The 288,358-nt window shown below is 38.2% G+C and overlaps 4 protein-coding genes and 1 pseudogene across 11 annotated transcripts; 2 read left to right on the top strand and 3 right to left on the bottom strand.

Annotated features, from left to right (window-relative positions):
* Positions 1–57,660: 57,660 nt before the first annotated feature.
* On the bottom strand, positions 57,661–180,223 carry chchd6a (coiled-coil-helix-coiled-coil-helix domain containing 6a). 2 transcript variants are annotated; one of them, XM_042003646.1, is made up of 9 exons: positions 180,028–180,223; positions 178,653–178,746; positions 176,125–176,239; positions 174,845–174,989; positions 151,946–151,969; positions 149,775–149,858; positions 107,561–107,631; positions 90,648–90,783; positions 57,661–58,312 (listed from the first exon to the last, which is right to left on the bottom strand). In XM_042003646.1, exons 1-9 carry the CDS (start codon positions 180,109–180,111, stop codon positions 58,289–58,291), a joined length of 777 nt encoding a protein of 258 aa, XP_041859580.1. In that variant the 5' UTR covers positions 180,112–180,223; the 3' UTR covers positions 57,661–58,288. The 2 variants fall into 2 exon arrangements, with proteins under 2 accessions (XP_041859580.1, XP_041859581.1); XM_042003647.1 differs by lacking the exon at positions 151,946–151,969.
* LOC121651433 lies at positions 121,884–123,571 on the top strand. Its single transcript, XM_042003649.1, has 3 exons — positions 121,884–122,259; positions 122,443–122,525; positions 122,787–123,571. Exons 1-3 carry the CDS (start codon positions 122,255–122,257, stop codon positions 123,335–123,337), a joined length of 639 nt encoding a protein of 212 aa, XP_041859583.1. The 5' UTR covers positions 121,884–122,254; the 3' UTR covers positions 123,338–123,571.
* A 407-nt stretch (positions 180,224–180,630) lies between the features above and the next one.
* On the bottom strand, positions 180,631–185,964 carry LOC121651024 (E3 ubiquitin/ISG15 ligase TRIM25-like). Its single transcript, XM_042002865.1, has 4 exons — positions 185,172–185,964; positions 184,269–184,408; positions 182,789–182,956; positions 180,631–181,866 (listed from the first exon to the last, which is right to left on the bottom strand). Exons 1-4 carry the CDS (start codon positions 185,796–185,798, stop codon positions 181,158–181,160), a joined length of 1,644 nt encoding a protein of 547 aa, XP_041858799.1. The 5' UTR covers positions 185,799–185,964; the 3' UTR covers positions 180,631–181,157.
* A 30,232-nt stretch (positions 185,965–216,196) lies between these two features.
* On the top strand, positions 216,197–218,065 carry LOC121651090 (annotated as a pseudogene).
* A 4,341-nt stretch (positions 218,066–222,406) lies between these two features.
* On the bottom strand, positions 222,407–287,491 carry hdac7a (histone deacetylase 7a). Of its 7 annotated transcripts, none has more exons than XM_042003859.1 (27): positions 287,224–287,491; positions 270,649–270,713; positions 257,369–257,430; positions 245,871–246,055; positions 245,689–245,764; positions 244,928–245,048; positions 244,711–244,811; positions 241,968–242,090; positions 241,709–241,818; positions 241,206–241,307; positions 240,557–240,728; positions 239,996–240,204; positions 239,524–239,739; positions 238,714–238,945; positions 237,576–237,709; positions 237,267–237,387; positions 237,100–237,149; positions 236,472–236,579; positions 235,076–235,131; positions 233,633–233,720; positions 233,340–233,459; positions 233,151–233,248; positions 226,409–226,527; positions 225,955–226,088; positions 225,712–225,793; positions 225,407–225,545; positions 222,407–225,320 (listed from the first exon to the last, which is right to left on the bottom strand). In XM_042003859.1, exons 4-27 carry the CDS (start codon positions 246,015–246,017, stop codon positions 225,278–225,280), a joined length of 2,901 nt encoding a protein of 966 aa, XP_041859793.1. In that variant the 5' UTR covers positions 246,018–246,055; positions 257,369–257,430; positions 270,649–270,713; positions 287,224–287,491; the 3' UTR covers positions 222,407–225,277. The 7 variants fall into 7 exon arrangements, with proteins under 7 accessions (XP_041859793.1, XP_041859792.1, XP_041859796.1 ...); XM_042003858.1 differs by lacking the exon at positions 287,224–287,491 and adding an exon at positions 271,665–272,030; XM_042003862.1 differs by lacking the exon at positions 287,224–287,491 and adding an exon at positions 271,665–272,030 and having other exon boundaries at positions 239,996–240,201.
* Between the last annotated feature and the right edge of the window lie 867 nt (positions 287,492–288,358).

The raw sequence follows: 288,358 nt of genomic DNA, 5'->3' as shown, positions 1-288,358 counted from the left end.
GGATTACGGAAAAATGTACGTCTTTAATAGTTAAACATAATTAATTGGCCACGTTCCAACAGAAATGTTGTCCCACACAAAGCAGCAGATAAAGGATATGTTGCCATTTCCCAATTTAAAACCATGAATTAACATTTCCATTACATTTTCTTTTTCTTGTCATCAGCACAAGTGTATTTAGTTTAAAAGTTATCTGAGTTCAATCTTTAACACGCTATGTTGGTTTAATCCACTTTTCTAATGTTTCTGCTAGTTGGCTGACAAGTTGCCATACCAAATATGGCAACTGCCATGTGTGTGGACCTGTTTTGTACAAGTTCATGCTTTTCATGAACTAATTCAAAGTTCAGCTCACTCAGTTTAAAATGAATAGTTCACATTCACAGTTTATCATCTAAATTTTGAACTAGCTCAAAGTGCAGGCAGTGTGACCTGGATCATCCCTGTTGGCAGGGGTCCTGCTCTGTTCTAATGCCTTTGTTTGATCGTCGAGGACTCGCAGATATCCTCTCAAACTGGTTGGATAATTCAGCTCCACGTCTTTTCAAATTAGAAGTCGATGAGGCTGATGTAACTTGCTTTTTAAGTGCAGTCGTACATAAATTTTTCTGCAGACAATACCTAATATTCCCATAAGTATCATAAGCACACAAAGCGTGTGATGTGCACACAGTGTCTGCAGCTTCTCTCCTTTCATCTCCACTTCATTTCAGTGCCTTTTCAGAGCAGGACTACAGCATTGTCTGTTATGCTAGAGTGTGCAATGCATGCTGGGTAAAGTAGTGTGAAGTTGGCATAGTGCCAGAAAATGCAGTGACTATTGTGGGATCTCACATAATCTGAGCAAGTTCCCGTTCAAGTTCTTTATTTACATTGTATTTAGTTCAATGTTAATAAAAAAAATGTAAATGTTCAATAAACGGGTTCATTAATGCACAACACTGATGTGGACCCACAGCAAGATATAAATGGTTTATAAATGAATAAAAACACAATAGCTATTTTAGTAAAGTGATTAGACACCACTAGAAACAGTTTCAATGTTATATTAAATTCCTGTCACTGACCGTTGATTTTGTTACACACTACACCTTTAAGACAATTAGACTTGACTGTCCTGGTGCACCTCTGGTTTCATCCTCCATCATGTTTGTCTCTGGCTTTTAACAAACTACTGTTATATGGTAAAATGTAAAGAAAAATCCATACAAGAGTAATGGGAAAAAGTAAACTTGACCGATCGTAGTAAGTCTTTTAAATATGTGTGCATGAATGCAACAAAACATCCAACAAAAGGAGCAGAATTCTTTAAAGCGATTACACGAATTCAGATTGTCTTATGTATTTTAGAAGACCCAGTAATCTTATTTCAAGGACGTTATCTACAACCAAACATGCTTCAAAAGATGGTGTGATGGATTATTCATTACCTTTTCTGAAGTCATCATTGCCTGCAGTCATGATCAATCAATAGTCTAAATAATTCCTGAACACAGAAAAGTTTCAGTGAGAGTTTGAAGACTGTACTCCTACACTGATTTAACTCCTTAGAGTACAGCTTTAGGTCTGGTCCATAGATCACCCATTTACCTCCTTATCTACCCAGACTGTCCTGTTTATTGACTTAATTCTTTATTTCATTCCTTGAGTGATTACGCCACACCATAATACCACTTACCAGTGCTTTCATCCCTCCTTTTTGCATTTGGACTTCCTTTCCTCTATGACAATGCAGTGGGTGAAAAAACAAAACAAAACAAAAAAAAAAAAAAACAAAAGCACAAATTACTTTATATGCACACTATGTCATGAGTTTTTTATTTTAATGGCATATGGATGATTTGATAGATCATCCTGGACATTATTACCCAATGTTCCAAATTGACTTTCCCTACTGTATGTCCTCATTTTTGTGACTTGACTCTCCATTTTGGCAGCTCAGAATCTCCCAGCCTTCTCCTACATCCTGCATTAATTCAAGATGAAGTGAAGAGCTGCAATGGAGATTTCCCCTGTGGCAAGATGGAGATGTTTTGATTAATACAAGAGAGACCACGAACTGAAGGGGAAGAACACAGGAAAGGATGACAAGAGGGTGAAATAAAAGGATGGAGCAGAAGAAGACTGAAATGAGATGGTAGAGTGTGGAAAGAGATGATAATGGTGAGGCGAAGACTCAATCTAAACTGCTGTGAGGGCTTCCAGTTCACTAGGTTTTGACTGATATCTTTCAGGAAATATTACAGACAGCAATAAAATTTTGTACTGTTATTTGGATCCCAAGGGGACAAGTCTTGATAACCTTTGTTAACCCTGACATTTCATGTTTGTGTCACCGACAGGACAAGTGTAACACTTGGGCGTGACTGTGTTAGACCTGATGTCTACAAAAAAAAAAAAGATTAGAATGTTTTCTACAGGATTATTCTACATTTAAATGATCTAGTGACTTTCCCTCAGGAACTTTCAAATAAATAAATAGCATTTAGCTTTGCAGACAAATATCTTTAAAACTGATAGTATGATCTTGTGATGTAGTGGTCCCTCGAGAAGTGGGCATACTCAAAATTTTTTGCCCTTTTTTTTTTTACTATCACAGAAAAATGCCTTTTAAGAAAAAGTAACAAGCAAGGCTACTCTAATTACTCTTTACTCCAAAAGTCCATCAGAAGAATTTGCTTCTTGTCACATGATTTCTGTTGCTCGATCTGAGGGAGGAGAAGTTATGAAATTGCAGAACCAATACTGGCCCAGAGACTACAGAAACAATTATGCATGGAGAGTAAACTATTCCTTATTTTCAATGGAATAATAAATTACTGGAATGACAACTATTCTCTCTCCTGATCAGGAGCAGTTTGTACTACAAATGTAACTACTGTATCCACAACTGTTTGAGCATGGTCCATTTCTGTATCTTTAGCTGTGGGCGAAGAGGCAGCCTCTCCTTCCCTGTGAGCTTACATAGGGGGGTTAGGGGTTGGAGCAGGTGTGGGGGTCATGCTTATGTTTACAGAGCTGCTGGCTAACTCCACCAGTGTAGCATCGCTAACATTAGCAAACCTACTGGTTGATGTACAGTCACACAGACGTTTATAACTGTGAAAGCTAATTTTAGCTTGAATTGCTTGTTTCATCATGTATTCCAAAAGGGGAAAATTTCAAAGTAAACTTGTGAAAGGTTTGCAGAGTTTTTCTTGCCTACCTCTGAGTGACTCATCAGTTCTCTTGCCTAATTGAAGTCAACCAATTAAATCAGTGAAGCAGTGAGTACTAGCCAATTAGAGGCAGAGTAGGGTGGGTCATGGCTGAACTATCTCCGGGGGGAAAATGACAATCAGGTTGTCCGGTATAACTGAATGGTTCACATCACTGAGGTTCAAAAGTAGAGTATACGCAATGCTGATTGGAAAAGAAGTGGGTATGCGGTGTATACCCGCGAGTACCCTGGACTATACCATTTGTATGATCAGCAGTCGTCATTCCTTATTTGTAGAACACTGTGCCTATAGGCTTTGTGATGCAATGGTCACACAATTACGCACCTTGCAGCATCACCATTGCAAGCGGTGTGAAGACCCAAAGCCATTGTTTGCAATACCTACAAACCTACTCAAATAGTCTGAGTGAGTTTGAGAGCAGGGAAAGGATGTCTCTGGTCTGTCACTGACCACACAGATTGCTCAAATGATTGACCATCAACATCTGACCAATCACTGTTAAAAGTAGGACACTACTTTGAATAAAAAAGCTTTTGAATCTAGGACAGCAGAGGAAAAACTAAAGAAATTGAAGATGCTTTAGCTTTTCTTGAAGGCAAGTTTGTTGTAAAAAAAAAAAATAAAAATAAAAAATTGGCCACATTCCAAAAATTATACACTTCAGCTACAATTCATGACATGACAAATTTTTATTCAGAGGCTACGGCATTGGTGGACATTCAGTTTTCAGTGACTGCCGAGATTAATGGTTGTACTGAAAGAGCTAACATAATTATTGCTGTCTTCTTCTGTTTGTTTTATTATGTTAAATTGTTGTGCCATTGAACTTGACTAGTCTCTTCTTTGGCAATAACAGTGCAGGGAATTAGCAATACTCAGCATTTTGTAGCAGTTCAGTTTCTGGATGAACCTTCGCAAAAAATTTAAAACTTACTTTAGATTTCTTGCCACAAGCTAAGCAGATCAAAATGTATTGATGTTGCCTGCAAGTGTGAATACGTGAATCACACTGTGCTCACCACTTTAAGAACTGAAAATCATTTACAACATAAACTGAGAAAGGTCAATGTAAAAATTATGTAACCCAGTGAGGATATTTGAGAAAAAAAGGCCATTATTGAACATTTCAGACTTTCTGCTTCACCCAAATTCAATATAAAAATCACCTATATGTTTTATAATTAAAGAAAATGGCTAAATTATATAAGTAGTAACATGATCACCCAAGAACACAAAATATATATATAAAAAAATGATATTCTGCAGATCTAGATTCTGATGTTTAAACTTTGCTTTAATAGTGTTACAAATAATTTTTCAGCCAATAGTTTCCTTGATAAAACTGTTCCATGAGTAAGGCTATGGACCTTCCTGTCAGAGTGAGAGTGTTCCACCGCTCGTCTCCAGTCCAGCTCCAGGAAAATGCCAGGTTGAGTTTTCAGCCTGAGTGCATGGGATGTGGGCAGTGAAACCATCAGTGTCAGCACAGGACAGTACTTGAAGCAGTCCCAGTCAAAATGCTGACAGACCGGAGAGATGGAAAAAAAGAACGAACCAGCAACCCAGCCAAATGCAAATGTTTATATTTGTATTAGTTTGGATTTTTTAAAATATGTTTTAAAGAAATCAAAATTTGAAAGGTCTGTTTTTTTTTTCTGGTGGCAATGACCTGAAGCCCTTTCCCAGGAATAAGAAACTTTGCTTTTAACACTTAATGTATAACATTTATACTTCATAAATCACACATTATCTTGTGCTTGTGAGCCCCAATGATTGCATAAAATCTCTAATTCAAATCTATAAATGAACTTTTCTAAAATCTTTAATCTGTTTCTGCCTCACAATCTCATTCCACCACCCTGCAGCACAGAGGAGACTGTAGCTGCTGTCACTCATCTGTTGCAAGCACACGACAGTTGTTAAGATGTAGGATGATGCACGAGCATGGCAGGATTCAGGAAAGACTAACATACGGAGTCATGTCGACCTCAACCACAAAACAGTGGCCAACTTATGACTCGTAATAATAATGTAGGCCAAGTTCAAACAAAAAGCTCAAAACAAACCCGAAGGACTGCTTTAGGCACAATAATCATACAGTATTCACATATTATGTTTTAAAAACACACAGTCAAGGTAATCCCCACTAAACACTTTAATTATAATAATGAACATTAAGCATCCTGCCTGGGCAAAAGAGTGGGGTTTTGACTCAAACCTTACAGCTGTATGAAACAGCTTCAAGCTGTATGACAAAAATCTGTAACCCTCTTTACATCAACTTTCAAGTCTTTATTATAATGTCCTCTTTTCTTTTTATTATATTATGTCTTCATGTGGTGTGGCTCACTGCCCATCAACCTTAGCAAACGCTGAAATTCTTATCTATCAACATAGCTTGGCAGTTTCACACAAGTACATTATATAAAAACCACCCAAGAGATATCAGATAAAGCATTGTTTGAGACCCTGTGGAGGCAAGTTTAAATCTGATGGAACAGGATAGCTTGGGGTTTCACTTTTGTTATTTTCATTTGTCTCTTTTAAGTTAATGTTTATAATTTTTAATTATAAAAACTCACAAACCTTAGCTAATTCTATTGCTAATATTAGCAATTTAAATTTTTGGGTTGGAACATAAAAGAGAAGCCTGCAGGGAGAGATCCTCGTGTGATGACCAATTACTTTCAAGTTCTTAGAATTTTTTTAAGAATTCAGCTCATTGGACTGAAGGCTTTTAATGTCTTTCTACTATGAAAGAAAAGACGTCTCTGACTCTTAATCCAGTGACTTTATAAAGGACTGTGTAGAAATGCTTTGAGCCAATTTGCAGGTCTGAAGTGGATTGTTTGATCTGTTCAAATGCATCTATAGATGACTGAATAATTTGGCTGGTATGCAAAATTACCTTAGCTTTGATAACTACTTATACCATACATGCATACATTGTTCTGTATCATACTAAAAAATAAATAAATAAATCACAAAGATCACAGAGTCATCCTTCTTGAAGTCATGTTAATGTCTGTATTTGTGACTATTTGCTGCTCATGAGGAAATTACTGAGCTTTTTCCTTCAGGTTTTTGAAGAAAAAAAAACTAACGTTTCAGCATTTTTCTCTTCCTCTCATTAAAACTTGTGTCCAACATCAGCTTCTGCAGATGCAGAGATTTTCTATCCCTCTACTATTATTTCATCTTTGTTCTTCCTTCCAATATAAATTAAGGCTTGGACTCTAACCTTCTCTCTAAATACATCCTTTTACTTAATATTTGACTAACTTTTCTGCTCTTTTCTATTTTCTATTCTTCCCTGTCCCTTCCTTCCTATACTTTCTTCCCTTCAGCACTCCCTTTCCCAAAACAATAATAACAAGCTTAGTGATTCAGCTCGCTGACTGGCTCATATACCAGAAGAAACTGAATCCCACAGCTCAACACCGACAGATAATCCTCTCCGCAAAGCCAGCCTCCTCCTTCTGGAACAATGCTCTCATTTACACCAGAGTGACCATCAGCATAGTGCAGGAAAAAGCTGAGAGGAAGGAAAGATGGAGCAAAAGACATGAAAACAGACTGCAGTGAGTTCAGCACTAAGAGTTAGACTAAAAAATTTTTTTCCCCTCGTAAAAGGACACCAGAGAATTTAGTAAGACTGAAAATGCTAGAAACTTTTTGGCCACAGCTGGCATTCTTCTATACTTTAAAAGTACAAGGCATAATGTGAAGCCTTAAAATGGCTTGCATACCCTTCTGCCAACTATGCAGCTTTTGGGCAAGTCAGGGTTGAAAATTCATGCACACAGAAAGCAGGAGCTTTGACAGTGGGACCCTGGAAACCTCGCTGCTCGGCTTTCGTCTTCAACCTCCGATGATTGCCAAGACAAACAACAGCAGCTGCGAGGCCCAAACAAGAGGATGCATTCTTAGGCTGCTCTTCAAAGCCTTTGCCACTAGCTGGACTTTGTCAGATCACACCAGGGCGCAGACGACTCTGGTAGTGAAGTTGTCCTGAAGGTTTATCAAACAAAAATCTATCAGCAGCAGAGGACATACAATAAGAATTCCTCTATTATTCTCTACTACCCTCTGTTACTTGTACTTCCATGACTTACATACAGAATACATGTTCAACTAAAAAAAAATTCCCACCACATTGGAGAAATTTAATAAGCCCAACATCCAGTTGTAAATTAACCTATACATTTGCTGCCCACCAGTTGTGTTTATTCATCAGATAGTGTATTGACCATGGCTTTTGTATATGAGTATTCTTACCTGAAGCCTTAAGATATTTTCTTATAAGTGAAACGTAGATGCCTCTTATTTCGCACGTCAGTCCAAATCCACCATCTAAGCTCTTGGTCGGTAAATAAAAGAAATATTGCCCTGTTTCCATTTCCTCTGATTGCATTAAAGGGGTGTCCTTGTTGCTCATTATTTGGACTTTTATATAAACGTTTGATCCAAACAGCCTACATAATATATCAGTGTGAAACTTCTAACTTATCATTTAAACAAGTGTCACATTTGTCTAAAGAAAACTGAAGCAATTACTTCTGCTACTTCACCAAAACTGATGCTAAGATTATGAATCAGCACAGATAATGCTGTACTCCTCAACACTGGTTCAGATCTTTAGTCATACCTTCACAGCAGGTGTTTTTAACTTGACTGGTGATTAAAGGCACCTTCTGTGACTACCCTGATTGGGGTGTGGCTGGAGACTGCAGCTCCTGCGGCCACATAGTAATAGCAAGTCCTAATATAGAGAGATTACTTTGGTAATCTAGTGGCACATATCACGTTTATACAGCCATATCATTTTATGCAACAAAAGATCAAAAAACTGTATGAAATACATGTCATATGTTGTAGCATGAGGGTCTGGATAATATTTAGACAATGGAAAATTTCTGAATGAAGTATGGAGAACTGAAACTGGCAAAATAAAAATAAATACAGAAATATAAAAAATACTCAATAAACAAATTAGCATGCCAATAAATTATACAAAAGAATTTCAAAAATAGTTTTTCCATTTAGAATCAATACAGCGCTGCTTCTTATTTTGATTAATCAATACAGCGCTTACTGTCAGGTACCAGCAGTCAGGACAGGGCCGACTGACTGAATGAAGTGACTCTTTCATGGCTGCATCTCTCAGCTCTTTCCCGGTCACTTTGGAGCATCTGCTTCTCAGTTTTTTCCCATGTATTTCAGCTCTACATCTCTCATTTATTAATCAAATAAAATAACCACCAAGTAGTTTAATTTATTTATTTTTCCTCTATATCTGTCCTTACAAGTAAAGGAAACTTGTATGATAACAAAATTAAAAGAAGGCTTGGATATGCTATACAATCTGAGTGAAGTGTGTTTACTAGCACAAAGTTAAATTAAAATAGTTGAAATGACATAAAATTAATAATAATAATGATATATTTATATATATATATATAAACAGTAACAGTTAAAACATGGTCAGACGTCTTGCTCACTGGCCACATGCAGAGGCGTACGGTCCAATATCTCTTCCAATATGTCTTGTTCTGCTGCAGCAGTGCATCTGTAATCAGGAGAGAGCGGGTTTATTAAAATGAAGAGATGTTTTCTGTCTGGCACTTTAAAAAGAAGACAATGAACCGACATTTCTCTTTTTCTGTCGAAAACAATGGGTTTCGACAGAAATGGGTGATTTTGGACGGGAAACTACTCTCAAAAGACAATGAAAAACACAATTTCAATTTTTGTTTTTATTAATAAATGCAGTTTTATCCTGGTGGATATAAGTTTTGAGGCAAGACAGAAAAGGTAAGACATTTCATGACTATGTTTTACAAACGTGAAGATAAATTGGGCCTTCTATTGCCTCTGGTTCAATAAACCTGGGTCATAGTGAGATGAAACTTACAGTTTTGGAATCTGTGAGATGTGTGCTTTAAGAAGAGGTGTCATTTGTCCATGTTCATGCCGTCGGGTGGACAGAAGGAGCCATAATTTGTGTTTACATATTTTTTTAGACTTTGTGTACCTCATCTTTTAATGGTTTGTTGTCCTAACTGTTTTTAGTGCTCATAGAAATGGTTTTACTGAGCTGTTAGCTGAGATTCTGGACTTTTTGTGGATACCACACATGTTTATAGTTACATTTACAGACCTGACGTTACACCAGTAAAATCTTATCTTAACCCCTTAACTCGCGGAAGCGGAGGGTACAGGTGCAAGAGGTTAAGCTAAACAGTCAAGCTATGAATGTAAACTTAGAGAATTTATAAATCTGGATAATGAACCACTGAAGGTGCATTGATGGATGTTATTGTGCATATTGTGAATATTTATCTCTCCTCACCATCTAGAAGCTGTGAGATTCTAATCCTTTTTGTCTGTTTATTTGATGGCTGATATTCATCAGATATTGTTCCTTCTGTGTTTAGAAGGAAGCAGCTTCACAGCTTCAAATTCATCCTGCTGCCTTTTTACCTTTTAGTTAGTAAATCCTGAAATTTTCATTCTTAACTGTTCAAATTGTTAATGATCTTAAAATCAACTCTGACAGCCACAAAGTCTCAGTTTTAGCTCTTCTTGGGCTCAGTGCCACTTTTGACACTGTGGACCACTGTATCTTGCTTCTGCACCTTGAGCACTGTGTAGGCCCAAAGGGACTGTGCTAGGAACGTAAGACTTTAGATACATTCTCCAAGGAAGTTAGGTATTCTTCCTACCTAACCTGTAAAGCCTACTCTGTTTCGTTGGTGACTTTAAATCCAACAAAGTTGGCATTTCATTTAGTGTTCCCCAAGGGTCTATTTTTGGCCCTCCTTTGTTCAATCTGTACATGCTCCCACTTGGTTGCATAATTCGTAAGCACAACATTTCGTACCATTCCTATGCTGACGACAAGCAATTATACATATCTGTTTCTGCACCAGAAATTCTTTTAGTGGGTCCGAGAATCTGAGGTACCAGATCTGTTCTTTACTAATGTATTTTCTCTGTTGAACCCAGTGACACGTAGTCACAGTGACAGTGATTCTGGATCTTAATTTTCAAAAATATATGTCTTAAATCTCCAACACTGCTTTCTACCATCTTAGAAATATATCTAAACTCAGACCTATTTTGTCCCTACAAGATTCTGAAAAGTTGGTTCATTCTTTTATTACAAGTCAGTTAGATTATTGAGTTGCATTATTTTTTCAAAATGCTGCAGCCAGAGTTTTAACTAGAACCAAAAGGCATGAACACACCTCTCCAATTTTAGTATCTATTCATTGGTTTCCAGTGAAGCAAAGAATTGATTTTAAAGTTTTACTTTTTGTTTTTAAAGCTTTGAATGGCACAGCTCCTCCTTACATCTCTGACATGCTCACTGAATACACACCAAATAGATCCTTGAGATCATCCAGTAAAGGTCTACTCTGTATTCCCAGATGCAGTCAAAATCAGCTCATGGAGCTTTCAATTACTACAGTCCTACTCTTTGGAATTCCCTACCACATGAACTCAGGTCTGCTACAACAGTATCTTCTTTTAAATGCAGACTAAACATTTTTATTCTCACAAGCTTTTAGTTTTTAACTGTAAACCTTTAGGTTTTAATTGTTTTTATCTTAAAGATTGCCCTTTTTTTCTTGTGTTTTTTAATCTTACTTGTTCTGTTTATGTATTGCTGTGCTATGTTTTTGAAGTACATTAAGTTTGCGCTTGAGATATGAAATGTGCTATAAAAATAAATTTGGCGTGACATAAAATTCAATAAATGAAATATTTTAGTCTTGCTTTTCCAAGCATTGCTGGCGTTTTTCACAACTTCTATATTTGTTTGTTCCTAATTTTACTAAGCTAATAGAGTAAGCTCAATGAAGAGAAAATGAAACTGTAGTTGACAAGCCTGATAAACAATCATCCATAGCCAGCTAAGTTGTTGTGATGGATGGATGGACGGACGGACTGATATAAAAATATAGAACACACAACTATAAACCACTAAAATAGCAGTAATATACAATCATATTTGATAGAATTATCAGTTAAATTAAAGCTACTTTAATTTCAAGATCTTGTGCATAATAACTTTTTACATGATTACCCATTTACATAACACATTAATTTTGGATTAAATTTACATTTGACTGCCAGAGACAGAGACTTTACAGCTATATTGCCTGCATTGTGGATGCTGACATTTCTTTAGTTCTTTTTATCAACTGAGTAAATGCCATCGCTGAAGGAAATTATCACTCACAATAAAAATGACAATTCAGAGGCCAACATGATTTGTTTTCCATGGATGCTTCTATAACTCTGAATCCAGGACTGAAACACAGGAAAAAACCCTGGAATTGTGCATAATGGTTCACTAGGCATGTGATCATGCTGAGGAAACCTAAACATAACACAGCGTTCCTTAATGTTATGGTAACACCACATAACTTGGTGCAGTGGCTGCCTGGTGATGACATGATCTATTTATTGATGGAGTCACTTTCAATCCTTCTTAAAATCTGTAAAAATCCCTTGAGAGAACAAAACCTGCTCCATTTCAAAGCGCCTGTAACCTAATCTAAGCCATAAATCTGTTTGATAGTATCTTACATAAAGCACTAAGGTTGTTGAGCACCTTTGCGTCTGGCTTAACTTTTCAGCTTAATGCAACTATGGCACTAAACCACGGTCTTTGCAGTTCTAGGACATTAAATGACATTACCTAATTTATGACGTAATTAAAAATAAGTGTAGAGGACATAATTTTTTTAAGCAAAACATTGCAGGTGATTTCATTTTATGGCAGATTTAGCCGTGTTCTTATTTGCTTAGATCAGCAAAACCCAAACTGATCCCTTTTACAAAAAAATCCAGTTGCAAAATTTTAGCATTATGCTTGTTGTTGGCTTGGAAAGCTGATCCAGCTCTCATGGGTTATACTTTAAGTTGGCAATATTTTTTTCTTTTTTTTTTTTTTCTTTTTGTGCTGATAGAAGATTTGAATATTCTGATTCATTTTTCACATTCATTTGGTGTTTCAATGAAACACAAATAAAGGGTCAACCAATAGCTTTCTATTTGTAGAGGAACAGAAGTGAAACAGATTTTAGTATATTTCAGAATTACATGCTCACATCTGGGTTGATGTGAGCGAGGTGAATTGATCTAATCAGAATAAGTTTATAGACAGAAATGGAAGAATATTTACTGTAAAGCAATACACACTGTCTTGTGAAGAAACTCTAAATCATCTAAATCTGTAACTGTAAAAAAAAAAAGTATTTAATTCTTTACAAACAAAACAATGCCAAAGTAAATCAAACTGCAGTGTGGATGCAGCCCTCTATGAAACTCTCCACATTCTTCCACTGATCTCATGGTTTCTCTTCTGGACTTATAGCTGTCGGCTCCATTAGACAAAAGGTCAAAAACACATGCACACACAAATACACAAGGCTTCAAGAAAGTGAGTCACAGATATGGTCTGTGTGTCTTAACCTGCCAATCAAACTTCCATTAGTGGCTACTTGGCTGGATGGCTTGGGCTGCACTGCTGTGGACATGGATGGAAGATGACAGCATGGTGTTTCTTCCTCAATATACTGTACACAATTTCCATTTCTCTTTCTTACTCTGTATGGGCATATGAGTGTGTATATGTGAGAGTCTGCTAAACCTTTCAGTGGTCACAGAAGCTGCAAACAGCAGGCACAAAGCCAAATTCACATATCTACACCTGTGTTTCACTAAAAATGGTTTTGGGATGCTTTTCCCATTTCCTTATTAGTTCTGTTTGTGTACCTGCATAGACAAATTATGTTAACCCAAGTGACCTCAAATTCCTGCTGCATTAAATGCTGTAAAAAAAATCTAATCTCACTCTGTGGAGTTCGTGAGAGCATGTGTGTCTCTTGTCACCACCTATGGGCAGGTCATCATGAATCACATCAGAGCAAATCTGCTCTTAAAAAGAACCCTCTGCACTGAAATAAAAGTCACTCTAACACACATACTTACACTGTGGCCACTGCCTGGTTTGCAGCCAACAGTATTGAATCATAGTGGTCATCACTTGGTGTTTCGTATGTGGAGCATGACAGACACAGTTTAGTAGAGCACTGCTGTATAGCCGGCATCTGCTCGGCTCTCGTTCATATATATATATATATATATATATATATATATAATTTCATTATTTCATTATTTATTATTTCTCTATTATGATGGAGGGACGTGGTGAAACAAGATGGAAAAGATCAGCCGGGTCTTTCTATGGATGGACTTAGAATAAACACAGTATTAATGGGGCAACCCATGGACGTCGCCTGCGTGGAGAATGGGGTGTTTTAACACACACTCCTTTCCTGGTGAGAAAGTTCTACACTTTTCCCGCATTCTTTTTTAAACTTACGACAGCCTAGCTGCATTTTGCACCAACGTCTCTGCTCTAGTGGCTCTATGGTCGTCTCTCTGTGCCGCGATGCCTGTCGTGATCAGCTGATCGGCTTTTCTCTCACCGCATTTGTTTATCATTCTGCAGAGAAGGAGGAAACTAATGGTTCATGGTTCATAACGTCACATATTTACCGCAAAGTATTGTTTTTTGGCAGTACCTTGTCTAACACAGTGGCTGACGAAAGGATGTAGCTGTAGAAAGGATTTATACTTCAGCTATGCAGGGGCGGGTCTAGAAAACTTCTGATGGGGGGCCAGGCAGGAGTAGTGGCCCGGAAAAAGTGAAGAAAAATGTAAAAACAAATAAATAAAAGTAATTATGTATTTTATCAACAGGTGTTTACTTCAGGTGATGCTGCTGAAGGACTTTTGTTACTGCTGCACAAACACAAAAGGAAAAATGCGTGTTACCCAGATCATCAGTTTTATCAGAGTTTCTTCATCAATGTTGGCTATTTCGCTTCAGTCGTCACATCTGCTGGTTTTATGACAGAAATAATCACCATGGAGACGGTTGGTGAGATGATGATATATAAATTCTTAATTATGATCTAGAACATGGTAGAGATGATTTTTAACAACATATACATTACATGGTGCATTTACTGACCATTGGACATTTGATGTTTAGGTCAGTTAATAGTAAATATGTGTAGCATCAGCTCTGTCTGTTGATGTAGTACAGTAAAAACGGACAAATTTCAGGCATATAAAAACTCGCAAAATTTGAAATTATTTGAAATTTGTGATTAATTTATTGTGAATAATTTAATTGTGATTAATCAATTTGAAAGCTGTGATTAATCTGATTTATATATATATATATATATATATATATATATGCGTGTGTGTGTGTGTATATATATATATATATATATATATATATATATATATATATATATATATATATACATAAATATATATATATACATAAATCACATGGTTCTCTTCCGTATCACTTTCCTCACTAATTGTAATCTATAAAAAATGTTTGTGTTTTGTTAAGATGTGGCACAACAAAACATACAATAACTTTCACAGATCCTGCATATTTGAGTTATATAATTTTTTTTATATATTCAGTTTACCTTTTAAAAACTGCAGGATATGAGCCTCTTATTCCTTTATTTGTTCCTTTATTCATGCTTTTTTCCCCCCTCTGCACCTCATATCCACTGCACATCTTGTATTGTCCTTTATTAGGTTCATTCTTTGCTTGTATTTACTTCCCGATATTACTTCTGTTCTGTATTTCATCTCCCCTGCCCTCTATACCTCCTTTTCTATTTTCATTATTTTCCCTTTTTCCTTATTTTCTTATCTTAATTTTCTTTACCCACTCCCTCCCCATGTGTTTCTCAATTGTAAGTGGCTTTGGATAAAAGCATCTGCTAAAAGAAAGTCATTTATGATATCCTGCACGTCCTTCCTTTTCACTCATTTTGTTATTTTGTGCATGCCTGAAAAAAAGCACTTCTGCTCTCTCTCCTCACTTCCTTCATTTTCCCTTTTCTATACCCTCTTTACCTATATACTTCTTCACTGTCACCTCTTCGATTTTCCCTTCCTGACTGTTCCGTACTTTCTCCATCTTTTACTTGTCTTCTATGAAAGCCCTAGAGGCACAATTTCAGTGCATGTTAAGTCAATATGAATAATGTGCAGAGGAATATGTGTCAGTTTGCTGCAGGGAATTAACTGCATAACCAGAGATGTTGCGTAGAAGGTAACTAAATTAAACTGCATAAGAATTACATTCAAAACAAATCTATATAAATACATGTATATATAGAGTCAAGTATTAAATCCAAGTCATTTCTTCTCGACAGTCAAGTTTTGGGCTCAATCCACCTGTTATCTCTGGACTGCCTCATAGAAACTGCATGGCTTAGCTGGTTAGCATAGATTATTTTTATTATTTAAACTTTAGATTAATCCTCATGGTTTTTATCTTGTGGGAAAATGTTTAATTTATTTCTAAGATATTCTCACTGCACTTGTTTTCTACTGTTTATCCATTACATGCAAAAAATAAATAAGTACATACAGGCAGGCTTGGCATGATGTTTGTATGCATCAGCTGAAAAGTGAAGTCAAGGCTGCCATCTATCGCTTCCTCATGACCTCACTGTAAACACACATCACACTGCTTCCACAGGGAAGCCACACTTAGAGCTAAAGTCACTTTATTCCATATTGCTTTTGATATTTTCATCCTGACAACATCTACAAGTGCACGCAGCTAGCTTAGCTGTGAAGTCATTTTGTTTTGGGGACAAACACAAAGATAAAATCAGACTTTCCAAGAAACATAACAGAAGTGGTTTACAGCTGCACCACATTTGTGTTGTGTGTTAGTGTGAAATTGCCTTTACTAGACAGCCTACCATCAAAACATTACCTGTGATGTGATCTCTTTATTTTATACATGTATGTTTACATATATATATATATTTTTTAAATTAATAAATTTATTTTCCCCACTTTTCCTGCCAGCAATGATATTTGAGTTGATGTAGTAATTGTTCAATAATTCAAAAGTGAACAGAACCAAGGAGTTTCAAACAGTTATTTACTTTCATATTATAGCTCCAGGATAATCTTCTGTAAAACAGAAAAAAGACAACACAGAAAAAAAGTTCAAAGTTCTTCAAAGTCAAGTTGTTCGCCTACAGATTTGATATGTGCTGCAAGATCCAACTACAAAGTGCAATGTGATGTGTGGTAAGCCTGTGAATCTGAGCAAAGATAAAAAAAAAATAATAAAATAAAACAAAAAAATATATATGTCTTTACTTCTAACTCAATAAAGTTCTCCAACAGAAAAAAAATGTGTTTAAGCTACAAATTATCTGGTGAGTTTTGTTTCAATGTTGCTGGATTATGTGATGGGCTTAGTTGGAAGAAGTTGCTGCAGACTAATGGAAGATGTATGTCTGCAGCTTTAAACAGATAACCGGTGTAGAAGCAGCAACTTAAGTGATATCCACTTTGTTGTTATTACAAATACAGTTATTGACTTTGTTCAGTGCATCGGCACTGGTTTTGAAGGCTCAACTGAATTCTTATGTGCCATTTCATATCAAAGTTAACAAATGTTTCTTAGTGATGCATCTTGTAGAAAAAACGTTACATGTCATAAAAATGTTTAATAAAAAAGAAGAATGGCAGACATAAGTACAAATGCATGAAATATTTTCTGTTTTAATTGCAGTGTCTGTGTTGGTGCAAGAAAATATGTTTACAAATAGAAAACTGAATGCTCATTAGCAAGTTTTAGAAGTCGGTCTTGTGTCTTCAGCTTGAAAGATATTTTCTTATTTCTGCAATTGTGTCTTCAACCTCTCTTGCCTACTGGCATGTTGCCATAGCAACCTCTAGTTAGGCTAGAAAAATACTACATGGTTTTGATAAGACTTAGACCCAATTAAGTCAGCCCACACATATTTAGAAGGCCAGTGTGGAATTCACAGTTATTTCTCCAAGAGGGCTGCTTATGCCAGAAATTTAATATTGCATATTTGTCTGAAATGGGATTTTAACAGAGTAAACCCTAACATGATTAACTGTTTGAACAGATTAAAGCAAAAGCTGAAATATTCCTTTTTGTAGTATTTACAGCTTTGCGTGTGAGAACCTGTGGGGTCATGTTCTTTTAACCTTTCCTCAATAAAAACAACTTCAATAAATTCTAAAACCTGAACACAAGTTTTCTACTTACTTTCTTGGGCTCATCAGATAATATCTGGACACAGGTACAGGTCACCTGAAAGAGTGTTTGGCACACATTGAGGTGGAAATCTGATTTTAACGTCACTCTTCATGTCACGTTTTTATATGCTTTGATGCATCTGTAAGATAAAAGGGGGAAAAAAGCAAAAATATTCTCTTTTTTTCACAGTTTTACATTATTTGTGGACAGTGTTGGGATAGTTACTCTAAAAAAGTAATTAGTTACTAGTTACTTATTACTTCTGTAAATTGTAATGAAATGAATTTACTAGTTACTGCATTTGAAAAGTAACTTCACTACTTATTATTTTACCATTTATTAATTCACCATGTAGACATGGACAAACATCATAGCCGAATCATCACCGCCTGTCTGCATAGTGTTTACTGTATATTGTTAACAAAACCATAAGAACAACGTCCCTGTCTGTGGGAAGAAATGGGCACACTTGTCTCATAATCATTTCTGTGACATAGCTAGTATTTTTCTAAACCTGGGCAATTTAATAGTCAACAGGGGGAGCATGTCTCCTACAATGAACCCTGCAACTAGCTTGTTAATTTCAGTGTTACCGGCTGCTGGGCTCCGGGAAATGTTGAAAAAAGCTTAGCTTGTTTAGGCTGCTGAAGGACTCCTTCCACTGACCAGCGAGCAGGATCTTTTGCCACAAGTTTGGACTGAAAATGGACTGAACTTAAAATAATGTGAATATCGCCACTGACCAAAAGCCCCTGTTTCTGTCTCCAGCTCCATTTTTCTTTTTCCTTGGTTGGTGCACAATCAGCTATGTCACAGAAATCGATCTCTATGGCAACATGCCCAGGCAAGCACACACACAGGCAGCAGCATGCGCGTACCACTTAAAACAGATCAGAACTTTACACATAGGCAAACACGGCTCGAGTAACGCAGAAAAACACGTTACTGTAGTCCAGTAAAGTAATTTCGTTACCGATATGTAATGCATTACTTTCCTTCATTACCCCAAAAATGTATATCATTGGGAGTAACGTGTTACTCCCAACAAGGTTTGTGGCTGGTGTTATTTACTGTTTAATCTGCTATATAATTAGAGGCTTAGTTGCAAAGTTGCAACCACAGATGGAGGAACATAAAACCAACTAAGTGCTAAAAGCCAGAGTTTCTTGAATGACCACTTGGCTAGCTCGAGCGTAAGTCAGCTGCAGACCCAAGCTCAAATATTTCCAACTTTGCATTAGAAATTAACATGTTAAAAGACTGAATCTTTAAAGAGTCTTTAACCGACTGACAGATCTTTACGAGGTTTTGGCTTTCTTGCTCTATCATTCTTGTCTAACCCTTGCATCTTACTTCTAGGTGCAAAATCCAAACACTTTAAGTTCCCCAAAATAGCTTATTATCAAAGACCAAAATTGTTGTGCATAGACTGATGGGTGATGAAATGTTGGCTGCATATCTTTTCATTAGAGAAGCAGGGACTGGGACAAAAAGTCACCCAGGCCGCCCTAATTCATATATTGCACACATATGCTCACATGCAAGTGCACACATGTATGCCTGCACACAGACACACACGCACAGGTTGTAATCACCAAAGATTAATAGTCTATATAGAAGAACATTCTCATCCAACTATCAGGTGCTTTTCTCTCTCCTACTCTCATCAAAAGACTTAATACAACAGTCACAACAGGACTCCATTATTCATATCGTGTTATTATGTAAATGTAAAACAACATGATTGAGTTATTTTGTCAGCAAATAATTGAGATGCTAGTTTACCATAAATAAAATGTTGACATCAATATTTGCTACAACAGTAAAAACAAGTGGTCAACAGCAGCTTCACCCGATGTGATTCTACTAACATTAGAAAATGAAAAACTCAACTCAACTTAAACAAATAAGAGACTGTCCAATCTTAAGAGGGGTTCTCAAACTTTGTCATGCAGCAGCCCATCTTTGGAGCTATGTTTGGTCTAGCAGTACCCAACAAATTTGATGCAGTAAAATAAGTCAACAAGCATAAAATGCTGCAGTCACATAATTTATAACCAGATAAACACACTGACTGACCGATCAAGCCAAAAAGATTCCTCATCTACTTTTAACCTGAACTAATAAAATGTTCCTCATTGGTCCAGTTTACAGCTGTTTCTGACTTGACAAGGACAGATGTAGACAGATGTCGACAGTATCTGTGTACAGACTAGTTGAGCTAAGCAGCCTTAGAACTGAAATATCTACCTGTCACTTTAACACAGCCATAAAATTAACTAACATTTTATGTATGATACTAGGAAATCCTATTAAGGACACATATATATCCAAGGTTGGAATAACCAGTAGCTTTTATGTTTGGGCTGACGAGAGAATTAACAGTACAGCAACAAACCACAGCAACATTAATGGTAACACTTAACAGTAAGGTACACAAAAATGTGCTTCATTAGAAGGTAATGACTTAGGAAAGAATCAGGAACTAATGGGCAGTTAACCAGTAACATATATATATATATATATATATATATATATATATATATATATTAGTGCTGGGCAATGATTCAAATTTTGTAATCGCGATTAATCGCATGACATGTTGCGATCAATCACGGCTTTATGAGGAAAATTCAGTAAATTATGGTCTACAAACACTACATCAGGGGTCTCCAACTTGCGACTCTCTGCAAGTGTCTCTCTGGACCTTCCACAATGCCTCTAAATACGTGGCTAAAATATTATTTGAAATCTATCTTTCTTGTCATTAGGTTGGAAACCAGGGACTTTTTTTCTTTTACTTTACATCATTTTCCACAAATATCTAAATCCCTTAGAAGAAAGTCTGTCTATCCTCTGTTTATAAAGGGTTTATGTTTTTAATTATTTTAAAACCTAAAAACGGAAATAAAAATGTGGTCTTTCAGAAATAACAAATATCCTATGGTGGCTCTTCATTAAAAATATATATATTAAGTGGCCTTTTTGAAAAGTCTTGTAACATTTGCGTCTCTAAAGTAGTTTTATTTAGTCGGCTGGGGGGAAAATGGCTCTTTGGATAGGAAAGGCTGCAGAACCCTGCACTAAACACCTAAACAGATTTGGCAGTTTTCTCTTTAAACAGCAACAGTTAAAATGTTTCTTCATATATATTTATAAAATCAAATATTTAGGAAAAAGAAGAATGAAATGTTCAGGATTTACTAACTAAAAGGTAAAACGTCAGCAGGATGAATTTAAAGGCAAAATAAGTAGCATTGACACCTAGTGTTTCAAATCTGAATTGCAGTCGAAAGAGAAAAACACGGAGAGCGTTCTTCCCCCCTCTCCTCCTCCCTCTCGGAGAGTTTCGCGTAGGTTGCCGGTTTGTGATAGGACGGTTCTTTTATACAGTCTATGAAGGACGGACAACATAGCGCCAGCAAACATCATGATGACGAGCGAAGATGATTCACATGCAAAATAAGTTGCTATGCTTTGAATGGTAGCGCTAATTTACGTTAGCATATAATAGAGTGTAAACAAACGTTACATTATTCAACAAATGTCACGCAGTGGCAGTTCTCCCTTGGTCTCACTTAAATTAATTAGATAGTAATTTCATAAGTTTTTAAGGACAAACACAGTATTCACTTGGCCCAAACATGATTACATTTGTTGTTGTAAACTAACAGGCCACCAATTTACTCCCCTAATACATCCATACAGTCACACAAATTAATTTAATGAGTGCCGAGAAATAAATTAGACTAAAATCTATCAAGATAAACCTTTCGGTTAATTTAAGCAAAATTCCAGTGTTTATCTGTCGAGGAGAAACTTTGCCAGCTCAGACTTCTCCACCTTGCAAAAGATTCTCCAATATTAATCCTTGTTTTATTCCGTTTTTAGTCGTTTGCTTTTTTAGCAGGATGCCGAGGCTTTTTAGGTTTTTCTGAAACTATTTCTGGTCCGCTTCTTTTACTAGCTTCCATACATGCATGCTGCTGCTCTTTTGCTGACATAAAATACCAAACGCTGCCTTGTTGTTGTTAGGCAACCGTGGGGAGTCACATATGATTGGTTAAGGAATCAGGAAGTTGGAAAGAGCAACACAGTGCACCCAAGTTATTCTGGCACGGAACTCTTACTTTGAAGGAGAAAAACTTGAGAAAGTCATTGTTGATGTAGGAGACAGATTGTTTATAGGGAAGCTTCCTTTTATCCCTCGCAGCAAGTGAGAACATTTAAAATTATTTTTAGGGAAAAAATCCCGATTATTCAGCCTTTGAAGCTGTGAAGCTGCTTCCTTCTAAACACAGAATGAACAATATGTGATGAATATCAGCATCAGGTGAACAGACAGAAAGCAGGATTGGAATCTCACAGCTTCTAGATGGTGAGGAGCGAGAAATATTCACAATATGCACAATAACTTCCATCCATGCACCTTTAGTTATTTATAATTTAGTTAGTTAGTTTAGTTTAGTTATTTATAATTTATAATATAATTTCTCTAAATTTCCCTAGCTTGACTGTATTGGTTTTACCTGCAGCCTCCGCTACCAGGAGTTAAGGGGTTAACGTCTCATTTCCGGGTGTAACGTCAGGTCTGTAGATGTAACTATAAACATGTGTGGTATCCACAGAAAGTCCAGAATCTCAGATACTTGACTCAAACCACATTCTATCTGACCTGCAGTCTGGCTTTCGGCCTGGCCATGGATGTATAACAGCCACTGTGAAGGTCCTGGATGATGTCATCACAGCACTAGACTCCAAGCAGGTCTGCTTAGCCACCTTTATTGACCTTGCCAAGGCATTTGATTCAGTTGACCATAAGATCCTTCTACAAAGGCTCTCCAGTATTGGTCTGTCCATCTCCTGCTGTGACTGGTTCTCCAGCTTCCTTTCTGACCGTGCCCAGTTAGTGAAAGCAGAAAATATCATGTCAGAACCACTCATTATTTCCAAAGGTGTGCCTCAAGGGTCTATTTTGGGCCCCACCCTTTTCTCCATTTACATCAATGACATAGATAAAGCTGCTGGCAGCTCTCGGATCCACCTGTATGCCGATGACACCATTCTGAATTCAGTCGGCCCCTCCCCACAAGTTGCTGCAGCTGTTCATCAACTCGGCCTCACTTCAGTAGAGCAGTCCTTCCACAACCTTCACCTTCACCTCAACTCCAGTAAAACAAAGTGCATCCTTTTTAGTCGGAAAACTGGCGCTAACACCCTACCAATACTCACCTGCCTAGACGGCACGGCTTTGGATTATGTCAGCTCCTATAAGTACCTGGGCATCTGGCTGGATTCATCTCTGTCATTCGTCACCCACATAAATAATCTCCAAGCCAAAATAAAAGCCAGACTAGCATTTCTTTTCCGTAATAAAGCCTCTTTCACTCACGCAACCAAATGCACTTTAGTCAAATTGACTTTACTCCCAATTTTTGACTATGGCGACATCATTTATAAAATGGCACCAAGCGCAGCCCTTAAAAAACTAGACACTCTCTACCACTCAGCCATACGCTTTGCCACAAACGCCCCTTTCCACACCCACCACTGTGATCTCTATAAATTGGTGGGCTGGCCCTCCCTTCACACTCGGCGACTCCATCATTGGTTTCTTTTTATTTACAAGTCAATCTTACACAAGACACCTTTCTATCTCTCATCTCTTCTCCACCTCGCTCGCAGCACTTATCACACCAGGTCAACCGAATTTATTAAGCTCATCATTCCCAAAACCGCCACTGTTTTCGGCTGTAACGCCTTCCACTTTGCCGCTGCAAATGACTGGAATACACTGCAGAACACTCTCAAACTTCCAGCTCTGATATCTGTTTCTCTGTTTAGACAGAGACTTCAACAGATTATTGTAGATACTTGTTCCTGCTGACGATGCTGACTCTCCCTTATATACAAACATTTCTCCACTACTTTCTCTCACATAGATCCGCCTTATATACTGTGTTCTACTCCCTTTCCCCCTTCATTTTTATATATTTGTTCTCACTCTGCGCTTTTTTAATTTGTATTGTATTGTTGCATTGTGGTCCTGTGTATGCACAGTTGTATGTTTGTATGTATGTACGTTATTTATTCCTGCTGGGGCCTCTTGGCCAGGTCATGTTTGTAAATGAGAACTGGTTCTCAAACATTTTTTTTACCTGGTTAAATAAAGGTTAAATAAAAAAAAAAAAAAAGATACCAGCTCAGCAAAACCATTTCTATCACCAACAAACATAGTTAAGACAACAATAGTTAAAAACTGGGTACACAAAGTCCGAACCGCGTAAACACAGACGATGTCTCCCCATGAACACGAACAAACGACTCCTTCTGTGAGAGCTCACATCTCACAGATTCCACAGCTGGAAGTTTCATCTCGCTATGACCAAGATTCACCGAACCAGAGGCAGAAGAAGACCCGATTTATGCTTTACGTTTGTAAAAGTCAGAAAACATGTCTTTCCTTTGCTGTCTTGCATAAATTAAAGCAGCATTTTTTAAAAAATAAATAAATACATAAAAGGTTTCTTGTTGTCTTTTGGGAGCAGTTTCCTGTCCAAAAATCATGATGTTCTGCCATCTGCATGGGTTTAGACAGACAAAGAGAAACATCGGTTCTTCTTCTTTCTTAAGTTCCAGACAGAAAACGTCTCCTAATTTTAATAAACCCGCTCTCTCCTGTTTACATCAGATGCACTGCTGCAGCAGGGAAGGGAGACATGGACGCCATGTTTCTTCATCAAAGCCAGCAGCCAAAAAAAACAAACAAACAAAAAAACATTAACACGCGATTAAAAATACCAACTGCGTTAATTAAGCATTGCGTTAATTAAGCATTGCGTTAATGCGCATAGTGCCCAGCACTATATAAATATATATATAGTATATTATAATTATAATTATTTAATCCTTATTTGATCAGTTGCTGTTATTAAACAATGAGTAACTGACAAAGATTTAATAGAGCTTGGGAAAGTATGTCATCCCATGGTGCATTGTGGGATGCAGGTACCACTCTTGCAGACACTCAGAGAAACAGTAAAAACTGGACATTGAAGATAACATAAATAAATAAACGGATGGAGAAAAATGTAAAAATACTAGACAAAAGCAGACATTAGACAGAATTGGCTTATATTTGCATGGGGAAAGGTCCTAAAAATATAGGATGTGTGCAGCCAGTAGGGCTTGATTTTGTACTGTACCTGTAACTGTATACTTATACACATACACTGGGACACATACTGGTCAATGCACAACATACACAAAACATTTTAATAATTAAATTTTCTCTTCTTCACAAGGAACTACCAAGCCTGGGAGCTGTGCTGCTTAAAATAGTGTATTTGGTGTGTCTCCCACCACCCTCTAAACCGTCTGGCGCTTGCCGTCTGGTCTCACGCTCTCCATCAAGCTGACACCGTCCTCCAGTGAAAGCAGGTGTTTTGGCTTCAGCACACTAATCCAGCGCTGTCTTTAATGTCAAACCCACAGTCTGCCAGCAGCCACAATAAAAATATTCATTTATTTTAATAAATAAAGGCTATATTACAAGCTTTTATGTTACAGGCTATATTTATCTACATTGTCATGCTGTAGCTTAGTTTAAAATAATAAATTATTTCAAATAATTTAAGAATACATATTTTACATGTACTATGTAATACACAAATGTCTAAAAACAGCACAGATCACACTATGGAACTACAGGATAACAAAGCTAACAGTGAAGCTAAAAGTGAAGTTGCAGGAAAAATAAAGAATGCAAACTAAAGTCATCAATCACTCCACCTTCACATACTAACATTCACCTTCACATACTTCAGCATGCTCACTGAAATGTTGAAACCGTGCTGCCTGGTAAAATTGGAAATGTGGGCACTGAGTTTTTGTTTCCAGGTTTGAAAAATAGAAAAACAATACCATCACAATGGTTTGTCATGAGGGTCAAGAGAACGGTTACTATTGTAAAGTGTTACCACATTAATGATGACAACAAGTAAGCAGGCTATCAAGATTAATATTACAGCAAGTAGTTTCAGGGTCATTTTTGTAACTACATTAAAAGGGTCATGGAGAATCTCAACCACTGCTAAAAGTTTGCAGCTTGTAACGCAGCCGTCTCTCTTCCATCACTCATTTTTTAAACACTGAACTCACATCATGTCGCTGCTGCTGCTAATTTGAAAATATTACCAAAACTTTTCAGACACTTGCCCGCACTGTTGCCAACTCCTCAGTAAGGAAAGTAGCTATTGGCTGTCCAGAAAGTCGCCAGAAGTCGCTAAATGACGTCATCGCCTAATTTGCATAATTGGCCATTTGCATGTAATGTAACGGCTATTGTAAAGAAAGAAATAACATCATGGAGAGACAAAAGGAGAGTCAAAAACACCCTAAATATGTTTAGAACTACAAATAGTTTTTTCTGTTGATTCTTGGTTTGTTTTTTTGTTTTGTTTTGTATTTTTGTCATTGAAATAGGCCATCACTTTTAAAAATAAGCTTTGATAACCTTTGTCGAGATCCACATTACATAAATCAATTTTGTCCTTTATTGTTAAATGTTAGAATATCAAATTTAACCAAACGACTGTTAAGTTGCGTGGAATTGCTCTATGTCTAACCCTCCTCCTTTATCCGGGCTTGGGACCGGCAAAGTAACACAAAAGAGACACTTTGGCAGTTAGTTTTTTTTTTTTTTTTCTTTAGTTTTCTTACTTTTAGTTTAGTTTCTAACCTTATGCTGCACTTAGAAGCCTACAACTGATGTATCCATCAATTGGCTCTTTGAGCACATCAATATTTGCCATTGGATTCAGCACCTTGCTACTCCCAGACTTTATCAGGCTAACCAAGCTGTCAAGACGTTTAGGAGGATCTACCTGCTCACCCTCAAAAGCCTTGATGGCCAACTGTACCTCACCAAGCACTGACTTTAAAAAAGTCAGATACAAGATGTTTTGAGGATCACTGTACATGGAGTATAAAACTTCAGCCATGTAACAGTGCTCACTGGACTTATTCACTGCAATTATTTATTTTAGTATGACAGCGAAAAAAACATTTACATCCCGCTCTGTAAGCCAGGGCGGGATCAGCGGCGCCTTTGCGCATGCACAATTCATTTTCAGTGTGTAAGCAGAGCGGTGTGGGTCTCCTTTCTGCTGCTCTGACTGCAGCCTCTGCCCTAGCTACTGTGAGACTGACCGCCTGTGTGAGTGCTTTGGGACGGGGAGCTCCTGCAGCACACGCTGCTCGTTCACGACAGTAACTGCAGAACAACATGTGCTTTCAAAGAGTCTCCAAAACACCAGAAAGTCTCCAATAACTACAGTAAAAGTCGCTAGATTTGTCGCTAGTCGCTTTTGACAAAAAAAGTCGCTAAGAGGGTTTGGAAAGTCGCCAGATTTAGCGAGAAAGTCGCCAAGTTGGCAACACTGCTTGCCCGCCTCCTCCTCAACTTTCATCTTTTTTTTCAGAGTCCATTTTTCCACCACGTTTCTCCGCATCTCAGCTGTTCCGCCTCCACATGCTTTGCTCGTGTTGATCAATTTAAAAAATGTTAACATAATTTTGATCAGCCATTAATATTAATGACAACTGATGAGAACAAACTATTTTGTCTTTGCACAGGTGTCAGTGCCAGGCTGACCAATCAGCCACATTGATGAAACGCATGGTAAATTTTTAAATTTTTTATTTATTTATTTTTATGAGAAGCAGGCCAGTCAGGCCACCAGGATATGTCTTGCTTCTCCTGTGGGCCAGTCCGGGCCTGGCACAACTTTGGCAGATTTTTTTTTTTTTTTTGTCAAACTCTGGCACCCCCTTATTGAGGCTAATTCAGCATCCATCTTGCATCCTGTGTATTCTCTGATCTTTTTCGTGTCAGTAAAAGTCTGATGTTGATTCTTGTCTTATCTCTTGCTCTGTCCCTTTCTCTCTTAAGTTTCCTCTCTTCCTCCAATAATGTCCTCTCGTTTTTCTTTGATAAATCAACCATGTTGTGTGTTCAAAACAGCCAGTGTGTTGATATCCAGTTGCTGGCAGGTGACGTGGTGCTCCTGGACAGGAGTTTCTCAGAAACTTATTGGGCAATGATGACTCTAGGAATGTACATAATGGGGGTTGCCCTGGGGGCCGGGACCCAGGGCGCCTGCGCTGATGAGGGGCTGCTGATCTTGGGGGATGCCCGGTCGGCCGCATCTGGGTGGGAGGTAATGGGGGGTGGCTCAGTCATTGGGGTGGCCTCTCCTGGCCTGTCTTGCCCTGGGGGACCTCACGGGGAGCGGGGGTGCCTAATGCCTCTAGAGGCATCCAGAGGGAAGTTAGCTTTCCTGCTCTCTCTCTCTGTCTCACACACACACAGACGTAGGGATTTGGGAGGTGTGCATGTCATGCTGGGTGGAGCGGAGGGGACCATTTAGTGGCCTCCTTGGATGCATCCCATGACGACTCGCCTCTCAGTTTTAATTGCACTTAGACACCAAAACACAAGAAACACAACATACAAACAACACCTGGGGGACGTGTCATGCGGTGCATGTCGGGCGGGGCCACTTAGGTGGCCTGGCTCCTGGCACATTGCGGTCACTGCCCCTCAATTTTAATTGCAAACAACACACACTTCATAAACAGTCAGGAGCGGGGAGGGAGAGGGTAATGGGGACCTCTCACACCCCTGTTCCCCCTGGGTGTGGCCGGTGGTGAGTGGGGGGTGGCGGTTGCCCCAGGGGCCGAGACCCGGGGTGGCTGCACTAGTGGGCTGCTAGCTCTGTGGGTGCTGGGTCAGGTGTGGGTGGGAGGTGTGGTTGCTTTGGGCTCGCTGTCCTCTGGTCCGCCTGGAATGTCCCCCACGGGGCATGGTGGGTGGGTTATGTGTGACGTAACTGTGTGATAGTGAGTGCTTGTGGGTACGACACAGGGGAGGGTGTGAGTGTGGGGTTATATGGGGTGGAGAGTGGAGTAGGTGGAGGGTGGTGGTGGGAGCCCTGGTTCCCGAGGTGTGTGCTGGCCTACGCCGGGTGGTTGTCTGGGGGCGCCTGGTCCTCTTAGGCATGGTGCAGGCCCTCTGCCTTTGGGGGGGTGGGGGGCCGCCTCTGGGCTCCTGGGGCCCTGGGCCCTTTGCTCGGCCTGCCTTGTGTTAATGACTAGCAGCTCTGTTTTTTTATTTTTGTAAAAGTTGTAGGAAATTTTCTGGTGTGTTCATATACATGTGTAACAGTTTGTTGTCTGGTGATGCTGTGGAATGAAGGGCCATTTCCTTCTGTCTGTGATGTCTTTGTCTCCTTTCTTCTTTCCCTTCTGCTTCTTTTTGCTATTTTCCATCTTTTTCTGTCCCCTCTGGTCAGGTCCAGCAAGATTAAATAGATTCCGTGATTCAAAGTAAATAAGTAAATTAATTAATCACATTATCAAGAGAAGCCTTATACCCATAAGTCTCCCCTTGGCAGAGCAAATTTGTTCAGCACAATACAGCAACCAAATTATCATTTTGCTTGCTATGATGCTGGACAGGACAGGTTAAAAAAAGAAAAAAAAAAAAAAGAAGGAATGTACATAATGAATGCGAGTGTAGGATCATAACAAGTCAGAAACACATTTTTAAGGTTGGGAAGTTGAGTTACTTTAATTTCTTTCTTTTTTTATTTCAAATACTTGTGACACACATAACAGGTACAACAGCATCGGACAGTCTGATTTCACCCAATAGAATAAATGCAAATCCTTAATGCTCGAAAAGAAAATATCTAAAAGAAAAAATCTAAGAAATTACCATACGCACTGTCCACGTCTGATTAATTGTGCACTTTAAGTTTAAAACTGCCTCTTTTTTTTTTTTTTAGGTTTCAAACAATTGAAATTTTAAAGTGTCAACTTTTAGAAATAAAAATATATATATACTTTTAATATCTATCTATGCTTCTCAGTGTTGTTGTGGCCGGGAATCGAAATCTTATTTCTTATGTTAACTTATGTTCATTATGGACGAGTCTGAGAGATTTATCTTTTTTTGTAGAAATTGTAGAAATGTAGTTGAAAGTAGAGATATTTGCTGTAAAATATAGTAAAGTAAAAGTCAAAAGTATCCACAACTAAATGTACTAAGTAAAATACAGATACCTGAAAAATGTAATTAAGTACAGTAATAAAATACTTGTACTTTGTTAAATTCCACAACTGCCAAAAAGAGACAAACCAGCATTACATAGCTATAGGAATGAAAAGGCCATATGGAAGAAGGATTGGGGGTTGGGTGGACAGTTATGTTTCTTGACACATGTTAAAGACCAACATATGACAGTTGATTCTATGTGATCATTACCTTTCACAGATGCCATTTTGTTGGTTGCCTATTTCATAAGCAACATTATATTAAATTTAGGCCTTTCCTAGTTGGGTTTTTCACTTTTTTTCAAATTTTTCTTTGCTATAGCGCTAGATATCAATACTTATTGGCTCGGGTTAGAAAAAAATCTTGGTTAGGACTGAAGTAGGCCTACATTCCTTTTATAGTTTGGCTGTCAACCTCTGATTTTTACAATTTACACAAAGTAACTCAAAAATACTTGAGGTTGCAGATTTTTTTAAATGCAATAAGGTTGTGTCTGAACCTGCAACACAGTGTTGTTTTGAGGAGGAGTACCCTTTCTGTAGATGTTACAGTAATGTAATTATATAGCTTTAACTTAATTTCAGCAAAAAAAAAAAAAAAAAAAAAAAAACAGATAAACTTTTAAGTACTCTGTTACGTCCTCCTTTGAATAGGGGTGTGAGGACGGAACATAAAGTGAGTCGAACACCAGATAAAACAAAAGTCCACAATTTATTTGCCACAACACAACTTAAATGGGTTCACAAAATAAATAAATATTATCCAGATGCCGAGTTTATCCAAAACAAATAAAATACAAACCAAACCAACTAAAGGTGTCCCTTAATGGGTTACCGATTACTTTTAATACTTACAAAACCAAACAAAACAGAAAGTGTCCCTTAGGGATTGGTCTGCATTCCCGGAACCAAACCGTCTGTGGGCCAATCCGACATCGAGGTGGCGTGATCCGTCAATCTTAATCTGAACGGCTGCAGCTCTTTTGTTAATCAGTTCTTCAGTCTCTTGGGCTGGAGACCTGTCAGCCGTCACATACTCTGAAAGTGTCCTCAAATTTGGGCTATGTCCACACAGCACCAAAGCTGGTTCAGAAAATTGTGGCGGAAACTAGGAGAAAGGCTTCAGCATCCCCACAAAACTGCTGTAGTACATACTACAAGGCTGTGGAGGGCGCTATGATGATTAAAGAGTAACACTCCAGAGCTAGAATGAGACATAGCACATGCGCAGATAATGGCATATCTGCTTGCTTCCGTTGTTGATGGTACAGTAGCGCAATACTGTGTTGTAAAAGCAGTGCATTTTGGTGCCAAAGCTGTACACAAGCCAGGACTGTCTGGACCAGTACCACAATACAGTTGGTCAAGGACGCCATTATTGTTGTTGTGTTTGGCACACGCTCATCACACTGACATCATATCCTCCAGTTGTGCAATTACGCTGTCCTCACAGTACCACAGACGGTAGAGGTCTCAAACCCATCCACCTTGGTACCTGGTTTCAGACATGATCAGTTTCATTGAGAGTAATTCCTGGCTTCGTGGGGATGAAAGGGTGGATCGCTAAAATACTTGTGCAGTTACTGCAATTTGGGGTCGTGGGGATGGCTTCTTGGTCTCAAAACTGTAAGGACTTCACATTTTGTCACAATAAAGTAAAACCAAAAGTCAGATCTCATTAAAGGCTAAATAATTAGGTTTTTTTTCTGTAAAAATAATTTTAAATGTTCTCATTTGTTGCGAGGGATAAAAGGAAGCTTCCCTATAAACAATCTGTCTCTCTACATTAACAATGTTTTTGTTAAGTTTTTCTCCTTTCAAAATAAGAGTTACATGACCGATTAACTTCGGTGCACTGTGTAGCTCTTTCCTACTTCCTGGTTCCTTAACCAATCATATGTGACTCCCCACGGTTGCCAAGCAACAACGCAGTGTTTGGTATTCTATGTCAGCAAAAGAGCAGCAGCATGCATGTATGGAAGCTAGTAAATAAAGCAGACCAGAAATAGTTTCAGAAAAACCTGAAAAGCCTCGACATCCTGCTAAAAAAGCAAACGACTAAAAATGGAATAAAACGAGGATCAATATTGGAGAATATTTTGCAAGGTGGAGAAGTCTGAGAGAACAAATTAGTTTCAAGACGGATGTAGAGCTGGCAAAGTTTATCCTCAATTAAGGATTTTGCTTAAATTAACCAAAAAGTTTATCTTGATTTACCAAGATTTTAGTCTAATTTATTTCTTGGCACTCAATAAATTAATTTGTGTGACAGTATGGATGTATTAGCTCAGTAAATTGATGGCCTATTAGTTTACAACAGCAACTGTAATGATGTTTTGGCCAAGTGAATCGTGTGTTTTTCCTTATAAACTTACTCTCTTATATTACTATCAAATTAATTTATTAAGTGAGACTAAGGGAAAATAGCCGCTGTGTGGCATTTGTTGAATAATGTAGCTATTAGGTGTGTCCCAATTCAGGGTCTGCACACTTCGAAGTGTGGATTCGTCGGCCACATACGTAATCACGGTGCGTGAAGTACTGTCCCAATTCACAGAATTTGAAGGACCCTCCGAATCCACCCTTCAAATCCGCACTTCGTTTAGCCTCAAACGAAGGCTGATGCATCCTTCACGGTCTCTTTTCTCCCAGAATTACACACAGTTTACACTCTATGCTAAATCTGTGCTAAGAACGCTCTCCGTATTTTTCTCTTTCGACTGCAGTTCTGATTTGAAATGCTAGGTGTCAATGCTACTTACTTCGCCTTAAAGAACAGTGTCCTGTCCTTTTTTGCCAATCACGGGAACATATTAGGAGGCAAAATTGTTTGTCACATCATTAAACAGGCCTTCATTCAAAAGCTGTGGATACAGCCTTATGAAAAATGCAGTTTTGTGTTATAATTGGGTAAATAGTGACATGTCCAGGAGGCAGTTGGAGGGAGTGTTCACCTGGCTGGTGGCAAATAAACAGATACTTTAGCTCTCAGGCCTTGTTAATAATAGATATTTCAGGGTGCAAGTAAACACAGATAATATTCTTCTAACCTCTTCTTGAATTTAACCTGGATATTTAATTTTTCATATATGCAGTAAAGTCTAGCTGTCAGTAAAGCAGCAGCTGCGTGAAACCTTTGATGCATTAATCACCAACTTAAAGTTGAATGCAAGATTGTGTCTTTTACAAGATTGATTGATCTATCTGATTTTGTGTTTGGGATTAAACACAAAACAGTAAGAGAGAGGTTGCTAAAAGAGACGAGGTTTATCATACCTGGAGCTATGAAAATTTGCCATGCTAGCGTACTAGTTCTGCAGCATACTAAAACCTTTGGTGATGGTATGAAGGAAGGTGATAAAAGCAACACAGCAGTTGCCACAGTGTCACATAAGAAGAAAAAAGGGCAGCCTTAATGGCCATATGACTCTTAACTGCAAAAGGCACTCAAAATGCATCAAAACAATGTCCAGTATTTGGCAAGGTGTGCAACAAGTGTAAAGGACAAAATCACTATGCAAAACAATGCTTCTCTAAAAAGAAACAAAACAGAAGCAAATGTGTGCACCCTGTGGAAGAAGAAGCTCTCTGTGATGCCTTCTTTGTCGGTATGGAGACACAGAAAAAATCTCTGTAGGGCAGGGGTTGGCAACAAAATTTGCCCTGAAGCCATATATATTAGGTCTGTCGAAACCCATGCAGGTGACAGAAAATCTTAATTTTCCTTTTATTTATTTATTTTTTTTTAAATAAATGCGACTTTAATTTATGCAAGACAGCAAAGGTAAGACATGCTTTCTGACTTTTACTAACGTAAAGCATAAATCGGACAACCTTCTGCCGTTGGTTTGGTGAATCTTGGTCAAAGCTAGTTGAAATTTCTAGCTGTGGAATCTGTGAGATGTGAGCTTTCAGTAGAGGAGTCGTTTGTTCGTGTTCATGCCGTCGGGTGGAGATGGGGAGAGATCACCTGTGTTTACATATTTTTCAGACTTTGTGTAGTTGGTCTTTGAATTGTTGTCTTGACTGTGTTTGGTGGTCATAGAAATTGTTTTACTGAACTGGTAGCTGAGATTCTGGACTTTCTGTGGATACCACACGTTTATATCTACAGACCTGATACTATACCCGGAAACGAGATGTTAACCCCTTAACTCCCATTAGCGAAGGGTGCAGCTGCAGAGGTGACGCTAAACAGTGCAAGCTAAGAATAAAAGGTTAGAGAAATTATAGGCCAGAAATCTGGATAATGAAGCACTAAAGGTGCATGGATGGAAGTTATTGTGCATATTGTGAATATTTCTCTCTCCTCACCATCTAGAAGCTGTGAGATTCTCATCCTGCTTTCTGTCTGTTCACCTGATGCTGATATTCATTACATATTGTTCCTTCTGTGTTTAGAAGGAAGCAGCTTCACAGCTTTAAATTCATCCTGCTGACTTTTTACCTTTTAGTTTGTAAATCCTAAACATTTCATCCTTCTTTGTCATAAATATTTCATTTTATAAATATATATGAAGAAATATTTTATCTTTTGCCGTTTAAAGAGAAAACTGCTGCTAAATCCATTTATGTGTTTAGTGCAGGGGTCTGCAGCCTTTCCAATCCAAAGAGCCATTTTTCCCTGCCTACATCTTTAATCGCGATTAAAAACTTAAATCTTACAGCGACTTTCTCTGCTCCAAAGTCCCCACTCTCCTCCTCTCCCTTCCCTACTGCTCTGACGCACAGCAAGAGACGCTCACTGTGCGTCTCTTTTTCTCTCGCCACGCTGTTCTTTTAACATAGCACTGCAATCAGCAGCATGTTTTTTTATGGAATTTGATTAGTTTTTTTTTTCAGTGTAATCTGGCAGGCCAGACTTTTTTGGCAGCAGGCCAGTTTTTGTCCACGGGCCACTATTTGTGGATCACTGCTGTAGGGATTAAACAGTTTGGTGTAAATAAAGTCGAGCAGGACAAGTGGACAGTGTCATTGCATGTAAATGGATCTGTCACTCCTCTCTAGCTTGACACAGGAGCAAAGGCCCAATTGATAAGCCAGTGGGAGATCAGAGCAGTGAAAGTTAAACCGCATGTTAATAGAGGTGAGCTCACTGAAAGCCTATGGACAACCCGTCACTACCAAAGGCAAGTGCAAACTACCTGATTAACCTCATGTTTGTAGTTGTACCAGACAGCCAGGATTGTGAAAAGCTTGATTTTTGTCAAGAGGGTCTACTGCATCAACTTAAATCCACAAAACAGCATAGAGTTAATTGTGGACACTGTTGCTAACTCCAAGAAAAGTAACTATTGGCTGTCCTAAAAGTCAATAAATGACACATGGGTGGTGTAAAGCTCTTCATTAAGTTGGATGCATCCCTATTCCACAGGACCATGGAGCACATCATAAAAGGCAGTTTTATCAGCACAATGAGAGGCTCATCTAAGTGCTACAAATAATCCAGAGATATGGAAACTGAACAGAGCAACATTTCAGGTTAGTGTAAATAACATTATCATTCTGGGAGATAAGCGGGTGTCAAACCAGCCAAGTCAAAGCCATAATGGGGATGTCTTTTGCTAAAGATTAAAGAAAGATTTACTTGCTGGGAATAGTCTATTTTATTGAAAAATTTATCCCAATTTTGTCCTCAAAAACAGTGCACCTGAGATAGCTGCTGCATGAAAAATGTGAGTTCAAGTCAGATGAAAACCATGAAGAGGAATGAGCACAACTAAAAACATTTTCACAACAGAACCAGTCCTGACACCCTTCGATTCATCCAGAAAGACAAAGATATCCGCTGATGCATCAATTAATGAGAGTGAAGCAGTGCTTCTGCAGTCTGACTGAGAGGATTGGAGGCCACTCGCATATCCCTCAAGGACAATGACCACGGTTGAATGTCGGTGTGCACAAATAGAGGATGAGTGCATGAGACGAGTGTAAGGATTTAAGAAATTCCACACCTGTTTATATGGCCTTCCAAAGTTAGTGGTAGAAATGGACCATAAGCCACTAGCCATCATAAAAAAAAGCCTGCAAATTCAGAAACTGGTGATGAAGCTACAATTTTAAACTAGAACTACACACCAGGGAAGCACATTGTGCTTACTTATTCTCTGTCCAGGGCAACAACATAGAGTAAAGCACACAATGAGAGCTCCACAGAGAATGATGTGAATCTCCATGTGTTGAAAATGCGCTAGATAGATGTGTATGCCCCTTTAAAACCTGTAACAGTCACCTGAATATTGGGGTATATGATTTTGAACTGCCAATAACAACCCACATTCAAGCAGGTGTACATCCAATATGGCCAACAGCATGCTGAAGTGACATGCATCTGTCCTTCCTCTGTCAATTTCTTTTGTTCTGAGCGTGAGTAAATGAAACCAAAGTAAGTTCTACAGACATTTGTTGTAATGTGTAGTTGCGATATATTGTTTAAGTTTGTATATATTTTTATGAATCAGACCCGAGTGATTTAGAATATTAAGCACAATGTCATCTCTTAAAAGAACTGTCCTTTGACTTGTTGCTACAGCTTGTTGCTGCTACTCTATGTGTCTATAGCTCAGTAAATGTATGTTATTTCATGTACTAAACCATAATTTGAACTAAAAGTTAAACGCAAGGTCAATTCATGTTCATGTAGTATCCCCCTACCGTATACTTTGTACTTGTTATTTTGGATACGTTATTGATTACATTCTTTTCTTTATTGCAGACCACACTCAGCTACAACTACAGTTCATTAAAAAAATTTGAAAGGGAACTGAAAGCTTCTTTCATCTTTTATTGCATGCCCATGGTTGCTGTAGACTGGTGGTCCTTAGTGGATTTAGTCAGTTGCCACGACAGAAGGATGTCTTGGTCTTTTTCTAGAAACATTACTAAGCCCAAGCGACAGAAACGTTGGCCATTTTACTAAGAGGAATTTAGTGTGGAGTATACAAGTCAGGAAAGGGCACCAACTCATTGCAAATGCCAAGAAGCTCTCAGATATAGGGAGCTTAGTAAGATTCAAGATCTTTATTGTCATTATGCAAGCATAACGAAATATTAACCCCTTTTAGCTCAGGGGGCATTACCTTCTCTAAGTCAGTGTCTACAACATTATGAGGTACCTGCCAGATGACATCCCTCCCCATCCATGGTTTTGTAGGTGACAGAACAACTGCAGTTTATATGAACCCAGCACAAGATGACATGGGCCTTGCAGCAATAAAGGAGATAAGACAAGAGAACAGGCAGCTGCAGAAGAACATGTTGTGGCTCACAGAAGTAATAAGTAAATTTCAGCAACCCCCTCCTACTCAACTCCTAGAACAGCATTCTGAAATGGTTCCCTACTGTGAACAAAATATGGTCATGGACGTCACCACCTCCCTGTATCCATTAGACTCTGAGTAATGACATGATGACATGATATCTCAGTTTGAATGGAATCAGCAAGAAGAAAAGGAGAAAAAACAAAAGGTAGAATACATCCCATACTCAGAATCTTCTCTGATTCCAAAGCAGCCACATTCATTCACTTTACCTTACTATAATCATGAAGATAACAAGCATGACACCATTCAGTATGTTAATTAAGGAGTGGCATTTATGAGCCTGTTGAACAAAGACCCACTGGATCATCAGTGCTTCAGTCAACCACAGCAATACCACCCCACCAGTGACACTCCTAATCCAGCTTACTACAGTGTAAGGCAGCACCCCTTTGATCTTGGTGATATTCCTTATTCTCAGGATCGAAGACAATACTGTGGTGATTTTTCTAATGATCAAGATAAGATATACAGAGGGCCTAAACCCACAATTCCCCCCTTTGTGCGAGATGATCCAAGAAAATTCTCAATAATCTCAAGCTTGAAGATGCCTTGCCTATTGCTGAGTGATACACCAATTCCCATTTCCCCTATAATGATACAATGGCTAAGTGGCAGGTAAAGCCACTTCTTCTAATAGGCTCTGACTATCCACATCTTATCAACCCCATCAAACCTGTGTGAAACAGGCCTCCTGGTGAATCAGCTGCTATAAAAAAAAAACAGATTAGGATTAGGAACAGATTAGTGCAATAAAGGACCAGCTACCCACTCAGGTTCAATGTTTATTCACCTCCACAAAGACTCCAGACTCTGAACTGCTAAGAAATGTTACACGGCTTTGGCAATTGGATGTGCTGCCATTTAGAAATGAGAAAGCTGTTACTAGATCTCAACATGCCATGCGCCTGCTGGAAAATAAAACCGTGAGAGGAAATATAGATGGAGCACAGAGGTACGTAACTCCCTTTTTACGTACCTGTTACATGCCCATTCTTCATGCCCCCAAAGAAGTTATTTTGTGTCTCTTAAGAAGCACAGAGAAAAGGCTGATAAAAGGACCCAAAGAGAGTAAACATTTATAATGGGGAAATATCAAAACTGGAGAGTACAGGCTATGTCACCAAGCTAGAACGCAAGGCTATGAGACAAGCAGAGGAAGCCCAGCACATTTCCCATTATATGGTTGAGTACAATGGGAAACACAGGATTGTGTTCAATTGCTCATGAACATATCAAGGACAGAGCTTGAATGATTACATCCTACCAGGACCTCCTCTTGGACCCACACTTTTAGGAGTATTGCTGCACTTCAGACAGCACATCATTGCCATCTCAAGGGACATAAAAGGGATGTTTCATCAGGTCCGCCTGCTCCCTGATGATAGACCCCTCCTGACGTTTTTGTGGCAAGATGTTAAAATGGAGCAACCCCCTGATGTATTTGAGTGGCAAATTCTACCATTTGGTACTGCTTGCAGCCCATGTTGTGCTGACTATGCACTACAGCGACATACCAGCAGCGTGGCTCAGTGGGTAGAGTGGTTGTCTTGTAGCCTGAGGGTTGCTGGTTTGATCCTCAGCCTGTCAAGCTCATGTCGAGGTGTCTCTGAGCAAGACACCGAACCCCAAAATTGCTCCTGATGGGTTGTGGTTGAGCACCTTGCATGGCAGCTTCCGCCATCAGTGTGTGAATGTGTGTAAATGTGGATATCATTCCAGGTACAGTAAAACGCTATATAAATACAGACCAAATACCAAGGAAAACAGCAAACCTGCAGAAAAAGCAAGGAGTGTTGCAGAGAACAGCTTTTATGAACTCAGTAAAATGGGCAACCAAGCTAGTGGACAGGTTCCACTCACTTCTCCTCTCAGGTGGATTTGAGCTGAGGCAGTGGGCAAGCAATGAGCCAGAAGAGGTCAAGAGTGGCAACACTGAACAGTGGCTAGCACAGAATCATCTACAAGAACAGGAAATGGCACTTGGGCTCCGTTGGGAGTGTTAGAGAGACTAGTTAGACTACAGATACCGTTCAGTGCCAAATAACAAGTGCACAATATACTACATCTACATAGTACTGGCAAAACAGTATGATCGTCTTGGCTTCATAATCCCATTCACCACAAGAGCCAAGATCATATAGAGACACCTTTGGGACGAATATAGAGAGAAGGATGACCCTCACCTGCCTGATGACCTCCTGCAAGCATGGCGTCAGTGGGAAGGAGAGTTAAAATAGCTGCCCTTTGTAGACATACCACAATATAAGCAGCAGTGATAGTAGTGAGATGAATACTGAAGACTGTAGCAAAGAAATCCCCATCTTCTGTGATGCATCTAAATAAGCCTATGGCTCAGTCACATACCTCAACACAGAGAACACTCATGGGAATATGAAGGTAGCTTTCATTATGGCAAGGTCAAGAGTAGTTCACAAGTGATAACTGTCTATTCCCAGACTTCAATTGTGCACTGCACTAACTAGGGCTGAACTGGCAAAACAACAAATAAAATTCAGTTTCAATCCATTCGGCTCACTGCACTTCGGAGTGTGGGAGCGTGAAATAAGATCAATCAAATCAGCACTTAGAGTACAGACCATCATGAAAGTGGTCCCGAGGACCGTGTTGATTGAGATAGAAGGGATAGTGAACTCAAAACCTGTAACCTCTTTACAGTCTTCATTATCCAGTCCAATGCCGGACACATCTGTTACTGTGGTGCTTTGTACACTAACAGACCAAGGGCTGTTAGATCTGCAGACCAGGATCACTCCGACACCATGGGTTAAACTGTAGCACCACCTACTCTGCCTGTAACAGCAAGAGTCCCAACTTTCAGTGTCATCACACCCTCTTGGGGCGCCGTATGCAGTTGCACAGCTCATTTCTGTCCAATCATTTTCACTGTTTTCACTGTGCATGTTTTTAATGGGTGCACCCTTGGCTCGGAGCACAGAACAGAACAGAACTTGAGTGAACATTTGCTGGGGAGCCGAAGTTGGAGTGAGTGACTTTTCTGGCAGGCACAGCTGTAGTGCTTCATCTTTTCACTTCTTCTTACAGCATTTTTGCATCATTTAGAGACCTGGACAGCACACCTGTGCAGACACAGTGGTCTATCACCACACATAGTTCTTCCCACAGGTCTGAGGTCGGTGTGACTGACATCTCCTCCTGTGATTCTGCCTGGCAGGCAAAGAGTAGCGATGATGCATTTAATGCTTTCACCGACATTGCCACAGATTTGTAGCCCTTCTTCGTCATGGACAACTGGAAACAATTGGCTTTGGACAGCAGGGTAAGGCCTGTCGTGGTGGACTTTTGGGTGGGGTGAAGGTGGGATGCCAGAAGAGGTTTGAGTGGATGCAGGTGGGAAAACCTTTTTTCCTCCATGTCAGCCCAGTCCAGCTCCAATCCTGATTGGATGGGTTCTAGGTGAAAAGAGGATTACTCCAGGACCGGGTTGCTTCCTCCAGGCATTCCGGCAATTTTGCTACCACATGCGCACGACTTGTGTGGTAGCTTGGCCTTCTCCATGTTGAGGAAAAATCCAAGCTCTGTGTTTGGCAGCTCCGATGGGAAAACAAAGCAGTCTGCAGCTAGTATAGCGGCCAGCTGCAGCAGCTACTGTTTGGTGACAGCCTAGCTGGTTTCTTAGCCGTGCAGTGTCAGGTAGCATTCGGTGACCGAGTGATTAGCTCACTCTGAGAACAGTAATGCTAGCCCATTAGCTACACCTGCCGTCTGAGAGGTTGCTTCTGGGAGCAAGAAGAGGTGTTAGACTAGAGAGAGATGGTCACCTCAGGTTCTTATAGTGGGAGGAAGTCCCTCCTTTACAAAACAGATGTCACCCCTGTCTTCCAGTTATGACTGGCTTAATGTAGAAGGGCTTCCGGGGACAGCATCTGGGGGCGTGTCGCATAGTACGATACTGAAATGAATGTTGAAATAGAACCGCATTTGGTATTAAATAAATTTTTTTTAAAAAATCCATTAGAAATCCATTCATTATCTGTACCACTTTGTTCATTACAGGTCACGGGTAAGCTGGAGCCTAACCCAGCATTTAGCAGGTGAGAGGCAGGGTACACCCTGGACAGGTCACCAGTGCATCGCAGGGCCAACACAGAAAGAGACGAACAACCATTCACGCTCACTCCTAGAGAATTTAGTGACCAGTTAACCTAACATACATGTCTTTGGACAGTAGGAGGACTTAGCAGTACCTGGAGAGAACCCACACATACACAAGACAAAATGCTAACTCCACACAGAAAGGCCATGCCCCCCCAGTTTAAACCTTCCCCCAGCCAAGGCTTGAACCAGCAACCTTCTTGCCGTAAGGCCATGGTGCTAACCACCACACCTCTGTGAAGCCCCACAAAATAAAAGTTTTTGGTAAATGAAATATACTCCATTTCTGTTTCTGCTCTCTTATCTGTAAAAGATCTGTATGGTTGCCTTTTAGCAACACCCCCCTTAAACTGGTAACTTCTGGTAGCTGATAAACACCAGGAACTCATGAAAGTAGTCATTAATTGCTCTGGTTGTCAATAAATTAAATGTGACATGGAGTCTTTGCTCCGTAACCAGCTGTGTGTATTAAGCATAAACATATTTAACAGAGTTCTCATTAAAAGGAAGGGAAAGACACATTTTAAGATCAAAGAGAACATCATTAAACCTGGAGACATTAAGGCAGACTCTGTGTTCATAATCACAGTTGTGTAGTTAGTCGCTTTTTCAGTCCACCCAGCATTGCGAAGACATTTTCGATTAATGTTCAATCTTTTGAGGTTACACTTGCTTTCCTACTGTGTTTCAGGTTGCCTTTTTTATTTAACAATGTTTAACAATCTTAAACGCCGTCTTTTTGTCATTCAAGACTATATTTATTCATCTAGAGCCATTTGGTAACCCATTCATTGTCTTGTTAGGGATGGATGTATCAATATTGAGTGATACCCAAGCTGACAACATCTCTCTGGTCATCAATATTGTTATAAGGTTTATTTTTTTGTTCCACCTTGGACAGTCCTAACAGCACTGGAGAGTCATGGCAAAATTATCAGACCATGCCTGAACATTTTTAGGCGAGAGCATCGCACAAAGATAAAGTGCATGCAGTTGTGATCAGCTGTCCCCTGTGGATACAGGGTCACAGATTTACAGAATGAGCCTCTCTGACAGAAACATCACACAAGCCAAGGATTCTGCTGTGCCTAGCGGGGCGACACACAATGATGAAAATTTCTAGGAGTTTCTGACATTGAGCATTTGTTAGTCTCCATAATAGGAACCAGACATATGGATTGTTTTGCCTGCGTTACCTTGAAATATATCTGCAAGCATCATAAAGCTTCAAAAGAAATAACAGAGAAATTCCTGAGGCATATCTGCAGGGCAGAAAGACACCAGTGCTATATCTTTGGTTCAATCTGATAAAACCTTTAGAGCATGTGAGTACTACTTATGTAGAGACCCATCTTCTATTGATCTAGCAGCAATCCATGTGTCACAGAGCATGAGTGAAGTTGTGCTGAACCTTTCAGTCAGTGCATCTGAGATATAGTCCCTCTAAGCCATTTGTAAAGTAATTCACCAAAGGCTCGTATGCATGTATTACTGAATGAATAATTATACTGTTAATGAACACTTCCTATTAGTTGTACAAACATGTGCATGATAGGAATGGCTCATGAGCAATATAATTACACATTCAGTAATGAATGCATGTATAAAATACATGCACGCAAATACAAAAATGTACATCTAATGGGAAATGTACATTGACTTTTTCAAACAACAACTTAGAAGGTCAAATTTGGCTAAAAAGATCTTTAATCATTTGTTAAATCAATTTATTAATTGTTTATTTAGATATGTGAAGATGATTTACACCAATGTATTTATTTATTTATTTGTTTATTTATTAGACGCTTATATTAAAGATGGTATTGGCATTTCATATAAATAGCCAACCACTTCAGCTTTATTCTACCTGCCATTTCATAGAATGCCATTAAAAACTGATTAGAGATAGAGTAAAAGCAGAGAGTCATCTGCCACCACTACAGGTCAAAGATGGCAAAAAAAAAAAAGATGCCTAAAGTTATGTCATTTTTCATATTGCCTCACATGGTGGAAAAATTATTTTTGCGCATGTACTACGGGAAGCAACTAGACTCCTTTTACTTTAATCTGATTTATGTTTAATTTAACATGTTGAATCTGTGTCAGTCTGTCTGTGAGAGAAATCTCAAATCAGTAATGAAGAATGTAATGAATTCAGTATGTGGTTGAGCATAAACAAGCAACATGTTGCCCTAAAGTCTGTAATTCTACATTAATGTTGCATTGACAAATGTACAAGTTATCTGCGTGCAATGTTTGTGGCTTCACATCAGTCTACTGGAAATGAGTGCAGACCCATAAAAAATGGTAGCATTCTGAACCATTTTTCTTTTTTATACTATTTCCTCTTTGTTTGGAAATTTTTACCTCAGTTCATTTATGAAGCATAAATGTTTTCATGTAGTCATTCTTAGAAGGAAACCTTACCTAGGAGTGATTTTCAATATGTCTGTGTCAGTGTTCAAACCATAGACTGTATATAAAAGATCGACGAAGCCTCACCTATGTCACCTGTAGCGCAAAAGTAAACCTCGTTGAACGTTCCCACTGTCGCCATCTTGGTAGCGTCACGCAGGTTGTCAGTCCCGGAAAATCCAAAAATGGGCATAGAGGTCAAGCGGATACCTGCCAATCAAAAAGAGACGCCCCAAATTATGCTGAATTTCAAAATTAAATAACATCCAAACGAATGAGTTAGAAAAAAATTCATCCCCCTCACAGTTGCCATGAAGGTAAACTTAACCTAATAATCCTAAAATGGATTTTTGTACCAGGCTTTAAACATATTTATTTCTGCTGTGAAGTTGGCCTTTTTGCTCTGTTTTGGAGCCAGCATCTATTGGATGAGGGGTGAACTGCAATGTTTTTGCACTTCCGTATAGGCTTCACATTTTACAGGCGGAGGTTGCTGCTTGGTTGGGAGTAACAACATTGTTTTTTTGGGTAATGAAGGAAAGTAATGCATTACATTTAAAATATCAGTAACAAAATTATTTTACTGGACTACATTAATGTGTTTTTCCTCGTTACTCGAGCCATGTTGGCCTATGTGTAAAGTCCTGATCTGTTTTAAGTGGTACGCGCATGCTGCTGCCTTTGTGTGTGCTTGCCTGGTCACGTTGCCATAGAGATCGATTTGCGTGACGTAGCTGATTGTACGCCAACCAAGGAAAAAGAAAACTGGAGTTGGAGACAGAGACAGGGACTTTTGGTCAGTGGCAATATTCACATTATTTTCAGTTCAGTCCAGTTTCAGTCCAAACCTTTGGCGACAGATCCTGCTCGCCCGTCAGTGGAAGGAGTCATTCAGCAGCCGACCTGCCTAAACAAGCTAAGCTTTTTTTAACATTTCCCGGAGCGCAGTAGCCGGTAAGACAGAAATTAACTAGCTAGTTGCAGGGTTCATTGTAGGAGACATGCTCCCCCTGTCGACTTAAATCGCCCAGGTTTAGAAAAATACTAGATAAAATGATTATGAGACAAGTGTGCCCATTTCTTCCCACAGACAGGGATGTTGTTCTTATGGTTTTGTTTACAAAATACAGTAAACACTATGCAGACAGGCGGTGATGATCCGGCCATGATGTTTGTCCATGTCTACACAAAAAATGGTAAAGTAATAAGTAGTGAAGTTACTTTTCAAATGCAGTAACTAGTAAAGTAATTTCATTACAATTTGAAAAAGTAATAAGTACCTAGTAACTAATTACTTTTTTAGAGTAACTACCCCAAAACTGGTCTGTGTTTACAGCCTGTTCCCACAAAAACAGCACAGTCACTAACAACCAAGTCATGGCCCTTGTTCTATGTGAGTTACTATGTGTTTTCATAGTTTTGCCTAGCATATCAGGTCATATACTGTGAGAGGATGACACCCTTCCCTGTACTTTTATCCAAACCATTTGGTGTGTTTTTTAAATGAAATAAAAAAGCATACCAAAAACATAAAATGTGGTGTGGTGTGGTGTGGTGTGCTATTTATAAGCATTACTATGAGATCAAGTTGTTTTGGTAAAACAGTGTACAATGAAGACCCAGCATGTAATTGTATTAATTGAATATTGGTTATTGACCTTTCCTGTTTCCTTTTGCCAAGTAAGCAAATTAGTTGTGACATGTTCTATCTCTCCATTTATTTATTCATATTTTACCTATTATCCAAGACTGGGTCAAAGACACAAATGTCTTCTCCACAGTTACCTTCTGCAGCTAAGGCACTGGGGCATTCCCAAGCTAGCTGGGAGTTATAATTTTCCCAGTTGGAGAGAAACATCAACCAGGCATCCTGACCAGATTTCTAAACTTAAACCTCAAATTTCATCATCAGTTCATCATCAACATCAACAGTACATCATGCATAACCAGCCAACAGTGAATCATCTTGATTTGAAGCACTGTGCTAACAACTATGCTAATCATTAAAAAAAAAAACTTTTTAAAAAGTAACAAGATGCAGAATCTCTTTTTAAGACATTTACCCCTCCACACACACTGACATGATGCAATTCAAAGTAAGAGATGGCCTCATAATGGTGTGTATGGATCATCATAAACCATAATAATAACTCTTCCTAAGTGTTCTTATCCCTGTGAAATCTGATTGTTCAGGCAGATATACAGACATTTTATTATAGTAGATGTCTATCACACTGTGCTCTTACCAAATTTAGGGAATCAATTTCATCATTATTTTCTACAACACAATGTGCCAATACAGCAGAGGGCAGCCGCCTGAGCTTTACTCCTACACAGGTCGATCTTGCTGACAGATAAGAGCTGCAATGTGTCCAACACTAGACACTGTTGCCCTTCTGAAAAAGAAGGTAATCAGTCAGAAGAAGCTGGCTTCCTGGTTTAATTCACAGCTATGTGCTTCAAAGCAGACATCAAGAAGATTAGAATGGAAATAGCATCTATCTAATTTAAAAGAATTTCACTTTGGAAAGAAAGTTTAATAGTATATAAGAAAGCCCTTTGTAAAGTTTGAACTTTTTGTTATTCATCATTGATAGAGGAGAACAAAAACAACTCAAGGTCTCTTCTCAGCTCTGTAGCCAGCCTGACTAAAAGTCATAGTTCTCTAGAATGTATTTTATTAACTCTCAGCTGTGATGACTTCATGAGTTTCTTCATAAATAAAATTGTTTCTATTAGAGAAAATCAATGACATCCTGTCATATGGACTGTTTATGTCCTGTCTTTCTGTCTAAGCTAACAAGAATAAAAGCTTCATCTAAACCATGAACTTGCATTTCAGACCCCATACCAACCAGACTGTTCAATGAAGATTTTCTGTAAGTCAATATGTTTGTATTGAATTTTATCAATATTTAAGTCTAGTAACAGGATGTGTTCTACAGGCTTTTAAGTTTGCAGTAATCAAGCCTTTACTTACAAAACCTACTCTTGATCCAGGACTGTCAGCTAATTATAGACCTGTATCCAATCTCCCCTTTCATTTCTACAATTCTTTAACTGAACTGGTGCTCATACACAGAAATAATCTGTGTATGGAGTTTAAGTCAAAATTCAGAGTGCACCATAGCACAGAAATAGCACTTGTAAAAGTTACCAATAATCTCATTATGGCTTCGGATAACGGACTCCTGTCTGCACTCATCTTGTTAGAGCCCAGTGCCTCATTTGATATCATCAGTTACAACATTATGTTACAGAGGCTTAAACATTTCATTGAAACTAAAGGAACACCATAAGGCTGGTTTAAGCAATATTTATATTCTATAATAAATATCGATAGATTCCAGTTTGTTTATGGAAACAATGAGTCTTCCTCACACACCAGAGGAAGTCATGGAGTTCTTCAGTGTTCTGTGCTTGCACTAATACTTTTTACATTGTGCATAATTCCACTAGATGATATTATTAGACAAAATGGAATAAATTTTCATGCAGATGATACCCAGCTGTATTTATCGATGAAGCCCAAAAAAAAGAGAAAAAACAATCAGTTGGTCAAATTTTAAGGATGTTTTCAGGATTGAAAGACCTCAATGACTGAAATTTCTCCTACTAATTCAGATGTGACTGAGGTTGTTGTCATTGGATGTGAGCCCCTAAATTAGACACAGTCTAGCTATGTAATTACTTTGGATTACATTTCCTGTGCATATAAAAAAGTTTCTAGAACAGCCTTCTTTCAATTACACAATATTGCCAAAATTAGTAAGAACCTGTCTCAGAGTGATGCAAAAAAAAAAAAAAAAAAAAAAAAAAACAGTTCATGCATTTGCTACTTCAAGACTGGAGCAAATCCCAATTATTGGGCCATCATAAAAATGTTGTGAAAAGCCTCCCGTTGATCTGACATGTACCAACCAGTTAGCAGGAGAGAGATGGATTTTATCTTTTCTATCTATAGTAAAGCTACAACAATTGCCTTTGCTGCAAATTAGTACACAAAACAAATGGGAAAATAACTGCTTCAAAGTTTTCCTTTCAAAATATTTAACTGTACTCAACAATTCAACAACTCTCTAAATCTTTTTTCCCCTTCTATAAACTCAGCGAATAGTGTTTGGTTGAATTTTATCCACTTAAATATTATGCTGCATTGTTATAATACATGTGGCCCTGATGGGATTTGTACCTTAACCCAGACATGCTTAGTACCATGACATTTCTCCATATTTAACAAGGCTGTTGGATAATATGTGTCATTTTCCCCATTCACTTCTCAACCTGACCAAAAAAATAAACCAAACAAAAAAACACTTGGCCACAGTAATAAGGACACGTCAAGTCTGAATCGCATAACAAGGTGGCTGCCATTTATTGTGAACCACCTGACAGTGACTATGAGAGCAAAAATCCAGGTGACAGCAGGTGAGTAGGCAGTTTGTTAAAGTTTAACAAGGATGCTGGACTAAGAATTGGCTCCTGCTCATTCATTTGTCTGTGACACAGGCCATTTGGGATGCCCCTGATCAGATTTTGGCAGCCTTGAAAAAGTGATGTAGCTCAACAGAAATATGTTTGTCAGCTGCTCACTTTTAGGGGTGTCAGGATTGACTACATACTTAAGACTTCAGAAATCAGGGCCAGAAGTAGGACTGTTTTTATTTTTGTACATGCTGGTATGGCTATGCACTTGGTCAACTTAAAATGGTGGATATGTCAGTTTTAGTGGTTGTTAGGAGATAAATTAACTGCATCAATTCTGTGTCAATTCAATTTTCTTTTCTGACTGACTGAAGCTGGAAACTGTAATATGCTCATAATTCTGTTTGATATCAGGCAACCATTGCAGTGCACATTTCCAACTGTAGTGTAACAGGCTTTGGTTTGCAGGGACAGATTATAACAGGAAGGTGTCAAAGAAAAAAAAGATGCAAGATGCAAAATGAGACTGAAAAATGTTTATCAAACATAAACATTTTACAATGCACCATTATGTGTCATTTCTCTCACTTCATCTGAGTCTTTACTGCTGTTTCAGTGGTCTCAGCATTCCATCTGTGTTCACCTTAAGAGAGGCACACACATAAAGATTGTCTGGCTGCTTTTGTCCAGATTTTTCTACTTCCTGACCAAGGACAGCAAACAGTCTATAAGATTATTTTGTGGTCAAAGGCCTGGTACACACATAATGATTTTTGGGCTGTTTTTGTCCCGATTTTGCCTCTTCCCGACCTCGGGTGGCAAACGTCCAATTATTGTGAGATTTCCAAAATGATCATTTTGTCCCGATAATCCGCTCCGAAACGGGTCGTGGCTGACAATTGGGAACACTGAACATGTTTAATATTTCAGAGCTGATTTCTGAGGAACGCAGACAACTCGTGCACTGTGACTGCGTGGATGGTGACGTGGCATGGAATGTAGCCAATCAGAGAGCAAGCTGGCTGGGGAACAAGTCCGTGTTCACGCCGTCTCCAGTCTGTTATTTTTTCAATTCTGGCGTTTTCTGTTAACAATAGTCCCAAGACCACCATCATTCCCTTGTCCTATATATCCCCTTTCATGTTGCGTGTTGTGTTTTCCGAATGTTACTATGTTTCTTCTTCTTCTTTTTTTACCGTTTGTTGCTATGGTTCTTCTTCTACGTTTTGACGTTTGTCCGGTTTGGAGGACTAGATTGTAGATCAGTTGTGGGACAGCGTCTTTATGTGTGTGTTGTTCTGTGATTACATTTTCAGAGCACACCACACACAATACGATCAAAACGGATTTTTTTTTTTATCTTCATGTGTGAGGTCTCGACCAGATAAAATATCTCATAAGATTAAAAAACTGTTATGTGTGTACCCTGCTTGTAGGTGTTATGTAGCTGTTGTGTTTATAGCCTGAATGGTTACTCACAGATGAGCTCTGTAGACATATGTACACCAGAGAAGATAATGAAAAAGTTAAACGAGGATTAGGTAATTAGAGAAACTGCAATTCTTTCTTTCTTTCTCCTCCTGAGGCTGCCAACCTTACAATGGTGGAGGATCCTGAAGATCCTAGGAGCTATGTTGTCCCTTGTAGGGTCACCCATGGTAAAAAGGTCTCTAGGGGAGGTACCAGAGAAAACACAGCTCAACAGACCCCTTGCCAGGATGTGGGTCACTGGGGTCTGCATCTGGAGCCAAGCCAAGAGGTGGAGCACGAAGGCACACATGGGGTCAGGCCTTTGCCCATGGGACCGGGTTAGGCTCAGCCCAAAAGGGTGACATGATTGGGAGGAACAGCCTCCCCTGATCTAAATCTGAGTGGTGTTTTGTTATTGGACTTCTGTGATCATCATGGATTGACCAAAACGAACACCATGTTCAAACATAAGAGTGTCCACATGTGCACTTGGCACTAGGACAATAGGTCATAGTTCAATGATCAACTTTGTAGTCGTATCTCTGGACTTGCGTCTCCATGTCTTAGACACTTGGTTGAAAAGAGGGGTGGAGGTGTCAACTGATCACCACCTGGTGGTGAGTTGTCTCAGATAGTGGGGGAGGATGCCGAACAGGTCTGGCAGACCCAAACGTGTTGTGAGGGTCTGCTGGGAATGTCAGAAAGAGTTTCAACCTCCATCTCCGGCAGTACTTCAACCATGTCCCAGGGGAGGCAGGGGACATTGAATTTGAGTTGGCTGTGTTCTGTGCCAACTGGAAATTTGGCTGTAAGGTCATCGGTGCCTGTCACGGCAGAAATCCCCAAACTCGTTGGTAGACACCAGCAGTGAGGGATACCACCAAGCAGAAGAAGGAGAAACAATATATGAAGGATTTTGGTCTTTGTGATGCTTGTAGCTCTCACCATCCCACACTAAGAGAATACACCTTATTCTCTTCAGTTCATCATTCCTATTCTAGATTAGATTATTTCGTAATTAGCAGCTCACTGATGAGTGACATGTCAGGAATCAAAATCCATCCCATTACTATCAGCAATCATGCACCAGTGCCATTCACCCTGAGAAATAAGAACAATAAGCCAGTAACTAGAAACTGGAGATTTAATACATCATTACCTAAAGATCCTAAGTTTATCAGCTACTTTAAAAGAGATTGGCCCTTATATAGAAAACAATGACTTTCCAGAAACTTCAGTGTGTTTTCTTGGGAAGCAGGAAAAGCAGTAATATGAGGGAAAATAAATTACTTGTGTTCCCATAAGAAAAGGAAGGAGGCTTCAAGAATTTCAGAGTTAGAACTCAGAATTATATCCCTAGACAACACTTACCATGTCTCCCCAGAAGAACACAGACTTAGTGATATAAGGAAAGCTAAACTTGAACTTAATGAAATAATAGTTTTAAAAAAAAAACCAAGACTTTGCTTGGAGAAGTTTGAACATGGCAACAAATCTGGAAAGTTTGTGGCTAATCAATTAAAAACAAACAAGGAGAAAACAGAGATCTCTGTAAAAGATCCAGAAGGAAAAATCAGCCACAACCCAGATAAATAACACTTTTAGAGAATTCTATAAAACATATAAATCACAATTAAACACAACAGATGAGAATATTGACCAATTTCTTAGTAATATCAATCTTTCAAAATTAAAACATAAAAATAAAATGGCTTTGGATTCATCTCTTTCAGTTGGTGAACTCCATGAAGCGCTCTAGCATATGCCCAACAATAAAGCCCCAGGCCCTGTTAATCTCAACTCAGGACATTGTGGGTCGGTAGAAGGAATACTTTGAAGACCTCCTCAACCCCACCAACATGTCTTCCCATGAGGAAGTAGAGTCGGGGGACCCTGGTATGGATTGCTATATTTTTGGGGCTGAGGTTGCTGAGGTGGTTAAAAAGTTCCTCTGTGGCAGGGCCCTGTGGCTGGATGAGATCTGCCTGAAGTTTCGTAAGGCTTTGGATGCTGTAGGGCCGTCTTGGTTGACAGGCCTCTGCAGCATCGTATGGACATTAGGGACAGTTCCTCTGGACTGGCAGACTGGAGTGATGGTCCCCCTCTTCAAAAACGGGGATCGGAGAGTGCGCTCCAACTAAAGGGGAATTACACTCCTCAGCCTCCCTGGTAAGGTCTATTCAGGGGTCCTGGAGAGGAGGGTCCATCGGATAGTCGAACCTCATATTGAGGAGGAGCAGTGTTGTTTTCGTCCAGGTCATGGAACAGCGGACCAGCTCTGTATCCTCCTCAGGGTCTAAGAAGGGGCCTGGATGTTTGCTAAACCAGTCTACATGTGGTTTCTGAACTCCTGTAGGGGGTGCTCAGAGAGTATGGAGTGCCAGATCCCCTTGTACAAGCTGTCTGGTTCCTGTACGACTGGGGCCAGAGCTTGGTCCACATTGCCATCAGTAAATCAGATTAATTTCCAGTAAGGGTTGACCTCTGCCGAAGTTGCCCTTTGTCACTGATTCTGTTCATAACTTTTATGGACTGAATTTCTAGGCCCAGCTGAGGTGTTGAGGGGATCCAGTTTGGTGGCCTCAGGATTGTGTCCCTGCTTTTTGCAGATGATGTGGTTCTGTTGGCTTTATCAGGCCGTGATCTTCAGCTGGGAAGTGACTGGGAATAGAATAGGCACCTTCAAATCCGAGACCATGGTTCTCAAGAGGGTGGAGTGTTTTCTCCAGGTTGAGAATGAGATTCTGCCCCAAGTGGAGGAGTTCAAGTATCTCAGGGTCTTGTTCATGAGTGAGGTAGGGGTGGAGCGGGAGATTGACAGGCGCATGGGTACTGCGTCTACAGTGAAATGGACTCTGCCTCGATCTGTAATAGTGAACAAGGAGCTGAGCCATAAGGCAAAGCTCTCAATTTGCCAGTCAGTCTACATTCCTACCCTCATCTATGGTCACAAGCTGTGGTTAGTGACCAAAAGAATGACATCGCAAATACAAGTGGCTGAAATGAGTTTTCTTCACAGGATGCCTAGGTTCTCCCTTAGACATGGGGTCAGAAGCTTGGTGATCTTGGAGGGGGCTCAGAGTGGAGTCGCTGCTCCTGTGCATCAAGAGGAGATGAGGTGGTTGGGGGCATCTGGTTAGGATGCCTCCTAGATGCCTCCCTGTTGCGGTGTTCCAGGCACATCCTACCAGCAGGAGACCCGGGGGAAGACCTAGGACACGCTGGAGGGACTACATCTCTCAACTGGCGTGGGAATGCCTCAGGATCCGCCCCGGACGAGCTGGCAAAAGTGGCTGGGGAAAGGCAAGTCTGGGCTTCCCTGCTTAGGCAGCTGCCCCCGCAAACTGACCCTGGATAAGCGGTAGAAAATGGATACATGGATTGATGGATGCATGCAATAAAAAATCAAGTGTCATTAAATTACAGAAATCTTTCTTTCTTTCTTTCTTTCTTTCTGGTAACGGTGTCTATTTGGTGAGCTGTTTCAGGGATTGTTGTGATTGGCTAGTTGGCTGACATCATACATCGAGATTTGGAGCACCTGGTACCTGAGAGCTTGGGATTACAAAAACTCCAGTACTCCATGCAGCTTGCTCTGCTCTCCTCCACATGAGATTCAACCTCTTTCTAATACATTGATAGGTTTATAATAATCATAACAAAGGCATAAAGAATGAGAAATAGCAATGACTATAAATGATATAACAATAAAATGGAGCTACAAGGTTTGTGCCAGTCAGTGATGATGTATAATTTTGATAAACTGAGATCTGTTTTTAGGGGTTTAATCAGCATCAGGAGAAAAATTTGAACATAAAGAAATAAGACGAATATCTGTGTTTTCATCTCAAACCCCTAGTGTACAGTCTGAATACACTGGCATGGTAAAATTTAATTTTTAAGCTAAGTTTAATGGGTACCCTAAATTTCACCTTTCTATCATTGTATCTTGGCAAGTGTTTTGATGTTAAAAAGCTAAACTAAACACAACGGGGAACATCAAAGGCTAATCAGTATTTCTTTTCCCGTAATTTTAAGCATATTAACAGGCCTTTAGTAGTATTTAGTATGAAGCACTATGTGCCTTTCAGCCTCACAGAGCAAAGCCACGATTACTCAAAACATTCACACACACTGATGTCAGAACCATTTTAAGTGTATGGAAGCCTCACTGTAGAAACCCTTTTGTTCCTAAGAGAGAATAATGACAATGGGCAGATAAAGGGAAGTCACCACATTTAACAGCGTTAAGCCACTCAGTACCAGACGCATTACAGAGGGAGAAAGGGGCGACGAAGAAAGGGAAGAGGGGGAAGAGAAAATGACAGCAAGTCCCAGAGAGAAGAGCAAGGCAGTGGTAAATCAGAGGATTAATCCGGGCTACTACAGAGGGATTAAATCATTCTTTCACTGAACGTCTGCCTGCTCTGGCAGACGAACGAGGTTAAGCAGACCGTTCTCATCCTGTTGTGCTTTCTGCTGATCTCTCATCCTCTCAACCACCTTTTCTCATCCTTTTAATGGCATTAGAGGAAGGGAGTCTTTAATCAGAGGAGAAATGTACACACACACACACACACACACACACACACACACACACACACACACACACACACACACACACACACACACACACACACACAGAGAGAGAGAGAAGACAGATACTGACAAGGGTGCTGACCAGATGGAGTGCTGAACTAATATATATCAGTGTTTCTGATAATCTGATAAAGGACAGAGACAGCAGAAATTCTCATTGATTTCCCTTGTGGCTGATGTATATAAATGTAAGTGAGTTTGTGTGCGTGTGTGTCAACAGAGAGACAGACTGCCTTGGAACAAAAAAATCGCAGTTGTGATCCTATATCAAAATCAGATTTTTTTTTTTTTTTTTCTGGGTTCATTTTAAAAAATGAACCATTTTAACATTTCAGGGTTCAATTTTTTTAGTTTTAAACCAAGGCACATTAAAAACTGTTACACGGCACTATTCCTTAACCTGAGTTCTGAGTTGGATTTACATTTGCAAATCACATTCTTAGTTGAGATATGAAAACATGATGACTGTAGCAACTTATATGTCCATTTTTTATTGCTCAGTGAAAAGAAAGTTAAATGACAATATTTTTTTGTTGGGGCTAAAGTGGAGAAAGCAATAAACAGCTTTATCTCCAATGTGATGACCCAAAATACCATCCTTTACAGGTGCGGACAATTAAAACTATTACGAACCGCTTACATAGTTGATATAATGTGACACGTGCACAGGTACTACATGGCCAGTGGGGATTAAAAGCGGTGTTACAGTGTCATGAGAAAAGATATTACACAGCTGACCTGTGTTTTATGTAGGCTGCACAATCATCTCAAATGTGCACAAAGTCTTTCTCTCCATGTCTGACTTTGTTGTTAGAGATTTCTTCATGTTCTCATCTCATATTAATTGCTATATGGAAAATAATATAGGCAGTAATGGTACACTTTCATCTCCTTGTGGGCTTACTTGAAGAGTAAAATACTAGGATTTAATCAAAGCACTTATCACTCTTCTTCACATATTATAGCTATACACACACACACACACACACAAATGAAACTGGTGTAAATCTATAACATAAATATGTTAGTGCAAACTGAATTGTGTTGATATTTCATAGACTTTTTCTCTAACTCCTGCATTTCCCAGAGAAGTTGAAATATTGAGATTCTCTTCCAGCTGTGGATAAAGAGAGTTTTGCCACAACCTTCGTCTTGTTAAACAAGTAATGACAGGCGTGGGTGTTAACCTCGGCACGCGCACACACGTGCAACATCTCTGAAAGGTTTAAGCAGACACCTGAATATTCCTCTCTCTCTTCTGTATTCTCTGTGCAGCCCCCACCTCTGCCTCCTGCATCCCCTCGCCCCGCTCTCCCGCCTTCCCCTGGCTGCAGTGGTAATTGGGTATGACAGGATCAACAGGGAGAGAGCGAGGACGCATCTGAATGTGCTGACTGTCGTCTCCCTCGCTTTTCTTTTCTAACCTGCTGCCTCACAGCTCCAATACCAAGCTCACCGCTGTTACCGTAGCAACATCTGCGCGACCGCATCCCCAACCCTCCTTCCTCCACATCCGTGTTGTTTCTGTTATTAAGGCTGCCCGCAAGTGCTCAAATGAATGCGCGTGTTTGTGTGTGAGGTGCACTGCAGCGCTGTACTTCCAGCCGAACGCCGCGCTCCGAGCCAATTACCACAGCCTCGCTACAGATTTAAAAGCTACATCTCAGGAAGAATTACACTGAGCAGAGAAGATGCCGCCACTTGTGTCCAACTTTTTACATTAAGTCAATCAAAGACATTATTGCACACCTGGGTGCATCTCCTTGCTGCTCTCTAGCCATCACCAGCTGTACAAGTCTCACACCTTCCACAAATCAGTCCAAACCGCTTTCTGCCATGGCAGCCCTTCTTCTCTCTGTGTGTGTGTGTGTGTGTTTAATAGCTCTGTTAAAACAAACCTTTAAAAAAAAATCTAATTTCAGGTTAGTTCTAATTATTGCCATTAAACTTGATGACCAACCAAGGTTTTAAGAAATGTTATTAAATTAAATCTTTCATTTCATAAAATGACAGCTTTTACTCATTTTATGAAGCTTTGGTTTGGAGACGGTTAAAACTTCATTTGAATGTGTATTATTATTTATATTAAAGATTTGAAGAAAGCTCTTCCACTACAGTTTAAAATATTTGTCTATTTTCAGTCATATTGAGCAGCATTGGTTCACACTGTAAGCGACTCCTTTTATCACACTGACAAAGTCAGGCAGTGTCTCAGCTCAGGAAGATCTTTTCCAATAGTATGTGTGTTTATATATATATATATATATATATATATATATATATATATATATATATATATATGTATATATACAATTTAAAACTAATTTTCTAATTTCAGTGGTTTAATTGGTGACATGTAGCAGCTATAGTAAGTCTAATAATATAAGTCCTTAGAGGTCAGTTTCTTCAAACTCTAATTACTTTTTTTGTGTGTGATCTGATTTGAAATCATCAGCAGGACCTGAGAGTAAATTATCTCAACTATCCATCTCTGTGGCAGCGCGGTCTTGTTCCTTTTCTAGAGCATATAAAACTGTTTTTTGGTCAAACCATTACAACCTCTTCATACAGAAGCTGTAAATATGCATTACTTTACATCTTATCAGCTTAATACGTTTATTTATATCGGCAGAAATTTAGGTTTATGTTATCCATGAACATCAGTCACACTAAAGGACAGCAAGTGCCTAATATGAAGGCTGGCAAAATAAAAAAATAGTACTGGATCGCAGGAATAGTGGACACTATCATTTTTGCAGTAAATTAAACAGGATTGCTTCAGTGTAATCTCCTCTTTGTGGATCTTGATGCAGGAACAGCACAACGCTTTCAGCCGCTTGTTCTTGTGTGCATAAAAAACTGTAACAGTGGCCAAAACAAAGCTTCTGCTTGACTGATGTGGAACAAAAGTTTGTTTCTCAGTAAAGCTAAAGGAAGGAAGTGTCCACGGATTAACAGAAAATAAAAAAAAACATCAATATTGTATGAAGAAGAATGTGACATACACCAAGTTGTTGCACAGGGAAAAAGATAATTATATTCCTGATAACGGATGCAGATCATCACCCATCATCTTTCAGTACGAGTGCTTAATCCCCCCTTGACTCACCTATTTAAATACATTTAAAAATTAAGTTAAAAAGGGGTGTACATTTTCCTTTTTTTAAATGTTTAGTTGCATGTTTCTCCAGCTGCAGTTTTTCATGAAATTTCATCACCTTCTCTTAGTTCATTGCAAGATATATAAATAAAAAGATTAACATGAATTAAAATATAAAATATAAAACATCTTTCCCATAGCTCCCCAAAACCTCTTAACTTTCTTTAAACAACTAAATTATTAGAAACAGCTGCAGTGTGTGGACCCACTTTCCGATCATGATAAAAGGCAACCAGTGCGAGATGAAGAACATCTTAAGTCTAAGCATGTGTTATTAACTAATCACATAAATAACTAGTTTTATTTTATCATGATGTGAAAGCTCTGAAGTATTACAGTATTTTTGTTCCAGATTTTTACTTGAATTTCTATTTGTCAGTCAGTTCTATTAATCACTTATTTTAATCCTTTACCTATTAGTTTAACTTAATACTTTTAGAGTGACATCTGCAAGCAGAACATTTCTTGTATGTGGCAAATAAAGCTGATTCTGAAGATGGTCGACAGTAAATTCTATTTTCTTCAGAGAAATGTACAGATTTCTTCATTTTGAGTATCTATGCTTAATGTTTAGAAATGGGAAACAGAAAAAATGCATTCAGTGTTTGATAGTTTTGAAAGAAAAACTAAGAACACAAGACAAAGGATATGAAATGGTTTAATAAAATCATATATTCAATCACAGGTCTGATGAAAAGCCATGGCCAGGTTTACCTGAGCGTGTTCCTGTGTTGCTGAATAAATACAAAAACCACAAAACTCAAACGGAATATAAGTGAATCAGTTCTTCCTTCATTCAAAGATCAAAACAAGGACTCTCCCTACGCACTCTATTCAATGCGCTTCTGAAATTCATTCCTTTCTTTTCATCTTTTTAAAAAGCAGCAGAGGTTTGGACGAATCTGAATCCTACATTCAGTGGATGGAGGAGTGACCCTGAATGCATCTTTACATTTTTGGTAATAGAAATACTTTATAATGATCCTTTAAATGACTCAATTCAACATCCACTGACTCAGACCTTGAACCGAACACACACTTTTGTGTTTCTAAAGTTCCCTGCAGAATGCAGCAGTGCGGACTAAAAGGGCATTTTAACTGACGATGCCGCAGATAAATAAGATAATAAGAAAGTTTTAAAAACAAGGCATGCTAACAGCAAATCAACTCTTATGTCAATCAAAACACTAACATAGCAAATGTTGCTCTTAGTGCCTATAAGTAGAAGTCTTCATGATATAAAGGTTCTTCCCCCTTTTCCTCACACTCTTCATCCATGGTTGACTAGCAAGTTCTGAAAGACAAAAAGGAGAATAAAAAAAAAAGAAAGAATTAGACAATTCGCAACCCTGTTACACCTTCTGACCTTTGAGTTGCTCTTAAGTGCAAGGACTGTCCCTTTTTGTGAACAATTTTCTGCCTTTAACTGACCATGTTTGAAAGGTCAGATTTGGTAATCATGGGGATTATCTCAGTAATGGAGGGAAAGAAACCTGTTGATCTGTGTTACATGGCTTCAAGTCAAACACTCCAGAGGATTTTTATTTAGTTTTTAGAGTACAAAATATTCAGACAAATAAGTAATGTTATTATTTACATAAAATAAAAACCAAGAAATGTTGAGAGTAGTGCTGTACATAGAAGCTAAAAGGAACAAAAAACAGTCTAAGTACAAATTTAATAACACCGAATTGATTAAATTAAAACATACAACTTACAATTTTATTATCCCTTGGGAAATTAAAATAAAAAATAAAAACACAGGCATAAATAATGCAAAACAGTGAGATGAGACTGATCTTTAGTTGAGATTTGAATTCTCATCCTGAGGATGAAAACTGATATTACTGTATCTATTGTAAATTATTTATATCTTTAATGCAAATAAGAATTTTATAATTGGGTACAGCTCAACTCTGATAATGGAGTCCATCTTTCCACCAGGTGGTTGTAAATTTACTTAGCTGATATCTGTTCAAATTAGTATGAGAAGCACAGTAGGGAACAGAAATGATGGGGGATGATGGGGGATGCATGAAAAGCTTACAGACCATTAAATATTCTCCATCAAAAAGACCAGGAGATCTCAAAGATGTAAAAACTGAGTGCTAATTTAAGCAGACGGCATACGGCAGAGGCAAGAAGATTCTGAAAAATGCATCATTCACCAATCGAAGTGAAAACTAGACAATCATGGATCTGGGGCACCATGGAGACCTTTTCCCATCACCTTGGAGAGCAGCCTGTCAAACCGTGTTAAATGAAAGCCAGATGATTCATATTTTAGCAAAGTAATTTTATCAAAACATATTAAGTTTTAGAATATGAGATGATTTGGAGTTTTTAAAATAGATGAAAAGCCTCCAACGTGAAGGTCTTTGAAGAAACATAGCAAAAAAAAAGTAAGAAAACTTGAGTTTGGTGGATTATTTATTTGTTTTAACGGGGGTTTACTTTGGTAAAAATCTTAGAGAACTGAAAAGCTCAAGTATTTGGCAATGTCTCTGCATTAAGATTTCCTTCAACAATAACTTTCTTGTGTTTTTCCAGTGAGGGAGATGCTGCTCCGCACTATCAAACCGTCTCCATCAAAAGCGGTTCCCTATCGATGAAACAACTGGAGAAGACTGCTGGAGAAGTACTGGCAGGGTGAGGAAATGGTCTTATGGTGCTGTCTTTTTGACAGAATAAACCACTTTGTGGCTTATTTCTCAATAGCAGAATAAGCTTTTTGGCAATGACAGGAAAAATCTGGCAAGTTTTTTATAAGCACAACCAACAAAATAAAATCTGGTGCTCGTCTCACAAACGCATTTTCTTTAAAGGGACATTGTGACATTTTCTCTTGTTTACTGGCCAAAATCGAGGTCTGCATGTATATATGTGTTATCATTGGTGTATTATGACCTCTGCTAATGATCTGACACATTCTCATTAGTGAAGAATGTTAGAGTTGTTGATACATATGACAGGTAAGCTGGCAAGGGACAAATAGCACCAACGCAAGCCAGTGCACAGTGATTGTGGCAACAGAGCAGAGTACATAGAGGCCAAGTACAGGTTCAGCAGGGCGGTGAGGAATGCTAAACAGCTGTACTCAAAGAAGCTCCAACATCAGTTCTCCTCTAACGACTCTGCTTCTGTCTGGAGGGGGCTCAGGCAGATCACCAACTACAAGCCAAGAGCTCCCCCCGCTGCTAACGATCGACGTCTTGCCAACAACCTCAACGACTTCTACTGCCGCTTTGAAGACCACCTGGACAGCTCTCACACCTCCCCCCACCACACCTCACACCGGCTCCAGCCTACCAGCCCCTCCCCCACCACCACCACCACAATAGAGACTGTACACCTCTCACCATTACAGTGCCCCCTCCCCACATCCCCCCCACCATCACCTCTCTCTGTCCTTGAAAGAGATGTAAATAGGCTCTTCAAGAGACAGAACCCCCGCAAAGCTGCTGGGCCAGACTCCGTGTCTCCAGCCTGCCTGAAGCACTGTGCAGACCAGCTGTCTCCTCTGTTCACGGACATCTTCAACATCTCACTGGAGACATGCCATGTACCAGCATGTTTCAAGGCATCCACTATCATCCCAGTCCCCAAGAAACCGGGACCCACAGGACTGAATGACTACAGACCCGTCGCCCTGACCTCTGTGGTCATGAAATCCTTTGAGCGCCTGGTTCTGTCCCACCTCAAATCCATCACGGACTCACTCCTGGACCCCCTACAGTTTGCCTACAGAGCCAACAGGTCTGTAGACGATGCTGTAAATCTGGCCACTCACTTCATCCTCCAGCACCTGGACTCTGCAGGATCCTACGTCAGGATCCTGTTTGTGGATTTCAGCTCCGCATTTAACACGATCGTCCCGGCTCGTCTGCAGGACAAGCTTTCACAACTCAACGTGCCCGACACCACTTGCAGGTGGATCACAGACTTCCTGTCGGACAGGAAGCAGCGCGTGAGACTGGGAAGCCACACTTCGGACTCCAGGACGATCAGCACCGGCTCCCCGCAAGGCTGTGTTCTTTCTCCCCTGCTCTTCTCTCTGTACACGAACAGTTGCACCTCCAGTCACCAGTCTGTCAGGCTCCTGAAGTTTGCAGATGACACCACCCTCATTGGACTCATCTCTGGTGGGGATGAGTCTGCTTATAGATGGGAGATTGACCGTCTGATGGCTTGGTGCAGCGAGAACAGCCTGGAGCTCAATGCTTCCAAAACAGTAGAGATGATTACGGACTTCAGGAAGAGCACAGCCCCCCCCTCCCCTGTCATCCTGCGTGGCTCCCCAGTGGACACTGTGGAGTCCTTCCGCTTCCTGGGCACCATCATCTCCCAGGACCTCAGATGGGAGCTGAACATCAGCTCCCTCATCAAGAAGGCTCAGCAGAGGATGTACTTCCTGAGGCAGCTGAAGAAGTTCAATCTACCACGGACAATGCTGGTCCACTTCTACACTGCCATCGTGGAGTCCATCCTCACCTCCTCCATCACCGTCTGGTACGCTGCTTCCTCTGCCAAGGACAGGTGCAGACTGCAGCGTATCATACGTTCTGCAGAAAAGGTGATTGGCTGCAGCCTTCCTTCTCTCCCAGAACTCTACTCCTCCAGAACCCTGAGGAGAGCAGGGAGGATAGCAGCTGACCCCTCCCACCCTGGACACCATCTGTTTGATCCTCTCCCCTCTGGCCGGAGGCTGCGGTCTATCAGAACCAGAACCTCCCGCCACAAAAACAGTTTCTTCCCCTCTGCCATCAGGCTCTGGAACTCACCTAAAGACTTACCTGACTGACAACGCATTAACACACTCCCCCTTCATTGGTCACTTCAATTTGTACATTTTTATTTTTATACTACAGACTGCACATTTCATTTAATGTAAATACACTACTTTACTCTTATTTATTTTTATGTACATAATTTTTATTTCCACTCTTATATAGTTTTTCAGTCTTAATGTTATATGTTCAGTTGGCTTGTTCATATCTTATGGTTCATATTTATCTATTTATATGTAGGCACCGTCAAATCACAACAAATTCCTTGTAATGAAAGTTACTTGGCAATAAATCTGATTCTGATTCTGATTGAGACGTGGGAGGAGAAGATAAACGAGCATCATCATCTGGGGTAATTTGGGAAGATCTGTTAAATTGTTACTCAACAAAATTGAGGACCGTGCATATGCAGCAGCAGCACCAGACGATACAAAAAAGGAGGATCAACATTGCGCTGGCCTTCCCCAGGTGGAAGGAGCTAAAGAAGGAGGATTTTAACAGCGATGCTGAAGTCAGCGGTACTGCCTAAACTAGCCTAAAGCTAACTTTTTTCATTTGGTTTTGTTAGACAGTGTTGCTTGTTACCATGGGCAGCATAGCAGTAGTTTCTGCTAAAATACACCAGCCTCGTTGGTACAGAAGTGGACGTTATATGGTTTCATTTGCTTTCATAGTCACGGTAAAGTCGGACTAAAAGCCAGTGGAAAGGCTTTATAAGCTGGCTTTTAGTGTGACAAAAAGCCGGTGTTGTGCCAGTTTCCCCATCAAGATCCATTCCCCTTGTGAGAACCATTCTTCCTTCTAAACACAGAGGAACAATATCTGACAGCTTGATGGGATGCAGCTTGCAATATTTATGAAATCACAAGCCTCTTTACCTCAGTAAACACTCCATGAACTATCGGATAACATGCTTTCATCGGTGTTGTCAAGGCTTGTCAGCGGCTCCCATTGTTGCAATAGGGGTTTGAGAAAGTGAGACATTAGAATGGGCTATACGTTAGAATGTCAAACAATGCCAACGTTAGATGGAAGTAATTCCTACACAATGTCCATTTAAAAATGTGCCAGCATTTAAAGGAGAAATAAACAGGTTTTCCAGTGGTATACAACTCATTTCCAAGATGTGTTACAGCAAAAAAAAAATCCACCAAACAGAAGTTTGGAAAAAGAAGGGTTAGCTTTGTTCTGTATCAGTCTATAAGTAACATTGGATGAAGTGGATAAAACAAATCTAAATAATTGTTAATAATTTTTATTAGTAATGAGCCTGTATAATTTCCCTGTTCAAACTGTCCATCACTCTGATTTACAGCAAATCATCCATATTTATTTATTTATCCACGGCTCAATCATAAAATCATACGATGAGAAGAAGCTACTCCAAACTTGTTTGAGGTTTCTGTAAAAAAAAAAAAAAGAAAGAAATTGATCCAGCACAATCCAGCCTCAGAGCTGATCAGTAGCAGGGAGGTTGGCACCATGTGGAACATTGTGATTAGCTCAACTGACTGAGGCTTGTGGTGCATTGACCTGCTGAGACTGTCTGTATGTATGAGGACATGTGTGTGTAGAAAAACGTGGTACATGTTCAGTGTGCTGCAGAGTTGACTCCAGCTATGATACTCAAACCATTAAAACCACAGAGAGATTTACAGAGCACAATGATCGATATAATGTAGCTCAATTCCTCTGATCCCTCTGCTTTCCTCTCCTCACCTTCCTTTCTTTTCACATTCATCACTTCTCTTCTGATATTTTCCTGTTCAGAGGCTTAAAAGAGAAATTTAAAATAGTACAGACATGGTAATACAACAGAACCAAGTATTTTCAAAGAAAGCAGAGGTAGTTTCCATTGTTTGCCTCCCCAAAATTACGATCATGTTAACAACTTTCCTAAAGCTTCTAACAGATGCTGTATTCTAATACAGTGGTTCCCAAACTTTTTGAGCCGCGACCCCCCAAGATAGCATTTGTTGGTGTTATCCTGAGTGGCTCACAAGTGTATGTGTGATCCTATTCTGTTTTGTGTGATTGATTCAGATAAAACCGCTCTAAAAGAGTGCAATTCAAGAAATCCACAGCTAAAAAAAGAAAGAAAAAAATACTGGGAAAAAAGTTTCACTTTAGTGTTTATAAGAGAAGTCCTTTTATTTCTGTAAATGTCATAGTTTAAATTTACTATATATTATTCTCACTTAATACTTAACATAACTATGTTAAATCTATATGAAATTTAAATCTGGGATTTTGCAAGCCACTCTGACAAACTAAAGTTCCAGTGTTTAGGTCAATGCACGGAAAAATACTACAAAATAATATTAAACACGATAACATGATGAACAAACTGGGTCTTCCTGCAGTTATAGGCTTCACCAAAATTCTAATAGAACAATTATTTTCTGGATAAATTTTTTGCTTTTAAAGAAGTCAATTTAAAATCTAGCTAAATAAACAGCTACACAAAATCACGTACAATTTGCTGCACAGAAAGAAGACAAGAATGATTTTCAGTATATCTGTCCATCCATCTATACATACTTACATGCTGTACATATATATTACTGCTGGGCAACGTTTAAAATTTTTAATTGCGATTAATCACATTGTTACTCATAAAATGTCCTTGTCCTCTAAAAGAAGGCCTACTGCTAGTCGAAGAAAATGCAGTAAATTTTAGTTTTCAAACACTAAATCAGGGGTCTGCAACCTACAGAAAAACAGTAAATCTAAAAACAGATTTAATAACAGATGCAGGTTTTTAAATTTTAACACAACATAATGTTAACATAATGACACTAAAAGTACCAGTATTTTTTTTTTATGAATTTTCATGTCATTAGGTTGGAAACTATGTTTTTTTTTTATGTTAATTTTACACAAAAATCTATATTTCATTAAAGAAAGTCTGTCTATACTCTTTTTGTCTTTTTTCAAAAGGTCTCATAACATTTGGGGCTCTAAACATGTTTTATTTAGCTGGCTGAGGGAAAATGGCTCTTTGGGAAAGGTTAGAGACCCCTGCACTAAACAAATAAACAGATGTAGCAGCAGTTTTCACTTGAAACGACAACACTTGAAGTATTTTTTTAATATACATAAAATCAGAAATTCATGGCATGAATGATAAAATGTTCAGGATTTACTAACTAAAAGGTAAAAAGTCAGCAGGATGAATTTAAAGCTGGGAAGCTGCTTCCTTCTAAACACAGGAGGAACAACATGTGATGAATATCAGCATCAGGTGAACAGACAGAAAGCAGGATTAGAATCTCACAGCTTCTAGATGGTGAGGAGAGAGAAATATTCACAATATGCACAATAACTTCCATCCATGCACCTTCAGTGCTTCATTATCCAGATTTCTGGCCTATAATTTCTTTAACCTTTCATTCTTAGCTTGACTGTTCAGTTTCACCTCTTGCGTCTGCACCCTTCGCTATGGGGTGTTAAGGGGTTAACATCCGGTTTTACGGGTGTAACGTCAGGTGTGTAAATTTAACTATAAACATGTGTGGTATCCACAGAAAGTTCAGAATCTTCTAATTCAGAATAATTAAAAGACCAGGTACACAAAGTCTGAAAAATATGTAAACACAAATTATGGCTGCAGCAGGACAAGACACGCAGAAGAGATGGAGTGCAGCCTCTGCATGTGGCCAGTAAGCGAGAAGTTTGGAAGAAGAAGAAAAAAAAATCAATTAATGCGTTAACGCGATAACACGTGCCTAGCCCTAATATATATAAAAAACTATAAACATTGAATATAGTACATAGTGTACATATACTGTATGTATTAGACTTAATTTAATAGAGTATAACTAAATTCCATGCACAAACAAAAACAAAAGAAACAAAAAATAAATAAATAAATGAAAAAGAGAAAAAGTTGCACCTTCAAACCCACAAACAACAGCAGGGATTTCCCACCTGTTAATCTAATTGAAGATCACTGCTGAGCTAAAGCTGCCACTGACTATGAAAAGTTGCTGAGCTTCCACCACACCGTCTACCTCAGAGTGCAACACTTTTGGTCTGGGCTTTTACAATAAGCCTCGGTTCATTTCATGTGGCTCCGACCAGCAGATCACCAAGACACAATGACTGTAGAGAGAAGAAGCTGAACAAAAACAATCACTGTAGGAGATATAAAGAGAAAAACAAATAACAAACTAGAGACCAGGAAAAGCAGAGGAGCAGAAGAACTCTGCTTTTTCCCCTCATTCTGCAAAATCCAGTCCGGGAGCCTTGACTCAATTGGAAATCCATTTTATCTGATGACTGGCAGGCAATTGGAACTCCCAGGTGATAGGCTGGGGCTCAGCAGTTGATAGACTTGACCACTCCACTGCTGAGGGAGGGATGGATGAAGATGGAGAGGAATGTGGAGGGGAACACACATTGCAGAGACTGACTCCATTGCTAAAGCTGATTTCAGGCTGTGATCAGTGGCTGGCCTCAACTTTGTTCAAAAGGAAGAAAACAGCAAATCATCACACTAGAGAAGAAGAAGCTTTTGCCTGATTTTAGATGCCATCTAACTTGATATTAAGCAATTTAACCCACAGCAAACAGATCTTTCCATTCCCCCTTTAGTTATATGAATTACTATTTACCATCTTATGCACAGAGAACTGATCCATCTTCAGTCCTCTGAATCATCCACCAGCTTCTACTGGAGAACTGGGGGACTGGGCTTGTATAAACACAAACCCCTAAATCACTTGGTGAAAAGGTGTAGGTCATTCCAAAAATCCCAATATAGATGAACTGGTAACATACAGAAATGATCAACTGTACCACATCCAGAAAAAAACTATAGCTCAAAAAGCTTATTGTAATCAAAATACAGGACAAAGCACAGAAACAAAATGGATGTTTACATTATCTCAAACAGAAATTACAAAACTTCCAACTGGAGATTAAAGACAAAGGACTCTGCCAGTTTTGACCTTGTTTTTAAAATTTGACAGTGAAAATTAACAAAATAACACTACTGAGCACTCAGCAGAGGTTGCATCAGTTAAAAACTGAAGTGAATTGCTGGAGTTGGATAACAAGCATTCATTCATGAATCTGTAATCACCATTAGATGCACACTATCCATGGCAGGACACAAAAGGCCCACAGTGGAGGAAATCCTGATAATGTATGTTCTCAGAAAGAGACATACAAAGCGGCAGTGCTGTAGTTGGCGGCGGTCTGTCAGGCCATTAAAAACATTGCGGCTTATTCTTTGTTTTTTTTTTCGCGGGTCACACATCAACTATACCCAACACTGGCCCCATGGTTTACCCATGGTTTCTGGTGGTACTAGTGTATGCTCCATCAGGGTATGCATTCGCAAGGGCCCCTAAGTCTGACCAAATTATGCACATAAAAGATGTAGAAACTGGATGAAAGGCTCCATATCTGTCTTTGGTGTAGAGCAAAAATGGGCCTTAAGGAGGAAGCTGCTATTCTCAAAAATAATTCTTTCTGAGGTTTGAGTAGAACTAGATGGTCCATAACACCAAGTAAAAAAAAAAAAAAAAAAAACCTTTTGCAAACTGGTGAAAACTGCAGATGATAAGAAAGAACATACTGCAGTAGGTGTTGCATATATTAAAGGCTCTGCATACCAACATGAAAACATCATCCCAAAAGTCAAATGTGCTGCAGGCAGCATTGCAATCATCTGTGGCTCTGCTTTGCCGCCTCTGGGCCTGTGCAATTTGCTGTTACTGAGGGGAAAATTAACACATACATTTATAAAGATGCTTACAGGATAATGTCAAGGTCTGCCAGCTAAAAGTATTTGGAAAACGGTGATCCAATACAGAATGGCATTAAAGATTTCTTTTTAGAGTTTAGAATTTATCCAAACAAACAAACCTCAGACTTTTAAAGCTGAGGTTATAGAAGGTTACAAAAGGACTGATCTGCACCTACATGTTGTTTGAGGTTCAACATGTTATCATATCCAAAACTTCACAGCCACTTTGTTAGATCCACCTTGCCAGTACCAGGCTGAACAACCTTTTACCACCCTTTATTCCTGGTGGCAAACATTCAACAAATTGTTTTTTCCTCAGACATTTTGCCCCCTAATTGACATGAACATATCACAAAGTTGCAGCAGATTTATCGGCTAAACATGATAAAAAATCTCCCGTTCCACCACATTCCAAAGCTGCTCTATTGGATTGAGATCAGCTGACTGCGGAGGCCATTGGAACTCATTGTCATGTTCAATAAACCAGTTTGAGATGTTTCCAACATAATGCAGTCTTTCTACTACTACTACTTTCTACCTACAAACTAATCAAAGGCACTCTAATTTGTGTAAAAACATTTAAAAGCATTAATTTCATATGGCAAAATAAAAAATAAAGCCTTGTCTGAGATGATTTGAGCTTTATGACATGGAGAATTATTCTGTTGGATGTAGCCATCACTGCGGTCATACAGGAATGGACATATTCTGGTAGGCTGTGGTGTTTAAACCATGCCATGTTGGTAATAAGGGGCAAAAGAATCAAAGTCACTTGAGTCACTTTTATTTCCCAATCTGATGCCGGTTTAACTTCAGCATATCTTTTTGACCACTTCTAGATACCTCAATACATTGAATCGCTGCCAGGTGATTGGCTGATAAGCTATTGGTGTTAACAAACAATTAAAATGGTGTACCTATTAAAGATGTCAGTGTAATTGTCTGTATGTTACTTTAACATTGTATGTGTCAGCACGTGATAACTTTTATGACTGATTCATTCATAAAACCAGGCCATCCAAAGGAGTTCACAAAGTTCACAAACTTCTCCAAGGCATTCATTTTTAATGACCTCAGATAAAACCATATAAACAAGTTAGAACAACACCTTAAAACACAAGTTTAATTCACTTTGTTTACTATAAAATGAAAGAGAAACTGCCTTTGGAATATCTGCAGGACAAAACATTTCAAATGCCTTCAGCATGACTAGAAAAAAGAAGCAATTTTCCAAAGTTCCACATGAAAGCGAACTTGTCAGCATAGCTCTAGCTGCAAACAATAACACACTGATATTTATTTATTTACAAAAAGGCCAGAAAAGAAAGCAAAAATTGATCTCTACAAGAATACTGGCTGTGAATTGAAGAGCAATCACAAAGGAAAAGCAGGCTTCAAATCGTACTGAAAAAAAGTGGAGAGGCAGATGGATGGAGTGACAACAGGACACAAAAGAGGCTGGTGGAAAGTGGACTGTTTCGATAATGTTGTGGCTGTTTGAAGGCAACAAAAGCTAGTGAAAAACCAACCTAAAAGCCCTGCTGCTGTCCTCGCTTATCCCAGCTGGCGGTCTTGGTTCCACAAAACGTCTTCCAAGCATACACAAGGTGGGGAAGGGGAGGGGTGTAAAATGATGACCAAATATCACCGTGGAGTGTCTCAAAGACAAAAAAGAAGTATGTCACTTGCTTACACAGCTTAAGTGGCTTTCAATATAACAAAACACAGCTGTGTTGAATTATTAGTGCCCCCCCCCGCTATAGAAGAGTGTGTCGGGGTTCTGATGGCGCGAGCCAACAGGAGCGGTGGTGCTCAGAAAGGTCAGGGGACAGTCGGCGAGGGCCACAAAAGCTGCTGAAAAGGCCTCTTTCAGGAGACATTTGTCAGTAGTCTCTACTGTGCCCCTTCCCTCCAAGTCTCCACACACTCCAACCCCCCCTTTATCATTTGAAAGCTTTGAGGAGTCTGAAGGTCGCCAGGGGCCACGAGGCAGATGAAAGAGGAAACACAGGCTCTACATTTGGCTTGATGTGTCGTTCGATTGCACATTTGCAGTACAACAAAAAAGCGGGAAAGGAAAATGCAGACAGACGTAGAGCAGAGAGAGAGAGAGAGCGACAAAAAGAGACAACTGTCACATCTTTCAAAGAAAAAGACAAAGAAAGATGCACTTCAACGTGTAACTAAGCGATTGCCAGCAGGAGTCGGAGCATGTCATTTCATTGTCCAGATTGAAGAAACATGCTGGGAAAAACATGAGCCATGGGGGAAAAGACCTAAATGCACATAAACAGGAAATAGACAGCGGTGGTACACAGTCCGACATGGGCTGCTGAACCACTAATTTAACATCAAAGGTTCCACATCGTTCCTTGCATTTGCTGTCACTTTTAATTTATAGCTTCTTAATAAGTGATTTCACTTCCACCTGAATGGGAGCAGGATTAAAAAAAGATCATAAACATATTTTAATATGACTTTTATTAAATATGGCCATCTGCTTGAAATGTTTAAGACTAAATTTATTTCAATAAGGAAGTCTCAGGATGATTTAGTAAGGTTACTTACTGGTAAAAAAGAAAGAAAAAAAAGGGATTGTATTATTTTATTAACTTTCATTTTGCAATTAGTAAAAAAAAAGTTAAATTAAATAAATAAACTAAAATAAAATAAAAAAAATTAAATGCATTCATACAAATAAATAAACAAATAACTGAACTGCAGATGTCTCAGTCTGGTTTCTGGTTAGTTTGGACTTTTGAAGTACAATTACAAAATGGTAAAGGAAGGAAGGATGTGAGGAAACACGATTAAATGAAAGTGAAAACAGACAGATGCACGTTTACTTTTATATTTCATTGTTATTTTAACAATTCTTGTAAACCAAAATTATAATTAAAAATGAAATTTTAACAGAAACACAGACTGATCCATGAATAGTCTGAAAGGTATGTTATATAGTTTGAAAAAGTTTTCTGGGCAAAATGCTTTAAAAAAAAAAAAAAAAAAAATTAAATCCCCACCAAAATAAAAAAAAGTGACAAATAAATGAATAAATAAATAAATGCTTTTATTTGGCCAAAGTTTCTAAGTGAACATTAAAAAAACTATACTTCATAGTGAACACAATACAAGAGAAATGTGTAACAAAAAAAGAGTGAGAGCAGATAATGATGCTGTGTGGAGGACGGTTGCGATCGCCTTCACAGCGATCAATGCCTGCTTGAAAGGAGGCAACACTGATGGTGTATGATGATGGGAATAACTACCAACAGTATGAAAACAAGATCAATAAGGCAACTTTAGAGAGGGGAGAGAAAAATGAAAGCGGACAAAAAAACAAAAAATGAGGGATTTATATATATATATTAAAAAAAAAAGGAACGGAGACAAGATGGAATAAAACAACAGGGATGAGAAGTTGAATAGACAGACAAAGAAGATCCAGTCAGACAAGATGAAAAGCAAGATGAAAGGTGATGGTTTTAAGGAAGCAAAAGCAGCTCAACAATTGAAAGATGAAGGAAAATTCTTTAGAGAAAGATTTAAAAAACAGACTTAAGCAAAAACAAACCAAAGAAACTTTTTAATAAACCCTAAATATGGATGTAAACATGCATAAGTCTGTGTACTGTGTACACATGTGTGTAAATGTAGATATAGTCAATTTAAGTCATGCTACATGAGAGTTATAAGGTGCTTATGAATGTAGATTTCTCAGCATTTTGACAGACAGAGAAACAATCTTCAAAAATTATAAATAATCCAGGCGTATAAGATGCAATGAGGAACAGAACACACAGACTAAGGTTGATTTGAGGCTGCATATGTTGGGATTCTGTGAGTACACAAGTCGTAAAACACAGATGAAACAAAAAAAAAGTCACATTAGAGGCTAAGTAAGGAGAAACTATGTTTGGAAAAATCCCCTTGATCAACGAAAACAAGTTCCTACCTTACTGTAATATAAAGTTCCCTTTCTTCCACTTTTTCCTGACTCTAAACAGTCTGCCAGCCAGCAGCGTTCATTAAGTTTTGAGTAAAAATTCAGCTTGTAAAAATCAACCATGCTTGAAACAAATCATCTGGCTCTGACTTGTCTGACAAGCAAAACATTAAAATTGTGATCAGGGCATCATCTGTGAGGGCCTTTCATGAAAAGTGCCCACAACTCAGCATGAATCCATGCTAAAAATCACTCGGGATGGTTAAACTTTCACACAATCAGCTGTTCACCTGCTGTTGGGCACCATGCTGTGAAGAGTCCAACGGCACAAACATGCGAAGCTTTCAGTTTGGATTTGATTACGAGTTTTGGCTAGTGATTACTGTGTGACTTCACTTCATGACAGTGAAAAAGAAAGGAACGTAAACATGCTACTGGAGGCAAAAAGCAGTTAAATGAGTAAAAGCAATTTGGAATTTAGCTAATTTCCCAGGTTGTTATGTTTCAGATGGGTGCAAATTATTAGCCACAAATCAACATACAGTAGCTAACATATGTGAGTGAATTGAAAGGGGGAACACAAACGTGGGCTTGTAATGACGCTCACATATTAGAAAAATAACAGGCATTTGCAGTTCATGAGGGGGCATCAGAACATGCTATCTATGCTGGACTTGATATTCTAGTCAACACTCGGTGATCACTACAATTGTTTTCTCTTGCACTGCAGAAGCTAAATTGTCCAGGGATGTTCTGGACAGGCTGCATGTGAGAACACATCGTTATTTTCACATTTCCTGCAGAGATCACCCAGCCAGCTGCCCAGGAGGACGTCCAGGAGATCAATAAGTCCAAAAAAGCAGTAATGCCGCACTATGTTGTCTGGAGAATTTATTGCAAATGAAAATGTGCTGCTGCTTCATATATTTTATTTATTCATTCATTTTTTAAATATTATTATTGTTTATTTTTATTTTTGCTAAGCTGTATGTTCGCTCATCATTATTGTGGATACATTCAGATATAAGCAGTGCTGATATAAACACAATAACAGTCATTAAGGACACTCACTGTAAACGAAGCAGCATTTTTAACAACATATTTTTGCATCATCACATTTGCTTTGTGCTCTGCTCAACACCTCTTCTTAGCCTTCCCCGTTGTGAGAAAGCATCACCATCTCAAATCGTCCCATTGAGAAGTGGATGCATCAACACAAACTGAAAATGTGCTGACTGAAATGTCCACACACACTCCAGAAACCTCACTGCGCCATCATATACGCACAAGGTTCAAGGATGGCCATAAAAACTTTTCCCATTAGAGAGAAACAGTCAGATGTAGGGTATAAATGGTATTTTTTTTTTTTTTATCACATTTTCTGATTAGAAATTCATTCTGAGCCAGATGAGATCAGTCAGATCTGATGGAGTTGTCTACGTGAGACGTATTTATCCTGACCCAACTGTTAATCTGATTAATTGCAGTCCATGTAAATACATCTACTGGAAGCTGAGAAACACAAGAGTAAAGAGAAAGAGCAGGCAAATTACTTCCAATAATGTTTGGGGGCAACCAGGAATTAAACCAGAAACTCACTGGTTGAAAGGAATATGTCCCAATAACAAAGACCATAATCACTCAGTTATTGTTTGCCCTTCTTTCTTCTGATTATTTTTATTATTGTGAGGAAAATGTATATATGTGATAGACAGCAGTAGAGGAGAGATGGCAGGGAATAGGAAAAGCTGTGGTATGTGTAATGTCTTACCCTCAGATTTGTTGTTTTCCATGTGGGCCTGTGTATTAGTAGCATCTTGATGCCTGTCAGAGTGTCACACTACACTGCTTCTTGTGCATGTCAAAACATAACAAAATCAGCAGTTTTATAGTGAGTTCACGTCACTCGTCTACTGTTTACTTTGCTGTTTGTGGGATTTGTGTGCAGCAGTCATTAAATGATGCCATTTATAGAACTGATAAGAGTTAAAACTAGACAACCACTTTTTGAAAGATATTAAATTTACCCCAAAACATTCACTTTAAAAATACAGTTAGGCCTTAACTGATTCCTTGAGTAACTAAAGTCCTGGTATTAATGATAATCTGGTGATGACTCCCCCCAGTTTGGCATTATCCAAGAAAGAAAAGCTCCAGTGTGTCCATCGAAAACTGAATCAAGTTAATACAACAGTAATAGTTTTTTTCTTTGTTGTTTTTTTTTTTTCTTCGAAAGAAGCAACTTGTGTTCATTGTGGTGAATAAATGGAGCCTAAATTCTGTTGAAAGGTTGCAAACCCCACTAACAGAAGCACTCAATCATATATTCATTGTTACGTCCCCGGGTCTGCACCCTGGGCACGTATGTGTAAGGTTTGGTGCCTAGTCTGTCATCCTTCACCAGGCCTACTGAGGACTCCTGCCTCTACAGTGATTGGTTCACTATGCTTCCGCATTCCTTCTGCAGAGAGAGAGACAGACAGGGGGATCTCATTGGACAATGGTTCTGCCGAGCCGAGTCGTCATCGACCAATCAGCATCCGAGACGACCTTTAAAGGAGGGACGAAGGCAGGAATCAGGGCTGCTGTGTTCCTTCGGCCCACAGCTCGCCAACTCTGGGATAGCGTGTGTAATTGTAGTAGCTGGTCTGAGTACCGATTGCGGTTTGTAAGAGCTTTAACTTCCTCATTTTGTAATTACACTATTGTGTTTGTTGATGGTTGGAATTGTGAGCTCTCCTTCTATTTTGTGTTTTTGTTTATACCGTTGGTCAGAGTAAGTACGATAGACTATTTTTCTTTGAAGGATATTTGTAAGTAGCTCATATTTTGTGTTAAAGTTAATGATAAGATTGATATTTTGGTTTGTGTAAATATTAGATTTTGTACTGGATTTAAATAAGTTTTAGTTTGTAAATATTAAGGATTTCTTATTCTGTTTGGTTTTGTTATTACCTCATTGAGGGCACCTTGAGTTGATTGAGTTAATTACCTGAATCTGATCACCGTAGTTGTACTTGGTTAATTTGAACCCGGTTGTATATGTGAGTTTATTATTAAACATTTGTACTTATTTTAAACCGGATCCAGTTTGCTTTTGTTACGGACCCTAATTCCCCCTGGTCTCGAGAGGGGTCGTAACATTCATAAACTCCCTCGGCCCATTATAGCAGCTGCATCCTGTAAGCTGTTAATATTCTCAGTTGTTTTATATAAAAGTTGAACCAAAATCAAAATATCTATGCTGCATAAGGGGATTTTGTTTTATTTTATCAGTCCACTTCATACCTATAAGAATTTTTTTTCAAGTTACTGTCTCACCCCCCCATATATTTTTGGTATAAATAAAAGATACTTTCTCTAAAAACTGTTTAATACGGTACTTTTATACACTAATGGGTTTGGTTTTTTTTACATACACATCAATAAATAAACTAATGATTCATTTTAAACACATGCTTTTTCTCTTTAATAAGGCTAAAGTATTTATTTTTCTCGATTAATTAAAGAAATAATCAATAGAAAACTTAATTATCAAAATAATTATTTGCTGCAGTCCTAGACAGCATAAAAATACAAATAGAATAACTGATAAAATACTTTCATTTGTAAGTTTTATATTCAGAATAAAAAAATAACATGAAAAAAATGCTGTTAAATGTGTCTTTATTATTGCGCGACCTGTTATTTCACTGTCCTGACTTTAGTTTCTACCGTTCACAACTAAGAGACACAAACAGACCTTCAACCGGGAGGAGAAACAAGAATCAAACAAATATGTGCTCCAAATGAATGTCACCTTTAAAAACATGAAAAACAACTTTTGCAAAAAACATTAAAAACTACTACTTTACCATGTAAAATTCCAGAACTAAGTTCTTTTATTTTCTCAAATGGACAAGTTACCACAGTGGAACAGCGTCACCAACAGGGAGTCGATAATTAAAAAGTCTTCTGCATTGTAAACCAACTTTATAGAAGTTCTGCATTTAAAATAATTTATAAAAATACTTCAGAGTTCGGCCCCAATTAAAATAACCTGGACTAATTTAGAAGCTTGATGTGAAACTGTGCCTGAGTTTAAAATCTAAGACGTTTCTCTCTGAACAAATACAAAAATCTCTAGTTGTTAATTAGGCCCAGTTTAAAGAAAGCTCCAAGACACGCCAGCAAATGTATTCATGCATAGCGGTGAGGTGAAAGGAGTTCAACTAGTTGTTCGCTTCATAAATTTTGTGTCAGAATTGGAGGCGTACATAACCTATATAAATGTGTGTGTGTGTGTGTGTGTGTGTGTGTGGTCAGCAGCAGGTCCAGCTGAAGCCGCTCATTCTTCTTCATTAATGTTGACTGCTAAGGGCCCAACTGTCTCTCTTCCTCTCTCAGTTCATCTCTTCATCCTCTGTCCATTTCTAACCCTCCCCCACATAAGCGTGAATCTCCTCCCTCCTGCTTTTTACCCCCTTACATTCACGTGCTTCTCCCAGCATCTTCTTCTCCCTCGCGACCGATTTTTCTGGCTCCCCCCTCCTCTGCTCCACTTTCTTTCCCCATCATCTCTACCTCCTTCTCTTTCTTCATCTTCTCTACTCAGTTGATCTCATATTTTCTCCCCTCACTTCTTCCATTCCTGATTGCCATCTTGATTTTTTCTTTTTTCCCCTTGTTGTCCACTGGGATTAAAAGTTTTCTCCACAGTTTTGTTTGTCATTAACCTTCTTGGTAAAAGCAATATGTCAGAGACAAGTCCTTTATAACATGATCTTTTTTATCCATTAATTTTAACTTCGTTCATTTTCCCCTCACATTATGCCTTTAGGTGAACTCTATTAAAATATTTGTTCCACTTTAACCAGTTTTCAGCTTCTAACTGTCAAGACTTAATTTCAGCCTTTACTTTGCAACTAATTGCTTCTTTCTTCATTGTGTTCTTTTGCTTCGCAAAGCTTGCCCATTTTTATTTATTTATTTTCTCACATTTCTTTTTCTTCAAATGGTTTTAAACGCTGGTCTCTTCCTTTGTCACTGGCTTCTCACATCTTCCATTATCAGTCTGTGGTTTTTTGTGTATCTACAATATGTATTTTGGTTCTGTACAGGCACAGCATCTTGTGTTATCTACCAGAAGAGTGACTTAGCTGCTGTGGTCTTTGTGCCTGCATGACTCTTGGTTCAATCAATAACAAAACCGAAGGTAAGAGAAAATAAAATAAATAGATCGATATAGGCTTTACATTACAGTGCTGGCTTTGTGAAAGTCAGTGCACAATTGGACTGGCTACAGATAGAAATTTATTATCAGTAATGTCAACAGTTTTTCTTTCAGAACAGACATCTAAAGTCAGTAAAGCTTCTCTTTTTATATACACTGAGAATCATATGAGCACATTCATGTCACAAATGGCTGAGCCAATACACGTCACAACAGCAATCACAAAAAGTCTTCCTTCCACCTTTCATGACTGAGCTGATACAATCCACGAAATGAAATGTTTTCCAACAGGACATTGCTAAGACATTGTCTCACTGTAAGCTAACAACAGCAAGTCTAACTTTCAGCTGTTTCCTAACACCATGGACAGGGACCGGGGAGTCCTACAACTTGAACGTGCACATTGTTTTGCTTTATTTTTCCTTACATACTGTAATTCTGCAGCTCTGTGGTGGCTTGTGAATAAGACTTGAGAGTCGCTCTTGACTTTGCACATGCAGAGCAATAAATGAGTAAATACTATACTAATCCCTTTTTTTTATATATAAAACATGAACAAATTCAGACTCATTTTATTATCATGCGGAGGCCATTTTCAATTGATTATCTGAATTACAGGAGCAACAAAACAACACCTCATCTTTTAATGAAGACAAAGCACACACACAAAAAATATATATATGTTTGACATGTGTTTACCATTTACCATACATTCTTTAAATTGGTTTTTTGGGTGGGTGATGTTGCTTATTTGTTCTGCCTACCAGTTGGTAATGGTGTAATTAGCTGACTGGTATGACTGTGTTCCCACTGTAGCAGCTAACGTTCTGTCTCTCTCCTTCTGCAGCCTGTGTTGACGTTCTTTTGTTTGGTTCTTTTGTACCGTACAGCATTTACACATAACTCCATTACCATGCAAACCCTACATTACTGATAGTTCACATGCCATCTGTTGATTTTCATGTGTGGTTTTTTTTTTTTTATATATATTCTAATTAGCTGCTTAAATGACTGCATCTCTGCTTTTTGTTATGGCCTTAAAAGTAAGGTTGTGACACCTTACAATATTATCATAAAACAGCTAAAAATATAATAATGATGCATTGGGCTTTTAAATTCCAAGGCCTCTGTAGAGACACACATACAAACTGCATTTTAATATTGTTTTGAGACTAAACTAAATAAAGAATCTGAATCTCTGCTGTATACACTTTTATGCAATAATCTTTTTTTCCAAATATACAAATGCAGCCACATCAGCCCTTCTCACCTCTATCTGCCCAATAAAAAGATGTCCTTGTTATGCAAACTTTATACTTGCCACCTCCCAACTGGCAGATGGAACATTTTGTGTAAAACTTTCTTGGTTTGAATCCTTCCCTGTTCCTCTGTCAGGGCCCAATTTCCCAATTTTTTTTGTTCTTTTTTTATTTTTTATTTCATGTACTTCCTCTAGGATCGATTCTTAGCTCTAAACTTTTTAAATTTTAATGAAAATATAACATAAGTAATTGTTTTTAGACTGAGTGGCTCATGTGAGACCCTTCCTGTTGGGCTAGGTCCTCTAAATGTTGTAAATCTGTTTTTAGAGTTTTTAAACTGGGTAGTCAAATCAGTGCCACTGTTAAGTCGATCTTAAAACTGTTCTTTCTAGGCAGCAGTTCAAAACAATGATCCATGGCTGTGTACTGTCATGGCAGGGTTACTGTAATTCACTCTTTTGTAACTAGTTAGTCCTTACTTGCACATGATCTTATTTTGTTTTAATTGTTCAGAATTGATTTCACCTGTTTTATTACTTATTGCTCGTACTGAATTTTAATTGTTTCATGTTTTCATATTTTTATTTTATCTTATCTCAGATGTACGTCACTGTTTCAGCTGTGTCAGCGGTTAAAGAGCTTGATGATAACAACTTTCTTTTACTTTTGTCCTTTAGGCCAACTGTTCAGCTCCAGATATCTGTAAGCTGGTGCAGAGTTGGAGCAGAGCTGAGGGGAATAATTCTAAAGCAGGTCGGTATCTAGAGGTATTTGTGAAACTTATCAAAACACAAAAAAGGACAACAACTGTAAATGTTGCAAAAGAAAGAAAAAATGCTAAAAAGTCAAACGGAATTTGTAACTTTGTAGTTATGTGTGTGTGTATATATACTGTATATATTGCACTTTGTTTTTTGAGTGCTATTCCTGCAGTGTAGATGTGTTTCTTTTCTTAGTAGTCACAGCATCTGTTTTGAAGAGTCCACAACACAAGTATGGTGATGGATGCTGTATTTGAGCCAAAAATAACGCATTAACGGTGTTGTAATTAATTGTGTTAAACTTTTTAACGTAATAAACGCATGTGCAGCATGACAAGCCCCAGACATCCGTCATTTCTCTGTCATGATGGCGGGACGAGGAGAGGCACAATGTAAAAGATCAGCCGGCTGGTTCTATGAATGGATTTGAGAATAAACAGCATTAATGGAGCGACCCAAGGACGTTGCCTCTGTGGAAAATGTGGGTGTATTAACACAAACTCTTTTCCCGGTGAGAGGGTTCCACAACCGCACTTTTCCCGCATTCTTGTTTTAAACTCATCCTGCGTGTACATGTCTTCTCTAGAGGATCTCTGGTCGTCTCCGTGTTTGTACAGCTTCTTCCCTCTCCTCTCATGTTGCTCCGTGAATTCCTACGGCTGCCGGTGATCAGCTGATCGACTTTTCTCTTTTGTTGCATTTGTTTATAGATCAGCTGAGAAGGAGGAAACTAGCAGGAGCCATGACCAGGGGGGTCACAAATGAGACCTTTTTAGGTCTAGATTTTAAGAAATATTGAACTGATTATTACAACTAAAGTGATCACCTAATGTATAAAAGTCAAGAAAAAAGTCCCAATGATATAATTTATCAACAGGTGTTTACAGGTGATGCTGCTGTAGGACTTTAATCACTTCTGCACAAACATTTACACTTCAATGACAAAAAGGAAAAGGCTGTTTTTATCCAGATTATCAGTTTTATTAGATATTCTTCATCAATATTGGATGTTTAACTTCAGTCGCCACATCTGCTGTTTTTGTTTTATTTTATTTTTTATTTTCATAATTATATACAACAGTTTTAATTCAGAATTATGATCTAGAACATAGTAGAGATGTTTTAGAACAGCATGTAGAAGTACATTACATGCTGCATTAACTGACCATTGGACATCTGACGTTTACCCAAGAGAAGGTCAGTTAACAGTAAATATTTGTAAGCATTGGTTCTTATTGGTTGTTGATACAAAACAGCAAAAATATTTCAGGCATAGTCGTGGTAACAGTGATTAATCATGATTAATTCATTTGAAAGCTGTGATTAATCTGATTAAAAAATTTAATCATTTGACAGCCCTAGTAATAAGCAATCTAACAAGAATAATCAGTGTTTTTAGCTGCAATTCTCCTTATTGTGATTCAAACAGACCAAACAGAGGCGGCTCAGCGCTGCATCAGTTTGTGCTTAAACACAGCATGCTAGCATCGTAGTGTTCATACAATAGTATGAACACGTACAACAGTATGAACACTTCACCTAATACAAGCTGATTCGTCTCTGCAAAAACCCTTTGATGCTGGCTTAGAGGAACTTCAGCACCAGAGGAATCAAGCATTCAATGGACTTTTGAATTGCCTCTCCCAGTTAAAGTCCAGCCAATTTATAACCAATTTATAGCAGCAGGGGTCTCACTCATCATGTCAGACCTGGCAGAGAATTGGCTGGATGTTGAATGGCCCACGCATAAAACAGCCAGAAACTTAAGTGGCTACATTAGTAATTGTAATTACTGTAGATGTAACATAGTTTTGAAAAAAATATTAATAAAGACACGGTTGTGATATTAAGACAGAGAAAACTGGGCACATACACAGATGTGTTTAAATTTCAGTTTCAGTCACTCAAATGTTTTTCAGCTGACTGATTCTGTCTCACTCTTCTCTCTGTCTGGTTCTGTTTATCTCTGGCTGTCTCTTTGGGCTGATGGGCAGCTTTAACTTCAGGAGTAACTACCTGGGTATTACACCTGCAGCCTGGAACATCTATAACCCTCAGCAGGGCTTCAGATGTGTACGTGAGTGTGTGTGCACCTTAGCATTGGACCCTGTTTAAAGAGAAAAATAACACCGTTTTAAAGTTTTAGAGGTCTGAGCTTGCAGCTCCTGCCTTACTGAAGCTCCATGCGCATTTCTCATTGAAAACTGAAAGTTAGCAGAAAGTTATCAATATTTTTTTCAATAATTTTTTTTTCTTTTTCTACAACTTACATGTCCTTAATCTGCTGTTTGTTTTGTTTGTTTTTTACTTCTCAACTGGTTTAAATGCATTTTTTATGAAGTCCCTTTTCTGTACGGGCCTGCTGACATTTTCCAGATTTTACATTTTTTTTTTTTTTTTTTTACATTATTGCATGTCAGTCTTCCTCCTCCTCTTCATCTCTCCACTGCGAGTCAAGCCTCTGAAACTGATCACAACCAGGCTGTTTCTGAAATAGGCACTAAATGACTTGAATCCCACCAGGCACACAGAATGTGTTAGTGGGCTGTGTACGTGTCTGCCTCCGAGTGTGCGGATCAAATGACTAGAGAATCCCACCGAGTGTCTGGGCAGTGTGTATGCATCACATGTAGCGGTGCCCATGTTGGGCTCAGCTTCCCAATGGATAATGAGTAGAGGTTATTTGCTTCAGCTCTGCAGGCTCTGCAGAATCATTCCCTCATTTGCTATCCAACACACACGCATGTACACATGCACACAATAAGATGGTAGCATAACCCAGCAGGGAGATGTCTACGATATGCGGGCCTGTCCACTGACCCGCTGTGACACTGATCAAAACACATCACAGTCAATTCTTTGGAGTGACAAAACAGGAACACAACCTAATTTTGTTCCAGTCAAGTCCTCTTTCAGTCATGTAAAAAAAAAAAGAAATGAAAAGCTAACATTTGTTTACTTCTTCCCTCAGGGATTTTGTTTTCAAATGAGATGAGCAAAATAGCTTCTTCTTATTGCTTATGACAATGCACTCCAAAATTTTCAAAAGATCAAAACCTCCTTATTTATCCTGTAATTCAGGGACTGCTGGACATCTTTAGTTTCAACATTGATAGACCTAATTTAGTTAGTGGCAGTTAATCAATTCTACTTAACCCTTAAAGACGTGACCTATGAAAAAACGGTAAGAAAAGTCAAATAGTTTTAATATGAGGTCTTTATTTGTCCCTATATTTGCAAAATACAACAAAAAAGTGACAAATGGATCTTTACCATTTATTACCATGTGATATGTCAAAATTATTACAGAGTGGTTTTACATTAGGGGGAAGAGAAGTATCAAATTGTGTATAACAGGATTTTGAGCCCTTTTTTTTTTAAATCATAAAGTGATGCAAAATGTCTTAGAAACTGTGTGTATTAAATTTGTCATGTTGGACTCTTATGGGTTAAATAGAAAACCACAACAGTATGAAAAGGATATATTGATAGTAATGGTGCATTAACACCAGGATAGTCTAGGGCAGTGGTCCCCAACCCTGGTCCCCAAGGCCCACTGTCCTGAAGGTCTTAGATGTCTCCCTGTTGCAACACAGCTGATTCAAATGAATGGCTCCTTAGCAGACTTGTGCAGAGCTTGTCAGAGAACCATTTCATTTGCAACAGGGAGACATTTAAGACCTGCAGGATAGTGGGCCTTGGGGACCTCTGGTGTAGGGAATTTAAAGAAATTTGCACCTTTGTTTGACTTGCGTTCACACTTCAAATGTCTCATTCACAGCAAGAAAATACTGCAGCAACAATAAATTTATGCATTCTTGGGGTTTCTGTTTTAACTTTAATGTTTAAACCCAATGTGATTTTTACCAGGATCTGTCCAGTTTGAGCAGCAGGAGAGGCAGCGAGCCATCATACTGCACTGTGACTCTTCCTCTTTAGTTCATTTGATGGTTTGTTTGCTTTCACTCTGCAAGTGAACCCCATCTGCAAGTAGCCTAAAAGCCCAGGTTTTCAAGCGAACCATACTTTGCTTCTTTGATCCACACCAGAGTGCAAATGCGTGTTCACACCCCAAACAAGCCGTGCTATCCATGGAAGTGGACCAGGGTTAGGGTTATTTAAACCGGATCAAACAGCACTAGTGTGAATGGACTTCAGAAAACCTTCTTGACCATGTCTCTATGTCTAAGTGCACAGAGTTAAAATTGAAAGTAATTGAGAAAAATCATTCTTTTGGACCACTGGCCATTTAAAAATAAATAAATAAAATAATCACTATATTTTGTTACGTCCATTACCTTCATCACAATCTAAGCAGCTGCTTCTCTGCAGTCATCAGTTTGAACTAAACTAACTGTGACAGCTTTTAAAGACACAAAATAGTGGAAAAACTTGAAAAAGAACTTTTTAAATTGACAGGGTGAAAGTCAGGAATATGCCTTGGGGGCCAATCAAGGGGAAAGTCCTTGATGTGTAGGTTAAAGGAGGCAGCAATATATCAAACTATTCACGCACCACAAACACACACTCACACATCACATACACGTATTCCATATGATCTGCTGCAGTCTTTAAAAGACTGTCTTCAAAGAGTCTTCTCTTCACTCCTCATTATCTCACACCAGCTAATATAGGAAAGAAACTTTCACACAGACACACACACACCATGTCAATCCTTGGAAGGTCATTTGGTTTTATAAGTATACAAAAAGAAACACAAACATTGCTGGGGTTCAGATAGTAGTGTAGAGGATTCCTTGTTCAGCAAGCTGATTATCATGTTATATTGTTGTATTCCAGGGAGAAGCCTCAATGCCCCAAAGCAATGCAGAGGAGATGAGCAGAGACTAGGAGGAGGCAGAGTAATACGCCGTTTGGGTTCATGATGAGCAACTATACCTTCAAATGCCTTTACCGCACAAACTTTGGAAGTGCAGGCTTCCAGTATCTTGCCCTCCAGTCTCCCGTCCTCCTCACATGTTCTCACTAACTTTCTGAAAATGTCTTTCTCCTGCAGTGATGAACAAACTTAAAGAACTCCCCTTTGTGATTGAATAATACAGCAGTGTGTCCAACTGCTGAAAAAGGAAAGTACAAAGGCTCAGTTTCACAGAGTGGATGCATAACTAGAAGATCTTGTGTGTTTTGTCCTGACTCAGTAAATCTATAGTTTATAACCCAAGCTGACTGCTCAAAGACAAAGACTTTTGTAATGGAAAGATGAAGACAAGTTGAAGATTTATTAGTGCAGTCTCTGACTCAAAATGTGCAATTTCTTTCTGTAAAAGCTACGATAAATTAATACCAATCTTTTTCTTTCTTACTTTTTCTAACCCTGCATTGAATAAGTTGAGAAAAATAATTATTTCACTCTTCCATAGTACTCCCAAGGTCGTTTCATCTTCAGCTCCTTAGTTTGTCAGTGATTCAGGTACTCAGCAGGGAAACTTTTTAGTAATAGATCATTGATTAGCAACACACAAAGGACAAAAAAAAAGAAAAAGGAAAATCACTATGTTTTGCAAAATTGCCAAAGTTTTCCAGCTAACTGGAGGTTAAACATAAATTATAAAGTTTTACTTAGTTTTTTATATATTCCTTCTTAATCATTCAACGTGTTTGTTACTTGGTTATAAACTCAGTGACATTTTAAACTTGTTTTATAAAGTTTAGTAAGTTTTGAAACCATATGTGCCTGAATTATACATGTATGATACATGTATGTCCTTAACAACTCCCATGCTTGTAATTAAAAACCCCACACTGTTGATTATGCAGTTTTAAATTTGAACAACAAAAAAAACAAGTATCTAATGAAAAAAAAAAGCAGAATTTTCTTGTAATTACACTGAGTCGCTCTTTACTGTGATGAGATACTGAAGTTGAAGATGACATTATGGATTCTGAAATAAATACCCCATAAAACTTTAACAGGCATTCAAACAGACCTTATTGTTCTAACATAACACTATTAACACTCACTTACACAATTTACAGTGCAAACACTTTGTTTCCAGTGCTTCCATACTCTAAGTATGTAGAGACTGCAGACAGTATTGCTGCATATGGCATTACATTAAGTTTCCACCAGTTCTAAAGCCCACATGGAAGGATTTGCTTGTGTGTTTTGGTGCAAGATCTTCATTCTGAATTACTCAAAAATAAGTTTCACAGTTAGGGAAAATATCTGGTATTAAGCTTCCATATCTCCATTTCTACACTCAACCTACTTCCTCCTTTTTTTACATACAGCCTAGAAAAAGCACCAAAAGGGTAAATTTAATTCATAGCAACCACATCTGTGTTTACCTTTGAAAAGCTGTTATTTTTTAGTATTGCTTAGAAAACAACTTGAGCAGCACTGGAAAACTTTTTGCACTCATACATCAGATATTTGCCCTTAAAGGTGTTTTTAATGACATGATATCTGTCATGATTTTGATTGGCAGATTAAAAATCTTTGCAATGTCTTTCTTAAAGTTATTATTAAAGCTCTTGTATTTGGAAACCATTATATGGAGGCTTTTTTATGTATTTTTTTTTTTAACTTAGTAAATTTACTGCCTGCGAGTGTGCACTCTGATCTCAACACCACATTTTGAACCGATCGGCCTTATCTGGAGAAGCTTGGGATCAAAACACAGCCAAACCTTTGATAAAATGTTTACTTTCTAAGCCATCTGAGAGATGATTCACTACTCTAAAGAAAATGGAAAAGGTGCAAGAATTTTTAAAATACAAAAAGAGATGTTTCCTGAAAACAGCTGAACTATATCAAACTTTTATCAGCACTTGGAAAGTAAAAGGAAACAATAACAAACTAAGTTAAATTCACACTAGCATGCTAGCTGGTTATCTCTACACTAAAACTGTTAAAATCTTAATTCTCACAGAACTTTAGTTAATTCAGATATGAGCAGGTTTCAGGGTGCAACTGTTTAACATATCAAGGAATGTAAAATGACACCAGTAGTTATGCAACAAGTATGAAAGTATGAAAATAAATTGCATCAGGATTAGCCAGTGGTGGAGGAAGTATTCAAAGTACAAATGGACAAAAATTTACTCTAGTAAAAGTACCACATTAAGCTTCCTGAGTTGAAGTAAGTACTTGCTTTTAAATATACCTAAAGTATTAAAAGTAAAAGTACATGCTAAATGTATTGGCTAATGTGGTGGTCTACAATATTAAGTCTACTGAATGTATGTATATTTTAACAAATCAATAGTATGGGCTGTGCCATTTTAATTAACAATGACACAGATTATGCTACTGGGAACACTGGAAAAATCTCATATTAGTTATTGTTCTTATTGAGCTTACCCTCTGTGACATAGTTCACACATGGACTTATGATTCTGTGAATCAGAATTATGTTTTCTTTTTATTCATGATGACCTAAAGGTAAATGCTATTAACAATGTAACATTGAAGACTGACTGAGGGCTGGACTAGAACAAAAATCAGACTTGTATAGTCGGCACTAAGCATGATGGCTGCATCACTTCATCTGCCTTTCGTCTCACTCTGATGTGCCCATCACTCTGGAACAGGGTAAATCTGAACTCATCAGCCCACATGACCTTCTTCCTTTGCTCTAGAGTCCAATCTTTATGCTCCCTAGCAAACTGAAGCCTTTTTCTCCCGTTAGTCTCATTGATTAGTGTTTTTTCTTATGGCTACACAGCTGTTCAGTCCCAGTTCCTTGAGTTCCCTTCACATTGTGAGTGTGGAAATGCTCTTACTTTCACTATTAAACATAGCCCTGAGTTCTACTGTTGTTTTTCTTTAATTAAATTTCACCCAATGCTTAAGTGATTGCAGATCACGATCATTCAGGATTGTCTTTCCACTACATTTCTTCCTTGAAGACGATGATTCCTCACTATCATTCCAGTTTTTAATGATGTGTTGGACAGTTCTCAGCCCAGTTTTATTAGTTTCTTCAATCCCCTTAGATTTTTTCTCTGCTTGCTGCATGCCAGTTATTTGACCCTTCCTAAAAAGACCAACATCTTTTCCACAAGCACAGGATTTCTATTTTGACTAGGGTTATCACTATAGTAAAATTTCAATAAGGCTGGTCCTCGATACTCAATACCAAGAACACAGCACAAATAATACAATAAAATATATGAGTAAATATAAGAAAAGGCATTAACATTGTGAAATAAATTATACTGAACAAAAATATAAACTTTGGCTTTTGCTCTCATTTTTCATGGGCTGAACTCAAAGCTCTAAGATTTTTCTATGGACACAAAAGGCCTATTTCTCTCAAATATTGTTTACAAATCTGTTGAAATCTGTGTGAGTGAGCACTTCTCCTTTTCCGAGATAATCCATCCACCTCACAGGTGTGGCATATCAGCATTGATTAGATTAGCTGATTAGACAGCATGATTATTGGACAGGTGTGCCTAAGGCTGCCCACAATAAAAGGCCACTCTAAAATGTGCAGTTTCATCACACAGCACAATGCCACAGATGTTGCAAGTTTTGAGGGAGCATGCAATTGGCATGCTTACTGAAGGAATGTCCACCAGAGCTGAGCATGTTTGGGATGCCCTGGATTGACGTATACGACAGCGTGTTCCAGTTCCTGCTGATATCCAGCAACTTCGAACAGCCATTGAAGAGAAGTGGAAAACATTACATAGGCCACAATCAACAAACTAATCAACTCTATGCATGGAGATGTGTTGGACTGCGTGAGGCAAATGATGTTCACCCAAGATACTGACTGGTTTTCTAGATCAATTAATAAAAACATTCAAAAGATTAACTTGTTTTTGTCTACTGTCTACAATGATAGGTATTAATATCTGACCGTAAGCCAGGGTGGGACCAGCCAGTGGCAGCTTTGTTCGATTTATTTTGAGTGTGGGCATTGAGCAGAGGTGAACATCTGCTCTGCATCTGGGAGCTGGGACTGCTGTTGCATGAGGGCCAAGCCGCTTGAAAGTACCTTAGAACATGGGCAGAACATGAAAATTTTCTAAAAGTAGCGACAACATCACAAAGTTAGCAACACTGTAAACCATGGGTCCAACAGGTCACTGTTGTAGAGGCGGGGCTGCCCGCTGCAATGCCTGTTGAAAATCGAAACAGGCGGCTGGTCCTTTCTGTAAACCAGCAGATGCCAAAGTGGCATTTAAATATTGAGACCCATGCTAATTAATATTTGACTAGATATTAAATTTTAGAATTGATTAGTATCTGAGAATCTTTTTTTTTTTACATTACTTTTGACATGGTTGTTTAAGAAATGAGAAGCTACTCAGTACATCAGTTGTGGTTAAATAACTTGTTGCCATCTGAAAGATAATCGCCCATGCAGTAATTATCTAATATGTGCTTATTTAAGTCAAAGTGACAACTTCTGTGTATAATCCACCAGTCCAGTTCTTTTCTTCCACCTACTCTCATTAAAGACTCAATACAACAGACACAACAAGACTCCTACATTCATATTATGATATGATGCTCATTTAAACAACATAATTATGTCATGTTGTCAGAAAATAATTTTTTTGCCAGTTCACTTTAAATGTAGTATGCTAACATCAAAAACAAAAAATGATCAACAGCAACTTCACCTGAAAAAGTCAACTAAGACAAATAAATGACTGTCAAACCTCAAGAGGGGTTCCCAAACTTTCAATGAAGCAACCCACCTATGGAGGTATGTTTGATCCATCAGGACCCACCAAAACTTTAAGGCAGTAAAATAAGCCATGTCATTACCGTGTAACAAGAAACACATCTACAAACACACACTCCATATGGAGCTGACACTAAAAACCACAAACATCAGATTTAACCAACAAGCAAAAAAAGTTGTAATCACATAATTTACAATAAATCCTGACACCCTGATGAAGTCAAAAGGTTCCCTCATCAGCATTTAACCTGGGTCATTATTATAGCTGGTTGTACCAGGTTTATCATTACAGTTGGTAGTACCTGGGGTCATTATTACAGTTGGTAGTACCAAGCTTATTATTATAGCTGGTAGTAGCAGGGTCATTATTACAGTTGGTAGTACCAAGCTCATTATTATAGCTGGTAGTAGCAGGGTCATTATTACAGTTGGTAGTACCAAGCTTATTATTATAGCTGGTAGTAGCAGGGTCATTATTACAGTTGGTAGTACCAAGCTCATTATTATAGCTGGTAGTAGCAGGGTCATTATTACAGTTGGTAGTACCAAGCTCATTATTATAGCTGGTAGTACTGTAGCAGGGTCATTATTACAGTTGGTAGTACCAAGCTCATTATTATAGCTGGTAGTAGCAGGGTCATTATTACAGTTGGTAGTACCAAGCTTATTATTATAGCTGGTAGTAGCAGGGTCATTATTACAGTTAGTAGTACCAAGCTCATTATTATAGCTGGTAGTAGCAGGGTCATTACAGCTATTAGTCAGTCAGTCAGGCCACTTTCGGCCCAGACTACTGGGAATCATCCCGCTCCTCCAGGATCCATTTTGGGTGTTTTACCACCGGTCGGCGGCTGCGATCTTGGTCCGCCAGGGTCAGTGCCCCGTGACCGCGGGGGTCTCTGGCTTGGGCCGTCATCGGGGTAGTCTTCGTGGTGGGGTGGCTTGGGTTCATGCTCCGGGATCACTGCTGATTGCCAGTGTCTCTGGGCCGCCCTAGTCTGCCTCTAGCCACTGTAGGGGCGTGGTCGCATTTGCATGATCACACTCCTCACTGATCACGCCTCATTTGTCATACTCTGCATGCTGACACAGTCACCGAGTTGTCCAGTGGGTTCATACACTAATAGGTACTTTTGTTTGATTTGTCCTTTCTTTGTTATTTTTTTGTGTGTGTCTTTGGTACTTTGGTTGTCGTGATACATCTTGTTATTGCTGTCTTGGCTGTTTCTTTTTTTACAAACTCCAGATGTCAACTTAGTTTACTTGTAAAGCTGTATGAAATTTTCTGTTGTGTTTCTGTACAGGTGTAGCAGTTGGTTGTCTGGTGTGAGGTTGAATTGAAGGGTCGTTGCCTTCTATCTACTGTATCTTTGTCTCCTTTTCCTTTTTTCTATTTTCCTTTTTACTTTTTGCCATTAGTTTTCTGTCCCCTCCAGTCAGGTCTAGCGAGTTTACATTAATTCCATAATTCAAAATAAATAAGATAAAACAATATATTTAAATAAATAAAGAAATAAAAAAATAAAAAATCTGATTATCAAGAGGAGCCTTATCCCCATAAAAGTCCCCTTTGCTAAGCAAATTAGTTCAGCACAACACAGCAGCCAGGCCATCATTGTTTACTACAAAGCTGGACAGGACAAGTTAGAAAGAAAAAGAGTGATAGGGTGAGAAGTTTGGTCATCCAGGAGGGGCTCGGAGTAGATCACTGGTCCTCTGCATCGAGAGGAGCCAGATGAGGTGGCTCGGGCATCTGGTCAGGATGCCTCCCGGACACCTCCGTGGTGAGGTGTTCAAGGGATATTCCACTGGGGGAAGACCCAGGACACATCTCTGGGCTGGCCTGGGAATGTCTCAGGATCCCCCCGGACAAGCTGGTGAATGTGGCTGGGGTGAGGGAAGTCTGGCCTTCCCTGCTTAGGCAACTGCCCCCGCGATCCAAACATATTTGGAAAATATATTTACATGGCCTGGATGTTCATGTAATGTTTATGTGCTCTGACATGTACATTTTATATAAGTTGTAAATTTTTCTGGTCTGGGCATTGACTCAACCAACCTACCTACCTTACAACAGTTTTTATTATATCTCCGAAATTCAAAGCCTTGATACACTGTTTCAGTATTAGTTTTCGTATGGGTGGTCTTGGCCAGAAGTCTAACTCAAACACTTACAGTATTATAATCTGTGGAAATACTCGTGCAAACTTCCATCTCCTTCAGATATGAAAGATATCTTACCTTCTTTGCAGCATTTATACACTGCATGTATTGTTTGGCCAGGTCTGAACACTTTAAGGTCTGATCTCTGTTGTCCTTGTAACAAGATAAAATCTGAGCCTGCAGGCCTGGGCACACTGCAGCTGTATTATGAGATCTGCAAAAGACAAACACAAAGATAGAAAAAAAATTGATTAATAAACAGGGAGGTAAAAAATTTAAACATTCCCTCCATCCTTCTCAATGTCAGTGTGGATAAAAAAAAGAAAAAGAAAAACTGTGAATGCAAGGATCATCTAAAAGGAGAAATAAAATACCACTAGCACTTCAGACTAAGACAAACAAAACCAAATCCAAGATTGAAAGCTAACTTCAGCAGGTCACATTGCTCTTCTGATTGAGAGAGCAGAAGAAGTGTTGACTCTGGTCTCTTTGCAGGAGGCTTTTTAGCCAAAGAGGGTTGTTTATTCAGGATCTGGAGGGCTGCCTGCAGCCGAAAGCTCCAGGCTGGTTGGAAGGGAATCACAAGCACTAATATGTACAATGAAGCTCAGATTAAAACTCATTCATAGGGAGACTGACTTCACTGTGCATTAAAGCAGCAATTACTCAACTATACATACAAAGGGAATAACTGTTTACTGCTATATTGATGTTCAAATATCCCACAGTGGTCAATCTGGCTTGGATCTGTGAATGATTTTGAGAAATGAGCTATTGTTGTCAATATGTAAGATAATGTTATTTTAAAGAAGACTCAGCCTGAACAAAAGGTTGCAAAGAAGATTCTGTTGTATAATCTAATCTACAAATATGGGTATATAAAAGTTTCCAGGAAAATCTCTTGTAGAGAGAGTCATTATCCAACATATTTTTATTCTTGTTCTTTATTTTTGTGTTTTTTTTGTTTTGTTTTTTTTTTTTTTTTGCTTTTTTTTCCCCCTCTTCTTAAGTTATTTTACAGCACTTTGATCAGCTGTTGTTTCCAAAGTGCTTTAGAAATCAAATGGTACGGTATGGTGACATTGTCCAGGAAACCTTCAGTGATTTTTTTTCTGTCAGCTATTCTTTTGATTCTTTGGTCAGAGCCAAAGTACAAAATACTGTGAGTATAATCACATTTTTTTGATTCACAGCTTTCAAAGACTTAGAATCTAATTTTCAAAATAAATTTCCTTTCAACTCTACCAAGAGCAGCCGCCGCATGTACAGAGGCTACAGCTCCTAAACAACTAAATTATTTATGTTTGAAAGTTGTTATTCCACATAAGTTCCTCTTTTTCCGTGTGAGAGAGTGAAAAAATCTCATTAAACAAATAAGATGAAGATGAAAAACCATTCAAATCTACAATGACGTTAACCCGTTAAACAACCAATGGAATATATGGTACGTGCTTCACTGCAAATCATACAATTAGTGCTAAATCACTCTTAATTGAGTGGGTAGGATCATTCTGATCAAATACAGCAGAAAAGTGAGCCTTGAGACATTGAATTAGCTGTGCTTAATTTGATATGTGGGTTGTGTTATAATTTCTCTTTGCCTGTCTATCTTTGTGATTGTTAACTATGACAGGCTTGCTGCCTGGTTGCCTTCCTGTAATGGATTCTGACTGAGGCAGAGACAAGCAAGTTATGTCCGCCCACACAGGTACAAACTGGCACATCCACAAATGTACACACCGACACACATTTTGTAGTACACTTTAAACATCAAATGACAGTTTGCGGACACACATATACTTCCTACATGCTAACAAGTCGATTTCTGTGCAATGTCTCTGCAAACGCTTTCTCTATGAGGAGCTTTTAACATCAAATTTAATTAAAAGCTAAATTAAAGGCTCATTTTGCCTTTGACTGTGGAGGGGAGCCGACCCCATCATCCCAATTACAGCATAACTACATCCACACACACACACACACACACACACACACACACACACACTTGTTATCATTAGTAGAAGTATCGTGGATGCAATAACTTAGTTTATCTATGCGTGGGTGATGAAGGTTAAAGGAGAAAATGAATAGAAATGGAAAGAAAAACAGAAACAAAATTAGATAAAACGATGAAAATGATGTAATAAAGAATCCATCTGCAATTTGTCAGAAGATTATTTTTAAAAGATGACAACCTATCAGATCACTCTGTTCCTTCACTTTGCCCCCAATGGTTAATATTCCACGTCTAATCTCTCTTCTTCTAGTGTTCATCTTCCCTCCAACTCTGCCTTCCTACTTTTCTTACCACCTCACACGCGCCTCCTTTTTAACAACATAGACAGTGCGACACCAAAGCACGCCATCTTTATCTGCCTCTCTGTTTGAGGCCGCTGAAGATAAGAAACTCTCCTTTAATTTGAAATAAATGGCCTTCATCAGGGAAGTCGAAGCCTTCTGATAGCGCGAGGAGGTTTATTAAAGGCGGTTGAAGCAGAAAATTGGTTCAGCTGCGGCAAAAGCTAAAACCCTGTCCACATGCTACACCAAATTGAAGGTGAGGCCTTAAATCAACAGTATTAACTGAGCCGCTTACAAAAATAAATAAAAATAGAGAGAGGTGGTGGTGGTGGTGGTGGTGGGGGCTCCGTTTTGTAGCTGGAATGAGGTAAAGTAACTTCCCTGACAGTCCACTGAGCCATGTGCGGGATTGTGGTTGTTAATATGTGTGCGCTTCAAAAGTGTTTAATGTGTGAGGAAGCAGCCATTTTTGGGGGAGTTCTCCACGCATCTGTGAGCAGAAAATATGACAAACATAAACAGTAAGATTAGTTGCTTAATTAATGGTGCTGTCCATTATTTTTAATCTCCAGCAGAGAAAGCAGAGGCAGGCGGAACACAGGCCTCAGACTTCTGGACAACACAGACTACCAAAACAAAGAGAGGGAGAGAAATGAAAGCAGAGAAATTGGAAAATGGAAAAGACACAAAACAGACCAGAAAAAGCAGAAGCATCTGGCATGGCTTCAAGACTGATAAGCAAGATGCTTTTATCGCCGCTAAGCCACGCTTCTTTATGAGTTAAGAATGATGGTTTTGTGTTTCCTTAATGGCTTTGGCGATACATATGAAGCACTGTTTGTCCTATGCGCCATTTTCTTTCTGGGCTGTCATCTACAAAGAGCTGGTATCTCTACAGTGCTTCAGGCTAGTAATTAGAAAATCTTGTTAACATCTTGCAGAAAGTAGCCCCCAGAGGAGGCAAAATTAAGAAAATCCAATACTGTTTCTGTCTTCAGAACTAACACGAAGAAGTCTGCAACATCATCAACAAATCAGACATGTTTGTACCATAAATGTCGTTCTCCAGCCTTTTATTTCAATCTCAAAAAGCAATAGCAACACTTTTTAATGGAGATCAAAGTTGTCCAAAATTTAGACAGCAATTAGTTTTTATTATGTAGCAGCTACTTCTTTACACAAGATTAGGATTAGCTTATCTATAACTTGTATGAGATGCGTCAAACGATCAGCTGTTGCTGAACTTAAAATGTTCATTCACAGATAACTGTGGCATTATTAGTTTATGTTAATGTGGATTTTTATTTCCTATCAAGTCCATTTTTCCACTATAATCAAGAAAAATGTTGTGTCAACCTAATATTATGTGGATTGGGGCAACAAAGTCTTCGGTGAAGAAATTAAAACAAATCTTACTGAAACAAGGTTCTTATTTATTTGTCAAGAATAAACCTGTTAAAAGAACCCAATTAAACTAAGAAAAAGCCCCAGTAATTTAGTTAAATCGACTGTAGGAGATTATATTGACTCAACCCAAATGTAGGAATGTGAATGAATAGAATGGCCTGATGCTGAAAGAAATAAATGTTCAAAGTTACATGAGGTTGTTTTTAATTCGAAATTAATTATTCAGAATGAAATTTTTGGAATTAAAGTATTCCCCTTTGCGTTTACATGGAAATAGTCATTCTGAATTGAGGTTTACAAGGAAAACAAGTTTTATCGTTTTTATTCAGTTATTTTTCTGGGGGTTGGGAAGGGCTCTGATTGGACAGGGGCCGGACGTGATGTATTCCAAGATTATTATAGTTAACAAAAAAAAAAACAAAAAACGAAAACTGGACTTAAAAAAAACATTCTCATTAAATGAAATAAAAAAACAACAACAAAAAAAAACAAACAAGAGTTTTAAAGGCAAAATAAGTAACATTGACACCTAGTGTTTCAAATCAGAACTGCAGTCGAAAGAGAAAAACATGGAGAGCGTTCTTCCTCCCTCCCCCCCCTCCCCATCGTTTGTGAGAGGACGGTTCTTTTATACAGTCTATGAAGGATGGAGAACATAGCACCAGCAAACATCATGATGATGAGCGAAGATGATTCACACACACAATAAGTTGCTATGCTTTGCAATGCTAGCGCTAATTTCATGCGCTAATTTATGTTAACATAAGAGTGTAAACAAAGGCTACATTAATCAACGAATGTCACACAGCGACAGTTTTCCCTAAGTCTCACTTAATAAATTAATTTGATAGTAATTTCATAAGTTTATAAGGACAAACACAGTATTCACTTGGCCCAAACATCATTACATTTGTTGTTGTAAACTAACAGGCCGCCAATTTACTCCACTAATACATCCATACAGTCACACAAATTAATTTAATGAGTGCTGAGAAATAAATTAGACTAAAATCTTTGTACATCATCATCACGATAAACTTTTTGGTTAATTTAAGTAAAACTCCGGTGTTTACCTGCTGAGTAGAAACTTTGCCAGCTCAGACTTCTCCACCTTTCAAAAGATTCTCCAATATGCCGAGGCTTTTTAGGTTTTTCTGAAACTATTTCTGGTCTGCTTCTTTTACTAGCTTCCATACCTGCACGCTGCTGCTCCTTTGCCGACATAAAATACCAAAGGCTGCATTGTTGTTGTTAGGCAACTGTGGGGAGTCACATATGATTGGTAGGCCTGTCGCGATAAGCAATAAGTCAATTAATTGAACGATAAGAAAATAAGAGCACGATAAGTTTGCCGGCCGCGATAATTTTTATTAGTCCTCCCTTTACCATAAACTGTGTATGACAATAGGTTTCACTATGGCGTATTTCGACTCAACGCTCTGGTTTGTTGCGGAGTGATCTCTCTGGTGTCATACTTGACTGCAGCATGTTGCAGCACGAGCCGGTAAGCCGCATTTGTTTTGCAGGGCTGCCAACACGCAATGGCCGTGAGACTTGCGCATTTAAGTGGCTTCTCACGCTCTCGCGCTAAACCTCCGATTCTCATGCTGAAATATGTAAATAAGTCGAATGGAGAAATAATAGATGCAAGCACCTCCTCTTTTATCATTTCGCTGCTCCCCACATGTAAGCAGAACACACACATCTAGCTTACGACGTCAGTACAAAGCCCCCACTTCCTGGTCTACCGTAATAACCCCTGTAATCCGCAGGCACATTACGCAAATAGAGTCAGCCTATATACTAGTGTTGTGCGATGTGTCTAACTTTGTGTGTGCGATCCAGCAGCTCAGTGCGCGTGAGAGTGAGCGTGAGCGCAGAGGGAGGAGAAGAAGAGCTTATGAGGAACGAGAGTAGCAGAAGAAGAAAAGGTGTGAAGAGAAGAGACGGAGCGGTTAGGCAGAACAGTCAGGAAAAACAATAACGGTGCGTTATAATAAAGCCGTTTCTCAGCACAACCGCTGTTTCCTTTTTTTTATGGTGCTCCACGCCGTGAGCGGCGAGAGAAGAGAGTAATTGGGAGTTAACCCCGAAGCCAACTCCACTTCGGCCCTGGAGAGGACGGATCTCCCCCGTGTCCTCCGACTACTATCGGCGGATAAGAAGCGGGAATGGTTAACACTAGCGTATTTGACAAAATACACATTAAGAGCAATGCCGGCTAATCGAGAGGTTTGGGAGGATTCCCAGTGGGCTGCATTACTTTTGGGCCGGCGTCCCGGCTTATGTGAAAAAGGCGCTTTTATTTATTTAGTTTATTGATCTTTGAAAATGTGTACTTGCATTATTATTATTATATTAGTTGAGAATGGTCTCAAAATGACACATTAGCGCTTTGCGCAATATTATCGTTTATCGCGATAATTTCTGAGAAAATTTATCGTACAGCTAAATTGGTTATCGTGACAGGCCTAATGATTGGTTAAGGAATCAGGAAGTTGGAAAGAGCAACATGGTGCACCCAAGTTATTCTGGCACGGAACTCTTATTTTGAAGGAGAAAAACTTGACAAAGACGTTGTTGAAGTAAGAGACAGATTGTTTATAGGGAAGCTTCCTCTTATCCCTCACAGCAAATGAGTACATTTTAAATTATTTTTAAGGAAAAAATCCCGAGTATTCAGCCATTAAAAAAAATTAAAACTAACTGAAACTGTATTGCGTGTTTACAAAACGAACTAAAACGAACTAAAATGAAAGCAAAAATGTCCTTCGTTTTTGTAAATTTATTTCATACATAAGCCCTCGGGGTTGATATGAAATCTATTCACTTCGCTCTGCCGGATGAACACCAGGTGGCTGCATCGTACCACACCTGAAGGTCAGTGACGTCACATGTCTACAGAGTGTCCGCCCGCGGCGGCTAGTGTGATGCTACGGAGAGAGTTAGGAAAAAGCAAGGAGAGTCCTACTTGGGACTTCTTTCATCATGACCATGCCAAAGATAAAAGTGCCTTGTAGAAGAAGCAGGTGGTACAATTTGTGGAAGAAAAAAAAACCCATGAATCTGAAAGAAGTACCTGGACCAGGTAGCCTCTCTGCCCCCCTTCCCGGAAAGAGAAGCTTCAGCCAGGCCGAGCAGTATGGGGGAGGAACGTGAGTCACAGACACACTGTCAGTTACACACACACACACAATCGCACACGCACACACACACATACCGTCACACACAAAATCTGGAAAAGCTGAATTTGAGAGGCTTTAAATTCATTTTTGTTTACAATGTTATATTTTCCTCAGAAATTGTGGAAGAAAAGAAGTCTGAAACTAGAAAATCTACACTATATAAGCGCACATTCCTTTCTATGCCTGCAAGGTGAGGACCCATCTGTTTGCATCTGGAGGGAGGGGCTGTTGGGTTTTTAAAATTTTCTTTAACAAGGACAACCTCTCTGTCATGAAAAACATAACCTGGTTTAACCCTGTAAAGGGAGTTATGAGCCTTTTTTTTTACACACAAAATCCCGTTTTTTAAAAAAATTTAAAATATACAAATTTTATCATTAGTATATGTAGTTTTCATCACAATTAAATAATACTGTGTTGTTTGCGGCTCAAAAAACACATTTTGGGTGCACCGCCCCTTTAATCAATTTGTTTTCTTATTTACTGGACTTATTTAAGAATGAATCCCTTGAAAAACCTAAACTTATAGCATTTATACTATGTGAGTATATTTCATGATGAAAACATGCTGCTGCTGATATTTTTGTAGGGCTGTATCACCAATGCTGGAGTTGAACTTTGTGCTGAGGAGTCAGATGGCTCCTCTCCTCTTTAGCCTAGAAGAAGCAGTGTACATGAATACTACAAAGAATTTAAAGCTCTTATTTGTTAGATATTTTTCCACAGAGTTCATCTTAAAGAAGATTTTTATTAGGAGGGTAAGCTTATGGATTCTGATTTAAACTACAATAAATCACAACTCAACCATTTGTTTTTTTTGTGTGTGTGTTTTTGCAGTGATGCTTGAGCACATAGATTTTTTCTGATTCTTTGAATCTTCTCAGATTTAACACGTTCTTCTATATCAGATATGTTATATAAGTGAGTTGTCACTAGTTGAACCAAGCAGTACATCTTTCTTTTGTTGTCACAACTATGCTATTATTTTGATGTCCATGTCCCTCATAGCATTAGACTTAAATGATTGTGAACATTTTCAAAAAACCATGAGATATTTCTTTCTTTTTTTTTTTTTTTTTTTTTTGTTGTTGTTGTTGCAAATCCTTTAATTTCATTATTATCTACTTTTATGGAGCATCACAATTTTTTGTAGGGGGTGGGGGGATTAAACATAAATATATTACTAATTGTATCCTTGATAGATGGTTTTCCTCGCTTCCAGTGTTTATACTAAGCTAAGCTAAAGCCCTGCTGGCTTTAACCTTGCATGTAGCAAACAGAAATTAAAGTGGTTTTGAACTTCTTAAAAATAATGAAACAAAATAAAGAATTTACTGTTCCATTTTAATATTTACAACTTTTGTTATTAACTAAGCAAAATCAATCATTTTGCACTGTTTTGCAACATATACGTATAAAATACTGTGAAATAAACAGGTCCATTTTTATCTGTTAAGGCAGGCTTTGACTTTTGACATGTTAGAGGTTCCGAATTCAGGAGAAGACTGTTTACTATTACAGGTCTGATTAATACTGGTGTGCTGGTGAAAAAGAGAAAGGCAGAGATGATAACAAGAGAGCGAGTGCAGGAGAGGTGAAGAGGAAAACAGCTAGAGAGAAAGAGGTGCTTCTTATCTCCAGCTTGTAGCTAGTATGCACCTGCATCTTGACAGATTTTCAATTGACTGAGGGTACACATCCTCTTCTCTCCTATCTTGTATCTATGCACTCCTTCACCCATCCACTCCTATCCCTCCCTACCCATCACAACCGCAACCAGAAAGAAAGTCTGTACTTGTAATCAGACTTCACTTTGCCTCTTGTAAACACTGACGAGGAAGCAGAGCAGGTTTCTACAGCAGCCCTGATGAATAGGCAGACCTTCTACAATAGGAATCATTTTCATGAACATTTGCTGTGATGCTGTGTTTAGAGTGAAACCGCCTGCTTGTAACAACAGTCTGATACACAGTAGACAAAAATACCACAAAGAAAAGAAGTGTGTAAAACCTGTAAAACTACTCATTTTCACATAAGTAGTTCTGCACTGCGCATCAGATCTTTACTTCATTCCATTTAAAATGAACTTGTGTCCTACATTTGAATTATCTTCAATGCTGCCATTATTCTTTTTATCTCTTCATTCCTAAACGTTTCGTCTTTTATTCCCACACTCATGCACAAGCTTCTTATAGCTTGGCATGAAATGTCCAATATTTTCCCTCAAATAATAACGTTTTTGCAGCCATCAAAGGTTGCATGGTTTTCTAATTGCCCCACTGGGAGGGTGCAAAGACCCCACACAAAAATACTACTAGGCCCATTTGTCTCAAAAGCATTAGGTAATTGCACTGTGGTTCTTTGAACAATGCTCTCATTAAACCTCAAATGTAGAATTAGAAAACTGACAAGTTAATGACCCTTTGAGTTTCTTTGTGCTCATATTTTATAAACGCTATGATAAAAACACTGCATGTACAGCAAAAGGAGCCCCCCTTAATTTATTATAAAACCTGTGGGAGGCAGATGGATAATGGATTATTTATACATTTTGATTATTTTGCTTCTCTAACAAACTCTTATGGGGACATCTGCCTGAAGCCTAAACAGATCAATCGGTTATTTGTTAAATAAATTTACGTATAATTATTTGTTGTAATCAGACGTTTTTGATCCAAAAATTTGAATTAGAAACTTGAGATTGTTCAGAGCTTCAGGAAATGGACGAATACCATGTTAAATAAAAATAATGTAATAAGCTTTCAGTCAGCTGCCAATTTAAGCAGGGTGTCATCCATCTGTTAACAGTGTGGGATCAAATTTACTAAGATACACTTAACATCACGACAGGTTTCCTTTAATAATCTTTCCCTTTTCATGGAGAAAAAAAAAATCTGGTTTGCTATATAGTTCTTTAAATTCTCTGACTAAATTCTAAATTTGCAAATGGAATGACTTTCCTGTCACAGCATAGCAACAACTGCATGTCAATCACGCAGTTGGCTTTTTAATTTAGACAGTGGTCTCGCCTTGCCAATGTTTCCAGCCTTTTTGCAGACAATTTGCAGGATGTTATCCTCTGACAGGCTGGGAATATCTGACAAAAAGTGGCTATTAAGGCTTGCTCAAATTACTACACTACATGTATGTATGCATAATATGTTTTAATCAGATTAATCATAGCTTTCAAATTAATCACAAATTTTAAATCATTTCAAAATAATTAATCACCATTTGTGGCTATGCCTGAAATTTGCCCGTTTCTACTGTATTGTATCAACAGAAAGAGCCGCTGATACAAATATTTACTGTTAACTTACGTTCTCTTGGGTAAACGTCAGATGTCCAAGGGTCAGTAAATGCAGCATCTAACGTACTTCTATATGTTGTTCAAAATCATCTCTACCATGTTCTAGATCATAATTCAGAATTTATATATCATCTCACCAACCATCTCCATGGTGATAATTTCTGTCATTAAACCAGCAGATGTGATGATTGAAGTTAAACAGCCAACATTGATAAAGAAACTCTGATAAAACTGATGATCTGGATAAAAAACATGTTTTTCCTTTGATCATCAAAGTGTGAGTATTTGTGCAGCAGTAATTAAAGTCCTACAGCAGCATCACCCAAAGTAAACACCTGTTGATAAACTATATTATTGGCCTTATCCATTAGAACTTTTCTAGACCCGCCCCTGCCTAGCTGAAGTATAAACACTGTCTACCACCAGCCAATAACTGTGTTAGAGAAGGTCCTGCCAAAAACAATACTTTGGGTTGAATATGTGACGGTGTGAACCATGAACCGCTAGTTTCCTCCTTCTCAGCTGAACGATAAACAAACGCAACATGAGAGGAGGAAGAGGAACAGCTGCAATCCACAAACAGACGACCAGAGAGCTGCTAGAGCAGACACGCTGGTCTGGGGACAGGGCGGGTCAGTCCATAGCATCAACGTCTTCGTCTTGCAGGAACTGCTTACACACTCCAGCCACATGAGGTCTAGTATTGTCATGCATTAGGAGGAACCTCAACCGCACCAGCATATGGTCTCACAAGTGGTCGGAGGATCATCTTGGTACCTAATGGCAGTCAGGCTACCTCTAGCGAGCACATGGAGGGCTGTGCGCCCCCCCCCAAAGAAATGCCATTACTGACCCACTGTCAACCTCATGCTGGAGGATGTTGCTGGCAGCAGAACTTTCTCCACGGCGTCTCCAGACTCTGTCACGTTTGTCACATGTGCTCAGTGTGAACCTGCTTTCATCTGTGAAGAGCACAGGGCGCCAGTGGCCAAGTTGCCAATCTTGGTGTTCTCTGGCAAATTCCAAACATCCTGCACGGTGTTGGGCCGTAAGCACAACCCCCACCTGTGGACGTCAGGCCCTCGTACCATCCTCATGGAGTCTGTTTCTGACCATTGGAGCAGACACATGCACATTTGTGGCCTGCTGGAGGTCATTTTGCAGGGCTCTGGCAGTGCTCCTCCTGCTGCTGGGTTGTTGCCCTCCTACGGCCTCCTCCACGTCTCCTGATGTACTGGCCTGTCTCCTGGTAGTCCCTCCATGCTCTGGACACTACACTGACAGACACAGCAAACTTTCTTACAACAGTTTGCATTGATAACCCATCCTGGATGAGCTGCACTACCTGAGCCACTTGTGTGGGTTGTAGACTCCATCTCATGTTACCACTACAGTAAAAGCACCGCCAGCACTCAAAAAGGAAGAAAACATCAGCCAGAAAGCAGGAACTGAGAAGTGGTCTGTGGTCACCACCTGCAGAACCACTCCTTTATTGGGGGTTCCTTGCTAACTGCCTATAATTTCCACCTGGTGTCTACTCACTTTACACAACAGCATGAGAAATTGATTGTCAATCAGTGTTGCCTTCTAAGTGGACAGTTTGATTTCACATAAGTTTGATTGACTTGTAGTTACATTGTGTTGTTTAAGTGTTCCCTTTATTTTTTTTTGAGCAGTGTATATATATATATATATATATATATATATATATATATATATATATATATATATATTTGTAAATGTATATTTGTATATTTGTGTGTGTATACATATATGTATGTACGCAAATATTTTGATGCAAGAGCTAATGATACATTCTGCCTTTCATATGGAATATATGCATATACAGTATCCCACAGAAGTGAGTACACTTTTTTGCTAATATTTCACTATATCTTTTCATTGGACAACACTATAGAAATTAAACTATATACTATATTCCATATGAAAGGCAGAATGTATCATTAGCTCTTCCATCAAAATATTTACCATGCCATTTGAGGAGAAAAATTATATTTCTACAAAAAAAACAAAAAAAAAAAACCTCAGTGTTGAAAATAAATAAAAACTAAGACTAAATCTTGCAGGTCGAATAAAGGGGGGGAAATATTTGTTATTTGCCAGATTGCTGGGTTGAACAAACAAGACTATGTAACTAAGGAGAGTTACAGCAGGTCAAAGAGACTATTAAAAAAAAAAATGTCAGTGTTTTGGTTGTCTCCTACTTTTCTCTTGATGCTGGATATCAATTCCACTCATTAAGACTTCCAGTAAGCTTCCAACTGACTCACCAATCTAGTCTGTTTTTGTGTTAGACTTCTTTCTGTCAGCTGTTACAGTAGACATGTGCCACTGCAGAGAAAAAACAAGCCATTTTTGCTGCTCTAACCACAGCATACTTAATGTAAATTGGCGTACAGACCCAGGCGGTCATGTTCCAACTGAATCTGAGCCGAGCCGAAACAATCAAAACATACATCTACTGCCGAATAATTAGACATTGGGACTGAGCACAGATTAAATGCTGACATTTTTTTTGGATCAGTATTATCTCATCTCAATACATAGGCACTCCTCTGTGAATACACACATTTACACAGGTCCTGACTTTCTCAAACTCTAGTACGCCAACTACAACTCAGTATTTACTGGAAGGATTAAACTGTGGATTACCACATTGCACACATGCACTCACATGGCAGCACATATAAACGCATACTTAAACAAACACAGAATAACATGAAGTGAAGCCTGAGGCGGGTTACAACTCAGCCATGTCTTATTCTCCTGCAGCCTTGTTTTCCAGCTCTGCACTGACAGAAACTTGACTCAAATGGGTTTAAACTGTCAGTCTCAGTAGTTTGGGTATCAGACTTTTGAATAGTCTTACTAATCTGCAAACTACTTTTAGGAGTTTTTTTTTTCCCTAGTGGGTTGCAGATGGGTGAAATCAATAAGACATCAGAGCTGTCCACACTATGAATCAAGGCCTTCTTTATATCTAGGCAGGCTGTCATTCCTTTTGTTGAATTTCTCACTCCTACTCAACACACTTTGAAGAAGAGTGCTGTTATATACCTTTTAGCGATTTTATTGTGCTTGAGAATTTTCTTTTTCTTCCAGTGTGGAAAAAAAAAAGCCAAAAGAAAATTCAATGCATTTACCAAACTCAGATCAAAGCAAGAACACGATTACTTTAGGCTTGAAGATGTTCATTATAATACATGCAACTAATACCAAGTTAACAGTGACATCTCCAGCAAATAATGACAGTTATATGGTAACAAACTATAAATTTCCTTCATTTAATGATTAAAAATAAAAGGACGCAGGAAAGCTCTCAAGATCCTGATCAGGCATATAGCAGTTAACTATCAAACACCAACATTTATTTAAGATACTTTAGCACCACATGCAGCGACATTTCTTTTCCCTAAACACCTTAATTCACTCATAACGCTAACCCGGATGTCAGGGTTAGACTAGATTATATCATGAATGAGAGCCTAATCCACTCTCTTATACCTATATGAGCAACATATAATTTGCCATGAAGTCAGTTTCACACAGGAAGTTTGGAACGTTTCATCTTCTCGGGTAAAACCTTTGGGGGATTTGCGGGGGGACACCTGAAGCCCCATTATTTCCCTCCACACACAGAAAGACACAAAATATCAAAAACAAGCAGAGGATTACAGATATTATCATAAAATGCTCACTAGAGGTAAAGCCTTCTGCTTCTCATCATCAAAACTACAATTACAATCCGACTGTAATGCTGGGCTTTTCTTACAAATCTTCTAATAACAACATTCAGTATGTCCCTCTAGATGATCTTAGAAATGAAGTATTGTGAATGATGCTAAAGAAGCAGAAGTGTTTGTGCACTGTATGTCAGCACTGTAAGTCCAGCACTTAAGGCTGACTTCTTTATTTATAGATTGAGGAATTATGGGTAAAACTATTGCTGGGCAGCAATAAAAAATGTTTTATTACTTGATGCATTCATCACTTGTTATTCTGTGATTAAATGCAATTAATGGTAGTGTGCTTCAAATAAAGAAACATTTTCTAAACCTCATTGTTTAACATCGACGTCTATGTGTAATGATCAAAAGACAATCTTAAGATGTATTAAAATGCGGTGCTGCGAGTGATGCTGTAAAAATTAGGTTGTACCTAATTTTTTGCTGCTGCACCCAAATTAAAAAGTTAAGCGCACCAGTGCAACCAATGCTAAACGTTAGTCTGGAGCCCTGTTTGAATAAGCACATATTCACATTAATTCTGTATTCAAGGTGAAAACTCCTAAACCATTATAAAAGTAGTGTGTACATTACAGTATTTGTTACTGTTAAAAACATAAAGAAAATCTGTTTTTAACTTTAAAAATTATAAACTTAGAATAAGTGAAATGCTGTAAAAAATAATAATCATAATTTTTGAGCTTTTCACTTTTTGCCCATGCTACAAGCACAGTACGTTGGGAATGAGTTTTCATTGAGTTTCTTTCCCCATGTACACAGACTGGAGATTCGGAGAGCTGGAAGAAGAACAGACACAACACCGGCCCACGCATGCCTACCACAAATGCTCTTAAATAGTTGAGACCGGTGATGACATCCATCCCAAGCCAGTACCACCCCCACTGTGACCAGTGGTTTGTTAGTATCTGTATTCAGAGCCAGTGAGCAACAGGCTTTGAAAAAAAAAAACTGTTAACGAGCGATAAATACTTATCAGCGTTAATCAATTAAGCTTTAACATGATAATGTGTTAGCTTGCACAGCCGTGATTAACACAAAAGGCTTAGTGTGACTCTGAAGTCAAAAAATGGTCCCCTGTACGATTTAAGGTACAGTGTGTAAGAATTACACATGTAGTCTTAAAGATGAAATTACATCACATGCACAGTTGTGAATTGCGGCCAAAATTCTTTCAGACATAAATATGTTTTTATCTGCGAGTGGATCCAGCAGCCTCAGGTGCAGCAATGACAACTTCAACTAACTACTTCAAAATCATGTAAATGTGGAGCATTTTCCTCTATGTGCCTTTTAAGGCCTTAGTTATTGCCGAGGGTGCTCTAGCACCTATCAAAGCTGGAACTACAGCTTTAAAGCTCAGAGGGTTACTATTTCACACAGTTTGTTCATTCAGACACCGTAGTAAAAATATTGGCACAAATATGGCAGCAGCCATGTCTGTGGAGCCACGACGAATAGTTATAAATGGCTCATTCTAAAGTAATGAAAATATTAAAGTTATTTTAGTAAAGTGTTAGACACCAATAGAAACAGTTGTTAATGATATATTCCATTTTTTCTTTAACTGCCCCTTGTAGCTTATGCGTTTTTTGGTTTGAGAATTTCTTACTGAGGATGTTTCATTTTACCAAATGGCCAGGTTTCGGACTATCCCTTAATGGTCCTTCTGAGAAAGAGTTTTGTTAGATGCATTAACAAACGGCACAAACAATGACTGGGCAGGAAAATTGTCTGACCCAGTTATGGTGGCAGTGGTTCAGGTGGTAGTGCAGGTCGTCCAATGACCCCACGGTTGGAGTTAGAATCCCACTTCCCCAGTAATAAGTAAGTAAGCCGTTGGTACACATTGGCTGCCACATTTCCATTAGTCTGCCCAAGGTTAGTCTGCCACATGACCAAGCATGACTAAGGAGTGAATGAGTAATGAATCCAATGTGAGCACAATGAGTAATCTATTATTATCATCATCAACATTATTATTATTATTATTATTATTATATATCAGTTAAAACCTAAATTAAGAAAACAGTGGACTAACATGGATGGATAAAGCTAACTAATGTGGAATCCAAGAAAAACCTGAATGATCTTGTTTCCATGCCACTGGAATATAAAAGTCTTGTTACATGTGCTACAGATGCTTTATTTAAATTTTTAAAAACATGCCTCGATTAACATCAAGAAGATCTGAGCTGCAGCAATAAAAAGAGTTCATTATGTGAAAATTAAACAAGTTAAAAATCTTACTCAAATAAAGACACAGGCAAACGTCCATATATATATATATATATATATATATATATATATATATATATATATATATATATATATATATATATATATATATATATATATATATATATATATATAAGAAATAGGAAAAAAAGGGATAAAAAGACTTATTTTGCCTACATTCATAAACACCTGCATCTTAGAGTTAGCTTTTCTTAAGACTTGTAATTTCACAGCAAGACAAGGTCTTGTCTCTAATGCCAATTACATCTGTGTGTAACACAGTCTGCGGCGGCGATAATTAGCTATCTTTTTTCCGGCTGCGGCTCATCACAAGTCTACAGTGAGGATGGGGAAATGGGCCATTGTTGAATTCAGCTAAATTAAAGCACCCAATTAAAACATTTATCGTATAAGTCAGTTTGCTCTGCACAACGTTTGCATTTAACTAGGCAAAAACAAATAAAATATCACCATCTTAAGGTGCTTATTAGTCTGCTATGTGGATGTAAGTGTGCACGACGAGAGCATGCCAAAGGCTCCAGGGTATAACAGCTCCTTACCTTTGCAGCTCCAAGTTGGTTTATGATTGGAAAAAAAAAGTGTGCACATGTGGAAATGTGTGTAGAAATGGATTTGTCAGGCTATCGTGAGGACGTGTTTTAGTAGGGACTTTTTGGGAAAGTGTGGACATTAAAGCTGGTGCTCACTTTCTGGCCACACATTTAAAAAAGCTGTTTAGAGCAAGTTTTGGGGTTAAGGATGTAAAATCTTTGCCGCATGTCTCACCGGATGTTTGCTTCAGTCTTGGAGGCAGCTTGGTGGAATTCTTCTTTGCTCTCCTCGTATCTTTCACAATTCTAATGATAAACAACACAAGAAGACACAAAAATGACTGTTATTATCATTTAGTTATTATTTTTTTTTAATGATTGCATGCATTTCAGCCTTATAGAATAAAACAAGTATACTAGAATACAGACATTTTTGTCAATTTCTGTGGAGGAAAAACACCCAAGATGCATGTTTGACCAAAAAAAAATCTTGAAATAAAGCAAACTGGTTCATCCTGTTTCTAATATTTAAACCTAAATATTCTGAAATAAATGACTGATTAGAGGATTCTCTAAATAGCAAGGTTAATATAAAACATTTTAACTACTAAATCTAGCACATGAGCAGCAACCTTCAGTCTCTCCTAACACAAAGAACAACCTTCTTTTAAATTATATTTAACTTTTAAACAGCTTAATTACTGTCAAGATGTTTCTCTCTCATTTACGGCATCTTTTTTTTCCTCACACCACTTTCTCTCTTCATATTGTGCTATCCAGACTTGTTAGTTCAAAGTAACAACTCAGACTCAAATGTAATTTAAATTCAACAGCATTGCTTCATAGTAAAACATCAGGAAAAGTTGTCTATTCATCATGAGAAAGGTTACATGATTATACCCTCTTTTAATAAGAGTAAAGCACAGCAGTGAAGAGCTGCATTACTCATAATTAACATAATTAACAAAAAAGGCTACAAAGTAGGTACAACAATAGAGTGGAGAATTAAAAGAAAAAGCTTGTAGATTTGATGTGAAAACTTGTGAATGCAATTATTGATCACCCTTACCCTTTCCCACCCATCTGTTCTGCTCTCACATCTTCAGACAAAGTTAACTTTGGCACAAATAGCTCGCAACGAATGTGCCAAAAGTAAGAGCAGTTTCATCACGCTCGATGTGTGAGAGCAGATTTGTGTGCTTGCAGCAGCAGATTCAAGAAGCTGTAATCACCGAGAAGAAGCTGTAATGGAAAGTGAACACTTTTCATTTCTCATGTTTGTATGATCTTTATTTGCAACAGAAAATTTAGACATAGACGTTAAGATTTTTGTTGCGCACATGCTCACATTGCATTCTACAAGTTTTTACATCAAATCTACAAGCTTGTGCATTTTGGCACATATTTACCTTCATATATGTGCATGTATAATTTCATTAAATTCAGCTTTATTTGTATAGTGACAAAGTCACCTCAATGCACTTTACAGACATAATCAAGTCAAGTCAAGCCAATTTTTAACAGTGTTTATACAAGCCAATTCATAAAAGTGATTTCCTATAAGGAAAAAAAGGGGGGGGGGGGGGAATAAAGCAACTTACCCTAACTAATAAATCTATTTAACCAATTTAATTTGTTCTCCCATTAAATAACATTAGACACATAAGAGAACATGCCAAGGACTACAAGCTATGACATAATAAGTGGCTGGCAGTGACACTGCTTCAATAGATGCTAAAATTAACCCTGAACAACAAGTCTTCAAGCAATGATGTCAATATTAAACACATCTGTCTTCAAAAGGCTCATTTGGCCTCACTACTAGAGGTGCCCTTTGAGTAAATTAAGAGATTTAAAGAGGTGCAGGATCTATCTTGGGGATACATTTAATGTGAACTGCTTCATGTCATCTTCCGTTTTGGACAGTATCACTTTATTACAAGATCTCATTTAAAAAATAACATTAAAAATTGAAGAAAATGAGCAACACAGTTTTATTAAAAAGCTGGATTAACACCCGCTGACAAAATGGAGTACCCATGTAAAGAGTGTGTGTGTGTGTGTGTGTGTGTGTGCACTAACGCACCTATCTAAGAGTGGACTAATCCGTCATTACACACTCACTAACAGGGGACCATGAAGCTAACAGGGGACATTTTTTAGGTCCCCTCTTGGACATGCTTTAAATCATGTTAAAAACATGTAAAAAACCATCTGGAGAATTTTTACAACTTTAGCCAAGAGGGGACCTGGATGTGTGTGTGTGTTAAAGTTAATATTCAGCAGTCCCCCTGCTGGCTGAGGGGTAATTTTAACGACCCATTCACACACGTCGCTTTTTACACTCCCCACTTAGCATATGACCGGAGGCCTTTCAGACTACAGAGTGACTGATGAACAGGCAATTTAGGTAGCAAACCTCCTGACACTAAGCAGGCTAAGTTTAAGGAAGTTTGAATTCAATTTTTCATACACATATGTATGTATGTATATATATATATATATATATATATATATATATATATATATATATATATATATATATGTAATGACAAATACTTTATTAATCCCACAGGGAAATTCAACAATGTAGTAATAATAAGTAATAATTATGAGGAGGTCAATTTCTGTAGGCTGATGGCTGCTGTTGCTGTTGCTGATGGCAGGGATGATTTTCAGTACCTTTCATTCTTACAGTGGACTTGAAGAAACTTCTCACTGAACAGACTCTGTTGTTTGATCAATGTGCCAGGAGAGGGTGTAAATAATCCTCAAAAATCTTCTCTAAATGTGTAATATATGTTTTTTGGCCCATCGGGCCATGTCAGAAGGTCCCCACTTGGTTGATATGGAATGACAGGGGTCCACTGTTGGATGGTACAGAATGACACAAGTCCCCACTAAGATGGCATAGAGTGACATATACACTCCAGATTGAGTGAATGAAGAAGAAACTGACTTACAGTTAAAATTTATTAATTGGATCTAATTTAAAAAATATGTGTAGAGAGTATTTATTTATTAAATTAAACAAAGTGAAAAATACTTTATTGATCCACAGGAAGATAAAAAAATGTTTTTTTTTTTTCCTCTCTCACCCCTTTTTTGAAACAACAATAAAATAATAATAATAATAATAATAATGACTAGGAGGTCTTGTTCTGGAGGCCGATGGGTGCTGGCAGGAATGATCTTCTGTACCTTTCAGTCTTACAGCAGACCTGAACAAGCCTCTCACTGAACACACTCTGTTGTTTGATTACCGTGTTGTGTAGAGGGTGTAAATAATCCTACATAAGCTTCTATATATGTTCTGTGGCTCATCGGGCCATGTCAGAAGGTCCCCACTTGGTTGATATAGAATGACAGGGGTCCACTGTTGGATGGTACAGAATGACACAAGTCTAAGATGGCATAGAGTGACATACACACTCCAGATTGAGTGAATGAAGAAGAAATTGACCTAAGTAAAATTTATTAATTGGATCTAATTAAAAATATGTGTATAGTGTATAGTGTGTATAGTGTATATATATATATATATATATATATATAATTTCATCTTGTTGAATACAATCTATTTGTGTACAATTATCGGTCCAGAGAGGGAGAGATGGAAAAAGAAGGAGAGGAGAGAGAGCGAGGTCGGGAAGAACCAGGTAAGAATATAATTTAGGGGAGCCCAAGTCCAGTCCTGCAGAGCTTCTATCCTGCAGCTTCTAGATGCATCCCTTCCCCATCACACCTGAATCTAATGGCTAAATGTGCTCATGCACATGTCATTCAGCTCTGCAGAGGCCTGCTAACCAGCTATGCGTCTGATTCAGTTCCTGATGGAAATTATCCAGAGTTGATGCTTTAGTCACAGATTTTCCCAAAAAGTTTGTGCTTTTTTCCCACAAATGTGGGAATGAAACTTAAATGTACTAAACAGTCAGATTGACTGAGTACTGACACTTGTTTTTCTACTTAAGCAATGATTTAAAAAGGTTGTAAATCTTGTTCTAGTAAACTTAAGTGCACCATAGTTAGTTTGATAATTATTGAAGGTAATTTTTCAACAGCGAAGTTGTGGCTAGTGAAATCCACTAGCCACAGTGACTGGTGAGCAAAAAAGTTGATGTCAAGCCCTGTATATACATATACACACACACACACATATATGTATATATATATATATATATATATATATATATATATATATATATATATATATATATATATGAAGTGAAAAATACTTTATTGATCCCACAGGGAAATTCAACAATGTAGTCATTTTTTCTCTCTCACTCCTTTTTTTTTTAACGACAATAAAACAACAACAATGATAATTATAATGATAAAGAAGTCTTGTTCCGTAGGGTGATGGCTGCTGGCAGGAATGATCTTCTGTACTTTTCAGTCTTACAGCGGATCCGAAGAAGCCTCTCTCTGAGCACACTCTGTTGTTTGATCACTGTTGTGGAGTAGTAAATAATCCTCCATGATCTTCTACATAAATAGGTTCTGTGGCCCATCGGGCCATGTCAGAAGGTCCCCACTTGGTTGATATGGAATGACAGGGGTCCACTGTTGGATGGTACAGAATGACACAAGTCCCCACTAAGATGGCATAGAACGACATACACACTCCAGATTGAGTTAATATACTGTAGAGGAAATTAACCTAAGACACCAGTTTATTGGAGGGTATGGCACAACCATTGTATACATATTCTAATAAGTACATACTCCTACCCACTCCTTTTAAGGGTCTATCACTAATAGTATTACTGCCATATTCATTTGCACTTAATGCACAATAAACAATGAATGATTATGTACACAGTAATCTTTATAATGGCGGTTAAATATGTCATAAGAATTGAATGGAAAATTATAATCTGGAAATCAGAGCTGTCAAAAGTTCTCACATTCTCTACTTAAGTAGAAGGGCAGACACTTGTATGAACAAAAATGCTGGTAAAAGTAAAAGTACAGGTTGAAAGTACTGTTGAACTGGAAAATAATCAAAGGTATTTACAGGTAAATTTATATAATATAAGACCATGCAAAGATTTTATAGGACACCAGTTAGATTGAAAAGATTTGGTCTCAAGTTTGTTCTTCTATGTTGGAAGTGTTAAGATAAGATACTTTGATGCATTGTCTTGATTGGGAAGAAGTGTGCCGCTTTGTCAGAGATTGTGTTTAGTTTGGGATAACGAATCAATCCCATTTTCCCATCCTAGTTCTTTTTGCTTATTGATTTTCACACTTGAGATTTACTGTAAGTCAAAATTCCTTTTTCTAACATGTGCTTTAATACTATCTGTCTTTATTAGTCTTTACAGTGTAAACACCATTTTTGCATTTGTTGTTTTTAACATTGTAAAGTGATGTTTAGGGAGATTATTACATGATTTTGTAATGCGCTGAGAAAAAAACACATCAAATAACATGATTATATTACGTTAAAATAAAAATCTGTTTTTTGTGTGTATTTGAAAGAATAGATATTGAGCTTGATCATCTTTTTAACATTACACTGCTAATTTTCTTTGGAGGAAAAATAGACTGCATATGTCACTTGCAGGCTTACTAATAACTAATTTACCATTCATTCTTTTGTCAAAGTGAGCAAAACTCAAGGAAGAAGTGGCCATGTGTAGAACAGTCTGAATTATAGGTCAATATTTATTTGAAGTACTTTGAATTACATGCAATAACACACTACTAAACTGAGAGTTTCTCACTTGCTTTTGCCGCACTCCTGACGACGGAAATGGCTTTTCACGTAATAAACCATCAAGACAGCTTATTACATGAAAAATATCATAAGCTCACTATAAGAGCCCCCCCCCCCCCCCGTGGTAGTACAGACTTTCCACTCTCAGTGATAGTGCTTTTAACTGATAAATAAATTAAAAACAGCTTTTTCTTATGTCTTTTCAATAGTGCAATGTATACATAAATTACAAAGAACAAAAAATCTGTCCGTTGACATTGACTACCAACATTGTTACCCTTACACTGGTGCTCCGTTTACATGAACTACCCACAGCGTTACCCTTACACTGGTGCTCCGTTTACATGAACTACCCACAGCGTTACCCTTACACTGATGCTCCGTTTACATGAACTACCCACATTGTTACCCTTACACTGGTGCTCCGTTTATATGAACTGAGTATAGGCGAATCTTTTGTGACGTCAGTGTTTACCTTTTGCCGCATTGCATCACGGTATTGGGTGGCAAGAAGCTGCATCTGTTAGCTGGATTTCTTTGCGTTTGGAGTTTGAGGGCGATCTACTACATGGTTCACTCGTGTTGTGTGATTGGCTGTACGGCTCGTTGGGGGCCCAACAAAAAGTTTTTCCGCATTCCCACCGAAAAAGACCCCGAAAAAAGAAGGAAATGGTTACGTGCTATGATACGTGCTTTGATACCTGCAAGCCTCACTGGTACACGCAGCTGTTGTGAGTCCTATCCTGACCGCTGTTTCTACTTTAAACATTAAAGCTGCTACATGACTGCATGTTTCTCCTAGACTGGATTTGAAAGAAAAATTTTGTAAGATGTTATTATCGTTTTTCACGATAGACCAAACGCCATTTAAATTATAGTTAACAGGACCAATAAAATTGAAAAACAGTCATTAGATTTAAAATGAAAAATTCAAAGGCACTGATAAATAAAGCCTTACCCGGCTTTGCAGTCGCAGTGACATGTGATTATTTCACCGTTTTCTTGGGCGATCACCCACGGAAGATGCGAATCACGCTGTGACTCTGCTTGGCCGGGTCTGACCTCCGCTTTGAGCACGACCACTGATTTTTGTTTCACCGAAAAGATTGGCCCAACCTTTCTTGAAACAAAATAGTTATAAGCTTCGAGGCTTTTAAAAGCTTTTAACCTCTCGTGGGTGAAGGGTCCAGGGCTTTCAACTAAATAAGAATAAATATCTCCCCAGCACATCTGTGGCCAAGATGCAGGTGAGTCAGACCAGTATTTTTCGTCATCCCAGACTTCATATGGGCTTTGTATTTGTTCGATTTTGTCTGCAACACAAATTATTAGTTTCTCTCTAAACCTCCTCTGGTCTTCGGAGCTTAGCGTACTTATATAATTTGGATTTCGCCCGCTTACTTTCTTGTTTATGCTAGCAGGTTCCGCCATCTCAACAGGTCTTCTTGCCACCCAACCACACGCGCATGCGCAAAAAGATGTAAACAAAGATTCGCCTATATGAGTGACGCATTAAAGTTGCATGATGCAATTGATAGTTCTATCAAAACAATGATTATGAATGGGTATGGAAGTACTTCAACAGCGTATGAGCAGGACTGGTCTGCTGTACTTGTGCTGTTTCAGCATTGCAATTTCCCTGCTGTGAGACAAATAAAGGTTTTCTTATTCTTATTATTCTGAAACTTAATTTATTAAATTTTAAACAGCATTTAAAACTGGATTAAAGTGAATCATGTAAAACATGAAAGATTTTATATTTCTAGTACTTTTTGTCCATTAATGAACAGGAACAAAGGTCTGTGTCTCCATGCAACGTGTCAGCTGCAGGCTGTTTCAGTTGCCTCTCTGACCCAACGATCCAGTATTACTGGACATATGAAGCCTTAAATCTAGTTTGATGTTTTCCAAAATAACTACATATCTACTTACTTGAGTCTTGACAGATCCAGTTAAACAATATAAACTGATTATCCCAGTGATAAGTTTACAGGTAGGGTATAGTCATTGGCAAATTACTGAGCCAAAAAAAACATTTTATGACTTTTAGCAATGTAAAGACAAATGAAAGGACCCATGAAATATTTAAATCTGGTCTTGAGTTTAAAAAAAAATCAGCATTTTTTTGGATTAAAGAAATGTTGTAATATCACAACCTGGGGTCTAACAGAGATGAATGGTTTTAGAAGCGCTATTTCTATTAAAATTAAAATGTGCCTTTACCTCTGTCTATATTTAAAGAAATACATTTATTTTGTTGGTTTGCATTACATAAAAACAGTTACTCTGTGGTCACCTATTATGCCACATGCATGATTCCCTGTGGGGGACACAGAGCAAACAGATGTCTACATTGAACACCTATTTTTACAGTCAATTTAAATATACTTGTGATAATCCACATCGTGATGCATTTTTTTCTTGACATGCATAACAGAAAAGGTAAAAAGAAGTGTGCCGCTTTGTCAGAGATTGTGTTTAGTTTGAGATAACAAATCAATCCCAATGTATCTGGAAGGAACTTCTCAGTTATCACAGTCCACAGGTAAAATAATGGATCAATGTGATGGTCAACATGTCCTCCTGTGAAAGTATGCTTTATAAACCTAACAGAAGGCATAGGACTACTGCACCAGTTTCATAACCTTTTGGTCCTCTGTTACTTCAACAGTCAGTCAGCAAGATGTTACCTGACTTTTCCCATCCTAGTTCTTTTCGCTTATGGATTTTCACACTTGAGATTTACTGTAAGTCATAATTCCTTTTTCCAACATGTGCTTTAATAACTTTCTATCTTTATTAGTCTTTCTGTCAGTAAACACACTTTTTGTGTGTTTTAATCTTGTTTTTTAACATTGTTAAGTGATGCTTGCCATGATAATTTGATTTGTGGAAAGAGAAAAGTGCAAAACAAGAAAACATTAAGTATGGCCTGACTCTCTCTCCATTGTTTACTGTCTTTTAGCAAAACATTAACATTAACTTAAAAAGGCTAAACAAGACACAAAAATGGCAACAATTAATAAGACAGTCTCCATTGTTGACTCTCCTTGATTTCTGATGCACGGATTACATCATCAATGCGAACCCAGTGTGATTGCATCACCAGACACGCAGCTGTAGGGACAGAGGCCACATAGCTTGCCAGCAGGGGATCAGACATGGCCTTTTTGGCAATGGTAATGCCAAATGCCAATTGTTAGCGGGTCGACCCGGCTTTTAAAAAAAACAGTTAGACCCGCTAATTTCAGAGAAAAAGCAGCATAAGAGAGGAGTTAAGGTAGAAACTTGAGTATTATCTCTAATAAATCAATGAAGCAAATGAATCCCTGATCCACTTTCACACAAAGCTTTGTTGCTGGTCAGGAATGCTGAATACAAAAACAACCATGCCCATCCCCCTGGAGCACTTACAGGCTCTAATCTATCACCTTGACCTAAACAATGCAACCCCCCACTCATTTACATCGGGCCCACCGTCAGGTACATAGCTTTGAATAGAAAATCCCCAACAGCCACCTTCACACCTTTTCTTAAGACAAGGCAGGCGATTTAGTCTCCTGCTGCAAGCAGTAACTTGGGGAAAACACTCAGAAACAGTCAAATATTATTCAAAAACATATATTTGTTTTGTTCTGTTTTGTATAAAAATAGAAAAAACTGATAAAAGTTAGTATACCTAGCTACAGCTGCTGCTAAATGTAATGTAATTTGTGGTGTTATGTTTTTCACAATATGGCAATGATGTCACTACTTCCTGAAATAGAAAAAACCAAGAAAAAGAATTATCATAAGGCTGATTGAAACTCTGCGCTAAAAAAATTAAGAAACAACAGCACATGTTTGATTTGTTTAATCAAGTCTTGCTTCATGTAATCCCAAATTCCACAAGATATATTTGCCAACAACATGAAACAATAGATAACGTTCACATTACCAATCAAAAGTAGTACAACATTAAGTCCAACATTCACTTGGGGAAAACACTCAGAAACAGTCAAATATTATTCAAAAACATATATTTGTTTTGTTCTGTTTTGTATAAAAATAGAAAAAACTGATAAAAGTTAGTATACCTGGCTACAGCTGCTGCAGCAAAATTGGTCGGATCCACTTTGCTTTTCATCCACCGACGTCCTGCCCAGATAATCCGCTGTAGCAGCCTGTTTAACACTAGAAGTCCCAGGAATTTTGATATCTCCCTAAAGTCCCAGAGAAGGGTCGAAAGACCTTTAGTCCAAACTGACGACTCTGCTGGCAAAAATTAGCATCTCTTCATTTGTAAATGCAGCCATTACCTGAGGAATGCACCCATTGCATCCAGCCCCTCCTTGTTACCTTGAAACGTCTGGTAAATTCTGTGGCAGTGGGGGATGGTGGGCTGAGGGGGATAAATAGTAGCTAGCTTCACCTCCAACAAATAGAAGGAAGCAAAATGCAGAGGCGGCTTACAACTCAGCAGGCATTGGACCTGATCCTCAACGATACAAACCCTTGTGACTCAGATGGAGAAGAGATACAAATTCAGCTGGATTCGGACTCTGACTCTGAGCAGTCTTCAGGTAAGATTTGAAACTATTATTGAACTTTTTGGTATGACAAATTTCTTTCTTTCTGCTTTGTCCTGTACTGTGAGTTGCAACACTGGAATTTCTCCATTTTTGTACAAATAAAGGATTTTTTTAATCTTATTTCCAAAACATCCTATTTTCGTCCTCTGAAATTGTGAAATTGTTTACCTTGCAGATGATGAGACTGCTCCACTGCCAGAAAAGAGGGCTCGGTTGGGAAGTGAGAGGACAGAGATGGCTAAAGATGGCACAGTGTGGCATGAAGAACAGCTGGGGACATGTCTCAATTTCACCCCAATAGAACCATACGGCACAGATGGAGAGCCAACTGCTAAGGCCAGAAGAAGTATCCGGACTCGTCTTCAAAGCTTCTTCTGTTTTATAACACTTGAAATGCTTCGTAGCATTCAAGAATGGACCATTCAGCATGCACGGCAAAAGGAGCAGGCAGAATGGTTCATGAACCTCCCAGAACTAATGGCATTTATTGCAATTATTATCTTGCGGGGGGTGAAGAAAGTTCCATCACTACGTGACAATTGGTCAGCAGAGCTGGGAAACCCACGAATCATTGCTACTATGGCCCGAAACCGCTTCCAAAACATCATGCAACACCTACGCTTTGATAACATGTTCACACGCAGTGAGCGAGTGGAGACAAATAAGTTTGCTGCAATTTCTAATCTGTGGGAATCTTTTGTCAATAACTGCATCAGATCTTATAACCCTGGTCGACACATCACTATTGATGAACAGCTTTTCCCGACAAAGACTCGCTGCAGTTTTCTGCAGTACATTGCAACAAAACCGGACAAATTTGGCATAAAACCGGACAAATTTGGCATTAAGTTTTGGCTGGCTTGTGACTTGAAATCAAAGTACATTTGCAATATCCTGCCATATCTTGGCAAGGACCCCAGTCGTCCCAGTGGAGAGAGACTCTCTGAGAGTGTAGTGATGAGGCTGATGGAGCCGTTCATGGATAAGGGCAGAACTGTAACAACAGACAATTTTTTTTACATCGCTGTCCCTTGCGCAACGACTGCTTAGCCGGAAAACCACCATCCTTGGCACAGTCAACAAGATTCGCCGGGAAATTCCTCAGTCAACTAGACAGAAGGACCACACTAAATTCACCACTCGAGTGTTTTCCACCACTGGTGCAACACTCACAGTATATGCGCCGAAACGGAAAAAGACTGTCTATCTTCTCAGCAGCATGCACAATGTGGTTGAGACTGAGAATACCACCAAAAGGAAGCCAAACACTGTCACACAATACAACACCACAAAGTGTGGTGTGGATGTGATGGACCAGATGGTGCGGGAGTACAGCGTGCGTGCAGGAACACGGAGATGGCCAGTCGCCGTGTTCTACAACATGATCGACATGGCGGCACTGAACGCTCATGTTCTTCATAAGGAATGCACCGGAGTGCAGGAGAGAAGAGTGGACTTCCTGGTTGAGCTCGCGAAAGAGTTGGCCAACTCTCATGTGAGTCAGAAGAAGGCACATAAGGAGCAACTGCTTCAGCAGCAACCTCCCACACCTAGCCCTGGGAAAAGGGCAAAATGTCAGGTCAACCATCGATGCAAGAACAATTGCGCAACTGTAAGATGTGTTGACTGCTACAAATACACATGTGGCAAATGCAGGATGGAGATACCATGGAAGTGCCAAGCATGTTTGGACTTAGCACAGACGGACTGCTGAAAGAGCAGAAAAGCCATTCACACAAGGGCATGCCACTGTAGCCTTGTGTAAATATTTGTGAAATTGTTTCATTACTTGCATTATTTTAACTGTTTTGTTGTTTTTTTTTATGACAAAAATAAAAAGCATTGGAAAAAATTCACAGTTGTTCTTTTATATCTTTGTCATGTTGACATTTATGCCCTCTTGACTTAGACACTAATGCTTCTGGACATTTTACTCACAGACCCTGCCTGTACCACCACAATCAAAAAATGTTCATTTTAAATATTCAAAATTGTTCATTGCTTGGGCTTTTTGGACATAAGGTACATGAACATTGGGTTAGAAAGTTTGAAAAATTGGTCAAAAATTCTGAAAAATTTGTATTTTTTCATTTGTATGAAAAGAGGAGAGCTGGACCTTTTAAAGTGATTTTTAAAAAAAATATGAATTCATCATTTTGTCATATCATTCTAAATTGTTTGCTTTTTTATTGAAGGCCCACAATGATTATCTTTTTTTTTTTCTTCTAAAAGCACACAAATGTGTCGAGGAGGTATATATCATATATCATATCAAATATATTTTAATTATTTGAAATATACTAGAATGCAGGAAAACCTTTCTGAATCTGTTTGAGGTCTACTCCAATCTCATACTCAGGGGACCAAGCAGTGTCTCAAGCCAAGCTTTGGGCAAAAGTTGACAGTCCGGTTTCAAGAGTCTACAGTGTCTCCCCTAAGTATGCGCCCTCCTGGGGTGTGCCAGTAATTGACTCGTCTACAAACAAAAGAAGCTGTTCGCAGCTTAAGACAGGATTTTAGCTAAAATCCTACTGGTCAATCGACCCATCTCTGGGTTGTAAAGGTAGAAAGGTCCATTGACCCCTCTCTGGGACTTCTAGTGTTAACTATAGAGAAGCGTGATGTGACGGAGCTTCTGGGCTTCAGTAACACTGCACCACTCGCCGGCTGGATGTCCGGTATAAATAATCAGGTTTGAGGTGTTTACACTGGCAGGAATATATCCAATCTTTGTCACTTGAGGGCAACAATAGTGGCTATAAGCCACATTTGGAAACATAATCAAGGACCATTTAAAAATATATATTTGTTTTTGTTGTGGATGAAAATGGAGAAAAATAACTACTAAAATTTAGTATATTGCTATAAATACCAGAAACAATGCTTTCATGTCTTTAAAATATAGTTATGTTTATGTCAGTAAAGCTCTCTATTTATTTGCCTTTGGCCAGACTGTGAAGATGGCCAGTTGCTTTATTCTATAACATGGTTGACATGGCAGCCCTGAACAACCAAATTCACACTAGATGAACTCAAAAAACTTAAAAAAAAGGAAGAAGTGCCAAGTCCAGCACCAGTGCAGAAAGAACCCTGCTACTGTTCGCTGTGTTCACTGCTATAAGTTTACAAGTGCAAAGAAGTGCGACGGGTGTGCCAGGTCTACTCAGACCTGAAAGAAAAAGCTTTGTGATGTCAAACACGCACACACAAACACTGCAGATACGTGTAAATATTGTTTGTTTTCTACAATGTTGTTTAAAAAACATCAATAAACCATCCAAAATAAGCACAGTTTCTATTTAGTATATTTTTCATTCTCTTATTTTCATGTCATTTACTAAATTTAACTCAACAAAAAAGATAAAGATGTGGTTATAAGCAATTCAAAATATTTACAGGAAAACACGAACATTCAAGCTTTCAAGAGGAAGATCAGAACTCAGAAGCAATGACATTACAGTTAAGGATTTCTACATAGACTTATTCTTTTTCTTGTTTTTTGGGAATACTGACCTGCTCTTCTATTGTAGAGATATATGCAATAAATAAAAAAAACATAAAAAATAATTGCTTATTGACTGTAATAAAGGGAACATATTAAATTAAATGTAATATTGATTATAGGGGATATCACCCAGTCATAATCATGGACCGTAGGAGTTGTGGTAGGCGCCCGTTTTTTATTTCTGATTTTCTGAAAGGTGGCAACCCTAAGTGGGAGTTTAATTTATGAAGAAAAAAAGAGTTAAAGAAAAGGTGCCATACAGAGAAAATTTACTACCTAGTGCTAAAAAAGATATCTGGAAAAATTAAGGGACATAGCGGGACTGGACTCTTATGAGCTCGAAAAATCAGAATGGGACAACAATCTAGACTGTCTATGTCCTGTCCTCCATGGAGATATTGTAAATTATTTAGTATTCAGAATAACTTATTAAACGTTGACAGAATTCCAAAACTACAAATCACTGGAAAGCTACAAGCAATTTTTCTAGGGGTTGGTATATGATATCCACATCTGCCAGCTGTGCTTCTGTGACATTATCATCCACGCGAAGATGAGATGAATGAATGAAACCTGCCTTAGCTAGCTACTAGTGCTAACAAGAAATATTCATAGGTTTATTTTCTTCTAAAGTTATTTGTTTTGTGCTGGTAGGGAGGCCATTCTGCGCCTCTTTGTAACTTCAGCACCTTTCACTCCTTCATTTTTTCTCACATTAGGGATCTTGAAAAACCGTAATTTGTTCTTGTATTCACCCTCATGGGAGAGTGAATACCTGGAACACTCCTTTACACAACAATTTAATCCTGTCATATTGACTAAAGATCACTCAACTCAGCCCATCTCGACTCACAACCGCTATAACTCGACTCAGCCTGGGAGAGAGTGTATCGCAAACATGGCGGAAAGCCGGCCAGGGGGGCGGGGCAATGCGCTGTGACGACAACTCCTCAAGCTTTATACTGGTCAGACCACATTCCAGGCCAGGAGGATAAAATGAACCCTCTGTAGTCCCGCCAGTGTTATTTTGGACTGTCCAGACTTGCAGAGTTTCCCCACTCAGAGTTCACTTGTCCTTGGTGGAATTTGGAAGTCATTTAAGAGACAGAAAATCTTCTATACAAGATGAGGTAAGATGTTCATTGTAAATGTTTTTATCCTCACAAAAAGTGATTTACAAGTGTTGACCATTTAGAGTATAAAAATGTTGATAGCTAGTCACCCCATTTACTTAAAGTGCTGCAATGAAAATGTCTATTGTGGTAACAAACTTCCCTACTTCATAATCCTTTTTTCTTTTCATTTCTTTCCAGGAAAGTCAAATCAGTTGTTCAAGTTGTTCCTCCTAAACAAAGAGATGCACAGTCAAGCAGAACATTCACACAGCAGAAGAAAGGTACATTTGTGGACATTAATTTTGAATGTGTTTCATCCTGAAAGTAAAAAACAAAGTTTCAGTAGCTGAAGAGCTGTCGCTAGTTTATATCATGACCATTTGTTGAAATTTGTCATTAATCTTTTAGGTGTAAATTATGTTTTTGTAAATTATGATGCTACTCCTGAATGAGAAATGAAACACTATAACTATCATGAGCATCACACACTACCTTTCAAGTATATTCCAGTAAAACTTCTGTAACTTTTTATCCATTAACAGAAAACACAGTCTGGATTGTGGGTGACAGTTACATTCAACGCAGCAAAGACCGTGCAAGAGAGACCATCGGGACCAACCTTGGTGTATGCGCCCATATCAAGTGGTTTGGCAGGGGTGGCATGTGTTGGAACTCCCTACTTCACGTTTTCCACCAGTGTCTTGAAGGAAGAACTGCTCCAGATGTGCTGCTAATTCACTGTGGTGGCAATGACTTGGGTCATGTGAAAAGTGTGCTGCTTGTCAAAGCAATGAAGAAGGACCTGCATTACCTTCACAAAAACTTTCCCCAGATGAAGATTATGTTTTCTATTATCAACCAGAGATGTCATTGGAGGTATGGCCCCCATGGGAAGATGGAAAAAGCACGAAAGTTTGTCAATAGTGTTATGGATACTTTTGTTTTGGCTTGTAATGGGATAACTGTACATCATTCAGACATACTGTTTGACAAGCCAGGGCTATTTCTGAGAGACAAAGTTCATTTAACTGACAAGGGGCATGACATATTTTTAAGGGATATTGCCAAGGGTCTGAATGACATTTCCTTTTAAATGAATGTTGGACTTAATGTTGTACTACTTTTGATTGGTAATGCGAACGTTATCTATTGTTTCATGTTGTTGGCAAATATATCTTGTGGAATTTGGGATTACATGAAGCAAGACTTGATTAAACAAATCAAACATGTGCTGTTGTTTCTTAATTTTTTTAGCGCAGAGTTTCAATCAGCCTTATGATAATTCTTTTTCTTGGTTTTTTCTATTTCAGGAAGTAGTGACATCATTGCCATATTGTGAAAAACATAACACCACAAATTACATTACATTTAGCAGCAGCTGTAGCCAGGTATACTAACTTTTATCAGTTTTTTCTATTTTTATACAAAACAGAACAAAACAAATATATGTTTTTGAATAATATTTGACTGTTTCTGAGTGTTTTCCCCAAGTTACTGCTTGCAGCAGGAGACTAAATCGCCTGCCTTGTCTTAAGAAAAGGTGTGAAGGTGGCTGTTGGGGATTTTCTATTCAAAGCTATGTACCTGACGGTGGGCCTGATGTAAATGAGTGGGGGGTTGCATTGTTTAGGTCAAGGTGATAGATTAGAGCCTGTAAGTGCTCCAGGGGGATGGGCATGGTTGTTTTTGTATTCAGCATTCCTGACCAGCAACAAAGCTTTGTGTGAAAGTGGATCAGGGATTCATTTGCTTCATTGATTTATTAGAGATAATACTCAAGTTTCTACCTTAACTCCTCTCTTATGCTGCTTTTTCTCTGAAATTAGCGGGTCTAACTGTTTTTTTTAAAAGCCGGGTCGACCCGCTAACAATTGGCATTTGGCATTACCATTGCCAAAAAGGCCATGTCTGATCCCCTGCTGGCAAGCTATGTGGCCTCTGTCCCTACAGCTGCGTGTCTGGTGATGCAATCACACTGGGTTCGCATTGATGATGTAATCCGTGCATCAGAAATCAAGGAGAGTCAACAATGGAGACTGTCTTATTAATTGTTGCCATTTTTGTGTCTTGTTTAGCCTTTTTAAGTTAATGTTAATGTTTTGCTAAAAGACAGTAAACAATGGAGAGAGAGTCAGGCCATACTTAATGTTTTCTTGTTTTGCACTTTTCTCTTTCCACAAATCAAATTATCATGGCAAGCATCACTTAACAATGTTAAAAAACAAGATTAAAACACACAAAAAGTGTGTTTACTGACAGAAAGACTAATAAAGATAGAAAGTTATTAAAGCACATGTTGGAAAAAGGAATTATGACTTACAGTAAATCTCAAGTGTGAAAATCCATAAGCGAAAAGAACTAGGATGGGAAAAGTCAGGTAACATCTTGCTGACTGACTGTTGAAGTAACAGAGGACCAAAAGGTTATGAAACTGGTGCAGTAGTCCTATGCCTTCTGTTAGGTTTATAAAGCATACTTTCACAGGAGGACATGTTGACCATCACATTGATCCATTATTTTACCTGTGGACTGTGATAACTGAGAAGTTCCTTCCAGATACATTGGGATTGATTTGTTATCTCAAACTAAACACAATCTCTGACAAAGCGGCACACTTCTTTTTACCTTTTCTGTTATGCATGTCAAGAAAAAAATGCATCACGATGTGGATTATCACAAGTATATTTAAATTGACTGTAAAAATAGGTGTTCAATGTAGACATCTGTTTGCTCTGTGTCCCCCACAGGGAATCATGCATGTGGCATAATAGGTGGCCACAGAGTAACTGTTTTTATGTAATGCAAACCAACAAAATAAATGTATTTCTTTAAATATAGACAGAGGTAAAGGCACATTTTAATTTTAATAGAAATAGCGCTTCTAAAACCATTCATCTCTGTTAGACCCCAGGTTGTGATATTACAACATTTCTTTAATCCAAAAAAATGCTGATTTTTTTTTAAACTCAAGACCAGATTTAAATATTTCATGGGTCCTTTCATTTGTCTTTACATTGCTAAAAGTCATAAAATGTTTTTTTTTGGCTCAGTAATTTGCCAATGACTATACCCTACCTGTAAACTTATCACTGGGATAATCAGTTTATATTGTTTAACTGGATCTGTCAAGACTCAAGTAAGTAGATATGTAGTTATTTTGGAAAACATCAAACTAGATTTAAGGCTTCATATGTCCAGTAATACTGGATCGTTGGGTCAGAGAGGCAACTGAAACAGCCTGCAGCTGACACGTTGCATGGAGACACAGACCTTTGTTCCTGTTCATTAATGGACAAAAAGTACTAGAAATATAAAATCTTTCATGTTTTACATGATTCACTTTAATCCAGTTTTAAATGCTGTTTAAAATTTAATAAATTAAGTTTCAGAATAATAAGAATAAGAAAACCTTTATTTGTCTCACAGCAGGGAAATTGCAATGCTGAAACAGCACAAGTACAGCAGACCAGTCCTGCTCATACGCTGTTGAAGTACTTCCATACCCATTCATAATCATTGTTTTGATAGAACTATCAATTGCATCATGCAACTTTAATGCGTCACTCATATAGGCGAATCTTTGTTTACATCTTTTTGCGCATGCGCGTGTGGTTGGGTGGCAAGAAGACCTGTTGAGATGGCGGAACCTGCTAGCATAAACAAGAAAGTAAGCGGGCGAAATCCAAATTATATAAGTACGCTAAGCTCCGAAGACCAGAGGAGGTTTAGAGAGAAACTAATAATTTGTGTTGCAGACAAAATCGAACAAATACAAAGCCCATATGAAGTCTGGGATGACGAAAAATACTGGTCTGACTCACCTGCATCTTGGCCACAGATGTGCTGGGGAGATATTTATTCTTATTTAGTTGAAAGCCCTGGACCCTTCACCCACGAGAGGTTAAAAGCTTTTAAAAGCCTCGAAGCTTATAACTATTTTGTTTCAAGAAAGGTTGGGCCAATCTTTTCGGTGAAACAAAAATCAGTGGTCGTGCTCAAAGCGGAGGTCAGACCCGGCCAAGCAGAGTCACAGCGTGATTCGCATCTTCCGTGGGTGATCGCCCAAGAAAACGGTGAAATAATCACATGTCACTGCGACTGCAAAGCCGGGTAAGGCTTTATTTATCAGTGCCTTTGAATTTTTCATTTTAAATCTAATGACTGTTTTTCAATTTTATTGGTCCTGTTAACTATAATTTAAATGGCGTTTGGTCTATCGTGAAAAACGATAATAACATCTTACAAAATTTTTCTTTCAAATCCAGTCTAGGAGAAACATGCAGTCATGTAGCAGCTTTAATGTTTAAAGTAGAAACAGCGGTCAGGATAGGACTCACAACAGCTGCGTGTACCAGTGAGGCTTGCAGGTATCAAAGCACGTATCATAGCACGTAACCATTTCCTTCTTTTTTCGGGGTCTTTTTCGGTGGGAATGCGGAAAAACTTTTTGTTGGGCCCCCAACGAGCCGTACAGCCAATCACACAACACGAGTGAACCATGTAGTAGATCGCCCTCAAACTCCAAACGCAAAGAAATCCAGCTAACAGATGCAGCTTCTTGCCACCCAATACCGTGATGCAATGCGGCAAAAGGTAAACACTGACGTCACAAAAGATTCGCCTATACTCAGTTCATATAAACGGAGCACCAGTGTAAGGGTAACGCTGTGGGTAGTTCATGTAAACGGAGCACCAGTGTAAGGGTAACGCTGTGGGTAGTTCATGTAAACGGAGCACCAGTGTAAGGGTAACAATGTTGGTAGTCAATGTCAACGGACAGATTTTTTGTTCTTTGTAATTTATGTATACATTGCACTATTGAAAAGACATAAGAAAAAGCTGTTTTTAATTTATTTATCAGTTAAAAGCACTATCACTGAGAGTGGAAAGTCTGTACTACCACGGGGGGGGGGGGGGGCTCTTATAGTGAGCTTATGATATTTTTCATGTAATAAGCTGTCTTGATGGTTTATTACGTGAAAAGCCATTTCCGTCGTCAGGAGTGCGGCAAAAGCAAGTGAGAAACTCTCAGTTTAGTAGTGTGTTATTGCATGTAATTCAAAGTACTTCAAATAAATATTGACCTATAATTCAGACTGTTCTACACATGGCCACTTCTTCCTTGAGTTTTGCTCACTTTGACAAAAGAATGAATGGTAAATTAGTTATTAGTAAGCCTGCAAGTGACATATGCAGTCTATTTTTCCTCCAAAGAAAATTAGCAGTGTAATGTTAAAAAGATGATCAAGCTCAATATCTATTCTTTCAAATACACACAAAAAACAGATTTTTATTTTAACGTAATATAATCATGTTATTTGATGTGTTTTTTTTCTCAGCGCATTACAAAATCATGTAATAATCTCCCTAAACATCACTTTACAATGTTAAAAACAACAAATGCAAAAATGGTGTTTACACTGTAAAGACTAATAAAGACAGATAGTATTAAAGCACATGTTAGAAAAAGGAATTTTGACTTACAGTAAATCTCAAGTGTGAAAATCAATAAGCAAAAAGAACTAGGATGGGAAAATGGGATTGATTCGTTATCCCAAACTAAACACAATCTCTGACAAAGCGGCACACTTCTTCCCAATCAAGACAATGCATCAAAGTATCTTATCTTAACACTTCCAACATAGAAGAACAAACTTGAGACCAAATCTTTTCAATCTAACTGGTGTCCTATAAAATCTTTGCATGGTCTTATATTATATAAATTTACCTGTAAATACCTTTGATTATTTTCCAGTTCAACAGTACTTTCAACCTGTACTTTTACTTTTACCAGCATTTTTGTTCATACAAGTGTCTGCCCTTCTACTTAAGTAGAGAATGTGAGAACTTTTGACAGCTCTGATTTCCAGATTATAATTTTCCATTCAATTCTTATGACATATTTAACCGCCATTATAAAGATTACTGTGTACATAATCATTCATTGTTTATTGTGCATTAAGTGCAAATGAATATGGCAGTAATACTATTAGTGATAGACCCTTAAAAGGAGTGGGTAGGAGTATGTACTTATTAGAATATGTATACAATGGTTGTGCCATACCCTCCAATAAACTGGTGTCTTAGGTTAATTTCCTCTACAGTATATTAACTCAATCTGGAGTGTGTATGTCGTTCTATGCCATCTTAGTGGGGACTTGTGTCATTCTGTACCATCCAACAGTGGACCCCTGTCATTCCATATCAACCAAGTGGGGACCTTCTGACATGGCCCGATGGGCCACAGAACCTATTTATGTAGAAGATCATGGAGGATTATTTACTACTCCACAACAGTGATCAAACAACAGAGTGTGCTCAGAGAGAGGCTTCTTCGGATCCGCTGTAAGACTGAAAAGTACAGAAGATCATTCCTGCCAGCAGCCATCACCCTACGGAACAAGACTTCTTTATCATTATAATTATCATTGTTGTTGTTTTATTGTCGTTAAAAAAAAAGGAGTGAGAGAGAAAAAATGACTACATTGTTGAATTTCCCTGTGGGATCAATAAAGTATTTTTCACTTCATATATATATATATATATATATATATATATATATATATATATATATATACATATATGTGTGTGTGTGTGTATATGTATATACAGGGCTTGACATCAACTTTTTTGCTCACCAGTCACTGTGGCTAGTGGATTTCACTAGCCACAACTTCGCTGTTGAAAAATTACCTTCAATAATTATCAAACTAACTATGGTGCACTTAAGTTTACTAGAACAAGATTTACAACCTTTTTAAATCATTGCTTAAGTAGAAAAACAAGTGTCAGTACTCAGTCAATCTGACTGTTTAGTACATTTAAGTTTCATTCCCACATTTGTGGGAAAAAAGCACAAACTTTTTGGGAAAATCTGTGACTAAAGCATCAACTCTGGATAATTTCCATCAGGAACTGAATCAGACGCATAGCTGGTTAGCAGGCCTCTGCAGAGCTGAATGACATGTGCATGAGCACATTTAGCCATTAGATTCAGGTGTGATGGGGAAGGGATGCATCTAGAAGCTGCAGGATAGAAGCTCTGCAGGACTGGACTTGGGCTCCCCTAAATTATATTCTTACCTGGTTCTTCCCGACCTCGCTCTCTCTCCTCTCCTTCTTTTTCCATCTCTCCCTCTCTGGACCAATAATTGTACACAAATAGATTGTATTCAACAAGATGAAATTATATATATATATATATATATATATATATACACTATACACACTATACACTATACACATATTTTTAATTAGATCCAATTAATAAATTTTACTTAGGTCAATTTCTTCTTCATTCACTCAATCTGGAGTGTGTATGTCACTCTATGCCATCTTAGACTTGTGTCATTCTGTACCATCCAACAGTGGACCCCTGTCATTCTATATCAACCAAGTGGGGACCTTCTGACATGGCCCGATGAGCCACAGAACATATATAGAAGCTTATGTAGGATTATTTACACCCTCTACACAACACGGTAATCAAACAACAGAGTGTGTTCAGTGAGAGGCTTGTTCAGGTCTGCTGTAAGACTGAAAGGTACAGAAGATCATTCCTGCCAGCACCCATCGGCCTCCAGAACAAGACCTCCTAGTCATTATTATTATTATTATTATTATTTTATTGTTGTTTCAAAAAAGGGGTGAGAGAGGAAAAAAAAAACATTTTTTTATCTTCCTGTGGATCAATAAAGTATTTTTCACTTTGTTTAATTTAATAAATAAATACTCTCTACACATATTTCTTAAATTAGATCCAATTAATAAATTTTAACTGTAAGTCAGTTTCTTCTTCATTCACTCAATCTGGAGTGTATATGTCACTCTATGCCATCTTAGTGGGGACTTGTGTCATTCTGTACCATCCAACAGTGGACCCCTGTCATTCCATATCAACCAAGTGGGGACCTTCTGACATGGCCCGATGGGCCAAAAAACATATATTACACATTTAGAGAAGATTTTTGAGGATTATTTACACCCTCTCCTGGCACATTGATCAAACAACAGAGTCTGTTCAGTGAGAAGTTTCTTCAAGTCCACTGTAAGAATGAAAGGTACTGAATATCATCCCTGCCATCAGCAACAGCAACAGCAGCCATCAGCCTACAGAAATTGACCTCCTCATAATTATTACTTATTATTACTACATTGTTGAATTTCCCTGTGGGATTAATAAAGTATTTGTCATTACATATATATATATATATATATATATATATATATATATATACATAGCTTTGAATAAAAAATCCCCAACAGCCACATTCACACCTTTTCTAAGACCCTTAAAAGGAGTGGGTAGGAGTATATACTTATTAGAATATGTATACAATGGTTGTGCCATACCCTCCAATAAACTGGTGTCTTAGGTTAATTTCCTCTACAGTATATTAACTCAATCTGGAGTGTGTATGTCACTCTATGACATCTTAGTGGGGACCTGTGTCATTCTGTACCTTCTGACATGGCCCGATGAGCCACAGAACATATATAGAAGCTTATGTAGGATTATTTACACCCTCTACACAACACGGTAATCAAACAACAGAGTGTGTTCAGTGAGAGGCTTGTTCAGGTCTGCTGTAAGACTGAAAGGTACAGAAGATCATTCCTGCCAGCACCCATCGGCCTCCAGAACAAGACCTCCTAGTCATTATTATTATTATTATTATTATTTTATTGTTGTTTCAAAAAAGGGGTGAGAGAGGAAAAAAAAAAACATTTTTTTATCTTCCTGTGGATCAATAAAGTATTTTTCACTTTGTTTAATTTAATAAATAAATACTCTCTACACATATTTTTTAAATTAGATCCAATTAATAAATTTTAACTGTAAGTCAGTTTCTTCTTCATTCACTCAATCTGGAGTGTATATGTCACTCTATGCCATCTTAGTGGGGACTTGTGTCATTCTGTACCATCCAACAGTGGACCCCTGTCATTCCATATCAACCAAGTGGGGACTTTGTCTGACAGAACAATATTACCTAGTGATTTTTCAGTTTCATAATTTTGTACTTTTTTTCTTCTTTTTGAGTTTTCATTCTTTTTATTTATTCATATATAGTACTTTGTATCTTCTTTATTTGATCACTTTCATATTTATTTTACTTCCATTGATTTGAACTCTATAGATCTTTCAAATCTTAATTTATTCCTATATTTATTTATGTATTTTCTACCTTGATTCTACACATGACTAAAGTACAGAGCAGTACTTTAGTCCTGTGTAGTTGTTTGAAAAGCTGTCTAAATAAAGTTGTATTGGATTGGAGGTCCCCTCTTTGATATGTAGACAACGCCCAGAGATTCAGGTCCCCTCTTGGCAATTTCTTTAAAAATAATTAAAAGTCACATTTTCAGTTATATTATGGTAATACAGCTTAAAAGTGAATTTTGTATTGGGTTAATTTTTTTTCAAAACGACCAGAAACATAAGTCCACTGTTACCAGGTTCCCCCGACAGTCCCCTCTTCCCTTGGTAAGTGTGTATGTGTGTGTGTGTGTGTGTGTGTGTGTGTGTGTGTGAGTGGTCGTTTTGTAGCAGGCTGGTGGCATTTAAATTGTGTTATAGCATGATGGACAGAGGTGCAAAATGGCAAAGTGGTCTGATGCAAGAAGATTTATCTACATATTCATCCTGCTGCTTTCACCAGCCATGAGGATTTTTAAGAACAAAAGATTATTATTTTCAGAAAAAAAATTAAAATTCCTTAGTTTTGATATTTAATATGCTGTCATAGTACAATTTCTAATGAAACATATGCTTTACAAGACTTACAGTTTAACTACGCATGAGATATTAATAATAATAATAATCTGGGTCCAGGTGCTGTAATCTTTTCTGCAGAACTGCTGCATGTCTTTTCATGAGTTCTGTCAAAGCCATAGGCATGCATGGTTCTGTTTTCTAAACCTTTTCAGAAAGTAACGCACAAGTTAATCATCAGTTCGCTTTTACATGACCTCACATATCACATATTACACTTCTGCTAACTCCAAAATGTCATGCAATTCAATACATTGTGTCACATCTGCAGGGCAGTACAGATGTTCAGTCCTTACAGGCAGCCCATATTTTTTTTGTAGCAATCAGTAGCTGCAGTACTTAAATAATGTTGTATTTGCTTGTACCACAAACCTATCAAAATTAACTCAGTCTGCCTTTGACATTAATTTTATTAATGATAAAATCTGTGAAAACAGATAAGATATAATAATTATAATACATTTGATTTAAAAAGACTTTTAAAGAAACCCAAGCTTTCAAAGTGAATAATTCCAAAACAAAAAGTAAAACAAAGCAGCCTAAGGGCAAAAAAAGAGGAGTAGAATAAAATAATGGAAATACAGCAGTTAAACAGATAAGTTAATGGTTGTAGGCAAGTTTGAACAGGTGAGTTTTCAGAAGAGATTTAAAGAGAGAGAGGGAGTCAACATTATGGAGATCGGGAGGAAGGAAGTTCCAGAGTTTGGGAGCTGAGCAGCTACAAGCCCTGCTCCAGCAGTGGGGACTAGAGCAGACAGGTACGGAGCAGCGAGATGATGAATGGCCTTAAAAGTAAAGAGAAGGATTTTAAAAAAGGATTTGGAAATTTATGGGGAGCCAGTGAAGCTGTAGTAGGACAGGGTTGATGTGAGGATGGGTTTTAGTGATTATCCAGGCAGCAGAGTTCTGGGCTAGTTAAAGTTTATGGAGTGATTTGTGAAGTAGACCAAAAAGACGGGTGTTACAGTCAAGGTGGGGGGGTGACATGGGTATGTCAGTGAGGGATAAAGGAGGGGTGAAGATGGAAGTATCAGACCGAGTTATGTTATTGATGTGGTGTGAAAATCTTTTTCACCTGTTTTCCATGCAGTGTATACTGTCAAACTTTTCAGTATGTATAAAGTTACAACACATTCTATGTTGTTTTATTCTGCGTAATAAAATGCTTTATTCATGTTTTTTTTTTTTTTTGTCCCTGAGGGCACCGTTCACAAATTGCATCTGGCATAAGGTGCATTTGTGAAAATTCTACCCAAAAAGCTATGAAAAGATAAATAAATAGACTAAACAGTAAGAGGAGGCGCGTTCCCCAAGAGCAAACTGTTAATTGAGTTAGTTATTTTTTCCTATTAGGTATTTCTGTTACAAGAAGAAACTAAAAACGTCCAATAAATGAGCATTATTTTAAGATAAATTATCCTTTTATCTCACTCAGAGGGAGAAAGTGTGGCATTTTTAAGTTTCCATGGTGACACTCTTGAATGAAAGAGTATTTACTGCGGCTCCAGCAGCTAACATTCCTGTTTACTATGGCTGTGAACTGCCACCATCCCCCTCCTGCTGGGTTTCCAGTTTTTCTTTATCTATAAAACCCTGTTCAGTACTGCACAGACGCACACTGAAGCTTCCTGTGGCTTTCCATGTTTTTGTCATTGCTGATTGACAGATTGATAATTATACTTTGAGCTCAGTGAACAACTCCGTGATTAAGATTAAGAATTTTTATTAACAACTTAAAACTTTAGTCTACAATTCTACCTGAAGTGGATTTTGACAGATGTAGACTACTATTGACTCCTGGAGACAAAAGCTAATAGATTCTTTCGTTTCTGTATTTCCACTGAGATGCATAGTCATGTGAATATCTGGCAAATTATTCCATCAAAGTAAGAAGAAGAAGAAAAAAAAAACCAAAACTGTTCTTATTGTGATGTCAGGGCCAATATATGCCTTTGTTGAGGTGTGGGGGCTCTGATGGGTACTTTGGTATTTAAATGCTATAAAGCAATTAGAAATGTGTGTTTTAATTCCCTTATACACATCTTTGTATGTTGTCTCTCTCTCTTCATTCTTTTTCAAGCTCACTTGCCCACAGCAACAAACGCTGCATGCATCTTCATCCCAGCTGATTGAACTGGTTTGCCTTTACAAACAGTACTTATGATTCCTGACTGAGATTTTAACTCCCAAATATCAAACTTGTGTTTAGCTTTGCAACAGTCCCAATGAGTTTTGTACAACCCTTGCATTATTTAAAATACTCTGCCAAACATCAGCTTCTGCTCAGATCTTCTTCATAATTTCTCCCAAATAAATCAGGAAAAATGGACCAGTATTAAATCCACCCATAACCCCTTACAGTCCTAGCCAGGGGGTTAATAAAAGCCATCAGTCAAGGCTAAAGAAATTAGGAAGCCATGAAACAACTTGTGCTTTTGGTCAGTTGACGCAACTACAGTGCAAACTGTTAAAAGTAAAGTGTGATCAGTGTAGTAACTCAAACTTCACTGCTTTTGCATAATATAATACAAATCTTCAGCATTATTAAAGGTCCCATATTATGCAAAATTCACTTTTTAATGGTTTTGGAACAGTCATACTGGTCCCCCCGCATGTGTAGGAGACCCGTAAGTGTGAAACTCTTTCAGGCGCTCTCTCTCCCCCCTGCTCCACCTCTAGGGAAGTAAGCGCTGAAATGAGCTTGTTTGAAAGCGTGTACGTTATGACGTCATAAGGGACAATAACCACTCCCCACAGAGCGATGGACCCGTCTACCGGCTCTCAAAGCCCGCCCTCTAAAAATCACCTAGCGCCCAGTGTTTTTCCCTCTTCGGCAACCCTCGTTAGCGGACATGGCTAAGCGACAGAAGCACTGTTCTGTTTGTGGCTGCATAAATGAACACGAAAACGTTTTTTTACTTCCATCCACTGAACCCACGAGGACTGAGTGGATTAATTTTATTTTTGGAGGAAATGTACCCGGAAAACTTCCAAAGGTTTTGCATGTCTGTGGCCAGCATTTCAAAGAGGACTGTTTCCACAACATGGGGGCATGGAAAGCAGGCTTCGCCAATCGCTTGAAGCTGAAGCCAGGTTCAATACCAACTGTCCGTGACACAGCTGGAGAGGTAAGAGCTGGCAGTTATTTTATCGTTTCGGCCTTATTAGTCTGATAGCTTGAAAATATATTAACCTGTCAATCACCTCATGACGGGCGATGCGATGGGCGGAGCCAACAGCTGAGCTGCTCCACCAGGGTTCTGCCCACCATAAACGGCACATTTCTGAAGCTGATAAAAAGAGGGAGGTGAAGAGAAGCCGCTGCACTCAAACTGAGGGTCGATTTGTCCATACCATGGCGGAAATATTTCATTTAGATATTAATGAATGGTCTCAGATTGGGAATAAAGTGTATAATATGGGACCTTTAATACAGTATATAGTTCATTTCCATGTCTACCCATCCACTTTTTCCTGTTCATCTAAGGTTGGGAAGCTGTGGCAAATGGCTCAGAAGGAAAACCCAGACACCTCTGTCCTTAGCGACAGCGACAACTAAAACTTCCTAGGGCATCCTGAGGCTTTTCCATGCCACGAGGAATATATAATTCCTCCAGTGTGTCCCAGATCTCCCCGGGGTCTTATTTCAGATGAGCGTGATGCAAAGACCTTCAAAGGGAGGCAACCAGGATACATCCCAATCAGATGTCCGTACTTAGCTTGACTCTTTTCAATGTGAAGGAGCAGCTGTTTTACTCCTGGTTTTAGCCCTAAATGCTTTTGCTGAGCACCACCACCCTCTAAAGGGAAAGTACTCCAACTGTTGGTATCTGTGATCTCATTCCTTCAGTCACTACTCAAATCTTATGACCATAGGCCAGACTGGAACGAAGATGGACCAATATATTGAAAGCGTCACCTTTTCGACAACAACGAACCAGTGCAACAGCTTCATTACTCCTAACAAAGCAGCAATCCTTCTGTCCATCTCCTGCTCTAATTTGTCATCACATGTGAACAAGACCACAATTGACTTGAACTCCACTACTTGGGGTAGGTACTCATCTCTGACCTGGAGGGAGCACTCCTTCCCTTTTGGTTTTCATCCAGACTGCTTCACACTCAACCGAAAACCTGTCAAATGTGAGCTGAAGATCGTGGCTCGAAGAGGCCAAAAGTACCCCATTTTTTTTAAATTATCCAAATAAATTTCAAAACACACAAGCCCCCCCCACACACACGCACACACAGTTACTCTTTGCTTCTATGCTTCTAATGTCAGTCTCATCTTTTAACTTACTTTCCTTTTCAAGCTTTGTCAGCTTTGCAGGCATGACTGTACAATAGCTTTACAATTTTGGTAAAGAAAAAAAACTATATTCAACAAAACATGCACAACAAAGTTGCAGCTTGTGAAGGAGTTAAAACTGTGTCACCCATTTGTGCACGCATCGACAACAACCAATAAGCCACCTGCAGCCTCCTAATTGCCTCTTACCTTTTTACTGCCTGCTCATTATGTTCACTCACTCTCTAACCTCTCACTCTTTTAGCTCCTTCAATCTCTTTTTCCTCCTACACTTTGCCCGTCTAGTCCTCATCCAGAGTAGGTGGCTTCAACATCACAGCAGCACTACAGTTCCTGACATTTCTCTGATTTCCTGATGTTTTCCCCCTAAATCCTGGGGTAGTTGATGGGCGTTGAGTTGTTGACATTTTGAGAGGATGGATACCTGCTGGATATCTAGGTTGGAATAAAGAGCACGAGTAATGGCTTGTGGTTTTTTTTTTTTTAAAAAGATGGCAATCTGAAATTGCAAAACATTATCATATTTGCATGAAACCGTGAATAACGAAGCTGATGCAGATAGTCAAGAAGCCTTTGAGATGTGAAAAGGTGGCAGCAGCTGTGCTTTACATTCATCAGTCGTCAAAAGTCAAACAAATTTCTGCTCTTTCACTGATAGTGACTTCTACCATTTTTCTGATCTCTGCGCATGTTTACAACCGACCTGTACCTACAGGAATTCATTTCTTTAAAATGGTGCATCTTCAAAGCAATCGGGCATATTTATTTATCCTGTTTATTTCTATTTACATTAGCTCATTGGGACACTTTTTTTCAAGTTAATACTGAAAACCAGAATAAAGAGCTTGTCACACAGGCAACAGGTCAAAGCAAAACACTGATAAGGTTTTTTCTGATTAACATAATACAGCTTTAGGCACTTCACAGTAAAGAAACACTCATATAAACAACATATAGTTTAGCAGATCTCACACACACTGGTCTACCGGTAGGTAGAAAAAAAAACTTTTAGACTTTCTTTACCTGCCTATCTTTCTCTTCTTCACATATACACACTTTGATTCACCTGAAAAACAAAAACTATTTTAACCCACACACTGACTCCCACTTCTTCTAACCCTGACCTTGACTGTGGCAACAGCATTAACACAACAACACATCTTTCACTTTAACCCTGAGCTCTGTGTGGGCCCATGCGTGTGTTATACATGTGAGCTTCAGGGAAAACCCAGTGTTTTGTTCTGTGTCCCATAAAATATATGCTTGAATTTGCTCTTACCCACTTTAAAGTAAATGTTCTGTATTCATGTATTGCACTGAGCGGGACCATGGAAGTCACTAGTGAAGCATCTTGTCGGCTATACATTTTCACAATTCTGTAAACACTGGATGCAAACCTGCATCACACAGATAACAGACTATGCCTCTTGGTGTATACTTTCGACTGCACAGCAGAATTGCATCAGACTATCACAGGGTTCAACCTGCTTAGATGTTAGCTGTGGATTAATGCATCACCTGGAAGAGAGACGTCCAACCTGAGTATTGTATTAACTCCATGAAAAGTTAGTCTTACGTTTCCACAGTCAGTTAACTTTAAAAAAGGTTTGCACTGTCACAGAAACACTTTTTTTTCCCACACAAAAGCAGAAACGTAAATGAAAATATTGTCAGACAAAGGAATGAGCTTTTGGGTTTTTTTTTTTTTTATCATGGACTGCCAAGTTTTAAAATGTAAATCTTTATGGAAGTTTCTACACTCAACACAACACAGGTACAGTATTTACTCATAGTGAATAGCCAAATGTTTTCACCAACATTGGTCAAAATGTGTCAAAATATTTTTTTCCTACACATTGCTTTCAAATAGACACTGCATGCTTAATCTGCTGTTGCTGGAAGGACCTAATGGAAGTATCGCCTCAGTTTGACACTATGCTGTACTTGTCTTGTTTTTGTGTGTTTTTCTGGTGCTAAGCCACTGTTCATGGATCAGTTTCATCATAAACAAGCTACTGGACAAAAAGACAGAGCGACACCCAGACTGTTATTATTATCCTTGGTGATTTTAATAATACTAGTTTAACACATGGGCTACACTACAATAAAGGATGCTCACCGTTCAATACCCAGAGCAGCAGTGGGTCTCTTTGATCGCCGTCCCTTCCATCTTGTCGCAGCCTACATGCAAAAACTAAAACCTGCAAAGACTGCTGGAACATTTCAAAACTGCAGCTAACAACCTGGAAGAGCTCACTGACACATGTGCCTCCACACCATCCCATTAAACATTTAACCATGACAAAGTATGGTTTACAGTGAAACACAGGAAGCTTCATCAGGCCAAAGAAGAAGCTTGCACGAGTATAATTAGGCCAGAAAAACACAGACACAGGAGATTGGAGCAGTTAAGAAGAGTCACTGTGAAGAGAAGAAAAAAGCATCAGTGTGGAAAGGCTTGAAGAACATCACAAATTACAAACTACGCTGTGGGAACCACCAGCAGCAGTTGGTTGATGACCTGAATCAGTTTCACTGTACGTCTGAAGACATTATTGGACTCCTCACCATTCCTGACCAGCTCTCCACACACCTGTTAACACCTCCCACTACCCTCACCCCTCCTGCCACTCAACCTTCAAAAGGTCATTGCAGCAGTGTGAAGTCCCTACTTGCTTTTAAATACTCCACCACAGCCCCCATCACCAAGAAACCCAGGATCACAGGGCTGGATGACTAGAGACCAGTTGCTCTGACATCTGTGGCCAGAATTCCCTTTGAGAGACTGATTTTATCCCATCCAAAACCATCCCTAGACCCTTGCTAAACCCCTACAGTTTACATACAAAACACACAGGTCAGAGGATGATGCATTCAACATGGGACATACTCCAACATCTTGACAAACTAGGGACTTATGCCAGGGTTTGTCTGTGGTCAACGTTTAGCACCATCATTCCAAATCTCTACCTGCCCAAAGTCCTGCAGCTCTACATATCACCCTCCAACTGTTAATGGTTTATCAAAGTTCCTGGCAGACAGGCAGCAGCTGGTGAAACTGGGCATTCTCCCATCCAGCAACTACACTTTGCTCTCCAGGGCTGTGTGCTCTTCCCAATACTCTTCTCCTTCTATCCTACCCACTGCACCTCCTAACACCAGTATGTGAAGCTCCTGAAGTTTGCAGATGATATCACTGCTGTTGGTCTCATCCAGGATGGAGATGAGTTTGCATACAGGATGGAGGTTGAGCAGCCGACTGTTTGGTACGGTTACAATAATCTGAAATGAACATGCTCAAAACAGCTGAGCTGACACTGGAGTTCAGGAGGAACATCCCTGAACTCCCCCCACTTGTCATCCAAGATAGCAGTGTGGTAGCTGTGGAGTCTTAACGTTGCTATGCAATACCATCTCTCAGAATCTGAAGTAGGGAAACTGACAGACTTTGTTGTTAAAAAAAAAAAAAAAAAAAAAAAAAAAGATTAGCGCAGAAGATCCAGGAAAAGTAGTAGCTTCTGCACAGGCCATTCAGCAGCCTACCAACTAAAGCCTGGTACACACACACACACACACACACACACACACACACACACACACACACACACACACACACACACACACACACACACACACAACGATTTTCGGGCTGCTTTTGTCCTGATTTAGCCTCTTCCGGACCTCGGACGGCAAACGCCCAATCATCGTGAGATTTCCCTGTCCAATCGTCAGTTGGTCTGTGGTGTGTTACGAGCCGATTTGTCCCAATAATCCGCTCTGAAACGGGTCGTAGCCGACAATCTGAAATATTGAACATGTTCAATATTTCAAAGCCAATTTCTGAGAAACATAAAGTTTGTGTTCCTGCTGTCTCCAGTCTGTTAATGTTTTCATTTCTGTGTTTGTTTGTTAACAATAGTTCCAAGACCACCATCATTCCCTCGTCCTATATATCCCCTTCCATACTGGGTGTTGTATTTTCCGATTGGTTCTTCTTCTACGATTCAACGTTTGTTCAGCTCGAAGGACCAGATTGTAGATGAGTTGCGGGACAGCATTGCCGTGTGTGTTGTTCTGTGATTACATAATCGGAGCACACCACACACAATACAATCAAAACTGATTTTTTTATCTTCACGTGTGAGGTCTCGACCTGATAAAAAATCTCATAAGATTTAAAAAGTCGTTATGTGTGTACCAGGCTTAACCCACGACAAGGCTGTTTCAAATCCCCTTTGACTATCATCTGTGCAAGCAGCTCTGGTCTCTACACTGTCCAGCTTTGGTTTAGTTATACCTAGACAATATTTTAAAACAGATTAATTATCCTAATTTACATTGTAAATATCATATTCCATGTATTATCCATTGCATCTAAGCTGATCAAGCATTCTTCCTGTACATATCTGTTCAAAGTTCATCCATTAAATGTGCATCCTGGTTTTGCTAATTTACAAATATAATGCACTGCCATTTGCACACTTCTTACAAAGGCCTTATATATTTGTACTTTATTAGTACTTTAATTAGTGGTACTTTTAAATTATTCAACTTCCTGTTGCATGTAGATATAGTGAGAAAAAATTCTTGCATGAGTAAACACACTTGGCTAAAAAGCTTTTTCTGATTCTGATTCAACACTGTTGAAGAACACAAAAGTGCTTCTTTTGCCCAGGAAAAAATAATGAGGCAACAGGAATGCCACAACTCTGCAATGTTTAGTAACATTGAGTTATCATGAAACTCATATCTTCATCTCCAGATGGGTCCAGCCTCAGTGGAAATACAACTAACAAGCTAGGCTAATAAGCAGATCCGAAGCCCTCAGTGCAGCATACTGAGCAGACAGCTTTTCACAGGATGAAAGTGCTAAACTTTGACTCCGTCTACATAAGCCCCAGAGTAGATGCATTTCCATTAGAAAGTGCAACACGGCAGAAAAGTAGAGTTTTAATATGGTACTTAGGAAAAGATGGAGAAAAAAACTTTAGTTCTGATCAGAACAACAAAATGTCTTTATGTTGTTGGGAATACACACACAGAGTATGTTGTAAGTGGGTAATGTTTTTTTTAGGGATTTAGTTGTCCGGTCAGGACATATATTTGTTTACAGAGTCACAATGTGGGAATGAACATTTTACCAAAGCACAAATCACAAAATTACATGACAATAAATATGTTTGTTTTTTTATTCATTAAAATGGTAAAATCAAGGGCTAGAGTCTAGAGAAATAAAGAAATCAATGGGATGTTTTCTCAAGTGACTGAAACACAGCAGTGTTTTGCCTTCTTATACAAGTTTGCTACAGTTATGTGAAAATAAAGTACACCCTTTATCCGTATAAAGGTTTTACATATCAGTTTGTAGGTATGAACAAAGCAAAATGCAGAATGAGTGTGTGAAAAACACCCTGACTGCTTCCACAGAAATTAAGTCGATAAGCAGCAACCAGGTGCTTCTAATCAAATGCATTTCAATTATTTATCTCTACAAAAGCAGAGATTTTCACAGTTTGGATGTCTACAGCATTCAGGTGTAGGTTTAAATAATGCTAAAGAGGAAAATCAATGGCAACAATCTTAAAGAAGCTATTGTTGCTGGTCATCAACATGGAAAGGTTCTAAAGGCAATTATGAACCCATTTCCAAATGAGGAGTTTATCATTCCACGGTCATCAAAATTATTCAAAAGTGGTAAACATTCAAGACAATTGGCAGTTTTGGCAGAAGTGGACATTTCTGCAAGTTCAGTCCATGTTAATGGACTATTTAATGTTTGGAGAAACTGAAAAAAATAAAGAAATAAAGAAACAAAAGAGAAAAATAACATGTGTTTCATGTCAGACTTGACAAGACTTAGCTTATTAAATGTTAAAGTTTATAATAGTATAATTAGGAAAAGAATGGACAAGTACAACTTCGACAGGGTAAGAATAATGTGGCAGCACAGCTTAGGCCTGGTACACACACAGGGTTTTTTTTAATCTGATGAGATTTTTTTAAATCTGTTCGAGACCTTAAACATGAAGATAAAAATCAGACATTTAACAGTGTTGATCATACTGTGTGTGGCATGGTCAGATCATCTCATCACAGAACAACACACACATAACGATGATGTCCCACAACCGATCGACAATCTAGTCCTCTGAGGTGATCTAATAAAAATAAAGAAGAGACATAGCATCAACCGGAAAAAATTTAAGAAGAAGAGACATAGCAACAATTGGAAAACACAATACCCAGCATGGAAGAGGATATATAGAACCAGGGAATGATGGTGGCCTTGGGACTATTGTTAACAGGAAAAAGCCAGAACTGAAAAAAATAACAGACTGCATACAGCATGAACACGGACTGTATATCCTTCCTTGTTCCCCAGTCCGTTTGCTCTCTGATTGGCTACATTCCGGTCCAAGTCGCAATCCACAAGGTCACAATTCAGGAGTTGTCGGCTTTCCACACACATCAGGAGTTTTGGTCGTTAATATTGAACGTGTTTAACACTTCCGATTGTCGGCCACGACTTGCTTTGGAGCCGATTATCGGGACTTCGCTCTTAACACACCTCTGACAAAATGATAAATTTAAAGGAAAATCTTATAAGACCCAAGATAACTGGGCTTTTGCAGTCCTTGTTTGGCAAAATTGGGACAAAACCGCCCAATGATCTGTATTTGTGTAGCAGGCAAAAAATTATGACAAATGTGCATCTGAAAAAATCACAAGACTTCTGGAACAATGTCCTTTGGGCATATGAGACCAAAGTGAAGATGGTCGTAATGCACAGCATTATGTTTGGTGAAAAACAAACGCATAAGCACACACATCTCATACCAACTATCCAGCATGGTGGATTAAAATTTCCATTTTTTTTTTAAAACCAAATCCGATTTCTGATTTTAATTAATATTTTTTCCCTTTTCTGTCTTAATAAAAACTATATTACACTTAAAGCTATTGCATACAAAATGTGTTTGTTTTCATTATTTATTTATATGAATGAATGACAGTAAAAAAGTAAACTTTTCCACATAAACAGCTTCATAACTTGCACAGGGATATGCAACACAACTCCATCCATGATCTCTTTCCATCAGAAAGAAGAATAACTCCCCTGATGTAGGTCGTCTCTTAACAAAGGTTTGCTTGCTGAAGTTGTCTTCTGCTCCTCAAAGAGAGCAGCGTTTGTCACTGCAGCTATATGCACAACTAAATTACAGGCGTGAGTGACGGCTTACTTCACTGTATATCAGTTAGTGCTTTCAGACAAACACTGTTCTGGTGCAGAGGGAGAGCTGAACCCACTGCTAACTATGGACCCCCAAGAAGAATGTTTGCGGTGCATACAAAAGAGAGGGGAAAAAAGAAAATCATGATTTTCTTAAAAATAAATTTTCAGAAACTGAAAAGTCATTTTATCGATCACCCAGCCCTAGTATTAGAGTTAAATGTGAGGCCATCAGTCTGACAGCTAAAGCTAAGGTACAGTGAATCAGTAAAAGTCCACACATTGCTCAAATTAAATGGTGAGGTGTACCCGTAGCAAGCCTAAACAAAAAAGGAGCAACACTGTAAAGAACAGTGGGCCAAAAATCCTCCAAAACAATGCTAACAAAACAGTGCTAATGTCATGACTTTAATGTTAAATATTATTGTAGTTATTAGTATGAAAGGTGGTTATACAAGTTGTTGCAATGTCAGGTCTTTCCAAACACTGATTCTGCATTATGGCTTATTTTTTGTTAAATAAATAAAGACATTATGTAGTTTGTTGTATTGTTCATATAAGTTGACTTTTTCCCAATTTTACCCAAATAAGAAGTAAAACCTTACAACAGAAAGAAGGTGAACTCTTCTTTTCGTAAGCCAGGAATAAAGGTACTGTCACTAGTTTGATATGAAATAAAGCCATGTATGTGAGTTTAGTGTGCAGATATTTCTGGTGAAGTACATAGAGGCCTTGCTGACAGCCTGTCAAGACACCTGTCAGACTTAGAGGGGGATTATCATCTTCTTCTGTATGCTTTATTTCCACCAGCTTCAAAATATACCCCATTATGACAGCAATGTGTGTTAGAGTCAGAAAGGCAACACGACCACCAGAGATGGCAAAAGAAAAAATAACAGAGGAAGAAATACTCAGATATTAAAACAATAAAAATGCCCTGACATAAAATAGACCTCACTATGGTTTTCATTGGCTACTGCTGCCTTATTAAACATGGAAAGACAGGTGGACCTCTGTCCAAAAGACTAACCATTAAATGGACATTTCAACTGCTGTGGAATGGGCCAGTATCTGGTTTCAAGGCATGGCCCAGTTTTCAAAAAGTCAACATTTTAAAATCATTAAATATTTCAGTCATACCATCCTGCAGCATGACTTGTCCTTTATAACTCAGGCACAAACAGAGGAAAGGATTCCAGGTTGATTTGCTGGGAGCGGCTGAAGAATCTCCTCAACACCCCCACCCGTAGGAAAAAAAGAAAAAAAAAATAAATAAATAAATAAAAAAAAAAAATATATATATATATATATATATATATATATATATATATATATATATATATATATATATATATATATATATATATATATATATATATATATATATATATATATATGTATATATATATATATATATATATAATATTGGCTAAACACAGATGGCTTTGAAGGAGGAAGTTAATCCAACATGCAAGTGCTTGCAAAAGAGGAGGCAATACTCATTATTTTGCATCTACACAAGAACTTTTCCACTTTTTTTTTCCAAATCAGGGTATGGCTGCTGTCTTTAGCAAATGTTTTGAATGTTTTAAAAAAAACTAGCTAACAACTACTTAACACTACAAATATTACTTTAGAAAACAGAGAAGATCAGAGAGAGAAATTTTCTGTGAAATTAGTATGTTTACATCCAGACTATAATTAAATTTAGCTGGTATCACTTCTGTACTTTGCTTAAGTCTACCTCTGTTGTATTTATCTTGTTAAAATCAACATTTTTTAATGGCCTGCTGGTTCTCTGGTAAATCTGCTGACTGTTTGGATACAGAGCATGCAGAATGGCTGTGTCTGTGTTTATGGAGTATACAAGAGTCAACACACACTCTTTTTATCTGTATGTATGCATCAACAATTAGAATAATAGAATATAAGTTTCCGACTTTAAAACAAACTCAATTTGATGGTACACAGTCCTGGGGCAATCACTGGCCTGTAGCACCCAGGGGTTGCTTTACGGCAACAACAGAAAAAAAAACATGACTCAGAGAACAAATAAGATGCAAGACGGAAGCTGAATTAGCTTTCATTTGGGGGGTGCCAAAGCAAAAACCTGCCAAAGGTCAGTAGTAGCTCCCTGTAGACTAGAGTCCATGTGGCCAACATGTTCTTGATCGCTGGAAAATGCCCTAACTTTGAATTATTCTTGGCTGTTCCATTTGCTCAAATCTTGAAACTGACTGAAACTGGTTACTTCAGGGTTCCACATTAAGTCATAAAAAAGAGAATTTTTTGTGAACTTTTCATTAGGATCAAAATGAGCTGAAACAAAGCATGCCAGATAACTTTGTTAAGGTGTGTGTCTCTTTTCTTCTACTGGTCAGGGTCTCTGTTAGCTTCTGTTATATTGTTGGTAAATTAAAGCTCGTGGAGCAATAATAGTCGTAGTCGCTTCCTTACTCTTGCCAAGATTGCTGTTGCTAAGCAAGACGCCAATAACACCACACGGGCTGAGCTGATGGTTTTGCCTCGTTCACCATGATATTCTAACAGTTTTTAGGACAAAATGGGTAAATTGAGGCCATAGTGAAGTAAAACAGCTGGTTGCAGCTTGTTTATACTAAACACTCGTTACAACAACACAATAAAAACACCAAAATATGTACTTATAGGAGCAGAAACAATCCAGGATTAGTCGTGGACGGTCTTATTCTCAACTGCTTTCACTCATTCACACACAAAGAGGTTTTAGACCTGCAAGCATTTTTGTGCTTTCATCTGTTCGCAGAGTAGAAGCTCATTTAAAGCAACAGAAAGTTCGAGATACTGGAAAACTGAACTGACAGGTGTTCCTCTATTCAACTTACACCTTTCTTAGATAATGTATGAAGATCTGGGCCTTTATATGCTCAGATTCTTTTAAAGTGTCTACTGAGAAGCTAAACTTTGAAAACAGTGTTTCACATCTTCTTTGGACATTAGCCACTTCGTTCACCAAACGTATATGAACTTGTAAAAGTTACATGATTAAATACAAGCCATATGAAGATTGAAGATAAATGAGATTGCACTCATTGAGAAGTCTTGAAGAGGTCTTCATTTTACAAACGTGATATTGTGAAACCATATATGTGTGATATGTTTGCTTTATCACACCATCAGACTAACAGGAGTCCATGCATTGTACTGTCAGTATCTAGTGAAAAGCAAACTCTGTCCTCACAGTTTTATTGGTGAATTCTCTGGTATTAATGGAGGCTGCATTGCCTTCCTTCAATTGCTCTGTTTCTACTTGGCATCAAGAACAACTAGAGCAGTCGAAGCAGTTGTGGGCATTACATGGAAAGCACTGTGCAAACACACTGAGCCCGGAGATGGATACATGAATCTATCAATACTGTACATGTGCGCCTGATTACACAGTGTGCATGCAAAAGAAATATATGGTTCACTCTGTCTGAAACACACACACACACATTCCCACACAAAGAGGACTGTCTAAACCATTCTAAGCTCAACAGTAAACACAGCTTGTGCCACCTGTCTGCCAGCCTGCCAGCCATCTACACACTGCACACTTAACCTGTTACTAATGAGATGCGTGCGTGCGCACGCACACACACACACACACACACACACACACACACACACACACACACACAGAGTCATCTGACACCAAGACTGTGTTTCTGTGTGTTAATATGTGTAAACTCCATTCATCAAGGTAAGAAATTCAAATCTAAATATTGGTCTTGGGTGGTGTTCCTCTGCTCCTGCTTCTGTTTTTTCCTGTATTTGTCCAAATGTTCTTGAACTTAGCAAAAGAATGACACATAGCCGGATTGATTGAGGTAAACAGCAAAGACTCTTTTTACTTGTTTTATTTTTTTATCATCTCAGGACTGAAGGTTAAGTTCCAGCTCTTTTTTTCAGATGTCTTTGAGCAAGTTGCTAGCAATGTTACCAATGGTAAACAATTCACTTAAGTGTACAAGAAAAAGGTAAAGCCTGAGTTTCTGAGGCTAAAAGCATTATATTCAACTATGCGCAGTCCATTTACAATTTCACATCAGCAGAGAGGCTGGGAGGACAGAATTGGAAGTGCCTCCTGCAGTAAAATCCTAAACTTCAGAAAAACAAAACAAAAAAAAAAACAAAAAAAAAAAAAAACACCTATTGCTTGAGTCAGTGATTCAGTTAGCTTATTTATTCCTGTGGCAAACTCTGCATTAAACCTTTACACACATGCTAAAATCTGTCTTTTAAATGGAAGAAAAAGCTTACTCCAAACTTTCAGAGAGATATTCTGTCTTTTAATGTAAAAATAAGAAATGAGTACAAGATTAACTCAAATGCAACAAAACAGCAGAGATGAGGAATGAAAAGCTTGCCGAGTGATTGAATATAAATTCCATCCAATCAAGGGATGGATGGCAACTCTGTAGTGATGGCACTCTAATGCCTCATGTGGCTCTCTCTTCCACAGCCACTGCCTGGGCAGACCAGGCTTGAATTAGGCATGGTAAACAGAACACAATACTTAGATTTTACACATAATGTCCTGTAAAGGTCTTCTCCATTTAGAGAAATAGAAAAGAGCTTCCCCAGAGAGCCGGTGGAAAGGTCCTCTGTGAGGCACCTGATGAGGCTGAGACTTAACACCATACCTTTTCTACCTGGCAAATGTCAAACAGGAGATGAAAGGGAATGGGTGGGTTTGTGAGGGCTCTTTGGAGATGCTCAGAATACTTAAATCTTTGCTGCTTGTGGAATCACATTCGATAGACTGAGTGGAGTGCTTATTTTTGTGTATACTGTACTTTGAACCCCAATCTGCTGAATAACCTGCTTTTAAATTGACCTGATATATGTTTTTATAGTGAATTAATCAGTAAAATTAATGGAATTCCCAACCATAACACAATACCTAAAACATGGTTCTACAATCAGTGAAAGGTCGTAAGAATATCAACATGTGTCCCAATTAAATATGTTTCAGCAAAGAGAAGAGAAAAAGAAGTTAGCTAAACATGCTAACGAGAACACCCCTCTCATTTCAAATGGTGCTTGAACAGGCTGTTCATGTCATTCATGTTATACCGTTACCAATTACAGTCAAATACCTATAATCCCTCTGATGGCAATAATCAAGAGCCATCACTCATTAATATCTGGTACTATATAAGCACACGGGCAAAGTACTACTATGGAAAAAAATTAGTCAAGAACAACATTAGAGAAATAAAACTTTAGTGGGGAAAAAGAAGTTTTAGATTAACCTAATCCAGAGGCAACTTACATTTCTCTGAGCTCTGAGACATCAAGAATGAGCCATCACACGAAGGAAATGTGTATTATGGCCAGGCCAATCAGCATTTTGGATCTTTTTTTGGAAGAAATGGATGCTGTGTTATTCAGATCAAAATAAAAAAAAGACCACCATGTCCAAAAGCCAGGCTTTCTGACAGTTAGGGCCTGGACCAGTGCTCTTTGCAGCGTTTATTTACACATCTGATGTAACGTGAGATTTTAGGGCAACATGTGCTGCCTTCAAGACGCTACATTTACCAGCGAAGTCCACAATTATGCATTTCAAAAGCATGGCTCCAGGAAAGGCTGCAGGTACTTTGCCAGCCCACCTGTCAGCCAACAGAGAATATGTGGAGAATTTTAAAATGCTAAATGTGCTGAAAACCATGTACGGTTGCACATGAATAGCCAAAACAGCAGGACAACATAACTGAAATTCCTCATGGCTTGGTATGCTCAAAGCCAAAAGGCCTATTATGGTTTGAGAGAGGGAATGGTAACGTTAAAAAGTAGTTAAAGCATCATTGTACCAATTTTTGTGAAAGTGGAAGAACAATAATAAATTAAATGATGCTGGAAAAAAAATTCATGTACTTAATGGGTTCATTCAATTTGCAAAGAAATAAAAGTTTAAATTAAAAAAAAGAAAAAATTACATACTTTTTTCTGTACGTGTCTTTTCATACCGTCTTATCTTTTTCTTATTTTGGCAAATATAGGTGAATTCCATTCATGCAGTTTTGCAATAACATAAGTCTGTTAGAAAGTATGAATGAAGGCGTGTGGTGTGTGTGTATGCACATTTATAGCTGATCCTGTAATTCTAGCCGTATTTGAAAGCGTTAAACGACGTCTTTCCTGGCCTCTGAGTTCACATGTTAGTGTGTGTGTTTGTGTAAATGCTGTACCCTCTTCTCCAGCTGTGCCAGCTGCTCCTTGTAGAAGGCATCCAGTGCTTTCAGCTGGGAGTCTTTTTTCTGTAGCTGCTGGGCCTGCAAGAAAACAAACAGAGGCCAATCACTTAATTAAACTACTTTAAATTTCACTTAGAATTCAAAAGAGATTTTATTCAATTTATATATTTCCGTATTACCATTTGCATGTTCTTGTTGATATATGCATTTACAGAATCACCTCACACAGAAACATGAGACTTTAAGAAAAAGAATAGAATAGGATTTATTGTGATTTTATGGGCAGTTTCAATCTTTCTTTTTCCTCAAATCTGACATTTTGTCATGGGAGACAGCACAGAATTCTCCAGCCATCACTGTATTCAAGACAACACATGAGAGAATTGCTGTCAAAATAAGCTAAAATTGACCCTGTATCTTTGAATTTTTAAAAGCAAATTAGATTAGTTATCAGATAGTTTTTTTTTATAAAATGGATAAAACAAACAGAATTTTAAGCTTAGTGTAGATAACTGTTGCCAAATGTTGCCCCATGGGAGTCATAATTAACTTCCGTCTTGTTTTCATGTGGTGTTGTTCCTTTGACTTTTCATGAATATAACAGGGTTTTTTTTCTCCCAGCAAAGCCATTAATCTTTTGGTAAAATTGCTCATCTGGGAGAGTTCAACATGTACAAGTCTGCAGGAATTATCCATCTGGACTTACACACATATTTTTGCTGAACCTCTGGGTATTTTGGCAACATTAGAACAGCTCCTCCTTTGCAGCTTTGAATAAAACACAATTTATATACATCTATTTAATTAGACTGTTTAAAGGTTAATATCCAAAACCTTTTAACAAATTCAAATCTTTGCCTTATCTTGCTTTGGATAAAACTAATCCAGTTTGACAGCTGCATGAAACACAACCTTAGAAGTCCTCAGACAAACCTTGGTTTAAAATGGAGTCAACTCAGCTTAGCTTTAAATATTTATCTGAATTCTGACATTTTCACGTAGTTCTTGTGTCATTATTTCCATGAAGTCAAGCTGGAAACTCAAAACCAATGCCACTGGATTGGCACAACTTGATTCAACAAAAACCTGGTGAGTATGACATCTCAGTATCTCTAACAAAAATATATATACCTGCAGGTAGATGTTAAGGTCCCTCTAAATCCTATTTTTTCTGATTATCTCAAGGTTTGCATGACAGTAAGCCAAATGTTTATTGTGGTCTCAGTTTTTGGATTCAATTGTAGAAGAATGTGCTGGAACATTTATCAGAAAAAAGGAGACAGGAGGAAGTGACACAAATTTAAAACCATAATATAAAACCATCATCTCTTTTCTTCCCCCTACGTATCCATTTATAGCCATCCGTTGACTGTGCCCATGTCTGTGCCATCACAAAAAACACACCACGAACCCTCTCATACCCACAATGACACATGCAGGTGTGCAACAGCTTGAAAGCATAAACATGCCAATATACTTCATATTAAACAGGGACAAAAAGAAACATGGAGAAGGGAAAAAGAGAAATATAATATAATGCATGAAAACCTCTAAAATATGTCCATTTACTTTATTCAATTAATTTTCTTGCATTCTGTATCAAACTAAATTAACAGGAGGTTGCTGATTTTTACTATAAATTGTGACATTAAAAAAATTACTGTGCAGCTCTTGAAAAACATTGAAAAAACAGAACAAAAAAGTTTTAAAAACATGAATATGGAAGAATTAAGAGGAGCAGGTAACAAGGATGAAGGATAGGAGGTATATGGGGCACAAAAGCAGCAGAGAAGAAGTGGTGAAAACAGAAAAGCGTGGGAAGAATATGAATGCATAAAAAGAAATAAGAAGGAGGGAGGGGTTCAATTTGCCTTCAATTCAATCTAATCAGTCTTGAAATGGATTTTTACCCCCTGGATACCAACATTTAAAGATATTTAACTTTTGCAATTGTCACGAAATTCACTTCAACAAAAAAATTGTTAACAACGACTCTAATCAACATTTTAAAAAGTAGCTTCGGCCCTTTTTTCTTCGTCTTTTCTTTGTCAAGTGACCCCCAGCATGTTTAAGAGGACAACGAGAAGCAAAGTAAGTTAGAGAGCAGCAAATAAAATGAAAAGGCCAAAAGAGCAGGACTTTTAAAAAGTTGTAATAAAGCTTACCATCACTTCTATCTCATCTGCAGACTAAAAATGTCAGACAACAGAGTGGAGGAGAAAAAGTAGAGGGCATGGAGAGATAGATGTAGGATGAAGGAAAAAGGTTGAAGGAGAGAAAGGGAAACCAAAGCACATTACTCATTACTGTGTTCGGGTTATGCAAGTTAAACACAAATATACAACAATTAATGTGATCTGAAGTACTTCTCTGAGAAACGTGCATGCGGTCCATGAAAATGTGTCCCAGATTTACTAAACCAAGTCGTAATAAAGCAGAGGCAGAGTTAAGCTTAAAATTTTTAAATGATCACATCAGGACTGATCATTTAACCATGCTTCAACCGAATTATTTAAAAAAATAAACTCATGAAACAGGCCTTTTTTACTTTTGTCAGATTCAAGTTATTTCTGTGACCATTGTGAGTTTTTCTTTAATTAACCGAAGGGTACCAACACTTTTGTCCATGTCAGTATGTATAGGCAACACAGGATTCCAGTTGTGTGTATATATGCTAAGATCATGCAGAGTCTTGGTAAGTCACACGAGAGTAGGGTTACAATTAGGTCATTAAATAAATAAATAAATAAATAAATAAAAAGTCAATCTCCAAGTTTTATGAATCAATATTGGATCTATTTATTTAAATCGATTAAAATCGATTTGTTTTTTTAAACCAGCCCTAATCGAAATGAGAACATTTTTTTAAGGGTCTCGTTATTCTTGTTATTATAAGTTATCAAAACTTGTCAAAAAAAAAAAAAAAACATCAACCGTATGCAAAGGTTGTTAATATTCTCTTTTGTCAGATATTTGATGTAGTTTTGTTACAAATTTAGGCTGCAGGACAACGTGTACATGATCTGTTTGTGTCACTGACTGAAAGATTTCTAGTTTCTGGTCACAAAGTTGCTCTGATTTTACAATATTTCCTAGATTAGACATTAACTCTCAGAAACACTGTAGCTAAATATCTATATCGCTCTATTATATTCGTTCAAGCACAAATAAGATAAATTCCACTGAATCAACTCAAAACAATGTTATAAGACAGATATGTGCCTCATATATTCCAAAATCTTTGGAATATAAGGATAAAAACACTTCTCAATTTCTAAAAACGCTCATTTATTCATTCATTCATTCATTCTCTATACCACTTATTCCAGTTCAGGGTCATGGGGAAACTGGAGCCTATCCCAGCAATTAGCAGGGGAGAGGCATGGTACACCCTGGACAGGTTGCTAGCAGGACCAACACACAGAGACAAACAAGCGCTCACACTCACTCCTATGGAGAATTAAGAGTGACGAATTAACCTAACATGCATGTCTTTGGACTGTGGGAGGAAGCCGGAGTACCAGTAGTAACCGGAGTACCACGCATACACTGGGAGAACATGCTAACTCCACCACACCACCGTGCAGCCCCTCTTATTTCACTGTAAGGAAAAAAAATTCTCTCATTTCACTGTAAAGGGAAAAAAAAGTAACATATCAAACAACTTTCTACTTCTGTATAAATTGCAATAGAAGAAGTGATTTTAGTGAAATGACTGATCTTTGATTAAAGTACTCAAAGTATGCAAGGAATAAGCTATAATAGGTGTGCACATGTACCCTTAAAACAAAAATGGCCTGAATAAACACAGCATGTTGTTTTAAATAAAAACTACATGATTAAACAAAGATTGTGGCTTACACAATTATTAATGTTTTTAAAAGTGTGTTGACTAAAATAATGATGTAGTGTCTGCTTGCCTAATATTTACATCATACTGCTCTTGTATTTCATTTATGACTCTCCCATGAAACAGCACATTTAACCCGTTATGGTCCGACCCATGAAAACATGGTAAGAAAAGTCAATTTTTTTAAATATCAAGTCTTTATTTGGCCCTGTACCAAAATGTAACACAAAAATTTACTTTTTTGGGGGGGGGGTGTATCTATCATTTATTACCATGTGATATATTAAAAATATTATAATATGGTTTTCTGCTTCTGGGTATCTATTAGGGGACAGAAGACAAGTATCAGATTTTGAGCAAAGTTTGTACCATAAATTGAAGCAAAATGTCAGAAACTTTATGTGACAAATATGTTACCTCGGGTTAAAGTCCCACAGGCAGTCAAACTGATTGCACTGCAGCTATCCATCTTTAGTGACTAATAATAGTGATAATAATATACATAACACACATTTGCAGTATTTGTTCTACTGATTGGAAAATGTTGTGCATACTGTGGATTACTAGTCAGTCTCAGATTAACAATAAAACTGAAATTTTCCTCTTTTTTGCCATCAGATTAAAAGGTCACATTAAATACCTCCAGCTACCTTCACTTAACTTGTAAAGATCCTTCTGGAGAAGACTTAGTTTATAAAGCTTATGTGACAACAGATGGATGTATTTGTCACACTGGGAAAACTCAATTTGTAGAGAAATATAATAACAGGATGTCTGAGATTGACAAGCTGTCACTATTTGAAGCACCCTAACGTAGTAAATCTTGCACATCTGGCACTCCGAGCAAATTAATGCCAATCAATATTTATAAAGCTTTTAGTGTCGCAGGTCTGACAGAGAGCACGGTGGCACTGAATAGCAGCAGCAGTGCAGAGGAACTGAGGTGAAGAGTGCCTACACGCACATATGCACGCACATACAAAGGGTGGGAGATTCATCATAATTATCAGGGCTGTTGAACACCAAATCAAATCAGAGCCAAATCGCCTGTGTTTCATAAACAGACCTTAACTGAGGAGAGAAAGAGCAAGGGGGGGGCTCTGATGTGAGAGATGCTGCCACTGTTTGGTGAAAAGACGCAGCTGGTGGCGGTTAATGCCGATGAAAAGAGAAACTCAAACTGCTCGTGTGTTAATTTTATTTGTTAGACAAGTATCTGTTTGATGGGGAGTAAGCAGAAAAAGAATGGATTTAATTTAAAGAAAGAAAAATGCTTTCCTTCCTATCTTTGTCTCTCTGTACTGGTCCTGTTTTAATTTGCAGTCAGAGAAGAAAGTGCAAGTGAATTAGATGACTCCTCTGGTGTCCCTCCAGGGACCTGCTAGTCCATGGTAGATAACAGCCAGCCAGGCGTGACTTTACATGCAAGTACACCAAGGCATAAATGCAGAGGATTGCTGGGAATTACATGCTCATCTTTAGTCCGTCTTCCTGTTTCCATCTTCCTGTTTCGTTTATAGCCATCAATGTCAATTAGCTTCTCTGTATTTGGGTCTTCCTGCCTTTGAAACTCTTTAGAATGACAAAGTCCCAGATAAAAGATGACCAACATGAAATAATCATAGTAGTGATCATGATAAAAAAAAACAGTAGTCCAACATCGAAGAGTTCAAAGACTGTTTTGGTAAACACCCTAAAACCAAAGATAGCCAAGTACAAATTTAGGATGATCACCGCGCAGCATGAATGCTGTTACAACCTTCATCTGCTCATCATCCTGCAGGATGGAATAATGTCTTAGTCAACATGACACATTTCCTCATGAAAATGAGCAAAATATAATTTGTGGAATCCACAGAAAAAAAAATAAATTAAATCTCAGGAAGTTGTGGGTAAACTTTCCTCCAGCCAATACCATCACTGCACAGGAGAGGGATGCAGCATTGAAAGATGCAGCAGAGGAACTGCAGTTCCTGGTTAGCAGCATACTAGCAAACATATCAATTCACATAATAAACACTGCAGTCATTTTGAAGTCAACTGATAAAACCCGATTTCTCTTAGAATAGAAAGGTTTTTTTAACTGGCCCCTCAATCTGCACTGTTGCAGCGGACAGAGAGAACCCCTCTGATTTTTAGAAATAATAACTAATAAGCATATTAAATGAGCTTGAAACTGTGTGGCTCTTCATAGTTGCAGCCTTATACAATCCTGCATGTGTCAACAAAAAACAGTCTGAATATATCCAACATACTGTCATAGCCACGTTCAGTAGATGTGACTTGCAGTAAACTTAAAAAGTGACTAAAATGACTCTGTGTGAACCCCAGTCTTCAGCTCCTTTTGACCTCCCATCTTAGGTAAATCTAACTCTGCACTGGCACAGGAGAAATCCAAAATCAGAGTACAATATAAACCTGCATAAAGGTTCAAATAGGCTTTTTTTGATCACTATGAAACATCACCTTGCCAACTGGGTTGACCAATCAAACACTCTGCAGTAACATTCCTGTAATTCAACATGCTGAAGAAAATTGTTAATATACTGTATGTCCTCTGTTGGTTTGGTGGGTAATAATAATAATAATTGTATTATTATTATTATTTATTTTATTTTTTTTGCTTTGCAGCATTTTTCGCAAATCCTGTGCTTCTGAACTAAATCTTCATAAAATACTCAACAAGAGTGACATGCATACATTAATTATTTATTTTGTTATTAGTGAGCATCTCCTTAATGCTTTCAAAAATATATCAATCAACGCAAATGGAAAATGTCAGCATTTATTCTTTGAAGATTTATTGCTTTTCGAGCAATGAACACATTCAAATTTAATCATTGCATATAAAAATACAGATTTTCAGCACTGCATTGGCCTTTAAAGCACAGAGCTTGATTTTAAGATTATACTTGGGCTTAAAAAAAAAGTTAAACCAGCTACTAAATGTTTTTAATTCATATGAAGAAAATTAGTTTCCTAATCTAAGACAAAATTATGTTGTCACTTCAAAAACTACAAAGCCAAAATGTTCTCTCACGATAACGTCCCGCTTTATCATTTTAATTTTAAGCCTAAAATAAGCAATAAAACTGTGCAACTGTTCATTTTGAAATGTAAGTTTTAATTATTTTTTTTAATTCATTATGGTATTAGACTTATAATCAGCTTAGTTTTCTTAAACCAAGAACAAAAGAAAATCAATTTGATGAGATGTTCAGTCACAAAACCAAATAAGTAAATTAAACCCTGCAATCAGAATAACAAAAAGAAAAAAGAAAACACAATAAAGGCATTTCCTTTAATCCTCAACTAAACTGGAGCTTCTTTCATGCTTTGTTCAACTCATCATACACACAGTGCTGTTAAAACCCAGGGCACAAAATTTTTCCTGCTCACAAATATTCCAGGACAGGGCTACTCAATTCTGTCCCATGAGGGCCGGAGTCCTGCAGGTTTTCAATGTCTCCCTGCTCCAACACACCTGACTCAAATGAGTCATTGTGCAGAACTTGATAGGCTGTTGGATCTATTTCATTTGAGTCAAGTGTGTTGGAGCAGGGACACATTGAAAACCTGCAGGACTTCGGCCCTTGTAGCACCGAACTGAGTAGCCCTGTTCTAGGTGAATCAATAACAAAACGTCATACGTTTGAGAAGAGAAAAAAAAAAGGTGGTAGAAAAAATAATTTAGTCTAGTAGAAGATAAAATATGTAAGAAATTAAAGCAGGTGCAGAAAAGTAACTTCAGTTATTAACAAGGTGAATAATTGAATACGGCAGCTACTAGCCATGAGCTACACAGGAGATTAACTTACAAGCGTATTATCGTATATTCTTCCTTCTCCAGGCACCTCCTGCATATGAAACATTTCAGCGCACAGCTAGAGGTGTGAAGCATCTACTTTGGAGCTGCAGACGGAAAAATAAATGTGTCCAAGTGTGAAAAACAACAAGTAAAAGAGAGGAAAAGATGCGCTGAAAACGATGATGGAATACAGAAAACAAGTGTAATACGTGAGACATGTGGAAGGCAAAATAATGACTAAAGAAGTAACATTAAGTCATTATATGGAAGAAGACTAGTTAAAAAATCTGGAAATTAAACAAATTTACTCAACTGTCACTAAGAGTCATTATGTTCTTTCATTAGATGCAACAGTGACATGAGGCAAAACAGTCATGCAAACCAAACGGCTATTACTAAAACAAACGAATGATAAAGCTTACAGCACTTTATAACACCCCGACTAGTCGGCCAAAACTACTCATCATAAATGAAAAAAACAAAGAAGAAAGAAATAAGAAGAAATTAAATAAAAGAAGAATATATAGTACAACATGACATGGAAATTATTAGGATTCTTCTTCACAAAACTGTGTACTTGACTAAAATAAATCACAACTCAAAATCACCTTTATATAATTTTAAAGTCTCAAAAATGTGGCTATTCATTTAATTAATTAAATAAATGTTGGCCATGTCTGGTTTAGCTTTACTATATATAAATATATAATTAATATAAATTTATAAAGCATTTATATATTTTTTTAAATTTAAGGTTCATATATTTTTGTCATGTAACATGCTTGAGAATGTTTTATTTTGTAATAATATAAAGACTTTAGACAATGCAGTCAAGTTGAATGAATTGGCCCAACTACCTGTATGTCTAATACATCTTCAGCTTCAGGAAAAGCTCCTCGAAATACGTACAGTTCCTTTCAACCCATGGATCCATTTTTTTCTAAGGACAACTAAATAAATAAATGAAAAATCAGTGCATGTTAAAATGATTTTAGGAAGTCAGTGGGAAGTGTCACAGTGCAGCTTTGTAGTATTTTTTGTCCTCTGTAGCAGTTGGCAGAAGCCTTCAAAAAAATCTCCGTGCCAGCTGTGTGTTGGCATGGCCCGAGCAACCTGACTGAGGTGTTGTTATCTGCTGCAGTGAAAACACTACAACAGGATTATAATAAATGGGTTAACATACAATTTTGTGACACAGTTTCTGTGTCCAATCAATTGTCCAACATATCCTTAAAAATGTACATGCATGTCTGTTACAAGTGGGGTTTTTTTCCACGTTCCATCCATCCATACATTTTCTGCCGCTTATCCGGAGTCGGGTCGTGGGGGCAGCTGCCTAAGCAGGGAAACCCAGACTTCCCTCTCCCCGTCCACATTCACCAGCTCATCCGGACGGATCCCGAGGTGTTCCCAGGCCAGCCGAGAGATGTAGTCCGTCCAGCATGTCCTAGGTCTTCCCCGGGGCCTCTTTCCGGTGGGACGTGCCCAGAACACCTCACCAGGGAGGCGTCCAGGAGGCATGCTAACCATATGCCCGAGCCACCTCACCTGGCTCCTCTCGATGTGGAGGAGCAGCGGCCGACTCTGAGCCCCTCCCGGATCACCGAGCTTCTCACCCTATCTCACCCTTATCCCACAGCATTCTGTTAGTTAGGTTCTTAGGTGCCAATTATTGCACCTAGGGATGTGCTACACATATATATAAATATAAATATATACATATATATATATATATATAAATATAAATATATACATATATATACATACATATATATATATATACACACACACACACACACATATATATATATATATATATACACACATATATATACACATATATATATATATATATATATATATATATATATATATATATATATATATATATATATATATATATATATATATATATATATATATATACACACATATATATATATATATATATATATATATATATATATACATATATATATATATATATATATATATATATATATATACATATATATATATATATATATACATATATATATATATATATATATATATATATATATATATATACATATATATATATATATATATATATATATATATATATATATATACACACACATTCATACATATATATATACATATATATATACACACACACACAGGGTCTTATCGAGTCTACTTGCCCCATCAAAATTCTTACTTGCCCTGCCTAAGAGGTCTTCTTTCTGGCAGTGTCATGCAAACTTTTGCTCACGACTTATATCTTACTAAAATACATTTCCTGTTGACTGTACACTACACTACACAACACTTCTTCCTTCAGAAAACACTATTTTATATGTCATTACAGTGACATGCATTGAAAAACATTTTAACAAATAATACAATTCCCGAATAAGGGGCCAGAAAGAAGTATGTGTAAGTGTAATACGTTACACCCTCCGTGCCCTGTCTGAACATGTGAGCCACCTGTTTAATGCCCGACCGCAGTTAAATCTTGCACTGAAGGGCCTTCAATAGCCAAAAACATCAACTTGGCCAACATTTTAACAGATAGCTGGCTCCTCCAGGCAGACCTTATTCTTTTCATTGCACTGAAGCCACGCTTCGGGACCAAGACTCCACCACCATCAGGAGGTTGGAGAAAGTCTTTTTTCTTTAGAAGAGATATGTACTGCGCGAATGGCTGCTCCGTTTTAGCGACATGATAAGCAGTGGTAAGACATTTTTTTTATCTGGTTGTGGCTCTCCGCATACAGTTTTTTGACACAACGGTCCATCGGTCCGGGAACAAGTTCTGTCTTCTGTAGCTGTCGTTTCTGCTGAAAAAAGATCCGTTTCTGTCTGCTTTGGTTGGGAACTCTACAGACCGTGCAAAACATACCCGGCAGTTTTTCATCATATTCTACTCACGAATAAATGTCCTTCCACGAAGGCACGACAGTTCTCTTTCTTTTTTCTGCTTCGTATTTCCCTCTTGAGCTCTCTGCCATGTTCGGTAACCCCACGTGACTGAACCGTCTGAGGTTGGCACGTCAACAGAGACACCCAATCAAAATCAGCAGCATATAAATAAAAAAAAAAGCAGCTCACGGCAACTGGCCCCTCGTGTGACAGACATAGAAGACAAAATAGACAACAGAAAAAAAATCGAAGTGGGTACTTGCCCGCCGGGCATGCGTGCGAAGGTTTTACTTGCCCGGCAGCGATTTTTACTTTCCCCGGGCAATCGGGCAACCGTTAATGTCGGACCCTGATATATATACAATCATGAAATCTTAACTAAATTGATCCACTAAATACGATTGCACAGCAGAAACTGTGTCCATGACTATGAACGCCTTCAGACATCTGAGCATCATTTGCCAATTTTAGATCTGAACTTGTGTAGTTTTTGAAATTGGCTTCCTTTGATAAAGGAAATAATTATTTTGTTACAGAAAAAATGGTGTTTGCAATGATGATAGCATTAATAAACTGTATTTATAAGAGCAGAAATAAAAAAAAACAAACATCTAATTAAAAAACAGATGTTAAAAGTCCTCATTATTCAAATAAAGATAATGTAAAAAACTGTCTTCCAGGGTACATATCAGCTCTAAAACAGTCATACTATGCTGCAGTTTTTGGAGGTTAAGCTTTAGGGACAACAGATGGCGGTTGGTCGGGTTGTTAGTCAGTGTGTCCGCTGGGTAGATGCCACAGTAATAACAGCCATGGAGGGCCAACTCCCTGATCCAGTACAGAGGAAACACATGAAGAAGGCCTCAGTGCATCAATGTCAACGGTCCAATGGATCATCAACACACCACATGGGCATGAAACACTAGTGTTTTGGCATTCAAGTATGTCTGGGACTGACACGTATTAATATAAACTAATGAATCTCACTCTTCCCCTGTGGGCAGTTTTTGCGCTGTGTTGCCATCTGATAGCAGCAGCAGTCTGTTCTCTCGTTCCATCTTTCCCCCTTTCTCTATTTACTCCGCTGTGTTTATTTAACACATTGCTCCCGGCGAGCCATTAAATTAGCACTCAATAATAATCGGACTGATAATTACAGCCAGGCAGCGACACAAGTAGTAGGAGTGGAACAAAATGGGCCACTGGCCCTTCTCCTCCTCCTTTTTGCTCCTCCTCCTTTTCTCTTTAATCCGTAGGTTAACTCTTTTACCTGACAGCTCCCCCTTCATTTAAAAGTCTGGAATAGCTTAGACTGATACCATGAAACAAACATCTTATCTTGGGTCACCATTTTAATACAGTCATAAATTACACCCAGTTCTCAAATTTGTTTTGTTTTACATTCATTTTTTTTAAATACTTCAGCTGGAATATTTATCTAATCAATTCCAAATGAAAATTTGCTTCTTTTTTTTTTCTTTGTTATGTTTACCTCCTCCTCTGTGCCTTACTTTTCAGCTCTCCTCACCTCACTATCTGACACTGCAGTCGCGGTAAACGAGATGTTGTGCACAGTCGGCCTAATGGGTTTTACATGCAGAACCATGTCAGTTCCTGCAGATTACAATTACTGATACAACTACAGGCTTATCTGTATCTCAGCCTCCTCCAACCCCTCCTCCTCGTCCCCCTCTATCCAGTCCGTCACTCACCTCTTCCACAACATTTCCTTCAAAGCCACCCCTGCCATCTCCGCATTTCACCAACATTCCCCATCCTTCTTCAGTCTTTTCTGGCTCTTTCTTCTTAATCATCCTTTTAAATCTTTAGACCCCGAAGACTGGGATGCTACTGTCTAAATTTGAAACACTCTTTAACATCATGTAGTGTCATTAATGAGGGAGCTGATCCATTGCAAATTTATCTGAACCCTCATAGGCAACATGAACAGCCAACGCTAAGAATAAGAATCCTGAAGAAGTGTAAGTATGTTGACAAGTTTTGAAGGTTTGAACACAAATGAAGAATAAAAACATTACTTCTTTTACAACCATTTTCACTCCTGAAATGTATGCGCAACATGTATAAGTGTGTGTCTTTTAATAACTCCCTTTAAATTGCTGGAAGGACATAAAACCCTTGGAATTCAAGACTAAACCTGCATGACCTTTTTTTTTTACCATCTAAATGTCATAATAGCGTGTTATCATATGTCTGACTAAATAAGCAGTCAGAGGACTACATGATAAAACATCAAGCAATTCACCAACTCATATGTAATGCTATAATGAAGCATTTCCCATCTGCCTCAGTGTGTGTGTGTGTGTGTGTGTGTGTGTGTGTGTGTGTGTGTGTGTGTGTGTGTGTGTGTGTGTGTGTGTGTGTGCATAAACACAGCTGTTTGACTCACACCTATAGCCGGAGACTGAATGAGTTTCCTGAGAGTGTGTGAGAGAGACAACACTGTTGCTCAATCAGCTTAGAATCTCCAGCTGATTACATGGCTTTAGGTATAAACATGAGAAGCAGGTTGGTCCAATCAGAAACAACATCTGGCTCATTCCAAAGGGGCCGGCTGACAAAATAGAAACAGAAAAGAGGAATCCCATCCCTATCTTACTTTGATGTAGAATCACCGCCTCGGAAAACGAGAGGAAATCAAACGCGACATGACTATGACTGGTTGTAAATTAGTACAAAACACAGTGGTTCCAGTCCAGGCATTAAAAAGTGATTTACATCATTCCCTTTATAATTAACAATGAAACAGTCTCCATTTACACTTGATAATTAGAGAACATCATTTGGATTTATATTTCTGGCTACCTGGCAATATTTTCAGTAGTTACTACCCTTTAACTGTGCTTGGTCTTCACTGTTCACCGTCTCCACAGACCACAATTGATGTACATTTAATCTTTTTCTTGAGAAATATCTGCTTGTACTTAAATTTCTTCTTTGGCTATATTATATGCCATGTTTCTGGTTATTCAAACAGCCATAAACATCTTTTTTTTCTCTTTCATATCTTTCTATATATGCATATATATATATATATTTTATTTTATATTATCATCCAAATCATGCAAATTACAACTAAATCTGATACTGAGCTAGTTCCAAGCTACTATAGCTGGGCTTGTATCATCACTTACTATTTCTGTAACTGAAACTGCAGTGTCTGCCATGTTTATGGAATTCCTTCCAAAATCTCATAAGACTTTATCGGATTTAGAGGAGATGGGGGTACAGGAAGTTCATTTCAAGGGCACAATGAAGGAGCAGCTCCACTGAGTATGTTGTCTCATCTCTTTCTCTGGACTTCTTTAGCATACTGCAGCAATTGCAACTGTAATCACTACATTTTAGAATGACCTGGGCCATACAGGACAACGGTTCAGTAAATATCAGTTCTGGGATGTTTTATTTATTTATTATTTTTTTGCTTTAAGAAGCATCATTTCAGTTGTTCTAATCACTCAACCCATATATAAATATATACATATATATATATATATATATATATATATATATATATATATATATATATATATATATATATATATATATATATATATATATAGAATAGAAATACTTTATCATTATTATTTTATTTATTATTTCTTTATTATTATTATACTTTATTATTAATCCCTTCAGAGAGCCCTCTGGGAAATTTGGGATATATATATATATATACTTTTCTCATGCATAGACGCATGAGAATAGAAATGTTTTTAATCTGGATTTTAAAATGTCTACATTTGGTGAAAGTTTAATCTCCACTGGCAGTTTGTTCCACTTGTTTGCAGCATAACAGCTAAATGCTGCTTCTCCATGTTTAGTCTGGACTGTGGTTTGGACTAGTTGACCAGAGTCTTTGGATCTAAGAGCTCTGCTTGGTTTATATACTCTGAACATATCACAGATGTATTCTGGGCCTAAAGTGTTCTGGGATTTGTATATGATCAAAAGGGCTTTAAAATCTATTCAGTGACTGACTCAGTGTTGTTTTCGTCACCAAAGACAAATTTATTTCGTTGACGAACCTTTTTTTCATGTCGAAAAGGAAACGGTGACGACCTAAAAAAGGCTCTCTGATGACGAAAACATGACGAGACGTTTGTGAGATTTCGTTGAAGAGACGAAAATGTTCGAGGGCTGATTGTCCGACATTAAAGGCAAAATAAGTAGCATTAACACCTAGTGTTTCAAATCAGAACTGCAGTCGAAAGAGAAAAACACAGAGACCGTTCTTCCCCCCTCCCCTCCATCCCATCAGAGAGTTTTGCGTAGGTTGCCAGTTTGTGAGCGGACGGTTCTTTTATACAGTCTATGAAGGACGGAGAACATAGCACCAGCAAACATCATGATCAGGAGCGAAGATGATTCACACACACAGTAAGTTGCTATGCTTTGTAATGCTAGCGCTAATTTCATGCGCTAATTTACGTTAGCATAAAATAGAGTGTAAACAAACGCTACATTTATCAACAAATGTCACGCAGCAGCAGTTTTCCCTTAGTCTCACCTAAATTAATTTGATAGTAATTTTAGTTTATAAGGACAAACACAGTATTCACTTGGCCCAAACATCTTTACATTTGTTGTTGTAAACTAACAGGCCACCAATTTACTCCACTAATACATCCATACAGTCACACAAATTAATTTAATGAGTGCTGAGAAATAAATTAGACTAAAATCTTTGTAAATCAAGATAAACTTTTCGGTTAATTTAAGTAAAATTCCGGTGCTTACCTGTTGAGGAGAAACTTTGCCAGGTCAGACTTCTCCACCTTTCAAAAGATTCTCCAGTATTGATCCTCGTTTTATTCCGTTTTTGGTGGTTTGCTTTTTTAGCAGGATGCCGAGGCTTTTTAAGTTTTTCTAAAACTATTTCTGGTCCGCTTCTTTCACTAGCTTCCATACCTGCACGCTGCTGCTATTTTGCCGACATAAAATACCAAACGCTGCCTTGTTGTTGTTAGGCAACCGCGGGGAGTCACATATGATTGGTTAAGGAACCAGGAAGTTGGAAAGAGCAACACGGTGCACCCAAGTTATTCGGAACTCTTATTTTGATAGAGAAAAACTTATCAAAAACATTGTTGATGTAGGAGACAGATTGTTAATAGGGAAGCTTCCTTTTATCACTCGCAGTAAATGAGAAGATTTTAAATTATTTTTAAGAAAAAAAATCCCAATTATTCAGCCTTTAAAAATGCACGACATTTCTGCCTATTGTAAGCGCAATCTGTTAGTTAGCAATGCTGCTGCACCTTGGCCACACCCACCGCCAGACGTGCAGCGCACACAGACAAGTAGTTTATTCATTCATATGTTAACCTTTCCCGTTTTCCTCTTCTGACTGTGGTCGGAAGACACGGTGGAGATCCTTCTTCTCCAAGGCCGAAGTAGCATTCGCTTCGGGGTTAACTCCCTACGCTCCTCTCTACACTTGTTAACAGGGTGAAACACAAGAAAAGAAAGGCAGCAGTCGTGCTGAGAAACGCCTTGTTCATACTTTTTACACCACTTCTCCACTTTCTTCACTCCTGATGCGCGTTCACTCACGCTCACACGCGCACTGAGCTGGCTGAACCACACATAGACACATCCCATAACACATAGATGAATCATGATGGCAGCGTCGACAAAGGGGTTTGGTGGAAGCGACGAAACGATATATGGACATATTTTAACTATAATCCATCATAATTTCACTGGCAGACCAGGTCAAGTTGAGCATGTGTTCCTCATCCATTGCTCATATTTTGGGCATGTGTATGTTCAGGGTGGAGTATTGCACTTCAGAAAATTCTCAGAAATAAAGCCACAGTTACCAAAGTAAAGATGTTGTTGCTCTTTGCTTTTTAAAAGTAATTGATTACAGTATTTGCTGTTGGTTGGGAAACCATCTAAGTCTAAAATCATCCCTTTATATTTTGTGATTATTGATGAAAATAACCAAACAACAAGCTCACAATGTGTTGCTATATGTTGAACTTATAGATCTGCTATTTTCTTGTACGACATTTTTGTGTGATGAAGTAGGGCATCAATTCATTAACAAAGGTGAAATATAGAAATAAAAGATTTCTGCCCAACAGCAGTTTAGTTACAGCACGGCAGTATTGCATCCCTGTTGATGGGAAAGTCTCAGCTAAAGCCATCAGTCTGGTTCACAAACTGGTTATTATGCAAAAGCATTAACTTGTTTTATGAAGTGCAATACTTGTTATAACCTGTCAACCTTGACTCCACTTTTTAATACGTATTACTGACCTAAAATAATTTGTTAAAAACTAATACTTTTTTTATTTAACTAACACTAGACTAAAACCTTTTTGCGTTTTCGTTGACTACAACTGGACTAAAACTACCAAACTTAGACATGACTAAAACGTGACTAAAACTAAAAAGCATTTTCGTCATGACGACTAAAACTAAGACTAAAACTGAGATGCCTGCCAAAAACAACACTGGACTGACTGGAAGCCAGTGTAAAGATTTCAAAACTGGTGTGATGTGTTCAGATCTCTTAGCCCTGGTTGAAACTCTAGCAGCAGCGTTTTGTATGAGCTGCAGATGTTTAATGCTCTTTTTAGGAAGTCCTGTTAAAAGACCATTAAAGTAATCCAGCCTACTGGAGATGAATGCATGGATGAGTTTCTCCTGGTCTTTCTGGGAGACTAAACTTTTAATTCTGTTGATGTTTCTGAGCTGGTAAAAAGCTGTCTTAGTGACAGCTTTGATGTGGCTCCTGAAAGTCAGATCTGAGTCTATCAACACTCCAAGAAGTCTATTGGGCTGTAGTCATCTAGTGACAGAGACATAAAGTTGTTTATCATCTGCAAAACTGTGATAATAAATGCTATAGTTCTGTATTATTTGACCCAAAGGGAGCATATACAAGTTGAACAGAAGAGGTCCAAGGACTGACCCCTGGGGGACTCCACAAGTCATGGCCACTCGCTCAGATTCATAGCTGCCGATCGTAACATAATTACTCCGGCCTTCTAAATAGGACCTGAACCAGTTAAGGACCATTTCAGAAAGTCCAACCCAGTTTTCCAGCCTGTGCAACAGGATTCTGTGATCTACAGTATCAACAGCAGCACTGAGATCCAGCAGAACCAGGACTGATACTGGACTAGAATCAGTATTCAACCTAAAGTCATTTAACACTTTGACCAGAGCTGTTTCGGTGCTGTGATGAAATAGGAAGCCGGACTGAAATTCATCAAGATTTCCACTTTCATTTAAAAAGTCATTCAGCTGGTGAAATACAACTTTCTCAATGATCTTGGAAATAAAAGAGAGGTTAGAGACAGGTCTATAGTTGTTCATTATAGAGGCGTCTAGAGTCATTTTCTTTCGGAGTGGCTTAATAGCAGCTATCTTTAGTGACTTGGAAAAATGCCTGATGCCAGTGAGCTGTTAACTATCAGTAGGAGATCACTTTCTACTAAGGTAAAAACTGTTTTTAAAAAGTCGGATGGTATCATGTCCAGAGTGCATGTTGTTGATTTCAAATGGCAAACTATTTCTTGTAGGATTTTTAAATCAACCATATTAAACTGTGACATAACATCTGAATTATTTCCAGGTTTTGGACACAGAATAGTTTTCTAATTTGACTGTGTGCATTTCTCAATGGAAAGGAGCTCTAGGCTTATTTGTATATGAGGATTTGTAAAGACTGTTAGTCTACTGGAAAGAGTACAAGAACAACTTTTCTAATTCTCAAACTGAGAATTTTTGGTTTGCTCATTGAAAAATATATAATTAGTTAAAGTTTGACGCTAGTAAGAGAATCTCCAAAACAGAAACAGCTTCTTTCTTGTTTCCAGTTTATAGTCAAGTTATGAATGTGTTACCAATTACCCCAATCACTTCTTAGGCATTTTTACATTACAAGTTAATCTAACTCTTAAAACTCTGCCAAGTTTTCTAGAGCAATGTCGCTTCCCTTAAATTCAAATGAGAACATATTTTTTTCTAAAACTAATAGAAAGTACAAATAATTTTGCTCTTTTATCAACGATACAGTGTCAGGGATGTCCAAATCCAATTTTAGTTAACATTATAAGCAATATTATAGAATCCAATAAGCTAAATTTCTGGTCCTACACAAGGGGTTTCCGAAGTTGGTCCTGGAGGGCTGCTATCCTGCAGCTTTCCAGCTGTGGCAAACCTGAATCAGATTGATGGGTCAACATGATTTGGCAGAACTTGACAACAAGCTGAGGAAGAGAGCCATGTAATTTAAATTAGGTGTGTTAGAGCTGGGAAGCACCTGAAACCTGCAGGACTGCAGCCATCGAGGTCCGACTTTGGACACCCAACCGTCACAGTGGGTGTGATTTTTTTTTTTTAAATAAAAGACTAACATTACCAAAGAAATCCACACAAGAACAATGTATGAAAATTCAAATATACGAGAAGAAAAACTTGAGTCAATTTTTGCTAATTCAAATGAGACTAATTACTCCCTGTGTAATAATACAGCAATATTCTTACAAGCCATACAAAAGCCGGTGAGACAAAGGAAGTCGACAGCTCTTTGTATGTGACAGTTTCTTTGAAGACTTAAGTAATTTGACCATTACAATTAAATGTTCCCTGACACTGTGCCACTCTAAAGCCAAGTTTGATGCAATAAAAGTAATAGTAGAGATGAAAGGGCATTGTACAAGGAAAGATGAAACAGAATACATTAATATGAGGGGACCTGTGCAAGAACATTTGCGACTAGTTTTTCGATGAGAGGATTTCTAACTTTAAATTTACCTTGACATTATGCATGATAGGAACAGAGACAAAGCAGCAGATGGAATAACAACACAGATAAGCTTCTACTTCTTAGTGAAGTCAGTGACATTTTAGGACATGGTTTTACTGCCATCTGGTGTCAGATAAAAGAACTGATTCATACAGAACTTCACACTGCAACTTAAATGGATCAACAATTTTGTATAGCTATGAATTATTTAGACCCTACCACTTACTTTCAAGTCAATACTACACTTTCATTTAATACATTGACTCAGGTTTACATGACGACCCTAATTACTTTTCCTCTGAGTCTTCAAACCACCAGTTTGTATACATATTGCTTACTGTGTAGGAGTGTCACAAACAATAACCCTATTAAACTAGTAATGTAGGAGACACTATGCCCTAATCAATTCACCATAAGAAGTCTGATTGTTGTGCTTTCACATTTTGCTACCACTGTTGTTTGAATAGGAAAAGGTAACCAAATCATAGAAAATTTTCACAAGGTCTCATATTGTAAGAAGCCAGCCTTTGATGAAAAACCCCACCAGGTGTGAAATTCTTGGCTGATACCAATACAAATTTCTTAAATAAAAACAATATGTTTTTTTAAAAAACGTAGCCCTTCACACTACCTTTGAATAAACTCAAATTCTTTCATACAAACCATTATGATAATAATTTATGAGTAGAATCAAACATTTCTTAAGACTTTTTTTTAATCCTGTCAAACTTATGACCTTTGTGCTTACATGGCCTAGCTAAAGTATAATAAATAAATCTTTCAGTGGCAATGCAAAAATTAATCTACAAAACAGACAAAAAACCAATGACTACCCCTGGTTGACGTTATCCTGTTTAACCGACAGCTTGAACTGGCTGATACAGGCCTCAAACACTTATACAGCATCTGTACATCAGTACTTTTATGTTAAAATTACATTCCTCTATAAAGTTTATTAACACAAAACGCCTAAATCTTACATTTCCCATCATACAAAATGACAACATCTCAGCCCACTGCCTCAGTTTGTCATGAAAGCTTCTTGCTAAAAAAAAAAAAAAAGTATAAAAACGAACTCCTTCAATAGCTCAGCGTGTACATTTTCTCTGCAATGAATACAACTCAAGTTGAACTCAGGATGTCTATTTTGTGTATTTTAATCAACCAGATTAACCAGCCTTAATTATCATCTAACATTCTAGAAAGAATTCATAACAAAGAAGATTTAGCAATCTTATATTTTCCCTTTGCTGCAGACCAGAGTAAGATGTGACTGATTCACCTGTGCCTTAAAGTTGTGTTCAGACAATGAGGAAAGCATGGATGGCGTCTTTTATTAGTACAGGCTTCATCAGTAGAAGGTAAAGGGCAGCTAATAAAATAGGCCTCCTAATTATTCCGCAAGAACAGAGGGAGAAATTTACCATATGCTAATGTGACTTATAACCTTTTTTTTTGCTTTCAAAAGGCGCCAAAAGGCCATTAATACATTACAAAAAGAAAAAAAATCCCTCTCAGCCCTTCAGTTCAACTTGCTTCCTTTCTTTCCATTCTCCCATTCCCCTCTCTCATTCTGAAATTAATCTGCAGAAGATTTGCCATTAACAAAGACCATTCAGAGAGCAGCACAGTGGGTGAGGGCTTTGGCTGAAAAATGAAGAAAGGGACAGAGAAATGGAAGGACCGGGCAGTTCAACGGGAGAAGGACAAAAGAGGGAAGGAAATAAGTGAGGGAGTGAAAGGCCGGGAAAAGAAAGAGGCCACCTAATGGCAAATGCCTCACATCATTGTCTGACTCCCTGACTTGTGACTCTGGGAAGTGTCCATCCACAAAGGACATGAAGCACTGAGTCACCTGTAGCACCCTCTCTCACTCGGTCCACACCTTTGTTCGACGCTCGAAACCCTGAACATCAGTTCTGTCTGCTCCTCACACTACAGCACCAAAGTTGTTGGTCACATATAACATAAGTAACTCACTACTTCATGCCACCAGCATCATTTTCTAGTCCTTTCAGCTCTTCTTAAACTAATTATGTACAGCACAAACTAATTAAGGAGGCATTTAATCTTCTATACTCTTCAAAAACATTTTTTTTTTTTTGGTCTCCATTCTCTTGTAATAATTTCAAGCTAACAGGAACACCCATCTCGTTCTTCAATAAATAGTAAAACATCTGTCAATTTCACTTCATCCACCTGCTTCCCTTTCATGTTTCTTCTTCTCCCCCTTCTCCTTCCTGTCATCTTTGACTAACATCTCCTAATTGTGAAAAAATGTAATCACCTTTCAACTCTTTTTAATCATTCCACGCTACCCTCCTTCTTCAGCGATTCTTTTGCCTAAAGAAACATTACAAATAGTCGCTCTCGTCCTCCTGTTGTTGCTCTTCTCTCCCACCTACTTGTGATCTTTCAGGAAATGTTAAATCACTCGTGAAGACTTCTTTTTCACCCTCTGGTTCATTCCCTTCTCTTCAGCTCTAAGCCACAGGAAAAAAGTGTGTCATCTCCTCTTTCACTTTCATTCATTTCCAACCCCCCCTTCATTCTTCATCCTAACTCTTCACAAAATGTTCAGTCATGTCTGTCACATCCTTCTTGCTCCCAATTACACAGTAAATGCTTAATCAGCTGTCAGCTTCCATTTTTCATCTTCCCGTATGGTCAGTCTTCCTTAACTTTTTTTTTTTCATGTCTTTAAACTTTTCCAGCAGCCAAATAACAGCCAACTTACTTTCTCATACTACCAGCTATGCTGACAGATAATCCAGTTTTGAGGGTCTTAATGTGAACATATAAGTTCTTAGAGGGGTCATTCTAACATAAACAAATGCATGACTGCACTATGAGTATGTGCCTCTTTTGCATGTTTGACTGGACCTTTGCTCATGGTCTCCTTCTACTGATGAGTTTTTACAGTATAGAAACATCATTATCAACCCAAAGTGATTCAAATGTGTTAATTTGTAGGTTGTTTTATCACATTTCAGGTGCTTACAGGTGAAGATCTTGTGTCTGTGTCATGGCACCACTTCAAATGTGGTGGGAACAGAGTTCTTGTGACTGGGTCTCCCTTGAACTACCACCAGCATACCATAAAAAACAAATGCACAAGCACAGCCTGTACAGTTTGACACTTTTATGATTAGATAAAACTACCATTTTTCCTTGATTGAGCCACAATGGAAGATCTGAAATCCATCACTTAAGACACAGTTCAAAAATAAACCCAAACAGCCTCAGTGCACAAGATGTTGTAGCACCTTTACAAAAGTATAAAATTCTAAAATATTTTTATTTTTGTGTATTTTGAGTCACTTTAGGTAAACTTATCAAGTTTAAAGCTAAAAAAATCTGAACATAGACCTTAAGGGTAAAAGAAGTAAAACCACATCCTTTATTTAACATACGGCAGCAAATGCTTGGAAATGAAGGACCAGTTTCCTCATGATTGGTAAATGACTTTAAATTGCTTTGCTTTATGAATGAGAAGCTCAAGCCCATCACAACACTCCCAAACCCACCTATCAGTTACCTCTACCTGCAGGGTCGTGTGTTTAGCAATTACTAAAGCAAGCAACACTGGGGAGCAACACAGACTGTTAAAAGTATAAAAGATAAACAAATCCAGCCTAAAACATTCTCCCGAGCCAAAACAACTTCATTTATTTACCAGGTTTGGCTGAGACACCATTTAAAAAGCAGGTCTCTATTCCCCAGTGTTCAAAGACTATAAAGTAAATGTGTTGCATGCATTTGGCAGAGCCCTGGTTGTGTTAATGTCACTGGGCTATAAAAAACATTCTCACAACAAAAACAGCTCTTTAATTTGTTTGGCTTTGCAGGGCCTGCAAGGGACAAAGAGCTGCTGGGTGATGATGATGGGTGATTAAGCTCTCTGATCCCTCAATAGGGGGAAAAATGTTGTTTGAGTTGAGAATGTAAGAAAAATCTATCCACATTCATGAGTTTGCACATATATGTATTCATAGCACAGGTGCCAGTAATTACAAGAAGCCTTTGGCATAAGGAGGCGCAGTCCTGTTCAACCGGCCATTCTGCTCACGACGTCCCTCCAGCAGGCTTCTATTAGAAGTGGGAGTATGTTGGAGTGGAGATAAGACGAGCACTACAGCATGTCTCAACATGGGGGGAGGCAAGTGGAAGAAGGGGAGAGTCATGTGTGCACAACAAGCCAAGCCCCCCCATCCCCCTTCCACGACTGAACCTCCAAACCAGCCCCACTCCTATCTCGAGCTCCAAGAAACTCTCAGGGTGCAATTTACCGTGTGCACTACACTGATAATACTGTCCCTGGGGCAGGAAGGAAAGAGTGATGGGCTGGGATAGAAAAGAGAAAAAGACAGAGGGAGATGGGTGGGTGGGAGACAAGAAAGACAGAAAAACAAGAAGAGAGAAGAGAAAGCGACAGAAAAAGAACAGGGGTGTAATAGGTGAGGATAAGAAGGGGACGAGGCAGAGCAAATATCACCATTGTTACATACGCAAACCCAAGAATCAGTTTGTGTCAGTACAAAATGCTCCCATATGCAATCCAACAGGAGCAGAGACTCCCTAAAATCAGTCAGGACTTTGCTCCACATTTACATAGCTTCTGCAACTCAAATGAATCAGGTTTTAAAACGACTTTATCACTGAACTTGTGTGGAATCCAAAGTCTTGACTCAAGAATGCAAAGACGGAGTACAACAGTGCCACTCACTGGTCACTAGTGGGTACTGCAGAAGGCACACTAGGACCCACCATATGTAAAAAAAAATACATAAATAAAAAAATTTAAAATCATGTACAAATGAAAAGGATACAGGATGTTGTTCATGCTCAGGTTCATGCTTTGTATCCTACATGATCAACTGGATGCCTAATCCTTTTATTCAAATTATATGAAAAGTATAAGCATCAAGTGGGCTACTGGAGCAAAACTGACCTCCAAAATGTTTGCGACTCACAAATCACTTCCAAACAAACACTCAAACCTTTTCTGTGCAGAGCTCTTTCTACTTCAAGCAAAAGAATTTAAAAGTAGCCCGCTTGCAAGTTAAACTCTGACCTGACATCCTCTGCATAGTGAAGCAAAAACATACTGCTTTAGGAAGATGTTGAGAAAAATAAATAGTTTTTAGAGAAAAATTGCAATCTACGCAGGATTTAGATGCCAATACACAAAAGGCATCCTACACAGGGCGCATTCTGTACACTTTGTGTAAAAGCACAGGACAAAAGAGCTGCTAAAAGCCATTTTTGTTGTTTGAGAACAATTAAGAGAGAAACAATGGTTATGTGCACATAAGCAAAGGCCCACCGATGGGGTAGCAATGTTCAGAAAGCATGCATTATAAATTGCTGTCCTGCACGGCTGGTTTGTTTGAATTTAACATGTTTTCATTTACACATCTTTATACGCTGTGCCTTTTTTGTGACTAAAGTGGAGGATGGCCAACAAAGCATTAACTGAACTTTAAATAAATTCTGATAGTCCAAGTGCTCATTTGTTTTATAAAAGAGAGAAGCTTGTCTGCAAGTGTATCAAACCCCATGAGGAAAATGCTTCCAAAGCATGACCAGAAATGCGTTCTGCAGTGTGAGTGCTTTTCTTTTATATCTTCCTATCGAATGAGTTTTGTTTTTCAAATCTCATCAGTAATTACAGAACATATGGTTGTGTGTGCATGTGCAAGTGTGTGTACCAATTGCTTGGTCTTCTCAGCTTCCTGCAGAGTGTGCTGTCTTTCCCGGGTCATGGCTTTCACCATCTCCTCCCTTGCTGCCTCCTTCTCTTTTTGCGCCATCTTGGCCAACTCATCTTTCAGTATCGATTGCTGGCGTTCGAACCTTAAACACATAAAGCATGAATTTAAAAACAATTTACACGTAATACTTGAATTTGTGGTCAACTGCTGTGATTTTTTGTTCTCTTAGATTTTCTGATAATAATCACCAAATGACTGAAATCTGTCCACAAGGGGGCGACATTTACCAAGTTTAAGGTGTTCATTTCCTCAGTCGTTTGAACAAAGACATTTTTAATCATTCTACAAGAAATTTCCAGCTTTTAATCATTTTTGACCAAGGCACAGTCATGAATGAAAGTTGGAACTGAACATCATTCATTTTCTAAGCATTTAAAATGATTTAAATTTTAATTCAGTTAGATTCCTCCCATTCATGAATAAGAAGGATTAAGCTAAAACACTCACCCACTACACAACATATATTATCATAATAAAATGAGTAAACCTGAATCTTTGGAAGAGGGAAGTGGTGGACCCTTTTTATTTATTATTTTTCCTCAGGCTGTAGTCAGGCAGCACAAAGCTCCAAAGTCTTTAGAAAATCTAACTTTTAAACATGCAATCATATGACCAAAGAAGCTGAATAAGTAGCTTGATGACATGTTTGCTTCTTAACACAACACCAATCATCTGTCCTTTGGCCTGATCCATCCATTTTCCTTACACATTTAAATCTAATTCAGGGTCATGGGGCGCTTATATACAATCATTTTTCTTTATTTTTTTCCCCTCTGTAGGACGTCTCACTAAATGTGGAATGATGAATTATATCTTCAACCTCAAATGGTTCAGCCGAGTTTCAGAGGAAGCTCCAACATGTCTGAATGTAAAAATGTATTAAAAGCATCTGAGTCAACTCAGATTTCTGAATTAAACACAGTGTCAGCCTAAAGCATCTTACCCTGCGGCAACTAGATTTGTTTTGTTGGCTGAGCCTTATAAGAAATGTGTCATGTTGTTTTCATTTTGATCTATTTAAGCAGGATCAACACACAACATTCTGAATTATAATGACTTTAGACCAGAAAAGAGCCGTTACTGGCTCTTTGTAGAAAGTCTTAGGAGCAAACATGGCCTGAGTTTACTCTCCTTACCTCCAGTTACTTTTTATGATAAAAGTATTTGTATGTTAAAAACAAATAAATCAAAATCAGTCAAATTAACTTTTACCCCACCTCTTCTGTTCCTCCTTGGCGAAGGAAGCCGGTTTGTTGGACTGGCTGCTGGTTTGGGCTCGATGCTGTGGACTCGGTTTAGGTCGGGAGTCTGAGCTGGAGGTACGAGAGGCACCTGATGACAGAAACACGGGATATCAACAGGAACAACTGTAACAGAAGTACAAGTTTCACTATGTGGAAAAAAAAACAGGGTAGCTCTGGAAAGTAAAAGATTTTTAGGGTGAAAATGTAAATAAAACTCTGTATGAGCACAAACATTTCCGTGATGCAGGGGAACACAATGTAAGCGTGTAAATGGAAATATGAATGCAATGTCCTCTCACCATAATCGAAAAACAGTCTCATTAATAATGAGGTCAGTGGTCACTCCATGCATGTAAACAAAACCACTGATGACGCAGATCCGATCAATAAAGATTCTGAACTGCGCTTGACGAGGAGATTACAGCAGTTGGTCAGATATTCTGAGAAAGGAGTGGAGAAGCTACACCATTTAATTTCTTTGTTTTTTGTATAAGACTCTTGGTAATAAAGCATATCTGGAAGAATGTCAGCGCTTCCTGGTAATGTCAAAGCAAGCAATACTGATCACAGATGCAGAGATTTCAGAGGGGAAAACAGTCCTGTGTCTGTTTCAAACTGTGTGTTTGAAATTAGGCTATCAATAAGACACCTACCCTGTGTTGCGCATGAACGTGTACAAAAGAATACGCTTATTGAACATGAACATTTTTCTGTGAACATTAAACTATCTGCAAATAAAGAATGTGCACTCGTTAAGATTTAATGTTTATTCTTGTTTGTCTTTTCAGCTCTTGTTGCTCTGATGTTGCTGCCATAACAATTCAATTTCCCTCCAGGGATTAATTCCATTTTCTCATCCTGATTATGTGAGGTACAGCAACAGTCACTGCCTGCATTTCCCCAGCGCTACACCTACGTCCCACTACGTTACCCAGGACGCACTGCACACTCGGTCATCATAAACCAGGAACTGCATGGAGGTGCTTGCCTGCTCTAAAATGGCGAGTGCAGGTGAAAATAAAGGCGCTGCAGACGCCGTGTGCATATCAGACATGATTATTACGCATTGTCTGAAAATTAAATGTAACATTTCTGTGCAAATTATGTCCTCCTGCACTTTTATTTTTTAAAACTTAGGGAAGAGGTAAGCTGAAAATGGATGTTTAACAAAAAAAAGAAGCTCTTTACACGGAAAAAGCTTATTTTTGTCCTTTATCCACACATCTGTTCCACATGCATATCTATTTTGTGTGATAGAATTTGTGGTATAGTATAATAACACTTCAATTTCTTTTTTTCCTCAAGCCCAGTCTTTCACTCTCACTTCTAACAAAAAAATAATTAAATGAACTGAACTTTGAACTAGTTCAAATTTAAAATGGTGAGCTATGAACCTGAGCTATTCATTTTAACCTGTGAAAACTGAACTAAAAAACTAGGCCAAGAGAAAGGTGAACTTGCACAACACAGCACATACCCCAAATGTCGTAAGGTCAGGACATAATATCTGCGTGTTTTAAAGTCGCTGAACATGAATCTCAGGTGGAGAGGATGCCGGAAGCTCTGCTGCTGACAGCTAGAACTACTCGTCATGCAAATATATTCAATGCAAAAGGAAAGGGGGGAAAAACATGTTCACATATGCCCAGTTTTATCTGTGCATAACTACAAAATCAAACAGAATATTATGAATATAAAATAGCCGCATTTGAAGACATATTTCATTTTTTTAATTCTTTCAGTTTAATTTATTGTTAACTTTGCCTTATAATAAATTAGCAGTTGTTTTAATTTCATAACATCTTCAAAAACACACTCTCTGGTCAGTGGTCTGTATCAGGCCATAATGCTTCCAGTAATCAGTGATGGTGCCTGATCAGAGCGCACCTCTCTGATAAATGAAGGAAAATGTGTACATGCCATTAATCATCAAATTTCTCAACAGGTCATCTGCTTCACACCAGGTGGTTGTAATAGTGGAGACCCTGGGAAATTAAATGTGTTTTGAAGATAAGTCTTTATATTCAGGATAAAAGTTGTTATCTGCTTTATTAACTTAACAGGATGACTCATTCCATAGGGGCTGAAGGCAAATTGAAGACCCTCAGAAGACTAACAAACTCAACTCTCCTGTAATTTCTTAAAGTTGGAGAACCTCAAAAACTGCAGCCAACTCCAAAAGTGGTCTGCAGTTTCAGACAATTGAAATTATGTCTGAAAATGTAAACAAAAGTAACAAAAATCTTCCTAAAGGAGCATATTCAGTATGCTGCAGGCAACTTAACTAAACTGAACCTGTGCAAAAAACCCATGTTCACTTTCCATGAGGATGCTGCAACTAGTAACGGTCAAGTGTCACTTAATATAACAACCTTTATGAACTTGTTTTTGTCCATTATGGCAATGGTTAGCTCAGTTAGCTATAGTTCTGCTCCTCAGACTCACAGCTGGAATTTAACCTTTAACTTTTGCATTATTTGTTGTTTAAGGGTGAAAGATACCTTTGTTTTTCTGAGCGCTTGAGGCTGATGAAGACGGTTGTTCTGGGGCAATGTTGGCTACTCCTCTCATCCTCTGAAGAACATCTTCTGAAAGCTAAAAATAAGAGACAAATAAATCCTGACTCTTTAAGCTGCAGATACAAAAACTGAGACCCATAACTTACTGAAACATGTTTCAGTCAAGAAAGAGGCATGTGATGCATTTTAAGTCCAGTTCATTTTGTTTAAATGACAACCAGCTTTAAGACTGGGTGGTGGGGGGTTTGCAGCTTTATTTGAGTGTCTGTGTAAGAGCATTATGTGTGTGTATCTAGGGAAAGGGTTAAACATAGCTGCACCAAAAGCCAAAGCCCAGTGAGTCACTATTTCTATGACTCACAACATTTGAATGTGCACACAGGATAATATGAGAGATTCGAAGTTTTTGCTTCTTAAATGTGTATTCACTAAACGGGACAACATCGATTACACATAACTATAAAGTCTTCTAAACTGCTTGGTTCATTTTTACATACAGTGCTTATGAAATTTAACTCTCCTGCTGGAGAGTAACTTGGTCTGATGATACTTTAAGTCCTATGGGAAATTTAGAAATTCTAATAATCGGGACTGGATATATGTAAAGAGAAAAAACAAACACGAATGCGAATTGAATGCAACGACTGAGACTGATTGCAAAAATACAAATTAATGCAAGTGATGTAAAGAACTGCAAACCCAGTGTCAATGCTCACAAACACAAACTTCATTCGAAGTCTATTCTTTAAAGCTTCGTTGATGATAGATATCCTCTCCTGACATTCATGTCAAGCAAACATAAATATTTTCTTAATATTTACTTATTATTACGTCAACTGTGTAGCTGCCATTATCATGTATAGTAGTTAATTCTTACATTTATTTCGTCTGTGATCAAAATTATCGCTGCTAAAGCTGTTAGCAAAAGCTGGACAATTTGAATCTTGAAAAAGATGTAATTTGCAACACATCCAACGCTGACAGGCTTATATCGTCTGCGCCGAATTAAACAGACGGCTTTGATAATTTCACATTTCTGCTTATTATCAGCTACATATTATTCAGTTTATGATATTTAAGACGCACAGCCTAAACCAGCCTATTACAAATGGAGTTTGGCGCAAGGAAAAAGGGGTACTCTCAGTACTTGTTCATCAACCTGACCCAGCCCCTGCATATCCCTCCATCCTCCTAGCTTCACCTGTCGCTTTACGGGTTGCAGACCTAATGTTCCTGAAGCCCAAAGTAAACTGATAACTTTGTGTGTTGCGGGGAAACAGGCTAATGGACAGCACTAGCTATAGCATTAATAGTAACGTTAGCAAGGCTTATCAAAAGCTAGCTAAATTAGCATTACCTTGACTCCACGGAGAATTCTGACTCTGTCTTCATCATCGACACCAAAAGACACTTTTCTAGTCGTACTCTCTCCTGAGCCCATGCTTTCTACTGTTAGGTGGTAACTTATTGCAAAGACCGTGAGCAGAATAATAGTACTATCATAAAATACAGTTTAATGTCCTGCCCAATGACAGAATGTGTGACAGATGGAATACGGGTTGCCTGATTCGTTTGAAATTATCCTCCTCTTACCGTTATGTTTAAGTGTGGAGCATTGTTTCTCATTAATGAACTATAAAATACCTTTAGCAACCACATATATTCTTAAGTGTTTTATATTAATAAATTTAAAATAGCATTTATCCAAAAGAAACATGTTTGAAACATAAGATTTTTACGGGTTTATAGCCATACCTGGCAACCCCACAGTCAAACATTGAAGCACCTGCGAATGAATGAACGGTCACTGGCCAATCACATACACTACTCATAGGGTTTGAAAAATTTTCCCATTGGATTTAATGGGAAAGTGTTCCCAAACTAATGACCGTTACTGTACTAAACACACCACAATCTGTTACTCTTCCATGCAGCTACACAGATAGACAACATACACACAAACAGTACCACCACATTTTATTTGTACCAAAAACACACAGCATATGTCAAGCTCATCCTAAAAGTCAGTGTTTACGTAGACTGGTGTTTACTATGTACAAGGAAAATAACAGGTTAACACAAAAGATTTTAGTTAACATTCAAAGACACGTAAAATAGAAACATGCTAAATTTAAGACAACAAAACTGAACAAAGGGATGAAAAAGGTTTAAACTCGTATGAATCTATATGCTCAGCAAATGTTTTTAGACAATAATTGTCTTATATGCTTAAAATACTATATTTCTGTAAATTATTTTATATTTATTAATATCCCCAGTTAATTATTAATGATAACCAGTTCTGATGTATGGGAATGAACAGCAACACATTATTATATTTACACCATGGCCACTGAGACCTATCTCAGAGTTCAAATTTAAAAATACCTGCCGGAGTATTTTCATACCAATATTGAACAAAAGTATTTGGTTAATAAAAACTTGAGAAGTTTGGTGCATGGGACATATTAATAGTCAAAGATGGATTCACATCCCACTATGCAGTGTGATCCAGGACTCAGGTGTGTTTGAATGAATACTAAACGCTGGGTAAACTGACTCTTTGAAAACAGTTCTAAAGGTATAGAGATGCTCTCTACGCCCTTTGATACCATGAAACGTTAATGTCCCCCCCTCGAAGTCAAGCGCAATCTCAATCTTGATCATATAATGAGCCATTTCCCCCAGGGCTACACTACTGGAGGATGTACACACAGTCAGCTTGCCATTTTTCCACTGCAGTCTCCAGGACCCAGAGTTGTGCCCTAGGCGACTGTGATCACCACGGCGAGGGATGCTCTTGTAGCACACACCTACAGACCACATGCAGCTGGTCCCCACTTCCACCACCCATACATGCTCACCACCTGAGAAGCCCTGGCTGCACAGGACCTGAGGTGCAGTAGTGAAACGCTCTGGGTGGTCCACATATGATTGCTTGGCTGAACTGTACTTTATTGTGTGCATGTCAGTTGATATTATCAAGCTGGGATGGGCAGTGTAGACATTGAAGGTTAACTCAAGGGGATTTAGAAGAATATGAAGAGAATCCAGGAGGCGGGTCATTTCTGAGCGGAAGTCTTGGGTTTTGAGGCCTGTCTGGAGACTGTTGATGTTGAGTGGCACCTTTGAGGGGATATTGGATGGGATGCTGGCTGTGACCACTTCTTTCAGCTTATGTTCAATCTTCATGAATCTGGAGAGAAAAGGGGTAAGTCAAGTTGTTTTTTAAAACACATGTGAAACCACTGCTACAACCAAAGTTTATACATAAGAAATCACAGTCAAGGCAGCATAAAAATAAAAAAGATAAGTTTTAAACTATGTAAAACATGAAGGACTCTAACTTCTATAACATACAAAAGCAGCAGAGGCCACAGTCTTGTCTGTGAACCAAAGTTGACATCAGGTCAACTCACAGCAAGCTATCAGTAGATCTGGGTGAAGTCACATAGTTGCTTAAAGTCAGAAAGGTTCAAGGAAGCAAGCCCACATGTTTCATAAGCACACAAAAAGCAGTTAAGGGAAGCAAATAGGAGGGAGATATACTTGTGCTTCTGGGGTTGCGTTAAAATACGAGCTACAGCATTTAATAATGACTGAAGCTATGAATAGGAGGCACAACATACACATACACATACAACATACACAGCCTAATAACGGTTCGGTTAGGACGATATGAAAGCATGGACTCATTCAACATAATGAAACAACCAAACAAAAATTAAAAAAAGGATTTCACTGCAGATGTGGTTATCTGTTTAAAGATACATTTTTAATCAATAAATGTATCTGTGTTTGTTGTTTAAAATCAGTTTAAAATTTCACACCCAGACTTTGTACAAATGCTTTGACAGGAGTCTTAAGGGCACCACAAGGTGAAAATATCACAACTTCAGCTTTATACAGACTCAAATTTAGGAAATTTGAGTCCGCATAAGCTTCTTTTTCTGAAAACATTCATGCAAGATACATGAATACACAGACACATGCATGTGAACTAATCAGCTCATAATTTGTCAACTTTCTATTCAGTTAATGTAAACATGCAACCATGTGCACTGCGATACATTTTTGTATATATTGGTTTAAACTGTGACAGTGATGCACATTTATACCTGTGTATGAATACGTGTGTGTCCTTCTCATTGAGGGCCTCTGCGGTGCCTTTTTGGGCCTCCAGCAGTTGTTGATGTAGCTCTTCCAGTGAGCTGACTCCGAGCTGCCAGCTTTTTCTTTGACACATTCTTTCCTCCTCCAACAGGGTGCACAGACGCTCCCTGAACCTGAACATAACACATCAACAGGAGGGTAAACTAGAATTTCCACATATCTGTTTATTTCCTTTCATCTGCTTGTACTGCATTTTACTATTCATGTATGGGTTCATGTATCCATGCTCAACTACATTATATGTAGTTGTATACTTTAAATATGATGGGGTTCTTGTGGCATATTTAATGGTTGGTCAATAAGTGTTTATTAAAACTTCTCAGCAGTTATTGGAAAAATTCTGTTTAGTAATGGTACATACATTCAGATCCAATTTAGATCAAATATGATGATTTAGGCAACTCCCATACATTTCTCATTAAGCAAAATCATCAAGTTAAAATCTAATTCAACCAATACTATTGGTGATTAAATTATACTTATCTGTGCTTTGCAGAAATAAAAATGACAATTTATTCTGTGCAATGGGCTGGTTTTGCCTGACAAATGGTTAATAAAGAATCTGAGGTTGGGATAAAAAAGCTGATAAACTGAGAACATTTATTCATTATTCAAACCCTTAATGAGCTATGTTCGGTCCTGCACTTTTATTCAGATCAGACACTGGTTGAACCTGCTCTTCAAGCTTTCAGCACGAAATGCTGCTGGAAATGATACGTTCTTACTGTACACTGCACATACTCTGTTCACCTTTTACTTCATTATACATTAGAGTTTACTCATATTTTTAAAAACACACATTTTAGTGAGAAACATTATGAAAAAGCAAAAAGTTCTAGTTACTCTGATGTTTCCATCTTCTGTATTTTAAAGAGAATCAACTTAAAACTATGAAAACTTTTTTTTTTTCTTAAAATCCAACTGCTTAGAATCTTATGACGGGATCATCTGTGACTCCACTGATCACCCACACCCATTACTGAAAGTTATAATAAACTGGTTAAAAATATCTCTGTAGAGGTTTAGAAAAACATCGGACAGGGGCGTTAAGTTCGCTGTGCCCAAAGCCTCTATTCAATATATCTTTTCTTTCTGCTATTTAAAGTCAGAAAGGTGTGACAAGTTGAAGGTTGTATTATATCTAAAGACTGGTTGGCTTGGCAGTAAATAGCTAAAATGACATTTTAAAGCTTATATATGTTTAGGTAAAGTGAAAAAAAAGTTTTTGTGTTTGTGTTTAAAATAGCACATGAAATTATTCTAGATTTTATGTACTTTTACATCTGTCTCATGGCACCTGGAACAACAACTCAGATCTATTTTGGAACCTGACTTACATTTTCATTTGGATTTCATCGGCATATCTGTAAAGTTTTGTGACTGCATATATTAGCATATAATCATGTACAGGTGTTAATATTTTACCTGTCCACTAATGCAGCCATACTTTCCATAACTGAGACTGCCTTGTTAACCATCTTTTCTCCTACAGCCTCAGAGGCTCCCTGCTCCTCTGTTGTCTTCTGTAGGAGACTCTCAGTCAGCTGCAGTTTACTGGAAACCACCTGCAAACAACAAATATGTCAGAAATCTTTTGTGTTTAACACAATAGAAGGAGAATCTGGAATAACTGGCTGTAATTATCTTGTACTAGACATTTAAAAAACACCCAGAGCATATTCTCGTCCTGTAATTTTTTCATTTTTTTTTTTTCAGATGTCTTTCCATTTTTTTCAAATAATAAATGAACAGTTAAAGAAGTAACGTAGAACTTTTTTGCTGCAAAAATGTAATCTAAGTATGCTTATAAGTGGCATTGAGTGAGAACTCCCTTTGTCCCTTACATAAGTGATTAGGCTGCTCTCATCATTCAGGATTTTTATCAGCATTCCTCTCATTCATCTGTTCCACAACACAAAGCAAGTGATCAAGCAGAATATAAAATTTCAGATTCTAGATGTGTCACATTCTCTTGCTGTTTCCCACAGTAATACAACCTTGACATCTCCTCTCTGGAATCTGTGTTCTGTGTCAACACAAGTTAACCAGTTGGATTAAGAAGTTTATTTTGTAATTTTACAACATAACATTTATATCATGGTCCATGTACAGATAATGCATCACTCATCTCTATCGCAAAATACATGCTTTCCATGTGGACAGATTTCACACTTTATGGATATTCAACCAACCCCACATCAGAAATTTGACATATACAGTTGAAAATATCCAGAAACTGCCAGATGATTAATAACATTAAAACATGACTTTAGACACATATATGTGGAATAAATATCAATTTTGTGTCAATGAAATCAGCAGGACTACCTTGTTCCGGCTCTCCAGCGCTCGTCTCATCTCCTCTTCGGCCACACTGAAGGTGAGGACATCATGGTCCTGGTGATGTCCTTCTATGAAGCATGTGCTGCACAGAGAGGTCATGTCATTTGAACAAAAGTACTCAAGGGGCCGTCGATGGATGGCACAGCTCTTCGTCACCACCTCATTCAGGGGATCCACTACAGTGTGTGCCCTGAAAGACTTCTTCTCGTGGTGCTTCTGGAGGTGCCCGGAGCAGAGTGACACTTCACACACCAGGCAGGTCTTCACAGCTTGGGACTGGTTGTCTATGCAGTGGTCGCAGAGGACAGTCGTCATGTCAGACTCAGCCTCAGGCTGCATGTCCAGCGGTGGGGCAGTGGCTCGGTACCCCTCGATGATGTTACAAAGTTTGAAATTTCTCTGCAAGGAATCCATGTCCTGATACTCTTCACGACACTCTGGGCAGCGTAGAAGTATTTTGCTACTGATGTCAGCGATGTTGGCAGTCTTGCAGATACAAGCTCGACAGTAGTTGTGCCCACAAGGAAGAACTACTGGATCACTGAAGAGCTGAAGGCAGATGGGACAGCTTAGCTCCTGAGCTAGCTGTTCTTCTCGTTTTGATAAAAACATAATGCCTTGATGAAATTTGGTAATTTTTTTTTTTTTGTCGATTCTTTCTTCTCTCGTCACTCTTGTTCTTTTTGACAAAACCTCCTCACTATCTATATTCAGATCCTTCTTTGTTATCTTTACTTTCCATCCAACGAGCTTACAGGTGCATCTGCAACAGCAGCTAACAGGTAATCTACAAGTCAAACAAGTCAGCTACTCATACTTATTAGGATGGCAGGTGGTTCCTGACGTGTGTGCAGGGCAGGGCAACATTCCTTTCCAAGACGTTCATCAAACTTTGCTGCCAGTAAGTCATACCAGCATACAGGCTGCTGTTGATAGTAAAATATGTCACTCAGTACTTTTTTTTTTTCTAAGAAAAGTTTTAAGAAAATAGTTTTCTGAAAAAAATCCAACAAGATAATATATATATATATATATATATATATATATATATATATATATATATATAAGAAAGTGGACCACATCAGTCCAGCTCTGAGGTCTTTACACTGGCTGCCGGTCCATCAGAGGATAGACTTTAAAGTTCTGCTACTGTTCGATAAAGCCAGAAGACCTATATCAGTGATCTCTTGACCCAGTATGAATGTACCAGAACCCTCAGGTCATCTGGATCCGGTTTGTTATCAGTTCCCAGAGTCAGATCCAGACATGGAGAAGCTACATTCAGCTTCTATGCTTCACATGTCTGAAACAAACTCCCCAAAAGCCTCAGATCAGCTGAAACACTCAGTTTATTTAAATAAAGGTTAAAGACCCACCTGTTCTCTGCTGCATTTCAATAGTTTTTATGTAAAAAGTCCAAATCTGCATCTGTTTCTTTTGAAGTTTTTAACTTGATCATGTTTTGATACTGTTTTATCTAATGTTCTTTCCTTTTGCTTTCTCCTTGTTTTTAATGTTAAAATATGCTTCTTATTTTCAGATTTTTCAATGTTTTTGTAAACCACTTTGGATCACCCTGTTGTTGAATTTTGCTATACAAATATACTTGCCTTGCGTTGTATATGCAATACAACAAGATAAGATGACGGTGCATATTATAAACTCACATGCACTTAAATTTCCTCTTTGCTGTAAACATCACCAAGATGGAAAGTTCTTACTGCCTCTAATTCTTCAAGTGTTATCAGAGTAAAAGTGTGGATTTGAGAGACTTTTCAGGTAAGATATCAAAGTCACTGGGATCAAGTGACAAAAAAAAAAAAAAAAAAGGTGAAAGTGAAAGAGAAAGTTAAAGGGATTCCACTAAAAACCAACAGTCAACGTCTACTTTAATGTGATGCCTGCAACTGTTTGCAAAACAAGTTGTAACTGCTGGTACTGTATCCACAATGCACAACACAGGGCACCTGTGTTGCTGGTTACACATACACACATTGATTACAATGTTGTGGTGGAAAATGGTTATATATGATAATAATTCAAATGCTTAATTGTCAGTATGTCTCAGTATATTCCTCTGACTTCTTTCTTAACTCCTTTATGTTTTACTACCTCAAACCGATTGAATTATAGACTGCAAAGTCAAACCAAAATATTCTTCTTTCTTTTGTCATTGTAGTGTGGTCGTGTTTTTACTAAAAGTAAATCTGTAAAGGTAATATTTAAAAAAAATCCTCCTATCTTTTACCAGGACTCAAACAATTTTATGATTCAGTTATTCAAGCACCCCAGATTTTTTTATATACATTTAAAAAACTGTGTAGTGGCTCAAAGGGGTCACTTTGAGCCACTACACAAGTAATAAAGAGATGATGGGAAAAAAGTGAAAGAAAAGAAATAGCACTTTGGCAATTCTGAGAGAACAAGGGTAAGCTTCAGTGACTGAAACCTGCTTTAGAAAAAGGAAATTGGGGCCAACCAAATATGCAGAGGGCTCTGAGACTCCACAAAAAATATATAGGAAGAAGCTAACTATTTGAAAATTGATAAAGTTAGCGAGTCCCATTCCTCAGGTACAGACATGACTCACAGAAGCAGGCAATGTTCCTGAACTATAAATTAGTTGTTGTAGAGTAATTTGTTTGGTTTTAGCTAAGCTGGCTGAAGATAGATTATCATTTGCTACTCAGAGTTTCACAAGATTAAAATGCTCTTATAGTTTACCTCCTGGAAAAAATGGCAGAAGCATGCCAAAACCAAAGACAAAGCAATGCAGTTAGAAAAAGGGAATGCACATAAAGAAAAGGTTTAAAGATTTTCTTTCTTCCTTTTTTTTTTTTTTTTTTTTTAGCTTGTTTGTTTAATTAATTTATTGTTTAATTGAGTTAAATAGCAAGGGGCCATGGATTTTAGGTGTAGTGAGTGTAGAGTGTCAAGCCTCAACACATGGATATATTCAGAACTTTGTTGCATGAGCGGACCTAGGGGTGGAAACAGAGGGGTATGGGCCCTGCTAACATCTGATTTGCCCCTGAAGAACATCTTTCCAGTCACTAATTTTATAGAGTCTTTATAGTTGGGTAAAAGTTACAAACTGAGGCTTTAAACACTTTTTCCAACTGTAGTGAATCAGTGTTTATATTTAGTGGGAAACAATAAAGGGGAAAGCAACCCGACTCGACTGTTAATGAGTGTCTATTTATAAGTTAGGAACTGGTACTTCTGACCTGTCAGAAAAGGACTGGAAGGCAACATTATGCATTCCACTTGAACTCATAAATTTAAACTGGTTGGTTTTCCTCCTTGTTTTACTTTATTTTCCCCACCAGAGGTCAGCAGTGTCTGTCCTCAGTCTATCACTCACACTGAAAACAAAAATAACTGATAAGTTTCAGTTTTATTTATTTAATTCAACATAAGCTTTTCTGTGTTTCTTGCTTGATGCAGGGGCAAACCATGGAACACATAGGTAAATTTTATTTACTTGTAAGTAAGTCAATTTTATTTACTTATTTGGTTCCACAGAAAATAACTTATAAAAGTTAACCTTTGCCACCAACCTCGATTGTCTCTGAGCATGTCTTTTGTTTGTGGTATCTCAGGTTTTACAGACATTACAAATGATCCGTAAACTTTCCAAATGCATAGCTTTGCTTTGTTGTTTTGTTTTGTTGTACTGTGTATAAAGTTAATGCGCTGTTAACTGAATGGTCCATAATCACAGCTCTCAATCAACACAGACAGCCTGACTATCATCATTCTTACCATGCTAACAGACAAGCTATCTGTAAAAGCACAGAGAATGCTGTCCACATTCAGTGTCCATAAGAACTAAAAAATATTCCTAAATAAAATATTTAGGAAGTTGGAGACATGTTTATTACTCAGGTTGTGGGTCAAAATAGGTGAATCTTGTTATAGCAGTTGGGAAATACAAGTGGATACACCCATGTTTATGTTTTATGAGGAATTTTATTGAATCCTGGATAGAATTGAAAATACTGGGATAGGCAGTCGCCCCATAAACAGAGGCTATAGTTAAATATCGCAGCCATCCTGGGTTCATATCCTGGCCTGGGGTCCTTTGCTGCATGTCTCTCTGACCCTGTCAGACGACTTTTTTTTTTTTTTTGGAATAAATTGAAATTGTCTGTAGAAACATTGTATTGGTTGTTTTGGTCTATAACATTCTAAAAATTCATTTTGAAATTGTAAAGTGTTTTTATTTATTTATTTATTTTAGTGCTGGGCAACGATTAAAAATTTTAATTTTAGGTTGGAAACCATGGACTTTTTTTTTCCTTTCTTTTACATCATTTTCCACAAATATCTACATTCCTTAGCAGAAAGTCTGTCTATCCTCTTCTTTTTATAAAGTTTTTATGTTTTTCTTTATTTTAAAACCTTAAAAATGGAAATAAAAATGTGGTTCTTAAAAATAACAAACATTCTATGGTGGCTCTACATTAAAAATATATATTAACTTGCCTTTTCTCGTCTTGTAACATTTGCGTCTCTAAAGTAGTTTTATTTAGCTGGCTGAGGGGAAAATGGCTCTTTGGATTGGAAAGGCTGCAGACCCCTGCACTAAACACATAAACAGGTAAAATATTTCTTCATATAAAATCAAATATTTATGACAAAGAAGGATGAAATGTTCATGATTTACTAACTAAAAGGTAAAAAGTCAGCAGTATGGATTTAAAGCTATGAAGCTGCTTCCTTCTAAACACAGAAGGAACAATATGTGATGAATATCAGCATCAGGTGAACAGACAGAAAGCAGGATTAGAATTTCACAGCTTCTAGATGGTGAGGAGAGATAAATATTCACAATATGCACAATAACTTCCATCCATGCACCTTCAGTGTTTCATTATCCAGGTTTCTGGCCTATAATTTCTCTAAACTTTAATTTTCAGCCTCCGCTACCGGGAGTTAAGGGGTTAACATCTCGTTCCGGGTGTAGCGTCAGGTCTGTAGATGTAACTATAAACATGTGTGGTATCCACAGAAAGTCCAGAATCTCAGCTACCAGCTCAGTAAAACCATTTCTATCACCAACAAACACAGTTAAGACAACAAATTATTTAAAGAGCAGCTACACAAAGTCTGAAAAATATGTAAACACAAATTATGTCTCCCCGTGTCCATCCCACGGCATGAACATGAACAAACGACTCCTCTACTGAAAGCTCACATCTCACAGATTCCACAGCTGGAAGTTTCATCTCACTACGACCAAGATTCACCAAACCAGAGGCAGAAGAAGACCCGATTTATGCTTCACGTTTGTAAAAGTCAGAAAGCATGTCTTACCTTTGCTTTATTGCATAAATTAAAACCGCATTTATTAAAAAAAATAATAATAAAAAAGTTTCCCGTCCAAAAACTACAATGTTCTGTCCATCTGCATGTATTTTGACAAAGAGAAACGTCGGTTCTTTTTTTCTTCTTACTTTTCCAGAGCGAAAACATCTCTTTATTTTAATAAACCCGCTCTCTCCCGATCACGCTGCAGCAGGGAAGAGAGACACGGACGCCATGTTTCTGTCATCAAAGCCAGCGGCCAGCAAAAAAAAAAAAAAAAAAAAAAAAATTATTAACGCGCGATTAAAAAAAATTAACGGCGTTAATTAAGCATTGCTTTAATTAAGCATTGCGTTAACGCGCGATTAACTGGTTAACGCGCCCAGCACTAATTTATTTATTTATTTTTGCCTTGCTAGTGAATTCCTCAAAATGCTTGGGTCAATGTTATAACTTCAACTTCCAATATCAAGACAGCTGCAAAAAATCCTACTTTGGACTATTTTTAATAACACAACAATTTTACAAAAGTAAAATTAATTATTTTATTGACTGACACTTGCAAGATAGTCTGTATTAAATAATAATATCATTTTTGTTTCTTATTTCCTGTTAGCTGTATTCATCTCTCATCAGAAACCAGATCCACTGCTTTTGTTCTCTGCAGAAATACTGTACATTCCAAAGTTTAACTGAAGATATGATCTGTATTTGGATGATACTGTTTTGTTTGGTTTTTCTGTTTTGTTTTTGTATGTTTTTCTAAGTTACTCATATGTGTTGTTCACAGGTTGTCTGTAAACCTCTGCAAACAATTATGTGTAGTGTCTTCAAATTCTGTGATTATCTTTCTTATCGCCTGCCAGATGAGATATGCACAGCAAGACAAAACTGTTTATTGAAATATCTATGAGCCCTCTCATCTACATTCTCCAACTAAGTACACTCTAAGTCATTTAAAAGGAAATGGCTCATTTTAGACTTATAGAGAACAATAATAATTTTAGCTGAGGCAACATTACATGATCTTAACTTTTCTTCATTGTTAAAACAGCTCTGATAATACAGTATAATGCAACTCAACAAAACTTTATTTATATAGCATCTTTCAAACAGAAGCTTTTCTCAAAGTGGGTTTTCAGTGCAAAGATAAAAAAATAACTGGATGCACTCAAAAAGCACAGACCTCCACTAAGCCATTGTGCTGCCATTGAGTTAGAAGCTCTAATGGCAAAATTATCCCTATCTCCCCAACAATTAAGGAATTCTTTAAAATAATTCTGGATCAATCAACCTAAAACATGTGTTCCTTATTCCATTTCTGAGATTTATTGAAAATGTCATTAAACTCCATCTATAACTTTTTGAAATATGTTGCTGACAGACAGACCAATGCCGCTACATACATGATCTTTTTTTAAGATAACGTTAAAAAAAAGAAAAAAAGAGCAAATATCAACACAAGTAAAACCATTTAAAAACTCTGAGCCTCCTGGGCTACTTTTAACCAGATGTTTATCAAAACAAAACATCACAATTCTTAGGCTCTGGGACTTTGTCAGAAATCTCTCCTTCTATTAAAAAATTGCTTGACCATGTAAAAAACTGTCTGAGAAAGGTGTGCTTTAGTTAAACAAAATACTCAAAACAAAATCATTTGTTGTAGCTTCCATTATCTCAGTCTTTAGTCTGCTTCTAGAGCCAGATAATCAGCATTCTGAGCATGCCAGCAGACAAATGCTGTCTTTAAAAACTCTGACGCAGTTTACCAGGTACTTGTCTGACAACAGTGGCTAACATTTCTGGGATTTTGTACCTGGCAGATTTGAGGAAAAACACATGTGGCCTCAGAGTAACTTTACAATAAAACTTTTGGTCCAAGGAAAAGACAGAGTGTCTTTATGTTTTTAGCATAACAAAGTCATTTCACTGCATTTAGCCAAATATACAAGAAGTAAAACAAATAGAAATATATTGTGACAGTTAAGTTTCCTTAAAATATTTTACATGGTGGGCCGTGGGTTTGGGTTTTCCCACTGTCCTCCTCCCCCTACTGCCCCCTCCTCTCCTCAGTCACATGTGGTGGATGGGTGCCTTCTAGGGTTGGTGGTGGCTTATTGGCTGCAGTGTGCTGCTGTGTGTCCTGCTCTGGGGGACCTCCCGTGGAATGGGGGTGCCTACTCCTGCCAGTGGCTCACCTTCTGGAGGGGAGTTTGCTTCTCTCTGGACTTACTTCCCCGTACCCCTCTCCTTCCCCGCTCTCTCTCACACACATGTAGGGTGCTGGGAGGCATGCATGTCATGCTGGGTGGAGCAGAGGGGGCCATCTAAGTGGTCTGGTTAGCTGCACCTTGTGGTGACATGCCTCTCAGTTTTAATTACACTTAGTCATCAAAACATGAAAAACACAACTTTTGGGGGATGTGCCATGTAGTGGTATTTTGCCTTATTTAAAGATTCATTCCAGTGTAAAGAGATTTCATTTGCTGATTTTACTTTTTTTGAATATCTTAGTTTTATTTTAAGGGGCATTCCTAAAATCCTATTTCTAATCTTCTACAGACATCCAGGATATTGTGCAAATTTTATTGATGAATTTTCTGAATTATTGTCGGTTATCTCTACTGATTTTAACCATTTCATCTTAACTGGGGATTTTAACATTCACATAGATAACATGACGGATGGTAATGTCAAGGAATTTTCTTCCATATTGGACATGTTTGGTTTGTGGCAACATGTAAAACAAACGACCCACATTCGAGGTCACATTCTGGACCTGGTTATTTCAAAGGGTGTGGAAATTTCTTCTGTAGCTGTCAATGACTTGGCCTTGTCTGACCATTTTTGTATTTTGTTTGATTTACTGATCACTCAGAATGTCCAACCAACCTGCTTCTCTGTTAGGAAGAGGTACATTAATGAAAGAACAAGTGCTAAGTTTGTGGAGGCCATAGCTATGTTACCAACAACCAGTGCAGAGTCAGTTGATGGACTCCTGGATCATTTCAATCTGAAAATCTTGAATGTAATGGATGCTGTTGCACTGATAAGAATCAAGAGCAACTTGAGCAAACAGAAAACACCATGGAGAAACACCACTGTCGTTACCAGCCTAAAAAGAGAATGCAGAAAAACTGAGCGGAAAAATAAACTTCAAATTTACTATGAGCTGTACAAACAAAGCCTGCGTAACTATAACAATGAGCTGTGCAAGGCCAGAGAGCTGCATTTATCTGAAATGATTAGCAGGAATGTCAACAATTCTCGCACTGTTTGCTATGATTGAAAAACCTACTAATTCTCCTATACAGATAAGCCCAGAGCTCCTTTCCACTGAGAAATGCAACCAATTTGCCAACTTTTTTAGCCAAAAAATTAAAACAATTAGGCAAAATATTAATTCCACACAGTCAAACAAGAAAATTAGTCTGTGTCTAAAACCCGGAAATAATTCTGATGTCATGTCGCAATTTAAAATGGTGAATTTAAAAGTCCTACAAGAAACAGTTTTGGCATTTGAAATCAACAACATGCACACATGATACCATACATGACATGATACTTTTTAAAAACAGTTTTTACCTCAGTAGAAAGTGATCTCCTACTGATAGTTAACAGCTCACTGGCATCAAGCATTTTTCCCAAGTCACTAAAGATAGCTGCTATTAAGCCACTCCTAAAGAAAATGACTCTAGATGCCTCTATAATGAACAACTATAGACCTGTCTCTAACCTCTCTTTTATTTCCAAGATTATTGAAAAAGTTGTATTTCACCAGCTGAATGACTTTTTAAATGAAAGTGGAAATCTTGATAAATTTCAGTCCGGCCTCCGACCTCATCACAGCACTGAAACAGCTCTGGTCAAAGTGTTAAATGACATCAGGTTTAATACTGATTCTGGTCAAGTATCAGTCCTGGTTCTGTTGGATCTCAGTGCTGCGTTTGATACTGTAGATCACAGAATGTTGCACAGGCTGGAAAACTGGGTTGGACTTTCTGGAGCGGTCCTTAACTGGTTCAGGTCCTATATAGAAGGTCGGAGTTATTTTGTTACGATCGGCAGCTATGAATCCGAGCGAGTGGCCATGACTTGTGGAGTCCCCCAGGGGTCAGTCCTTGGACCTCTTCTGTTCAACTTGTATATGCTCCCTTTGGGTAAAATATTACAGAACTATAGCATTTATTATCAAAGTTATGCAGATGATACCCAACTTTATGTGTCTCTGTCACCAGATGACTGCAGTCCAATAGACTTAATGTGTCAGTGTCTGGAGCAAATAAACACCTGGATGAGGGAGAATTTCCTACAATTAAATGAAGACAAAACTGAGATTATTCTGTTTGGTAGCAAAGAGAAGAGGGTCAGCATTGGCAAATACCTGGAGACTCGGGCTCTTAAAATCACCAACCAAGTTCGTAACCTGGGAGTATTGATAGACTCAGATCTGACTTTCAGCAGCCACATCAAAGCTGTCACTAAGAAGCTTTTTACCAGCTCAGAAACATCAACAGAATTAAAAGTTTAGTCTCCCAGAAAGACCAAGAGAAACTCATCCATGCATTCATCTCCAGTAGACTGGATTACTGTAATGGTCTTTTAACAGGACTTCCTAAAAAGAGCATTAAACATCTGCAGCTCATCCAGAACGCTGCTGCTAGAGTTTTAACCAGGACTAAGAGATCTGAACACACCACACCAGTTTTGAAATCTTTACACTGGCTTCCTGTCAGTCACAGAATAGATTTTAAAAATCTTCTGCTTGTTTACAAATCCCAGAATGGTTTAGGCCCAGAGTACATCTGTGAAATGTTCAGAGAATATAAACCTAGCAGAGCTCTTAGATCCAAAGACTCTGGTCAACTAGTCCAGACCAGAGTCCAGACTAAACATGGAGAAGCAGCATTTAGCTGTTATGCTGCAAACAAATGGAACAAAGTGCCAGTGGAGATTAAACTTTCACCAAATGTAGACATTTTTAAATCCAGGTTAAAAACATTTCTTTTCTCATGCGCCTATGCATGAAATCTGCACGGTAACTTTTTTAACTTACTTGTGATTATGTGTTGATGCCTTTTTACTATTCTAAATATCTGTAATGTCTTTGTTTTATGTAAAGCACTTTGAATTGTCCTGTACATGAAATGTGCTATACAAATAAACTGCCTTGCCTTGCCTTTTGGGGGGCAGGGAGAAGGGGGGGAAGGGGGTTGGTGGGCTATTCTTTTTCATTCTTTTAAAATCTGTAAAGCAATTGAGCTACATTTTACTGTATGAAAGTGCCTTTTAAATAAAGTTTGATTGGTTGGTTGGTCGGTCGGTCGGTCGATCAATCGATCGATCGATCGATCGATTGATTGACTGATAGTGGCCTTGCTCCCAAGATAGTTTGGTTACTGACTCTGACTTTTAATTGCAAACAACACACACTTCACAAACAGTCATGAGTGAAGAGGTGAGGGTAATGGGGTTCTCTCACACATCTGTTTCCTGAGCGCCAACGGGGGCAGACAGATGGAGGTGGTTGCCCCATGGGCCAAAGTCTAGGCTGGCTGTGCTGATGGGGGTGTTGCTGGCCATGGGAGGTGCCCAGTATGCTAAATCTAGCTGGTGTATGTTGATGGGTTTGTGGCCAGATTTTGGGTTTACTAATCTCTGGTCTACCAGTGGTGTCTCCCACAGGGCATGGTGGGAAGGTTAAGTGTGATGTGGGTGTGTTCATGGGTACAGCACAGGGAAGGCTGTGAGTGAAGGGTTACGGATAGATCGGGGTAAAGGCGGATTTATACTCGCGCAACGTCTGCTTGCAGTCGGCTACAGCGTAGCTGACACTGGTGAGTTTGCTCTCGCACTCGAGTGCAGTGTCCGAAATTAACTTTTTGACTCACTGGCCAAGTTGGCCGGTAAATGAAAAAATCCATCAGCCAAACATATTTTTTAAAGGCCAAATTATTAAATTATTTTACACACACATACCTCTACGCACATGCTATTTTCTATAATACTATGTTGTGTTGTATCCAAACTGAAAGTGGAGGTCACAGCAACACTAAACAAAGGCAACAAGAAAAATGGTTTTGTTTGATAAAGTGTTAATGTCTGAATTCACTAACTAAAACCTGATCAGACTCGTCCCTCTCTACTCTTCGTGCTTTAACACAGTCCATGAAGTCTGGTCTCCTGCTCCTAACAGTCCTTGTGCCACAGCATTACAACCTTGGTGGGATCATACTCCCTGATATTTGCTTTTTATTTTATTGTTTAAAAAATAAACTGAACAAAAATTGATAATAAATAAATTTAAAGCTTACTGATCTGATTCATGACAAATCAGTAATATTGAATATAAATAGCTTGTCAATAATCATAAAAGCTGATTTATAATAATAATGAACTTAATAACTGATCAACAATATGTATCATTATTATTATATTGATAAATTAATCAGTTGACAGCTGTTCGTAGTATCGCGGAGTCACGTCACGCCCGTTATGCAGTTGTCATTACCCTTCAGGCTGAAAACAGCTAAGCTAAGAGGCTAACATCACGTCTGCTGCTGCAGTGCAGCACGCACAGGTGTGTTACCGCCTACAGTCAGTGCGTGAGAAGCGAGCGGAGCCAAGCCGTGAAGCAGACAGAAGCCCCGCCATATTCAAACCATCACGTTTCACTGAACTTTGTGGTTGGGGCTGTAAGCTCTGCTCATTTATCCTCCAGTTCGCCCTACTTTCTTTTGGAAAGCTGGCCGGCTCCTGCTAAAAATCTCCACATATTTACCCTACTTAATTATCCTGAACTAAACGGCAAACGGAACTGAAACAGTGCAGCGTATTCTCGTGTCACGTGCAAGTGTTTGCGTCAGTGTGTGTTTGTGTACGTGAATGTCGTTCATACATGCAGACAGCAGAGGAACATAAAGAAGAAATCCACCAAAAGGAAGACTGAAAAACATGACTTAGTTGGTACAAACATTTACTCACCATCTGGCAAATAGCTCTCTGAGATTTACTCGCCAAACAAAAAATTTACTCGCATATGGCGCCTGGCGAGTGTTAATTTTGGACCCTGAGCGTAGGGGGTATGCGTCGTTTTGGTGTCATGTTGCTGTTTCTCCTCCAAATCTGAAGGTGGCAGCAGGGGTGGTATTGGCCAGTAAAGTTACTGGTCGGAGTTTTGATGTATAGTGTCCACTACAATGGACACATATTTAAAGGTTGTTTTTGAATGTATGCGTAGGTGTGGATCGTAATTTAGCAGCTTCATTGGACATTAGTGAGTCACCCATACTCTGCCACATATAAAGAATAAATACATTTGATATAATATATATACATACATTGTAAAAGTTAAAATAAGAAAAACATCAAAGTGCATGTCTGTAGATGTAAAATATTTTATTTTAAAAAATGTGGTATTATGTAATAATTCATGCACCAGAAGGTTAAAGTTTGGTAGGTATTTTCTGTTTTAAAACAACAATGTTTTAGGGCTGGGCGATTAACCGAATTTTAATCACAATTACGATCTGGGTTTTCAATGATCATAAAAAATTAAATGATCCGATTATTTGCTCTTTCTCAGTTTTCTCTGTTTTCAGTTGCAAATCGAGCACCATTTGCAGCTCTCTGCTGCAGACTCCTCAGCTCGAGTTGCAAACACCTCAAGTTATGGGTTGGCCACACAGCAGACGACGTCGCTCCTTCTCCATTCATTTTCTATGGAACTTGCGCGATTGGCAAAAATCGCTGCCCTCCTCCAACCAATCGACAGGCGACATTCGCGCATGTGAAATGTTGCGCTCGTTCACTCAGACGTAGACACTGGGGCTTGCTTGTGACGCGACACGAAAAATAGAAAAATGTTCAATAAAGTTGCAACTAAATAATCCAGCAGCTCCCAGAGACAACGAGAGATAACAAATGTTATAAACAAATCAATTTTTTTTTTCCTTACCAAAGACCAGCGCTCAGTTAACACGGTGAACAACCCAGGATTTAAGAAACTCATCAACACTTTGGACAAACGGCATTACTTGCCATTTCATCACCATTTTAGTTGAGTGTCTCTTCTCTGCCCTGTATGATGAGTGTTGTGAGGGTGTTGTGAAAGACGTGGCTACAGTCCAATGTTTTGCCACCACCAGGGGTGCCGCCAGGAAATCTGGGTCCTATGAAAGATAATGGCATAGGGCCCCCGTATGAGTGTGTGTGTGTGTATATTATATATATATTTAAATATATATATATATATATATACACACACATTATATATATATATATATATATATATATATATATATATATATCTATATACATACTCATACGGGGCCCTATGCCATTTTTTTCTTTTATATACAATATACGGTATATATATATATATATATATTTTTTTTTTATTTTATTTTTTTTTTTCTTTCCACCCACCACATCATATTAGTCAACAAGGATAAAATCTGTTTAAGGATGCACTCAACATCACTGCTTAGTTTCAATATAACTCTTTGAACATTGCTCACCTTCTTCATTGGGACAGGTGGGGGACTGGTTATGTGGAGATGGGGCTGCTGCTGGCTCATCTGTTTTAATATGTTGAAGGGGTAAGGAAAGGAAAACTAATTTAATATAGATATCTTACTAAAATGTACTCCCTCTGAGGTCTGTCGCATTTTCATCTTGCCGGTCTTGTTGTGAAAGTTTGTGAAGTGTCAACCCTGTGAGCTTTGTGGATTAAACAGGCTACTCGCCCACTGGATTATCTACAGACATACGATGAGTTTACTATAAACGCTAAAGAGGCTTGGTTTCATTAAAGATAAAAAATACACAAACACGGGTCGTTTTTATTTTTCCAAGGTAACTCGCGAACAGTCGGCTCGCGCATCACTAGGCATCATCCAGGCGATGCCTCTGACCTCAGAGGGAGCGGACTAAATTAGCTTGTAGGTAGCTAGCTTATGAGCAACAGGTTAATCTCAACCTCACCTTTCTTGGTGAAAAAATGTGTCACATATTGGCATCCTCTCTTCTGTCTTTCATTTCGCTCCTTTCGCTCTCTCCTTTTTTGAAAACCCGACTTATTTTTCCCTCGCTGCATTTTTAATATTCGATGCTTCCGACAGGTTCATTCAAACTGATGCGCTATTACAGCCAGGACCAAACCATTTAGTTTTATGGAGGTGGCCGTCAATAACAATTTTTTTTTTTTATCTTTTTACTACTGAAAAATAAGTTAGAACAGAGTGGCAATTTATTTTACTGCTACATTTTCTCATTATACTTGAAAAAATAGCTATTATTTCTAGATAATGCTTAATAATTTTCTTATATATTTTTATATCTCAATGGGCCCCTATCAAGTCGTGGGCCCTTGGAATCTTCCTAACTTTTCCCCCCCATACGGCGCCCCTGGCCACCACCACGGACCTGTGGTCAAGCCGCACCATAGAGACGAATATGACGCGGATTTCAACATGAAAACGAAATTTCTCCAGAGCACACCAGACAGAACATAGCTGCTGGTCTAAGACAAACAATTGTGGGACCTGGTGGAAAGAAACTAGTCTGTATTACCACAAACAACGCTTCAAATGTCACAAGGGATCACAATCACAAGGGAGTAACTCCCATAACATGGGTGCATGTCAGGTCTGGAAGAGGTGCGCATCAAGCCCCTGCAGACCTAAGCAGTGCCTACAGCAGTGACGCAGATGCTGCGTGAGTATAAATCTGGTGAGGGGGAGGAAGGTGGTGGTTGGGGGAAGAGAGGGTGTGTGTTAGGGTTGGGGTGGGTGAGGGGAGGAAGGGGGGAGTAGGCTATGGTGCCCTGGTTCTTGAGATGTGTGGCTGGAACATTGGGGTGGGTGCTGGCCTATTCTGGGTGGTCATCTGGGGGGGGGCTGGTTATCCTGGGCGTGGTGCATGCCCTTTGCTTGGTCAGGGGCACTTCCAGGTTCTTGGAGCCTTGTGCTCTGTGCTCTGACCGTCCTGGCCACTAAACCGGCCAGTTTGGTGGCTACCGATCTTATGCAGCGGAGGCCTCTGGCTGGGGCCTTCCTCTGCTATCCTCTGGGTGGGTCCGAGGTTGTCTTTGTGGTGGGGTGGCTGGGGTTCATGCTGCGGGATTGCTGCTGATTGAACTGATCACTTGGCCGCCCTATTCTGCCTCTAGTGTATGTACAAGCGTGGATGTATTAACATGGTCACACTCATCTCTAATCACTCCTCATTCCTCACAAGCTGTTTGCTGAGAAAGTCACTGAGCACCAACTGTGTTGTGGTGCTGCTCCAGACAGTCCTGGCTTCTGGTCAATATTCTCCTTTATTTCTGTCCCCTCCAGTTCAATCCAGCAGGATTATGTAAATTCCATAATTAAAAAAAAAAAAAAAAAAAAAGATTTAATAGAAAACAAAATCTGATTATCAAGAGGAGCCTTATACCCATAAAGCTCCCCTTGGCAAAGCAGCATGGTTATGTGGAAGTAGTCTCTTGTGATTTGTCAGTTTCAGATTTCTGGATCTACGTGCTGAATTTGTGCAGTAACCTCCATTTTTGTTTCTTTGCAACATGACGCCATAACCTTACACTAGAGTACGAGAGCACATTTCACCAGTGTCAGTAACGCCAGGCCTACCGTACGCAGACGGCAAACGAATATAAATCCAGCTCAAGATGGGACAGTTAAGAGTTGAAGTTAAATAAGTACCGCAGACATCAGGGACCAGGGCAATGCTGTTTGTATTAGAATACACAATCATGTCATCAGCATGAAGATATAAAGATGCATCAGTAACATTAAGACCCACATCACTGATAATAATAATGAAGAAAATGTGTCCTAGAACTGAGCTTTGAAGGACACCTTTAGAGATGGTTAAGTTAACTGGTTGAGTGACAACTGTGCTGCACATATTGCTCATGACCTGAGAGGTCATTCACAAACCAGCCTACAGCATGTAATAGCCTTTAGGTTTACTGCCCAGTTACCTTAACCTCCCATACCACTTATGAAAAATCTGAAATTCCTTTACAATATTTGCAATCTATTCTCCAGTTATCTCTACAACACTTGTGGCTCACAGAAAGCTGCCTAGCATATAAAAAGAAAGCCTTCAGTGACAGAGGCAGTGTTTTATTGAGGACTGTGCAAAAATAGAGCTCTTGGAGGAGTTCAGGAAAGAGCTGAAAATCAAGCTCCAACATAACATCATGAAGATGGGTGGTTAGGGGTGAAAAAGTTCAAATGCATCAAGGTGAAGAAGTATCTGACTGGAGTGGACAGACCAAATGAGCTGTTTAATTCAGAATAAAGTCCAGCTTTACATTGTCCTGACAACTGCAGAAATACTGTAACTTGTTTAAAGCTTACAAAAATGCTGTCAGAGATTGTTTTTAGGTGAGAGAATATTAATAGTCGGCCTTAAAACCTAAGCAGGTAAAGCAGTTTAAGCAGTTCTAAAGTCATGGCAGACGAACAGCATTCCTGAAAGAACGTTGAAGTTCTAGTTTTTACATCACATGGTAAAACGACTACACAGGTTGGATCTCTGTACTCAGAGTAAAAAAACAGTATCAAGCGAAGGATTCCTGTTGCATTTGTCCACATTAAAACAACATCACAGGATTTAAAGGATCACCACTAAACCACCTGTGAGCCACAATGAGTCAGTCTGACACTGGTAAGTTCCTTTAAATGTGAACACACAGACTTGGATCTCTATGAATGTTTATGGTTATTTATTGTCACATGCTATATTTTAGACAATATTCTTGGGAAACAAGGATTTATGCAAAACAATGTATTTGGAGGAGGTGGAGGGGGGTGGGTTTAGACGGTCTTTTCTAAACTTTTCTTAATAAACAGGATTTATTAAGTCACGGTGGCCAAAATTTTCACAAAATACTAAAAGATTAAGACGTCACCTGGGAATTTAGAGCCCCAGGCGCTATAAACCACAAGGATCTTTTAAAACAGTCTAAGCAGAGTTAAAACCACACTGAAAAGAGCAAGACTTTAATACAATTTTAAAAAGAAGAAACTTCGATGGCTCCACTTACATCCTGCAGCAGTGTTCACGCCTGTCTCTAGGCTAAGTTAGTGAGGGCTTGCTTGGGCCTCCAGGGGTGTTAGTAAAACCACTACACACACACACACATTTATATATATATATATATATATATATATATATATATATATATATATATATATATATACTGTACCACAAGCCAACTACTGTATTTAAGAAGGGTCCTGCCAAAAAAAAACAACTTTTGGGTAAATATGTTAACCATGAAACGCTAGTTTCCTTCTTTTCAGATGAACCATAAACAAACGTAAGAAGAGATAAAAGCTGATAAGTTGATCACAGCTGTGATTCATGGAACAACATTAGGAGGAGAAGGAAGAAGCAGCTGCTGCACAAACATGCAGAATACCAGAGATCCTGTAGAACAGACACGGTGCAAAATGCAGGAAAAGTGTGGGCGTGGATCATATTTTCCATCTTGCTTGTCCATGTCCCACCATCAACATATGTGTGTGCGTGTGTCTGTGTGTGTATATATATATATATATATATATATATATATATATATATATATATATATATATAGCCATATCTAATTATAATGTCCTGAGCTGTTTTTATCCCTCATCTTTTATTTACTGTGTCAGAATTAATTTCTTATACCTCTTTATAAATACATAGTTATGTTTGTCCTTTTTCTATGTCTTGATCTAGACTGTTCCACAGAGTTACCCCACAGCACGATATGCACATACTTTTCATTCTTACTTTGTGTTTTTTAAAACTGAGATCTCTCATTAGATATTTGCCTCCTTCCCTTTCTATGTAAATTTTCTGGATATTTTTTGGTAACAGACTATTTCTTGCTTTGTACATGTTTTGCATAGTTTAACTGTGTATTATTTAAATTTAAGTCTACTATTTTTCAATGATTTATTTGCACATATTGATCCCTTACAATTTTTAATTCTACATTAGTATCTACCATAGAATTTTAGAAGACTGAGATATTAACTCATTAGCTGAAATTCAAGAGCATTCATAAAACAATCTGCTGTTAGTTCTGCTTCAGGTGCGCCCTGTGACACTGGAAGACACCAGGACCAACAGGTGAACAGAAAACATTCAAATTATTTCAGCAATCAGAATTCATTCTTCTGCATGATATGAAACAGATTTTTTCTTTTTTCCATTAGAGGTCTGAGACCACCCTCCTGTTTCTCCTGTTGTAAGTTTAAGAAAAAGTTCATGTTTGTTCTCATCTATACACATACACCAACCCATCTAACACACAAGTTACACAGAGTTTTCAGGTGTGTACTGAAACCTGTCCATCTTTCCTCAGGGCTGACATCAGTTATTACCAACTTTTGCATCGGGCTGGTGACAGGATTTGGAGGAGGCCTGCTGCTGGGAAAGACATTAGTCATTGTACTTCAGTGTCTGGAAGTGTTGGTCAAAAAAGAGTGGCTAATGGACTGTTTAGAGATGTACATGTTAGCGGTTTCTTCTTTAGAGAAAACACAACTAAAATCAGGAAGAACCAGCTATTACCTGAAATATAACATATTAGCATCAAGTGTAGTTGAGGTGTTTGGTGTATGTTCCTCAGCTTGGTCACTTGGTGCAGGTGTTATTATTGGATTTTCAACGTATGACTTAATAGTTCGAAAATATGGTGAGGCAGCAAAGAAAAAGGCCCTTACTTTGGCTGGGCTGGTGTGTCTAATGGGTGTCACTGCAACTGGATACCTTCTGGGTTTCGTTTTAGAAATTTTTCTATCCAGCCCTGTGAGTTGGTTAATTCCACTGGCTCTTGGTCTTCTGACACTGCACATATTAATATTCATATCTTTTGAAGAAGGGATATTTAAAAATTTTTTTATACTACTATTTTTATGGGGATTTACTCAAATATCCATATGGTCAATCTTTTTGAATTTCTTAAGAACAAAGTTGACTCTTATTGTTTTTTTATTTCCAATTAAATTGATTTTAAATTACTTTAATTGTGACCTTCATCCAACAACTGTTTCTTTGCCATTGATGTTAATTTTAACAGATGTATTCAACATTGTAAATCAACCCATCATTATCATTGACTCACTAAAGATGACACACATTGCTGTAATAGAAGGTCTTTTGGTTGGAGTTTTAACTTACCAGCTATTTGTGGTGGTGGTGGGAATGTCACTGTTTGAGTCTTGGAGAACAGGTGGAGCAACTACAATCTGTTTCAGTGCTGCAGCTTTAGGTGGAGCAGTAATAACTGTTGTAGATTCAGTTCAAGATGTACTGGGTCCAGGTCCTACTATAGGAGCTCTTACAGGGATTGCAGGGGCAGCAGGGGTATCTCTGGCTGCAGCAGGGAGAGTGACAGACCAGTTTGGAGGTGCAGAATTAAGTTGTCCAGGATGGTTGGGGGTGACAGTTGGGGCAGCTGTAGGGGCTTTTCTGTTTCCATGTACCCACAGTGGGCTGTCAAGGCTGTTCCTAGGTCTTTGGGCAGCTGCTATGCCTGCTGGACTATGTGTTCTGCTGCTGGGTAATATCCTATACAAACATGAAACAAGGTGGAGTTTGTTTTTACTTATAGTCATAATTGTAGTCATAATGGTATTTTTTCTAATATGGTTTTATTTTACCTGCACCTATGCTGCAGCAATGTTTGTTTTAATTTCACCTGCATTTTTCTTTTGCATTCATTGTTGTTCATCTTAGTTTATGAGGTTGTTTTAGATGGTAAACATTCTTTTTTTTGTGTGACGTGAACAACTGCTAGCTTAGCTTTGCCATCCAAATTCCTACCTGCTTCTTTAAACTTAACTAAGAAGTTTGTATAACCACACTGTAAAAAAAAAAAAATAAAAAAAAAAAAAATAAAAAAATAAATTAAAATCCTTTTAATAGTGAGCAAAATACCAACTGAAAGTGATCCATCTTCTGTACAAACCAGCCACACAGGCTTATATTCATTTGACCATGTGTATCCAAGGATCTTGAAAACCTTGTAAACAAACAGTTAACTCTATACAAGAACAAAACATCATATCTAGTTTTATATCAGGCTCCCGCTCAGGTTTTGGATGTTTTACTGCTGTCTTTATAAATTTTTTTCCTTCTGCATTAGATTCCAAACAACACTCCACAGCAATATTCATTGACTTAGCAAAAGCCTTTGATTCTTCGGAATATTCAGTTTTATTACAAAGATGAGATCGTATTGGAATCTCTGGTCAGTCAGTCAGATCTCCATTTTTCTCAGCTTCTCACTTTCTCTTCATCAGGGCATTTTTAAAGTTGGACTGTTTTCTGTCCTCTGTTTTTTTTTTTTTTTTTTTTTTGTCATAACATTTAAGTAACCTATTGTAAATTAGTCCATGGGCTACACGGTGGTGTGGTGGTTAGCTTCACAGCAAGAAGGTTGCCGAGTGGAGGTTCAAACAGTGGCCTTTCTGTGTGGAGTTTGCATGTTCTCCCCATGTATGCGTTTGTTCACTCCGGGTACACCAGCTTCCTCCCACCTTCCAAAGACATGCATGTTAGGTTAACTGGTCACTCTAAATCATCCCTAGGAGTGAGTGTGAATGGTTGTTTTTCTCTGTGTGTTGGCCCTGTGATGGACTGGCGACCTGTCCAGGGTGTACCCTGCCTCTCGCCTGCTAATTGCTGAGTTAGGCTCCAGCTTCTTAGGGACCCTTAATTGAACAAAGTGGTACAGAAAATGACTGATAGTCTATGATGAGGGTTTAAAATGTTGCACAAGACAGACAACAGGAATTACAACTGAATTTTGCTACTGGATTTGTGAAGCGATGAATGCTGCAGGTTTAAAACCTGGTTCAGGTGCCCTGTAATATGAACATTAATCACTCTACTTTTTAATTTTCTAATAGCAACATCTTAAATGGTAATTTTGCCTATTAATGTTTTAGCCCTAGATAACAGCAACATTGAAGAGCAGTTATTAAGAGCAGCTAATGCTTTTAGTTACTATAATGTAATTTAGAAAACAAAGCTGTGTGGGACATGGGGGACGTTAACATGACTTTATGCACCTGCTGAGTTCTTCTGGATTTAATGATATAAATGCTAAATTATTTACTTTACTTTACTCCCATAATAGCTCATATTTCTGAAGAAAACTCTGAATTTTATTGATTTCAATGTTGTTTTAGTCAAATAATCAATGCAGGCAAACGATTAGCAAGCTGCTCTGCCAAAAAAAAACAAAAAAAAAAGCATGCATGTTCCGAACAGACACAAGAGCAGCCAAAGCAGATGCCTGCCAAACAAACTTTTTACGCTATATAAACTCTAAACTTATCAGAGCAGTCGTCACCTTATTGCCAGAAAAACAGATGAAATGCTCTGTTATGTGCAGCAAATCTATCTTGTAGGAAGCTGTTCAGTGTCGTCTATTTGGACCCTGTGGCGTTGCTATCTAAATCAAACCTGTTAGTGGAAAGAATTACTTCTTCTATCTCTGGATCTGTCCAGTCACTCACTTAATGCATTTGCCCTTTTTGTCTCTGGATCACTATGTCAGATTAACTTAATTTTAGCTATTGAAATTACTTAAATATAGAACTTCACATTTTTTAAGGTCAGACTAATTTGGCTTTTATGCGTCCATTGATGTTTATTCTATTCTAATGTTGTGTTCTCTTCCTTAATACACAGATACTAATACTCAGAGTTCCTACATGCCTCTCCCCTAAAATAGGCCCAATGCTTCAGACTAAAATTGTAAGCTCACCAACATTGTGGAACACTTATTAATAACAATCAATGTCCACACTGCCAATGTGCCAGAAAACATTTCTTTATTAATCTTCCCAGCTGTGGTACGGTACAGGTGCAGCAGTTTCAGTTACATTTAAGTTTCCAATACTTAGACTCGCCTATCTGATGTTTGTACTGATTTCTAAAACATAGACAGTGTGATGGTCTTTTTGATCAAATTAGCCATCCCTCAACTCAACCCACAAAAAAGTAAAATAAATAATTTAAAAAATTATTAAAAGAAATGAAATGCATACAAAAAAATCATGTTTTACTCACTTTGTACATTCCCGTGGCAACAGAAATATAACGTGTTTAGTTAAACCACGTAGCTGGATGGGAAGAAATCTGCAGTTCTTATTGATTCCACCAGAAAGCTGTGTCGGTTATGGGGAGCATAAAAGAGTTTGGATGGAAATGAAAAACAGAAAGCTGGATTGTTTGTGCACATTATATTATTTTCTTACTTTCTTAAAGATAAATATCTGGTTATAAATGAATATGATTTGTTACCTGATCATTTTTTTTACTGTCTTTTAAGAAAACTTGTAAATTGTGTCACCTGTCCTGCTGTGTTTATTTCTATTGATTAATAGGTTTTAATGTGGTGCTTCATTTCTAAGACAATATTTTATTCAATAAATATTTATATATGTCAGTGGCTCTACATATCTGTGCATTCATGAACACAGATGTGTACATGAATGCAACTTCATCCAATCTTTATTACATTGGATGAATATTTTTGTTCTCTAATTTGAGTTATTTTGCATTTATAACAACAACTTTCATATTTAATCTTTCACAGATTTATTGATAATGGATGGAACTGAAAGTGTCTGTGATTGTTTTATTGATGCAGCCTGTTAAATCTTTTTTTCCTGTTTGATTTGAGTTTTACTACTTAAAGCCTGTAAAGAAGTGAATATTGATTAGTCGAAAAGTATAATCACCTCAGCATGTCTATTAAAACTATTTGTATTAAGAAGTTTGCTTTGTAACTTTTTGTTTTGTTTTGTCTTATTGATTGCTTTTCTTTCCAAGTACAAATAAAGAAAGAAGAAAATGAAAAGTGTGGTTTCATGTTCCATGAAAACAGGTGAACTAGAAGCCCTCAGAGAGCACAGACCTCCACCTAGCCATAGGGTCACTCACCCGAGAAAATCTCCAAAAGGCCCAACAGCCCACCCAGTTACCAACCCCATGCCAACACGCTTATGTATACTTCAAGCTAATATCACACTGTATTTCCATCAACAGGATTGACGCCACATCTCATTTAGAATCCTTGACAATGGAAGCATACCCTTAGACACTAAGATTAAGCACATGGCTATAATAGCCTTGAAGTTATTGAAGAAATTTGCATTTTCTCTAATGGCCGCAGTCTGGGTTAGCCGTGATGTCATCTTTGCCAGTGATTGGCGGCTTTATCTGTTTAGTTTAAAGCTGTAATGGCAAAATCAAATATAATAAAATAAAATCCCTATCTCCCAATAGTATAATACCCTTTAAAAAAATTCCTGGATCCAGACGGTGATCCAGATCAACCCCCAAAATATAATCACTTGTTCCTTTATTCTATTTCTGACATTTCCCTGAAAATTTGATCAAAATTTGTTCATAAAATTTTCTGTTGTATTGCTAACACAGGCACAGACAGAGATACAAACCAAAGCCACTGAAAACCTAACCTCCGCTTTGGCGGAGATGATAATGGCATCTTTATCACAATGAAAAAAAAATCTAGGATCTATAAAAGGAGGCACATCCATAGACTGAATAAACATCTGGATACGATACAGCAGGTAGTGTCAATGGAGCTGATCACGGTGAGTCATGAAAAATGATAAAGGTAATATAATGAGCTGAAAGATGAGGAATAAAAACTATATAATAGTGTCACAAGGAATAAAGACAACTTCAGGTTCAGGTTGAAAATAATCTAGTCAGTATTTTGCTACCAGCTTTGTGCCTAAATTCCTTTGCATGTTGACTGGTCAGAGAACGTGATGGGATCACCCTGGTGCTTGCTTCTCTCCACTGGCTTTCTGTTTAGGAGTTTATTGCATTTTTAAAAGGTTTCAATGTTACGGCTCTGTTGCTTTTATCTGAGTTGACACACTGACATATTTCAGTTACAGCATGTTCATGAGCTTCAATAAATCTAAATGTTTTCCTAATAGTATCCTGTTTTTATTGTTCATTCATTTAATAGTTTTAAAATTGTATTGGGCATTTAGGCTCCATGTTACGTCCCACTCTAGGGTTGTGGGAGGGAGTAACAAAAAGGAATGCTATGGACAGGTGTTAAAGTGAAACCAAGCAGCTTTTATTGTGGAGAGTGTAAAATAAAGATTAAAACCAGGTGTCAAACATAATCCAGTGTTGGGGGTAGAGGAACTGCTGAAAGAAAAGTCAAAATGTTATTAAACCTATACACATAAGCCGCCAGGTAAACCAAACTAAGATAAACAAAAAGGTGCACTTAAACCGGCAAACCTAACAAAATACCAAAAGTGCAGCAGTTCCAATAATCTAAGTGAAAACCAAACACTCTAAACTAGCCCAACACATCCGACCAGTGTCTAACGTTTAAACACCCAGGGTAAATCAAAAGGCAGAACACAAACTAAGTCAAAAAGAAGTCAAAACAAGCTGTGTGTTACAAAGGTAAAGCCCAACCAAAACGAGACTTCAAATTACTTTCACAAGGGGAAAACACAAACAGCCAGGGTTTAGCCCTGCTGGAACCTCCAAGTAGTCTACGACACAAAAGACTACCATTTAAGCATGGTAAACACACAGACTAGCAACGCCACCGTAATTCTGCCAAGGTGAGGGGAAGCAGCCTGAACTATCCAGCTTCTCCCCCTCCCGAATGAGCTCAGCAGCAGGCTTTTATTTCTAGGATTGAACATGATTGACTGGGCAGTTAGCCAATCAGCGGGGAGGAGACCGGGGCGCACCTGAACTAGCCACTTCAAACAGACATCAGGGCCTGGCATTTGCATACCAAATGAGCCCCAGCTGTCTGCAATGAGTGGTGCCCGTAACACTCCAGCTTACCCATGACCATTGATTTTGATCTTTACCTCAACAACCCAAACAGTGACAATGTTAACAAGAGAAGTTAATTGTTCAACCCAAGATGTGAATCAGAGTTTCAAGCCATTAAATATTCTTTGTAAGACTGTTACAACCCCGGCTCTGCTAGGGGAAAGGGGATGGCAACATAAAAGACAAGAAATTAAATGGTACAAGTAAAAGGTTTATTTAACAACCAAAATGAAAAAAAAAAAGAAAAATGACTAAAGGTAAATTAACTCAGTCTGAAAACAAAAAGGTAAAGAAACTCAAATCCAAACAAAGTGTTTTTACTATTAACCAAATCAAACCTTATGGCTTAAAGCAATTCCTAAAAATGCACAACAAGCAAAAGACCCAAATCAGTAAACTTTAAAGGCTTGTTCTAATTCCATCACCAAAACAGGTCAATCTGAGCAACAGTTCAGCTCAACCACACCACAACAGCAAGTCAAAGGACTACAAACAGCAAGCTGCTCTGAACAATCACAGCTGCTCTGAATGATGAATTTAAGTCTGCTTAAATAGTGGAGCTCCAGTTGGACATCAGGCAATTGGGCCAATCACAGGCGGGTGATGACAGAGCCAGTCAACTGCAGCCGGTCAGGTCAGTCAGGTGGTTGCTGGGGGGAATCCAGGCAGCCAGCCAATCACCTGGTTGCAACCAAACACAGAAATTTACATACAAACTCAAGGCCTAGGGCTGTAACTAAGACATAAATCTTACAAGCTACACGCACTGTGAAAAAATGGGCAAAGAGGTCGAGCTGAAGGGAGACTGCGAAGGTGGGGGTGGATGATTGACACCCATCAAACTCCGAGCTGCTAAGAGTAGCTAAGAGCTAACCAAGCTAATCGTTAGGTAACCAGCCCCTCACATTTGTCATGAAGGTAAACTTGACCTAATATTCCTAAAATACTTTTTGGTACCAGGCTTTAAACATGTTTATTTCTGCTGTGAAGTTAGTCTTTTTAACATGGGCGTCTATGGGGATTGACTATAGACTGTATATAAAAGATTGACGGAGCCTTCGTGACATCACAAGTAGGTTTCTGAAAAGCTGAATTGAAAGTCATTGGGAGGTCCCACCATCGCCATCTTGGCAGCTTCACACTTGTCATCATTCCCGGAAAATCCAAAAACAGGCAAAGAGGTGGAGCCGAGAGAGGGACTGTGAAGGTGGGGGTGGATGACTGACACCCATCAAATTCTGAGCTGCCTGTAGCTGAGAGCTAACTGAGCTAACCCGGAGCTAATGGTAGCGAACCAGCTACGGTAGGCAGGGTAAAGCTAAGGTGTACTGTTAGCCGGCTACAAATCGCAATTGTGCTACACTCTCCCTTCTTGCTGCGGATATACAATACCTGTCAATCAAAAAGGACACACCCCTAATTATGCTGAATTTCAAGATTGCTTCAAATTGATGGAAATCATATATATATATGAAGAAAAAGACCTTAAAGTGTAAAACTTCATTATATGGTATTTGTGTAAATGCATACCACATTTCACACCTAATCAAGCCCTTTTCAAACATGTGTGACATACATGTGTGCATATAGTTAAAAAAAAACAAACTCTGCATATAATAACATTCTCCCATTTCTTTTGGTGGAAATATTTATTTTAAGTCTCCATTTAAGCATGCAGTTTAAACAGACAAGGCCCTGTGTTCTGTTTTCAGCCTCCAGGGGGGTATTTCTTCTACACCATGAAGTATTGTGACCAAAATCACCTCCTTCTCTCCCCTGCACCAGTCTCAATGTGTTTATGTGAAGACCTGATATATGTTTTCTATCTCTCCTGTAGCCTGGAGGTATTTATTTTTAGAAAGCAAGAACAGTTTCAAGGCAGCTGTGATATGTAAATAGTTATGATCAGTCGCAGGTTTCCTATTGCGTGCAGAGAAGCTGCGTGGTCCGATGTTCAAAGAGAAGATGAAAAGGAGTTAAAAAGGGATCTCTGGACAGGCGTGTTTATGGTTACTAATTTCAGCAGCAGCTCAAGCATACTGCAAAAATACAGATTGGTAATTAACTCTAACATTCATACTGGGGTAAAGAAAAAAAACAAAAAACTAGGGAAATTTGTGTCTGCATTTTTTTTTAAATCCTCAAGAGTAATAATAGTAACTCATGCTTTTAAACAAATTATTTTTGCTGTCAGACCCACATTTTTAAGTAAAATATAAGTTCCTCGCTATCCTGAAACTTTCCAGATCAAAATTATTTATCTATTTCTGTTCCTCTTGTACAGCTGGTGACCCCAACTCTAGCCCAGCGGATATCTAATCAATCATTACATGACTGATTACATGACTGCAACATGATGTGTCGTTTGAGATTCATTTTCCAGAATGAAAAAGTTAAGAAAAAATTAAAGTGAATCTAAGAAACGTTGATATTACAGACTTATAATAAAAGTAAGAAAAAAGCAGGGTAAAACATATGTGTTTATAAGATTAAATAAAAAGACGTGTACTGTTCAAGTATTGTTCCCAGTTTGATGCAGGACATTATTTAACATGTTACACTATAGAAACAACATTAAAAACACAGACTGAAGGTTGTGTTTACTGCACTGTGCTGCTAACCAGCTGGTTCAAAGTTAAAATGAAAGTATTAATAGACATTTCAGAATGATCGACTCAGTTTTGCTGTCTAATATTTGTGTATATATTGCCAGAGCCTTGTAATGACTCATTGTGTGACAATCTAATATGAATTGGGAGAGAACTAAATTTAAATTTCCTGATTTGTTCCCCACTTACGAATGAAGAGTCAGGAACAAAACATTTTCTAATGATTAGCTAGTTGTCCAATAAATATTTCCATCTAGTTCCTCATCATCTCTTAGTAACTAATGAATATTTTGTGTCCCTTCCTGTAAACTATTACTTTAGTTACTAAAATTTCCCCCACTCACTTTGCAGCATGTCTTATGTAATATTTTTCTTCAGAAAAAGTTGCTGTTGTTTATTATGATTGCACAGACAGGAGTGTTAATATCCATTTGTGGCTAAACAAATCACAGCTTTGTCAGTAGGCCCAGATCCCAACCATGGTGTATGAAAATTCCTCAAAATGTGGCTTAATATTTTATTGCCACAGCTTGGAAAAGATCAAATCCAATCCACTGTTTTAGAAATCTATGGTTTGTATTTCAATTTCATTATAAAGTCAAGCGTTCCCCACGTAGTTGGCCCCCCTATCTCAGATGTAGACTGCTGTCCTCACACGATTTTAGATCAATACATTTAATCCTGAAGATTTCAGTAGAAGTAATTTCTTACACACCTGTGAGCCTGTAAACAATCACACTTTAACTTTGATCCATGTTACAGCAGCTGTTAAGGTTATTGGAAGTTACAGGCTCATAGATTAGGTTAAAAAAGCAAAAATCTATTTAGTTTTATTGAATTCAACAAGTTCTTGGCTTTGATATCACACTGTAACTGTTCTAGTTGACACACATGCCAACAAGTGATGAATGAAGTGGCAGCAAACTGCCTACAGAAAAGAGAATATGGAAACATCAGACATTGCTCCATTACCACATAGCGGTGTAATGATTTATTTATTTGGTTTCTTTTGTGTGTGTGTGTGTGTGCATGTGTGTTTGTGTGTAACATACACTGTGTATGTTTAGACTGTGTATATTTAGATTGTGTATCTTATTTTATTGGAAGTGATGGGATTAGAGATGAATCCAACACATGCACGTTCACCTAAAAGACTCCTGTTCAGCCCTTGATATAAACGGTTTTTCTCCTTTTGTTTGCTGTTTGAAATCACTGTTTCAGCCTGTATTAAGTGTTGCTGCAATATATCCTTCTTTCTATATTCTTTGCATTTCCATCATAACTATAAGTTTGATGTAAAGCAAAAATGAGTTGACAGGTAAAACCCAGGAAGTACGGCATGTTGGGAATACAATGTACATTTTAAAAATGTTAAATACTTACAAATGTACTAATTACATATTTCAGTGATTTTCTGAAAAGTAAAACTGATTGATTGAAAGTTTTTATTTGAACAAAAGACAAATTAAAGAAATAAAGAATAAAAAATAACAGGAAAACAAAAGGAATATGCAAAAGAAGGAAAAGTAAAATAAGTCTTTGTCCAGAGGGAGTGGGAAGAAGCAGCACTGAGTCAATCCCACCCCCTCAGCCAAACATCATTAACTGCCTCATATGTATTTCATTATACATATGATATATATATATAACATCAAAAGATCTTAGGATCAATATTAATATTAATAAAAATAATTACAACAATAATGTCATCCTCACTAATAGCAACAGTACTTCTAATTATTAATAAAATAAAATAAAATAAAATAAAATCTCCAAGAGCTATAATATGCACGATATCTTACAAACTAACGGGGGTTTAAAAAATAAATGAATATGAAATTGAATAATAATGAAACTGAAGGAAATGGGATGAAAAATCACTTTAATAATCCCAGGGGGGATGTCATGAAAAAAGTGGGTTATTAAACAAAACTGTCCTATTTTCATTTGAATGATCATTTGTTTCCACAAAACAACCCTGTCACGCTGCGCAGCAGTGTGTGCACATATCATCTGATGTTAGACAATAGAGCTTTTTCTTTTTAATGTGGACATGAGCCATGTTTGAGGAGACTCTGGAGAGAATCTCTGATATTTTCCAGTTCTGTTGCCTAAGTGTGCCTGTCAAAAGCCATTTGGACTCCAGTGTTCTCATCTGAGAGAAGCGTCACATCTATGAAACAAACTGCTAACAATAGACACTTCTTTTGTGGAGGTGTGGCTGTAAGCCATGCCGAAGCAATGTGCATGCTGGACCAGGACCGGGGAGAGATCTACATGTAGCTCCATGGATGAAAGTTTCAAAAGGTCCCACAGGTCTCCCTCTGATTCACAGCACTCATTCTTTCCTCAGTGCAGTGATTGCAATGATTAGACCTCAGTTCTGCACAGCTGACTGAAAGCCAGCTCTTTCCTCCCTCTAGCACTCAGCCTAGAAACTACAGCCAAGTCACTGCCAATAAAATACAACACACTGTCTTTGTCATTTCACAAGCAAGAACACATTGTTTAAATTCTAATAATACCTTATTGGAGGCTACAGTTTGTTTATTTCTAATTTGTATTCCCATGTTGTATTTAAGTAGCTTAGTTCACCTTAAATCTAATAATAACTGTTTAACACATTTTAAAACTAGGAATGATTTACTGCCCAGTATCAAACCTTCATTCCATCTTCCTGTTAGTTTTTGTTTTATAAATTAACTATAAGCTCATTTCACAATTTTTAAAGCAGAAAAAAATCAACATTTGGAAGGAAAATGGAGATAAACTATGTTAAAACTTTCATAGCAGGAACAAAAACAGTCTAGATTCTTTTTCAGTTTTTCTTTTTGCTCTGAGCTATTTTGAAATGCTGCTGCTGACGGTTCTGAACTGTGAAGGGGACCGATTACCATTCAGTGAAGGGGGGAGGTGGTGGTAGTGCCTCTGCTTTGGAGGAAATCTGGAACCTATAAACTTAAGCAACTTTTAGAACAAGAAGTAAACGTCACAACGGCTGCATTTGGTTGGCTGTGTGACAAACCTTTGTCTCCTCCTTGCCGCTGTAATCAGACCAATCATTTAGGATTTCCTCTACTTGCTGTCTTAAGCACAACCGTCCAAAACAACCCTCACAGCCAATCGATGAACTGGGTGGGAGGGCTGCTGGAAGCTTCCCAGTCGCCTCCTTTTAAAAGTCAGATTCATGTTGCTGTTGTATTACATGCTGCTCCGGGAGTGGGGCATGGGAACAGTCCGGTTTACTAATGCAGAGACTGGAAGAGATCTGTGACAGGTTTTCCACATGTGGGATGAAGAATCCAAAACCCGAGCACCGACTCCTCTCCTACTTTGGCTTGCTTGGATGTAATACAGTGAAAAGTTGGATGGAGAGGAACAACAACACAGCGGAAGCTCAGAGAAACACAAAACTCAACGGAGGGAACTCCTGAAGACGAACTGATCGGGGGAACATCTCTGGGAAAATCAAAGAAGACGTGGTCAGACCCAAAAGATAGGAGAAATTCAGAAGAAAAGGATACGGGTCACTAAAAAGGAGGTAAAGAGAGGACAAACGTGGCCAAGCATGAGAGAGGAGGAGCCCTCTAATGATGACCACCCTGAGGGAGGGGTGCTTTCCAGTGAAGAGAACTCAGGAAAACCTTTTTCTAATACCTGCCCCGTTGTCGTAGCAACACCGGGGATCATCGGGCGTAAACGGATGCAGGATCCCCTTACCACAGTCCCCCCCCACCACATCAGCAAACGATGACAAAGTTAAACCAGGGGAGGACAATCAGATTTACACTCCAACTGGTCCAAAAAAACTCAAAAAGAGCCCCCAGCACAGACCACCATCCTCAGGACCTTCCCTGTCTCCAGTAGCCGGCCATAGTCCTGGAAGTCTTTCAGCCCTAGAGGATCCACATGCTCAGCGGGTCATTGCCAATATCCGGGAGCGACAACGCACACAATCTCTGAACGAAGCTTTCGCCTCATTGCGCAAGATCATCCCAACGCTCCCCTCTGACAAACTGAGCAAGATCCAGACCCTTAGGTTGGCATCTCGCTACATAGACTTTCTGTACCAGGTTCTGCAGAGTGACGAGATGGACAGTAAGCTTGCTGGATGTAACTACCTGGCCCATGAGAGACTGAGCTATGCCTTTTCTGTCTGGAGGATGGAGGGGGCCTGGTCAACTATGTCTGCTGGACACTAGCTGTGTCTGAAAATGATGACATGTTGACAGGAAAACTTTCATACTTCACATACCAAACTCTCATGGAGCTTAACTCTAAGCCATCATAGCTCAGAAAATTGTCTTTTGTGTCAAGTTAGTATCAGCTGTAGTTATGGATTGTTGTTATTCCATGTTTTCCTTTTCCAAAAGTAGCATTTGATGAAGATGCATCCGAACAGGGACATTGTACTCAAAGTATGACTGAAGGCTTTTGAAAGGCTTTTATATATGTGTTTTCTGTTTACATAGATCACAATGGAGGACAGGACAAGTGAAAGGCAAAACAGCTGGTCTTCAACATCCATTCAGTTCATAAACCTGATGGTTAAGGACTCTTGACTCATGACAGAAAGACTCATTTCTACTGGAGCACTGATCCATCAGCTTTCTCAGGTTCTGAAGCACGACAACTTGGTTCAGCCATCACCAGCCCTGATTTTAATCACTGCAATCAAGATCTGTATCGTCATAGGTATGCATATGAGCCATATTTAAACTTTAGATTAAAATTTTCTTTTATTTAACTTTGTTTCTTTGAATAACAAGTGTATAATATATTAAGCCAAGCAAATATAGCATGCACAGGATGGATTAGAAGAAGGTTACAACTGGAAAACTGTTATTGTGCATTTGACATTTCTGTACCCTATCCTTATTTTCCAAAACTCTGACATTTTATGAATCCCTGATCACCTCTGAACCCAAGAAACAGTGGAAAATGTAGTCGGGATCTTGCCTTACGTTTTTCCTCCTTATACCAAAACTAAGTTCCTTTGTTTGTTCTAGTGCCAAAAAAAAAAAGACTTGAAATATTTTCCTCTCATTCTGGCCCAAATTTGCTTGCGTTGCACGAAACTGTGATACAGCTACAGCGAGCTGACGAGGAGGCGTAATGAAAACAAACGGTCTCTAAAAGCCATGAATCATGTGTGTCATCATCAAAGGGGAGGCTGATGTGACTCCCCACTGGGCTCCCATAAACCACTGGGAATGATGGAGGAGGTGAGAGCTGATTTATGCACACAAATGTGCACATATGCATAGGTGTAGTTTTGTGCATGCACCCGTTCTCCACCAAAAAGACTGTTTTTTTCTTTATTTATGAGCATGTTTTTTTTTGTGTGTAAAATTACAGCTAACTTTTTGTATAATTGAAGTTCTGTTTTTATTTTTCATGAAAGAGATCTAAAGCTAGTCAAACATCACCACCGTGGTTGAGCTTCCATTTCAGCAAGCTAACTCCAAAGAGAATGAGGCTGATGGGTTATTTGGTTCCAGAACATATCCATGACAAACCATTTCTTCCTTCATTGCCAAAATGTATGAAGACCAGCAACCTATCATTAGAATGTCCCAGAAAGGTAGCTAATGTTTCCAGCTTGAATGGAGACTTATAAACTAAATTAAATGAGCCCCACAGTCAGCGCACTGTGTTCTCAGAAGGCTTAACTTTGCTGACATGTTAGGAGACACTTGACATTTGAAAGGAATTCAGTTCTGGGCCAGAAGAAGAAGAAGAAGAAAAGCAATATGTTTGGGCTGAAGAGATGAAATGAATCACTTTGTTTTTTTCTTTTAACTATAACTACATTTGTTCCTAAGAAAGGAAGAAAAACTCTGAAAGTCATGCCCCCAGCTGATCTGTGTAAGCTGGAAGCTTGACTTGGAAATTTTCTAATTTGTCTAACATACAATGCTGAATATGCTTAAACGTGCCCGCCCTTCCTGCTCTAATCACATAGATGTTGATGTAAATCAAAACCTCTGGCTACAAAAGGGTTTTTCTAAAAAAAAAACATTTGGATCCAAATGCAGTCCGACTGAATAAAGGAGCTGCTGTTCAACGAGAGAAAATGGACAGTACAGGTCAAGTTGGAAAAAGTATATTTGTGCAGTCTTTTTGCTTATAATGTCATTCTCATGATATTATTCTAAGGAAATTCAAACTATAGCCCTCACTGTAAAAGTTTCTGTATCCAAAGCAAATGTTAAGTCTTGGTGAAAGAAGAGTGTGTTTTGGCTTTTGTAGCATCTACAGAGTCAGAAATGTGTACAGATTGATGTTTTATAAAGAGTCTTGAAGCACAACTGCAGGCAGAGATTCATATATTTCTCTGAAGTTCTTGTTGTTTTTTACTAAAACATGACAATAAACAGCGCAGAGATTTTTCTGCCACCCCACCCTCTTTGTCTTCTGCTGCTCTTGTTAAACTGTCTCCCTTCCTCCTCCTTCCTCTGGTTTCTTTTTTTCTTTTCTTTTTTTTATTTTAACGAGGCCTGTGTGCCTTTGCCTGGTCAGCCAGGAACAGTTAATTCCTCCAAAAAGAACAAGCTATGTGCAATTAAGGGGTCTGGGAATATTTATAGCCTGTTTGTACCTAAATTGTATGTTATAGTTGAACTCTGTCCTCATAATTAAGTGGCAGAAGCTAGTGGGTTGTGTGTGCTGATATCTTAATATATAGCACCTTAATCATAAAGCTTTAACACATGGAAGTATGGATGGATTCAAACACTGAAAGAATTTAAATAAACCTTATCCTAAGACTTAAAATTTTAGAATTTAAACACACAATCACTTTACTGTGTAATAAGCTAAATTCCTACATTGAAATTTTAAAGACTTTAAAAAGAAATGTTTACATACAGTTAAGCAGACAAATTTTAGGTATTTATAGAAAAAATATGTTTCAGTATTATTTAATTGTTTTTGCTGTAACAAAGTTACTTTAATTAGCTAAATAAGCAGAAACGGTTCAATTGTTTATTATAACAGCATGTTGAGACTTCAGATGCTCTTGTATGAAAAAAATCTTAATTTCACAAAAGCAGTGGGAAAAAAAGCATGGTATTTCTGATTGAAATTTAGCTAGTACATTTCCTAAATAAATGCACTTTGGTCCATTTAAACAATACAATCAATTTAGTTTAACTACAAACATGTCCATGTCCAGAAATGAGTTAGATTCAGACTAGATTAAAATGGATTGGAGCATTACTATTGATAATAAATACAATATTCTAAAATTGTTATCTGAGTAACTAGCAGTCTTCGGTTTGTAGTCCTGCTCTTTATAATTCATGTTTTTCCACCTTCTTCTCTGCCTCTTTGCCAGTAATTCCCCGGCAAACCAAAGTTCTACTTCAGATCATCTTAATAAAGTTATTCAACATCTTTGAGCCCTCAGCATGTTAAATGATATTATTAAAACTAATGATAGTAGTTATAGCATTGTTCTGTATTAGTTCATATTCTAAATTCTGTGTACAGGTTTTTCTTTGTTCACCCAGTAATTTCAACATTGCTATTAGGTGGAAGGTGGCATCCAAAGACATGTAGGTTAGGGTAGGTAAACAGCTCCCTCTTGTAAATGAGGCTGGGTGTCTCAGTGGGACTGCCTGTTTAAATAAAGGTTGATATATTAAATAATAAGAAATAAAAATGACCACATCTAACAGAATTTCCTTGCACCCTACTCTAATTTAGCCTATAGTACATCAAAATATCTTTAGAAGAAATTAAAGCTCAAGATTAGTTCCACAACTATAAAGGAAAAACCTTGTAGAATAATTCAATAACATCAAACTATTCTTCAAAAATAAACATTTATTGTGTGTCAACGAACAAAAATACAAAATATTACAACTATGCCACAAAATATGACAACTTAAAAATGCACAGCCCTTACATATTTAAAATATAACTTGTAACTGTAGGTCTATAAGTAAAATGTTTTAACCATCCATTTATCAATTTATCTACTGCAGGGCTACTCAATTCGGTCCTACGAGGGCCGCAATCCAGCAGGTTTTCCATGTATCCCTGCACCAACACATCTGAGTCAAATTAATGAGTCATTGTGTAGAACCTGATTGGCTGTTAGAGCCACCTTAGCTTCAAACAGCTAAGTTAAAAACAAACAACAAACCTGGGAGATGTAATGGACCTGAACTTTAGCAGTTACATTAGGACAGTTGTAAAGTCAGCCTTTTTCACTTAAAGTACATATGGAGGATTAAAGGACTGTTGACTCAGCAAGATTTAGATAAACCTCCATGCATTTTTCTTTAGTAGACTAGAGTGCTGTCTTTACATGTCTCCCCACAGCTGCAGTTAGTTCAGAACACTGATGCTGGAGTCCTCACTAAGACTAAGTAGATCACATAACTCCTCAGATCTTTACACTGGCTTCCTGTCTGTCAAAGAATTGACTTCAAAATCCTGCTGTTAGTTTACAAAGCACTGAATGGTTTAGGACCAAAGTACATTCAGGATTTTCTGATTCATTATGAACCTGAGATCCCTCAGGTCATCAGGGTCAGGTCTACTTTCTGTTTCCAGTCAGAACAAAACATGGAGTGGCAGCGTTCAGCTTTTATGCTCCTCACATGTGGAACAAACTCCCAGGAAACTGCAGGTCTGCTGAGACTCTCAGTAGTTTTAAATCAGCGTTAAAACCTTTTCTATTTGCTGCCTTTTATCTAAACAACTGTTAATTCCTTACACTGGAACTTTTATTTCTTGCATTTTGCACAGATTTTAATTACATTTATTTCAAACATGATTTTTTTTAAAAGGAAAGCAATGTATTTGTTATATGAGTAAATTTTTTCAATTTAACATGCCCAACAGGATTGGAAGTATTTTAGATATATTCTTTTAGAACACTGAATTCTATGTAATTCAGGTATGCTATTTATTTGTTCATTCACTGCATCCAAGTGCAAGAGTTATTTATCCATCCCTTCCTTCCTCCTGCCCTTATAAATTACTGATATGTATTAAAATTACTTTCTCAGTGGTTAAATTGTCCCCACGTGATTGCTCAGGTTAAGACAATTATGTCAAATAATTACCTATATAATTTAATGACCTGTTAAAGATGAACTCATTTGTATAAGTGTGCAAAGAGTAGAAAAACTTAAACAATGAAATCAAGAGAAATATAAAATCCTTTCTGAAAGTTGGAGTTAATAGTAAACTGAGGTGTTAGACCTTGTACAGAACTGACATTTTAGTGATGCAAAACCTGGTGTCACCTAGATTTTATGCTGTAACTATTTTTACTCCTTTACTAAATTTTTCAAAATCAAAGAAAAATGTAATAAAAGTACTGAAAAAAGCATGGGTGTCACATTCATGCACATATTCTCATAAATTTATAACATGTTTACACGAGAAGTTGCAACAAGAATGGACTTATGGTGGAAATACTTTTTAATCAAGAGAAAAAGGCAAAGGGTAAAAAATAGACAATCTTTCTATACATACACATTGTGAGAAGTATGAAAGAAAATACAAGTAATGAACAGAATGAAACAAAGATTTCAATGTCATGTTTAGAGATACAGAGTTAACACAAGTCCAGTTAATTAAGTATTACCAATACACCTGCTACTGAATGCATCAAGGCACACGTGTGACGTGTATTTTGGTCTTGGAGTTTCTATTTACAGTGTCTTTCTTTAAGAAGAAGGTACATATTACATCAGTAATGAAGGGAATTAAGAGCTGAGGCAGTACTGACCTCTACATAAGATAAACAAAAAGTCAGTGGGAATATAATACAAAGATCATTTACAGTATTTGACAACACACACACTTTAAAACTTACAAATTCATGCAGAAAACACATGACGTAGGTTAGCATATGCACTAATGCACATGCAATCACTGATTCTCGCTCTCTCACACACTGGACAATGATTACTTCGTAGACACAATATGCACCTGGTGGGCATGCTGGGTAAGACCGACGCAGCATACTATTTCAATGGGTCTCCTATTGAGAAACATATTAAACTACAAGAAAGAGATGCTGCGTCTCAAAAATTCTGGCTGGTTCTTCAACAACAGTGGGGCCTATGCTATAGCGAGACCTTCCATTTTCTACTCCTATCGAAAGGAAAAGATCCTCAGCCTTCTGTTGGGCAGATGATGCCCAGGGTCTGATAAAACTGAATGCAGATTTATTTCTGAATAGTAAACTATAATTTCCTTCAGCCAGTTTATATATCTCTTTCACTCGTTCAAATCTGACAAGAGTTGAAAATTAGAATATGCCTGCTTTTCAATTAAAACAGATAAGATAAAGAAGGAGACAGCTTTAAACACAAGAATTTCAGACCAAAGCCATGTAAAGAGCAAATAGTTAGTCACATCTGAGTATAATTAATCTATGTTTTAGGAGGGTTTAGTGTCTAGATCCTGTTTTAGAAGTTTGTCCTTTTGTTTTGTTTTTTTTTTTTTTAGTTTAGTTTTTTTTTTTTTTTGGCCAGTAATTAGACTCAGCCGCCTGCAGTTCTAATCCTTAAACATCAGTACAGCTCATCAAAAACCTAACCTGGCCAAAATCCTGCACAAATCAAAGCTCTATTCAGTTGCACGATAACCTCTACACTACTAAATTATTCAACTTTTGGAATGCAGAGCCCTTACATGCTCTGTAGCAGAGTCATAGTAAAAATGATCAAGCATTTGACAAACTGTAGCATGGTGTCATCCAGGCTAAGCATAGTCTCTTATGGAAAAACATTACAATAGGTTTTTTCCAACAAGTAAAACTAAATACATCATCTTCCTTGGCTTGAGTGGGACTCATTTTCTTTAAGGTAAAACATTCAGACCTTAAGAGGTCATTGTACTCGTAAGCAAGAGGTATACAAGACTGCATAGGTGACGTACACCTAAATCCACAGGTTCAAACTTTGTCTTTTAAATGGAGAGTCCATACCTGCTCTTGTGTTGCTTCCCTAGTCCCATCACCAAACTTAGGATGTTTTAAGGCAGTTTTCTTTGGATGATGTCCATTAAGTGCATTAACAGTATTGCTAATGTAAAACAATACAATGGTCCTCAGTGGTGCCCGGGTGGAATGAACACTCCTTTAGTCTCAAAATATAAACAATAATATACAGTATTCAATACTAGTGGTACATCAACAGTTCATCATTGCTTTGTACATGTGTGTTTTTTATGTGTATGGTGACTAAATAAGACACTGAACAGCAGTGAAAAATAATCTTGATCTAAAAATATAGCCTACTTTTCAGATTTAATTAGGAATTTCAACTACAGTATTACAACTACGGCCCATATGTAAAGAGTAAGAGGCTTTGTAAGACATCTTAGAGAAAAACCGGGAGAAATATAGCAAACATCATTTAATCCAAATCTCCAAAAAAAAACTATTAAATAATCTACAAAGAGGAATTGTTTTATCCCAGAGCTTTGGAATTTCTTATGGTTCACATTATGGAATGAACAGTGCAATAAAACAACAAAGGCTAATTGTCTTTTGTTTCTACAAAACCAAAGTTGTCCATTTTGTGACTTCATTTTCTTTTTTGTCTTTCTTTGTTGTCTTCTAGTGGTTAAGCTGTATGTAATAACATCATAAAAACACATAATATGATGACATTGTCACGTTTTCTCTGATATTATTGCATCTTATCCATCAGGCATATGTGTACATACTTTTTCCCTGGTGTCACACAGTAATCTGCGTCGTTTTGCATCCTGTTTGGTCAGCATTTGCTTCAACTCTGACATGTGAAGCGATGTGGGTAGAAACAAATTTGTATTCCAGTCTTCTCCTGATGTTGGTTTTAAGATAAGGCAAAGTTAAGGCAACAAATCAGCTGCTGGTACACAGTGCTTCAAGGAGAATCGGAGCTGAACTCCACATCTGAATTCTCTCTGACTGTTCTGAAGATTTGTGCTCACAGTGGTGTCGCACCAGACTCCTTAACACACGCACGCAGTCTAACGTCAGTCGTGAGAGATGAAAAGTCTATAAAAGTGAACTTGTATTGCTCTTTGGTGAGGTTTCTGAAGGTTTTTCAGCTGCAGATAGTGCCGTTGGCTTCAGCCGAGTGGTTACCAGCATGGAGGTGCTCCAAACGGCAGGTCCAGCATTGTGTTGTTGGCTGGTGTAAATGTGTGGAAGGCTACCAGGTGGGGCTCAGCGGTATTGCAAGAAAAACACCATGTCCATGAAATGGCATGGGCTATCTGAGGCTGCAGGAGGGACACGCTCCCTGAAAGTGAGTTCTACGAAGGATTGGTTGGATTCTCCTACATGGAGTCGCTGTCATGCTCCATTGGCTCATCAGTGAGGCTGAAAGAAAGTGAGAAAACACAGTTGGTGTCATATGGAAATTGTGATTTATGACAGAGTGGTTGCATTGGACGTGTGATCTGTACCTCTTGTTGGACATGACCCCCACAGAGAGCGAGGCCAAAGCATTGACAGCATCTGTTTCCTCACAGTCTCTACTCTGAGCAGCCAGGAATGACAGTCCCACCGTTGAACTGTGGTCCTTCACATTCTGCCAGTACTGACCTATAAAGACACACAAACACATTACAAATGGCAGATTATTCTGGATCTTGTTCTGGGTTTACTACCATATAAAGTGATAATTACAAAAAGACAAAAAAAAAATGCCAGAGAAAAAGGGCAGGAAGACAATGAGTTTGGTAAAAGTTAAAATATTACTGCTGCTTACTTTGTATCTGTATGACAGTCTGAAGGGAGCGGACTGCATTGGCGTTGGGCTTTTGAAGCAAGACATCTTCTGGCATTGGATCCTACACAGCCAAAAAGAAAAAAAAATCCCCTTTAGACATCTTAAATCCAGACATTATCTTCCATAACTTATCAAATAATTGAAATTCTTCTTTCTTTATCATGTTCACCTGTGAAAAGCAAGAAGAGAGTAAAAAGCCCTCTGTTACCCAAAATGCTTTACCTGTATTCCCAGGAGCGCACTGACACAGGACTCCGATGCATCACAGATTGCCGTGAGGTCGTGACCCCCCTCAAGGGCCAAAACCAGACGCCCTCCAGCAAGAGGCATCAGCTGGCGGGTCAGGAAACCAAAACCTGTGGCGCAGAAACACAGAGACATGTTAGCGTGAAGTGAACAGTCATTCTAGACAATTACTTCACCAGCTATCAAAAAGCATTTGCTATAAAATCAAAATGATTTATTAAAGGGGAAAAATACTTTTAAAGAGATTATAATTAGCTTTACATAGTAGAAGGAATAATCCTGCTCTTTGGTCCAGGGCTTGACTGCAGCTGGAGCAAACTATTATTATATCCAAAGGACCACAAAGTTAAGCTCTTAATAGCATCTCTAGCTAAAAGAAAAAACATAAGATCCTGAGGTTTTGCAGGCTGTGCTGGAGAACTGTGCTTACATTTGGCAGAGACCTTGTACCCTCCCAGAGGAGCTGGGTGTCCCTCCGCAGCATCAAACCCGGCCGACACCAGAACCATATCCGGAGAGAACTCCTGGGCGATAGGTATCACCACAGACCTGCAGGGATACACACACACAAAACCCCTCTTTAACTTCAAGTACCAGGGAAGAGATGGCTCGACTGGGTCCCTGGTTTCATTTTCTTAATAAGAATAAAGTCTGCTGTGTTTTGCCATAGAAATTTTCTTCTGCATGTTTGTGCAATATCCTCTATGTAATGAGAATCTACTTTTGTATTATGACACAATCGATGTGAGAAACACACTGCTGCATAATCATTCAAAAACCAACTCCTTGTATATATGTTTTTTTTCCTCATGCTGGATAATTTATACCGTATATAGGAAAAGAAAAATCTAACATCAGAGTATGTTAATACTGAATGGGACTGGTCACATGAGGGGACAACTGGAGGGTTTAATTTGCACAAAGTCTACAGTCAATGTAAAGAAACTGAATAAAAGCAGCTACTATACTGCATTTATAAAAATTTATTGAGTTGCTACATTCACATCAATACTAGGACTTCTGAATATAAAGAAAGAGGAAATACACAGAAAAAAAGTTAATTCTGAACTTCTCGATAAAAAACACTTCAACAAGGTTCCCGCTGATACTGAGGCCTAACAACCAGTTTAAAGCTGAATCAGGGGTTCATCATTCCCACTTAAAAAGGCCTAATCATGGATTATCTATTTATTCATGAGAACTGTCACTAATATTTAGTGAAATGTAGGTTTTTTTTGTTTTGTTTTTTTGTGTTCTTTAAATCGCACCAGGCATTTTCAAACAGCACAGTCTCCTGGACACAACAAATATTTATGATCCAATCTGAAGAAGTCATTAACTTGACAAGTGAAACAAGCTTTGGCAGATTCCAGACACAGCAGCTCAAACAAAGCTGACAAAGGACTATTGTTTTTTTCTGCTGGAGAAGCTGCAAAGCCTCAAGTGAGACAAATATGCTCAACAAAGTCATATTGCTGTCAGCTCTCATGCACAGTTTTATTTGTGGTCTTCAAACTGATGCATATTTCCTTAATGCTATTGTTGTCAGGAGGGAAAGCTGTGCTGTCCGGAGGTGGGGAGAGATTTGACTGTGCAGTTTGATGCCGTCGGCGAAGTTCAAAGCTGCAGTGTGTGAGTCTGGTTCCCATTAGAGGCTTGTCACTCTCCTCACGTCATTGAGCACAGAGAAAAGAGGAAAAGCAGTCCATCTGGGATCCATTTACCTTCATTATTCTGCCCGGGGACTTTTGAGACCTTCCTCCCTCCTCTTTGTACACACTCAAGCACACATGCACATATCCAAACACATTCTACTATCATGATCACATGCAAGTGGACAACATGAGCTCATATCCAAAAATGAGGACACACAGAGATGAAACACACAAATCTATTCCAGCATTAGCATAAATAAACATTATTCACATACAAATGCAAACACATGGAGCAGAAATTATCTTTGCATGTCATCCTGTTGCTGGTGTAGACGTTTTCATCCCCCAAATAATCCATAAAACAGCCCTAAACTTTATCAAACTGATGTGGCAATGAAGCAAGAGTATGCACACACTCCTCACTCACCCCCACATATATACACACAAACAACACCCCACCACAAAACCCAACCCAACCTCCCCTGTAGACCCATTAAAGCTGCCACGGTCCCCCCAGAGAGAGTAACTACAGGCAAACTAATGGAAAGACGGAGAAAAAGAAGGTGGAGGAGAGAAGGGATGCTTATTAAAGATCAATCATGGGAGGACAGGAAGAGGGAGTGTGTGTGTGAGTGTGTGTTGGTTGGTGGTGAGGGTCGGGGTGATGGAAAATAAGGAGGGTGCGAGTGAAGGATAAGGTGAAAATGCAACAAAGCGCCCTCTCTGAAGCTTAAGCACACACAAACCTTTACCCATAAAATGCATTCATTAAACAGGCTCTAGAGATTTTTTTCTTTTCATGCAGACCACGTTTGAAATTTTTATTAATTGCAAAGTGGGCGCACAGCTATTTACGTAGTGGGTGGGTGAGAGGTGGAGGTCTTTTAGATTTTGACTACAGGAAAAGAATAATGCTCTTTCTGAGCGGTTAAAATAAAGCGCTGTCTCATTAAAGATGAAAAAATGATTATGTGGACCTACAGGCTAATAACAAAAATAAGGAACTCTAATAAAATTTAATTTTAAATAAGCAATTATTTACTAATTCTGAACATTTTCTCTTTACATGACAGTTCTGTTTTTATCTCCCCACATCCTCTTACACTTTTAAACAGCTTTATGAGAGTAATACCTGAGGGATGTGGTATATATCATCCTGACCTGCAACTTGTTTTGTTTTTTCAGAGGTTGTGAGAACTGCCAAACTTTTTCTTAATGAGGTGCCCAACAGCTAATTTGCCATCCATGTTGCGACCTACCTGTACTGTGAGCTCTTTCCAGTGAGTAAAAGTCTCTGTTAACTCTAGTCTTATCTCTTGCTTTGTCCCTTTCCTCTCTTCCTCCAATAATGTCTTCTTGCATTTCTTTGAATCAGCCACGGTGCACATTAAAAACGGTCAGTGCACCAGTGTGTTTTTATCTAGTTGCTGTCATGTGATGTAGTTGGCTGAAACGTGATGTTCCAGACTGGAATATTAAGTTTATGTCACTTAATAATAAATGTCACTGTGCCATCAGAACGAGTCAGAAACACATACTTTTAGGGTCAAGAAGTTACATGGTGTTGCTTATTCATCAAGCTAATACTACACACATTTCGAACTGAGTAAATGCAATACTAACACAACCCACTAAATAAAAACATGTCACACTGACCCCTCCACGGGGTTCATATGTGACATTTAGATGTCACATTTAAACCCCGTTGTAGATGCCAGTATTGGATGGTTAAACCCGCTCTGCACTCGAGCCTGAGTTTGTACAACATCTAAAGAGAATCTTTAAATCCTAGATAAGCTTTCATGTTAATATCAGTTTTATTATTACTACTTTTACTACTTATTTACTACTTTTATATAATGACAGCATAACTGTATGAAAGGTTTTGATGAGCGCTCAACATCTCAGGCTCCAGGCAGAAAGAAACAAAGAAAGAAACTTTTAGAACGTCTATTAATTCCAGACCTGAATTTAAGACTGTATGATCTGTTTTATGTAATAAAAGAATTAAAGTCAGAATCAATTTTGGTCTTTATAATCGAACGAATGGTCCCTCCTAGCCTTGCCTAAATACCATGGCTTTTGGCAGTGAATGTTTAAAAAAAAAAAACAATGTAGAGCCAAGATTACTTTTGATCTGATTTAAGAAATGGGAAAGCAGAAAAATCTGAATTTGATTTATGAGCAAAAACTCCTTTTGTCATATCTTGAGGGCACATCTAGGAAGCCTTATGGATATTAAGCTATTTATCTTTTAAAGGAAGTGCTGTCAATACCAGCAGATTGTTGTAATATAATCCAAATTGTTACTAGTTTTAGCCAAACTGGATATTCACTGACATGAACGTGATCTGCTCCTTCTTAAAAACACTGGGGAGTAAGTTTTGTTCTGTTCAGCAGCTCCACAGGAAGGTCAGAGGTCAGAAGCGTGCTACAAAGAGCAAATGCTGACAGGACAGAGGATCAATGTTTTGCTCAAATAACACCAAAATAAATTTTTCCCCCTCTTTGGGATGTCCAAAAAGCATCTTCTAGACAGCAAATGTTAAATGTGATGAATTAACATTTTTATACCACATTTCATCCATCACTGAAATATAAGTTTGTAAAAATATTCACGCTTATCAATTGTCGCTCTTTCAACTCAAAAGTGAACAAAGAATTTGTTTGGTTCTTTATAAATTGATGTTTTAGTGGGATTTTTAAGTAGGGGGACGGAAACAAACAAACAAAATAACAATTCAGAAGATTACTGAGGGTGATGCTATTTTGTAATTTTATTAGAATCAGTATTATGGCTCATCTATTACATAACTGTGCTTGTAATTTGAATGTTTGCAGCTGATAGAAGCAAATACATGCATGTGTTCAGTGTCACCCTCCCCCTTATGTCTGAGACCTATCCGCTGTGCCTCTTTTCCAGCAACTATGCGGTTGCAACAGTTTCCTTAGGGTTTGATGCACCAGACGACCAAAAAGCCCACACAACTAAAACTTTATTGGTGCTAAACACCCACCAATGACAATTATCCAACCCACCAGCAGGAAGTAACAGTCCGCAGTCTGTCAAACACCAGAACTGGAGAGCATTTACTGTAAAACATCTGAAGTTATTGGAAACAGGGTGCGCCAGACACATGCTCCCCAAATGACAAGGATTATTAATTACGCAAGAAGTACGTCAGAGGGAATGTGGAGCCGAGTCTCTGATCAGCTTAAGTGTGTTTGTTGTGGCTCGGTGTAAAGGAAACATGAGAAATAGTCTAACTGTAGTTCTGCTGATTATCCTGATGTCGATCAAAAAAAACATCTTTACAGGTGGTGGCAGAACTATTAAGATAGTACATGTAGTAAGCCTTTTTAGTCTGTCTCCTTATCCATTAGATGTTTATCCTTGACATCATTCTAAACCTGCTTCCAGTACCTGAACCAACCTCGAAAGTAAGGATCGACTGATACATCGGCTGAAATATCGGGAGTTTTTGTACTGGTATCGGCATCGGCCGATACGTGAGCACATGTCGGTGTAATTTACAGATAGGCATCCACAGGCAGCTCTGTGTTGTTGGAGATGCTGCATTCACATGCACAGCCTGCAATACTCCTCCCCCACTAGCAGAGTGCCGATGGAAAGCCTGCTGCTTCAGTTTCAAAACACTGGTAAGTTTTAAACTTTCATATCATCTTTTAACTGTTTAACTTGCCTGAAATATTCTTACAAACATTTGTCACATAATTAACACTAGAACTCCCAGAGCCATGAAATTCTTCATAAGGCTGAAGCCCCTCCGCCTCCCTGCGGTGTCAATTTACATCTCATCAACTATGTGTTCTCATGTAGGCTAAATTAGCACTATTAATGCTTTCCTGGAAGAACCACCCTCCTCTTCAGTTCTAACTTTCAGCTCAGTTCTCTCTTGTATGTTTTTACCGAGTGCACTGAAGGAAATTATATTTGTTATGAGATAGAATCTTGTACACCATCCGGGTTTTTAGATCTCTGACAGGAATGATTTCACAAAGCAGCGGATCCATCAGAGTGTTCAGCTGTTATAACAGACAAGTTAACGTCCTCTGATCTATAAAGTTAAATAAAAGAGTAAAAACTCCTACGAGTTCTAAATCATCTTGTTTTATTCTATGAAGTCTAGAAGTGGATGCACCGGAAAGCTGAGGAGAAAAAAAAAAACAGCATGAGGCAAAGCCATGCGGCAGGTGAAGAGATGTGATTGGAGCTAGCCGTGACTTCTAAATAGTTGTTTTAGCCTCATAGTAAATAGAGTAGATTGTCATGGCAGAATTGTTCTTGCCTTCTGTCCACTTGCAGGTACCACTTCGCGTACGATGGCAGCGTGCATGTGGTTGATACGACTGCGATGCGGAGAAGGCAAGAATATCCGCGTGACGTTCCTCTGCCAGCAAACTGCAGAAACTTCTTTGAGGTGTGTGTGTTTCAGCGCACTGACGATGTAGATGTTTATTCCTACAAGGTCCGGTATGATGTAAAATACAGCGTCGATCCATCTCTGCATCCCACCCATTACAGAATGCTTCCACATTATCAGATTTAGAAAGTCGGAAATCTAAAAATATAACTCCCGTGTGGTGAAAATAACCACCTGCTGCTGGACTAAGATTATATTTCTTCTGTTTTTTTACACACTAAACATTAAAACTGAATGAAGTGAATTTCATTTGACAGAGTTATTGAATATGCACATTTCACAATGTTAAAAATGACCATCTTGGCTGTTTTTGTATTAAATACTAATCTAATGTAAAATAAAGATTTAGCTCAGAGATTCATGTCTCCAGATTTAACCTGAATGTAAAGTTAAAAGTGAGCAGAGCAGATGAAAAATCAGCAGCTGTTCACTCATCTGGGGTTCTCTAAACGTTCAGACTGCAGCGGCTGCTTTTCATCTCATACGTGTTACTCATGTTATTTAGCAGAAATTCCACGTCACAAGGACCAACTTCTGAGGAGACTGATGAGGAGGAGGAGCAGCTGGATCATTACCTACGGGAGCCTGTGCAGGTTAACGGGAGAAAATGCAGAACATTTCTTCTGTTATAACCTGCAGCTCCTAAACTGGGAGGATTAAAAACTTTCAGAACTTTCGTTTTAATAAACGTTTCTTTAAAAGCCAAAAAAAAAAGAGACTCATAACAATGTTATTTTCATTTTTATGATTTAAGTTGAGGGGGAAAAAAAAAGCAATTTCGGTTCCAAATATTAGTTTAAGAAAATTGGCAGCCCGTATCAGCTGTGGAAAAAAAACATCTTCTGTGAAAAATAAAATGAATAATAATAAATCTTAGGAAATTGGAGACGAATGTAAAGTGTAACTGAAGCCATATTTTCTTAAAAGGCGCAAAGAGTAACTGGTCTTAGTCGAAGATAGGCTCGTTGTAGCAAATTCTTTGTGGAAATCCTATTTGTGCAATCAGACTTTTTACTCTCTTATCTTGTAAGTTTGCGTTGTACTGTTGGCACAAAGCAGAGGTTGGTTCTACCTGAATGCAGCGAGGTACTCAGCATCTCCCATGGGTGGGTCCAGTCCTCCTGTAAATGCCACATTCACGTTGAAGCCCTCACCGACTCCAGAACCAACCTAAACTCAACAACAGAATAAAGAGCTGACATCATTCCTGTGGTTCTGTAACTCACAATAAAGCTCTACAGGTCCCTTGATTTTTACCAACCTCAGCTGGTGACCCACTGCCAGGGAAGAAGTTTCCACCGTCATAGCGATGAAGGGAGATGTAAAGGACACTGGGGTCACTGTAAAACACCTCCTGGGTGCCATTACCATGGTGAACATCCTAATCATTGGGGCGAGAGACGATATGTCATGTAATAATTAACCACACTGCAGGAGAAATCTTTTTTATAGACCATCATTTATAATATATAAGTTCATGTGAGGATCACCGTGGCTCGCCTACAGTCAAAACAACAGCAGTAGCTGGAGGTCAGAGACAACAAGATGTCTTACCCAGTCAACAATGAGAATCTTGCTGATGCTGAGCTTGTGCTGGAGCTGCTTGGCAGCTATCGCCACAGAATTGAAGTAACAGAAACCCCTGACAGACAAAGACAATGGCAAAAATCTTAAAACAAGCACTTTTAAAAAGAAAGAGGATTTAATGTTATGTATGCAGTTATAGAAGCAATATATTCTGAGGTTTGGCTGTTTCTAAATTTATTTTAATCTTTCACCCCAGCACTTAATGATAACATTAACTACAGATTTTCTCTACAATGCAAAACTATAAAGGAGTCCACAAGTCATTCTATGTCACAAAAATGACACTAAATATACTGCAAGATTAATAAAATTCATGAAGTCCAACAAGCAGTGATGTGGATCCCATTGAGATCCGGGGTGAGGCTTTAAAAGCCATGCTGATAAATGTCATGAAGTCAAGGAAGGATGTGAAGGAAAACTCATCAGTCTCATCTGGTATTGAGGAGCCCACACAGAGCTCTAACTAGGCTGCAGTATTTATCTGCAATGGTGCCGTAAACTACGTCTTTTCTGAGAGTGAACTACAACTTGAGCATAAAGCTATGTTCACCTTACCAGAAATTTTGTTAAATTTAGATAAATTCCTGTTCAATAAAGTTATAAATCAGTGGTTCACAATCAAAACTATGATCACTCAACTGCCCACTGAAACTGAGCACATGTGCATGAAATGAGCTGTAAAAACACTTGGGAAACTGAACTCACATACACGAGCAATTCTGCAATGGAAGTTGTTAGAGTTATTGATATGACATTTAATGTTACAGGACGTCAAACATTTGTCCAACTATGAAGACTGAGAAGAACAAAAAGGGTAATTGGCTAGCTTTTCCTAGCTTAGTGGCTAATGCTAGCAGTTCTGCAGGGTTGTAGGTTTATGAAATGAAGCACAAAACACTGGAAGTGTCCTCACACATGTTGCATAGCAACATATTTATTGTATTGTATTTCTGATCCTGGACCACATACTGAAGTTAAGCAAAACATTGAATCAGTTCAACATTCCTGCTCTTCAACTGTTATCTAATTCAATCATATGTAGAAAACATTACGTGTGTTTTAAATAGTAACTACACTCAATATTGATATGGGTTTGCATTGTTAGTAAATCATGTTGAATTTTGTAAAACCTTCTTTTGTTATTTTATTTTAAACATCTGCTCAGACACTGAGGTCAAACATGTGACACGGAAAACTGCTCAGGATAAAACACAAGATAAGTAACCCCAACATAAATAAATAAAATAAACACGCAAGCATGGATTAAAATTAATTTAAATATCTTCCACATTTTGTCTTTTCTTTCTCTCATTTCTTGAAAACCTTTTGTGGAGAAGTTGCTGTCTGTGCAGTGAGAACAGGAAAACTCGCCGAGCACAAAACTTAAAACTCATGAACACACAGACTTACATTGGATTGGAGGGGTCTGCATGATGTCCTGGCGGTCTGACCACAGCAAAACCATTCTGTGCAGAAAAGGAAGACACTATTCATCAGTGTTTCGCTCATTTCAGTAGCCTTTTATTTTAACTGTAAAAAAATCATTCTGTCATGTCTCTGGAGAAGAAAGACAAGTTGTTGTTTTTCCCTACATGAAGGTGTGCATTAAGTTTTTTTTTTTTTTTTTTATCAAATAAGCTTATTTCTACTGTTCGTGTGGTTTAAAAATTATTTACTTGGATCTTAAACCCTTTAGATCATTGTAATAAAGAAAAGGAATTTAGGCCACAAAGGGTCAGTAAAACTTTTTTAGAAACTTTTTGAAGTGGCGTCGGGATCCCATGAGGCAGGGAGAGCTTATTTGCCATATTCTAAGCTGACAGTCCTTCGGGACCCTTGTAGTTGACTTATAAGAACAAACCACTGCCGAAAGTAGATACAAATTCCAGGATTGCAAAAACATTTGACTTCAACATTGTTTTTGGCTCACAACCCAGTGCATCCCAAGCAGTAAATTTGTGTGAGAAGGCATAATGTTAAAATTACTTTTATGTCTCTGCCAAAACTAACATAATGAATGTGCACGCAGTACAATGTGTGAGCTTTGTTTTGCCTTTCTGACATCATGACATGAGTTACTCCTGACACTTTTGTTTGTGCAGCAACACATTAATGCAAGTATGAATTCTGTACATGACTTTAATGCCTTAAACCAGATCCAGCTTTACTCTAGCCCAGCCCAACCTTGGGGGGGGGGGTCACCAGAGCAGAGCAGAGAGGTCTATGATGCTTTGACTGTACAGAGCCTGCCTGATTGTTAAGATTAAGGTCATGTCCATATAGAGACAAATTTATGTGTACCCACTTATGTTGTTTTTTGTATCATTTAAACTTTTTTTTTTTTTTTTTTTACATGGAAGCAGCGTTTGGAAGCTGAAAATGCTTAAAAAAAAAAAAAAAGTAAATTAATGGGAATCTTTACAATCTCATATACAATATTTTAAAACATATATTCTTAGTAAAAATAAAAAAAAAGCTACTTGGTAAGCTGCGCCTTGTGCATCCAATCAAGTTTTGTTCATGTACTGTGGTTTAGTGAGGTCAGTGAGCTAGTGGGGCTACAGTAAGTGGGGGTCATTTAGGAAAACTGGTTGGGATACACTGCTCTAGGCAGTACAGGTGACTGAAACGTGAACTGTTAAAGAAATGGAACAAAAGCTTGAGCTTATGGAAACAACATTTATTCTCCCATCTTACTCCAACTAGCTGTCTGTTGTGTAATCCCCTCTGGCTCCTGTGCTTTCCTTCATGTTTTTAACACCGCGCCATGCACTACATTGAATGACTGCAGGGTTTATTTCCTCACCTTCAGCTCTCCTTTGGCCACTCTGAACGACAGCTCAACAACGCTGCCTGCCGCCATGCGTGACGCCGTGGAGGTGTGTGACTCATTCCAGATGGTGTCGTTATCAACCTGCCAACCAAACATGATGGACACAATTAAATGAAAGTGATCCACGCTCATTCATATGTTCATGTATCACTGAATTTATTCTGGCTATCTTTAAAAATGAAGAAAAGTTTATGCATGGGCGTGACTGTGTCACAATGCCACTTTTACTCTTGCAGTTCCATATGAATTCCAAGCTTCTTCAATTTTTTTTCACTTCTGTTTTTCTTCTCCTGCGTTTGCTCACAAACTGTCCATCTGGCTCGCACAATGAAATCTAAGGCATTTCTTTCATCCCTGGTCATGGACATGTTGTTCTCATTAGTCCTGACTTGTCATGCTTTGACACGGACTGTCAGGCCAATGTTGGCACTGGACTGAACCCTCTTTCTTTTCCTCTTTAATATCCTGTCTTTTTTTGTGTTCTTTTTTTTTTGCATTTTTCCTGCGCTTGTCTACATTGCTTTTCTTTAAAACAATGCATCAGTGCATCGATTGTAGCATACTATGCAGCATTAATTCAGAGATGTGTGTTTTTTCTTACCCCTACACCCCCACATGGTAACATCACAAACATCCTTTGAGAGAGGATTCCTGGATAAAAAAAAAAACAAAGATGAGCATCTGACGCGGTGCATATTTACCCTGCAGCAAGTTTGCCATGTTTACTGTTGACTGCATTGAAATTATTAACAGTGTGAGACAACTTACCAGCCAGCTTGCGGTTGTCCAGTTTGAGTCTATTGAGTGGGTTGGTGCCATATAGCAACACGTGGCGCTCTGTATGGACCGACTGTAGCTCCTCCAGAGTGGCTTTACGACCACGAATACTCTGTAAGAAAATGAGATTAGTAACTTAAATAGCACCTTCTGTAGAAACTGATTACACACCTACTGTGTGTGACAGCCAAACACAAGAGATTACATAAGGAATCAAAGACATATCCATAATCTATATCAGTGTCTCAGAAATTTTAATACCAGACTATCTGAGTCAGAGTGACTGAGTGTGTGTTGTACCTCACACTGTCCTCTTAGGCCTCTCTCCTGTAGTCGTGACCAGATGCTCTGTATCCTCCCAGCATGCTCTGGGTGGGTGCTGTTATCGCCACATGTACACTGGTGTTTTAGCATTTGAGAGTCATACACTAGGCCTGCACACATACACACATTCAAAGCAAAGTTCAGGTCAATAATCTAAATATTTAGTATATAAGTGTAAGACAAAAGAATACTGTCAAGTTTTAACTGAGACCAGCTACATTAAACTTTTTCTAAACTTGGTCCTCTTTCTAACTTAAAAAAAGAAGCCAATGAGGACATTTTTACAAACTGCAATACAATGCAATGGCTGGTTAAAGATAACACTGACCCTCCATACCCAGTTTCTTTTGGTAAATTTATCCTCTGTCTTGATTTTTATTAATGGTCTTATTAGGCTTGATCTTATTAATGGATGCTACATGTAAATCAGCCTATTTCAGAATAAGAGCAAACACATAAGAATAAGAATAATAAAAAAAAAAAGAAGAAGAAGAAGAAAATGTTGCTGACGTATGTTCTGTTGTATGTTCACAAAAATAAAAGGAAATTGTTAGTTTTATGGGAAGCTTTGAGTCATAATTATAATATACAGGTAATAATTTGTCCCTCTAATGCCAAGTCCATGCAAACTTTTCCCTTAATTCGTTCACAAAAAACAGACAAAAATAAAGAAAAATCTACAATCACAGGAAGACCATGTCTATGACAAGATGTAATACATCCCGAGCAACACAAGAAACATGAACTGTACATACACAGCGCCATGTGGTGCATCATTGCCTTTGTTGATCTCCACCAGCTGCAGGTCTGATCTGTTCTCTTGGCTCTGCGTTGGATTATATAGCAATGGCCTATAGAGTGTATTCTGACACCTCTACTTCTGATTACCTTTGGGCTGTATAATACCTTCTTACATATATCTGCTTCCCTAAATGCTAAACTGCTTCTTTTGTACCTGAGGCATTTACCGCTCTTTGTCAGCTTATATCTGAAAATGGGGAGGTTGCACTTATACGGTCCTCGTCTCAGACATTCAGCCACTGAGGGACCCTTTATTTGAGACACAGTTAGGAAACGCATCATGCATAAAACTCTATAAGCGTGTCTGACTCACCAGTGGTGAAACGTGGTTTGCTGGTGACGTCCTGTGCAGTCAGGCTCAAGGGCTTCTCGGGAAGAGTGAGAGAGGTGGAGGCTGGGGAAGACTGTGTGCGCGAGAGGGGGCGATGCACACCCAAACCAGAAGCAACCCCACCAACGCCGTTGCCACGCAACACAGGTACTGCCAGGGTCTCCATCTGTCGATGCAGCTGCTGCAGCTGCTTCTGTTGTTCCCATAGCAATGACTACACAAAGTGATGAACACAGAAATGTCAAGTAAATGATCAAATTTGCATTAAATATTATAAAGTTGATGATGCAATGGTTAAATTTACACAAGAAAGCGTACAATATATAAAAATAAAATCTTGTTTAATTTCGTTGCATATGTCTTTGAATTTATTACAGTGTAATGCAAATAAAAAAGTCAGAATTTTTTTATTTGACTTGGCCTGTACCATAAGAAGCATTCTGCATTTGTCAGTATCAAATGATGGATGCTTTACATATGTTCTGTTAATTCTTCTAAGCCTGACTCCTGACTGGACTGGTTGGTGGTTTGTCCTATTTTAGATTAATAATAGCTATGCTTACAGTAAATTTGCCCTGTCCTCTTATTTTACTTAAATAACCACTTTTTTTTAATGAGTACCTGTCAAAAGACAAAAACAGTAAATAGCATCTAGATTGAAGCTGGTGCCAGAGTTAGGCTGCCATCTACAGGACTGCAGAATAACAGCGGGGCAGTTGGACAACACCTTCCTACCTGCCTTCTCTGTGTGTATGTGACTGTGAATGAGAGGCAAGTGTAGAGGTGTCCTACTTTTTTCCAAACCTGGTTGAGTATGAGCGCATGCTGCAGGTTTATTTGCTCTTCATGGGTCTTGGATGCTGTAGGTTCCACCTCCCTCTGTGACTCCGCCCTCACTCTGTTGTGATAGGTTGGCTCAGTGGGTGATGTTCCACCACCATCCTCGGAGTCCATTTCCTCAGAAGGAATCTGGTGTAGTCTGGGCTTTTCGCTGGACTTGGACATCAGCTGCACACATAAATATACGTCCAATAAAGATTCACTGTAAAACTGAATTTGCAGAGTTTTGTACTTTTGTAGAAAAAATACAAAAAGGACAAATTCCCAAACAGCTTGATACAATAAATCTCAATAAAACTGGTTATAACAGCAATAACTATAAGCCCCCGTGACCCCACCCAACCCACAGCCACACCTGACAGAGCGTTTATTGGGAGATTTTATCTAAACCAAGGAAAACCAGGACTAGAGGAGTGTGTTTTACCTTGCCCAGGTGAGTCTGCTGTTTGAGTCTCTCCAGTAGTTGTGTGTTGTGCTGTTGTTGTAGGAGATGTGCATGGAGGGCACGAGGGCTTTGGGGAAGGGGCTCCGAGCGTGTTCTGCTCAGAGGTTTGTGGTGCTGAACGCCTCTGGGAGACAGACGGTCTAACTGTGGCGCAAACTGTAATGGAACAGAGTCCAGGCCAGGAACTGCTGAGAAACAGGGTAGAAACGGAGAAGAAGTTTTTCAGTGAACACAGAAAGAATAACATAAATGAAGACACTCATATATTTAAGCATCAACTACTCAGTAGCGACAATTTTGGGATGTGGAATTACTCCCTGACATCACTGAAAGTAAAGAAAAATTAGAAATTGTTGTGAATAGAAGTAATTATAAAGTACAGGGTGCAGACTGGTGGGAAAAGTGTATTATAAAAGTAACCACTGGGTGGTGCTCTAACATTTTTAGACTATATCAATTGTTCAGTTTTAATCTCTCCAGTTTTCATGAATGTGCATATACTGAATATGTAAATGCAATGTGTCAACGTGTGGGCCTCACCGGTGAGAAGTGGAGTGTGTACCAGTCTAGATGGCTCCAGGATGATAACAGGCATGTGAGGATTCATCTGCCCAGCTTGATCTTCTCTGCTGAGGGGAAGGAAGACCGGTGAGCCCCCGGCAGTAACCATGGGAATTCGTCCAACTTTCAGAGAAGACAGCTCTCCTTCAGCCTGCACACAGTGATGGACAATTATGTAAACACAGAAAACACTAAATCTGGTTTTAGATATTTATATATAAAAGTGTGAGGAAAGGGGATCAGTTTCTGGTAAAACAAAATCATTCATCAAGAAAAAATGATTAAAAAAATAAAAAAAAAAACCCTCAAGCTACAGTGTCACAGTGAAACAGCATTCTAGGAGTACCATGCTTCCTTTAATCTATGTACTTCCTTTAAAAAAAAAAAAAAAACAAGATATCAAAATGGGCAAGGTTTTATGTTAATTTACTTATCTCACTGAGATTTTCAAGTCATTGTGACACAGGCTTGTAGGGGAAACATATGTTTATGTCTTAGAACAAAACTGTTGCTATGCTCCTTTATAACATAAGGATAATTTATTGTATTCAGATCCAACCATTAAATAAATAACAGATGAACAACCTATGTGTAAATAATAGTCATTAAGATGCATTTAAGAGTGTACCCTTGAGTTGGCCGGCAGTCCCAGTGTGATGGTGGGCAGCGTGGACGGACTCTGGATGGTGAAGTTAGTCAGAGTGCCATCTCTGAGCAGCAGCTTCTGGGCCTGGAAATATGTGGTGAAATTCATTTTTTCTCCTCACGTTTGCTGTCTGCATTTACAAATTGTTCATCAACAACTGGGCGTTCTAAAGCAGTGTAGTCAGATGTTTTGTTCGATAGCAGGTGTGACAAAGTTCTGACTTTGATTAAATGAATTATACATAAACAGCTGAAAAACAGTGCTCTTGTGTCGTTGCTTTAAACATGTCATTACTCAACATCTCAAGTCCATGTTTACGAAGTAGCTCTTCCTTTTAATCAGAGCATGTTTTGCTATTACCCGTGTGTCTGAAAAGCCTATATATTCTCTAAGAGCTGAGATAGTTATGTTAACCGTAATTTTGAATTGTTTTCCTTTATAAATACTGCAACACAAATCATTTGTGTGGGTGTTTCTTTGCCAACCTCATGTGAAAGGCTGCCTGCAGATGGCAGTAGTCCATTTTCATTGGGCAGGCTATCATTGGGAGAACTGCATCCAGAGACCGGAGTGCTACTGCTGCTGGGGGAAGAGTCTGGTGCACAGCATAAAAAGGTGAGTTTGTTAGATGATCATACATAAGTTACAGAGAGTCCAAGTAAAATGACCTTAAACACTCACAGATTAAAGCAGCAGCAATGCATCTGTGTCATTCATTGTCATGCTTCTGGAGCCTGAGCTTACCCAGTGTGTCTGGTACTCGGTGCTTGATGGTGGGCGGGGCACTCTCTTTGCGTGTAAGTGGACTCTTGCGAGTGTTCAGGTGTTTTTTCAGCTTGTGTTTCACCTTCAGGTTGGGCTCAGATGCTAAGAAAATTAAAGCGGTATGGTCAATGTTAAATAATCTGTTTATGTGATAACTGTTTATGCAATGTTGCTGCTGGGTGTAATAAGGCAGCAGATATTTAGTGTTGTCATAGTCCAAAAAACCGCTGTAACAGCTGGCCAAATGCATACTTATAGTCATTCAACAAGGTTTTCATTAGCATGAAATTATGTGAAAGTAAGAATAATTGTAAAAAGAATAGGGCTGTCAAATGATAAAAATTTTTTTTTATCAGATTAATCACAGCTTACAAATTAATCATGATTAATCACCATTCATGACTATGCCTGAAATTTGCCCGTTTTACTGTATTGTATTAACAGAAAGAGCCAATGCTACAAATATTGACCGTTAACTGACTTTCTCTTGGGTAAACGTCAGATGTCCAATGGTCAGTAAATGCAGCATGTAATGTAGGTCTATATGTTGTTCTAAATCATCTCTACCATGTTCTAGATCATAATTCAGAATTCATATATCATCTCACCAGCCGTCTCCATGTTGATAATATCTGTCATAAAACCAGCAGATGTGACGACTGAAGTTAAACATTGATGAAGAAACTGATAAAACTGATGATCTCAATAAAAACGTTTTCCTTTTATCACTGAAGTGTGAGTGTTTGTGCAGCAGAGATAAAAGTCCTACAGCAGCATCACCCAAAGTAAACAGCCGTTGATAAAATAGATCATTGGCTGTTTGTTTTACAAGTTTTTCTTCATTTCTTTACATTAGATGATCACTAATGCTGGGCTTACATCAGAAGACTTTAAAAGTATTTGGAAAAGATTCTAGAAAACTATCAGCTCGCACCTGCTCACATCTAATGACAAGCGCAGAGTCTCGCACTGAGATTTGACAAAGACTGTGAATCTTGTGTGGTCACAATTTTCAAGACTACAACTAGATTCTTTTAGCATTTTCTGTGATATGTTGGACAGTTGACATGGAACAGGGCGGATCTGCCCACAGCAAAGCAAACAAGGGGAGAGTTTCCTTCCAAGATCAATAAGGAATTACACATCATTATTATTTAGTCAATTAAATGAAAAATTTGCATCTTCACCAGGTGTTACACCAACTCATTAGAATCTGGAGGGATGAATGAGTTTCTATTCTTCTCTCATTTGTTAGATCATTATACTGTAACACATAAATGATCCACAGCAGACGTTTACTTCTTAAGACCCTCTGCTCCTCTTTCTGGATGGTCCACCTACAATGTTTCATCTCTGGTTCTTGTTTGTCTTTTATTTATTTACTTATGTTTTTTTGCCCATTTTTGTCGTTCTGACTGTCAGGATTCCTGTTTCTGTTTCTGTCAGAGCTCATCTATTGGTTGATTGTGTTATGTCACTGCAACTTGCGATAATATCAAACACATTTGATATTGTTGCAGACCACAGACTAGGAAAAGATTGATATGAAAAAGTGCAGATTACCAGCTTAAACCTAACGATCGAGATGACAGGAGTGTGCTGTGACTCCAGTAAGACTCCTAACTCCTAAAGACTTCCGTTTTCAGTCTGCAACTGCGAAAATAGTTTGGTGTAAGCCCAGCATTAAGTTGTAATAATCAGTTCAATATTCCATAAAATCTAGACCCAAAAAAAGGTCTCATTTGTTCCCCCTTTTCCTGGTCAGTCCTCCTGCCTGGCCACCATCAAAACTTTTCTAGACCCGCCCCTGCATAGCTGAAGTAAAAACCCTCTCTACCACCAGCTAACTACTGTGTTAGAGAAGGTCCTGCCAAAAACAATACTTTTGGGGAAATATGTGACAATGTCAACCATGAAATGCTACTGTAGTTTCCCTCTTCTCAGCTGAACCATAAACAAACACTACAAGAGAGAAAAGCCTATCAGCTGATCACCGTCAGGCGTCATGATTCATGGAACAACATGAGAGAAGAGGGAAGAAGCAGCTGCTGCACAAACACTGAGACTACCAGAGGGCCGCTGGAGCAGACACGCTGGTGCAAAAGTTGGTGCAGGATAAGTTTAAAAACGAAAGCGGGAAAAGTTTGGGTGTAACTGATCTTTTCCATCTCGCCTTGTTGGGCTTGTCATGCCACGCATGCGTTACCGCCATAGTTTACATACATAAATTAGTTGCTGCCATTAATACGTTATTTTTGACTGCCCCAAAAAAGACACATTGTCTTAAAATGAGAAGTTTAGGTCCATATAGAAAAAGGTTGTCTAAATTATCCTTGTATCACATTGTTACTGCAGCAGTATGAAAGTAATGTACCTAAGACTCAAATTAAAGTTAGCTTTTGCTGTAATTTGGGTGCTCCCAATTTGGAGGTGTTCACTTGATTGTGATTTGCAATATGTGCTACTAAATGTCACTACATCCTACACATGGGACTTTAAAAAGTATTATATCACAGAGCAATAACTGTTGTAAAAGTACTGATGAGGAAAAAATTTAATTAACTTGATGCATCCTTCACATCAACATATAAATAATAACTTTATCAATATTTTTTTAGAATCTAAATTATAGCGATGGGCCACTGCTATGGCATGAAGTCAAGATGTGAAAACTGGGTGCAAGGGGTTTTGTTTTGTTTTTTGTTTGTTTGTTTGTTTTTACCTGCTCTGCGCAGCGGTGTCCCCTCTGAGCCCTCAGATGGAGGCTGTGATAGAGATGGGACCAGAGGTTGGGAGGATACATTGGGGTCTGGACCCAGCTTTCTGGGAAAACACAACACACAAGAATACACACAACCATTTTCCTAAATTAAATTGAAGGTAGGTTAACAAACTATGTGTTGCTGTTGCTTATTGTGATATAGTGCATGCTGTGTTACCTGTATGGTACAGGATGTAAAGTCAGAGTGCCAGAATTTGTTCTTTCCAGCGCGGCTTGTTTCTGCTTCTTAAGAATCACCTCCTGGAGTTTCTGTTTCACCACAGAGCTTGCCACGGCACCTGTCAATCAATAAAAACAAACATTGACAACCGCACCAGAAATCACCAACATCTCCTGCACAAACTGAGCAGCAAGGAAAAGCCTACACATTTGCTTGCTCAGTAATGAATGCAAAACATGAGATAAAGACAACAGTAACAACTGCCAAAAGTTCTGCAAATGTTCAGACATGTATAGCATGCATGCAGAGGAGAGTGTGGAAGCGTTTGTGTGTGCTACATTGTTTGTCCGAGAGCATGATTGTTGATATTTTCTGTGTGTGTTCATGTGTGCACAAAGGTGACAGCAGGTGCTAGGAGTGATTAAATCAATATTGACCCAGTGACTTTATGTGCATAGGCCCAACACTATATTTAACTCTACTTTTGTAGCTCCACTTGTCAGGTTATATTTAGCATTCATTTTAAAGCAAACAGCTTTGAAAGTAAAGCGGAGTGACGCAGTTCAGCACTAGTCAAAGCCACAGATCTCTTCCAGGGGCTTTCCTCTCCGGCCTTGAATAGCACTGTGGGGCCATAATTATTTTCAAAGGTGTCATATAAAGCTCAGTGAAAGAAAGACAACTTCAAATAGTAACTGAAACATGTACTAACATGCTAGTGAAGTTGAAATTTAGTGTGTGTGTGCAAATGGACTCACTCTGTTGACTTTTGTCTTTGTGCTTCAATTGCTGTAACTCCTGTTGTTTTTCATGCTCCTGCTCTCTCCTCCTCTGCTCCATATTTAAGTACCCCCCCAAAACAAACCCGCATACATATTAAATCAATATATAAGAAGCTATTTGATAATGCATTTATTCTTTTGAATGTTATATCCATTACCCGGATTTGCTGATGCAGCTGCTGCTGGGAGAAGGAGGAGCGGGGTTGTGGCGAGAAGGGTGTGAGGAGTAAAGGTGGGTGCAGCGGGGTGAGGAGCGCTGTGTCAGAACCAGGGCGCATCCCCCGCTCTCCCACCCTGAGGTCCATGGGAAACAACGCTGAGTAGGACACTGCCAATAAAGAATCTGGGAAGACAGAAGTTCAAGAGAAGAAAGGAGGGTTTCATATTTAGCCACCTTCTGTAAGAACAGCTGATTTCTACAATGCTCTGTTGTGAACACTGGCTGAAAAACGAAGGATGTTACAGGACAATGTCTTTGGAATTCAACAGAATAAAAATTGCATATGACAGATATCTTGCAGCTGGAAGACTCAAAGTGAAAATCAACATTTTAAATGTTATAAAGTGAACTGATGAACTTAAATGATTTTTACACTGCATCGTCTAAGCATGTGAGACACTGTGCATGCTCTTTCACTACGTTGTGGCTGAGAAACTGTAGTGACAAAGCAAATAAGTGTATGATGCAGAGGCGAACCAGATTCAAAACCCCACATTAAGCTCTGTTCTTGGTCTGAGCTCCTTTAAAAGGAGAAAATTTCACTCTTCTAGCAGCCTCCTTTCTGAGCAGTCAGCAAACTCTCAGCTTGGATAGAGAGAAATTCTGATGGGAAGCAACCTAAGAACTACAACCTTCAAAAATGTCTACACAGTCTAAGCAAATACTATTTAATGTAATTATTACACTGCATCTTAGAGTTATTTACTTTGTCACCACTCTCTTAACTGAAGGACACCCATGTTGCTCTGCACAGTAATTTCTTCTGCCACTGCCCAACTGGCAATTCTGTTTGTCTAATCCCAAAATACCAGCTGAAGCCAACAGTAAGCTGTCCAATGAATTGAAATGAGCAGCAGGATAGATTTTGCAGCCAGTGGAGTGATGTGGAGCAGCACGAAAAAAAAAAAAAAAAAAAAAAAAAAAAATGCTCCTCTGTGATCCTCTCAAGTTGCTCTATCAGACTTCCTCCTCCATTTACAGCAGGTTACACTGGCTATTAACAAGTATTTCACATAACTCCACTTAACATAAAGTACAAACCTGGAATATCCCTTCAAGTAAAAAGATATGAGTTAATATCATGTTTAGAAAATAGACAAGAATACAAGGAAAACATGTTTATATTAGTTTTATATAGATTTCCTGTAACTTCACAGATTCTGCATCTAAAAAAAAAAAACTCACTTCACTCACTTTACAACAAAAACTAAGCTGCATGTGTTTTGTTTAGGTTTTGCACTTGCTATCTTTTACTTGTCTAGCTGTCTCACACAAAGACATACACACACATTTTCATGCTCTTTGCATGCTGTTGGGGCTATTTGCATAGCATTGGTGAGTCAATGGGAAAGATTGCCTCATCCAGCTCTAAATACAGGATCCAGGAAGGGAACAGCTTGGGAAAAGGCTGGGGTGGTTTCTACCCATGACACACACACAGGATTCAGATGCTCTATGGACTAAAAAATGTACAGTGACTCACACCAACGCAGCGACACATCTGTAGGGACATAAAACCTTCAGATGTTTCGTAAACTAACATGAATCTCCTTATGGATATTACTACAGCAGGCAACACTCGACTGTAGATAGATCTGTGTATACACAGATTATATATGTAGTTTTACTTCATACTTAATAGAAACATTCTCAACTCCCACACACAGACAATGTCCATTTACACCCAGTCTCATGAGGCACACTCACACATAACTGCACAGACAAAACAAGCTTAAACAGACACCTATTGCACAAACCTGCCTGACACTGAAGCCAAACCTTAAAACATACACATAAACATACATGACAAGGCTTGAAATAACTATCTGACATCATCCAAGTGTCGCTAAACCAGGTGTTCGGATGTCAGGCTGCAGTGTGAGATGAGTTTGACCTAATGCCAACGGCAGCACTGGGGTGAAAGAAGCACAATTAAATGGAGTTTAAGAGACTGTTGTTATTGGAATGTTTCATAACTCTGTTGGAGTTAATGCGACATTGTGAGCGTGTGCGTGCAACATGTGCAGTGTCAGTACTACTCCTCCATATTAGGAGGTACAAATACAGAGAGGCAGTTTGGATGCCTACCATGGCTGGAATGACAGAATCACTTGGCAAAGACACATTAACATCAGCGTGCACATGAACTCTCCATAATGACAGCAAAGAATAATAAGGTTATTATTCTGAGGAAAATGAGGAGAGAACATGCTTATACAAGGAAACAAAGGCTGCTACAGAACACAGACAAACACACACACAAAGTCCAGTGGGAACACCAGTGTCTCCTGCTCTCCCTGCCTCCCATGGGTTATTAATAGCTAAACACACATCGGTCCAACATTTACCTACACAGGGTCTTTTGTTTCTGAAGAGAAAATCACACATGTTCACACACACACACACACTTGTAGAGGAATCTATTAATGACGATCTGTGTTTCGAGTGAATGGTGACTTACCCATGACTTGTTTAACGTGTAAAGAAATTTGCACAGACAGCATCAATTTCAATGAACGATGTGAAGTGACTTTTATCGACTTCTAACTCCCTCATTTCCAATTCATACACCCAGTCAACACTTCACCACACACATTTCCCTGTTGGCATCTGATGACTCAGACCTCTAAAATATATATATTATTTTCTGTTACATAGCATAGGAGGGTGTAAAGAGGGGTGAGACGATCAGTTACTGATGCGGATGAGTTGAGGCATTAAAAGAAAGTTTCCATTCCTCTTTCCATTCATAAATATACAGCTAAGAATGCTGGAAACAATTATTAATCATAACCTGTGTACAGCGCTTAGCAAGTAAAGCTCTTGAAGCTTTAGATTCTCAGATTTAGATTAACTCCTAAAGGTTTGTTTACATTTTAGTCACACTTTTAGAGTTTATGAAGTGTAATGACCTTTCTGACCATTTGGTTACCTTGCAGCCCAATAAATTTTCAGGAGTTTAACAATTCTACTTTAAGAAAAAAAAATCTGGTGCAAAAATGTGACTTTTTGTGTATCAAGTCTGACTCTAAAAACCAAGAAGTGGTTTAGTCTAAGAACTTCAACAAGCACATTTAATCCCTCCACAGTCTTCCTCCCCTGGGCCTCTCCAAGTAACTCAATGCGCTGATGTTAATAGCTCTCTTAAAGAATGATATTATGTTACAGCTCATTACATCTGCACAGTGTTGTTACTCAGAGAAAAATAACAAATCTTGACCTTGTGGTCGAGATTCTGTGTTGATTTCATTTAAATAGCACAGTTTTTTCTAAGCAAACAGAGCTGGGAAGGCATGTTCTAGAATAACATACAAAGGATGGAAACCCATTTACTCTCAATGGATCCAACTGAGAGGTTCAGGTAATCTGATACGTTTGCCTTCAAAAATCAAAGGGCAAGGAAAGAAAAAGAAAAACCTTGAGTACAAATGTAACTTTTAATACTTAATTTGCACAAAGACAAAGAAGACTTGAAGTGGCTACTGTGGTTTTCATTTTTTTTAACAAATTCCTTGTCCTTCATAGAATGTGTATGACTAATGAGTGGTTTCATACTTTCGTTTCAACTGCATGAACAAAAATTTAGCTTTGGATTTTAATCAGGAACAATTTTAAGCAGCAAAGCACCTGTTGATTTGTGTTAAGGCACTAGAGGAACTGTATGAACTGCAAAAACAACTGGTGGTAATGGGCTGCTTTGAACAGATTCCTGTCCACATCTTTATTTTAATTGGAATTGGCAAATCAGCATAAAGAGTTTAACATTGAAGGAAGCATGCACAAACAGGACATGATGCACAGGACGTTACTGCACATTCAGCAGCTACAGTGGTCTTTTTTGTTAGAGCATAGCAGTGTGTTTAAATGTGGCCACAACATTTAAACAACACAAAGCCTGTCTAAAACAAAACCAATAAAATTAAACTAATAAGTGTGTAGAAGCATAAAAAACAGCAAAAAGCCAGTATGATGCAGTTTTGAAGTGGAAATGGAGGGCACTGGGAATGTGCTGATTTACCAGACAGATTAGGCACATGTTCTCCAGACTTCTAAAATTAAACACAGGTGTGTGTGTGTGGGTGTGTGTACGTGCATGATTGACAGTGAGAGATAGCCGTTCCAGCAACTTAAAAACTTGGGCAACCCCCTTCCCTCTAATTCCTTCCTGTTCATGATTTTATTCTTAACTTGTGTACAACTTAATTAGAACTGGTTTTACAGGTAAGACAAGCCTATAAAAAAGTTTCTGCATCTCATCACGTTTCCTCTCATGGAGTGAACCGATGTTGACATAGTGAACTAGAAGCACTCAGAGAGTGCAGACCTCCGCCAAGCCGCTGTAAATTTTTTTTTGGCTAATGATTGTGGGTATTAGTTTTGAGTTAGAAGCTCTAATGGAAAAATGATCCCTATGTCCCAATAGTAAAGACTCCTTTAAAAATTCTTGGGTTCAGGCAGTGATCAGGATCACCCCCAAAATCTAATCCCTTGCTCTTTATTCCATTTTTGAGATTTCCTGAAAATGTCATCAAAATCCAACCATAACTTTTTGAGTTATGTTGCTAAAAGACAGACAAACAAATGCTGCCAAAAAAATAAGAAAAAAAAAGACAAAGCAGAGTGAAAGACTACAGGCAATTAAACTAAGGTAAAAAAAACTTTTAAAGGAAAATAAAAATAACTAAATAAAGGGAGAGCAGAGTCAAAGGACAAGAAAAGCCAGTTGCTCTGCAATCTTTTAACAACCTACATGCTGACAAAGCCATGACACCCAGAATAGTGCCACTAGTTTAAGACACTGAACAAAGCCAACACTCAAGAAAGCCACTTTGTGTGTTGTCACTTGTCCAAATATAGTTACAACACCTTCTTCTCTTTTGACTGTACTGCCTGAGTGAGTGTGTCTCAATCGTGCTACACCTTTTAGAGACAACAGCTACTTTCAGCAGATAAAGATGTGTCATTACTATTTGGGACTCTGAGGGGACAAATCGACTAAAATGCAAATTAAGATCCTTTAAGGTGGGGGAAACTAATATTCAAATTAACAGATGACTAAGATATTACAGAAGGAAAGCAACTTAACAAAAAAGAAAATGAAAATAAGGATAAAAGCTGTCACTGAACACCGCTGAAGGAATCAAGCATTCTCCTCTTGATTATGTCTCCATCATTTTCTTCGTGGGTTTCTCCTAAAGCCTAGAAAGGCGTGCGTTCATGTTAATATAATGTCCACTTACATACTGGAAATGAGCATGTGTGCTGATAATCTTTGCACGTTCTGAGATGGACAAGGGCTATTTCTCTTCTGTGCTTCTAAAAGCTTGCATAATATGTGATTTGCTTCTCGGGCAACTGGAGATAGTTGTAACACCAAAAAAGCCGCTATGGAGCGGGACATAAATTGATCATTACACAAGGAACAACTCAGAAAGAAAAATATTCTCTGGATATTTCGATAAATTTGACACATTTGTCACTTCCTTATTTAGTAGCTAAAACATTAACTTTATGCTGAGAGTACTACTTTAACTGTCTGCAGTAACGCTGATCTTTAATCTGTGCAGAAAATAAATAAATATATTTAGTTAAAAGAGGACTAGCAGACAGATTTATGATTTATACTTCAATCTGCTGTTTACTTTACAAACACACTGCCTTCATGTTCTAAATGAATTTCTCAAATGATGTCATCAGTAAAAGAATAGAAAAAAAAAATTCACGTAGCTTAATTTTGGTTTGAACCATTTTGGATACACATTTTTTCCACAAGAAACACACCTGTGTCAAAGCAAGTGAAAACAGCAATGATCCCAAAACAGACATTATAGGAGATGAAAGCATCAGTTTTCATGTGTGTATGTGCACAACTGAGTGTGAGCATTAGAAACTGACAGGATTATGAGTGTGTTGCTCTGCTTGTGTGTGTGTCTGGATGACAGTAACAGGGGAAGGTTGATGTATAAGGCAGTGTGGGTCCAGTTTCCGAAGTCCTCACTGAGTTTCCATAAACATTTAGTACTGCTGTCTGTTATAGGTCAGCAAGCTCACTCACGCACACACACACACACACACATACTCAAAATACATTGCATTGTGTTGCTGCTGCTGAAATAAGTGTAATAGCAAGTGTGGTAGCACAAGAGAATAAGATAGTTGAGATTTAGGGTAACTAATCTACTCTCTTTCCTACTCGAGTTGGACAGTTCCTCCTCATCATCAGTTTGCCACACTTACAGACATTATCGATGTGTCAATGCACCCAAGTCAATAAGTTTTAAAGCACTTGTTTAATCTTTACATGATCTAAAAATACTCAGAATGCACACGCATGCATGCATACACACGTAGAGTAACTGACAAATAAAGTCAAAGCACGTACCCGTCTTTGTCATGTAAATATTTGACTGAGTGAAAACCCCAGTAGCACTTCTGCCTCAGCCAGCTCACAGCAGGATCTATAATTAGCTAGAGAGCTTCACTCCCCTCCAGTCATCTTTTACTGCTGGCCACATCCTCTTTTTCTTTAACTCCTTCTCCTGCTTGTCCTCCCTCCTCGTATCTTCATTTTTTGGCCACTATTTGTTAATTCTGCCAAACTCCAAACTGTTGATTTCGATGTTGTTCACTCACCTTTCCCAAGGCTCAGTGATCATATCATAGGATATCTGAAGACTACAGACAGACTTTCTTTTTTTTTTTTTAAATGACATGTTTTCAGCTCTTTTAAAATGCTGCCTGGGATTAATCTAGGACAGGAATTGCAGTCCAACTTAAGCCTTAAACTACATGCAGACAGCACCTCAAACATACAATAAATGAGACAAGATAGATAATCTGATATAACACTGAAAGTTGTCTGTCTCGAAAAATGGTGCTCAAACACAAAAACATCACACAATTAGCCCCTTCCACTGTGAGACCTTTAATGTCCATCCCATTAACAACAGGGATGGTAACTATGGTAACGGGGGCGGTCCAGTCAGCAGGAAGTTGAGTCTATAAAAGCACAACAATGAGAGAACCAGGGTGGCTTCCTGTTTAAGACCTCAGTTTAGACTCCCATTTCCTCCAGTCTCCTGTCTTGTTGCTGTTGTTGTGACTCTACCGCCACAGTGCCATTGAGCCGCAAAGCCAAAATAGTGAGCAGTTTCTAGTGTCAGAAAACATGCTCATGCAAACATTTCCAAATCAAAGCTACACTGTAGCCATTATTAAAACGCTGATGGCTCTGACGTCATCACTGACTCTGATTAATGACTAACAGCAGCCTTAAGGCAATGCTCTAATGCAACGAAAACACAATTGCTTACAAACACACCCATTATGGAAGCATGGAAAAATACTAAGTAAGTTATTGAGGACCCAGTTAATATGTCTTTCACTTATTCTGATTACATATGGGACAAAATGGACTCAGACAACTTTTAGTTGGATTTAAATAGCATTCGTTAATAGCATACAATTACACAAATATGTTGCCATATTGGGAAATGTTCTCATATGACTAAGGAGTCATTTCACAATATGACATTAAAGCTGACTTTAAAGCTATATTTACATGAGCACAACATAAACAGGAAATCAGATATAGTGTTAATACACTGGCACTATGAAAGAAACTCCTTATTTTCGTATTGTTGTTGCTTAATTTAGTTTTGTGTTGTATAAAAGGCCATTTCTGCAGAGATCACTGGTGATTCAAACTAACTCAACATAGAGAACTTACTGGGGCAAAGGGGAAAGGAACTACTGGTGTGTGTAGATGCTACTTTAATGCAGCAGCGCATCATAATTATGTGCTAAATAGTTATAGTAATGGGTCGAATAAGCAAATGCTTACAGGAAAGGTTCATATTATATCTGAGGTGTTAAACAGTTTTTCATGGTTTTGGTTCATAAACAATAAAATTAACATCTCCTCACAACACTGACGTCAAACATTATTGCGCACAACTTTTTCTTTTAAGATTACTGTATGTAAACACATACACATGTATTGGTTGTAACTATAACTACATTATGTTTAATACACTATTTCAGAATCAATATTAAGCAATTAAATATCTAAAAACAACTGCATGTAAACAACTAGCTACTGCGACTGCTAGCTAGCATTAGCATACTCTTTTGACTCCCAGCTGCAATGCATCAAGGACTATTTTGGTCAAGATTTTGTTCAGAATTTGGCTACTGCTTTTGTTGTAAACAAAGAAACCTTCTCATTTGAACTCGTCACCTCCGGTAAAAATTTTTTTTTTTTTAAAAAGACTTGAAAAGTTCACAGTAGTGAAGCTAAAGATACAGTCAATACAGTCTGATTCATGTTATTTAACAGTCAGAGGTTAGTATAAGAAAAAAAAAAAACATACTGATTTATCAAATAGGGTTAAAAGGTTTAGGAATTAAATATATATTCACCCAAAAAACCTCACAGTGTTGCTAAACCAGCCTTGTGCAACACAGGATCTCTATGAATAGTCTCGTACTGACAGTTAGGATCACATGTTTCTTACTCTCGGCGCTCTGTCTCAGTGAATTCTCTGTTTAGAAATGCTCCTACATTCAGTCATTCTTAATCCTAAAATAAATCTTTGAAAGGTCATATTTATGAAAGGTGTCAGTAATTTCAGAAATTATATTTTTATAAAGCAACATCTAAGGATTCTGTAGATAAATGTAGCCGCTAAGACCTGAAAGAAGTATTACTGAGTCATCAATAAGTTCAACTCTCAGGCTCAAACTTTGTAATCATATGCCAGTTTCTTTTCTGTCTTTTTGTCATCCCCTTGCTCTCACTCATAGCATCTGCCACTTCTCTCCCTCTTGCACTCATTGTTCCCATCTCCAATCTCTATCCATCCTTCCTTCATCCCGAGGAATCCACAGCTGTCACTCCCATTCAAAACCTCTTGTTCTCCCATAGCAGCTGGCCAGACTGTGGTCCGTGTGTGTTCGGTGTGTGTGTGCATGCATGTATGTGAATCTGCCCGCCTACAACTGCTGCTAAACTATTTCTATATTTACGACCGTGCTCGGTTGGTGCACACTCTAGTGCTCAGGTCTAAATGGTGTGTGGCTGTCAACAAGTTTAAGAACTGCTTCATGCTTTGTGTGTGTCTAAGTGTCTATGTACATATATGTGTATTACAAGAGCTGCTAGATTAGGACTGCCCTCTGAAGTGAAAACATTGCACAGTGTTAAGTGAAGACACCAAAAGCAAATCATTCATGTGTCTCTGATTGCCTCGGGCACCAGGTCCTCATGTGAGACTACCTTAGAGGAAGGGCTGATTTTACTCACCATAGAGTAAGTTCTCTATATGGTGAGTCATATATTTGAATATGACTGTAATATACTATATGTAAATATAAAGAAATGTCAAATATATGCTCTCCTAAACTTTGGGTATGCACATGAAGAACACTACATATTTTTGTACATCACCTGCTCCATGTTAAGGGAATGTCAACTTAGGAAACTTCCTAATCCAAAAAAATCCCTGTATCTAAAACACTGTGCAAGATTTTCCTTATAGCAGCACTCTATCCATGTGCTACACTGGTAGCCCTGAAATATTAGTTACTGCCACTGTAGTCATTTTCTTAATGAAAAATAATGGGAATGTTTCACATTTATCCAAGTTAACACCAGCTTACCTTTCTAATAGGTTAGTTTTCAATTATCAATAATAATATATATAAGAATAATACTGATCATTATTAAAAAAAACATTTAAAATGTTTAGTAAGCCCTTTCTTTTTTGTATTTTCATTTCACACTCAAGTTAGACACAGAGGCTGATGGGTATTCTTGTTATTCTGCTTACTGTGAAGGGAAAAGCTACTCTACAAAGTTCAAAACTGGTCCTTGTGGTCTGTAATGTTTTATAACATGGTTAAATATTTTGTGTAGTCCAGTTCACAGAGAACTATACTGGGCAACAGAAAATGTGAAGATGTGTCACACTGTGCTGCATGCTAGAACAGGAGTGCTGTATTTTAAGGAATGCTGTTACATTACCTCCATTTACAACCACTGTTCCTGATGCGACCTGATGTAGAAGTGAAGGGATTAAGGAAACCTTGCCCAGAGTAACTGAATGAAAAATCTGATAATTAAGAAGCCGGTATTATGTTGAAATATCATCCTCCACAAAATCCAGCTCTCATTTTTTTTTTACTAAATTTCTAAATGAAATATTTAGCAACATGTTTATGTCATGGAGTCATACCGTATGTAGTGAATTCTATGAGTCAGCATATATTTTTACTTTTTTTTTTTAATACTGAAATTTATCAAACATGAAGTGGATATGTTTAATACTGTGATGGTTAGAAATGGACAGATGTGATTATTCTCTACTGGAAGACAACCATCATCCAGTCATACTACCCTATAATCTGTCTCTGTCCAAAGAAATACAGGATTGGTGACGATCTATTATGACTAAAAAAAAAGAAATGATGATTTTTTTAATTTTTTGATTACTTAAAATTAACTTTTCATAACCACAATGACATTCATCTTTATCCAACAGCAGCACTTTTAAATTTTTCACATTTTGAGGTAAAGAAAACAACAAATATATATATATATATATAAAAAGGTCACCTACAGTCTACAACAATGCAAGAGATCTAAAGACAATATAAATGATAATACTTTCATTAAATGCAAAGACAAACATGGTAGCATAATCATCAATAATAATTTTGAGATGTGGAGTAAGTATGATTTTTATCATCTGTACCATGATAATTAATACACATTACATTTGGAGACTAAAGACCGCCTTGTAATGGGATTGTGCTAGCCTGGACACAAAGAAAACTTGTGAAGATATATATAAAATAAATACCTATATATGAGCATATTATTAGTGCACTACAAGGTGATGAAAGAGGGCCACGAGCAGCTATTTTACCATCACCTCTTAATTTGATCTCAGCTACCCACATGTAGTTTTGTGACTGTCTCTTGCAAAGTTGCAACCAAATTAACAAAATCTGGCCACAGACATAAATAAATACCTAACACAGTACTGCACAGTGACCACTTTTGTGGTAGTTCCTGATACAGACGTTGTCACAAAAAGCACATTATGACGACACACACAAACACATAGAAACGCACCAATAGACCGTAGAGTGACTCACGAGGTGAGATCAATACAAGCTTTGCTGTCATGGCAGGAAATTAGTAATAAACACAAAGTTGGCTGAGAGCAGCGAGGAAAGTTATAAATCATAAAGCTAAAGAACATGTCCTGATTTGGTGAGGGCACAAAGTCTGAAAGTCACAGAAAATCAACAGCACACCCTAGGAAAGAAGAAGTTCGATTAACTCCCTGAAAAATTCTACATTAATAGCATTAAAGCTTAAATAAATGCACCATCATTGGTTTGTCAGTCTGCAATAAGAGTATGTATTACCTGGTTTAATGACCGATGCCAATATAACCGATGACTCTGGAGAAGCAATCTTCCTTTTGTATCTAAAAAAAAAAACAAACAAAAAAAAACACTTAGTATATTTGTCATGTGGTGGGAATATGAATACAAACAAACAGGAACATGGAGAGAAAAAGGAACAAAAAAAAATTATATATATAAGTAATGCAATGATGCATTTTCGCTGGTGGAAGGAGCCCAGTTTTTATATGTTTTAGTAAAGCTTGATTTAAGATTTGACATTCAGGGAAACAAGCTTGTTTATTAAATGTACACATTTGGAAACAAACTTACTTTTTTTCTACTTTTTAAAAGAGACTCATAAATGTTATGCGAGAGAAAAAAAAAGAGAAATCATACTAAGTTATTGCATCCTGTTTTGCAACATCCAAACAGGTGCTTTAGGATTCCACCTTGTCTGCATACCAACAATGCACGCATTTACATAACACACACACACACACACACACACACACACACACGTATGTTACATAAACAAACATGTCTCTGTCATCTTTTACTTGACTTAGTGTTGCAATTGGCCTGAAGCTGGAAACTTTAGAACAACTCCTTCATTGTGTGAATGCCTCTGCCTGTCGGAGAGAAGACACCAGGTGTGCCGTCCTGTTTGACAATTGACAGTCCGTCCTCTATCTGCTACACAGACAACCCACTTTCTCCGTGCTCTGTACAAGAGCTAATTAAAAGCTTTTGCATGAGTTTGAAACAAAGGATAATAAACTGCTGTGTTGTACCTACTAACAACAGCCATTTCACAGAAAGTGATATCCATAACCTCTGGTCTAGAACTGTGTGGGATGGACAGTGAGAGCAACTGGGACTGAACCAACATGGAAATGTGGTGAATGTCTGATTGACAAGAGATCTAAAGGATCTAAGAAGGCTTTACAACATTCTTAATAACTTTAGAAATGTGGAAACCTTGAGGAGAAATGCTGTTAAATTGTCCTTTAACAAATCAGTGTTTCTACCTGTTCTACTAACAAGCTTCATCTGCACCGTGAAATCCATTAAGAAAATATGTATATACTTTAAATTATAATGTCACAACATCACAACTCAAAACTATGATATTTTCATAAAAAAATAGCTATCAATCAGAGAACAGCATTTGTGGCTATTAAATATGGAATGACAGAAGTGTCACAAAAAAAGAACAAACCTATAAAAGAATAAGAAAAATTATCAAAAACACACAAAAATAAAATTAACAAATGTGGACATTTTTGTTTGCAAATAGTCATCACCAGTTCTTCAACCAATAATGTTTGGCCCGGTCAATTTGTGTCCTTTGAATGGTCACAGGTCTGTTCCTACAGCCTGCCTCATTTTGAATCCTGTTAATTAACATTAAACCTATTTAAAAGAGAGAGGAGAACAGAGAGAGAGAGAGAGAGAAATAATAAACATGGTTATGAGTCAATTTGAGAAAGAGCATTTATGTTTTCTATTTTCTGTAGATATCCTGACATATAGTAATTCTTTGGCTTTAATGTTGGCATTTTTAAATTATTTCCATTGAATATTTCACATTCCAAAGTAAAAAAAATCATTTGTGCACCTTAATTTAGGCTCAATATGAAAGTCTTTAATTCATTTAACGATAAAGTGAAGGGCAACACTGTGCAGTTAGGGCACTTTGTTTAGACGTAATTCTAAAGGGAATATGTGATTAGTTGCATAATAATGACCGTAGTGATTTTTTTTTTTACATTACCACTGACAAACACTTACAGGAGGTGGACTTAAAAACATTTTGGAAGCGGAAAGTTCATGATCGAGGAGTTTGGCAGAGAAAATAATTCTGATTTTGTGTAAGCATGTCCATCATGGCTGCCTCACATGTTTTGCCTTTTTTAAGCCTGTTTGTGCACATCTTCAGAAATCTGTGCTATGTTTTCACAACTTCCATCATGAAAGCAACTAGTAGAGGGAGAGCAGGGACAAGATTAAGTGGATGTAGAAACTCTCCAAATTCAGCTCCATCCAATAAGAGTTTGCGAATATGCCCCCTGGTGAAATACTCTGATAATAAACATAGTACACAAACAAGTAGCGGAGCAAGTATGCTCAGAATAGAGGCAGTTGGCTACACGGATGCCAGGTCAAAAAACAAGGATATTGTTGGCCTACGACTCATTCCCTCAGACAGTGAGCAAGTCGTAGGACAAGTCATACATGGGTAGTACCTTCAAAGGTACTGCCATTGACAAGTATTATACCTGTGTGGGCCATCTTGTACCCTAATTTAGCTACACTGGTCTTTATAGGGTACACACTTCAAGGGTATAAATAATTGTACATAATTACTGATCATCACTGAGAGTACAGCAACAGTACCTCTGAGGGTACCACCCCAGCAACAACCCCGTTCCCCTAAAGATACAATTAGGTACTTTTTTTTCCATGTGGAGAGCAATAGTGGAGGAAGAGTGGATCTTAACATCAGGTCTGAGACAGAGTTAAAAGGTGAAGGGTCAAGCAAATGTCAGTCAGAGCAATAAATTGTGTGTTTAAGTGCATGTAAGTGGATGAAGAGGACTACAGCACATGTTCAAAACTCCATTTTTTAAAGGTAAACGTCCACATGATCATGAGGAGACTGTTTTTTTTTTTATGTTTAATGGGTTGGAACCATTTCGGGGTTATTTTTTGTCTAAATAAACTTGTTTTCTAATTTTAAATGTTAAATGGTAAAATGTTAAATTTTAAATTCGCTGTCAACTATTGTTATTGTTGATTATTGTCGACAACATTGACTAATCGTTGCAGCCCTAATATAAATTGAGTATCACCAAGCTCCCACAAAATGTGGTCAAATTTTAAAAAATAAAAAAGTCATGCCATAAAGGGTTACTGGTCTTGGTCCTTATTTATCTGACCTACTAAATAATGACCCCTTGCAGACCCTGAGGTCCTCTAGTATCGGCCTTTCGGTTCTTCTTAAAGTCAGGTGTAAACCCTACGGGGAGGCCTCTTTCCACCACTACGGCCGTCGTCTATGGAACGGCTTGGATCTCCAAGATATCGTTTCCTTACAATACTGTCAAGTATATATTCTTATCATGTTAAGAGATGGAGGACTTGCACTTTAATTAAGGATCAGCAGCATGTGGGAATTAAAACAGCTGACTGAAATAAACATAGCTGTATATGAAATTAAACGCTCTTAAAAAAAAATGAATGAAAAATATTTTTCAATGACCACAACAAAAATACAGTTGAGTAAAATCCAGAAAGAAGATACTTTTAATTCAAAACAAGCAATTTCAATATAAACGATATTCCCTCATTCTATATTGCATGTAAAAGTCTATATATATTTGTATATCTCCATATATTGCCCAGACCTAGCTGCAATAAGTGAATTTGTCCCTCTAGCTCTACACCTCAATAACACAGAAGTGCACAAGAAACATGGTTTCAAGGTGTTGAATCAACGTAAATCCTTCTGCACATCTGTCCAAGTATTTTTCATTCCATTTCTCTCTCAGATGCCTTTTGCTCACCTCAACATCAAACACATTCTCCACATTTCCTGAAGCAGATATAGCCATTCAACAGCAGCTCACTCCAAGTGATCTCCCCCTTTATCTTTTATCACAAACATACACATCACAAAAACTCACACAGATCACAGTTCGCCTCATCAATCCAAGCTACAACACACAGTTGTCAGTTATAAACCCACAGGCAGAACAGACAAACAAATGCTAATCCCACCACACATCTCTTGCTTAAGACTTTTCACGCAAATGTTCTGCAATATGAAAAGGGAAATTAACTAAACTAGATGATCTTGCAGGTTTATCAGCGGTAAAAACAGTGAGTCATAAGAATGGTGACAGACACAGAGATAACCTGTGGCAGAGAGAGAGCCTGGGGTGGAAAGATTGGTAGCTACAAAAACCTACAGTCTGGTGCAACAAAGACTTTTCTGCTGATAAGAGTGTCAGAAAATATCTGTTTCTCCTCACCAAGTCTTGGGCTGCCTTGCAGACAATACACACTTTGAGTACACTGAGCAAAATGGGACAGAAAAAGGGCTTCTCTAATTCAATTTCACTTCAAAGCTTTGGGTTATTTAATTGTGTTATGGCAAACGAGCAAATTGACTTAGTCTGATACAAGATATAAAAGTAAGCATCTTCTCATCTAGTTTACGGACTTGCTTGCACAGAGATACAGCTGCAAAGCACCATCTTAGAACTGAGAACAAGACTGGCATTTTTTAACTTATTTTATGATAGATTTAAAGATGCAATGCTGATTGCATGGCCTTACCACATGGGAGATATTTTGGTATGAATGCTGGGTCACTGCCAGAGGAGCTCACAGAGAAACATCTTCGGTTCCTGTTGCAATTTCTTAACTGAAGCTAGCGTGAAAAATGGAATTTGCAGTATCGGCCTACATATGAAACGTTTTAATGTTCATCTAAAAAAAAAAAATAATAACAATAAATTAGATTAAAGCAAAAAATCTCTACTGCCACAATATGAATCACACCCTTTTAGCGTTTAGCTTCTTTTAAATTCCCTTGTTTTTTTTTTCCTTTTAAATCTATGTTCTTGGTAAAATTTAACATGTTCCAGGAAAAAAGCTTCATGAATATGCACCGTCACACTCAGCAGTCTGCATGGACAAAGGAAGAAGACATTAGCATTCCTGCACATGCTCTGCATTCTGGTCAAAGATGAAAACACACACGCTCACACACACACCCACACACACACACATACATACAGCGACTATCCATGCTAACATGTTGCAGATAAAAATAAATTTACAAAAAAACTTGTTACTCGGCTGTCATCATTTAATGAATAGTTGCTGGAGGACTGCTATCATCTTCATCATCATCATCTTATTATTATTGTTATTATTATTATACTTTCCCTTTGTAATGAAAAATGTATGAATACATAAAAACAAGAACAGCCCCAGACTACAAACAGACATCGAAGCACATCAGGTGTTCTCTTTAAGTGCAACACTTGAGGTTTAATCTCACTTTGGATGGAGGATTTGCTTCTGTGCATTGCACAGAAACTCTTAAAAGGAAAATTATCAAGGCATTTCCTACATTTTAAGACTTTTTCCAGTGATAAAATTCTACAGTTTCTCACACTCATGCGCAGCATGACCATTACTGTTTTAACTTTGACCAAGCAAGCCACGTAGTGCATAGATCATTTTAAAGAAATTACAGACGAAAAAGCTACAAGAACATTTAAAAGGTTATTTTACCATTGTGGTTACAGAAATTACAGGACATCACAAGAATGTTTATTTTTTTATGGAAATGACAGAACTTCATTTCTAATGTGCTGTCACCCAACACACTGCTGGGAAGTCATTTGTGGCACTATCCTCCTCCTCCTCTGCAGACAGAACTTTACTGAATGGTTTGGGTGACAAGGTGACTGAGGTTTTGGTGAATAATGCCGCACACCACTGACTTGTGGGCATGAAATCGTTCACCAATAACTGAGCAGGACGTATTTAATTTACTATGAAGTAGCTGAAATAGATTAGATTGTAAATGGCCAGAAAAATAATAAACTGATCACATTTATAATGCAAAATCATTTGCTCATTGTTAAGTATACCTAACAAATTATCCCAGTCAGAAAAGAATTATTTTCTTCCGGTGTACTTCATTCAACACCATAAACTGTCATGCCGGATACACTATGTTTATAGCACCTTATAGTGTTTGTTTTTTTCTTATGTTAGTTGCAGAATGATTGTACAACAGTTTAAACAGTAACTCCTTTGGTATAAAGTCAAAGCAAAGATAACTTGTATAAGGTAATAACAAACGGAGTAGATAACAGTAAATGCTACTTCACATACACATCACACACCTGCTTTATCAGGTCAGACATCATGTTTTTGATTTGTAGTGCATGGAATATGTGGTGCAAATGATATATACAGTAGAGAAATTAGGCTGCACAGAGCACACGCTGCATGCTTAGACACCACTGCACATGAAAAATGATGCCTTTACTAAGAATATTCCATCAACAATGTTTTCATTGGCACAGCTAATTATACTTACTCTGCAGCTTCCTCCGAATTGACTGCAATTTTTCCATTTGTCTTCCACGCTACATTTCTGAAATCTCAGTGTCTGTAAGTAACCTTTCTATACATAACAAGTACACAATCCAAGCCAAACAGGCCCAACACAGACTTGCATTAAATAAACATGTATTGTGTCGCTCTCCTCCCCCCACTACAGAGTTGCTGAATTGAGCCTGAAGCTGAAAACGTCACTTGAGACAATTCATCACACATGCACTCAGAGTCACATGTAAAGTCGGGTTTCTAGCCAGATGAGAGGAGATCCTATTACATCTGAGCCCACAACAAGCCACCTGATCCGAGGTCAGTGTCTGTCACCTTCCTGATCTGGCTCGAATGCGAGCTGAATCATTACTTTATGCCGTGCTTTAAGTCAGGCAAAATCAAATATGATGAGGGGTCTGCTTTGGAAAATTTGAGATAACGGCCATCATTATGTACAAGACCATCACTGGTCTTCACAGTATCAGCTATCAGGCTGTTTAATCTGTATACATGACAAAGAGGGTTCCTGATATACTGCTAAATAAATAGCTGATCAGGATTTTAATGTTACATATGGTTGATCTTTTATTTTCCTTAAGGAGCTTCATTGAATATTTTCTAATAAGTGTAGTTTAAAGATGGAAAGAAACTTTAGACCTGATATAAATATTCAGCATGAAATGCTTCAGTATTCATTTCACTGGCCTGGTTGCCTTGAGCCTGGGCTCTGATCCTAAATAAAAGCCAATTAGCTTTAACAAAAGAAAATGGTAAAAATCTAAGTCCCTAAAAGCTAAAGAATGCCTTTTTACATCCAACGCTTCTGGTTTGGAGCAGTGGATGGAACTGAGGTGAAAATTGCAGGTTTTTCCCCACCAAATGCCACAAGTATTAATCCTCAGAAAAATAATTCCACAGACTTTAGTAAATTTCAGCAGGATTAAGCGTCTACGTGTTTGTGCTTGTGTGCTTAAAGGAGAGAGAGAGAGACAAAGAGCGAAGAAGACGTCCTGAAGGGGGATACAGACTGTGGCAGGAGGCCAATAACAAACCAGTTGCCCAGCTGACCACAGCAAGAAGCCTTCAGCTCAAAGGTTAATACAACATAAATTGATTTGACACACTAATAAAATATTTCAGACGGTGTTACCTCAGGCCACACCGCATACACTTACAGCCTCTCTATCCCATTTACAACATAATACTGTGAATAAGTGCAGCCTGTCATGGAGAAACAGACAAATACACACACAATTAAAAGAAATGAAAAGTAGACGAGTGCACACACACATATATACACACACACAGCCCTGTGGGGCCCCTTTGAGAGTATTATATAACGTTACCCCTGACATATCAAGTGATTTCATGCACCTAGAGGCAGGACAATTGAGCCATTTGTTCAACAGGGCAAAAATAGCTGCCTCCTTCAATGCCGTCTTCTATTACTACCATTACTAGCAGAACTGAGGCAACGCTTGCCTGCACACTGTAGTTTGACTTTTAATAGGTCCCATAGTTAAATATCACCTTAATATATTCGCAGAAGTTAATGTGGTTGTTAATCGGAACAAATAAGTCTGTCAGTTTTGGGAGCAGCTCCTGGGATTTAATAACTTTATCCTGTTTGAGAACAAACACACCCCACACACTGGAAATACAGGACGAAGTACAATTAACTGCTAAGCACCAGAAATACGATTCTCATGTGTTTAGTGATGTATTAGCTTTGTACACAAAGAACACTAAACCTGTTGATTTAATGTTAAAGTGTGGCCAGGTTACTTAGCGATAGAAAATGAGAATGAATTAATAGCAATGACAGTAAAACTTTTTTTTTCCTTTTAGATTTCAGGTTTTTCTTCATTTTATTGACATCAACCCGAGCATGATTTTGGAACAATTCTTTGTTCACATAATTAACTGGTAATACAATGAACAGCTTATTTCTGTAATACTGCTGATCTGTCGAAAACCTCCATTTTAATGTAATATTTACAAAATGCTATTCCTCCACCAGTTCAACAATTCAGCAGAAACAACCACCATCAACTGACCCAAGTATTTAGAAACCTCGACCAGGAAGAGGATACGTGATCTCCACTTCAGCTATTACCATCATTCCCATTGTAATCTATTCCCAAAGTTTCCCTTCAGTGTTTCTGGAACTGTTGAGGACAGAACGAAGGGCATAAAGATATTTAGAGAGGACAAATGTAAAATGAAAAGAAAGAAAGTGGAAGGAAATTAAAATTACTCTGAAGGGGTTTTCCCCAATTAGCGTCAGTGTTACAAGGCATTTGCGCACTTAAAAAAAGTTCAAAAGTCCACACCAAGGAGACTAATTCTCTCCCACACAACTGTCTGAAATGCCTCATTTATAGTCCAGTCTTGTGCTGGGCTAATGGCAACTTTGAACACCCTTTGGATGTTGGAAGGGAAAGATAAAGTGACAACTATGGCAGAAAATTATTACATAATCCCCGTAGCTAGCTGCCAGGATGCTAACGGTAAATTGATAAAAATCAGGTACTTGATAAACAGCTTTAATGCTGTGCATGTCTAACTATGCTTATAAACCACGTCCATAGTCCTAGCTTGTTGTATGCTAACCAGACATGAGAAGCTAGTTCAGTACTGGTTGATGCTTAGTTCAGGTCAAGTAAATTTGTTGTTTGAAAGCAACCTGAAAATATATACTGTTCATTAGGTTTCTGTGTAAGGCTATCACCTTGGTGTGTTATAAACTCAGGTAAAACATTAAGGATTACTACAACTCTGTAGCTAACTACAAGGATGCTAATATTAAGTTAAACTTTTTCATGACACCTTGAATGCAACAACAGCATGTGTGTTACATAATTTGTGCATGTGTAACAATGGCATCTAGCTTACGTGCTCTGTGCTAGTGTGGTGTATGCTTAGTAGATATGAAGTGTTAATTCAGAGCAACTTAACACTTAGTTGCAGATAGGTAAAGCAAGCTCTATCTACCTAAATGAATTGTGTTAATAGGGCTTAATTGTAAGGCTATCAACCTACTAAGAATCCTTCCAACATTTCACTGTAGAGGACAGAATATATTAGTTGCCCAGCCCTGTCTCACAGCTAATCATCTCAGTTCCTTGTCTGGCATGGCTCAAACAAGGAATAAGCCTTGCAGCTTTGCAGGTGGGGTCTTTTCGGACATGGAGAGACAAGAGTGAGCACAAACATTTCAAACAAAAGCTGACCAAAAGTGCTGCAGAAATTTAGAGCACGAAAAAAATACAATAGCTAATACAAGTTAACTTAACCTGTTCATGATATTAATCCTTGAAATTAAACTATGGTTAGTTTTAAACATGACACAGGCTCTTTTAGTAGTGTTTTCTGTCAACAGGTGGACAATATTACACTGAAAAATATATAGGATAGGATCTGTCTAATAAAAGTGGATGCAATATCAATATAACAAGCAGAAGCCAGTAAACGAATGATAATGTAACAAATCTAATTCTATCAAGCTATCTCAGAGCGCAATAAACACACTAAATATGTAAATAAAACTAGTTTTGCCGTTGTGAATTTCCAGCTCCATTTTACAGGATTGGACAAAAAGGTGTAAAAGTTCATATTAAAGATGTGTTTCCATGTTGGTCTTCAGCTCAAGTAAGTAAGTAAAGTTTATTTGCATAGCACTTTTCACAGTCTGCACAAAGTGCTTCATGGAAGAAAGTAGTCAAAAAACTAAAAATACACTAAATAAAATTCATAGAACAGAAATATAAAAAGTAAAATCAGTCATAAGAGCCCAAGTCTAACTAAAAACTTGTTGGAATAACAAAATTTGATCAGCTGCTTTTTAAAAATATCTACAGAGTTCAGACTACATAAAGATAGGGGCAGGTTTTTCAACAGTCTGGGTGCCGCTGCTTGGGAAATCGGTCGCCTTGGGTCCTAAAGCGAGTGCGAGGGACAACTAAAAGATTTGATTTGGACGACCTTAGATTTCGACGGGACGTGTACGGCTGAAGCAGGACAGCCATATAAAAAGAAGCCAAACCATTAAGGGGACAGAAGGTAAAAACTAAAATTTTTAAAATGAATTTTAAAATCAACTGGCAGCCTGTGAAGCAGCTTTAAAACAGGTTATATGAGAGCTTCTGTTTGAGCTCTGAATCTCGCTGGACCACTGGGTTTATTTAAGCTTTGGTTCCTCAACAGCCTGTTTTAAAAGGCTGGGGAACACACTAGTCAGGAGTGAGGTGTTAACAGGTTAAGACTCATGGAAAAAATAAAGTCAAAGTTTTTGATAAACAGTTTGATTGGGAAGACATCAGAGGTGCTACAAGAGGGCTTTATTGTGGCTACAAGAGCAGAGAAATTGTCTAATGCCACAGGTGTAAAAGTAGACCAGGTAAATGGAGGGAAACAGACCATTATCTAGGCAAGAAGACTTTGATGCGATTTTGGCATTAATGTCTTTGATCTTATTTACAAAAAAACTGAAAAGCCATTACTGTTTACTTTAGTGTGCACAGGAATAGGTGAAGCAACATGAGACACAATCAATCAGTCCCTTCATTTATCCTCAATGGGGCAATTGTGTTAAAAAGAACGTTTGGATTTCTCTTGGTTGTCGAGAAAAATATTCAGATCTGGCATCCAGTCTCTAAATCAATTAACCTAAAGTTTTGTTAACTTCTGTAATCTTTCAGGTTTGCACCACATTATCCTTAAATTCATAATAAACTCATTTATCCAAGGGAATGACTTTTTCTGAGAGACAGAACTTGGTTTAACAGGTGCCACATGATCAAGTATAGATAAGCACTCTGCATTAAAACTTTGGATGTGAGTGCCTACATCAGTTCCTCCTGACATCGAAAAACGATCAAACATGACAGAGGACTCATCAGTAGAATTCTCCGTAATGATTCCTGTCCTCAATTTCAGGGATATTTGCTCAGAAGAAAAATTAAGGTCAAAGAACATCAAATGTACATCCTCCACATACACATTAGCAACATTTAGACCCAATGCTTCCGATAGTCCAAGCAGAAGTCCCCCGACCGGGAAGCTCGCCCCATCTTCACTGGAACGCCAGCCTTGGATCCTCTTTTTCTTAGACTTCTTGGTGTTGATTAAGGCCCCGGTCGTGAACAGCAGCAAGTACTCAGGTTAGGAAGAAGAGCACACAAACGAAGGTGGAAAAGTTTCTAACTGTCCCAGTTGTCAAAGAGATGTTCCATAGATTCTTTTATGTGGAACAGAGAACCACAGTCATAATTCAGAGCAGCAGACATGCATTTGTTAAACGTTAGCTTCTTATATGGTAATATCAGCCCTAAGACAAACAATGACGGCAGACACAAGAGCAGTCTGGCACTGGCATTGCCAAGCACAGACGCCATCTTAGTTTAATGGTCGCCACTGAATTAAGCTTACACGGTCTCTTCAGGTAATTGCAATAGGAGATACGCTGATAAGGTTATCTTCAGAGAGACAGAATTATGACTTACTGGTTCTTTTTTTTTCAATTTTTTTAAATTTGAGCATGAGGTTGCTACAGAAGTACTAAGACTGTGCAGTACAAAGGATGTAATCCTGATGACCTGCAGGTCTATTATTTCAAACTGTGAAGTTTAAGAGGCTGCTGGAGCTTTGGAGGCTTTTAAAATGGTGGTTTCACATACTGAGCACATCTGGCACAGGCTGCTGCCACCTTAGACAGCTGACGTAAGGGTACTATACCCAACACCGAAAATGATTTCAAGTGAGGTTATGTGTGTGTATTTTTACATTTGTGTGTACAAGACAGAGAGAGGAAAGAGAGAGATTAGAAAGGAAGACAAAAGCGAGACGGTCAATGTCAGTCGCCCCACATGGACAACACACATGTAACCGGACTCTGCAGCCATGGCCATGACCTCACCGGGTTTTTCCACAGACACATAAGTGGGTCTTTGGTTCACATACAGTCAGCAGAGCCTGGCACAGCAAGAGCCGGCTTCCATTCACAGAGTCATGCATTGTAATCCTACACAGTGTGATCACACAGCCATGCTTCCCAGTAGAGAAAACTAATCTAAAGTAACAGGCAGGACACAAAGAAACAGCCGGGTGACTTGTTTCTGATGGGTGAAGCAGCGGATCAAATTTTTGATCCTCTGATCTAAGGCTGAAAAAGAAACCATTTTTTTCTCACGTGAGTCAGCACCAAGCTGAGTCATTGTGATGCATTTTAAATTCCTTACATAGAGATCAGAGCAAAGAATGGAGAAATATTTGCCACAGGACACCGAGCCGCTATTGTCATTACAGAAATTTGATGGTTATCATCTTAGTGTTGTAAAAGTCAGGTGTCTCTTAAAATAAGGGACAGCTCAGGTTTATATCCTGTATTGTATTTGTTGTGGTAAGTCTTTTTTTATTGTCCTTGCACATTTAGAAATTAAAACTAAAAGCACATCCAGAATCCAGTAGCTAAAAATCTATTTGGATTCCTTCTTTCTTATCCATGCTTCATTTGTGTGAAGAGAAATAAATGTTGCAACCCCATCATAAGCAGGTCATTGGACTGCTAAAAAAAGACATTTTAAAATCATGGAAGTGAAATTTTTAATTAAGGGAAGTGAATCCATCATCTGTGATACATATTTGCAATAATGTATGTACATATCCTGTTAGACTAATTATTACTTCAATTTTTCAAGTCAACTGAAAGCAGGGTTTCAAGACATTAAATGCCTTAAACGTTACTCAATTATCACACGTCAGTTAAATGTCTGCATGACCTGCAGAAAAAACTGATTTCCTAACCCACACATGAAAGTGCAAAGGGGCCCCATGAACACTTCATCTTTCCAACTAGGCCAACACCTGTTCTCTACTATTCTGCAGTTCTCAAAGAATCAAGCAGCTTATATTATTCTGTGTGCCACACTGGAAAACTGCTGTCAGCCAAACCCTGTAATGTGTAACCTGTTGATGAAAAAAAAAGCTGTAAAGATGACAAGATCCTGTGGGTTTGACTGTAGACAAGCAGCATTTTTCCACATGAATGTTTCAGCCTCGATGTCTGTGGCCTACCTAAAGTAAAATTTTACCCACAACACAACTACTTATTAAGTTAGAGATGGAATTTAGTACTTTTTTTCTTTAGAGGTAAAAAGTCCAACCTGTCAGTGTGTGGAGTTTGGTGTCCTGTTTGATTCTAAGGTGCCAACTGAGGGGCCGATTCCATCTGCAGAGGCAAACAGAAACACAAATAAGTGGAAAAATGCAGAACAAACTGTAATTATTATTAATATTATTTAAATTTTAAATTTAATTTAAAATGTATTTTAAGAATAAACAGCTGGAGGGACCTGCTGCATTTTACTTAAAGACAAAATGAAGTTATAGCTAACCTAATGCTACTTAAACGTATGCAGTAGCAGATTTGACCACCTGGTGTGCAGCTGGCCCCAATGAACAGGTTTTTGGGTTGTTGTTTTTTTTGTTTGTTTGTTTTGTTTTGTTTTGTTTTGTTTTTTTTTGTTTTGTTTTTGGTGATGCAAGAAGCACAAATCTCATATATGACCCAGATCGTGGAGGAGACCACATGCCAACACTAAAACGAGAGCAGTAGAAAAGTAGGCGAACAGAGCACCTGCACCTTTGAAAACAAGGAATAATCTTTCGTGTTGTTGCTAATGTCGTTCAAGATAAGCAAAACCAACACAACAGACCCTTAGAAGAAAATTTAGTCACATTCCAGGTGAATGCATGATAAGAAATTAACTGTTTTGTCTTAAACTGTCATAAAACTGTTGATGATGACAACCAAAACATTCCCTCGGAGATTTATGGCGTTACCACTTCTCCCCAATTTCGTCGCCGTTTTAATTCTGGTCCTTTGCAAATGGGGTTTCCTTTAGAAAAGCTGTAGTCGCGGATCACATTGACAATGCTACAAAATAAAAGCTGAAAAAAAAGAACAAAGCAGGCATTTCTATTTAAAGGGTTAATAGTTGACGCATTTGCACGCCTAACAAATGCAACAAAACTGAGTAAAACACCTGCGCAGGTAGCAGCCACCAGGTCTTAAAACAAAAACTAAACTAAATGAATTGTTTAAAAAAATTGAATAAAAAGTAAAGACTATTTGTCGAACTTGAAGCTGACCCCTCAAGTTTTCACCATCGCTGCCTACCTTGTAAAGTATCACAGAAGCAGAAACACTCGGAGATAATCCAGCTGATGCCGACTCGACTTTAACCAGCAATGTGAGGAGGAAAAAAAGTCCGTTTGCATCCAAGAGAGCGGAAACCTAACGGGGGGTGATGGAGAGATCCGCTGGTGTTGTCAGCAAAGTCAGTTCAGCAGAGGAGGAACTGAAAAGTGACTTAACGGAGGCAAGTTGCAGAAAAGAAAGTCCGGCCCCTCCTGTGCTGCTCCCTCCCCTCTGCTCTCCTGCTGACAGAAATAGCAGGCAAGGCGGGCCCCACCAAAAATAGCCTTGACTTCACACGGATCTTCAGGACTATTGTTTTCCTGCGCCAGCTCGCTCCCCTCCTCACAAAAAGCCCGTGCAGAGCGCTCTCAGCCCGGCTCTGCAACCGTCTTTAACTTCCACAGAGGGAAGATTTTGTGACAAATAGGGGAAATGGCCCCAACCCTGTGGCTCCATCTGCTGTCAAAAACTTCTAAACTAGCGTCATTTACAAGCCGTGTGGTGCCTCAGGGATCTTGACACCCCTTAAAGAGAAGAGAGGTCAAATATTCAACTTCTTGACTTTACGAAGTCTCAAATTTTATGTTGAATATTTAGCATTTGCACCAATATGTCTAAAATTAACTAAAATATGACCTTGCACACATAGTGGACATTTAAACATGTTTTGTATATACTGAGTACTTACAGTAATCTGTGTTTTCGTGCAACAACTTTTGCACATGATAAAGTCTGCACATATTTGCTTAGGAATCTAAAATCTCTTTAACTTCATTTGTTTTCCTGTCACTCGCAGTTCGGCTTTAAATTCATTATTTCGACATTGGATGGTGATTGTCCCAGTTTATTATCATTATATGGAATTAATCAAAGCTTTTGCAAAACCAAACCAAACATTCTTAATAAAAAAATCTGTTATCTACAGAATCAATGCTTTTAACACTCCTTTCTGGCCTGTGGTAGCTTCATGAGAGCTTTAGAGATTCAGTAGATTAGAATTTTATTTTGCAGTGTTGCTTTTCATTATACAAACAGAGGGCCTGAGTACTTCCACGGAGTAAGATCACAGTGAAAACCAGTTTTAGTGAAAACACAATTTGTTTGCAACTAGCATAGAAGCTGAGAGACTCTAAAAGAGCTGCTGGAGTGTATTTTTAGGTCTCCAACAAGAGTGAAAAAAGCCAGTTGAGGAAATGAGGAAATGTTTGCAATAGTTTCTGTCAGCCAAGCAACAGTGTGATATATTATTGAGCTGATTGTGCAAATAGCTTTACTTATACTGTTCCTTGAATTCACAGAACTGCCCTAACTGTGTACCATTATAATCTTTGGCATTAAAACCGTGACTAATTTGCTCATGTGGTGGAGGATTTAAGATTAATCTGTATAGAATCAAAGCTAATGCAAGCCTGTTATGAAACAAACCCACCCATGTGCTTTAAGTGTTATAGGCTGCAAGATCAGGGCTGTATGCCTAGTTTGTTCTCATCAGTTTTAAGACATTTTTAAGCTAATTAGGAAGAAAGAGACTGAAGGTTCTTTCACTGCAGTCTGTGTGAACCAGACCACCTCTAACACATCATGTAGATAAGATCATGTGGATCTGACTTGTTCTCTAGGGCTGCTTTCTTGTTTTTATGTTGTTTTTTTGCGACACACTATTTTTTTTATCCTGCTGTAAAAAAAAAATCTGTTTTTAGTCAAATAGCTTCTAGAGTGTGTACCAAAAAAAAAAAATATTACCGTTTACAAAATAAGCAATGTGTGTGTGTGTGTGTGTGTGTGTGTGTGTGCGTGCATAAAGGAAAACATGCAATATTTGATATCTTTGTCAAAAACTTGCAGTGATGATATGACTCTGAGTATAAAAGCAGGGACTTTATTATATGTGTTAATATCTGGTGTATTAATCAGGGCTGCCATCCATTTCTGAACTTGTGCACCACAGTTGAACATGCCCAAAAATAATTCTAGTTTAGCCCTCATACAAGGATAAACCTTATTTTGAGATAAAATGTCTGCAATATTGATTGTGTGCACGTTGATATTTCCCTAATGATTAATCTTCAGTACATCCAAATATAAATACACCATCAATAAACCTAATTTTACAGTTTGATTACTACTGCAACCATATCATTAACACACATTTTTTCACAGATTGAAAGAGGAATCTTCATCTACAACACATTATCAGGAAACTTTGAAGTCATACAGTTCCATGCATTTATAATGAATGAAGTTAGGCATGGATTAACAGTGGTCACCTTTGTATGCTGACATAATCTGTAATGTGGTTGAATCACGAAAGATCTCTCCAGTTAGCACAGTATTATTCAAAGGAAAAATGTTAAATCAAGTCCTGGTTTTCTCATCTAATGATGACAGACTGTTTAATACAGGCAGTAATTCTGAGTGAGTCTATAAATCTGTATCTGCCCTTCCAGCACAGGGCTCTCCAGCCCTTACGTGGGGAAGTGCAGCATCCTGTCAATGCAAATGTACTCAAAGCCACCACATATACGTTATTGTGGCAAATCACATGACGTAGGGTGATTGTGTCAAGTTTTCCTGGAATTAGGAGGTACTTTGCTCAAAGTGGTCACACAGTAAGTTACGTACATCCTTTAAGTTTCTCACAGCATGCATTAAAATGTGGTCAGTATGATATAGTAAAGATTTAGGAGAAGATCTTCTGGAAAGTATGAAAATTAATATTAGCTTCTTAAAGCTCTTAGGAGATTGTTGTCTAAAAACAATTACCCTTTTGGATATTATTATTATTATTATTATTATTATTATTATTATTATTATTGCCCACCTCTGCTGGCTTTTTCCTGCTTTTTCTTAATTTACTAATTCATGTCACTGTTTTGTACTTTTTTGTGAGAAACTGACATTTATTATGAGTTTCACTCGCCCTTCACAGTGTTTTCCCCCACTTTTAACCGTCCCTTACAGTTTCCACAAAGCTCAAACGTTTGTATGCGTTTTATCCTTTTTTCCGATCTCAGCGTCAGCCAGGTCAACAACCGATCTTTCAGACCAATATTGAAACCAAGAAGCGTGCGTTTGTCTACCTCTGGTGCTGCATAGTCCGCTCGCTCACCCTCAGGCGCCTCTTTGAACAGGGGGGAACCCAGCACCGTTCCCAGAAACCCTCAGTGTGTGGGTGTACACAGCTACACAACAGTATATAGGAGTAAGCCTTTCGTGTGTAACAAAAAGTGTGTGTGAAAGCATAGGTGTGTGTGTGCACCATCGTGTACTTGCACAATATGTGTATGTGGTTAGTCCATTCAATTACACAACCTACCATGCAGTCTGAATCACATCCGGTTTCTAGCCGAAAATAACAAAACCACAGGGTGACAGAAAAGCAGCGCAGCAGGCAACCGCCCACAGGGAGAGGAGAATACACACACACACTCATACACACTTGGTCCAGCACCGGTCAGTTGCTATTTTCCTTACAAACATCTAGATCATGTAAAAACTGGTACCTACAGAAGTTTTATTCTTCGATTAGTTACATTCTAAACCAAATAAAAGCATTATAGAATATCAAGTCTTTACGTCTATATGGGGGGGAAATGTAAAAACAAAATAAATTGAATAAATGGTCAGCATGGGAGCTCTAAATGAATCAAAGCTTTAGTCCAAAAATGTTGAGTCCATATTATTTTTTAGAAACACGATCAGTCATCCTTCAGATGTAAATTAAACTGATATGACACAGTTAAAAACAGCCAGTCTGACGTATGCAGAGCTTTTCTCTCAGTACTATATGGGGCAGGATGTGGTCAACTGTGTGCTACAAAGCTGCCTCCCACCTGCAAATAGCTTTTATGATAGAACACAACATTTGACACGAGAAGCGAATCTTTGCAATAAAAAAAAAAGGAGAAACAAAACCCTTCAACCATAGCTACAGTGAAATCCTCAGAATGATGATCGGATTTAATCAAAAGCAGGCCATGTGGCCACTGCAAAATAAATAAATAAAGAAATAAAAGGAAGTCTCAATACTTTCTCATGATGAAACTTAGATTTGAACAGCTGAGTTAATCTGTGATGCATTCAAAAACCACCATAAAACTTCAGAGAGAACTGCTCAGCTGCGTAAGTGTGTGCATTGGGTTCACTTTTCTAAGAACACTATGCGTTCTATACTTTATCTGCCATGTGCAGACAGTATGTCGTTATTGGAAGCTACAGCACATGTAGTTGTATAAACATAAATTAACTTTTTTTTCACAACAGAGGAGGATATGGCCTTTATTTACACTCATTATGAGAAACGGTCTCAGATTAAGACACTGCACACCCAAGCTTGACGCTACCTGCACACTAAAATGAAAACAAATGAATCGTTTAGAGAAAGGGAGCAAAGATGTGAAATTAGAAGAGATAACGTGGAAGGAAGAAGCAAAGAGAATAAGAGCGGAGCGTTATAATGAAGAGAGAGGATGAGAGAAACAGAGTGAGGCTAAGAGCATTGTAATAATGTTTGGCCTTGGTCTACCAGCGGGGTCCTTCCCCTTAAGAAGCCAACAGGAATGCAAAGAATGCTGCATGAGATGAGAAAGGAAGGAGCAGAGGAGAGGGGGAGAGAAACAGAGGAGACTGGGAAAGAAAGAAAAGCAAAGATGAAGACGGAGGAGGAGAGAAGGGAAGCAAGAGCGAGATGAAGATAGGGAAAGAGGGAGATTAGGTGATGAAGGCAGAGAGTAATGTGAGGAGGGGGGTAGTAGACACCGAGGAAAAGACTTATTATCTTTAGTGGGCTGAGTAAACACAAGAACAAAGAGAATAAAAATAATAAGGCAGGAAAATATTTGGAAGGAAACAAGCTTGAGCTCTGTGTATTTTATTTTTATGCATGTGGATACTCATGTATGCACGCAACCATGTGTTTGTGTCTGTTTACATATTTCGTTTGTGTGCCTCTGTGTGTGTGTGTGTGTGCGCAAGTGAAAGAACATATCAGGGTGTGGTTAGTTGCAGTACTGAACTGCACTCAGAACTTTCTACATGCTCTTTGCCAGTAATCTCAGAGCCGGAAACCTGGCACCTGCAGGAAAAGAAGATATTCTTTTTCCATCTTATAAACCTGTCTGTTTGAGTGTGTGGGTCAGTTAATAATCTTCACGAGATAAAGTCAGTCTGAAACTTCTGGAGGCTACAGAGATATTTAAAACAAACATGCAGAATGCTGAAGATTACATGTAAAGTTAGAGCAGAGTCTGATGGGATTTCTTGTTTGTTTTCTGTAATGTTAAATTTAAAACATATAGTTTGATTTAGACATCACCATCAACAGCATAAAGTCACAAAGCAAGAGAGCTGTTATGCATCCATAGGAAGCTGTTGGAGAGGCCGTCACAGCTTGAACTGGATTCTGCTGTGTGGGATCATCACAAGACAATTTCTGCTCAAAAAGCTCCTAAATGTTACTTTACGCAATAGATATCAGACAGTTTATAAGTTTATCATTTCACTGCTGCAAAAATCAATCAAAGTATATCATTTTGGCACTACTTGTGATCAAATTTACCTTCTTAAAAGAGAATGATTATAAGAATTTATATATATATATATATATATAAATATATATGTCAAAGTGTGGGTTTGCCAGCTTAAGCATCTCCAAGATTTCATATTCAGAAATTGAACTTTAACGGCTTTCTGTACCACGTGGTACAGTTTTCAGTGACTATCGTGAATTTATTTATTAAAAATTGTGGAAATAAACCTGCCGGAGACATCTCTACTGCTTGATTTGGGTATGTGATGCCAAAAGTAAGTATTTGTTCTCTCATGACTATTTCAAATTTTGATCATTTCACTATTGTTACTCTATTATTAACTGTCATTGCAACAACTTGTTAAAAAAAACATTTATTTCAAATATTGTTGTATAAAGGAAAAGAGAAACTGCAAATAAACCTTTTTATTGACTTTTTCTTACTATGAACATAAAAAAGTTTAATGATATTTTGTTGTAAACTGATGTTTTGATAAATATGTTATGAAAATCACTGGTATTTGGCGCCTTAAGTGATTTACAATGAGAAATAAAGAAGCACCAAATAGGATGAAGAATCTTCCACATACTGTTTTCTGGTCAGCCTGAAAACGATTTTAGGATTATTCCTTCTAATCTTTTGTTCAAAGATCCCATGTTGTGCTAATTTGAAAGTTAAAAAGCTTGTTTGATTTTCTAATGGATCTATTAGAAAGTCCAGTTCCAGTTTCTTCCCTCTGGACATAGGTCCTTAGTTCCAACCTAAGACCAGCTTTTACAGGAACAGCTGTTCCCTCTGCCATTACTCAACTGAACAAGCAGTTGAGTTAATTTGCACAAAAAGTTATAATGCAGTTACTTTTCTTCGTTTGTTTTCACCTTGGTTTTCAAGGTTGTTTCATTTCTTTTAATTAGTGAAGTTTTAAATATTTTTTGCATGTTTTCTTTTAGGGCTCAATGTGTTGTTCCATCTTGCATTTGTTTCAGAGTTTCTATGTTACTGCAAAACAAATCTACCTACAAGTTACCTGAACCTAACTGCTTCAACATCCAGCCAAATCGTTCGTTTTACTTAAGAACATTCATGACTAAACAAAATTACTTGGCGACATCGGAGTGGCAATCATGACAAGAGCTTATAAAATTCTTCACAAGGGAAGGAAACAGTTGTGAATGCCTCCTTTATAATCTCGTTTATGCCCTTTTTTTTAAATAGAGATGCATTAAATGTGATTCATGAATACAACAGGTAAGTGTAAACAGGATAGATGAGCAGCCTGTGAAAGCATATTTAACTTATGTGACTTTTTCTTTGTTTTTTTGTATAAACAACCTTATTAATTAAGAAAAATATACCATTTCATCTGTACTAATGATAATCTGCATCACAGCTTAGTGTAAGTGTGGTTGGAGTCTCGCTAAGGCATATTTTTCTCTTACTGATGTTTTAAAAATTCCTCCTATCTTTCCTGAACCTCATGATTTAATCCGGCAGGGTCAAGACCAAGTGCGAAGGACAAATGGAGGTAACTCTTTAAAATGATTCAACTGTTCTGCTAGTTCGCTCTGACTGCCCAGCTGACTGATCAAAAATGACAGTAAGCAGATGCTCATTGTTCATTTGAGGTGTGCCGTGCTTTACACGTGGAAGGCATTTTCAAAATGTGTTTTCAAGGGGAATTTGTTATGTAACATAGAAATAAGCCTATTGTGATAAGTTACAGGCAGATTAGATGTGTTAGAGGGAATAACTTCTTTGAAAATAAGTGAAAACTCAAAAAGTACAAGTATATATTGTTTAATGAATTCTGATTGTTTGTTTAAATATTTAAATTTGGCTCTTAAATTTATAAAAATGATAATAGATGAGGTTTTGCTGAAATGTTCATGCAAAATACTGTACATATACATCACCAGTAGACTATTCATAAATGAAAACCAAATGAGACTCAGTCATACATTCCTATGCAGACCGTGCATTTTTTATAAAACACAAGCATGTTCAAACTGTTTCCATGGCTTGTGACTTTGTCTGAAAGGATTAGCCGCACCGAAGGTCTTGGTGACATGAGCAGTCCACAGAAACACAATGGATCGCTGACAGACATTTTCCACAACAGAGCAACTGTGTCATGTGTGCAGTCATCACCAAACAGTGTTGAGAGGTAAAAGAAGAAAGCTTTGATTTTTTCTTTTCCAGGGGCATCTTCAAGTACCAGTCATTTTAATTTCAGATGTTTAATGAAAGATACCGATTGTAAAGCGTAAAAAAATACCAAATTAGAAAAGTTTCACATGCAACACAAATCAGTGTAACAGCAGACTGATGGGGATCATTGGGAAGTATAGTGCATATATTCTACTGTAGAGACTGAGGCAATTACTTTTTTTGAGAGACAATTATTTCTAGATTAGTTCTTGCCTCCTTTAAGTTTTTGATCCAGTTAAATTGAAAGTGAACGTAGGTCAATTCCAGTAACAACACAAGCAGAGTTTATAATGAGAGAATTAGGATTCTTTCCACCCTGAGGGTATGGGAGTTTTAAGTTGGTCAAAACACAGCAAGAAGCCGTGGCAACCACAAGAAAATCCCAGGGATATCAACAGCAGATACTCATGCAAATGCACACGCAAACACAAACATTAAAAGTCAATTCAAATCAGAACTCAGTATGATAACACCCACCATTCTGAACAACAACAAGCCTGAGAGGCGTGAGCGTATGAGTAGGAAACACCCAGACATGCCAAAATTAGCTCAACACTCGTTCCCCGTAGTCTTTCGCTCTCTCTCTCACATTGTCTTTTTCTCCCTCTCTGTCTTTCACTTGTGTCATGATAAACTAGCGGTAGGAAAAAAATAAGTTGATGTTCCTATACGGAAAATATCACCCACCTGAGATCGCATAAATGTGAGAATATCAGACTGACTGAATGTATGGAGTGTATGGAGAGAATAATGACTACTTTGTTGTAACTAGTTCTCAAGGGGAAATTCTGAGAATCTCACAAGAGGGAATAATTAGTCATTTGAAATTTGGAGCAGTTAACATATGTTTTAAAATACAGCTTTAAACAACACAGAAACTCTTGTATTTCTAGTTGTTCTTGTATAAATGAAAACATCTAGAATACAGTGTGTGTAAAACTGTGTGTAGAGCTTCATTGTAATGTCCTGCATCTTATTCACAGTGCTGTCAAACCCACAGGCATTTTGCTTTGGTCCAAAACATGGAGGCAACTTTGTCGGTTTGTTTGGATTCAGGATGCCCAATTAGGATAAAATGAAGCAGTGCTTTTAAACAAAGTCACAAGGACTCACAAGTAGCATGTTTACTGGACCGTTTTAGTAACCTGTCATCCTGAAAAAAGATTTTTAAACAAAAGCAATTCCAGCCTCTATAAAATAAGCAGAGCATGCTGGCAAGATTTTCTTTCTCTGGCAATACCAGCATGAGCTTTGTCAGGGATTTTGTTTTTAAAGGGACTCTGTGAAATGCTGAGCAGTCATTGTCTTAGACAAGGAACCAAGTTTGGAGAAAGGATTTTTACTGGTAAGGTCAGTTAACTATTGCTCAAAATGGGAAAAAGAAAAAAATATGCCATCTAAAAATTGAAAAAAACATTCAAACTTTAAAACATTTATAATAGTTTAACTAACACTATATTATAGACCAATGTCACTTCATTTTAACTTCTGAAGAGCTTTCATGTTGGACAGTCCATGGTCTATGTAACAAAGATTACCTGGTCCATGTGTTGGTCTGATGCAAACAGGGTGTGGTGTAACAAGTCATAAAATACTGTGAAACTTTTAAAATTTGATTTGTGAAATGGCGAAATAAGATCTTTTATTTTCCCTGACTTCAGCAGGATTTAACTTGACATTAAGGACCTATTCTGATTCTCCAGTCTGAGAGTACTCAGGCAATACTGCAGTACTCAGCTTTTCTCTAAGCTGAGTTATGCAGAAAAAAACCTACTCAAAAGTACCCAAATTCCAAATAAGAAAGGTAAAACCAAAAGTAAATAAATTAATACATTTTAGATTGGTCTTATATGTTAACTCAGATGTATTATAATATAGGTTCATGTTAGTTTTAACCACTTCATGGTTTCATTTTTGTTTTCCAAGTGCAAAATTAAAGCACCAACAATACCACCAAAGCAACACAGTGGAACCCACAGCCTTAACTGTTCCACATATTTTCCAATACTGCTCCCAAATGGCAGCAAAATGCTAAAACATAGAGATGTGTGTCTGTAAAAGTCATGAGAGGCTGCATGTAGAGATATGTCCATACCCTGGGTGAGGGTTACCTTGTAAAACGAATGCATTTCAGCCCTAGCCATGACCCATTTTAAACCCAAACCAACTAGTTTTGATTTCTCACCTTAAGTATGTGATATTACAGCCTAAAGCCAACCAGGACATGATAGTTCCATCTTAATGTGTGGTCTACATGTTACCATGGCGACCTGTAAAATCCTATCTATGATGGGGACAACTAATCTGTAAAAATACTGTATTTTTACTCAAACCATGATCAATTTCTAATTCTACGAAAGTAAAGTTTTTGCCTGAACCCAATCAAAAGGAATAAAAGTGTTTTGTCCAACAGTTGCTGTGTTATTAAAGGTACAAGTTAGTTTCAATCTCACATGTCACTCAACACTGAAAGTGCAGCATTTAGCATAGCAAGCTGATCTAACCGCCCATTCCTCTGTCCTCCCCAATGACCCAGTAGCTTGATAAATGATAAAGTTGACAATTACATCTGTTTTAATATAGTAATACTTCTGTGAGGTGTATTTTCCTCATGTTGCTTGTGGGACGGTACTCTATGGGATGAAACTATGAATCGTTTGGATATGATGATCTGGCTGGTAGGTGGTTGGTGTGTTAATGTGAGTTTACCACCTACTGCATCTCACAATGCTCTGAAAATATTGTCACTAAATTACTGTAAAGTTTCTTTTGCTGCATTTATTTATTTATTTTTTTGTCCTGATTTAAATAATTGTTAAAGGGGACTTTTGGTGTTGACACAATTTAATGTTTAGTAAACCCGTTTTATAAATATGCACTGGCATGTGGTGTGTGGGAGGAGGGGTTTTGCTTTCGGCTCTTGGCTGCTTTCATACTAACAGGCACACTGACTGTGAGATGTCAGCACATTTTAAGCTACAAAACAAGTTTTTTGGGTCATTAGTTGTTACCAGATTAATTTTACAAAATCATGATAGTTTTTCTTAGAAAAATGTTGCAGTTTCTGATATTGCTCTGTGATTGTATGATGCTCTATAAATCTTTATGCTACTGATGTCAAAGTTAAAATTAAAAAAGTGTAACAGGTTTACAAACAGAGTTTGTGTAACCATGGATTTAAAAAAAAACAAAAAACTCCGTCACAGAAACGCTTCTTACCCGGCTCCAGCTGCCCGCTATAGGTGGGCCAAAGGTCAGGCTGGGAGCTGGTTGGAGTCCCATGCCCTGCTAGAAGTCACAGGGCCAGCAAAAATAAATAAATTAAATGAGCAAAAACAAAAGAGGGGCTGTCGATTGAATTTTAAAGACTTGGATGCCATCTCTTCCATATTTAGCCACTGATATCAATGTTAAATTTGTCTATAATTTAAACAGAGGAGAAATGATTCGCCATTTTTACACAAAGTCTTTCAAATAAGATAAATGCATTAAGAAAAATTTCCAGGGAAATTTGTTCTGGCTGCTGACTCTTGTGGCAAGTGGATGGAAACAACAACAATCTTAAAGAAATGATCTGATAGCTTCATCCTGCTTTCATCACACACTGCAGTTTGTCAGGAGAATGAGAACATTAATTGTGAGTTATTATGTCACTCATGAGTGATGAACTTTTCTCTGGGTTTTTCATTGAAAGGTTACACCTCTCCTCTCCACTGTGCCCTCTGTGGGAATTCAGAGACCGAACCAGAGAAAGGGAGACAGATGAGTTTTCCTTGCAGGATATCCTGTTCTAAGTAGAGCTGCTGGGCTCATTTTGACCTCCTCACCCCTCTTGACCCCTGACCCAACCATAGTTTAGAACCACATCTCCAATGTTTCCTTATCGCCCAAATCTCCGAGTATACAAAGCTGTTTTGCCCTCTTTGCTTTCACTTAAATCTTCCATCACAGGTGTGAGACTTTTTTCTGCCTTCCCCCTTCTCTTTATTCCTTTGATAATCATATTTCCATTCTCGGAGTTTTAGACTGGAAATGTGAACATCAAATATCATCCAGTTTACATTAAAATTAAGGAGTGGCCACATATTCACATGCCAAGGATAAATAATCAGAAGAAGTTTGTTTGTTCTAACTTTCAACCATCTTGCAGTACTCATGGTACCCAATGTACAGAACATAATCAAAAGAAATATTTAGAAAGGATAGCAGTGATACAACAATGTAGTTAATAGAGTCAAAGTGATAAGAGCTGAATCCAAAGACGAATATCTCCCCATCTTAATTAAAAGTGGTGGCAAATAAGAAAGTTTTAAGACCTGATTAAAAAAATCAAAAACTAAGGTTTGAAGCAGACTTCAGACTTCTGGTAGTTTTTTTTTTTTTTTTTTTTTTCTTCCAGAAATCAGGAGCAGAAAAACTAAATGCAGATTCTCATTGTTTAGTTTTAACTCTCAGGATGGAAAGCAAACTTGACCCTGATGATCTTTGAAGTCTCGATGGCTCACGTGGCATCCGATATTTATATTTTGGCCAAGAGCCATTCAGTGCCTTGTAAACCAGCAACATTTTTAAATCAATTCCTTGACGCACAGGAAACCAGAGTAAAAATATATGAGAACATTTTTTTCTACCTTTGTGAGGACACGGGCAGCGGCATTCTGGATTAGCTGCAGAATCTTTTAGTTATTTTAAGAGAGATTTCTAAAAACTTCATCACAGTTGTCAAATCTACAAAAAAACTCAATCATTGCATGAGTAGGCCTCTCTAAACTATGCTGAGCCACTAGTCTCCTTATTCTAGATGTATCCTTCAGGTGGTAAAAGATTTGTTTTGGTTAGTGCTTTGATATGGCTATTAAAACCCAAAAAATATTTCTGACTTGATCTGTTGTTTTCAGCATTGCTGACTAAAACCAGGTGCAAATCTTTCCTTCCAAAGACAGTTATTTCACACTTAGTATGGTATGCTACAATATTGTTTTCATTAAAATGTAGGTGCAGGCCACATACATTAAAAAATGTAAAAGATTTATTATAAAATTGACTATAAACCCTCTTGATAGTTCCTTCTTGTTCTCTCACACTAGTGGAGTTTCTGCTTCTGTGGAGTTTCTTATGAAGTAAATCTCCTTATCTTAAAAATGGTTCATTCATTGTAACTCCACTTGCTTTCTGACCATGTGTGACAGACTGGAAAAAAAGAATATCCTCCCAAAAAGCTTCTGGAGCAAAATAGCTGTCAGCTGGTTTCAGACTCATCACAATTTTTATAAATCAAGTGTGCTTTTACTCAGCACTAATGCTGTGTTCTGCCATATTTTCATAGTTTCAGGTTACTCTGAATGTCCTTGCTGCCAGTTTCTAAAAAAAGCAAAAAAGTTAACATGACTACACTTCTTTGGAAGTAGGAATACTAGAAAATGCTTGTAAAAATCTTGATAAGAGGAAACAAATGACTTCTACTTAGATATAAGCTTTTTTCTTCCTGTGCTTTCTTTCGATGTCAGCCTCTCTTTCACTCTCACCCAGGCCTCCCAAGCTGCAGTCTAACTGGAATCCATTAACTGATGAATGGTTGTTTGTGTTTTTACAAGCTCGACAGCGCCACCCCTGGCCTTTTTAGTCAAAGAGGGCGATAACAAAACATGCACTGTGATTAGAGCAATAATTAACCAATCATCCTCTGACCTGTGAGCCAAGTCTGAGGTCAAAGAGACATAAAGTGTGTTGCTTCCCAAGTGTTTTCCCATGAAAACCAGCCAGTGGGCACAGCTGCAGGGCAAAGACATACTGACATTATTGTCAGCACACAGGTTACCCTCACACAGGCATTTCTATGATGGAATGCTCACTTTACTGCATGCTTACGTGTGTGAAAGCATACTCTGCTTTCAGTTAAATGTGCGTGCATGAGGTTCCCAGAGGACTGAGTGCAGAGTTTGTCCAGAGAGGTTGTGGTGGAAATCAACACTTCCTGCTTCCTGTGGCAAAAGGAAGTGCTACTGTCGACGTCCCCTTATCACTGAATACACAGGCAGAGCAGAGGGAGGAAGGCTGGGAAGAGGAAGAGGAGGAGGAAGAGGAGCTGGAGGGAGGTCAAACAGGCTGGACAAAGGTAGAGGACAGAGGCAGATAGGCTCATGTGTCCATCAAGGGCTTGAAATACAAAGAAGTCAGTGAATAACTATAGAAAAAAAAAAAAAAAAGATGGGGGAAGGGGAGATGATGATGATGAGGGGAACATGTGTTAATGTCTCAGACAGATTTGTTGTACTTTTATATTTATAGTTATTTTATTTTTGGTGATCTGAGCTCTATGTCTGCTTTTGACAACTAATGCAAAATCATTTCTCCTCTGGAAGAACTCAGTAGCATTTAGTTACTGTGTGCAAAATGATATCTATCAATAAACTGCAAGAAAACAAATGACATTGATCAAATCCCAAGGTTTTATATCAGAACTTTATTCTTTCACCAATAAGGACTTTAAGATATTTATATATCCTAAAGTCCTTACTGGTGAAAGAATAAGGACTTTAGGATATTTAAATAGAAGTTTAGGTGAGACTGTTTATGTTTCACAATGCATATGCCATGAGGAAGCAAAAGAGTATACATTGTGAGCATTTTGTGCATGCCATATTCTTATGCTAAAGATAAGCTGCAGGTAAGTGAAGAAAAGAATTGAATAGAGACCTTGACAAATCGTGAAAAACAACCTAAATAAAGAAAAGTTAAATAGAAGCAGCATCTGTTTGCAAAAAGTACGACTGCAAAAAGTTAAATGCTTCTTACTGACTGAAAACAAAAAGTATCCCCTTGTAGTTTAGGCCTGAAGTAAAAGGAGCAAGAGAGTCAACAAGAAAGACAGAGGCAAAGAGGGGGAAAGAGATGTTTGGGATCAGGGTGGAGAAGCTTTCAGCGCTTGGGATTGTCCCAGATGGACACAAGCCGCTCCCTCCGTTTATAAACAGCCTCTGGCTTCTACCTCCTCTCCTCCCCTCTACTGTCCATCTACTATTCTTTCCTTCAATGCATGTCCTCAGAAACTAAAACATTCCGGGCAACTCGGCAGAAAATATGAACAAAATGCCACTTGATGTTTTTTTTTTATCTTCTGACACAATTTCTTCCGTCCCCCAGCAACACCACCACCTCAATCTGTGCTTTTTCCAAAGTCAACACACCACTAAATGCTGGGCTGACTCAATTCTACTGTGGGTGGCTCTGTTTCCAATTTTCTCACCACTTCAGCCCCCCACCACCCTCTTGGACGAAAGACAAAAGTTGTGTCCAGAAAAAAAAAGTAGCCAATCCGACATGCAGAAGGGACAAACATTTTTCAATTTGCTCTGTTTTAAAGAGACAAAAGCATGGATGTCGAAGCCAAGAGGAGGCATAAGGCTAAAGCGGGTATGTTTCTCCCACTTCTCATGTGGTTCTGAATTGGTTATCACTGTTTTCCTTCCTTTCTTTCTCTTTGGGAGAGCGTGGGAGCGCCCTCAGCGCACTGCAGAGAAACCACAGGGCTCACAACAACAGGAGGAAGCCGGTAACTTGAGTAACTCTGGCCGGCCAAAGAAAGGAAAAGAAAGAGGATAAGTGGAATGAAAGACGGCCAGGGACAGAGAAAAACCCTCTCTGAGAATTTTGCATCTCTACTTGTCTCCACATCACAACTTACAGCATGCTTGAAATAACCTGCCGCACTCCAGACAGAATTTCCCACGCACACACTCAAACTGGCTCTTTAAATACTAACATGAAATCAGACAAGTTTCATAATTAAAGCATTGCCTTACCAGTTTGTGTTGTCAGTGTTCAGCATAAAAAGTGTGTTACAAAGTCCCATCGGTCAAGTTCATCCCCAAAGATCAAGAGCAGCGAGGACACTCAAATAACACACACCCGTACAGGCGCAGTATCAGTTCCCTCTGTCAAAGCGTTGAGAAAGTGAGGGGCCGCAACAAAAGGCAAAGGAGGGAGGGAGAGACTGAAGCACACATGCAGAGAGAGAGATTAACCCCTCTGAGCTGACTGGTGGACTCTCCCTCCCTCATGCACAAACACACACAGATTTGGTTTGCTGTATCGCTGACTTCTTGTGTTTTCTCTCAAGTGCCAAGAGAAGGAAGGGAGAGTAGTGTGTGTGTTTGTACACGGTCATGGATGTGTGTATTGTGGTGTGTGTTTTAAGGTAGGAGGGACCGGCTGGCACAAGTCCAGAGACAGCCAGCCTGGTAGAAGAAGACAATAGCAGGAAACACTATATCAGGAGGAGGCAAAATACCAGCACAAAAATAATGTACAGACAGTGAAAAACAATGACATTCCCAGTGGAAAACAGCCTGCAGCCTGCACCGAACAGTGATAGTGGAAACAACCATTACTGCCGGAAATAAAAACACCAATTTCATAAAGATGTGGGAAGATCGAGGGGAGGGGGGTTAGTGGTCATTAAAGTTAAAAATCTTGGTGTTATGTTTGCTAGTGCAAGAATAGATTTGAAAATTACAAAGTGCATTTTTATGTCTCTGGAGGACTCTTAGTTGTCCTTTTGTCAAAAGTTACCATCATTCTCAATTGTGTACTATTACAAAGCATGTAGACACACATTCCCCATGCAATCTGCTGGTCATGACTCCCACACAAATCTCACCACCACCCACCCACAAGCACACATTCCCCCAGCTGTAATCATATCTAGTGATAAGGGCAGCTTCCCCCAGCGGTTGCTGGCTCTCTGAGCTCCTACCACAGTGACTTACAATGGCCCTGTATTCTAAGCCTGCACTGATTACACACACAAGGAGCTGCATTACACCCTGTTAATTCAATTTCCTCTCCTCTAGGTCAACCTCTGTGTGTGTTTGTGTGTGTGCCTGAGTGCATAAGGAGGAGCTGATTGAGCAGTTGTTGAGAAGAACAAGCTGGCAA

The sequence above is a fragment of the Melanotaenia boesemani genome, chromosome 13, assembly GCF_017639745.1.
Source record: "Melanotaenia boesemani isolate fMelBoe1 chromosome 13, fMelBoe1.pri, whole genome shotgun sequence".
Taxonomy (NCBI): domain Eukaryota; kingdom Metazoa; phylum Chordata; class Actinopteri; order Atheriniformes; family Melanotaeniidae; genus Melanotaenia; species Melanotaenia boesemani.
The sequence above is the reverse complement of the archived record's forward strand: the minus strand, read 5'-3'. Positions and strand labels throughout refer to the sequence as shown.

Coding starts and splice junctions, on each gene's coding strand:
- LOC121651433 (XM_042003649.1), top strand. Junction 122,526..122,786: donor ATTCACACAGCAGAAGAAAG/GTACATTTGTGG, acceptor ATCCATTAACAG/AAAACACAGTCTGGATTGTG.
- chchd6a (XM_042003646.1), bottom strand. CDS start 180,111: ATGGGCTCAGGAGAGAGTACGACTAGAAAAGTGTCTTTTGGTGTCGAT. Junction 176,240..178,652: donor AAGCGCTCAGAAAAACAAAG/GTATCTTTCACC, acceptor TTCTGTCATCAG/GTGCCTCTCGTACCTCCAGC. Junction 174,990..176,124: donor GCCAAGGAGGAACAGAAGAG/GTGGGGTAAAAG, acceptor TATGTGTTTAAG/GTTCGAACGCCAGCAATCGA.
- LOC121651024 (XM_042002865.1), bottom strand. CDS start 185,798: ATGTTTTTATCAAAACGAGAAGAACAGCTAGCTCAGGAGCTAAGCTGT. Junction 184,409..185,171: donor CGCTGGAGAGCCGGAACAAG/GTAGTCCTGCTG, acceptor TGTTGTTTGCAG/GTGGTTTCCAGTAAACTGCA. Junction 181,867..182,788: donor ACACACGTATTCATACACAG/GTATAAATGTGC, acceptor TTTTCTCTCCAG/ATTCATGAAGATTGAACATA.
- hdac7a (XM_042003859.1), bottom strand. CDS start 246,017: ATGGACCTCAGGGTGGGAGAGCGGGGGATGCGCCCTGGTTCTGACACA. Junction 236,580..237,099: donor TACCATGTGGGGGTGTAGGG/GTAAGAAAAAAC, acceptor TTTGGTTGGCAG/GTTGATAACGACACCATCTG. Junction 233,721..235,075: donor GCAGACCCCTCCAATCCAAT/GTAAGTCTGTGT, acceptor TTTGTCTGTCAG/GGGTTTCTGTTACTTCAATT.